The sequence below is a fragment of the Gopherus evgoodei genome, chromosome 5 (genome assembly GCF_007399415.2).
Source record: "Gopherus evgoodei ecotype Sinaloan lineage chromosome 5, rGopEvg1_v1.p, whole genome shotgun sequence".
NCBI classification, from domain to species: Eukaryota; Metazoa; Chordata; order Testudines; family Testudinidae; genus Gopherus; species Gopherus evgoodei.
In genome coordinates, this window is record NC_044326.1 from 42,755,860 (window position 1) to 42,995,960 (window position 240,101).

A 240,101-nucleotide genomic window follows, 5' to 3' on the forward strand; every position below is an offset into this window, starting at 1 on the left:
ATGAGTATTGTTTGCTGTCAAACTGGGAGGATATTTCCAGTGGGATCCCTTGGGGTCAGTCCTGGGTCTGGTACTATTCAAAATTTTCATTAACAATTTGGATAATGGAGTGAAGAATATACTTTAAAAAACTGCAGAGGACCCTTAGCTGGGTGGAATTGCAAACAATTTGGAGGACAGAATGAAAATTCAAAAGGACAATTATCATCAAAGACTAGACAGGTGATAGCAAAGACATTGGTCACATATATGACCAAATCATAACATGCTTTCTAGAGACTAAACTTAGCTAACAGGTTAACTTCCTGTTTAAAGAAGTTTATCTTACCCAAAGTCCTCTTCAGCAAACACACTGTCAGTTTACTTCCTAGGTACAGGATGCCAGGGTGCCTTCTTTGCCTTCTTGAAATACAATTGTCTTTACTCAGACACAATAATCCCCCACCACTTGTTTTTTTTCCTGTGTGCTCCTTTCCTGTTGAATTCACATCTCTTTGTTAACATTTGACTTTGTATTTCAATAGGCATCTACTGTGTTAATTTATAATGTTTAATTTTCACCCCAACAGAGAGCTTGGTGAACAAACACCTTGTCTGACAAAGCAACTGTTTTTCACCTCTGCTGGTGATTAATACCTTGATACAGACTCCAAGAACATATTTTCCATATATATAAATACATATATATATACATACATATATATATACATACACACACACATAACTCCTTAAATAATATCTGTAACTACGATTCACAATTGCATTAATAACCAGTATGACACTGGCTTTCATTTGAGACCTCACATCACATTCTTTGGTGAACCAGAATATACTTACCAGAATCAGGATATTCCTGTGACTCCCTTGTCAGCATTAATAGGTTCTTGCCTCACAGTAAAGACATGCATTACCATAGTGAGGCCATTATCAGCCAGATTCAGACGTATCTCCTAGGTAGAGAGAATTTCTCACAGATAAGAGCCAAGCATCAGCAAAAAGTCCAGAAAAAATACTAACTATAGACTGTAGATAATTTGTGGGCATGGATTCACCACCAATGGAGCTGGGACCATGGCAGCAAGATTTCTAAAGTGTCCACAAGAGTGGAGGAAGAGCAAAAGGTTCCTGAACTCCACCTGCCTGAGTACCTTTGGGCCTTATCATTTCTCCTTGCAATTACAAAGTAAGTATTTAATGGAGCTGGAGACAGAGAATTGATCCTCATAGTCTTCTACAAGTGAAGGGTGTAATTTCTCATCACTACCATTTGAATTTAGAAGAAAGATGCAAGCCATTTTAAAGTATTTCCTTGGACTCTTGTCTCCACTTCCAAGTGAGAACTATCTAAAGACCAACTGTATCAAACATTGCAAATAGTTCCAAGAATAAAAGTATTTGAGTATGGCTGTCACCTTTTGTTGTATTATAGCTCCCTCCTTGCCCTGCCTGTCACTTTCTCATTTTTATTTGAGAGAGGCAGGAGACTTGCTGACACTTGCATGAATTATAAAGTAAATTGACTTTGATCATTTCCCTTTTCTGGGCCTGGTGAGCCAACATCTTAGATATAGAAGAATGGTCAACTGCAAACATTAGTTACTTACCTGTCTGTAGCTGTGTTCTTTGAAGTAGACATGTATTCCATGTAGGTGTTCATATGCCCAGTGCACTGAAGCTGGAGCACTTTGCCTAGCAGTCCCCCGTAGGGGCGATGCTTGCGCCCTGTTGTCCTAGCCCCTCCTCTGGCTATATACATTCCTTCACACTGAACATGAAGAGTGCAGACTCTAATGCAAGGGGATATTGGGTGGGTTGTGAAATACGTCTGCATCTCATCTTGGAGAACAAAGTTACAGTACAGGTAAGTAACCATTTTTTCTTCAAGTTGATACAGCTGTGTATTTCCTGTAGGTCACTCAAGCAGTATTCACAGGAGGTGGGCCTCAGAATCTATTTAAACAAGGATTGCAGGATTGCCTTCCCAAAGTTTGCATCTGATCTAGATTCAGTAGTAATGGCATAGCGGTTTGTAAATGTATGTACAGAGGACCAAGTGGCAGCCCTGCAATTATTCAATATAGGAAAGTCACTTAGAATTGCCATCAATGTTTCCAGAGACCTCACAGAATGACCTCACACCCTTTGAGAAAGCATACAAAGTAGCTCAGATTGCGCTATCATGATACAGGAAGTTATCTACCTGGAGATCATCTGTGACGAAACAGCGGGGTCCTCCATTCAGTCCACATATGAAACAAATAGATAAGATGAAGAAAAGAAAAGATAGGTAAAAAGCTAAACATTGCCAGACATCCAATGTGTGAAGATACTGCTCATCTAGCATTGAATACGGCTTAGGGAACAATGCTGGTAGATTTATGACTTGATTCAAGTGAAACTGTGAAACAACTTTAGGTAAAAACTTAGGGTGCAGCCACAGGGTGACTTTGTCTTTGGAAAACTGCTTATAAGGAGGGTCTCCCATCAAAGCCTGCAACTCTCACACACTCCTTGCAGATGTTTTCGCTACAAGGACAGCAGTTTTCTGACGTAGAAGGGAAAAAGAAGTTGCCAGAGGCTCTAATGGATGTCTGTCAAGGTTTTTTCCCCCCACTTCAAACTTTAGGGTACAAAAAGTGGGGACCTGCATGAACACTTTTAAGCTTAATTACTAGCTTAAATCTGGTACGCTGCCACCAGCCAGAATTTAGTGTCTGGCACACTTTCTGTTCCCCCAAAACCTTCCCTGGGGAACCCAGACTCAAAACCCTTGGATCTTAAAACAAGAAGCAATCAATCAGGTTCTTAAAAAGAAAGCTTTTAATTAAAAAGAAAGAAAAAGTAAAAATTATCTATGTAAAATCGGGATGGAAAATGCTTTACAGGGTACTCAGATTCATATAGACTAGAGGGACCCCCACCCCTAGCCTTAGATTCAAAGTTACAGCAAACAGAGGTAAAAATCCTTCCAGCAAAAGAAACATCTATACGCTGAGAAAACAAACATAAGACTAATCCGCCTTGCCTGGCTATTACTTACAATTTTGAAGCATGAAAGACTGATTCAGAAAGACTGGGAAAACCTGGGTGTACGTCTGGTCCCTCTTAGCCCCAAGAGCGAACAACGAACAACACAAAAAGCACAAACAAAGACTTCCCCCCACCAAGATTTGAAAGTATCTTGTCCCCCTATTGGTCCTCTGGTCAGGTGTCAGCCAGGTTACTGAGCTTCTTAACCCTTTACAGGTAAAAGAAACATTAACCCTTGACCATCTGTTTATGACAATGTCCCATAAGAGCTATTAAGACAGTATTATGGCCATGCTGGAACAAAGAGAATGAATGTGGTATTATCCAATTTCAGCTTGAGATGGACCTATGGGATGATTGGAATTGGAGGAAAAGCATACAGGAGAGTCAATTCCCAGCTCAGGTGAACAGCAAAGCATTGGTCAAGGAGCCCTGACTGAGACCCCCTTGAGAGCAGAACATTTCTCGTTTTCACTCATGGAGAACAGATCCATCATCGGCATGCCCCACACCATAAAGATGGACTGCAGGAAGCTGGGCTTCAGAGACCACTTGTGATTTGGGGAAAAATTTCTGCTGAGGCAATTCTCCAGGTGATTCTGGAGCCTAAGGTAAGTGATCAGCCACAGGTTCAGGTTTTACCTGATGCAAAACTGCCAGAGCCTGGTCACCTCCTGACATAGCATATTAGTGTGTGCTTGGCCCATCTGTTCACATAATGCCTTGTCATGGTACTGTCAGTAAGGATGTGTACCGCTGAGTCCTTGGTGTGATCTTGAAAGGCCTGGAAGGCACTGCAGATGGCATGAAGCTCCAGGACACTGATAAGCAGAGATTATTTCTGTTCCAACCACAGGAAGCCACATTTAAAGAGGACAAATGCACAATCTGGTATATTAGACTACCTGGGTGCCTGCGGTCAAATGGCCTAGCATCCTAAGGTATACTTAGGCAGTGGTTAAGGCTGCAGTTCCAGACATAGGTGGCAAATCCCATGGAATCAGTCAGCAGAAAGGCTTTCAAATTCATAGAGTCTAGCAGGCTTCCAACCAACTTGATTCTTTGAGTTGGAACCAAAGTCAACGTCCTGCTGTTTAGGATGAGACCTGAATGATCAAATAAGCTTACCATGAATTGAACACAAGCAAGGACTTTGTCTCTGGATTAGGCCTTCAGTAACCAATCATCCAGATATGGGAAAACAAATTCCCTTCTTCCTGAGGTATTCTGTCACCACAATCACACATTTGCTAAAAATCCAGGGAGCAGAAAACAGACTGAAAGGGAGCATAGCATATGGGTTGTGCTGGTCTGCCACGACAAACTGGAGAAGCCTCCTGCGGCTCCAGAGAATTGCTGTGTGGAAATAAGCATCTTGTAGATCCAGTGCAGCAAACCAGTCATAATTTAACGCAGAGAGAATAGTTGCTAGGATGACTATATAGAATCTCATGTATCTGCCATATCTGTTGAGCTAATGGAGGTCAAGGATAGGCCTCATCCCTCCCCCATGGGCTTGGGAACCAGGAAATACCAGTAATAGAATGCATCCCTGATGCTGCAGGGGACAGCTCCTCTACAGCTTCCAAAGCCAGCAGAGACTGAACCTGCTCAACAAGCAGGATATCATGACAGGGGTCCAGGAAGAGTGACAGAGTAAGGGGATGGAAAGGAGGAATGGAGAGGAACTGTATAGCACAGGGGTCGGCAACCTTTCAGAATTGGTATGCCGAGTCCTTATTTATTCACTCTAATTTAAGGTTTCGCGTGCCAGTAATACATTTACACATTTTTAGAAGGTTTCTTTCTCTAAGTCTATAATATATAACTAAACTATTGTTGTATGAAAACTAAATAAGATTTTTAAAATGCTTAAGAACCTTCATTTAAAATTAAATTAAAATGCAGAGCACCCCCCTGCCCCAGAATGGTGGCCCGGACCTGGGCAGTGTGAATGCCACTGAAAATCAGCTCGCGTGCCGCCTTCAGCCTTACTATATTTTATATTTGGGACGTGAAAGTGTGGCTGTGCGTATAAGTACCCACAGCACTCACATAGGGAAGACACTAGTAAGAAAAGTTGCCCAGGTTGAGGCAATTTGTAGGGCTATTTAAAAGACCCTCACATTAATATATGTTCTGCATTTAAGTCTTGAAAGGACTTGAAATTGTCATCTGTAATTTCTGGAAGAACTGCTAAATATCTACTTATCAGAGTATCCTGTTAAAGTCTGTATTATAATATCACTATTGGAGGGAAGGAAAGCAATTAGCTACCATATAAGAATTGAAGTCTAAGAAGATTTAAGCATCTAAATGAAAGCAGCCTGAGTTTCTGAGGGACTCAACACCTGAAGCTTTCATTGGCCCCTATCTACCAAGGAGATCAATGGGTCTGCCAATATGCTTAAAGTTATGCACATGGTGAAATATGTTACTGAACTGGGACCATTAAACAGGTGAGACTAGTCAGCACTGTGAAACCCGATACTTGGTAGGATGTGGTCCTTAGACACTTTTATTGAGTGTAAAGTAGTATATTTATTTTATCTAGAGCACTCAATCTTTCGTGATTAAAAAAGTTTCAGATGCAATCATTGATTTATTGTTTCTTAAAGCTGGAGAGACACCACACTCCAAATACAGACTGAACAGCCCAAGATATTTTATATCATAATGGATTTGAATATTAAAATGACTAGCCTGAGTATGCAAATAGCCTGCAAAGGGAAAATAAACAGGAAAAAAAGTTCAATGCAGGACACCCAAGTGAAAATTGTTAAGCTATTGCAAAATTTAAATGCATATATAAAGAACTACTCAAACACCAACATCATTAGTTTTTAATTAGTATGTATTGGAAATGAAGATAGGAAAGAAAATGACTAGTTATTAAATCTATTCATCTATATAGATAGCAAACTTCAAATTTATTCTAAATTGGTAGTTCCAAAGTAGTCTGCAGTACCGGATAGATTAATACTAAGTGAGTTCTAAAAGAAAAAAAAAAACGGGGATTACTGTTTCTATAACCAAGGTATAATTTGCAAGGGAATGCATTCTGAAATACCAGGAACAGCACATATTATAAGGTCAGCCATGAACTGAAGTAAATCGTACAGCATAGAACATTTTTCTGATCTCAATGAAGAAAACGGTGTAAATTTTTAATGGTGAGAGTAACTAACCATTGGGACAATTTACCAAGGTTGTGGTGGATTCTCCATTACTGACAAGTTTTAAATCAAGATAGGATTTTTTTCTAAAAAAAAATATGCTCTAGGAATTATTTTGGGGAAATTCTATGACCTGTGCTATATAGGAGGTCAGACTAGATGATCACAGTGGTTCTTCTTGGCCTTAGAATCTATTAATATAAATGTGTATTTCCATAATAATTCCAGAGAGATTTATAAAGTAATTAAGATATGCAACACAAAGTATATTGAGAAGGCTGCTCTCCATATTACAACACAGCTTCCGACATAGTCTTCATTTTCACTTCCTGGAAATGTAAGTTTGGTGATTATTCCTGGGATAGAACAGCATGTAGCTAACTCTTCAGTGGCTCTTTTAACTGATGAGCTAAAAGTATAAAAAGACTAAGGGGGGATATGATTTTATAAACCTATATCATGAGTGAAGTAGAGAAAGTAAATAAGGAAAAGTTATTTACTTGTTCCCATAATACAAGAACTAGGGGCCACCAAATGAAATTAATGGACAGCAGGTTTAAAACAAAAAAAAAAAAAAGGAAGTTCTTCACACAGTGCACAGTCAACTCGAGGAACTCCTTGTCTGAGGAGGTTGTGAACGCTAGGACTATAACAGCCTTTAAAAGAGAACTGGATAAATTCATGGAGGTTAAGTCCGTTAATGGATATTAGCCAAGAGGGGTAAGGAAGGGTGTCCCTGGCCTCTATTTGTCAGATGGTGTAGATGGATGGCAGGAGAGAAATCACTTGATCATTGCCTGTTGGGTTCACTCCCTCTGGGGCACCTGGCATTGGCCACTGTCAGTAGGCAAGATACTGGGCTAGATGGACCTTTGGTCTGACCCAGTACGGCCATTCTTATGTATGTTCTTATTTTAAAAACTTTTCTCAGTAGAGCTTGAAAATGCACAGAGGACTGTGGAAAAACAGTATTGATATTTATTGGCTTTTCTAACTAGGGAGGCTGGAGGAATCTAATATAATAAAGGACCTGAGATTTACTAATTCCTTAATTTTAATTCCAGCTCTGACACTGTTATGATTTGTGCAAACTACTTATTTTAGTTGTGCCTTTCTTTCCTCATCTGTAAGGTGGGGATAGCTAATTACTACCATACATAGGTACTGAAGGATTAGGAGCAACTGTATGGAGATATGTGTAGAAATAATTGCTACAATTATCATCACTGGCTTGATGATATTTTTTCTGAAGAGATTACACAACACAATTTAAAGAAAATATTTATTCTCTGGAAATTAGTTTCCTTCCCATGCCAGAATTGATGACATACAAAACACAGCAGTCATTACAACACTATTACAGATGACACACATTTATTCTTCAGTTCTTAGACCAGCCTCAGTGCTTAGTGAAATACTGATTGAACATCAGGTAATAATTTGAATCAAAATCAGAGACTCATAGGTAATGAATTTTATTTTAATTCCATTTTATTACAGAAGTTGTGTTTAACTTAAACAGTGCCACAGTTCAAACAATATATATTACACATGTGGAAAACACCGAAAGATTATTTATACTTAAGGTGAAATATTTTCACTGATAACCCAGTAGCCATAAATTCAGATAGTTTACCCATAATTGAAAAGTAAACAAAGTTTCAATTTTTTTCAAGCAACTTTTTTCTTTACATTTTTAGTACCCTTTGCAGCAATTGTGCCTCAGAGAGACAGTATAAGCACTGTGCTGAAATATCCTCCTTTCTACAAAGATAGGCCCTGATTCAGGAAAACATTTAAGAATGTATTTCACATTCAGCACTCTCTTAAGTAGCCCATGCTACAAATTAAGACTAACAAAATAATCAAAAGTGCACTGGGGAAAATAAAAAAAAAAATTACATACTTGCTTTTACATTTTACAGTTGATCAAACAGAATAAGTGCAAAGTGAATGAGGAACCCTTGCTACTGCTACATTCCAGCAAACTATTAAAAACAAAACATTATAAAAACCCATTAAATTGTAGCTTTTCTGTCCTTCCTTTCAGAACATACAGATTACCAAGACACTTGTATTCAGATGGCAGCTTTCTCTTTCAGAATTAACTTCCTTCAGACTGATGTGTTCAGTGCTAACCACCATGAGACGTAACTGTGACATCACAATGACAGTTATAACATCCATTCATATCAGAAAATAGGAACAAGCTAATTACAGAGGACACTGCTTCTGTTCGCACAGAAATATGGCAACAGGGAAAAACCAGAAAATATGCTTGTTAATTAAATAAGGCCAATATTACACTTTATAAAGCTTGATGAAATATGGCACTTTCCCTTCCCTCCTCAATATTAATGAATTTAGTGCTCCTGAAGGGTACTAGATTGGTAGAGCCTGAAGCCTTTCATTATCCTCAGAAGAGCTATAGCACAAATTGCAGCCTCTGTCAATGTCTTTCTCCATCTTGATCTGGTGGGACCACCTCTAAGGGTGAAAGGATAATTTTGTCTCCATGCTCATTTCATTCCTGGCCATTCTATGACAGGATGAATTAGAGCCAGTTTGATGGGTGGTTTTGTGACTGGGCCATCTGTTCATAAGGAAATTCATTTTAAATGTGATTACTGAATAGCCATCAGATAACTTTGTCACATCCAAAAGAGGGATCTGAAGATGAAAGTTCTGCCTCACATTCCTGATCATATGAGCTAGCCAGTCCCCTGGATACACTTTCTTTAAATCAATTTCAACCTGTTTAGCAGAGAGAAGATACTGCAAGATTTTCATCAGCTTAGATCATACGTTACTTATTCTTATATATTATTAGACAACTACAGTCTGTATGTGCACTTTGGTCTCTTTTTACAAGAAGATTTCTCCTGTACTTAGAAAAGGATTCTGGACATAAAGAGCATAAGCAAACTACTTAACATTTAAACCGTCTTTTTTAATTGAAGTACTCTGGTTAGAACACTAACAAAGTCTGCGTTGAAAATGATGGGTGAAATCCTGGCCCCAGAAGTCAATAGCAAAACTCCCACTGGCTTCAAAATCCAGGATTTCATACCAGGAATTTTATACACATAAAGGTCTCTGTTTAATCTTAAATTATGTCATATTACCAGCACATACATAATTGTCATTTAAAAATCAGCAGCTGTATATAAAACACATTTCACAGTCTCTACACTGTACAAACACTTTAACAAACAAGCTATTTATTGCCTGGAATAATCAGGTTTTTTGACATCTGTCTTACAAATTCAGCTTTAGGTTTCTTCGTGGAGGGCTCTGTTTTTCTGCAGAACTGTATTTAGTTCCTGAATAACATTTGCCGGTAACTTATCAGATTCCAAATTAGATTTGTTTGTTCTGTTCTCATGTTTCTTCAGTGTCCTTGATTCTTTATAGGGACTCTGGCGTAAGTCAGCAATGTCAGCACCTGCGTCTTCAACACAGATCAAGCTTCGATGTTTTTTCACATGGTTTTTCACTTTCTCCTCCTTGCGCTCTAGGCATTGTGCTACGATATATGCTCTCTCTTTTAAATTCTTTTTTAATTCCGCAGTGTCATTTTCATCTTGTTCACTGAATGTCAGCTTTCCAGCTTTAATATGCTGAATAAAGACAAGAAATCAGAAACAGAATGGTTCAAATTAACACAATATTCAATAATACTGAGATTGTGAGTTTTGCTCATTACTTTACATAACAGCTTACAAGAAAAATCAATTTTACTGAAGAGCTGAGGCAGCATAGCTAATAGCTCTGGCCACAGTAATGGTGTAGGAAGGCATGGCCAGGTCCGACTCAGCATGCACACAGCCCCAAGGAGTGCCAACCAGGAACTGTGCCACTATGCCAACCAGGCAGCCAACCCACAGTGCCAACCAGAAACTGAGCGCATGACCAGGCACCATAGCAGCAGCTCTCCTTCAAACTCAGCCCCTCTCCACATCCTGACTAGACAGACCCCTCTTGTCACACAGCCCCTAGCTACCTCCTGTCTGCATCCTGAATTATACCCCCGCCAGCACCCTGAGCTACCCCTGTCTCTGCACACAGCCTCCAGTTACCCCCATCTGCACCCTGAACTACACCGCTGCCTGCACACAGCCCCTAGTTACCCTTTGCCTGAACCCTGAGCTGGCTGAAAGGCTGAAAAGTGAAGATGAGATCAGGTTGAGCCTCACTAACATATATCCCCAGCTGGAAAAACTGGGAGGAGAAGCAGGCACATTCATCCCATTAAGAAGACTCCTTGTCCATAAGTTATTTTATATTTTATTATAAAATTTGATTCTTTTCTAATTAGCTGAGGATAGTATTGGATCTTTACTTACACGGCAGAGGAACGCATTTTACACTAAAAAAATTGAACACAATATAATGTTCAAAGTTGGACAACCATTTTTTTTTTAAAATGAAATGAGGATTTTTAACAAAATTGTTAACATAGCTGTGTTGCTAATTTAGTTTTGTAGAAAATCGTGTTTTCCTGTTTGAACACCACACGTTTTGCTCTCAACATTTTTTTTTGAAAGTGCAGCTTTACTAAAACTGTTTGAAGTCAAAGATCTTCAAGCGTTTCTTTGAGTGCATATCGCTAGGGATTTCTATCATTACAATTGTTTACATTAAAATGAAAAGTAAACTTGTACATTGTTTATTACAGTGTCACAATTTATATGTATGTAATAATTAATAATTCTTAATAATGAGCCACAGAGCCTACTGCAGTTACACAGGTGGGCCTCAGGAAAAAAATTTGGGAACCCCTGGTGTAGGGGATTTGAAAATGCCACTGTCAACAGTACACAACTTGTTTCTCTGGTTGGTGCAGTCAAGTGGAAAGCAAGAATAGGTTAGTTGCTCTTGAAAAATGTATTCCAGTTCCCTAACTGTGCAAAAAGGGGGGGGAGGGAAGGAACAAAATACAGAGTAAGTGAAGTGAGCTCCCATCTCCAGCATTCTTTATCTACTGAAGTAGTCTCTACTCAACTTCTTAAATTTCAGCTGACTCAACATTCACGCAATATTTAAAAGAATAACATTATATTGTCATTGCATTTGAGCAAAATAAACCAATGACATTTTAAAATAGATTTTTTTTTCCTAAAAAAAGAATTGAGAGTGAAGGTTGCTGATAGTGTAGTTCTCATTTATTAAGAGTGAAATTCACCCAGGAACAACAGAGCTATGGATGCTAGTGGAGTTTTGGTGTTCTGATACCTGGGGGAAGGTCAGCCTTAGAATGACCAAGCATGGGGACTTCACACCCCTGCATGTGCTAAAACTGGCTTATATACGTGGGCCAGATCTTTTTCTGGTGTAAGCTGTCATAGCTCCACTTACTTCTACAGAGTTATGGCAATTTATACCAGCTAAGGACCTACCCCTGACTCTCCACAGTCCAGCACAGAAATTGGGAGTGATAGAACAGTTATTGGCTGTAATGTGTTTTCATGTTGACAGTGGCCAAGAATCACTACACAAGTGTGCAAGGGATTTCAAAAGCTGCCCCAAACCTCAGTGTTGCAGTAGTGCTATCCTGTCTAATAGCTGTGGACGTTCTCATTTTCCATGTATATTAAGAATATAAAGTCTGAACAGTAATTCTGCAAACCTCTACAAACAAAACAGAGTTCAGTTAATAAGTATGATGACCCTGAATAAGAAACTCTTCATAAGTACATACAAAATAACTTATAGGTGTATTGCCTGGGGCTCTTTAACAAGGGGTTCGATTTTTATCAGAAGATGCAGTAACATGGCTAGAGGGATTTCTAAATGTCAGCAAGCCATGGTATTAAATTACCACCTTGAAATTCAGTCTGAAAGAATGCATTTTATTTACAACCCCTAGTAAAACCACGTTTCAATTTTGCATCTTCTAAGCAGCAAAATAGTGATTACATTTCTTAAAACCCAATATAGCTCTTTGCTCAACTGGGTACGGTGAGCTCCCTTTTTCCTGACGTTCTCTCCCCAAATTGCTCTTACATGAAATTGGAAATGGCCTAAAACAATTATCACTTTTGAAAAGTATCTTCTGTTTTGAAATAAACTACCAGATCAATAGATGTTCCTTCTACTTAAAGTGGGGCATACTGCTCACATAGAGAACTTTTTCAGTGGCACTGGCATAGGCTCAGCACATGGATGATTTATAATTTGCATGTTGTACAAAACCCATGAAATTGATGAAACCAGCTGTACAAACTAAAGCACAATGTAAGACTATACAGAAGATACAGAGCTAAGCAATTTCCCATACCAGTAATGTGTGTCAAACACACATTGTTTGACAAACCTGTGATCAGAATTACCCTATTGTTCTCCCAATGATATCCATATCAAAATGTAACTGTTTTACAGTAAAACGATACTGTCCCCTAACTGCCAACTCTGCAAAAACAATATGGGTATAATTATGATAATCTGGAAGTCAAACTTTTTCCTTCTGCATATCACCAGTAACAAAGATTGGTCAGAGCAACTTATGTCCTCAGTTACATCTGTGCAATACTATTTCTGTCAATGGGATTGCAGAGATATACTTTTCATTTTAGTAATAATTCTGATGATGATGCACAAGAATGGACAAATCTATCTTACATTCTCTCTTTTACTTTTGTTGGCTTTTCAAAGCTAACAAGACAAAAAAACAATAAAAAACCCACCTTACTTTAATCTGCATAGTAAGTAGACACAATTCAGAATACACACAGAGAGCAGATTCTTTGAGGAAGGTGGTACAATTTTTTACCATTTACGTGATACTGAGTACACTAAATATTAAGAGTGAAATTCTGGCTCTGCTGAAATTGATGGGAGTTTTGCTATCAACTAAAATGGAGACAGGATTTTCACCTATTTTTTCCCCTTTTGTACCCACAGCACTCATCCCTGACACAGCTGTCCAGATCCTGTTCTCATGCTGATATCATAGCTATTTTGCAACAGTGCTGGAACATGAATCTGGCTAATAATTGCTTAATTATTCTAAGTGGGTATATTTTGATTTTAATTATTTGATGTAGTGTAATAAACTTTTTAAAAAATTATTATAAGTTAGTGCTTTCAGCACATACTGCTAAAGATGTTGAACATTGGTTAATTCTAGTTATCCATTACCTTTCACACTTTTAATTTAAACTTAAGTAAATGTTTTTCAAACATTTAAAATACATATTTTATTTGTCCATGTACAGCAAAATTCCTTCAAATACAAATCAGTGCAGAAAATTATGTACCACAGTTTGTTTGGTATTCATTTTCCTAATACAGCCTCCTTTTTTATTTTTTTGATTGCTCTATGGGTCTCTTAGCAAATTGCCTTTCTGCTACCTTTATACTAATTTATTTTTTCAAGTACTTCAGTATCAGGAAGCCAGCCAAACTATCAATGGGGCCAGTGGACAATCAAGGTGCTAAAGGAGAACTCAAGGAAGACCAGGCTGCTGCAGAAAAGCTAAATGAATTCTTTGCATAAGTTCACTGCAAAGGGCGTGAGGGATATTTTCACCCGAGCCATTCTTTTTAGGTGATAAATCTAAAGAACTGTCCCAGACTGAAGTGTCCATAGAGGTGGTTTTTGAACAAATAGATAAATTAAAACAGTAATAAGTCACCAGGACTAGATGGCATTCACTTAAGAAGTTCTGAAGGAACTCAGACATGAAACTATAGAACTACTAACTGGGTTATCTAACTTATCATTTAAATCAGCCTCTGTACCAGATGACAAGGATAGCTCGTAAAGTCAATTTTTTTAAAAGGCTCCAGAGGTGATCCTGGCAATCATCGGCCAGTAAGTCTAACTTCAGTATCAGGCAAATTGGCTGAAACTATAGTAAAGAACAGAATGATCAGACACATAGATGAACATGATATGTTGGGGAGGAGTCAACATGGCTATTGTGAAGGGAAATCGTGCCTCAGCAATCAATTAGAATTCTTTGAGGGTCTCAACAAGCATATGAATATAGTGTACTTGGACCTTCAGAAAGCCTTTGACAAGATCTTACACCAAAGGCTCAAAGTAAGCAGCCATGGAATAAGAGGCAAGATTCTCTCATGGTTCACTCACTGGTTAAAAGATAGAAAACAAATGGATAGGAATGGTCAGTTTTCAGAATGGAAATAAAAAAGGAGAGCGAAATAGCAGGGTGCCTCAACAATTTGTACTGTTCAACATATTCATAAAGATCTAGAAAGGGGGCAAACAGTGAGGTGGGAAAGTTTGTAGCTATTCTTTATACAGATCTGAGGACATTACTATCATGTGTTTAACAATCTATTGTATCAAAAGGAATGAAAATGCATGCCACACTGAAATGGTTACCTCCATAAGTTTGGAATCAAATCCTCTGTTGGTTAAACTGAAATGTTATTTTTCCTCCTCCTCTTTTTGAACCATCTCAGTTACATACTTCTTCAGCACAAGACTAATTTGGATTCCAACAATATATGCAAAAAATGCTAGTTTACACTTTTCAATGCTTAGTTTTGTTCTATTTTTTTAAAGGTATTCAAACAGAATCTGTGTAGATCTATTTACATATATCAAGTTCAATACTTTTTTATGGCAGAGTTAGTTATTAACATTAAGGTTTCACATCACTATGAGCATTAATTGCAAACCTTTTTTAATATGACTGTCACACGTTTGGCATGACATAATGGAGTTCTTGCCAACAGGGCACAACAAAATCAAGAAGGTCCTGGTAATGTTTAGATTCAAAATTATGCAGTTCAAGAAAGATAGGTAAAATCTTTACTTCCAAGAAATGTTCTTAACTTAATTTGCAAATGGAGCTCGTTGCTACTACTATTGTAGGAAAGCTACGTAAAAGTTCAAGACTGCTTTGGAGATAGGAAAAGATATGGTACAATATGCACACAAAGCTATATCATCAAGGACTTTATTTAATAAAAACACGATTATAATGTCTAATAACATTCATGGGAAAACTCCCATTTAATTCAAATGAGTGGCTCTTACTAAAAAAACCCAGTGTTAATTTATCAACTTGCCACAGGGATAGCTCATTATGCATTTAACTACATTGTCCTAACTATTCCTTTACTGGCAGAACAATACAAAGGAACAATACTAATATTAGAAGCATCTACATCTCACATTTATCCGACTCCAGAGAGATAATTGCTCCTGAACTATATAAAAAGGACAACAAAATATAGCATTGTAATTAAAGTTCAACACCAACGTTAACCACTAGCTTACCTCTGCATTTCCTCTGGTTTTAGAAGTACTTTTCTCCTGCTGAATGGGAATTAGAGGTAAACCTCCAATCTTTGGATTTTTAGTGATAGACTGTTTTCTTGCTTTTCCAGCTGGTGGCCATATATCACTGTGCTGTAGAAACAAAATTTCTTATTCTTGGCATGCAATTTTATTGTGATATATACATTGTTTTTTATGTACAAAATTGCCTCAGTAAGACTATATACTATGCTCTACAATCGCTCCACATAAAACTATGACTTATTTTTAAGATAACAGGGGCACACTTTTTATAATTATGTTAATGCTTCTACAAAAGTATTGCTGGAGGACTGCAAGATGCTAAGTGAATAGAGCTTTAAGGTCTCAGTACACTGTCTATGTTCCAGAGGTGTTCCCTCCACACTATATATCAAAATATCAAAACATATCTATTGGCAACAGAACAAAAAATCAATATTTAGGAAAACAAATGCATCTATTTGTTTTTTAGCTCCAAAATTCTACATAAATTGTATCTATATATGCAATTATATGACCCAATATGAAAAATAAATGTTTAAACATAAGGGAACATTTATACTACTAATTTATTACTATACGTTAGTTATAACAGTTATGGTTCAGATTTCGAAGGAAGTTCAGGGGATTTAGTCATACATCTTCCCCTCATCCCAAAGGGTTAAATGTAGTCAGTAGACAATCTTTAAAAATCTTAACCTACAACATGTAATCACCTCATGGATGAAAGAGAAAACAAGTAGACAACAAGTAGAACACACCACTTCTTTGGGTGAAGGGATAAATTACATTTAACTGTAAAGAATTATGGGTGGGATTCACAAGGGAGACTTAGGCATTGCAACACTCATCTGGTTTCAGACCTCTCCTGATGAAGCTTTTCCACTGTGTAGAAATAATCATTGAGACAGGAGGACTTGAGTCTCTCACCTCTGAGGTATGTACCCTAACAATTGGGCTATAGAGTCGCACTTATTTTCTTGGTGACCAATGAATATTTAATTATTTAAACAAAATAAGACCGCTTTAATGAGAGAGATTGAGGGAGACCCAACCCAACATGGCCAATAGCCAAGTGATTAGTGACCATGCCCAGGAGGTGGGAAACCCCATTTCAAATCCCTGCTCCAAATCAGCCCAACAGAAATTTCAATCCAGGTCTCCCACATCCTGAGTGCTCTAAGCTTTGGGCTAACAGACACACTACCTCTTTCTCCTGCTTTGCACAGGTTTAGGCATACTTTGCGCATGTCTACTGGAACGGGCCCCAAAAGCAGGACAGGCATGGGGAGAAATGCCTATTTTGTGAATTACTGAGAGTTAGGCACTGGGCAGTGGCAGGAGTGAGATGGCTGTGTGCATGCCCAACCAGTGACTTTAAGGTGGTCAGGTGGAGCCTGAAGTGCTTAAGTCCCCCTTGTGAATCCCACCCTGTGTGTCTGTAACAGTTTTAATTGAATGAGAAATAATAAATTATGAATATTTGTAACTCATTAGGCAAAATTAAAATTTACTTATTCATAGTTCTAGCTCATCTAGGTGGCTCTTGTCAACAGAAATATATCAAAACATCTTTGTCTTTTCAGAAGAGAGCATACATCAAGTACATTTTGTAAATATTATTCAAGAGCAAAGAGTCTGTAGATTGGTCTTGCAAAGCACAAAGTGACAAGGAAAAGAGAAAGAGTATGTGTATGCTGCCATTAGTACATGGCCTCTAAAGTCAGGGGGGCAAGATATGTTTATCACTCAGGCTTATAAGTTGGAGACCATCTTCGACTCTTCCTTCTTGGCATGCCCAAATCTTGCAGCTTCTTCCTCCACAGTACATTATAACTAAAGAACTGTAACCATTCCTCAGTTATGCCATTAGTCTCTGATGGATTCAATGAGGTGGAAGGTCTCTGGGAAGGTTGAGCTCAGAGAAATAGGCAGTGTTTGCATTGCACTTATCTGAGAATGACTGCTGTCGTGATGAATGTAAAATGTTGTTTCTAAGCAACCGAAGAGAGAATTTTTATGGCTTAACTTACAGTGATTTCTGAAATTCTTAAAGAGTTTTCTAAACATTTTAAAATTCTCCATGAAATATACTGCAAGAATTCTGCATGTATCTATTTACTTTAAAAGGGTCACAGATTCAGCTGGCTTTCCTAAAGAGGTCTGTGGAGAAGAACCCTTAAACCACTCCAAATAACAAAATTTTCTTTCTAAGCAAAGAAACAAGGCTCCCTTAATTGAAGTATTAAGCAGAAGAATTACTGCCCATGTACTTGAAGGTGTATCTTCATATGGGTGCTAATTTTGGCTTTACTTGTCAGCCTCATGATGTGCTCAGAGGAATACATGCACACAGATATTAGAATTGGAAAAGATCTTTTTTGCTCATCTTCCCATCAATACCATACTTCCTAGATAGCTTCACTGAGTGCTTTTTGTCTAGACTAGTTTTATTAAATTCAAGACTGGGCTTGAACAATATCCCATGGAATGACCATGCCCCATACATAAAGAAAACAATTATTCTATTTTAGGCATATTTTTACTGTTTACCAATCAAAATACAAAATGAATAATCTCAATATTAACCCAACTTTCTCCAACTAAAGCCAGAGAGCTAGAATAATTAGGTTATACAGACGCCCCCCGGGTTACGCAAACCCGACTTATGCAAATCGGCACTTATGGAAAAAGTTCCATAAGCTAGAAATATATATAATTGGCATAATAGTTGGGTATACGTTTCCAACTTACGCAAAATTCAAGTTACGCAAGGCATCCGGAACAGAATGCTTGCGTAAGTCGGGGAGCATCTGTAGTGGGATAAAATTTACAACACTATGGTACCTACACCTCATCAGAGGAGGGAAAAAGAAAAGGATTAATACCACACTGTTCAGCTAAACACAAAAAGCTTCTATGGAGTAAAAGAAAATGGGTCTCCATCACCAAGTTAAGCTTCTTCCACTTCTAACTGCAAAGACTCTACCTTTGGGTAATGTAATGCAAAATCTTGACACCTATATGCCGTCTTTACATTCATCTTGAAGTTCAAATCTAGGTTGATCACATCATTCAAACAAATGAAGCCTACTGTCTAAAATTCTATCCACAGAAATGTGTTCAGATATCATGCCAATGAGTCTTGTATAAGAACAGAAAGCATAATAATTTTAAACATGGTCATCATTGAAATGCTGATTCAGGATAACAAATCCAGCTTACATACTTACAATGTTTTTTTCTAATCTATAGTGGTGATGAGGATTAACTTCAAACCAGAGACAAACACTTGCATGTACAAAGCATTCTGAGATTTTACATCTTCAAGTACTGATTTTATTGCAAATAATATTTTACCATGGAAAAATAGATCAGTTGTGTCTCATTACCACCTAATGGAACAAATAATTCATGGTGTTGCTACATCTGCTAAAGACTGGAATGCTGAATAAAATTGTTTCCTTAATACAGTCTGTTAATATTGTTAATTTATATACTGCGTATCATGAGCAAGGCTGCAATTTAGTCATGGAGGTCATGGAATCCATGACTTTCAAAGACCTCTGTAACTTCAGCCAGTGCCTGCTGGGAGCTGCAGGGTCCCCTGCTGCCTGTGGGTGGGAGGCAGGGGGGACCTCAAGAGCGCCTGACTGCTGTGAGTGGTTGGGGGAGCTCCCGCAGCTCCTAGCTGTTGCAGAAGGCGGAGGGGGGAGACCTCCCTCAGCTCAGAGCAGCCAGCAGAGAGGGACCCTGGAGCTCCAGCCCCCAGGCATGGTGGGGGCCCCTGGAGCTCCCAGCCTGCCCACAGCTGACCAGGCTCCCCATTTTGTCATGCATATTTTTAGTAAAAGTCAGGGACAGGTCACAGGCTTCTGTGATTTTTCATTATTGCCTATGCCCTATCTGTTACTTTTACTAAAAATATCTGGGACAAAATCTTAGCCTTAATCATGAGTAATGAGATGATAGTTTTCAAAGAAAAATAATTGAGGAATATGCTGAAGTTGGAAAAAAAATTAGCAACGTGTATTCTTCTGTTTAAACAATCCCCCAAAAGATATGAACTGCTTCTGTAAGTCTTCATTCCAGATTGATTAATCAAATATGTTTCACTCTATACTTGCTGGTCAGAGTTGTAACATTATCTTTCTTGTGATCTTGCATCAACAAGACTTGAACAGAGTTACTAAGCTTTGGATGAGTTGTTTTTAAGCAGCCTATGTCAATAACCTGTGAACCTATTTATTGAGACACTACCCTTGTTATCCCCATGAGATGTGTGGACAGGGAGCAGACTAGTCGAGGGCGCCGAAGGGTTGCCATGCACTAACACCACAGTGCTGACTCAGAGAAGCGCGCCGGGGTCAGCGGTGACTCCATCAGAATAGCCTGGAGCCTAATGTCCCTTTCTCTCTTGGTCCAAGGCTTAAACGATGTTTAATCTTGCAGCGATCGCCGAGATGCGTTTCCCCAAAACAGCATATGCAGTCCACATGCGGATCACTCAGTGGCATAGATCCCCTACAAGTGTCACACAACTTAAAACCTGGGGCCTGGGCATGCCCCGGTCCGGGCGCTCTAGCTAAACTTAACTAACTATAGGTACCATACGCTGAACAAGCAAGCAGTTTTGGGGGAAAGCCACAGCAAAGCTGGAGCAGAGCAGTTCCGAAGCACCTTCATTGGCGGCAAGAAGGAACTGAGGGTGGGGAGAGGGTGCAGTGCCCCTTATACCACACCACAGAGGCAGGGCTGGCTTTATGAATGGCAGGGCCTGATTCAAATACCCAGCAGTGGTCAGGGTCTTCAGCAGCACTTCACTGGCAGGGGGTCCGCTCCGGGTCTTCCGCAGCACCAAAGGACTCCCCACCGCCAAAATGCCGCCGAAGACCTGGAGTGGACCACCCCACCACCACTGAAATGCCACCGAAGACCTGGAGCGGACACCCCCCGCCACCACCACTGGGTGAGTAAAAAAATTTTACAAAATTAAAAAGATGCGTAAGGCGCAGGGCCCTCATAGGCATGGGGCCCAATTTCAGTGAACCGGGGGAATCGGCCTAAAGCCGGCCCTACATGGAGGCACCACTCCATGGGTCGCTGGGGTGCTCCCCTACAGGTACTGCTAGGGGAAAAACTTTCGGCATCGGTGCACGTGGCAAGCAAACACATCTATTGTGGAATACATATGAGCAATCACTCGAAGAAGAAATGTCACATCCTAAGGTTTATTAGCTGTGAAAATCTCCTCTTCTCCTGTTCAGCCATGGTGTAAGTAGTGAGAGGGTGTTTGTCAGTAGTGGCAGGGGATGGGCCATCTCACGTGGAGTTGGCAGGACCGGCGCTAGGGGTTTGAGCGCCCTAGGTGCACGGCAATTTCGCCGCCCCGCGCGCTGGTCCCACGGCTCCGGTGCAGCTGCCGCAGTGGTGCCTGCGGAGGGTCCGGTGCTCCGTGGCTCCAGTGAAGCTGCCGCAGTCATGCCTGCGGGCGGTCCACCGGAGCCGCGTGAGCAGCCGACTGTCTGCAGGCATGACTGCGGCAGCTCCACCGGAGCCGCGGACCAGCGGACACTCCGCAGGCACCACTGCGGCAGCTCCACCGGAGCCACCTGCCGCCCCCTCCGGCAAAACGGCGCCCACCAATTATACTGGCACCCTAGGGGATTGCCTAAGCTGCCTAAATGGTAGCGCTAGTTCTGGGGGTTGGGGACAGTAGGAAATACCCACCAGAAATCCCACTTAGTGGTGTAAAGACATAACTGAGTATGAAAATATCCTAGATGTAAGTGGTCATTTCTGCACCTACTTACTGTCCACATACCATTTATCCCTTGGCTATACACTGGTTTGCTGCTGCTGATGTGTCTCTTTTCAGTGCATTATGTTCAATTGGTGCCCTTTTTACAAAGTCAGAAAGGGTTTTTTCTGTCCCTCCAACTGGTGAGCAGAATGTGGGTTTTTAGCCTCCCTTCACCCAAAGAAACTTGGGAAAATTAGCTAGAGAGAGTGTTTATTTTGTCCAATTTTATTTTTCTTATTACAATTGCACGGCAGGTGTCTAGTGTGGGTTCTTTGGGTAGTAGCGACCAGAGCTGCCATTGCAATCCAGAGTGGGAGATGGGCTACATCTGGCTGGTGGACCTGCTGCGCAAGCTAGGGGTGGGTGTGGGGAGGAGAGAAAGAGCTTCAGGGTCTTACAGAGAAGGAGGCACCTCATCATCTCTCACATAAAGAAAGAGCAGAGAAGGATTTGGTAGTTTGGGTACCAGATCTCTGGGCTGGTTCCACGTAAGGTGCCTCTTAAGCATTTGACATGCCCTCCATGGCCATATCTTGGTGAAATGCACTGGACGTAAGCCACTGGACAGTTTTACTTAAAGTGGTGGAGGGGAAAATCCATTTGAAATCCTCTCCTGCTTGCACTGCAACCATGTTGTGCAAGTTGTAGAGGCTTTAGCTAAAATCCTGAATGTGGCGTGATGGTAACTGTTATGCTGGTGTGACTGCTGCTTCTGTTTCAATACTTTCTTAAAAAAAGAAAATGGGCATTTTGCTCTAACTAGCATTACAACAGCCCTCAGCAAAACAGGCAGCATTTTCTTCCCTCATATAGTGATGGTGCACGAGACTGGAAGCCAGTTCTTTACCCGTCAATTAGTTTGGGATATGAAGACATTTAGCATTGGTGAAACCTCAAAACAGACAGAATTTAAAACATTAGCTGCCACAGGCAGACAAAGTAGTCACACTCAATGCAAGGATGACATTTGCAAACACCTTATCTCTGGCATCTAAAATATCAATTTTCTCGTAGCCTTGTTGAATTTTTAATATTTTCACCACAAGTAAGTATTATCCCATTTGGTAGGCTGGGATGACATTTTCAGAAGTGTCTAAGTGACTTAGTGTCCTTTGGACTTACAGTTCTAAGTGCCTACATCTCTTGAACATATGACTTAGGCACTTTTGAAGATTTTACATTAGGAAAATAAAGCTGAGAAAGGCTAAGGATAACATTTTCAAATCTGCTTGCTTAAAGTTTTTTATTTCTGAAAAATAGCTAAATTTTCAGAAGTGCTGAACACACGCTTCTCCCAATACTCGGCACTTCTGGAGTTCCAAAACAACTAGCTGCCCAAATACGGATACAGGAACCCAAATTTAAATGTTGTCTGATATTTCCGAGCCTCAGTGACCTAATCTGTAAAATTTAATACTTCCTTTGAAGGAATCACAAAAGTCAACATTTGTCAATTGTTACCTGCAGTGACTTTGCCAAGAAACATCCTGAATCCTCATGGAAAAAAGTAGAAGCAAATTTGATGCAAATATAACACTATTTTCAAGATTCCCGCTAACTGGCTGAGTGTACAGCTCTCCATTCTGGGTGAAATTTTCCACCATCTCTTTTAGTTCCTCTCACCACTACCCAAGCACAATAAAATCCTTTTGTATGGATGTGTTCTTTAGCTGCCACTCAAAACCATACCCCACCTTCCCTACAACCTAGTAGCAGGTACCTCTCTATTTGACTTAAGAGGATGGGTGAAATCCTGGCCCCACTGAAGCCACTGGGGCCAGGATTTCACCCAATATGATTATTGGTGATGGGCAAGTGGGTTGCCTCTCTTTGTCTAGATTCTCTGCAACACAAAAGAAAACCCAGGAGAACTCTATGAACTCCTCCAAAAAAACTACAGCTCAAATGTGAAGCAGTTACTACCTATTACTCTAAGCACTTGAGCTATAGCCCATAGATGGGCTAAGTCCACATCTTCTTCTAGTTGTATGACCTCAAGCATTTCAGTAACATTACTGACTTAATGGCATTATTCTTTTTCTACAATATATGGTTCATTCAGAACATCCATCCATACATTTCTTTAATTGTTTTGCAGATAAGTACAAATTACTGGTGAAACTCAGTGATTCACCACTAAATATGAAATGTAGAGAATTTTTTAAAATTCTATTTCCTCTGACCAAAGTATTACCTGTGCATTGAAAATACTGGTCATCCACTCCATCTGTGTATCCTGTCCATCACAACACATGTGCCTACAATACAATATGTGGTATCATTAAAATAAAAAACAGATTAATGAAGTATCTAACTGTAATTGTCACATACCACAGAAGCAGTTCTTGTTTTGACATTCAAAACCTATTTGGATTTCTCTTAATTATTTAATATTGTTAGCATTTTATTATTTACATTTTACACATAAGAACTTCTAAATATATATTAAATGCATATTATGAAAAGACTGAGGGCAATGTACATAGGATCCAATCCAGGAATCCGTCCATATTCTACAAAAACTGAAGTACCTGTTTAACTTTAAGCATGTGCTTAGTTCCTGGGATTTCAAATCACAGTTTAAAGCCTGTGCTTTGGGGCTCTGCTGAACAGGGATCTTAGCAAGGATATGAAACTAACAGCTGCAACAAATCAACCAATAATTTTTGTTACTGGCTAAAAATCAAAACAAAAACAAGGAACACACACACTAGATTTCAAGCACACTATTTAAAAAATGTTGACATTAAACAGGCAAACACACATTTGTTGGTGTTGGTTACTTACCAGTGGTGCTTTTCAAAATATACTGTAAGACCCCAGCTGAAAAAATATAAAACTCCACATTAAAAATAAATATTTCTTTATTTACCAGAAACCAAAGCCAAAACAGAAAATTGAATGCTAACTTCAGAGTGCTTGCCAAATATTGCACAGGGAAGTTAATTTTACATGGAGATTACACCTCAAAAGCTATTGCAAGAAGTTTAATGTGTGGTTCTAATCTGAAAAGCATTTTCATTTAAAATGGCCTTATGGGGTTCCATGTTTATTGTCTCAATGCTTTTGATATCAGCTATGCTCTATTCACAAGTTGTGACAGGACCTTTTCATCTAACTAGCAGGTCTGCCAATTCAGTCAAGTTAGGCTCCTTTCACCTCATGAATCATCAAAACAGCAACAAAGTTTAACAGATCAAATTATGCTCTCAGTTATTTCTGTGCAACCCCATACATTTTATAGTTTCAGTAACGTCTATGCAACCTCATGGAATATGCTTGGGTAATTTGTTAGAACTAATTTAACTTATTAGGAATTCTTTGATGATATACAAAATGGAATAGCATCCAGCTCATTCGGCCTTAGCTGTGTAGCTTCTGCAGGGCTGCTGTGAGTTTAAAAAAAGCATTTTTGTCACTAAAGTAGGAAAAGCTAGGACTGAATACACACACGGAACACAAATGAGACAAGAGATGTCATTTTTACATGTTCACTTTCAAGAGGAACACTGATATTTAGTCCTCTAGAAACACAAATAAATGACTTTGAGATCCTTTGATGAAGGTGCTATAACAGGCCAAAGTATTTCTACTAGCAGTGATAGGCAGGGGCAGCTCCAGGCACCAGTGCAGCAAGCATGTGCCTGGGGCTGCAAACTGCAGGGGGGTGGCGTACCGGTCGCCATTAGGGCGGCAGTCAGGCATGCCTGCGGGAGGTCCGCTGTTCCCGCAGCTTGGGCGGCAATTCAGCGGTGGGTACGAAGGCATGAGACCGGCAGATCACCCGCAGAAATGCCACCAAATCTGCATGACCAGTGGACCGCCCGCAGTCGTGCCACCAAAGGCCACCTGATTGCCATGTTTGGGGCAGCAAAAAACACAGAGCCCCCCCTGGTGATAGGGATATGGATTTGAAGCAGGTGGTGCAACTAGTGAGGGCAGTCAAGTGAAGACTTGGTTTCTAGAATGAAGTCAGGCACTATAATCTAATATATGGCACTGCTCCATTTCCAGTGGTGTGAGAGACAAGATCAATCAGCTGAGAGTTTGTAAGTGACCTGGGGTAGGCTGGGGTAAGAAAAATAAATCACAGAATGGAATCAAAAAAGAAAGGAGAAATGGGACCAGACAATAAGATGGCAGAATGAGCAAAAAACAGAAGGAAAGACAAAAGTCAGTGAGAGCAAGCGAGCGCACATGCACACACTAACCACACAATAGGGCAGAAAAGTAAGAGGACAACCATATGGATCTTTGAAAATGAACAGCTCTGCAGTGAGAGATCTTGGTTTGATGCCAGCTTCTGTCACCTCTGAGGCCTAGGTGTGCCCTAAGGGACAGAGTGCTCTGCCTTTGAAGATAAGAGACCTACTAGTCTGCAGCAACTAACCTGACTCAGTCAGGAGTGCCACTGACTGGCTCAGATACAAAGAAAAGTCACAGCAATGTGGAACCTGGAGAAGGAAAATCCTTCACTGAGGACCCAGGGACTGGCACCAAAGATCAGGACTAGTAATCTTTTTTGGCATGCTAAAGGTGTGCTCACCATTGGAATGCAAGATACATGCTACAAGACTAAATTGAGCTAGTAACAATTATAGCCACAACAGAAAACACACTTCAGATTAAGAAAACCAATCAATAAAAGTAATTTTCTAACAGAGAAGAGTTAACACAAAACACAGGACCAGACAGGATCAGAACAAGTAATATTATGAAGTGCAATTCCATTCAGAAAAGGGACAGACTTCACTTGACTTCCTGGTTTTGTGTGCACGTGTGTGTCTGTGTGCTGTTCCATCACAAAACTCTAGTATTTTGCCATATAGAACATAACCCCGTTTCTTTTCTAATCTTACTTTGTTGGTGGCTTCATTTTCTTCTTTACTCCACGATAAAGTTTCAGTGAACTGAGGGGCAGCACTTTTTCAGGTTTGCTACTCTGTGAATGAACATAAGTTTCTAATTACTGCATTAGAAAATTACAAAACAGAATGGTTTATAAATGCCCAGTCCCCTTTTCTCTTCCTTTGGGGTTCTCTAGTCTTATCTTTTCATTATGGGTCACTATTTCTAATTTTTCTACATCCCCCTAATCACCTTTGGGGAAATAATCAACTACCTCTTACAGACCTACTATAATTATATAAGTGTATAAGGTATATGAGTTTCACAGCTCCAGCTTGAGGCTAGGAGATTGAAGTAAAGTAGAAAAATTCTCCAGTAGGGGGGAAAAAAAAAAAAAAAAAAAAAAAGAGGCGCATTTCAGTGTCTCATACATGGAGCATAAAGCCACACTGATTTAGTATTTGTCGTTCAGCACTTTTAGGCCTCCATTCAGCACAAGCTTAAGTCCATGTGCTTAAAGTTAAATATGTGTACTTGCTGAACCAGGGTCTTAATTTTTCTCCACCATACAAATGCTTTCAGTCTCTCACCCTGAACCCTGGGGGGGAGCAGAAATAGAACAGTCAGATTTTAAAGAACACAGTTGTTCATACAAATGAACTTCCATTCAAAATTGTAAATATGCAGAAAGTTAAAAATCAATTGTTATTTCTTTCTCTGAATAGGCGAAGTAATAAACTTTACATACAGGCAAGGCCAATTTAGCGCATATCCCTACCTTCACCTACTGCCTGAAACAACTAAGTAATAGAGATTCCCTGAGCCTATTTTTCCTAAATCTAGAATTCCAATATGGCAGCTGAATGAATAAGCACCTGTACAAAATATATTTCTAATCTAGCTCCATTACAGTGCAATTTGAATGAGCATTTCCTTCAAAAGAAAAGAATGCATCTCCAGCAACAAACTTAATTTGTTGTTAATGAGCATTCATAAATAATATTTAATTAGTACATGCTCTCCACCTGCAAATACCAACCCTCTCAACTATTCTTTTCTAAATAGCACTTAAAATTGAGTTATAATAATTACAAGCGCAAAGACAACTATCAAATGACAGCCAAAGACAAATAGGTTCAAGTATTCTGTTAGAACAGTTTTTCCACGATTTACTAATTTTTTTTAACTTAATTTCTATAAAGCCATTTACAGCTCATGCAGTATTTTACCACTTAATAGAAAACTTCACCTGAGTTTAGAAAAATATAAAAAATACAAAACCTAAAAACAAATAGAAAAAAATGTCTTTTTTTTATGAATCCTTAGATATATTTTGTAAGTAGAATGACAACAGGATGTCAGAAAGTGCCTAAATACTTAGTGCTAAAAACTGAAATTGGCCCATATGTGAGCATTAATTAATACTCCTAAAACCTTACTTAACACTTTGCAATTTATACTAATCCTATCAAACTCTTGCCAAGGTGCTAAGTAAGGTTTTAGGATTATTAATTAATGCTCACATATGTGCCAGTTTCAGTTTTTAGCACTATGTATTTAAACATTTTCTGACATCCTGTGGTCATTCTACTTATGAAATATATCTAAGGATTCATAAAAAAAAAAGACAATCTTACATTAGCTATTAATGCATTAAACTCTTCTCTAAGAAAAGGAGGATATTCCCCCAAGGTATTTTAAGGAAAGTACAGTATATGTATAAATCTGCTGCACAGACAAAAACAGCATCAAAACCAAAAAAGCAATACTTGATTTAAAAGGTATTCTTTACCAGAAGCTTTTAATGTTAAAATGAATCAAATAAAACTAATCATAAATACCATATTTAGTTTCATAATTTTGTATAAATTGCACACATTCGAAAGGATTCTGCAAAGCACTAAAAACTTCTGATATATTATGGACCCAAAGTGGCAAAGCTCTTAACACATGCTTAACTTTATACATGTGACTAGCCCCGTTAGTCAATGAAATTGCTCATGTGTAGGAAGTTAAGCACATGTATGTTTGCAGGACTGGGCCTAAACCAATAATATAGGTTTACTTTTTCTGCTTTTATTATTAAAAAGTTAAGTAAAAATTTCATACTTTTTTCAGAAGGGGCAGGGTAGGGGAGGGGAATAGGGAAGAGAGGGAAAGAAGATAACATTCACAAAACAGGACACAGAAAAGAAAGAAGATACTATAGTGAAAGATGTTATTTTCCAACACTCTCCTATTATGACATTTTAAACAAAAATATTTTTAAAAAGTTATTGTGCTCTTGTACCTTGTCTTTTCTAAAAGCCTTGAAATTTGCAGGGCAAACAAATAAGCTGCTATTGGAGCTTTATAATACTTGCAACACCCCAGTCTTTAAACAAGCTCTGTATATAAAAGATAGGCTCTATACTGGCTTCTAAACTATACTACTTTCTAAAAGTTGTTTTAATTAAAACAAAGTTTATCATAATACATACACTTAGCTAAATGAGCTTTTATATTTTCTCAGTTTATTCCACCTTAACAACTCTAACATAAGCAAAAAATCTCTCTGCTTATTTTAATCCCTGAATTGCGTAGGCAAGCATAACAATTGCTGATTTGCCTGTCAACCTGTGTTCATTTTTTTCATATGTAAAGGAAAGGCGTTTAAAGCTTAACTGCTCATGATTAGAAGAGTGCAGAGTATGTGTTTATACCTTCATATCCTTGTAAAGAAGCAGATTTCCTTCCCGTAATACGAAATAACGCTCCTGAAATTTATTTCCAGACAGTAATTTTGATGGTTCTTCTTTGTATTTCATATAGCCTGCTTTCACATTACCTTTTGCATTCTTCTCTGTCAAGAAGATGAAAAGCATTTTAAATACTGGAAATCACCAAGTACTGAATTTTAATGTGCTTAGCATTATTGTGTACCAATACAATGAGACCAGAATTGTATTGTTCTAAACTTTCTTATTTAAAAGTTTGTGATGAATATATTGGTGGTGAAAGATGTCCTATTCACAGCACAGACAGAAACCATGTAAGCTGTCTACAGTGTGTCATCAACGTACTTCAATATGAACATGGAGAGACTGAAGTAAATTTCTAGGAAAGAATATCCCAAAGCTTATTTAGATCTTAGTTTCTTCAATGAGTCTAATACTAACTGATACCTTTTGTTGAATAATGTATTTTGTTATGCTGGCACTGGACTGTGATAGTCAACTTATTTCTACAGCTGGTCAACAATTTTTGAACGTAATGTGGTGTGGGTAAAAACCTGCCTTTCCTGAAAAAAGTTTTGCAAATATGTTGGCTTTAGGAATTTCTTTTTTGTGTGTGAGAGAAAATCTGAGACTTTTTAAAAATGCAAATCACTGTCAAAAATTTTCACTGCCAAAAATTGAGTGTTGTGTCAATTCAGTTATGTTTTTGAAAAACTGATTTAAAAGTGCTTTAAAAAGGGGGCGGGGGAAGATAGGTATATATCTCAAACCCTGTGCAAGGAAAACAACTTCAAAAGTTTGACATTGTTGCAAGTATCTTTTATTTATTTAACCTGTTCCACTCATTTCAGGTAAGTCAAATGTCAGCTGGCAATGACTTTGGTCACTAATGTCTAGGCTAAATTTGAATGAAACTTTGCTAAATAAATTCCATTGGGACTGATATTTTCTAAGTAAAAAGCAATTACAAAAAATGCCAGTGGGTTGAAGAGAGATGTGAAGTGGGAATCTAGAATGTAACTCTGTAGGTGCTACAGGCTGCCACAGCAACAAATTTGAATCTGGGGGAGCAAGACAACAGTGAACACTGTGGCTAGTCATGTTTAGATGAACAAAGGGTACTCTGCCTTTTATCTGAAAACTACTGTGAATGCACTGTACAGCAAACCTAGGTTCCTGTGACTGGGACATTGCTGGAGTTGGCACTCCTTTTTAAAGTTACTGCCACAAGACTCACTGAAAGGATATAGAAGCCAGCAGCATACGGGTGACTTATGAGTGACCAGTAGTTAAAGCAGATTGCCAAGAAGGAAGGAGAGTAATCAGGGAGAGGATGGGTAGCAGTGCTCACACTTCAGCCCCTGTAGGGAGTCTCATCCTGGTAACAACAGCTAATAATTCCATTATCCTCAAATACCACCATTCTATAAACTGAGTCAAGTTTTGCAGAGAGTTATTTTTCTTCTGTTAAATTTACACATTTCTTAGATGCTTTTAGTTATTTAAAAAAAACATATCTGCTGTTGTTTACCACATGTAGAACTATACTGTTAATGTTTTCAGTGGAAAAACCAATTATGTTATGTTTTTACATTATTGACTTGTTTTCAATAAAATTGATTTATGTTTTGAAAAGTTGATACACAAATTGCAACTTAACAAGAAGTGACACAGAATAATATAGCTGTAAAATATAAGGGGAAAGGACATAATATTTGAAATAAATTCTCAAAAAAAGTTTAAGCAAATCATACATGAAAGTTAATCAGGAATACAGCAAAGAGAACTAATTCATATGTAGATACCGTTTAGTAGCAAAGATGGTGATACTTAAAAAGAATAATGCCTCACAGCAAATTACACACTTAATTATATTTGAGAACTAGTGATTCCTACATTATATCATGATCAGAATAATCAAATTCTTCTATATACATACATTCCTTTGTACAAGTAATCATGATATCAGAGTATGACACAAAATGTAAAAATTTGGTATTACAACTGATAAGCCAGAATTAGGAATCTACTTATAATATTGAAGGAAGCAGTAAAATGCATGGTCCAATACAATTTCTAATAATATAGAGAAATTACTGCACCATTACATTTCTTCAACATTCGCCAGTAATCCCCAAATTACTATAATTTCCTAATTTGGCAATATTTTTAGTAACTCAGTCATGTGACAAAGAAATGTTTATCTTTTATTAATATTTCAACAGGAGCTTTCATAGTGTATATTCATCTCTCATACTCACTGCTTATAAGACTATTTTTACATTAAAATGAGTCATGTTTGGCATACCTGATCCAATACATTAAAACATACTAAAAAAACTGGAAGTGTTGGCAAAACAGAAGCTAATGGGTACTTAGGTTGGGCTGTTAGGAAGAGAAAATAATTTACAGTTGTAATACATAACAATCAGTACTGTTATACATATGGGGGAATATGATGGGGAGTGCAGAAAAATGTAATTCCTCATTTTTGCCTCTTGTTTGTACATGTTGCAGCAGTGCTCATAACTATACAGTTTTCAATGTCTGTTCTCTTCTTTATGTTCTTTGCCCTGTTTTTAAGGGTCTTTTAAAAATTTATACCATATATTAATAAATGAAGAAAATTGTTTCTGTAAGTAAAATCTTCAAACTAATTAATATTACCTGTCTAATTTTATATACACATACATACATATATGTATATACACACATATATATACATACACCCACTCACACACAGAGCACACACATATATACATATACACACACACGCGCTAGGGCAAGTGATTAAAAAAATTAATCAAGATTAATCATGCTGTTAAACAATAATAGAATACCATTTATTTAAATACTTGTAGATATTTTCTATATTTTCAAAGATATTGATTTCAATTACAGCACAGAATACAAAGTATCCCTGAAGTAAAATCCACTCTCCCTTCCAAACAAGGGCTCACTCAGCTGAATGGAGCCCACCCACCTAGTAAAAGGAGGAGAGTCTGGCAAGCCCAGTACCAGAAACAATCCCTCCAGAAGCAGCAGCAAGACACCTTCCTCACCCTCCTCCTGCACAAGTTATTGCTTGCTCCTCCCCATTGTCACTCCAGTCCTCCTACGCCCTCCTCCTGCACAAATCACTGCTTACTTCCCCTCTCCCTGTCCTCCCTCAACACTAAATGCTTGTTTGTCTGAAAGATTGGCTGAACAAGTAGTAAGATTGAGTGGACTTGTAGGCTCTAAAGTTTTAGATTGTTTTAGTCTTAAGTGCAGTTATTCTTTTATACATAATTCTACATTTGTAAGTTAAACTTCCATGATAAAAGAGATTGCATTACAGTACTTCAATGAAGTAAACTGAAGTTTCTTTTTTTACAGTGAAAATGTTTGAAATCAAAAATAAAAAGTGAGCACTTACACTTTGTATTCTGTGCCATAAATGAAATCAATATATATGAAAATGTAGAAATCATCCAAAAATATTTAAATGGTATTCTGTTATTTTTTAATCGCTTGACAACCACACACACACAGTAATTGGGCCCATATGGATGGACTTCAGGCTTATGTGAATCTCCATCAACTTCACTGGGTTTCAGTAGGAGTACATAAGGGTTCAGGATCTGGACCTTGGCTGGGGGTGCAGGCCTTGGTGGGGCCAGAAATTAAGGGTTCAGGATGTGGGATCGGACTCCAGGCTGGGGCAGAGGGTTCGGGGCAGGGATGTGAGGACTCCAGCTGAGGGGTTTGGAGTGTGGGAGGGGATGCGGGCTCTGTCTGGGGATGCGGGCTCTGTGATGAGACCAGGGATGACGTGTTTGGAGTGCAGGAAGGGTCTGGGGTAAATGGTTGGGATGTTGGGGGGTGGGCTCCAGGAGGGAGTTTGGATGTGGGAAAGGACTCCGGACTGGCCCTCAGGGTGGGGGCAATGTGCATAGCCTCACTGGCTGCCCATGCATCTAGAGGCTGCAGGGACCTGACAGCTGCTTTTGGAAGCCACACAGCACTAGGACAGGCAGGGAGCCTGCCTTACTCCCAATCCCAAAATGCACCACCGACTGGACTTTTAACGGCCTAGTCAGTGGTGCCAACTGGAGCCGCCAGAGTCCCTTTTCAACTGGGCATTCTGCTCGAAAACCAGACACCTGGCAACCCTAGGAATAAATAGGAATTCAGTCCTCACTCTTTCAATCCAAATGGAATTGACAAATTATTACAATTATATTCATAACACTGGGATTCAACAATAACTTAAATCCCCTCACCCATCTGCTCAAATTGAGAGAAAATAAAAGTCACAATTATTTCAGTAATAAATAATAGGAATCATAGGACTCGAAGGGACTTCAAGAGGTCATCTAGTCCAGTCCCTGCACTTAAGGCAGGAGGTGACTATCTAACCTGCTCTTTAAAATCTCCAATGATGGAGATTCCACAACCTCCCTAGGCAATTTATTCCAGTGCTTAGCCACCTTGATAGTTAGGAAGTTTTTCCTAATGTCCAACCTAAACTGCCCTTACTGCAATTTAAGCCCATTGCTTCTTGTCCTGTCCTCAGAGGTCAACAAGAACAATTTTTCTTCTTCTCCTTGTAACAACCTTTTATGTACTTGAAAACTTATTTCCTCCTTCAGTCTTCTCTTCTCCAGACTAAACAAACCCATTTTTTCCCCCAATCTTCCCTCATAGATCATGTTTTCTAGACGTTTAATCATTTTTGTTGCTCTTCTCTGGACTTTCTCCAATTTTTCTGAAATGTGGCACCTAGAACTGGACTCAATACTTCAGTTGAGGCCTAATCAGCACAGAGTAGAGTGGAAGAATTTACTTCTTGTGTCTTGCTTACTATGACCCCCAGATCCCTTTCCCCAGTACTCCTTCCTAGACAGTCATTTCCAATTTTGTATGTGTGCAACTGATTGTTCCTTCTTAAGTGGAGTACTTTGCATTTGTCCTTATTGAATTTCATCTTATTTACTTCAGATCAGTTTGTCCAGATCATTTTGAATTTTAATCCTATCCTCCAAACCACTTGCAACTCCTCCCAGCTTGGCATTGTCTACAAACTTTATAAGTGTAATCTCTACATCATCTAAATCTTTGAATATAGAGGATACCCAACTCCCTCCATAGTAAGAGGATTTAAATTAATTATCACAACTGTTTCATGATCATAACTTAACCACAAAAAATAGACAGATACTAGGTCACTAGTCTGCTGCCTATCACCAATCCAAGGAAACAATGACACAATATTGTACTCCCTTTCTGCCTGTATCCACTTATTGTTTCTTGTCTTATACTTATATTGTAAGCTCCTTGGGCCAGGGATCATCTTTTTGTTCTGTGTTTGTACAACATCTAAGACAATGAGGTCCTAGTCCACAACTATTGCTCCTAGGCGCAAAAGTAATACAAACAATAAATCATCATAATCAGGATTATTTCTTTGTTCTGAAGTTAATCTTTAAACTGATCAAACCACTTGTTTTAAAATCAGTAACCCTCTTGCCATAACAAACCTGTCAAAATCTTTCTTTCAGTTCTATCAATTGATTGACACATAGAGCTTTTTATCCAAATCTTAGGGAAAATCGCTTCAATTCTGTACCACATAATTTATCCTCAAACTGACTATTTTCTATATTCTTTGCCTGCCACTACTTGGGGGTCTGATGCTGAAATTAAAACAAAAATAATTTCAGCTTTTGTCTTAATATGGGAAATTCTCATTTTAGAGGAAGAAATAAAGATTTATTAAATACAAGTGAGCCTTACTGATTATCTCATCCAAAAAAAAAAAAAAACTTAACACACACACTTGGTTTTCCTTCTTGCTACTTGAAAGACCTGGATCATCTCTTGTTACAGACCTCATCCTTCTGCTGTCTAAACTTATTACACATGCTAACAGAGAAGGAAAAACTAATGGTCACCAAAGACATTACTATATAGCCACAATTAAAATCTCCAGTGGGTTCCATGTATAAAAATTTGAGGACATTATACAGATATTTGCTTCTGTCTTTATAGTCTGAACAAATGAAAATTCTGAATGGCCCAATTAGCAAACAAGATATAAAGGAGGCTAGTCATCACAAAAAAGGCAAATTAAATGATAAAGCCTCCATATCAAATGATTTTGGCACATATTAATAAACATAACTTTTAAATTAACCTCTTTCAAATGTATCAAGCAGTTTTTGATAAGTAATTTCCTGGATCTTTCAATACTATCAATTTCTATTACATATTAAAAATGCTGTATCTAAAAACCTTACTCCTCTCTTTGGTAATGCAAACTTTTGGTGACATGGCTAAAAAATCCTCTTCCTGAGTCTAATATACCATAAACAGAGAGGGCTCAGCAAAAATGGAACATCAATAGAGTCTTATGAATAACGTGGGTGCCAAACACTATGAGCTGAAATTAATTTTAGTTTTATAGATGCCAAAATGGCATCTGAGAGAGTCATGGAACAGGGCCGGCTCCAGGCACCAGCTGAGCAAGCAGGTGCTTGGGGCGGCCAAGGGGAAGGGGCGGCACGTCGGGCTCTTCAGCGGCGGGTGTCTCGGTCCCTCTTGGAGGGAAGGACCTGCTGTCAAAGAAGAAAGTGGTGTGGTGGAGCAGCCACCAATCGCGATCGCAACTTCTTTTTTTTTTTTTTTTTTTTTGCTGCTTGGGGTGGCAAAAACCCTGGAGGTGGCCCTGTCATGGAATAGTTTTTTTGAATCCCTGTGATGAAAAACATCTGAGTATTCAGACCCTACATGCCACTGTAATAATCTTTATACAAAATCTGCCTTGAGAGGTACCATCGCTAACAATTTGCTGGTTTTCAAATGGTACCTCATATATATACACACATACATATTTACATGTAAGTGATAAACAAGATTCTCGATAAAGCAGGGGGAGAACATGGCAGAAAACAGAACAATTTATATTTTAGCAAACACAAGTAGGGAAAGGAAGAACATGGAACATCCTTCATCACCAGACTCCATGTTACCTTCCTCACTTTTTGGAAAAATTTTGCTTGAGAAGTAACCTTCAGAAGAATCCACTTCAAAGGTTCACTGGAATATAAAAGAAAGGGGCAGAAAATCCCAGTTCTCTCTTTCACATAAGAAGACAAAGCATCAGCACCTCTGGCCCTCTCCAACCAAAGAAAGGGTCAGTAACTATCTTTCTGGAAGACTGTAGGTGAGAAAGGCCAATTTAAATGACGCCTAGCTAGATTAAGTTTTAGCCTTTTAGATGTGTGTTTTCACTTTAATTTGCTTGTAGCCATTTCTAACTTTATCCCTTATACTTTAATTTACTTAAAATCTTACCTTGTTTTCTTAATAAACATTTGATTTTTAGTGTAATCCAGTGCAGTGTTCAAAATTAACTGTTTGTTAACTGCAGTTAAATTAAGAAACTGCTGAATATTGATTCCTTATGGGGGCAAGGCAACTTAATAACCCAACTGTCCAGTGAAAGGCTGGACTTTGCAGAACACATTTTTTGGGGGAAAATCTGGGATTTGGAGTATTTTGGGGTCACTCTTAATAGTAACCAAGGATTCTGGAAGCCTGAGTGTGACTGGTGTGTTGCTGGCAAGCTGCTGGGTCAGAGCCACTGGACCAGGGTTGTCACTATACAGACACTCAGGATGTGACTTGCATGCTGGTAGGCTGTTTACGAGAGACCAAGGTTGGCAGCTACCGTAGCAAAGCATCGTGAGACACCCAAGATTACAGCAGTGACACCCTTTTACTGATCTGGACTGAACTCCATTGACAAGCCTTTTGTATGTTTGCTGTTGGTGGTAAATTTGCACAATGGATCCAAATTCTGAGTTCTGCTCCCAAAGTACTTGTCTCAGTTAATAACTAAAATTTCCCTGGTTTGGTTATTTGGGAAAAGATACTAAGCTCACTCTCCATTTCATTTTTGTTCTACAGAATCAGTGGCTGTATATTTTCCCCTGTTTAATGATGCCTAGGTGTGAAGAGGCCACTCACATGATTTCTCCATATGCTGCTTTCCACCCTCCTCTTTATTTTCAGTCCCAACTAAATTTTCAATGTATAAGTGTAGGATTCCTTACTATACTCTTTGCTAGAAGAAGTGGGGAACCTTCTCTGCTTTGAATCACACTACATTAGGGAAACTCTTTGAAGATGTACAAGTATGCTATTTTTGTTGGCTTTTTAAAGGGAACAAATTGACTTAAGTTCTCATCATTTCAGAACCATTATTTATACTCCCATGTCCATATCATTTAGTGCTGATGGTAAATCAAAGTTTTATCAGACCAGTTATAACCAACTGCCAAAGAAATGGAAATGAAGTTTAGCCAAGCTACAGCATTAAGGGCAATTAGCAGAGCCAATTAGAAGGTCTGAGCTTTGCTAGGAACAGCACTGCTACAAATGCCCAAAATAAGGCACACAGTACAGAAACTCCAAATAAAAAAATGGAATCCCTCCTTGAGTACAAAGTGGTTGAAAGAAATTGGAGCCAGATGAGGATGAAACACTGGGCGCTTGATCAGGACACACAGAAAATAAAACATATTCAGTAATAATGTTAAAGTGAAGGCTTCAACTTTGTTAACTATAAGGAGAGAAGAAGGAGGGATCGAGAGAAAAGAAGACATATGTCCACTGAAAATACCTGGCATTTATTTGGGCCCAACACAAATAAATGGCCTCATGCCAAATATCAAATAGTTAGGGTTGCCCCCCACCCTTCAGCATAATTGCTAGGATCTAATCCATAACCATTAATGAAAGTACACATGAATGGTACCTTAATCTGCAAAGACATAAGGTCTCTTCTTCTTCCTTCAGGCTAATAGGATCCCACCAGTTATCTCCTCCTTCCCTGCCCAGCAACAATCTCCCTGCACATTCTTGATAGGAAAGGCGCAGAGAACCAAGCCAGCCCCTCCCTTCTGCACTCCTCTCAGGATTCCACAGGGTGGCTTTCCCTTGCTGATCTAATCATATATTCCTCCCTTCCCTGGAAAGAGACATTGGGGGATGAATCAGAACCATTACCTTGGCTCCCAAAAGTTGTTTTTGTAATTTACCAATATGTATATGTCACTGTGTCACCCCCACTCTGAACTTTAGGGTACAGATGTGGGGAGCTGCATGAGATAACCCCTAAGTTTATTTACCAGCATAGTAGCTGCCACCACCAAATAATTTAAACATTTATGGGAGAGTAATTTGGAAATTCTGTCTTCCTTCCAAATATTTCCCCAGTTTTTATCCCCCTTTTCCTGGCAGGATTGAGACTGATTCACCTCCCACCAATTCCTGGGGAGCCCAGATCCAAAAAACCCTTGGATCTTAAAACAAGGAAAAATCAATCAGGTTCTTAAAAGAAGACTTCTAATTAAAGAAAAAGAGTGAAAGGAATACCTCTGTGAGATTAGCATGCAAGCTACTCTCACAGACAACAGATTCAAAACACAGAGGATGTCCCTCTGGGCAAAAAGCTTAGTTACACAAAGACACCCAAATTGATTTTCCCTCTATGCAAAAATGAAGTCACAAAAGAAAATAAACATATTCTAATATATTCCTTCTCTAAACACTTACTACTTTTAAGAAATGTTAGATGGCTGATTCCTGGATCCTTCACTCTGGCACAAAACTTTTCTGAATAGACAAAGGACTGGATTTCCCTCCTCCTCCTTTGAAAACATCTTGTCCCCACATTGGTTTTTCTGGTCAGGTGTCAGCCAGGCTTATGTGAACTTCTTAACCCTTCACAGGTAAAAGAGGAATTAACCCTTAACTGTCTGTTTATGACAGTATACATGGATTTACACATAAGATTAGAAACAGAAGTGTTGTGTGTGTAAATGGCTACAGTGCATAAACATCAACACACATTCCACATTTAAGAAGCTTTAAACCCCTTCAATTTATTAATTGAAAATATATACTTTTTTATTTGCTGATATTTTAATTACTATTTGTTTTATGGCAGTTAATATTTACACATTTAAAGAGAAATTTTATCGTCTCTCTACTGCTTTTATTGTTAATGTTTCTGGTAAAAATTAATGATTACAATATGACTTATTAAAACTTCTTTAAAGCAGTGTTTATTTTTAACATCCTACTGCTTAACTTCTTTACTTTTATTAAAATAAAACCTAGTTACAGTTGATTTTGCTTGTATCATTGACTCTGCTTCATTATTAAGACAAAGCAAGAAAACCATAGAAATATTCCTTAGCGTTTTTCAGTTTTTATAATGAACAGCAAAAAGTGAGTATTTCTGAAATGACGACTTTTGTGCTGGTAACAAATTGACATTAAATCACGTTTGATTAACTTTCATTATTTCCTTTTTAGATCCCACTGTTAAGGTGTATCGCATGTAATGAATGTAGCAGTAATACTGGAGTTGGTAGTCATTGTGATTGATCTGGAAGACATTTGTTCAGACAGAGACAAAGTAAACCGAATATCTAGCTAAGAAGAGAGAGAGGAAAGAAAAAACCTCAGGGTTTTAGTCACTAAAATGTATTCACCATGGAAAAGCTTCTTAAAATGGCAATCCTAAATTCAAGAACAAATCCAGCAGTAATGCAAGAGATTATTTAGCTGTGATAATATTGCCATGATTAAGACTACAATTTTCAGCATTGCAGAAATATTCTGAATCCAAATCAAGCAAGAGCATTCACTAAATCTGCTTCTTAAATATACTTTTATTACATTAACATCTAAACTACTTTGAATAGCCTCAATTAATTTACAAGGTGCTTGCCTGTAAGCATCTAAATACAGTACCATTAAATCAATATGCAGCATTAAAATAAAATGAAGACCTCAACCAACAAGCATTGTAGCCACAAAACCAATGTATCTGGCCCAAGTCATAATGCATAGCTCTGAGGCAAACTACCCTATCAGATAACGAAGATCCATTCCAATTGAACATACAGAGACGAGCAAAGAGGAGTTATATAACCCACACACCACCTGGGTGCAGAGCTCTGTCCAATTTAGTGGCACTGAGACCACTTAGAGATTAATGAGTCTGCTTCAGCCTTAGCTAACAGCCACAGGGCTATTTGCTCATGCAGTAGAGACTCATCCATTTAGCTCCAGAAGTCCCAAGTTCGGTTCTGCCCGCTGACGACTGGGGTTTGTTGGTCTTAGAGTAGCACGCACAAAAAGGTGTCAAAATAAATAAAAAATAAGGATAGTTCTTCTGAAGTAAGTGCAAATTGCAACCTCCAGGTTAAATTACTGCAATGACCTATATTTGGAAATGAACCCTCAGACACTGAAGAAATTCCATTAGATAAGGGACACAGTGGTTCACCTGATGACCAACAAAGGCAAATGAAAGCACCTTTTCACGCTTCATTCACTTAACTAGCTCCGCATCAAACACTAATTGGGGATAAAGGTCTTTGTCTTCATATTCTAAACTCTCAACCAGGCCTGGGCCCAGCTAATTTCCTCCTCTCCATCCACCAGCAACTATATAAATTATTACTCTCATGGATGGTGGAACTGAAGAATAAAATTAGCTAAAGTACTGGACAATGTGTTCTTAGTGGTGGAGCTTCCTTCCAAAAAGAACCAAGGATGACAAGAAAAGTTTTCCACCTTAAGGACAATCTGTATCTGACCTTTTCTTGTCATCCTTGATTCTTTTTGGAAGGAAGCTCCACCACTAAGGCAGACAGACGAAAGATTAACGTATTTGTATAACTGGAAGTGACAGAAAAGAAAAGAATATTTACATGGATATGTTGATAGGTTGTTTTAATATTTCATCAAGTCTATCAGAAAAAAAATCAGCACTAGGTTTGATTGCCCCAAACACCACTCTCATACAACTTGAATTCATAATGTACTGGTTTTCAATCTTTTTTTGTTGTAAAACATGCAACATAGAAATTCCCATCATGAATCCACCTTCCAATCCCCCATTTTCCCTGAAACAGCTATAGTAAAAAATTAACTTAATACATGAGATAGCTGTAGCTGCAACTGCTAGATCACATCTCATTTTACATCTGGGCTATGTTTACTCCCTGGGTGTCAGACCTAATTTTCTCTTCCTACCTGTGACTTCCACTGCCCTACTCTCTTTTGCAGTTTGGTTCTGTCGTCCTAGGTTTGCTCTAGTGCTCCATTTTGGTATAATCAAGATACACAGTTAATGATTTTACACCAAAAGGACATTACCCAAGGTAGGTGGCTCTATATTGTTTTTATTGGTCAAAAATATCACCAGAAACATCTGGTTAGGCCTTGACTGGACTATGAAAAATCCGGATAGACCTTAACTGCGCTACAATTATCAGCAAGCAACACATGGACTATTTAGCAGTCCTCTGTGAGCCAACAGAGGAATGCAGACCACAGTTTCTGAACTGCTGCCACAGAGTTTTCCTTGGATGTTTTCATATATTCAAACAGTGGATTTTATAGTTTGGGAAAAAAAGAACACCCATACACCCACTTGTTTAGAGAAATTCAGTGGAACCATTGGTAGAGCTCTGATTTTTATACTGTGTATTACCAGAGACTCTCTCAGATATTTCAATGGTACTTTACACACAGAACAATCACTGAAACAATTAACAAGTTTATGTCATGTTGGTACTTTGACATAAAAGGTCTAATTTTTCAAAAGATAATAGTACATACCATTGTAGAGTTTTACTGCATCTGCTGTTAGAAACTTCTTTATTACAAGATGTGCAGAGCCAGGCTCAGGTAATGAACTCCAATGAAGAACTTGTTCCAACACATTCTCTGTGTAGTGTAGAGGGCGCTCTAAAAATGTCAAAAGTGTAAAAAAGAAAACTTAACAGAGAACAAACAACAAAAACAAAACCACAGGTCCTGGTAGGTTATATAAGCCTAAGTATTAACATGGATCTCTTTAAAACGTGGAACCTTACCTCGTTGGTTGTTCAAGTGAATGCTACAATTAAGCATTTAACTGTTGATCCTCTACCGCAACACATTTGCTGCAATGGTCCAAATAAGTTTCAATTTCAAGCAATGCATACCCAGATGAACATCAGCAAAGTGTTTAAAATAACTCATTATATTGACTCAGAAAGAAATTGTAGAGCCTTTGAAGCCCTCCCCTCGCCCCCGAGACTCAGTCTTCACAGTTTGAGCTCCCTTTCATCTATGCCTTCATTCCCTCTGGCACAAAGGTGGTGCATTTCAACAATTGGCTAAATGATGAATTCGGTAGTGGGTATTTAACGAAGGGGGGAAGCTTCATTCTTTGATTGTATGTTGTGATTTAACCCCGTACTGGACTCAATTAAGTGTCTGATAGTTTTTGTGAAGGAGGAAGGTCAGCATCCCATTTAATATTAAAAATAATAAAGCTGAGGCCTATCGTTCTAAATCCTTCATATTCCTCCTAGCATAGATAAGTTTCCATGATCCTAGGTGCCTAATCAATATAGGTATATTTTTTATAAAAATGCCTAGGTGACTTAGAAGACATTTTGAAAATATTTTAATATATTGAGATGTTTTGAGAAAGGTATTTTCACAAACATTTCCTAAATTCCCCCAGTAACATTTCTTAAATTTAATATTAATCTGAATGTATAATGTTATCCTACTTTATATAAACTAAATTACAGCAACCTTACCGTTTGCATCGTCACAACAATTTATACAAATAAATATAATGTGACTCAATAGAATGTAGGTTCAGTAGGCTGAGCTGTGTGGGGAGAGAACAACATGGCACCCTTTAAACAACGTGTTCAGGAGTCATTAAGGCCAGAATTTTGAAGAGCTCGGTGCCCACAACTGAAACCAGATTTTCAAAAAAGTGCTTAAGGTACCAAAAAAAGCAGTCAGATGTTCCGAAGAATTGATTGGGTGCATATTGGGCATTGAACTCTTTTGAAAACCAGGTTTTGAAACTCAGGAAACAATTGGGGCCTGAAAGTTCAGCCCTGCATCTCTAAAAGGCCTCTGCCTCCAAGACAGCGAGGGAACCCAGAAGGTCTTGCTACCCGTGTTAAAAAGAGATCAGGAGTATTCTATGCAAGCACAGGCAGCCAGACATGCATATGGACACATCATTGCAGTAACCCCCTTGGGGTTGGTAAGTACTGCAAACTGCACTAGTAGAACCTCTTTTCTTGCATAATGGTGCACTGGGAGAGAGGTATAGATTCATAGACTTTAGGACTGGAAGGGACCTCGAGAGGTCATCGAGTCCAGTCCCCTGCCCTCATGGCAGAGCCAAATACTGTCTAGACCATCCCTGATAGACATTTATCTAACCTACTCTTAAATATCTCCAGAGATGGTGATTTTCACAACCTCCCTAGGCAATTTATTCCAGTGTTTAACTTCCCTGACAGTTAGGAACTTTTTCCTAATGTCCAACCTAAATCTCCCTTGCTGCAGTTTAAGCCCATTGCTTCTTGTTCTATCATTAGAGGCTAAGGTGAACAAGTTTTCTCCCTTCTCCTGATGCCACCCTTTTAGATACCTGAAAACTGCTATCATGTCCCCTCTCAGTCTTCTCCTTTCTGATCTAAATAAACCCAATTCTTTCAGCCTTCCTTTATAGGTCATGTTCTCAAGACCTTTAATCATTCTTGTTGCTCTTCTCTGGACCCTCTCCAATTTCTCCACATCTTTCTTGAAATGCAGTGCCCAGAACTGGACACAATACTCCAGTTGAGGCCTAACCAGTGCAGAGTAGAGCGGAAGAATGACTTCTCGTGTCTTGTTTACAACACACCTGTTAATGCATCCCAGAATCATGTTTGCTTTTTTTGCAACAGTATCACACTGTTGACTCATATTTAGCTTGTGGTCCACTATGACCCCTAGATCTCTTTCTGCCATACTCCTTCCTAGACAATCTCTTCTCATTCTGTATGTGTGAAACTGATTGTTCCTTCCTAAGTGGAGCATTTTGCATTTGTCTTTATTGAACTTCATCCAGTTTACCTCAGACCACTTCTCCAATTCATCCAGATCATTTTGAATTTTGACCCTGTCCTCCAAAGCAGTTGCAATCCCTCCCAGTTTGATATTGTCTGCAAACTTAATAAGCGTACTTTCTATGCCAACATCTAAGTTGTTGATGAAGATATTGAACAGAGCCGGTCCCAAAACAGACCCCTGCGGAACACCACTTGTTATACCTTTCCAGCAGGATTGGGAGCCATTAATAACTACTCTCTGAGTATGGTTATCCAGCTCGTTATGCACCCACCTTATAGTAGCCCCATCTAAATTGTTTTTGCCTAGTTTATCGATAAGGATATCATGCGAGACTGTATCAAATGCCTTACTAAAGTCTAGGTATACCACATCCACCGCTTCTCCCTTATCCACAAGGCTCGTTATCCTATCAAAGAAAGCTATCAAATTGGTTTGACATGATTTGTTCTTTACAAATCCATGCTGGCTATTCCCTATCACCTTACCATCTTCCAAATGTTTGCAGATGATTTCTTTAATTACTTGCTCCATTATCTTCCCTGGCACAGAAGTTAAACTAACTGGTCTGTAGTTTCCTGGGTTGTTGTTATTTCCCTTTTTATAGATGGGCACTATATTTGCCCTTTTCCAGTCTTCTGGAATCTCTCTCATCTCCCATGACTTTCCAAAGATAATAGCTAGAGGCTCAGATACCTCCTCTATTAACTCCTTGAGTATTCTAGGATGCATTTCATCAGGCCCTGGTGACTTGCAGGCATCTAACTTTTCTAAGTGATTTTTAACTTGCTCTTTTTTTATTTTATCTTCTAAACCTACCCTCTTCCCATAAGCATTCACTATGTTAGACATTCCTTCAGACTTCTCAGTGAAGATGAGTATGATGGCATCTCCTTTAATCACTAGCACAGTGCAGTGGGAGGCATAATTTAGCTTTGAATAAGAAATGACTTACTTATAGGCATATTAACCCAGTTATTAAGCTTTTATGTAATTGTTCAGAAGCAATGATTATGGGGCAGATTAGCAATAGTCTTCTGTGGTCAGTAATTCAATAATCCCTTTAAAACTGCCTGTACAAAAACTTTTATTGAAGTAATCCTACTTTCTTCGCTTAAAAGGAAGAGATTTAGAAGTGGGGTGGCCCTTTAAATGTAATAACATTAAACCAACTCATTTCCTTTGTATAAAAGAGTCAAAATCCACCCTAAAGCAAAACAAAAAAAAACAAAAAAAAGGCAAGATGAATCTGGCATATCAACACATTTTCCTAGACTATAAATACTCCCAATGTAAACACCTACTCTTTTATTTATAGCTATATTTAAGACCACCTGTCATAATGAATTATATGGTACATAAATCATCATGCTAAAATGCATTAGCTATTTTGCTGGCAACATACATCCTTTACAAGCTAGTCATCTCACAAATATTACTAACAATGACATTGATCCTATTTGATAATATAGTACTATGAGTTCTCTGCAAAAGGCCAGATAATTTTACCAATTATTTCAACTGTTCTATATGTAAATAATTTAGCTGATTTTTAATATTGTAATTTCAGTATTTCTAACATCAAATGGTCAACATACACTTCCAATTACCCTGTTACTAAGGTCATTATGCATTTGCTAGTAAATATCCAAAACAAGTTATTTTGGTCTGAAATAGCAATAATGAGAAGGAAATTACATTTCAGATAATACAATAAGTTAATTTTCTTGACTTCTGGGGGTTCATTTTCAGCATAGTGCCCAAGAAATTGTTTGACAATACACAAAAAAGTGCAGCTCCCAGAGACTGCAGGGTAGACTCTAATGAACGGAATCTCCCGATTCCCTGGACAGGTGCCAATAGACAAGTACAATGATACATGCTAAAAATACTTTATCTTCTGTACTGATGTGTCTGAAAGAAGTTGTGATCATCAGCATGATCTGAAGCAAAACAAGCAAATCTTATCTGATTCTCCCAGTCTCTTCTCTTATTTGTGTCTTTTAGACTTAAGTTACTTGGGACAGGAACTGCATGGTCCACAGCATGACAAACAAATGTATTAAATAATAACATTAACAAAGGCAACTTGGAGGAGACAAAATATATTTTGTTGGCTCTTATCTCCCCAGTTTGGGTCCAGGAGTATAGCATGGCTAAGCTGTAATATTATATATATGAGCCCAATTAATTTTTATATATATTTCAGGCAAAGAATTAGAGAAGTGAAGATAATGAGATCTGAGCCTTTGAGGTCATTATGGGAGTCAATGGGAGTCTTTCCATTAATTTTAATGGAAGTTGAGTCAGGCCTTATCTGGAGCTGTGATGTGAACTTCTAAAACAAGGATTAATCCTGAGAGGCATTGAGTATCCACCTACTCCTATATCAGGATTAGGCCATAGTTAAATTTGTGGCAGACTAGCTTTAATGAGTTTAAAGCCAGAAGGGACTATTAGATATGACCTCCTGTATTTTATAGGCCTTTACATTTCACTCAGTTACCATTGTACTGAGCCAAATAACCCATGTTTAGCTAAAGTGTATCCATGAGAAAGGCATCCAATCTTGATTTGCAGCACATCTCTACACCCACTGTTATTTTTTCAATAAATGTTCTTATGTTTAGTTTGGTTAGATGTTTATGTCTGTACCTGCCATACAATGTTATATTAGTTTGAATGGCCAATATATCAATTTTGCCTCTTCTGTAGGCTGCAGTACTCTGTAGCACATAAACTAATATAAAGTTGCCTTTATTTTCAAGTCTCAATGGAAGTCTGAAATTAAATTTCTGGGCATTTTAATTTTCTTTAATCTGAAATTATATTAAAGCCAAAAGAAATGTGATACTTCGCTTCTGATCTCCTTTCCCTTTCCTCCTCTCTTCTGTTATTTAAAGATTAGCTATTTTTATATTTACTATATAAGGGGCAGTATTTCTTGCATGGTAACTTTTCTCCATTAGTCCTTCTCTTTAGTTTCAACCTTGGGAAGAGCTGTTCTTCTTCGAGTGATTGCTCACATCCATTCCAGGTAGGTGTGCGCGCCGCGCGTGCACGTTCGTCGGAAACTTTTTTACCCTAGCAACTCCAGTGGGCCGGCAGGTCGCCCCCTAGAGTGGCGCCGCCATGGCGCTCTATATATACCCCTGCCGGCCCGCCCGCTCCTCAGTTCCTTCTTACCGCCGTGTCGGTCGTTGGAACTGTGGAGCGCGGCTTAGCTGTCCTCCACGTCCCTAGCTCTCCTAGTTCTCTATCGCTTGTCTATCGTTTATCTCTAGTTCCATATAGTTGTTAATTAGTTTGTTAAGTAGATAGTTTAGTTAAATAGTTGTTAAGTAGTTCTTTGCCGGGGGCTTAGCCCTTCCCGGCACCCGGCGCCAGGCTCATGCCTGTTTTGCCGGGCTTCAAGCAGTGTGCGGCCTGCAAGAAGCCCATGCCTACCAGCGATCCCCACGAAGCGTGCCTGAAGTGCCTCGGGGAATCGCACAGATCTGACAAGTGCCGCATCTGTAAGGCTTTTAAGCCGAGGACAAAAAAGGAGAGGGATCAGAGGCTCCGAACTCTCCTAATGGAGGCGGCACTTGACCCGTCGGCTTCGCAGGCCGTGGTATCGGCACCGGCACCGGATCGCTCCGGCACCGAGAAGACTCCCCGGCACTGACCTTCTCCGGCACCGGAATCAGAGCCAAGGCCGTCGAAGTCTGATACTCCGGCCAGGCAGACCCGGCTTGAGCGCCCGGCCTCGACATCGGCCGCGGCGCCGCCGGCACCGTCAGCACCGTTGACTCCGGGCCTGGCGGGTCCGTTGAGTCCGGTGCCGCCGAGCTCCCCCATGAGATCTGGGGTTGAGATAGTGGTCCCATCCACACCGGAGACCTTCGCCTCGGCTCGGGACCTTATTGCCCTGACTGAGCCCACTCGGCTGCCACCCCCGGTACCTCCGGTGCGGGTTGTGTCCAGAGGCAAGCCCATGCTGTCGGCGCCGCCCAGAGACAGTCGTTCGCCATCCAGGTCCCGACGTCTTGGGCGCTCCAGATCCCGACGCCGCTCGCAGTCCCGGCATCGCTCCCCTCAGCGGTACCGGTCGCACTCGCGGCAACGGTCAGCATCGAGACGGTCGCGGTCAGGCTCCAGTCGGCGACACCGGCACCGCGACTCCAGGAGCAGGTCCCGACGCTACTCGCCGCACCGGTCGACCTCCCGGCGCCGAGCTGGTGGCAGGTCCCGGTCTCGGTCGACCTCCCGGCGCCGAGCTGGTGGTAGGTCCCGGTCGACCTCCCGGCACCGAGCTGGTGGCAGGTCCCGGTACCGAAGCGGCACCCAGTACCGATCAGGATCCCGGCACCGTGATAGATCCCGGTCCCGATCCCGGTCCCGGCACCGATATGACTCCCGGCACCGGTCCCCGGCACCGAGACGATCCTCCGTGCCGGCACGCGCAGACTCTTACCATCCGGGGTCGGCCCCGCCGTGGCCCTCGAGACAGCCGTCCGTATCTTCCCAGACGGACAGTGGGTATGCGCTGGGCACCGACCGGCAGGCGGCGCTGTTCGGGGATCCGCCGCTGCAAGACCAAGGCCCACAACAGTGGGGATTCTGGACACCCTGGGCATACCATCAGGCCCAGGGCCCCCAGCAGCTCCCTGCTAGACCGGCGACTGCGGAGCGTAGGGCCCCTGAAGCCTCCTTGTCTCGCCCCCCTCCCTCCCCGGAAGGGGAGGAAGGGTCCAAACAGCAGGACTCCGCTGTGGCTCCGGAGGCAGAGGCGAGGGCTGAGGAAGACCCTCAGTTGGACACTATCGTGCCTGGGGTCTCATCATCCTCCTCCCCGGATGAGGCGGTGGCGGGTACCTCCTCCAACAGTCCCCCCCCGCTGGATCTCAGGGCGCACCAGGACCTCCTCAGGCGATTGGCTCAAAACCTGAGTCTGCAGGCAGAGGAGGTCTCGGAGATAGAGGACCCAATTGTCACCATCCTCTCTTCTGATGCTCCCACCAGGGTCGCCCTGCCCTTCATACGGACCATCCAGGCCAACGCCAATACTATCTGGCAGTCCCCGGCCTCCATCCCTCCGACAGCGAAAGGAGTCGAGAAAAAGTACATGGCCCCTTCTAGGGGCTATGAATATCTACATGTTCACCCGACTCCCGGTTCACTGGTAGTGCAATCGGTGAACGATAGGGAGCGTCACGGCCAGAAGGCTCCGGCCCCCAAGTCCAGAGAGGCCAGGCGGATGGACCTCCTTGGCCGTAAGGTGTATTCGGCTGGGGCGCTGCAGCTCAGGGTCTCTAACCAGCAGGCCCTGCTGAGCAGATACGCCTTTAACTCCTGGGTGGCAGTGGACAAATTTAAGGAGCTGCTGCCACAGGATGCTCGCCAAGAGTTTACGGCCATCTTGGACGAAGGCAAGAAGGTCGCACGCACGGCCTTACAAGCCTCCTTGGACGCTGCGGACTCGGCTGCCCGCACCCTCGCGTCAGGAGTTACGATGCGTCGCATCTCCTGGCTGCAGGTTTCCGGCCTTCCGCCGGAGCTCCAGCACACTATACAGGACCTTCCTTTCGAAGGCCAGGGCCTGTTTTCCGATAAGACAGACCCCAGACTCAAGAGTCTAAAAGACAACAGGGTCATCATGCGGTCCCTCGGGATGCACACCCCCGTGACGCAGCGTAGACCCTTTAGGTCGCAACAACAGCAACAACGTAGGCCGTTTTCCCAGTTCCGCCAGCGGCAGGACCTTTACAGGCGCCGCGGCAGGAACGGCAGGCGCAGGCAGTCTGGGAACCAAGGGGGGCAGAACCAAGGCTCCTCAAAACCCCCGCCTGGTCCTAAGCCTTCATTTTGAAGGTGCGCCCGAGGGCGCGGTAACAGTTTCCCCTATGGATCTTTTCCCCCCGTTTTCAAACCGCCTTTCGTTTTTCCTCCCGGCGTGGTCCCAAATAACATCAGACCGCTGGGTCTTAAGCATGGTGCAGACGGGATACCGCCTGCAGTTTGTTTCGTTTCCTCCTTCCCGCCCTCCTTCCTCGTCCCTCTTCAGGGACCCCTCTCACGAGCAATTCCTTCGGCAGGAGGTGCAGACGCTCCTCAGCAAAGGAGCTATAGAGGCGGTTCCGGAAAACGAGAAAGGCAAAGGGTTTTATTCCCGCTACTTTCTGATCCCCAAGGCCAAGGGGGGCCTCAGGCCTATCCTCGACCTGCGAGAACTCAACAAATACCTCGTGAAGTTGAAGTTCCGCATGGTATCCCTGGGGACCATTATTCCATCCCTGGATCCGGGAGACTGGTACGCCGCCCTCGACATGCAGGACGCGTATTTCCACATTGCCATTTGGCCGCGCCACAGACGCTTTCTCCGCTTCGTTGTGGGGGCTCTTCATTATCAGTTTGCAGTCCTCCCATTCGGCCTGTCCACGGCCCCGAGGGTGTTTACAAAATGCATGGCAGTTGTCGTGGCGCATCTTCGGCGCAACCGTGTCCACGTGTTCCCTTATCTGGACGACTGGTTGATTCGGGGCACGTCGGAACAGCAGGTCAACAGCCATGTCCGCATGATCACCGCCATATTTGCAAGACTGGGCCTCTTGATAAACACAGACAAGTCCACTCTGAGGCCCACGCAGAAGGTGGAATTTATCGGGGCCGTCTTGGATGCCACTGTGGGCAGGGCCTCGCTGCCTCTGCAACGGTTCCAGACCATGGCGGCGATCGTTCAACGTTTGCGGTCAGCCCCATTGACGTCAGTGAGGACATGTCTAACCCTGTTAGGCCACATGGCGGCGTGCACTTTTGTGACCGGCTACGCTCGGCTCCACATGAGGCCTCTCCAGCTGTGGCTTATCAGTCATTACAGGCCGGCAAGGCAACCTTTAGACATGTTAGTCACAATCCCCCAGAAGGTCTTAGATTCTCTCGGCTGGTGGTTAGACCAGTCCGTATTATGTGCGGGTCTTCCCTTTCACCCCTCTCAGCCATCGGTATCCCTGACAACGGATGCCTCAGATCTAGGCTGGGGGGCCCACCTAGGGACCCTGCGGACACAGGGCCTGTGGTCCCAGGAGGAGGTGGGGCTCCACATCAACATACGGGAGTTGAGAGCGGTCCGCCTTGCTTGTCAAGCGTTTTGTCATCAGCTTCAGGGTCGTTGTGTCGCCGTGTTCACGGACAACACGACGACCATGTACTATATCAACAAGCAGGGCGGCACCAGGTCCTCCTCCCTGTGCCACGAGGCGATACGTCTCTGGGACTTTTGCGTAGCCCACTCCATTCACCTCAGGGCTTCCTTCCTCCCTGGAGTACGGAACACTCTGGCAGATCGATTGAGCAGATCCTTCCTGTCACACGAGTGGTCCCTTTGCCCGGACGTCGCTCTCTCCATTTTCCGGAGGTGGGGTTATCCCCGGGTGGACCTCTTCGCGTCCAAGGGGAACAGGAAGTGCCAAGCGTTCTGCTCCTTTCAGGGCAGGGAGCCGGGGTCGATAGCGGATGCCTTCCTCATCCAGTGGTCGACCCACCTGTACTATGCATTTCCCCCGTTCCCTCTGGTCCACAAGGTCCTCCTGAAGGTGCGCAGGGACAGGGCTCTCGTGATCATGGTGGCCCCGGCGTGGCCCAGGCAGCACTGGTACACCATGCTGCTGGACTTGGCCATAGCCGACCCAGTTCCCCTGCCCCTTCATCCGGACCTGATTACCCAGGACCACGGGACCCTCTGTCACCCAGACCTGCAGTCGCTGCACCTAGCGGCGTGGCTCCTGCGTGGCTGACTGGTTCCGAGCTGCGCTGCTCTACGCCTGTGAGAGAGGTGCTCTTGAGCAGCAGGAAACCGTCCACAAGAGCCACATATTCAGCGAAATGGAAGCGCTTCTCCTGTTGGTGCGTAGAGAGAAATCTCCGCCCTATGGAAGTTTCGGTTTCCGAAATCTTAGACTACGTTTTGTCCCTCAAAGGGCAAGGTCTGGCCTTATCGTCGTTGCGAGTCCACCTAGCAGCTATCTCCACCTTTCACCCGGGTGCGGACGGTCGCTCCGTTTTTTCTCACCCGACGGTGTCGAGATTCCTTAAAGGGCTGGAACGTTTATTCCCTAACGTCCGTCCCCCTGCTCCAACCTGGGATCTTAACCTGGTGTTGTCCCGGCTCATGGGACCCCCCTTTGAGCCGTTAGCTACTTGCTCCCTGCTCTACCTCTCTTGGAAAACGGCCTTTCTAGTGGCTATCACCTCAGCTCGACGGGTGTCGGAGCTCCGAGCTCTTGTGGTAGACCCCCCATATACGGTCTTCCACAAGGACAAGGTGCAGCTGAGGCCACACCCTGCTTTTCTGCCCAAGGTGGTCTCAGCCTTTCATGTCAACCAAGAGATTTTCCTTCCGGTTTTTTTCCCAAAACCTCACTCCTCAGGCAGGGAGCAGCAGCTCCACTCGTTGGATGTCCGTAGGGCTCTCGCGTTCTACATAGAGAGGACTAAGCCCTTCCGGAAATCCCCCCAACTTTTCGTGGCGGTAGCAGATCGTATGAAAGGTCTTCCTATCTCCTCCCAGAGGGTATCCTCTTGGGTTACGTCCTGTATCAGGACTTGTTATGACTTGGCCCATGTCCCTACGGGCCGTGTGACTGCGCATTCTACCAGGGCGCAGGCGTCGTCGCTGGCTTTCCTCGCCCGTGTGCCCATCCAGGAAATCTGTCGGGCAGCGACCTGGTCATCGGTCCACACCTTTGCTTCCCACTACGCCCTGGTCCAGCAGTCGAGGGAGGATGCGGCCTTCGGAACTGCAGTGCTCCGTGCCACGACTTCTCACTCCGACCCCACCGCCTAGGTATGGCTTGGGAGTCACCTACCTGGAATGGATGTGAGCAATCACTCGAAGAAGAAAAGACGGTTACTCACCTTTGTAACTGTTGTTCTTCGAGATGTGTTGCTCACATCCATTCCACACCCGCCCTCCTTCCCCACTGTCGGAGTAGCCGGCAAGAAGGAACTGAGGAGCGGGCGGGCCGGCAGGGGTATATATAGAGCGCCATGGCGGCGCCACTCTAGGGGGCGACCTGCCGGCCCACTGGAGTTGCTAGGGTAAAAAAGTTTCCGACGAACTTGCACGCGCGGCGCGCACACCTACCTGGAATGGATGTGAGCAACACATCTCGAAGAACAACAGTTACAAAGGTGAGTAACCGTCTTTTTTTAAGTTTAGCCAGGACTCCACAGAATCTCTGCTGAAAAGTGCCTCTCCCGGGTTTACTAATCTCATCTCCCACCTCCAACAATTTACCCGCTTCCTGTGTTGCACAGGTTCCTCCCCTCAACTCTGAGGAGTAGGGATTATAGGCTGCTTGTGTCAGTAGGTCCCTCAGGCAGACTTTCAAACAATAGAAACATACAGACTTCTGTTGACTTAACCGAGACATTGAATCAGGTCTCCTGTGTTTAGTTAGTTTGCCTCCTATTTATTAACTCCCTGAACTTTGCAAATGTCTGGCTTTTATTGGCTTCCCCCAGACCCTTATCATACACAAGGCTTGTAGGGTCTCCCCCTAAACTTGGTTTTACACCACCTCCAACATCACTAGTTCAGTCAGCCTTTGAGGCCAACGCTGTACTTGTCATTGCATCCAAAATACTTCACAACCTAGCTTACCTGCGCCTTTGCTTTTATCTCTTTCCACTGCCCCCGCCCCCTCCTTTCATATCCCCTTAAATCCTCATTTGCCAAATTTGTACTTCATTTCAATACTTCAGCAAATGAGTACATTTCAGGTACTATCTAAATAATAAAAGATCTGTTTGTATTCATCATTTGTCATTGCAGTAAGTCAAAATAAGTAAGTCAATTAAATGCCAAAGTTTTGTGATCCCTCTGGCTGCATTACAGGTAGGAGTCTTTGACGCCATTACAACCTCTTTGGAGCCAAACAATGCTCATGCATTCTAAAATGTTGAGGAGAGTTTGGGCACTTAATTTAATTGAAAGGTGGTGATTCAATCCCATCATGTCTGCTGATACTGCTAGGCCAGCACTAAGTATGGCAGCAATTCCGGTAATTCTTTAAGACAGGGATTCTCAACCTTTTTCTTTCTGAGCCCACTTTCCCCTGCCACATGCTTTAAAAACTCTACGGCCCACCTGTGTCATAACAACAGGTTTTCTGCACATAAAAGACATGGCCGGCATTAGGTGGTAGTAAGCAGGGCCTCCTGCCACAGGGGCCCCTGCAAAGCTACATTGCTCAGCCTTTGGCTTCAAGTTTGGGTGGAGGGGCTCAGGGCCTGGGCGTCTACCTCATGTGGCAGAGTTTCCTGTCCTGAGTCCCAGTGAGTCTAATGCTGGCCCTGCTTGGCGGCCCCCCTGAAACCTGATCGCCCCCTCCCCACCCAGGGACATCAGACCCCTGATTGAAAACCCCTGCTTTAAGGGATTTTCAAAATTATATTCCAGATCATGTGTTTTGGGATTATCCATGGCAATCCAGGGAATTTGACAACCTGACTTTTCATAACTTTCCTCCCATTTAATTTATTGTTTTTAAATTTAATAAAGAATGACCCATGTTAAAGAAATAAATGACTTCGCACTTTGCAAAAACCACCACCAAACTATACATGTACCACGTTATTCTATACCACACACACACACACACACAGAAATGTAAAATCTCAATAAACCCTACTTTGTACACACTATACATGCTTTTTTCCTAAGACTGTGTATATCTTTCAAAATGTCAAAATGGACCCTGTGGTTAGTGAGTGGGTGACAAGATACAAAATATTAGTAATAATATGTCAATGATGGCATAGCTGCCGTCCTTCTCTTACTATGTTTAAATTTATAATAGAATGTACTTTCATTTTAATAACCTCTGTCACTTTAACCATGAGTTCCAGCATTAAAATTGCACTCCAAGTGTTGGATTAGTAGAAGATATTTAGTACTTATAACACTTTTTTTAATTTCTCCTTAAAACTTACGAACTATATTGCGACCTTTTGGCCTTTGGCGTTGACAGCTTTACAGTGATATTTACAGCAGTGTTCCAAGACCTCATTATGTATCTTACAGCCCAGTGCGATAAATGTAAAATGTAAAACACTTCTGATTGTGTTTTTTTCTAGCTTTTTAAAAGTAAATTGACTGAAAGAAATTAACAAGAGTGCATTCTCTCTAAAGAACTGCATACTTTCTTCAAGCACCTTCTCCCCTACAGTCAGTATTACTTAGAACCAAATGCTGATCTTCCATTGTTTTTTTTTTCCTGGAAGTATGGGCCATAAGTTTACCAAGAACCAACAACATTTTTCTACACATATTTATGAGCCTTCAAGCCAACTTATTAAATCAGTTTTTACTGAACTAAATTGGAGGAAAGGATCACTTTGAAATTCTGATGCCCAAAGAGGTGGAATGGGCCTTTGTTATATTAACAGGCTTTCTGTTTTGACTTTTAGTTTTAGGTTTCCGCTACAAGTAAGATGAAGTTTACTTACCTGGAACTGGAGATTCTTAGAGATGTGTCGTCCCTATTTGTATTCCATACATGGGTGCACACACGTGCCATGCTCCTGAGTCCAGAAGTTTTCCTTAACAGTATCTATTGACCCACATGTGCATCGTGCTTCCTCTTGTGCTCGCAGCCAAGGGCACATAATAGGTTGTGCGGGTTAACGCCTCTCCAGTGTCCTTCTTACCGCTGAGTCGACCAGTCCACAGCAGAGGGGATGGAGGGTGGGTATTGGAATACAAATAGGGACCAGACATCTCGTAGAACCTCCAGTTACAGGTAAGTAAACCTCCTCTTCTCCTTCGAGCGATAGTTCCTATATGTGTTCTATATGTGGGTGAGTAGCAAGCAGCGATCAGCATGGAGGTGGATGTGAGAGGAAGTGCAATCTGTAGTACCGCATGGCCTACAGTGGAATCTGCAGCTATTGTTTGGTCGACGTGAGTGTGGAGATGAGTCCCAGGGTACACAACAGATGTCTTGCCATGGGACATCTGCAAGGCAGGCTGATGTGGCTGCTTGTGCTTATATAGAGTGCACTGTGACTTCATCAGGTGGTGGCACATTAGATTGTGTTTAGCATTTGTGGATGCACTTGGAGACCCATCTGGAGATTCACTCGCAGCAGAAGGCTTGGCCCTTGGATCAATCAGCAATGGTTACAAATAGTTTCAGTGATGTGCAAAAGGAACTACTATCTACACCTATAACTATATACAAATGGATAGAAGTCGCTGTCATAGCAAAAGCTAAGAGTGCAAGGGAACAAGGGTTCTGACTAAGGCCATACGGCAGTGTGACAGGGTGCTAAGCAGAAAATTGCTTAGCCAACCCTCTGTCACTCCAGCTCCAATTAAGGGAGGTGAATTGGAGCTGGGTAGACCACCTGTCCCTGATCAAGGAAGCTTGAGAAGCTGCTGCCTCAACAGGCTGGGGCTGGATAAGAGCCCCAAAGGGAAGGAAGTCAGGGTGGGAGCTGGAAAGAGGAAAGGTGCAGTAGAGGAAAAACAGATAGCTTGCCCCCCTCTCCTGCTGGTGGACTGCAAGAAGGGGACTACTTGTATGGTGGAAAGGTGATGGGAATACAGCCTGTAAATAAAAGCACCAGGTGGGCACTTCACCTAAAGGTCTCTGGATGACTCTCTCACTGCCAGCAGGGGAAGGGATGCTGTTACAGGCAGTAACAGGGAACCAGAGACGCATTGACCCACCTGAAATATTATACCCTCATCTCTGAGCACAAGGGGACACTGCTAAGGAAAAACTTCCAGACTTAGATGCCTGGCACACATCCACATCCATGTACGGAATACATGTAGGGCCATCACTCGAAGAAGAGCTAGGGAGTTTTGATTTGGTTAACTTTCCAAAATAAACCAATAATAATGTGGTAAGAAAACACAAATATTGTTGAAAAAAAGTCACTAACCTAGCTCTCCATTTTCAATCACTTCAAAAGCAGCCCAGATCTCATCCTTGTTGGGAATGATGTTTTTTATTCCTAATACATCATTAGTTAATTCTTCTGCCTCTGTCAAAGGCGATACCTGTGATACAGATTGTAGCAGTTCAAAATTTAATACATAGTTTCTGAAGTACTAATTGCTTCTGACTTGTGCAGACATTTTATACTTTTGTGATGGAAAAACAGTCCAACTTTTTCTTTTTAAGTAGAATCATAGAAATACCAAGTTTGTGAATCCAGTAATTATTTCTCAAATTGCTGGCCAGTACATTTTCATCAATTTTGCTGCATCAGATTGGAAGTTATCCAGCTAAAAACTGTAACTTCAAACCTTTTCCTTTATCTTTACCCTTCCTTCCCCAAAATTAAAGCACTACAGCTCAGTTCCATGTGAAACAGAAAGAAAGAGCATGCTATGATCTAACAGGTAACAATTACTACAGACACACTGTTTTTTGGTACCGTTCTCCCTCCCTGACTCTCTCTCATCCCAGTCAATGATACTGGAATTTTTTGGTCTTTAAAAACAAAACAAAAACATCCAGGGTTTTTTTGGCTGATATGTCCCATGCAGCATAAAATGATAATAAAATGGAACTAGACAACCCTAACAAGGTTAATAGGTATCTTGCTAAAATTGCTTTTCTAATCATATCCATCCTTCATTATTGCAGAAATTTAATGTTCTCCTTTACATTTGAACATTAGAGCAGTACTGCTTAGAGCCCAGTACTTTTCAGGAGCTCTGTTAGACCCGAGGCTGGAAATCTCAATTATAGTGAGTGGGGAGGTTAGGCTTCTCTGCACCTAAGCAAGGCAGACAGCCTTGGGCAGAAAGAGACATCAGGAGGAAGGCCTTCTAAATAACCTTGTGCTGCTAAATAAACTGCAGAAATCACTAGGCAATTGTTAGCGGTGTTGCTGTGAGTATCAATACTGCTGTACTCTGCCATAAAACTGAAAGTGGAGGTCTCTGCTTTAAAATTATGCCATAGCCTTCTGCTTAAAAGTACAAGAGAAATACTATTTACAGATTTCAATTAAGCCATAGCTTGACTGTAAAAAGAAAAATTAAATAAAGATGGGAAAAGACATGAACTAATAAACACAAATGTAACAAGAGACACGCTAAAACTACATACAAAGAAAACAAATTCGTTTCACTCCATAAAAAAAGTTTATCAACAAGTTATAACAATTTTACATACTAACCCTGATTATAATACTACAGTCTGGCTCTTTTCTTTCCACATAAACTTCAATTAACAAATCTCCAGCTTGGGAAACCTAAAACAAAACACATAAGTTACAAAACTTAAAATGCTTAAAAATGTATACAGCTTTTTTCATAATTGGGAAAATATAATCATTATTTCACAGCATTAATAGAATCTTTTCAACACACAAACCTTCTTCCATTTTCTAAGCTGCAGAAAGCACCAGGCACTGACTCTGGGAGAAGCCATTCTGCTCCATCTGATCAATCATAGATAGGGCTCTGTGTCTGTCTTGGAGGTTGCAGAAAACATGGACTTTCCATGACCTCTGACTTCTGCAGTGGTCAGTGTGGCTGTCCCCAGTCCGCCCAAACAGCTGGCTCTGGGGTCAGCCACTGCTCAGGCTGCTCTGGGCAGTGTTCCCCAGGGCGGCCGGAGCAGCCACTGGCCCTGCTCCTCTATCCACCAGCAGCGACTCCCCTCTCTCCCCCCAAGATTTAGTCAGGGCTATTTATAGTATAAATCATGGACAGCTCACGGGCCATGAATTTTTGTTTATTGCCTGTGACCTGTCCGTGACTTTTACTAAAAATACCCTTGACTAAATCGTAGCCTAATCATAGGAAGTCTCTACCATCGGGTTGGCAACTGATTCAGGAAGAAATCTGAACTTGACTAATGCAGACATGATCACATCTATCAAAATGCATATGAATTTTGAAGTATAGGTTCAGGAACAGGAATTCTAGCTATACCAGTCATGGGTGAACATTATTGGGAAAACAGCCTGTGCTTCAGAGATCCACCTCCAGATTGCAAGTCAGAAGAGATCTGTGTTTAGTTGTCCAAGCTTAGAAATTCAATCTGTCATATTAGCCCAACTGTATGGTCAGAAGTTGATCTCAAATTTACCTGATTCATTCACCAACATAAACACATTTCACAACTATGATAAAAGAACAACTTGGGGTAGGAGAGTTTGTAAGGCTCCTAATGCCCTTTGCATGGCAAAAGTTCTATTTCTCAGAGATTTTAAACTCTTCATCCACAACCACAAACCAGACAGGAGTTAATGAAACTCGCCCTGGCAGCACAGCCAGCTCATATTGTCATATGGTCCCCTGTTGCTGCACCTGCAGAACAACTGATGTTCCTGAGCATGATTCCTGGCAAAGTCAATGGAACTGAAATTAAAATTCTCTGCCTTAAAATGACAGTGGGAAGTTAAAGATGGTCCATTTGCAGCTTCTAGGTTGTTTTCCTAGGGTATTAAGCTGACTGGAGCATCTGCTCTCCAGCACCGTACCTTTGCTATCTACATCACAAATTACTACTGAAGAAGAACTTGTATGGGGTTTGGAGAAGACATAGCATACATGGTATATAACTCTTCAATATGATTCTTTTTTCCTTTCAACTTAGTTCATCATTCATTTGCTTCCCCTCACAGGATGAAGGAGAATATATAGCTCTTTATATAAGAAAGCCAATGGTTTGGATTTTGGGTGGTGGTGGTGATAAAATGTGGGACAAACTTTAATAAGAAACAAGGAAACAATTAATTAGAAATATCATTAACTAAAATAGTTTAAAAACAACATTTAAAGTTCAATCCTCCCTAGCGCTTGCACACGCTTTTTTGCTTTGTTAATTATTTCATGAAAGAATACGATCATAAAAATGTCTATTTACAGTGGGTATTTATCACCTTCAGTATTTACATTAACTGAGGGTTTGTGTTGTTTGCAATAAAAAGTATAGTGAAACATCAAATTCCTGATAACAGTAAAGACTGGTGGTCAGTAAAAGTTAATGGTACCTATGTAATCCTGTACGGGCATATATTTTAGAAATATGTATGACTTTAGTAAGTGGTGAAGTTGAAAAAAAGACAAAAGCTCATTCAGTGAAAATAATGGCACGTAAATGTATAAAAAACGAAAAGGAAATTTCTACATGCAATGTTTAATCATTTTGTGGAATTCACTGTTGCAAAAGTCAAAGTTTTAAGATAAAATGAAGATCTTCAAAAAAAAAATCTGAGATCATTAATAGCATGTGTGGTATGCATACTAAGTGCAACCAAACCATCTGCTTCCAATTAGAAATAAAACAAGGTTTCTGTCCCCCACACATTTACACTCTCCATGGACATCTTCAGGCAATCGGCTAAAGGCTTCAAGGATATTTTTTTTTCACTCCCATCTAGACATCAGATATTGGCCAACACTGAAAATAGGACGCTTAGTTTAATGGGCCAGTGGTCTGGCAAATATTGTGCTAATAAGTAGAATTTTTTTATGATAAGATTAAAGAAACTGATTCTATGTTGACTATATATTAGTTCATATATCCAGAAATATAAATTGTAACAATTTTGGTAACTCAGACCTTTATTAAGGACTTGATTATGGAAGCAAAGTGAAAACAAAATTTAATGATGACCAAGTGGAAAATATAAAAAACTCCAAACTAATTCTTTTTTTTTTAAAATGACTAGATAGAGAATTTTCCATAGGAATCTGGCTTACTCATTCATAACCATAAAGCCATCTACATTGTGGACGACAAATTTCATTGTTCCAAAGAGAAAATATCAAGTTACTAAAGTACTGAGGCTAGATGCAGAACCTATGCTCTTAAGAAGATAGTCATATGCCAATTTAAAGGGGCATAATTTGAAATTCTGTGATTGTGTATGCAGTAGCAGGAGTTCTGGGAAGATATAATATGAAAGAGAATGAAAAAAGAGTGTGGGGAAAGGGAGAGGTTAATAGTTAATTTGAAAAAAACTGGACCTTTCATATTTGATCCAATATCAAGACTAGCATCGAAATGATGGTAAGTACAATAATTTGGGTCACAATTCTGAGACACAGACACACAATCATGCTATACAACGCACACTTACATGAATATATATGGGTTAAAATCTGAGGAGGCTGAACAGGGTGAACAGATTCAAGCTTAATAGTGTAGGTAATAGGATACTGAATAGAATAATGAGGTAGCAAGGGAAGCTATGAAAAAAAAATGATTAGTTTACAGAGACTGAAAAGTAAATACACTGCATCACTCAATTTCTACAAAAACTGACATAATGGAGAAATTGTGACTTTAAAGTTAGTTTAGCCCCTGAGAATAGAAAACTATTGGAAGCATTTATGAGGGAAAACATTATGAAGCTACTTTGAAGAAAAGTTCTTAATTACAGTGGTACAGACTCTGAAAATCTTATTTCCTGGTAAAGTTTGCTTTTTTATATTACAAAATAGGGTTGCAAGAAAGAATGAAGCTGACATTTGATTTCTACTGGGCTTATGTAAACAACTGTACATAAACGAAATGTGCTGAAAATTACAAATAGCTGGCAAAATGTTTGGCAGATAGAACACACAGTGGTCAATGAACTGCCAACTGGAATGGAAAACGAGATCATCATAAGTGACATTTCAGACATGAGACCTTTCTTGGGTTGCAAAAGAAATCTGGGCACGTTAGCTTTTCCGTATAGTTTTCTATATCAGCAGCACAGAGAAAATGATATAGGTCTAACCTCCCCTTTAAGTTTGTTCATTTTAAGTACCTGCATTATTTACTCTCCCTGCTCTAGCTCCTACATGTATGTATTATGATGGAACAGCAACTATATTTCCAGAGAGCAGTGTTTTGACTCTCAGACCTTAATTGCAATAAGATTCTCACTCAGGCTACACCTACACTTGGAGTGTGATTTCCAGCTTGCATAGACATGCTAGTTCTTATAGAGCTAATGCATGACAAACAGTAGTATGACTGTGGAAACATAGGCTACTAACTCTCTTTACAGAAGCAGCTGCCTCCCTCTCCAACTGACTTGATACAGTAATGAAGTTGGGAGAGTTTTCCTAAATTGCTTGTCTGCTTAAACTGCGGTGATAGGAGCATGGGGGATTTTGTTGCCTTTCTTGATCTATCACCTCTCCTTTTTCTATATAAGGGTTGGGGGAGAGGGTGAATAGGGTCTTGAAGGCAGGGAAGCAGCCTCATAGGCTATGAGCTGCAGAGAGCTGCTTTCCTGCCTTTGAGAGCCTATATACAGTACACACGCATGCACACAGACGCACTGCAGATGTGGTGTGGATGCAGATAAAAGATAGAGTGCAGATTGTGAGTCAGATACAAGTGGATTCTTGTGGATGCAGATCGGATGCAGACACGTATTTTTGTATCCATGCAGGGTTCTACATACGGTTACGTAAGCAGGACAGCTAATCCATGCTCTTTGCCACGGCTACACTACTATTTGTAGCATGCTAGGTCTAGCTGAGTCAGTGCATGGTTGTCATGAGATCAGAATCACACACGCCTCTGGCTCCAAGTTTAGATGTAGCCAAAATTTCAAAGGACTAGATGACTATGTACCTTATGCAGTATCACTTGGCAGCCAGCTGCAAGTCACTTTCATAATACTAAAGAGGAAGGTTGAGGTTTTTAAAAGCACTCAGTATTGGACGAACTCTCTTCCCAGTGAAGTCCATGGTAATACTCATTAATTTCAATAGAACATAACAACCACCAAACAGAGCAACACTTTAGGTTGATTTTCTAAGTAATAATAATATGAAGCATTCTAGTGTCCAGTTTATACCCATTTGTTCTTGTATCTACATTGGTACTAAGCTTAAATAATTCCTCTCCCTCCCTAATATTAATCCCTCTGATATATTTATAAAGAGCAAGCACATCCCCGCTCAGCCTTCTTCTGGCTAGACTAAACAAGCCAAGGTCTTTGAGTCTCCTTTCATATGACAGGTTTTCCATTCCTTGGATCATCCTAGTAGCCCGTCTCTGAACCTGTTCCAGTTTAAATTCATCCTTCTTAAACATGGGAGACCAGAACTGCCCACAGTATTCCAGGTGGGGTCTCACCAGTGCCTTATATAACGGTACTAAAACCTCCTTATCTTTGCTGGAAATACCACGCCTGATGCATCCTAAAACCATATTAGCTTTTTTAACGACCATATCACATTGGCGGCTCATAGTCGTCCTTTGATCTACCAATACCCCAAGGTCCTTCTCCTCCTCTGTTGCTTCCAATTGATGCGTCCCCAATGTATATCTAAAGTTCTTATTATTAATCCCTAAGTGCATGACCTTGCACTTTTCATTATTAAATTTCATCCTATTACTATTACTCCAGTTTACAAGGTCATCCAGATCTTTCTGTATGATATCCCGGGCTTTCTCCGTGTTAGCAATACCCCTCAGCTTTGTGTCAACCGCAAACTTTATTAGCACATTCCCGCTTTTTGTGCCAAGGTCAGTAATAAAAAGGTTAAATAAGATTGGTCCCAAAACCGATCTTTGAGGAACCCCATTAGTAACCTCCTTCCAGCCTGACAGTTCACCGTTCAGTACGACCCGTTGTAGTCTCCCCTTTAACCAGCTCCATATCCACCTTTCAATTTTCATATTGATCCCCACCTTTTCCAATTTGACTAATAATTCCGCATGTGGAACCGTGTCAAATGCCTTACTGAAATCGAGGTAAATTAGGTCTACCGCATTTCCCTTGTCTAAATAATCTGTCACCTTCTCAAAGAAGGAGATCAGGTTGGTTTGGCACGATCTACCTTTAGTAAAACCATGTTGTAATTTGTCACAATTACCATTGACCTCAATGTCCTTAACTACTTTCTCCTTCAAAATTTTTTCCAAGACCTTACATACTATAGATGTCAAACTAACAGGCCTATTGTTACTCGGATCACTCTTTCTCCCTTTCTTAAAGATAGGAACTACGTTAGCAATTCTCGAGTCGTACGGTACAACCCCTGAGTTTACCGATTCATTAAAAATTCTCGTAACGGGCTTGCAATTTCATGCGCCAGTTCCTTTAATATTCTCGGATGAAGATTGTCTGGGCCCTCCGATTTTGTCCCATTAAGCTGTTCAAGTATGGCTTCTACCTCAGATGTGGTAATATCCACCTCCATATCCTCATTCCCATTTGTCATCCTTCCATTACCCCTACGCTCCTCATTAAAGACTGAGGCAAAGTACTTATTTAGATATTGGGCCATGCCTAGGTTATCCTTAACCTCCTTTCCATCCTGAGGCTACGTCCAGACTACCCGCTGTATCAGCGGGTTAAAATCGATTGCTCGGGGATCGATATATCGCGTCTAATCTAGACGCGATATATCGATCCCCGAGCGCGCTTATATCGATTCCGGAACTCCATCAACCCCAACGGAGTTCCGGAATCGACAGGGAGAGCCGCGAACATCGATCCCGCGCAGTGTGGATGGGTGAGTAATCTGATCTTAGATATTCAACTTCAGCTACGTTATTCACGTAGCTGAAGTTGCGTATCTAAGATCGATTTCCCCCCCGTAGTGTGGACCAGCCCTCAGTGTTTAGCGATCCCACTTCTTTCTTTGTTTACTTCTTATTTATATGGCTATAGAACCTTTTACTATTGGTTTTAATTCCCCTTGCAAGGTTCAACTTTACTTGGCTTTTAGCCTTTCTCACTTTATTCCTACATGTTCTGACCTCACTAAGGTAGCTTTCCTTGCTAATCCCACCCTTCTTCCACTCCTTGTAGGCTTTCTGCTTTTTCTTAATCACCTCTCTGAGATGCTTGCTCATCCAGCTTGGTCTACAACTCCTGCCTATGTTTTTTTCCCCCTTTCTTGGGATGCAGGCTTGTGATAGTTTCTGCAGCTGCGACTTAAAGTAATTCCAGGCCTCCTCCGCATTTAGATCCACAAGTTTTTCAGTCCAATCCACTTCCCTAACTAATTTCCTTAATTCTTTAAAAAGTTAGCCCTTTTGAAATCAAAAGCCCTAGTCCCAGATCTATTTTTGTTTATCCTTCCATCTAGTTTGAACTGAATTAGCTCAGGATCACTCGAACCAAGGTTGTCCCCTACAACCATTTCTTCTATGAGGTCCTCACTACTCACCAAAACCAAATCTAAAATGGCACCCTCTTGTTGGTTCTTCAACTACTTGGTGAAGAAATCCATCAGCTATCACATCTAGACAAATCTGAGCCCTATTATTCTTGCTAGCACTTGTCTTCCAGTCTATATCTGGGAAGCTAAAGTCTCCCATGATCACACATTTCCCATTAGTGTTTACTTCATTAAAAACATTAAAGAGGTCTCTATCCATCTCCAAATCAGATCCTGGCAGTCTGTAGCACACCCCAAGCACTATCTCAGGGGAGGCTCTAGTAGCTTTCTTTCCCAGTGTGATTTTTGCCCAGACAGACTCTGTCTTGTCCATTCCATCACTTCTTATTTCTTTACAGTTAACCTTCTCATTGATGTACAATGCTACTCCACCACCTTTGCCTTTATTTCTGTCTTTCCTAAACAGCACATAGCCTTCAATACCCGTACTCCAGTCATGACTACTATTCCACCATGTTTCTGTTATCCCTATAATATCCAGTTTCACTTCCTGCACCAGTAGCTCTAGTTCCTCCATTTTGTTCCCTAGGCTCCTCGCATTAGTGTACAGACATATTAATTTTTGCCATTTGGCTTCACTGACATTCTTTACCTGATTAGGCACAGACATTCTACCACCAGCATCACCTGTTAGTCTGCTATCCTAACCTTCCTCTTTATGCCAATTCTTCTGCCCACGGCTGTATCCCCTCTTACTCTGTTTACTTCCCTCTCAAGGTTGAATATGTTTTTTTGTTGGTGTTAAGGTTGAAATAAAAGTGCTTTTTGTTGGAAGAATTTAAACTCAGCTATTGATAGGCTGATGAGACTCAAGCCAGGGGCTATAAAATGTAGTGGGTTGATCACACATGAACTCTTATTATAAATAAAGTAGAATTTGTTACAAGCAAAGTGAAAACAAAAATAGTCAGAAACACAATTCAGCCTTTTCACAATTCTTCTTCCCAGCAACTACTAAAGTTCCCACATACTGGTCAATCAGCCACTAGGTTCTGTCCCACTTCGGTTTTACTGTGGAAAAATTAAGTATATCATAATGGGATTTTTTAAAATGACACCAAATGACTGCAGGAAGCTTACTTTCTCATTTTTAAAATTGAAGGTTAAGTCTCTAGCCTCTTTCCTTTTGAAAATAGCCTTCAGAACAAGAACCAATTCCTAAGGAAAGTGCCATAGTGATCTTTCCACAAAAAAACATGGAACATCACATCTGCCTCTTCCTAGCATTCTGCTCTGTCCAGAACTGTAGTTTTGGCTGAATGCACTCAGCTATCAGCAACCAGAGCTCCCAAATTGGTCACTCATGCCCAACACCTTCTATTTCCCTTTTTCACCAACTCCAAACACATGGAAGTACAAGTGGAATCTTCACTCCCAAGGCACTTCTCTCATTTACGCTCTTAGCTTCAGTGGCTGTACCTGTAGCGACACCAGAAGAAACTGCAAATAGCACCATAGCCATTGGAGCTTCCCCTGTTACTTCCTATGGGGATGAAATCCTATGAAAGGGACTGTTCATTTCAGGCATTCCTTGGTGCTAAGTCTCCAGGAAATGACACAGTTAGAAGGTACAAAAATTATCTTTCCTCCAACTTTCTATGTGCCTAGATCTTAGGCATCAAGACTTAATTCCTCCCAGCAAAAGTCTTCTCTCAATAGCATCACCATCAAAAGCAATAGAGATGAGATGTTGCTGTATTTCTTTTTTTAATGTAAATTTCAGTCCCTTGCCAACAGGAGGCATGTGGTGGTATTATATTTAGCCCTTTGCACTAGAAAGTCAGGTGCACACATTCCATGAATGAGGCTAGTGGCAACACAATCTTCACACGACGCAGAATTTTCATACACACAGCAAAAGAGGCATTCAAGTTTTCATACATTCACATCCACAAAATGGCTATACACCACCACCTTTCCCCAGGGCAATGAAATGTGACATCCATGGCAGAAGGAGAGGAGACAAAGCAATACAACTCAGCAGAAATACAGAGAATTGTGGAACATGCAACTTCCATGAGCACCACAACAAACTTACTTTTATTGATGAATTAAGGTACTTTGAGATTTACTATGTGTTACGCCACACACATAATTGAGAAGGGCAGCCACCAATACTGACTCATAGTTTGATGACATTAACTCCTGTAGTCCTACTAAATTACTGAACTTCCCAGGGCTTCTCCCCAACCTTATTTCAGATCTCCTACATAGATCACAAGTTTCATAGGTTTCCTTTTGTTATGGTTAATTCAGCTGCCCACCTGATCAACAGCTTCCCAAGGTTCAGCTCCTGTCTTAGAATCACTGCCATGTGCTCTAATTGGGACCACTCGTGAACACTACTCAAACCTTAGCTAATGAAGCATGTAGCTACTCACTTAACAGTTCTTCTTGCAGAGAGTATAGCATGCCACAGCTTCCTAATAACTTTACAGAGCAATTCAAAGTGGGTTTGTTTTTTAAAAAAATAAATGTTATGGTTTGAAGCCTCCCTGCATTGAAAATGGCCTCTTTTTTATGCATTCTGTTTGAACACTAAGATAATCAGAGGTGCCCAAGCTCACACCATGCCATTATCTATTGATAAGCTTGTTTTATAATTCCAATACATACAGAGAATTCTTTCCTAAAGATAGGAGCTCAAAATGTTTTCCTAGCAACGCCGATCACTACTTTCCAGAGTTTATAAAACATATGGAACTAAATATATCTAAAGTTGAAATCTGAATGAGATATATAGGTAAGATATAGTCCCATTATGTGTTAGATAATTTCATGGGACTAACGCTGCATAGACACAGTTGTTTCACTTTGCTGTTTTATGTCTCTTTTCAAAATAGGTACATTATGCAAATCACCATAAAGAACTACAAAACTGCTACATGACAACAAAACATTCTTTTGTTATGATCATTCCCAAATCAATTGAGTTTCACCACTTACTTGAGTGTCTTTCCACTTGGTAATAAAGCGGTTCTCTGTATCCATTTGTTTGACCTGATCCTCATTTATCTGTTAAAAATGGATATTTCGGTAAGTTAGAAGGAAACTAACATAACACTTTGTCATCCTTAGTGGATTCTTTATAATGGCTAACTACATTAAGAAAATCAAGTAGGGTCATTATACCCTTAGGAGTGATTACACTTACAGTGTATTTCATCTGATTGAGAGATTTTTTTCCTAGTATCAAAGAGGAGGCACTATTTTTTTATCAATTGTAAATCTAAAGAGAGGATTTTTCCATAAAATCCACCATACCACTGAGCTGTTTATATCAACACATTTCCTCTGTGACCCAATATAAAAATGAAGAATGCTGCATAGTGGGTCACAATGGTTAGTCACTAGTAATGAATAAATTCAGTTGGATTCAGTTCTTCTGCAAAGAGCTTTGGAAGAAAACAGTATCTCTCTGAAGTGCTCATCATTAACTGAGTCAAAAGTCTGGGACTAAACTATCATACCTTAGCTGCAACACAAGAACCATAATAGGTGAACAAACATACCACTTTTAAAGATCACAATCTTGGAATTCATTAAAAACTATGCCATCTTCATGCCAGCGAGAAGAGCTGTGCGCACTCATTTGGAAAAAAGACTGATTCACTGCAACTCTATAAACACAGCTTTTTCTCTTCAGTCTAGACTAGTTCAGAATTAATGTCTAAAAGCAGTCAAATAAAAAGCAAAGGCCACAGAGCTAAAGCATCAGAGAATCCTGCACACTGTGAAGCAGTGTAACCAACATTGCACAAAAAACATTTGTGAAGACAACATCTTTGTGCAAGATCATGAAATGCATAGAGATTTTCACACATTTTACAAAATTCTATTACCAGAGCACTTAGGCCACTACGTTATGTAAGATACTTACATCGAAGAGTTGTATGTAATTTTTAATTAGATCCTCTATTACATTGACTTCTTCGCTGGTATGTCCTTTAGTTTGAAATAAACACGATGAAAACACCATGGCTAGATTGTGCGGGTTCATATAATTGATTTCTGAACATTTATGTACCCTGTTTGAAGGAGAATAAATCCATTTAGAATACTCCATTGTTCTTGACACTGTTCAAGGCTCGACTCAAGGACACGGAGTGCTTTTCCAACAGCCGTATTTTCAACAGTAGAGTTTTACTAAACAAAATTAACCTATTTTTATCTAGTCTTTTACATGTATGTAATGATTTCATGTACTTTTACATAAATATTAATTAATGCTTTCTTTCTGCCTCTCATCTATGGTAGTGAGTGGTGTCACATCAATAATCGTCTTCATACTACTACTACTACATTTTGTGATCTGTGTAAGTTGGATATGGTCAGAAAATGGGGGAAGAGATAATGAAACTCTTAAAACATTTTTGTTTCTATAGTGCTGTTAAAATTTTCTAACTAATTGTACTAGGATTTTTTTTTTACCGATTCCAAGTCAGAAGTGACCATTGTGATCATCCAGTCTGAACTCAGAACTTCCCCAAACTAATTCCTAGAGCACCTCTTTTAGAAAAAAACATCCAATCTTGATTTAAGAATTGTCAGTGATGGAGAACACATCACAACCTTTTGGCCACAGCACCACATTGGGAGCTCGTGTTCAGCTGATTATGCATCCACCACAATCTCCAAATCCTTTTCAGAGTCACTGCTATACATGCAAATACATGCTCAAGCATGTTATGCTCTATATGATTCTTTAAGAAACAACCATTTCTTTAAAATACCACAGGGCACTAGGTGCCAACTTTTGCTATGTCTGCTTAAAGTGAGTGCAACACCGACAGGCGGATTCAAACCTGGAATCTTTAGAACTAAATGCATAAGCCTCTACTGCATGAGCTAAAAGCCACATGGCTCTTAGTTAAGGCTGTAGCAGACTCATTAATCTCTAAGTGGTTTAGGTGCCACTTGAGGGGATAGAGCACCACTCCCAGGTGGTGTGGGGTTACATGGGCACCTTAAAAACTCACGATTTTCTGATTTTAACCTTATTTCCTACATTTCCTATACTTGGAAGAGGAGGTTACTTACCTTGTACTTGCAGCAAAGAATCCTGTGGCACCTTATAGACTAACAGACGTTTTAGAGCATGAGCTTTCGTGGGTAAATATCTACTTGTCAGATGCATGTGGTGGAAATTTCCAGGGGCAGGTATATACATGCAGGAAAGCTAGAGATAATGAGGTAGTTCAATCAGGGAGGATGAGGCCCTGTTCTAGCAGTTGAGGTGTGAAAACCAAGGGAGGAGAAACTGGTTTTGTAATTGGCTTGCCAATTGGCTTGGAATTATCACTGCCAATGTGACCATGCAAAATCTGAATTTGTGAATGAAACAGTTGAGATGACAGAGGTCAAGGACTGGTCTCCAAGTGCCCTTCTTTTTGGATATTAGGAAGTAGGTGGAGTTAAACCCTCTCCTTTAGTCTTGAGGGGGGGCATAGTTCTATTGCTCCTCATTGTAATAAGGAGTTCACTTCTTGAGAATACTCTCACATAAGAATTTTCCACAGGGCAGGGAGGAGGTTTCTGGAGGAGGTAGTATTGCAAAATGTATTGTATGCCAGAGCAGATAACACTCAGCACCAACTTGTCCATTGTCATCAACTCCAGGGGTTGAAAAAGACTTTCAGATGACCCTCAAATAGTGTGGAGCGGGGGCAGGAGGTGTTGATCTTAGTGTTCTGTGTCTCTTGAGCTCCCATCAAAAATAACGTTGAACCAGGGACTGAGCTTGAGTGCCAAGCCTATTGCCGAGGGTGTAAGGAAGTGGGACTTTTGAACCCTTGGTCTCTTATGTATTGGTTCATAGGTGCTCTGACAGAAAAATTGCTGAGCCATAAATCTAGATCTCAAGTATCAGAAGGGTATCCGTGTTAGTCTGGATCTGTAAAAGCAGCAAAGAGTCCTGTGGCACCTTATAGACCTTATTCACCCACAAAAGCTCATGCTCCAATACGTGTGTTAGCCTATAAGGCACCACAGGACTCTGCTGCTTTTACAAATCTAGATGTGACCTGTGAGTGGTGAAACTTCCTCTTAGTGACAGCCATATCCACAGCAAGTGGAGGGTAACCCAGGAATCCTTCAGGCTATGGAAGGACTTGTCCGCCTTCCGGTTGAAGAGCTGCTATTCATCAAGGGGGAGGTCCTCAATGGCATTCTGGAACTCCTTAGCAAACCCTGACACATGGAGCCATGACTCCTTGTGCACAACAATGGCAGTAGCTATAGCTCTAGAGGCAGCATCGACTACAGATTGGAGGGTGATCCTCGCTACCAGATTGTCTATCAGAGTTTGAAAAAGAGCTCTGTCTTGACATGGAAGGCTGTCAAACTTCACAAACTTGGTGTAATTCAGGAAAATGTATTAAGCGGCTGGATGATGAGAAGACCTTTCCTCCAAGCAGATCCAGGCATTTTCTCTCTTTGTCAGCAGGAGTTTATGGGGGATGCTGCTCTCTAACCCTTTTAGAAGAGGCATGAACCACTAGTAAATTGGGAAAGGGGAGTGAAAACAAAAATTCTTGGCCACCACATAATAATGCTTCTCAGCTCCTTTGGTGGTAGGAGTGTGTCAAACTGCCCTAACTGGCACCAATACGGCTTCATTAACAGGGAGAGCTATTCTGTTGGTTTCAGAAGCATGCAAGATGTCTAAGAGTTTGTGCTGGGAGTCCTGGATCTCTTTAAGAGATGATATCTGAAACTTTCCAGAAACTCTGCAGAGAAGGTCCTGGAACTGCCTGAAGTCATCAAGAGGCAGGGGGACTAGAAGTCACCACTTTATCCAGGGATGACGATGGCAGCCTTGCTGGTTCCAGTGGAACCACAAGATCAGGAGCGTAATGTTCCTCCTCCTCTGTCATATCTGGGAGCAGATCTGAGCATCCTCTTAGCAGAGAGGCAAGGAGTGTCCCCCTAGCAGATCAGATCAACTCTTTAGGGGAAGTAGATCAGTAGGAGTGGCTGATAGGTGATCACAGGGACCCCCATGGCATAGGGTAGCAGAAGCTCAAAGTTAGATGAGGCAGAGGTTGTTCCCAAGCCAGTGAGGGTCTTTTGAGTTGTGGTGGACACACAGAATAAGGGAAGAGCAGTTCAGTAGATGACTCAAAATCTCCTGATGAGGAGAAGGCTGATTCCAGTGCCAGTGGTGGTATTGTCGGTGCCATTGGAGGGGAGATGTATTCTGCAGATGGGTCAGGTGATAAGCTACTTCCAGCAGCTGATTCTCCCAGAGGTGGTGATATGTCCCTGGAAATGGAGGGGCCCAATAGAGAAGGAGATTCCGATCTGGGACAGCAAAAATGTCCTGTGGGGTGGGCAACAGATACAGAACTCCCTGATGTGAGGGGAGTTCTGCTTGTCCAGGCCACCAGAGCCTATGAGGAGGATAGTATCCATAGTTGGCAGTGATCTGACTTCATCAGCCCTGTTGAATCCTGGGGTTTGGAAGAAGCCAGGAAGGATGGTACTGATGGAACACAGTCTGGTAGAGATGGAGTCCAATGCTTATGGGCTTTCTTGTCATACCTCTGGGACTTAGGACATATTAAATCCTCATGGGTCAAACCGATGGAGTTGTTTACAGCTGAGTCTGACTTCTATGAAGTGGACTTACAGGAAGATTTAGTTTCATGCTTATGACAGTGCTTCCTAGCTTCCCGACAAGACCCTGCCGTGGGGTCTTTCGGGGTAGATTCTCCTGCACCAGCATCGGACTTTGAAGCAGGAGGTGCACTTTTTGCTGAATCAGGCTAATATACAGAGGTGTTCCTCTGCCTGGGTCCTCCATGAGATATTTGCGGAGATGAAGTTCCCGCCTCTCTCAGATACAGCTGGGGAACAATCAGCAGATACTGCATCACACTGCAATGAGAGATGCCCCAGTGAAGTACAAACAGCGGTCATTGCTGCCCAAGAAGGATCATGGGTAGGAAGCACTGAGTTTGAAGCCTGGAGTCCTGGGCAGAGTCCAGTTCCCGAACAGGGAACAAGGTAGTGGGAAGGTCCCCCTGGGAAACTAATCCAATACTAAACAGTAAAAACTATTTAAACTTAAGAATCATCTAGTTTGAAAAGTTTTATTTTATAGAACTAAGCCAAAGCTGAGGACACTAAAGTATCTGACCCAGACCATGTGGCAGCAGTGAGAAGGAACTGAAGAGGCAGCTGGTCTGTCTCGACCTTTATCCTCTTCATCATGGGCACGAGATGAGCCACGACACATGCACAGACCAGCGGACACTGCTTTCAAATTCTCCATCTACGGGAGCATGGTGCACATGCATAACCCACAATGTAAGACAACAAGGACCATCACTCGAAGAAGAATGAAGAATTATTACCAATGACTTAAATTATTCTATCGGTACAAATAACAATTTTTAAGGATAATCCCTGTTACAGCTTTATTCCTCAATTTAGTATATTGTACTGAAGCGGGCATTCCAGAACCCCCACTTGAGATATTCAGCTAGTTTATGACAAACATCAATGGAACGTATTCAGTTGCTACTACCAAAAAACCCACAACTATTTAACAACAATTAACACTGATAAATTTAATTCAGTCTGACTTGTGCAGGAGCATTCAAGCTGTACAATTCTGATACACTCTTCACAGCTTACTCTATCTTAGAAAGAAATATGGGTTTTGCTATGTGTTTCAGTCTATGGTTTCAAATAGTCCCCCAGGCTGTTACACTTGCAAAATTAAAAAGTAATGAAACATAGCTAGGAAAATTAATTCTTAAAGCCATCATACATATTAGACTCTCCCTCAGAGTCGTCTCTTCTCAGGAACTGCTATGCATGATAGAGTTTATGAGAAAGGGCTTTTAAAAATCTTTTAAAACTCCCTAGGTCTTTCTGCCCCATCTCTTTTGGAGGATGACAAATTCAGGTAGGATGGTCTTAACAGACTCATTTAATATTCACTATATATCTGCAACTTCCTGCCAGTGCAAGATTGTTCCTTAAAGTGTGTTGGTATCTGTAGTTAAAATTAAAATGTAAGAAAAATACAGTTTACAGATTACAAATTAATGCAAATCCTATTAATCCTATTTATGATTCAGTAAAATTAGCCATGAGGAGTTGAATAGCTCTGAATGGTACTTATCGATATAGGAAGTGTTAATAACATTTCAGTCATGCCAGTGAAGTAAAAAATGCTTATTGAGTGTTCTCTGCTATGGTGCAAAATGTGAGTCGATCTGCTGACACACTGACCTGTAAAGGTGTTCAGTTAAAGCTGCCAAAGTTGCTCTATTGACGGGTGGAAGGCTCTGAATAAAAGTTCCATACTTCCTCACTCGTTCCTTTTCATTCTGTATATCTAATGGAGGAGGAAACAAAAAGTGACTGGACATTCACCATAATGCATGTCCCAAAACAAGAACAATACTGATCCTGTTACAATGGCAACATCTAGTCCAGGGGTTGGCAACCTTTCAGAAGTGGTGTGCCGAGTCTTCATTTATTTACTCTTTATTTAAGCTTTCGTGTGCCAGTAATACATTTTAATGTTTTTACAAGGGCTCTTTCTATAAATCTATAATATATAATTAAACGATTGTTGTATGTAAAGTAAATAAGGTTTTCAAAATGTTTAAGAAGCTTCATTTAAAATTAAATTAAAATGCAGAGCCCCCTGGACCGGTGGCCAGGACCCAGGCAGTGAGTGCCACTGAATCAGCTCATGTGCCTACCCCTGATCTAGTCATTTAAAATTACAATTTAATCAGAAAGCAATAAATTGTTTTCAAAGAATGCCTTAAAATGTAGAGAGTGCATGTAGTTTGTAAATTGCTTTGATTTGGGAGAGAATATCCTCTTTTTTTTGCACCTTATTATTATAGTAGTATGTAGAAGCCCCAACTGGGATTAAAACACACAGTGATCCAAATAGTTTACAATCTAAACAGACAAGAGAGATGAATGGTGAAATGAGAAGCAGAGGCTCACTGAGGTGAGGTTACTTGCCCATGATCAGACAGCAGGTCAGTAGAAGAGCCAGTGATTGAATACAGTCTCCCGCGTCTTGTGTGTTATTCATTGATCTACTCTGCTCTCTACCCTGCATCTACTTTGAGACTCTCTACAATGTACCTAAAGCTGAACCTGCTGCCTACCTTGCCAGGTTTGGGAATAAAACCACTAACTCGTATCATGCTTTTCTTCCTCTCCTCTTTTTTTCTGCCTCAAATCTTGTTTTGCAATCGTTCTGTTCTCTCTAGCTAATAACTAACCATCTCTATTAAGTGTTTAGCAAGATGGTGTATTAAGAATACTACATAAAAATATAATGCACTATTGTAAATATTGTTTTCACTATCTGGAAAATATAAAAAATTCATTTAAATTTCTGTTCCACATATCTTGTATACCTATTCTCTCCCACTTTCAGTTATTTATAACTGTCACACAAGTACCCCTAGTAATATTTAACAAAAACAGGAGTCTCTGCTGCAAAGCTGGAACAGAGTTCTAGTGACATACACTAGTCAGGATGTTAGTCAATGAGACTTCATTATGGACCTTCAATGAAAAAACTAATTTAAAATGTTGCTCATGAAACTTTTTCTCACTGCTGACTTGATGAGAGCAATCTAACTTTCAAAATTCAGTCCTATACTTCGTCAGGCCAGTTACTGGTACTAAGCCGTGCTGTTGTTGCCATGTCGGTCTCAGGATAATAGAAACATAAGGTGGGTGAGGTAATAGCTTTTATTGGACCAGCTTCTGTTGGTGAGAGAGACAAGCTCTCAAGCAACACAGAGCTCTTCTTCAGGTCTGGGAAAGGCAATCCCATCTTCACAGCAAAATACAAGGATGAACAGATTGTTCAACATAAGTAGTTAGCACATAGTATAAGGGACATTCAAGGTATAGTGGCCCATTAACACCTCTGCAGTCACAGGAGAAAAAGAGGGGGTTAGTGGTTTACAGATTCTTGATTTATGGCTTATTACAAAAATCTGTAACCTACTAACTGCTCCTTTTTGAATGGTCTCCCACAATATGTGCTATTGCCTAAACCACATTGTCTCTCTAAGTTACTGGTGCTATCTCTCCCACGAATTTGCCAAGTTCTCAGATGGCCAGTACTCAAACTTCTATATTTAGCTTTATGTTTTGCAAAGTTAGAGAGCAATTAATGCTGCTATATACTTTTTAAATTCAATATTTTATTCTTAAAATGAAACTGGAGATACAGTATTTATAGTCAATAAGATTGTGCCATGTAAGTGTTATCAATCTTATGTGCTTCATTACTATAGTACCTGAGCAGCTCACAATCTTTAATGTATTTATGATAACATCCCTGTGAGGTAGCAAAGTGCTACTATCTCCATTTTACAGATGGGGCACTGAGGCACGGAAAGACTAAGCTACTTGACCAAGGTCACACAGGGAATCTGTGGCAGATAAAGGAATTGAATCTCTCTCTCCCAAATCCAAGGCTAGCAATGTAATCATTTGGGCCATCTTTCTTCTGAAAGGAATCTACAATTCCAGTACCGCACTTGGGAGGAAAAAACCTCAAAAGTTTAAACTGCCAGGGTGTCAATATTTATGATGTTATAATTCTTAATTATATTTACTCACTTTTATTTGTAAACAATATAAAGATTTATTGTCCCTACAGGTAAACATTTATTTTCATTTCAGACAATATTTATCTCCAAAGGTCAATAAACCTGGATGTTGACCTCAACAAAAATCAAGGTCATAATAGCAAAATCTTCACCTCCTATAATTATACCAGAAGGCATAAAGCTAGCACTGTTTACAGAGTAGATAAATGTATGTTTAAGTTTTTCCTAACTAAGGACCCCAAAAAACCTTTCGACCAACCACTCTAATTTTAAATCCAGTTAACATGTGACTATCGACTTGATCCTGATCTCTATTAGGTGGAGAGACATATTCTTGGGCTTCTAAAATAAGATGAAGCTGGGTTTAGGTTGAAGTCTCACAGTTTTCTTTCAGGTTTAAGTTTGTTTTATTTGTACTTCTTAAAGAGAGGCATATATAAGTAACAAATTACTCAACAGCACAAGTACAGATTTAGTAACACATACATCCATACTGATGTGTATATATACACATATAGAACTAATTAAGTCAAAGGATCTTTAACGACTGCAAGAGTCAAGAGCTTGATTTATGTCTCATGCAGAATATGGCAAGGGTGGCCAAACTGCGGCTCATGAGCTGCATGCGGCTCTTTTACAGTTGAAGTGGGAGCTCAGGGTTTGTGCCATTCAGTGGGGTGGTGGAGCTAAGGGCTTCTGCCAGAGACGACTGGTGCCTGCTGTGAGTTGGGGGGATGGGGGGAAAGAGTGCACAATTTAAAGGTTTGGACCCTCCAACAGCTTGCATAATCCCCCCCCACAGGAATGCCTCCCCTCTTACCCTCAGTGCCCCCTCCCTGCAGGTCCCAGGTGTTAGCTTCGTATGGAGAGGCAGCAAACAGATTGGAGCTACAGAGAGGGGCTTCTGCTTTAGCTCCTTGGGGAGAGGCAGCAGCAAAAGCAGTGGCTGTCCCTGCAGCTCCCAGCTGTTTGCCATTGCCTCTACCCAAGGTGCAGCTCTCAGCTTGCCAACTCCTGAAGCTGCTGTGCAGGGAGGGGGCCCAGTGGTACCATGTGACCAAGCAGGGCCAGTAAATCCTGGCAAAAATCTGGGAGGGCACATGACTCCATGTGTCCCCCTCACACATTGCCTCTGGCTTCTGCCCAACAGGGAGGACGGTCTTGGGGCTTCAGCCCTAAGTCCCTGCAGGCGCGCCCTGACTCTCGAATTTCTGAAGATTGTTGTATGTGGCTCAGAGTGTCAGTAAGTTTGGCAACCCCTGGAATATCGCATCACTAGTATCATGCCCCTTAACCACCAGGGCTCTTCAGTATGTACTCAGAGGAAGAGGCACCACCTACTAAATATATGGTCTCTAGTGGAACTCCAATGCCACTTTCTCCAGCACTTGCAAACCTCACATCCAGCTATTGACTAACCTTACTTAGCTTGGGACATATTACTGGAACACAACACAAGATTGTATATTTGCAAGCAGTAGACAGAGAGGATCAGGCAAAGAACATTATTTACAGGTCTGAGTGCACAAATTAATGCTTTTGCTACTGACTTCAGTAGAGCTAGGATTTCACCCATAATTTCTCAAAGTGATTTTTTAATAATATACATAGAAAACTTTTATTGATTATTCAATAATTTGATGTTTGCTGTGTGTATATATATTAAATATATAAATACAATATTTTGTATTCAAAATTTTAATGAGTTCACATTTACATGTTCTTTTCCTAAAAGATCACCTCTAAGCTATGAACAAGACTGTTTATTTTGCCTTGCATTTATTACCTAGTGCAGAGATCCAAAATGGATAAAGCTCTTTAGTGAGAAGGGCATCATCTATTTGAGACAGGAAACATTTCAGTACATCAGTCACATCTTCCAGCTGATGTGTTCCAGCTCTCAGTTTAACACTTCTTGCATCTTTTTTGAAGCTCTCTAGGAGCTCGCTCACATGGGAAGGGTCGCCATTCTTTGAGTAGATATGTTTGCTACCTAAACCTTAAATACAGGAACACAAGGGAAAAATCAAGTGTTATCTTAAAATCTTAAAATTCCTTACACAACATTGACCAGCACCACCAAACCCAGTTACGGTTAACACAGGCCTCTTTGTAGTGGATTTTTAGTAACGTCATTGTTCTATGAGCACTACTTCGGGAAGAGTTTAAAATTACAAATTCCAACAATCATTCACGGACTTCTTATCATCATCATAAAAGAGGCAATAAAGGGAAAGAGCGCTGCCTCTTTAAATAAGGTGATTTCTTTCCAGTTTAATATATCTGCACTTCTGTCCCTCCCGCAGTGACCCTTCAGGACTAATCCAAAGGTATTATATTAATGTGTGTGGTCGTTCTGAGATGTTTGACTCCCGAGGCCTTAATGACGGCACTGTTGATTCTCTCTCTCATTTTCAGGTGGACAAGTTCCAGACACCACAAGGGAGCCATTGGCAATTCCACTGTTCCTGTGGGTGGACTGGAAGCTTAAAGTGATGCTGCCAATTTGAAATATCACATCCTTAAAAATATGTTATGAATGTGACCGTCGACTACTACAGATAAGTAAAGCCTTTTATATTAAGTTTGATAAATGTGTGCATTTGACAGCACTGAGTGCGTAGTCAATTTGTTTCTCTTTGTTGAGGCTGCTTTTCCCTTGCTTCTCCTTAAATATGCTGCCAACCATGCTAGCTCTGCTGCCAGCTAGTTCATGTTTCCAACAAACGCATCTCTGCTTTCTTCCATGGCACCCTTCATGTATGGAGAGGAACTCTGTCAAAATCCATGAAAATCACCAGCTTACATTCTCCTTCAAACTCACCTCTACTGTGTTATCTAAAAGCACTATCATTGTTCCACATTGTTAACCTTGGTGTGGGGCCTGGTAAATTCATTTATGGCAATTTGTTCCTTTTCAGGCATATTTTAAGTATAAACCACTATGCTAGCAAGAAAGAAGCATCTGATAAGTGTCTCAGCTGAGTACACTTTATTTCTCCCACACTCAGAATACTAATTATTATCATAATCATCCCATTAAAAAGGACACCATATATCTCTGAGCTAAGAACAAGCATTTTCACCCTAGGCTAATTTTTGAAAGGGATGTTAAAAATGTCTGAAAACCAAGGGTTAGTCTAAATGTGCCTTCTCCTTCATAACTACAGCATCACAATTCCCCTGATTCAGTAACAGTTCAACAGATACAACTAGATTAAGATACTTGGGAGAATAAAATGTTATTTATAAAAATTCTTCAGCTTGCAAATGAATCAAAAAATAATTAAGCAAACACTTGGTCTTGGCTGAAACCAAGACCAACACACTTTGGGATACCACAGTTTACCATAAGACAGCATTACCATATTAAAAAAAAAAGGTTATTCAGCTAGACAAAGAATCAGTGCCAATATATGTATGTATGGAGCATGCCTCATTAAACCTATTCCATGCTGACAGAGGTCATGGACACTGTAATATTCTGGAAGCATATCTTTATAGGGTTAATATATATATATAGTACTTCAGAACACTAGGCTTGATTAATTCTCAATGCTGCAAAGGGTGAAGGCAATTTGCACACACCCTCTATAGGAAACTGTGCTCCAGAGAGATTTACTTTAGTAGAGGATAGATGCCCCCGTCCTCCTTTGGCTGTTCTGCCAGGTGGTGAAAGAGGTCAGAGAGGGAGCAGTAGCTTTAAACAGGGCCAGCTCCAGGCACCAGCCCAGCAAGCAGGTGCTTGGGACGGCCAAGCGGAAGAGGCGGCACATTGGGCTCTTCAGCAGCGGGTCCCTCAGTCCCTCTCGGAGAGAAGGACCCGTCGCCGAATTGCTGCCGAAGAAGAAAGTGGCGCAGTGGAGCTGCTGCCAATCATGATCACGGCTTCCCCACCCCCACCCACCACTTGGGGCGGCAAAAACCCTGGAGCCGGCCCTGGCTTTATAAATACAGTATGGGATCCCAGTTTGAGGAGATCTCTCAGGACATATGCTCAGCCTGCTCTTTCTTCCTGGTTGACTTTATTCACTTTCTGGGCTCAGCTGACCAGCTCTGGGTGCCCAGGTGCAAAGGGGGTTGCAGAGAGCTTGCATATGTAGCAGATTTCCTTGCGACATGGGGCTTAAAGCATGGGCTTAACCATGCAGTGAATCAAACTCCACAATATAAAATTATAAAGGGGACGCATGGATTGCCAGCCACGTTCAAGTTGCATTTCCCAAAGTTTCACCTATAATCAGATACGTTGCACTGTACATCTCTAACACATCAAAAACTACTGCAATACAAAGCACCTGCTGAAAGCAGTGACAGAGTTAATAAACGAGTATGAGTTTTATCTACAGTAGCACATAACTGCATTCAATGCAGTCTGATAGAGATGCTTCTTAAGTATTATACGAATGATCCTAGGAGTTCAGAGAGTTGAATAAAATCTCTACTCCACTTACCATACTGTGTAACAAATGCTATACAGCTGTTCACTATAATAGGAACGTCATTTTTGCTGAGCTGCTGATCTTGTAAGGCATTACCATCTGTACTTGCTGCTTTTTCAATTGCAGTATGCCAGACCGTGAAATTCAACTTTGTATGACCATGGATGTATAATGTTCTGCAAAGTTGGAAAATATTTTGAAACAGTAATAAGGGAAAGAAGATAGAAAACTTCTCACTTTTCCAAAGCAGCACAGTAGTTCTTATGAAAAATGAATACACAAATAGATTCAAAGGCTCAAGGTAATATTTGGAATAAGGCATCGGAGCACCCGAGTTAAATATACTCCAGGAGCCTGTTGTAATGGCCTATTCTACTTTTAGTGCCTTCATCTTTCAGCAAAATATCATCCACAGTAGTACAAGTATTATATACTGGTGTCAGCATGGGCTATAATACATGGGGGGAGGACTAGCTCAGTGGTTTGAGCATTGGCCTGATAAACACAATATTGTGAATTCAATCCTTGAGGAGGTCATTTAGTGATCTGGGGAAAAAATCTGTCAGGGACAGTACTTGGTCCTGCTGTAAAGGCAGGGGACTGGACTCAATGACCTTTCAAGGTCACTTCTGTGATTCTATAGTAGAGAGAGAACAGAATCCATGGACCTTGACACAGGATTTGGGACGGGCCTTTATTAATGCTTTATTCTTCTTGCTCCTCTGCACTCTGCAATGCACACTCAGGACCAAGTCACAGTTCAGTAGAGACCACAGCCTCATCCCCACTTAATAAGATGAATTAACAGTATCCTTCTCTTTTCTGTTTTCTCCCCAAGATCCAGAACTGGAGACAATCTAGGTGAAGGGTGAGGACAGAGGAAGTCCCTGTGGGGAAGTTGAGCTACTTGAATTAATTCCCTTCCCCCATCCTCCCTGTTGCACAGAGCAGTGATTATCCAGGAATTTTACAGATCTGGGTGAGGGAAGCAGAGTGGAGAGAAGAAACTCTGAGCACCAGGGAAAAGTAACTTGGCCAGCTTCTTTATTCATTTCCTTACCCTGAGCCATTCAGTTTGGCTGTTATTTAAGCTGACTGTAAAAATCCTCACTCTATTTGCCCATACTTAGCTTTGGCTCCTGTGAGGCAGCTCCAAGACTTGTTTAATGGTCTACATATAGCAAAAGTGTTCAGTTATCTAATGACCTTTCCCAGATTCGTTCCTTTTCCAGCAGCAGGAGAATATGAAACAGGTTTATTGTGATTGTTTAGCACAGAACTCTATGAATTAGTAACATTTATTTACAATATTTTGTGCCGAGTTCATTCATAGCACATTGCAGCACAGCCAAGTGATACTTCAGTTGCCTTCAGGCCTGCCAGGTCCTGTGGCAGGATCAGAGGTGCAAAACACAGCAGGCACTGAAGTAGCCCTGCATCTTGAATACCTTTTTCAAATACGTACCCAGACAATAGATGTGCTCTTATTTAGCCTGATATTAAATCTCCCTGTGTGCTCCAATAGGGATTATGAAAATACAAATCATTTTGGGGCTGCAGAAAGGTGAGCAGCTATAGTCTGAGAATTTGGCTCCCAGTACCACTCGTTCAGAAGTACTGCTTCACCACCCATCCTTATCTGATAGCACACATTGTACCATATGGCAAACGATTAAGCTGTTCTGTCTCACACTGGGCACAAAGAGAGGGAGAGCTTTGCAGGGGCCGTGCTCTCAGACTCTGGGGGCAGAGGTTGACAGGAGATAATGCACTGTTCCCAAGCACTTTTTGGCAGCCATTCAGAATGCTAGTGAAGAGGGGGAAGATCCTTTCAGTTCCTTTCCAATACGATGGGCACAGCATTCTCTGCAAAGTCACACTTATGCATTATTCATTCTTCTTGCTGCTGAAAAATACCAGGATTTACCCTGTGGTTGAATATTGCTCAAAGGAAGTGAATGGAAACCTCAATAAATTCTTCTCTACTACTCACAGATTCTAATACACATAGGAAAGCAGGATACTGTCGGTACAAATATCTTCAACTCTTCCAGTTATTCCACTCAGCTCAGAGTCACCAAGTGGCATACCAAAATATGTTGTAACTTGATAATTCACCTTGTTTTCTAAAATTTGAAAGCTGTCATAATAGATCCTAATTCTAATAAAGGAGCGAACGTGGCATTGGCTTCCTTGTAACAAAGAATGAAGAAAAGGAGAGCTATATTTTGATGAGAGCCTTGTGGTTTCCAGGATTCCATGGCTAGAAAATTCTGCTACTATAGCAGAACATGACTACAATTGCTGGATAGGGCACTGGATTATGTTATGCAGGAGGTGCCTTCTGGCCTTATGAAAGCAGGTATTCAAACTTCTCTCAAAAATATAGCATTGACCTTATCTCAAACTCCACGGCAGAGACAGTCAAGCAGGCAGGAGTAGCTGGAAAAGCAGTTTCAGCATGTATAACAGCACCAAACAGGGGGAGAGGGGAAAATGAAATCCAGCCATGGCTACTACCCCACCTCCAGCCCCCCTAAAATCACTGGACTCTAATATATTTGCTCAGGGAGCAGTGGTGACCTGGAGGAGGATTAAAGTTGTATTTAAATTAGACCTGAGCACATAATTGATTTTTCAGTTCTGTGGGCGAACTGAAAAAAATGCAGTTTGTTTTGAACCAAAATTACTCCCTCCCCCCAAATTTTAATTTCATTTTGATCAAACGTTTTGGAACTAAACCGTCAATTCAAAATGACATTTTGTTTAGAAAAATCTCGATTCAAAATGAGATGTCGAAACTGAAACATTTTGAGCTTTACAAAATTACATTATTATTTTTATGATGATGATTTTTTCAGTTTTTCCCCCCATCAAAACTATTCGCCAAATTAGCAAATATTTTTGGTTCACTGAAAAAAATGTATTTTTCAACTAATTTACTTACTTGAATTACAAACTCTTTTCTTGCCCAGCTCTAATCTAAATCTTATGAGACAGTCAAAATGTTAGCGTTCAGCTAACAGTGCTATCTATGTATTTAAAAAAAAAAAAAGCAGTTACCTACCTTTTTGTAACTGTTGTTCTTTGAGATGTATTGTTCATGTCCATTCCATTGTAGGTGTGTGCGTGCCCACATGCAGTCATTAGAGATTTTTGCCTTAGCAGTATCAGTAGGGTCAGCTATAGCACCCCTCTTGACTGCCGTGCTCATGCATTGGTATATTAGGTGCTGCAGACCCTACACCCTCTCAATTCCTTCTTGCCGGCAACTCTGAAAGAGGGGTAGGAGGGTGGGTAATGGAATGGACATAAGGAACATCTCAGAAAGGTAGGTAACCATTTTTTCTTCTTCCAGGGCTTGCTCATGTCAATTCCATTCTAGGTGACTCTCAAGCAATATCCTTGGAGGTGGGCTCAGAGTTCACAGCCTAGTGGATTGCAGTACTGCTCTATTGAAGCCAGCATCACCCAGGGCCTGCTTGGTAAGTGTGTAATAGTATGTGAACATGTGGACGGACAACCAGGTGGCCGCCCTACAGATGTCCTGGATAGGCACATGGGCAGGGAAAGCTGTTGAAGAGACTTGTGTGATGAACTGGGAAAGTTCTTAATGTTTTCTCTGAATACTGTGTTGGTGCCTCAGTGTCCCCATGGCAGTTCTTAAGTATCTGGCAGAGCAAAGGGCCAGTGCACCTAAATGCCTGACACTCTGTCTCCTAGCAACTGATGGCCTGGGCCCCTCCTCTGCAAAGGTGCCAGCTGAAGGTGTTGGAGACAAAGGAATCAGGTGACCTCCTGGCCCGGGAAAGGGGCTGAGCAGAGAGGAGGGGCTGGGAGCGGTTGTTAGTCTGGAGCTGGCTGAGGGAAGACCTGGGGGTCTGGCTCACTGCCCCCTAGAATGGACCCAGCCGAGGGGTCCGGTTCGCCGTATCTACAAGCTCTGTTTTAGACCCTGTTCCTGTCATCGAATAAACCTCTGTTTTACTGGCTGGCTGAGAGTCACGTCTAACTGCAAAGTGGGGGTGCAGAACCCGGTGGCTTCCTCAGGACTCCGCTGGGGTGGACTCGCTGTGGGAAGCGCACGGAGGGGCAGAGGATGCTGAATGCTCCAAGGAGAGACCCAGGAGGTGAAGCTGTGTGAGCTTCTTGCCCTGAACAAGTCTGCTCCAAGGGAGAGGAGGCTCCCCAAAGTCCTGACTGGCTTGGTGGGGAGCAGTTCCAGAGCATCGCCCGGTGACTCCGTGACAACTTGCACCCTGGATGAATGGATGATTATGATCGTCAGACGCGGCACCTTTGCCTGATCATAGCAGTAGCGAATGCAGGCGGTTATCCAAGAAGAAATTCTTAGAGCAGATATTGGACAACCTTTCATCATGTCGGTCACTGAAACAAACAATTGAGTCAACTTGCGGAATAGCTTGGTCCTTTCAATGTAGGAAGCGAGCGACCTCCTGATACCTAGGGAATGCAATCTACATTCCTGCTTCGACTAATATGGCTTTGAAAAAAGAAGGTAAGTAAATGTCCTGGCCCATATGAAACTGAGACCACCTTGGGCAGGAAAGCGAAGTGAGGCCGCAGCTGGACCTTGTCTTTGTAGAAAACTGTATAGGGTGGCTTTGAGGTAAGCACCCTAATCTCAGTTACCCAGCGGGCAGATGTTATCACAACTAGGAACACAACCTTCCAGGAGAGGAGAAGGAGAGAGCAGGAAGCCAGAGGCTCGAAGGGGGTCCTGTGAGCCATGACAACACAAGATTTAAGTCTCATGGCAGAACAGGGTACCTGATGTGCGGCAAGGCCCTTGAGAAACCTGGCAGTCATGTTCTGGGTGAAAACTGACTAACCCTTGAGCTGCAGACAGAAGGCTGAAATAGTGGCCAAATGGACCTTGGCAGATGAAAGGGATAGGCCTTGGAGCTTGAGATGCAGAAGGTAGTCCAGGATCAACTGCACGAGGTTCGCTCAAGCCAAATACCTTTATCCAAGGTTCACAAGCGAACCGCTTCCATTTGGCCATGTAAGTCGCTCTGGTGGAGAGATTTCTGCTGCCCAACAGGACCTGCTGGACAGCAGCCAAGCACTTCCCGCCTCTCCACATTTAACCATGCAGTAGCCAAGCTGTCAGATGCAGCGCTGTCAGATTCAGATGCAGAAGACTGCCGTGGTTTTGGGACAGCAGGTCCCACCGGAGTGGTAGCTGTAATAGAGTAGCCCCCAAGAGGTCCAACAGCATGACAAACCAGTGCTGATGCAGATCACCTTCGCCCTGCCCTACTTGATTTTCATGAGGACCCTGTGAATTAGCGGCACTGGAGGGAAGGCATACAAGACAGCCTCCTACCACGGGAGCTGAAAAGCATCCGAAAGAGAGCCTCTGTTGATCCCCCGAATCAAGTAGAAAAAAGTGGCATTTCCTGTTCTGCCTGGAACTGAGCCTTGGGGAGGAAGGCTCTGGCCTGAGTCGAGTCGAGTCGAGTTCATTGTTTAACTCTGTGAGTTGTACTGCAATTAAGATTGATTTTTTTCTTGTTTATTAACAGCCGCAGGTTGCGACAGCTGAATAAAATCAGATTGAGATGCCGTTGCACCTGATCCTGGGACCAGCCTTTTATAAGCCAGCCATCAAGGTACAAATATATTTGCACCCCTCGGGGCTACAGGTAAGCGGCCATTGGAGCTATGCACTTTGTAAACATTTGAGGCTGCCAAGAGCCTAAATGGTAGCATTGTGAATTGAAAATTGTGGTGGCCCAACATAAAACAGAGGAAATGTCTGTGCCCCGGGAAAATGGAAACATGTGCCCTTCAAGTCAAGGGCAGTTTACCAGTCTCCCAGATCCAGGGAGGGAATAATGGAGGCCAGAGACACCATGTAAAATTTTAATTCTTGAGAGACTTGTTGAGGCAGAGCAGGTCCAGAATGGGTCTGAGGCCCCTTTTGCGATTGAGAAGTAGTGAGAATAGAACCCTTACCCCTTCAAGTCTGGGGGGACCTCCTCTACTGGCCCCAGGCAGTTCTCTACCTCCTGAACAAGGAGTTGCCCATGAGAAGGGTCCCTGAAGGGGGACGGGGAAGGGGGGGGCGGGACTGAGGGTCGGCCACAAATTGCAGGGCAAAGATATTATGTCGAGCACCCAACATCTGAGGTCAGTCGCAACCAGGCCAACCGGAAGGGGTGTAGGCAGTTGAGGAAAGAGCAGAGGGGTTGGTCCTGGGAAGTGACTGGGGCACCATCCTTGGGCATATCCTCAAAACGCCTGCTTCTTGCTTTCTTCACCCCTGGAAGAACCAGGCAGGGCAGAGGAATGGGAAGATGAAGGGTGACAGTGTTTAAATCCTTTCTCTCTGTCCTTCTTCCAGTAGGAGCTGTATCAGGACACACCCAAGACCTCGACGGACGCAGAGACAGTGGGGGACGCAACAACTTTCTAGCCTGCAGAGGGGTGTGTAGGCCCAAGGAATGGAGGGTGGCACAGGAGTTTTTAAGGCCATGGAGCAATGCATCAGTCAGCTCTGAAAAGAGCCCTGCTCCCTCAAACAGGAGGTACTGAAGGGTAGTCTGCATCTCCTGGGACAGCCCAGAAGACTGTAACCAGGCGGTGCACCTCATGACCACCACTGCAGTGACTACCCAGGCCGCTGAGTCCATAGCGTCCCAGGCCACCTGGAGGGTGCCTCTCACCACTGCTTTGCCCTCTTCCACCAAGGCAGCAAACTCCTGGGCTTGGTCCTGTGGAAGACTCACTTTGAACTTGCTGATGGAGTCTCACAGGTTGAAATTGTTCCTGCCTAGCAACAAAGAGTCCTGGTACCTTATAGACTAACGGACATATTGGAGCATAAGCTTTCGTGGGTGAATACCCACTTTGTCAGATGACTGTAGTGGAAATTTCCAGAGGTAGTTATAAATATGCAGGCAAGAATCAGTCTAGAGATAATGAGGTTAGTTCAATCAGGGAGGATGTGGCCCTCTTCTAGCAGTTGAGGTGTGAGGCCTAGCAGGGGCTCATGGTTAGACACCCAAAATTACAGGCTAGCTGTCAAATTTTCTTGCCAAACCAGTCCATCCTGTTGCCATCTTTATTTTTTGGTGTGCTAATCGTCCGTTCCTTTCGTTGACAGCAGACGTGATCTGGGACCCCACTGGGACTCTAAACCCTAAACTACTATGCTAACAGTTAACTTAAAGGTCTAGGTCTAGCTAAATACCTATCAACTAACAATAAAAAAGACAGAACAATGGACTGTAAGAACCGCTAATGCTCTTGCGATCCAAGACAAGGCACTCCGACCAACCATCACAGGCGTTATGAAGGAACTGAAAGGGTGTAGGTTTGGCAGCACCGAATATACCAGTGCATGAGCATGGCACTCAAGGGGCACTACAGCCAACCCTATGACTATCACTAAGGCAAAAATCTCCGACAACTGTGCACATGGGCACGCACTCACCTAGAATGGAATCGACATGATCAAGGGCTCGAATAAGATTTAATTTACCCTATCCTGATAAATCAGATGAGACATTTTACTAACCCTAAGCCATTTTTTTGTATGTCTGTAAGAATGTGATGTTACAAACCAACGGCAAGGTGGTATGAAGAGGAAAGGGGGTGGAGGGAATGGTTTCTGAAGCATCCCCTAGTATGTGGGAATAAGTGTAATATAGTTTACAAGATTTTCTGTAGTACTATATATATTTGTGGGGACAGCTTTGCAGCTCTCGTATCATCAACTGATGTCACTTTCATCTCTTTGCCCACACATTTTTCAGCAAACAGCAGTAAAAAAGCAACAAAACCCATTACTAAAGAGAGAGAGAGATCCAGTCACAGCTTAAGACAAAGTAAATCAGCAAACAGTAAAAGGGGCTGGTGTTTCATTCTGCTCAGGATTGAATCATCTGTCAATAACACTCTCAGATGGACTTTATTATTTCTTTTATAAATTTCGATCTTTGAAAACAAATCCTTTTTCCATTATGTTTATAAATGTCTGCCCTTCATACAAACTGACAATCATTTTGCATAGCAGCATAGATATGAAATGTTCTCCAAATGTCCTATACTGTAAACAAACATTTTAAAGTACAGTTATGAAAATATACTATCAAAATGGCAGATTTGCAATAAGGGTTTAAAAAGCTAACTCAAAAAAGTACTGCATATACTTGATAATAAGCTGAATATTTCTGGTAAAAATGTGACACATCAAAGACTGGGGGTTAGCTTATAAATGGGTCTACACCAAAATTTCATGATTTTAAACTCTATGGAATCATTGAATATCTAATACAGAGATCAGCACCCTGGTGGGCCGGTCTGGTTTGCTTACCTGCCGCATCCTCAGGTTCGGCCGATCGGGGCTCTCACTGGCCACGGTTCACCTCTCCAGGCCAATGGAGGTGGCAGAAAGCAGCGGCCAGCAGATCCCTAGGTTAAACCCTCCCCCTCTCCTTTCTTTGCCAGTGTTACTTGTTCATTTGAATGGTTTAGATTTTCATAAGTGATGAAATTCTGGTCCATCAAAGTCAATGGCAAAACTCCTATTGACTTCATTGGAGCCAAGTTTCGCCCAATGTATTTTTGTTACTTGCCCCAACAGTATTTGAGAAAAAAAAAAAAAAAAAAAAAAGGAGGCAAGAGATCTGCCATCTTGATTCATTCACTGATGCAAAGATATTTTTTATGTTTTGTTCACTTTCAAAGTTCTAATAGCTCTGTAACAAACTTTTCTCATCTTGTCTCATTCCCATTAGCTACTTATTGATACTTTGGACCGTGCAGTTTTTCTCTAAATGACTTATGAAGTAATACCAAGGATTTCAATATAGCAGAATATAGATTTATCATGCCTAGAAGCCCCTGGAACTCCATTTAGCAAATTGTACACTACAAAAACATGACCACAAGTTCATGGACATAATATGAAAGTCTGGAGGCTTTGCTGCTTCATCACCACCACACATTTGGTCAATACTAATATTGATGAATTCCATATAGATGTACTAATGGGTTAATCTGCTGTCTTCACATATCAAAGCTGAATAGACACCATACTAAAGTAGTATTTTTAACTCTTCAAAATGATGCCACAATATATTGCTTATCACTACCAGATACGATATCTGGAAGGCATGCTGAAAACCTGGATAATTACGGAGTAATATCCTAAGAAACTATTACTATGTCAAAGCTCTTATATCCATATGGCTTTTAATGGTTCAGATAATGTGAACACTATGCATTTAAATGAAGTCTGCCACACTAAAGTGGAGAAAAATTCAACATATTCATGCTCACCATAAAAAGTCAGTTGATGCCCCTGCTGGAATTACTTCCAAATAGTTCAGAATTTCCATTAAACTATCAAATCAGTTCAGGGAAAACTTCTCTGCTTGACAGAAATATTATAATGAAAGCAATAATAAAATCTGACTTAGAGCTAGCAGCTTTTCCGAGCACGGATATATCTGAAATTATATATGGTATAATCTGTTGGACTATGGTTGAATAACATACCCACTGTCTCTAGTTGGGCTGTGTGTTTTACCACTGAACCTTTCAATATGTGTATTTAAAAAAAAGGCTCAGGGAAAGGTGTGAGTTTTCCATCTGTGTTGCCATATTCAGTTATGTTGTGCAATACATTTTTAGGAAATTAAAAAGTGCTTATGAGAGAATTAAAATACTGGAGACACAGATGAGTTAATAATTTACTTGGGACATAGATGTAACAGGTATTTATGATATTGGAGGTTTGCTATAAATGACAATCAAATAATTCACAAATGCAACTCTGCAATTGTTGTCTCCTCCCACACGCAAAAGAAAGAGAAAACAACCTATCTTCTGCCATCACCAGATGTCCAAATGGTTCATTAGCTTGAGTACCATTGTTTTCTGTACTTACCTTCACATCGTTCACTCCCTCAATATCATATAATTATCAACAGTCCCATCATCAGATGAGAGTTTTTCCCCTTAATCTGAGAATGTCTTTAGACTTCCAATACAGTGCTGTTTTCCTAAGGTCTGAACCTTGCATGAAGAAAAGAGTCTCATTTTCACACCCCTTATCACTATCTTGTCAGTTTTGTTTTCATCACGCTTGCTTTCCTTCAGCTATCTTGCTGGCAGGAAATTGCTAATGGCTTGGGTAAGCCATTCTTCACTTAGTTTTATCCAACTAAACCATAGCTAAGGAATGTGAAAGCTTTTCATCTTAATTCTAGAAAGGTTTCACATCAGTCAAGAAGTAGCTTTGACCAGTTATTGAGCATACTTGTCCTTGTCTGTACAAGGAAAATTGAACAGTTTAGATATCAAAACTACAAAATTCTACTTTGAAATAGACATTGCTTCACTAATATTCCCTTGCAACTAGTATCAACAAGTCCTTTTTCTACCAGTATGTTACTGATTAAAGTCATGCATTAAATAAAGAATAAAAAGGATGAACTGCACATACCACCTTCTACTCTTACTTCTAAGTTGATTTAAATAAAGAAGCTGGGCTATAGTAGTCATGTAAAGACATAAACATTGTGAAATTTTTAGAAGGGTTCTCATTCTTTTTGTCTACTTGGGAAAGAAAACTAGTGCTTTCTGAAGAGGCCTAGATACGAGTGATAGAATATCTCTCAATATGAAAATTGTATTTACTTAAAATGCACTGCTAGCATTTTCTGACACAAACTTAAGATTTACTTAATAAACAGAGCAATTTTTTTCTTTTAAAAGGCCACAGGTTACTTAGAAACCATAACTGCAAAAATATGACAGATAAGCAAGAATCCTAAAACCCAATCAGCCTAAAATCAGACCACATCTACTACAGTTTTAAAATTGATAATATACAAATGAACACTTTACCTTCCTTTTTCAACAAGCAACAGGACATCTATTTTTTCTCCATTTTGAATCACACTGCTGATTGCTGAAAACAAAACATAATGACATTTTCCTCTTGGAAATATGTGTAACAAATTTTACATGACCAAAGGAACATGAAACTCATCAAAATGTTTTAAATTTAGCATGCAGTTTGAAAAAGTGAACATACGGCAAATTATTAAAGCATAAAAACAAACTCCAATAGATCCAAAAGTATATCAGGAAAAACAACCTGGATAATAACCAAGTAAAAATAAGCAGATTTTTAATGTAAAGCACACCTCACTGTTTTGCTACATCAAATTAACCTTAACCTGGAAAAAAAAGCATGTTACAGTACTGAACAGGGGCATAAGTAAACAGGATTCTGGAACTTGTCAGCTTGCATGCATTCCAATGGCTGTGAATATTTACAATATCATATTATGAAGGAAAACTCACTAGTGTAGTGTGAAGACCATTTCCAATTTTGATTATGTTGATTTATATTGTGTGTCTATCGAGTAAAGCATACATATCGAGTAAAGCATACATATCGAGTATATGTAACATACTTCACTATATTTTTATAAGCAGTATTATCTAATCAGTAAAAGGTTTGATAGGTAAAACTCAGTTGAAGCATTTTTGTGTCTATCTACAAACTGGGCTCTCTGAATAGGTAATCTCTTGCAAAGGGTCTGTGGAACATCTTCATGTTATTACCTACCTCAAGAGACAGCAAAATCTTGAATTTCAATCAAGTTCAATAAGTGTATCCTGGTGCATGTATCAAATGCCAGCAGCTTCCATTTTTGTGTCACATATACATAATAACTCATTTAAATTCACTGTTGCTTGAACACATGGAAGATGGGAGAAAAAGTGGCAAGTGACTCTGAAGAGTCATTATTTTGCAAACTTCACTGATCAGTATCTCTCTCAATTTCCTCAGTAGCGCAAAAGACCCTTACTTTTTGGCAATTTAAAAGTCAGAATCTAAGGAGGATGGACAGTCTGGGTACCTAGGATTTTAGAAGAAATTATATGACTAGTATTACAAGATGTCCATTCCATTGCCAGAATGGAAGAAATACTACTTGCCAAAGGACCAATATTCAAAAATTAGGCCTACATGCATCCTTGCACAGGCAAATGCAAAAAACCCTGAAATTCTGAATTCTCATATAACTAATGCCAATGCAATTGTTGCAGATTTTGATGTAAACAGACCTGACAACTGTAAGGCAAGCTCAGAAAGTATTCCAAAGATTAAATGAGAGCCAGAGGTATGTGAATTCAGGAAGAAATAGGTGCCTTTCACAGTACTGATGGGGAAATTAAAGGAGGCCAAGAGGTCTGCTGGCTTTTAAGTTAGTTCCTGCTTGGAGTGGAAAACAGTCTCAGATATAATAGCTGTGCAGATGGATAGAGCTACAAATAGATAAGAAGAATAGCATGTATGAAGAACTATATATAAAGAGATAATAAAATTTATGAGAAGCATAATTACTAACCTTTCCCACCCCCGTCCCTATATTCCATGTTGCCCTCCTATGTATAGTTATATTATAAAACTAAAGATGGCTCCAAAACCTAATTACTCTATTATTGAGCACAGTGTAATATACTACAGAATGTATTAAATAAATATATTCCTATCTTCCTCGCATCATGAAATTGAGCAAAGGAACATTTGATACGAAAGTAACAGATGAGTGAAAAACACTAGATGGTGAAATAGTTTTCCAAGAGGACTATTATTTTCCAGTAAATTTGCATACTTCAAAACCAGACCAGTCAATCGTCTCAAGAATACACATTGAATGTTTCTGCATTGACAGGAAAAAAAACAACAGACCCAATAGGTCATATATTATTCTATGATCCTGCACTCTTGTAAGAAAGATACCACTAAAACTAGACCAGACTAGGTTTACTAACTATGATGCTATGAAAATAGCTTTAATCTGGGCAACCAATGGAAAGAGAGAAACAAATATAGATACAGACAACACTGTATGAGAGTGGATGGGGATGGCATTGGGTGCACGCAATGGTGATGTGTGCACTGAATTCCTTGACATTCATGATTTTAATGTTATGCAGATATTCCTAAAAGCAGAGATCAGAATAAGTTTCTTAGAACACACGCTAATACATTTCAAATATTCTCTGAAATCTTACTTAGCTCCTGCAGTCTCCTTAGATGTATTGAATCCTCTTGAGCATTCTCCATTTCAAGACAAAAATGTAGACTTGACTTATCTATAGCAAACCAGCCTTTTCTCCACTGATCAAGATTATGGCAATCTTTGTAGTACAGCTGGCCAATCAGATCATAGTCTCTCTTTAACAAACATTCAGCCACAAAGGGAACAAAATGCTGCCAAGAAAAATGAGAAAAAATAAGCCACTGCAAATACCAAAGTTAGGCATTATTATTTTGTATATGTATATGTATTAAATGGGGATGAGGTGACAATATAGATAGATATTGCACCCCTTAATAAGGATATAAAGTAAATACATACGTTAAATCCTAAAAACCAAAATGTAAAGTCAGGAATAGTACATTTTTCCAATTCTGGTCTCTTTAAGCTTGCAAAGTCAGTGATCTATTTTTATTATAAGTAATGTAACCTTTAGGTACCATGTTTTATTTCAGTAGAAAATATGTGAAAAGCATAATTGTAACCATACTGCTCAGCTGATGTAAGCTCCTATTGAATGGATCAGTGTCCATTGATACTAACACCTACTGAGACACTAGCACATATACAACCGCATTCTTAAGGTCAGTGTTAGAATGTTGCATACCAATTTGCCTTCTGTTTCATTGCATTATCTCAACACACATTTCCATAACAGTAGATATTTTCTTCTGCTGCATAGAAAGCCTTTGCACTCCAGATAGATCAGTATTCATCAACCTACATTAAAGAATGGTTTCCCAGACGATTCTAAGCTAACAATGCCACTTTATATCTTATGTAAAGGCTCTTGGCCTAACTTGAACAGATAATTATCAGCATTACCTTGGCTATTGCCCAGGTCCATTTTCTCTGTGAATGTGCAGTTTCAGCACCAAATAGAAAAACACGTTCTGACAGTAAGTAGATTTCAAAGGTAAAAATGGCCCTAAAGCAAGCAAGAGAATAAAAAAGGCAGTTGTATTTAGGATAATATGAAATAGCCAAGAGCTCAATTTTTCTCTCTCTCTCATATACTCTCATTCCTATGGAAATTCATCTGCATTTTTTTTTAATATTACATTATATAAAGTAGTTAATACCATAAAACAGTTTATATTATATAGTCATAGCAGGATGGTTACAGTACTTCTTAGGTCAATATATTTTGTGAAGCCATTGCATATTGGGCTTTGAATTAAGTTGAAATGAAAATTTCATTGGAAGAGTATTATTTGATCTTTAAATAAGTTCAAGTCAAATCATTGTCTCAATACATTTAAAACATATTATTCTTGCTGAATATAAGCAAACTGTTTACTCACTGAAAAGGACGTTGCAAATGATTCCTTACTAATATTAAAAAGTACCTAATATTTTAAAGGTTGGCTAATTAAAATTCACATTTTGCTAATAGTAACATAAAAATAATGATGCTGCCATTATCAAAGAAAATCAGCCTGAATTCCTAGCCAAGATTTCCTCTCTTTGACTTCTTCCCCTAGCCCGACACATTTGGGTTGTGACTCTTCTTGCAAATACTGGAGGCAGTTCAGATTTGTCTACAAGCTTTGCAGATTGTTCATGCCTCTCCACCCTCATTCCAAGTGAGCACTTCCAAAGTTATATGGAAATTCCTATTATTAGTAGGCTAAGCATCTCAACAGTAACAGCTTATTCCACTCCATTAAGAACAGACATGAAATTAAATAGGCCATCAGATAGTCACCCAACAAAGGGTGGGTGGACTGAAGGAAATATCATTCCCAGAAAGGAAATGAGGCAAGAAGTTTTCAACTCTAGACCTTCCACCCAGGCAGATACAATTGGTAAGGTAGAATTAATTAGGGAGAGATTAGTAGTAGTAGTATTTATTTATTTTGGGCGCCGTAGAGCACCTTCCTGCCAAATAATGCTTTTGCAAAGAAACGAAGGCCAAGATTGTTGAAATTCATGAATGTGTTCATGCATCAGCAGGTGTTAGCTTTATAGATTTCCTTTGTGGGTTTCAATGTCCTTTCCACTCAGGATACTGTCCTGAAACTTGCTAAATGGGTTTTGATTCTTTTTGGAATCAGTGCCTCTGTGGCTTCACTACTGGCACTTCCTCTGGAGGTTTTGGATGCAAATAGATGAAGATGATGTGAGAGAGTTTTTCTTGCTTTGTTAAGGTATCCTTTAACTTCTCTTCACACATCTAAGGTGAAATTCTGGCACCACTGAAGTCCACGGGTGTTATGCCATTGACTTCAATGAAGACAAGATTTCACTGCATTGCATGACGTGTTTTTTCCCTGTGCATTAAGGCTTTGGGCAAAATGAGGGAAGAATAATTTCCTAAGATCTAGGGCAAGAAGAGTTAAAGTTCTGTAGTGAAAGACAGACTCTGGAGTACAATGGACTACCTTTTCTATCTCGTCAGTCAAAAAGTAGGGAAAAAAATTTCTCCCCCTCCCCCCCAACCTTTGAAATGATTTCAACTAGTTCTACTGTCAGTCTAGATACATGTATGTTCCCACCACTGTGCTTTCTGAAAATCTGAAAAACAGAAGCAGGGCAGAAATATCATCCCTAGTCACTAGGATGGGAGCCAAATTGCACAAGATGTTTGTGTGACAGATCTGGGAAGTGCATATGTATTCCCCAAATCCAAGTTTAGAGCCTAAGCCATGTGACCATTCTTATCCTCACAAAACATAAATAATAAACAATGAGAATCATAAAAACATAGGGGTGGAAGGCATCTTAAAGAGTTCATTTAGTCGATCCATTATGCTAACACTCAGCTCTTATCAAGCCCTTTCCATCTGTAGATCTCAAAGTGTTTTATAACAGAGTTCAGCATCATTAGCTTCATTTTACAGGTGAGGAAACTGAAGCACAGAGAAGGGAAGTGACTTGCCTAAGGTCACACAGCAGACCAGTAGCAGAGCCAGGAATAGATCCCACATCTCTCAAGTCCAAGTCCAGGGCTCTATCCACTAGGCAACAGAGTCTCTCAGTAAAGGTCACATTTTCTAAGACACAGATTGAAGACACTTTTTGCAAATGCAGTTGTGACCAGGATGCAGGGCTTTAGGAAAAGGAATTAAGGGTTTTATACATGCCATTGATTTGAACAGATGCTTCACGTCAACTTGTAGCACTGTGAGTAGATCCAAAGTAGGGAAGTTAGGCCTGATTGTTCATTTGAATATGTGTTTCCTTAAGGAAACCCAATACTGTGGAGACATTTACCAGAGATTTAGATGAGACTGCATTCATGACGGTGTTTGACACAGAGACACGTCAATATGTAGTTTTAACCTACAGCATAAGAAATCCAGAAGATCAAGAATGCCTGGCTTTCTAGGCCATTCGCTCTCTGAGTTGACACTTGAAGGAGATGTGTGTCCAGACTCTCGCATAAATCAATAGAGGGGAAGTCTTTTATGTAGCCAGAACAGTATCTATTATCCTGGAAAGTACATACTCTTCAGAAATTACTTAACTCTTCAATAGTCATGCTGTGAGGTACAGTTCAGAAGAAGTGAGCCCTGGGTTGGAAGATACATGATCAAATCCTAGAGACTGTTGGACGTCTCTGAACTGGCCATCTTTTTTTGCAGGAAGAAAGGCACAACCCAAATGCTTTGGCCTAGGGGAGAGGACAGTCTCCGAAATGAATGTTCCAATTTATTATCATTTAGCAATTTGTATATTAAGGATAAATTCCTTCTACAGAAAATGTGGACTTCCTTACTTTAATTTATGCTGCCCTTTCAAAGTTACCCTGCATAAAATTTTTATTGTCTACTAATAAAAAAAATGGCCGAAGACCACTTAGTTATTTCTTGTCACCCACATAAAACAGCTAGCTCTTTTCTAAGAGTCCAGGAACATGTGATGCAAGAGTGAACACGTTGTCACTTCCTAGGACAAAGGCTAGAAAATGTCTTCATTTATTTTGAATGACTAATTTTGGAACCTACCCTGTATTTAAAAAGGAGTCTTCTTTGTGCACCACAAGACAGATAACTTCACTGATGTCAATCATACCATTAGGAGTGGTTGTTTTATCATTTTCATAGTAACTCAAGAAGCCACTTTCCAAAGTACACCACCTTTTATTGCAGTCTGTGATTAAAAAGACATTCAGTATGTCACAGGATACAACAATTATTAATATTATACAAGATACATAGCTATAGAAATGACTTCTCCCCACTGACTTCAGTGGGCCTGGGATTTCACCTGTAGTGCTCATACGGCAATACTTATACCTCATATACCAAAACCCTAAAGAAAAAATATTAATATATGGTACTTCAATCAGATATTTGTGAGCATAATGCACTCATTTTAAATTTTATGATTATTAGAAGTATAGATATCAAGTTGCTTTACAAGTTTCCCGTTGCTGCTTTACACAGCTTGATGGGAGGTAGAAAATTTAATACTGAATTTGGTTTGTTCAGTGTTACAGAACCATAAGATATAGAACTAAAAAACCCACAAAACTCCAAAGTTAGAAACATTGAAATTTGTAGGAACAATGTATATTGACAACAGTGGATTACAAAATGAACAGCTGAATCATAGCACACAACAGAGAAAAGGTGTTACTATTTTTTTCATGAACACTGGAAACAGAGGCCAACACAGAGTCAATCCATTTTCCACTGTAAGGTGATGCTACAGTGCCCACTCAGTGTCATAAGGCTAAGGAAATCAATCTAAACCTTTCCAAGATTCTAGGAAAAACATGAAAGGTTGTACTGTCCAGAACTTATACGCATTGCAGACTACAGAACACAAGAAAAACAGTGTCAAAAGTATTATTATTTTAGGTGATCTTGAAAACATGAAAAATTTGCTCCCAGAAGACTAGCAACCCATGCTGTCAAATCAGAACGCACACGAAGGATTGTTTCATTAATCTAATACAATTTTTAGTTTGGTTTGTGTTTTAGGAGGACAGGAACGAGAGTGGGTTATGCATTATAAGCCCGATTCTCCATTCGTTCACAACAGTGAAACTCCATGGGGTATATTGTATATATACTGTAACTATGCTGGTGTCTAGAAGACCTCATGTTCAACAGTTCTTTAATAAATACAATATTGAGGAGGTTTTAAATGTCACAGACAAATGTTTATGTCTGGAGGATAAATGTACTAGGAACAGTTTCTGGCTGAGGTTAGATGATATTTATCTGCATACAGTGCTGTGAACATTGGCAATATAGTAATGTTAACAATACATAGCATTTATAAGAGGTTGAGTTAATCCACATTTTATCCTGAATTAATTATCAATGAGAGAAACCAAATCATAGATAGGAATACCCACAAGCTACCATATACATTTATATATTAAATAGATCACTTAAGCAACTTACAGCATTATTGGAAACATTTATTAAAATTGGATGTTTCCTACCTTTCAGAAACCTAAAAACCACACACTGTTTAAGAGATAACATATTATAAACTTTGTGTCCCTCTGTACATTTCTAGGTACATCTTAGGTTAGGAATGCTTGTTAAATTCCACTAGGAGAGTTAAAGGCACTCAGCATTGCACAGGATCACATCCCAAGAGATAAGCCATATTGCTGGATTTGCAGAACCTTCTCAGCCTTGTAATTTTGCACGTAGGCTGTAGGAAAAAAAAACCCTGTTCTTGGATTGTTCCATTTCATAAACTGGCTCTGCCAACAACTGTGATCCAATTGGCTAATGAGGATTTATGTTCAGGTAATTTTCTCCAGTGGGCACAGAGATCATGACATATAATAGCTTTGTGTTTTAATTAATGTTTGTACAGTGGTTTGAATAGGTAAAGCAAGAATTTGTTATTATTAGGCTCAGCAGTCTTATCTAGGACAAGCTATAAATGAGAAACACTAAAATGTAGACAGAAGTAACCTCAGGATAAAAATAATCTGCAGGTGAGAGTTGAGAATATTTAGCTCCTCATAGGACTTGGTTTTAAGTGCTTTGCAATGAACATATGTCCACATCACAAACTATTTCATTTAACTAGCCCTAGAATAGGAATGTTTGTACAGGGCATGGCTGACATACATATAAGATAACAGAGGAGGGAAAAAATCATAACTTCACTAGCCTACAGTTTGTTTGGCTATGCCACCCACTGCTATCAGTCTTCACTTTCTTGTACAGTAAAACTCAGCTAAAGTGAAAAAAAACAGATCAGTTCTCATAACCAGGACCTAGGAAAACATCCAGTGGCTTAAAATGTATATTGACAAGTATAAAGATTTTGCAACAGTCTGAAGTGCAGCGTGAGCTTAGTTTCACAGTTTGGTATATAGTCATGAATATAATCAGTTTTTAAAATAAATATGATCATTCATTTTTAAACAATTGCCTGTCTATGCAAAATTCCAAGTTTCAGTGTAGAGCTTAAGAGATTTTCAACTCTAATAGGACCAGAATTTTAGCTGAATTATTATAATCTTGTTGAGAATGGCTTTGGAATGCTAAATGTTTTAGAAGACACCCATCACCCAAGCTTTTCTTCTTTCTCCCCTAAAAAAAACAAAACCACTATTCTTTGATGTATTGCACCAGAACAGTAGCAATGTTTGAAAGCTCTTCTGATCGCTTATTAACAGCTGTTAACTAAACAAATACTTCTCCAAATGCTTTTCATCCCTGCTGAAGTCAGTGCCGGTGCTACCATGAGAAGTACACAAAAAGCAGGCCTACCATCTTCTCCTGTATTTAAAACACAGTAGAAAGCCACTAATTCATACTTATTTAATCCACAAATCTGCCATTTTCATGGAATGAAGGATAGTCTCGTTATTAGGGCAGTATCCCGGCATTTGAGACACCTGGATTTAATTCCCTTCTCCACCACAGATTTCCTGTGTGAACTTGAGCAGTTCACTTAGCCTCTCTGTGCCCCTGTTTTCCATTGGTAAGCACTTTAATATTAGTGATTTAAGTAAAAGCAGCAAAGTTTAAGTGTAATTAGATACTAATTAATTTTATAAGCAGTTTGCCTTACAAATTTTAAATCACTCCGAATAAATAATCAAAGCTCAAGATCAAACATATACTGTATACATTTACAATGGAATTTTTCAGAGGCCGAAGGCAACTAGAAAAAAAAATCTGCTGCTTTTCCAATTATGGTGTTTTTCTTTAAGTAAAGTGCCAGTAGTAAGCATTTTAATGAAGTGTTTGGGGCTTTTCCAAGACTGAGAGGAACATTTGGGAATTTTCAGTAATTACTACTATTGGGAAATCTTGAATCTCTTGATACGTTTCAAGTATATTTCTATAATCTTGCTAATCCAAAACATCCTCACATAGCACTAAAACAAGACTTTGCTATTTACTTTCTTAATCAAGTAACTAAATAATATGTGAAAATACATTGAAGCAGAACTTTCGGTAGGAAGAGAACCACCTATCAGGATTTTCATGCTGGTCAGAATAATAGGTGTAAAAATCCTCATTTAGTTGAACGACAAAATCAAAAAGATTTTAAATGCATAACCTTCCTCTGAAAAGTTACTCTTTATAAAGCTCTCATTCACAGTAGTGGATGTCATTACACGACACTTTGGCGTGATGCTCACAGTCTCTCTTCTTGTAAACAGATTTATTTTGTTAAAGGACTTAAGTAGTACTTTTCTTTTAGAGGTGAATTAATGTTGCAAAACTTATGTAAAACTTCAAGAATGGAAATACGCACTACAACCTTTTAATAATACATTGCTTTATTGGCATATTTTAACATATTTGGCAAAGTAGCCATTTCCTTAAAATCCTGCAACTCAGATTTCACAGATATCCTTGTTTCTCTGCCAGGGAGAGGGATACAAGTGCCATGAAAAAAAAATAGGATAGAACTGTGCTATTCCGCATACAGCAATGCTCAACACTGGATCCCGATCTGTATTTCACATATGGCCCTTGAAAATGTTGGTATAACCCACTGGTGAATGTGTGTTATCAGTTCCCCTCTGTGCTCAATCCTTAGGGGATAAGAGTTTGTTACAGCTTCTGCTATAGGAACTGGCTATTCAGCTTTGGAGGTCCCTGGTTCAATCCCTAAGGTGTTGGCCAAAATAGCAGCCACCACACAAGTATTTGCATTTTAGAATTAAAAGTGACACTTAATATAATTCAGTATTATATTATACAACTGCTAGAAGAGGTCCTCATCCTCCCTGACTGAACTAACCTCATTATCTCTAGACTGATTCTTGCCTGCATATTTATACCTGCCTCTGGAAGTTTCCACTACATGCATCTGACGAAGTGAATATTTACCCACAAAAGCTTATGCTCCAATACATCTGTTAGTCCTGTGGCACCTTATAGACTCTTTGTCACTCCTTCCACCAGAGAAGTAGATAGTATCCTGGAATGGATTACCCAAATAACTTGAGAAAATCAGCAGAAATAAAATGCACATCCTTAGCTGTCACATAGCACCCCACGCTGCAGCCTATATGGGTATCATCAAACAAGTACAACTCGTACTCAATGGAGATCCAACCTGAAAGAAATCTTTCTGAACCCCCTCTTCTAGTTTTCAAACAACCCAAACCCCTCAACCTCTTCAAGCTTATCATTAGAAGCAAGCTCCCCAGAGACTAGGACACATCAACTCAATGCAGCAGCAGACACTGCCAGGACATCAGATGCAAAACTTGCAGCCATAGCTTCACTGCTACAATGATCAGCCCCCATCCCCCAACACACCTTTCAAAATCCATGGGTTCTACCGTTCAAAAGCCCAGCCTAGCAGCTTAAATTCATTACTCTGCTAGACACCAAAAATCAGACTAAACACAGACATTAGATTTATGGCTCATTACAACAATCTATAACCCACTAACAACTCCCCCAGATGCTTCCTGCCCCTTTCCTCCCCTCTCACTGGAAGGATATCAATGGACCTCTTCACCTTGAATGGTCACTTAAACATGTGTTAACTACTTACGTTAAACAATCTTTTCCCTCTTGAATGCAGCTGGGACACTCTAAGTCTCCCAGACCCAAAGAGGAGATCTGTGTAAGCTCAAAAGCTTGTCTCTCTCACCAACGGAAGTTGGTCCAAAAAAAAAAAAAAAAAAAGATATTACCTCACCCATCTTCTCTCTGAATAAAATGAACACATACCAAAAAATGTAGCCCCTGGGTCCATGACTCCCCTCCATCCCACTGTTCAGATGTTTCCCCAGCTCCCTCAGACTCCAATTTCTGGAAGGCTCCGACAGCTCCCAGTCACCAACTCTCAATTCTATCCAGCTAGGTAGCAGATTTCCCTTGGGCTACTGCCTCCATTTACTCCCCCCTCACTGTTCTGTGGAGGGCTGGGATAAGGATGCTGTTGCTGCCAAACTTGGAGAGGGGATGGCTCCACTGTGCTAAAACTGCACAGTGCTCTCAGTGCTCAAAGAACATAGGGATGCCCTGGTACTGTGACAGCCACTAAGTCTGTATGTAGCACACTGACTTTCTAGAGGTTAAGAGGGAAAATTGCAGCAACTCAAGCAATATTCCTGAACTGCCTGTAATAGGCTGAATCTTATTGGATTTGAAACAGTGGAACACTAGGCATATTTGGATGCAATCTGAATGCTGAGGCTTTGACCTAAGCTGTTTTTTATTCCTTTTCTTAGCTCATGATGTACTGGTGATTTTACTCAGAAAACTAGAAACCTGAAATTTAGGATTTCTCAGTGATTGTTGAAATGCAAGATCAATTACACTGGTAAAGAACAGTCATATTTCTGTCCTCCCTCTCCCCTCTCCTCCCCCCCTCCCCTTTTATGGAGCTAAAAGACTAACTTCTAGCAAAACCTTTGTATGAAGTCCATTAAAGATGCAGTTGTTGGGGGTTGGGACACCAGTCTTTCCTTCTGGTGACCTAAATGTTCTTCCCACCTTTTTACTTTTCAGATATTTATTTGTCTTTTTCCTTTTCTTCTCCAGCAACTTTTGACCAGAAAGATGTGTGGTTACTAGAGTGACCAGATGTCCTGATTTTATTGGGACAATCCTGATTTTTGGGTCTTTTTCTTGTATAGTCTCCTATAACCCCCCCACTCGTCCCAATTTTTCACACTTGCTGTCTGGTTACCCTAGCGATTACAGTAATTTTCTTTGAGTGAATACTAACTTCTTTTGCCTCTTTAAACACTGGTGTCATTTTAAAGATGCAGTTTGTCCTTACAGAACTTTTAAAAATCTATTGTTAGAACTTAAGACACTAAACTCATCCATTGTACAGAATCAATCAAGTACCGAAAGTAAAAGATATTTACCTTCTTTCAATTTCCTGTCTGTAAATAGCTTAGCAGCATTATAAGAAACTTTGTATAAAAATTCGCAAAGAAAAGTAGAATGTGAAGCATCTTGAGAGAAGCCACTTTCAAAATCAGTATCATAGTTTGGGAAATCTATGAAGAGAACAAAGCCAATAAACAAAACATAGAATTTCTGTTATTAACATTTACAGCCATTTGACCTCCTGCATCTCATTTCTTGAATACATAACAGATAGTGTACGCATGCTATGCATGATTTAAATTATATTCCTATTATTTTATATATTGTTCTGAGTTATTTCTTGCATATATTAAGTAAAATAATGAAGTGTGAATTAAAATACTTACATTAGTTACGATGTTACTGTAATCCAGCAAGGATAAATGTAAAGTACTATATGCTTTTATATGTATATATAAAAAAGTAAAATAGTTGCTTTACTAAACTTAATATACTTAAACAAAGAATTTGTTCCCTGAAGTCTCAATCATGGCTTTGCTGCAAGCTCAGAGCAAAGAGCAAAACGAGATTGTGACAGTCACCGTCAGCTTTCCAGTTTTCCCCTTACTCTGAGGAAAGAAGGGCCCTGTGCCAAGCACACTACATAGGGATCCTGGTTTCAGCACTGCGGGGAAGGGAGACATAGGGCAGATTGAAAGACTCCTATCTTGACTATCTGAAGCCTTAAGATCATTGCACCACTTGCTTCGAATGGAATATGGCTGCTTCTTAAGTGTGAGTGTGCATTACAGAAGGCACTAGAGTCTGCACTGGTTTCTGATTAGTGTCTGGGTAGAATATAAGGAATACAAAACCCTAAATAATTTGGGAACTCATTCCTGAGACCGCATCTCAGAGCTGTATGAGCAATATTGACCTGATCTAAGAAGGTGTTAATGGCAGTGTTTCCCAGAATCCTTGAATTCTCCTCTCTCCTTGATCAGTCCAGAGTGGTTGACTTTCAAGGCATGCTCTAAGGTTTCTCTCTTTTCTCTGAACTACAACAGAAGGCATGAGAGGAGGTAACTAGGATTGGTTTGGTGGGAGTAATGCTGTTATTTTATGCTGACTTGATTAAAAGGATGAGCTATACTTTGGAAGATGATTTTGCGAAAGATGGATAAGTCTGTGTGTGGCAGATACTGTTAATGATTCAAAGGCTTGTAGTAAGCACCAACAGCCTCAGAAATGTGCTTTGAACAAATTAAATGGATACTTAAGTAAAAGTTCCACAACAATCATCAACATCATCATATGGTCTCTCCAGGTTCTCTCTGTGATTTATACGAAGGCTCTTGATTTCCACCAAAAAGCATGCAAGTTACATGTGACTTTTTCTCAATTAGGGGAGACCTTAAGCATCATGTTTTAGCAAAGGAAGTGGCATCAAAACACAATTGTATTTTACCAAAAATGAAATTTAACTAATTCCACCACTCCACATTCCTACACCATGCCAAGCACATTTGTCAAAGACTTATACTTTTTCAACCCAGTACTGATGTTCTAGATTTTTCCTCCGTTAGCTCGTTACATAAAGAGAGTTTAAAACATTAAAAACATGAAAAGGAAATAATAAAACTCTATACCTGAGAATTTATTGTGGTAGAGGAATTCCATTTGCAGCCTTTGTCCTGCTTTCTTGGCTAATAAGTAAGGAGTACTGTAAACAGGATCTCCAGTGGCACACATAACATCAGCTCCACTAAATAGCAATGTCATTGTTTCCAACACATCTTGTTTAACTACTGTAGCACACAGGGCCTGGTCATGTAGGGGGAAAATGACAAGTCAGTTTAAAACAGAAAACAAATAGGAATAAGTATTTTTTTATTTAGGTGCAAATTCCATTGTCCCTGAACCAAGCCCCCACACCCTCATTCACAGATCTGCTACAGTGGAAAGTAGTAGGAGGGAAGAGGGAGTAATAGGTAGAGATCCCTCTAACGTCCCTGAAATGGGGGTCTGAATCCTCCATGTTCTGCAGAGAAAAGGCTATGTGAAATTATTACAAAGGGATGGCTGGCTTTAGTCAACAGATATACTTGTAGAGGTAGCATACTGCACTAACCCTCTCCCTCCATAGCCTTAAGACAATTTCTCTCTCTCACATCTAACTTCTAGAGAAAGCTCTTGTTGTCAAGTCCCTGGTATTTGGAGTTGACTGAAAGGACAAAATTTGGTCCCAAAACTCTATGCTATTAAAAAGTTAAGTGAAATTAACAGATTGTATTTTGAAAATCGTCTTTGATGGGTAAAGTGATTAATGATTCTGAAGCGCCTCAATTTTAGGGCACCCAATTTGAGATAACTTAAAAGAGGGCGGATTTTCAGAGGGCGGGTACTTAGCACTTCCTGAAAAGGAGGGCCCTTTATCAATCATTAGTCAAATCAAATCTCTCTTGAAAATATTGGTACACATCTTTAAATCAAGATAAATTGTGGTACACGATTTCTGCAATCTGCACCAGTTTAAGTTCCATGATTTAGAGTGTATTTAATACAAATTTATTTGAACTATTTAATAAACAGGTTTCTCTGAAATGAAAGACAATATACTCCTGTTGCATTGAGCAATTCTATCATGCCAGTTACCTATGTCAACATGTGTTTATCTAGTATACATGAAAGGACTTTATGTTACTATAAAAGAGTGAAAATGACCCGTAGAACCGAGGGACTGGAAGTGACCGCAAAAGGTCATCTAGTCCAGTCTCCAGTACTGAGGCAGAACTAAGTATTATCTAGCTGATTTCTTTTTCTGAATACTGATACAGTGAACTTTTAACTGACATTTAACCAAATCCCTCCCTCACAAAATGACTAAACTATAAATAAAATTACTCTCTCCATATATATTTTATATTTTTCTGACTAAAAGATTGGGGTCGATTTAAAAGAGATTATACTACAACTCTATTTTACAAGGCATGTATAACCCAATAGTGGCCTAGATGACCTATTGAGGTTCCTTCTAGTCCTACACTTCTATGATTCTATAATTACTTGGCAATAGCTAAGTAACTACAAAATAATGTCATGTCCCTGCAGAGCACTTGATAATTGCATCTGAAGTTATCCAGTAGTTAAGTGATTAACATACACCAATTACAGGCTTTAGTAGTTAGAAAAATCAAGTTTAAAAAACAGAAACAACCAATTACAACTTTTCTCTATTGTTCACAGTTACCATATGGTCACTGATTTATTACATGGTTATTACAGACAAGTTACACAATGAAAATAGAAGGCTCTATTTTCCTAAGCAGCTTTCGGTGAAATTCACTCGTCTCCACATGAAGCATAACGAATCAGTTTTTGTTGTGGTCAAGTCAGAGGGTTTGTGATAGAATCTAGTCAAGCCCATGGCAAACAGTAAGGTTACACTGTGGGTGGGCTGGATACCTTTGACTGTCTTTGAAATAAATAAATATGCATTTGTTGCAAATTCTCACGGCTACAGGACTATCAAATATAGCTATTTCTTCAATACAGTGACAAGTTCTCCTTTCAATAAGTGGGCTCTTCTCTTTCCAATTGGGAGCAAAATTACTTTTTGCTAACTCTTATTTGCTAAACTCAACCCACCCCTCCCGCTCCCCCACTTCATAGAATAGTGTGTATGTACACTCATTTTCCAGTTCTGACTAAGAAGTAATCAAATATGCAATCTGTCCAATCTCTGTGTATTTTAACCCTGACCACAGCACTTCTTCCCTATCCAAGGACTTCAGTACATGTGACTATGCACTCAAATCATCAATGGAAAGCACAGGTCTCCTTTATGAGACAGAATATTGGATATCAAGGAAGCTATACAAAAATTAAGTTAATCTTAAATTTGCCATCTAATTGATAACAATCTATTTGTGTAAAAAGGAATACTGAGAGCTCTAGGTTTCTCATTTCATTTGTTCCAGCTTGCTTCCCTTCTAATGGGGTACAAATCTACCATATAAGAGAGTGCGCATGAGCTATTTTCATACTTGATAACACTCCATGATTTAATGTAGTAGAATTATGTTACATGTCAGATGTATTATATACTACATCAGCTGTAGTAGAAGAAACAAACCACTGAAGTGGGAATTTCAATCTACCAAGTATGCACCTGAAAATTAGAAATCCATGATTTAATGTAAGGTTGTGAGTAGGCATATTAACAGGAGATATCATCATCTTTTACAAATACAAAAAAATAGATTGAAAAAGCAGCAACAACAATAACATGGGGTATAGTTTTAAGAACTATCAACAGACATTATACATATTGAAAATATTTCAGAAGATCAAAAAGTATGAAATATATCGAGGTCATTTAAGAGTAATTGTACTGTATGCTATATGATTTGTTGCATGCAAGAGCATAATCCAAACAATAGTATCTAAAAACATGACCTGCACCTAAAATGCAAGGTGAACAGGTTTAATTTAACACAATATATTGAGCAGTTTTTACTAAAGGTGTCTCAAGATACTTGTGTGTAGAGGCAGCATACACTAAATCCTACCAGTTAACTCCGCATCCTTCAGAAGATCAACCAGAGATCACAATAGATCATTCAATCATTTCTACCCCCAAATAATGTCTAAATGCTATGGAATTAGAATTTGGGGACTTTTTACGATGAAGGCATTTTACTACTTGAGTAAGCAAAGAGCTACATACTGATAATGCAGTAGACTCTACAGATAAAAAAGTATCTGTCATTATTGACTCTAATAGCTCTCATGTAGCCTTGGACAATAACACTATTGGCAGCAGTATGTTAGCCAGGACATTGTCTCCTACCAGGTAGAGTGATTAGGAAGGATCTCTAACTACACATACACAGTCACAAATAATGAGGGCGAGACTTAGTTTACCACAATATTACCTTATTTAATTCTTCTTTGGTTTTGTAGCCCATAAGAGTTTTCCTGAATCTTCCTTCTTTGTATTTTTGTGTAATAAATGTTATCCTTTTTTCTAGAGGAGAGTCCATATGCAATTCCTCTTCTGGTTGAAGTTTTCCTGCCCAAAAACTGTTTGCCCTTTTATTTCCAATGACAATAAAAAGCTGCCAAAGAAAAAGAAAAGGCAATTCAATGCAAAAGATATGGAGGTAAACTACAAAATCTTTTAATCTGCTAAAAAGTGAAAGATGATTAGAGAAAATGGAGTTGACTCTGGGGAAAAACAATGGAAGCCTCAACAGAATCATTGCTTATGCTATCCTGTTAAATGGTGGATGAATAATGAAAAAGTCCAGAGCTCTATGTCCATGATTAATCACCAGTAACAATGGAGGCTTAACAATGTCACTCAGATACAGTATTTCGAAAGGAACTGGGCAAGATCTGTAGAAAGGTTAGCAACAAAGGATAGGCAAATATGTACAGAAGCACAGTGTACCAGCCTAATGCTCCTTACAAACTTGGAAGTAAACTCCAACTTTTACCTGTCAAAGAAACCAACTAATTTCCCACAGCAAAAGGGAGATGTGAGGTGATGAAGAGGGATTTCACTGTAGAGAACAGACACAGTTACTCTTAAAAAAAGTGTCTTCCATTTTCAAAAGGCTTTATTGTTGGAGAAATATTCTCTGGCAGTAAAAGGGGGAAACATTGCTGGATGTCTCTCAAAACAAAATAATATTTTAAGCACCACTACTGCAGGAGATTCTCAGGAAGATTATTCTAGAGAGAATAAATATAACTTGGAAGCTTTAAAATTTCACTCACTCCTTTTCTTGAACTGAACTGAATTTTACCTACAAGTGTGTAATAGGGAGGAGTCCAGTCTAGCACATTTCCAATGAAGTCATGGCAAAGCAATGCTCCCTCACTGGGTGGATTGCATTCAGTTAATGTTAGCAGGGAGCTGTCACTGCTGGATAATGGATTGCATTCTGGAGGGTGGACTACAGTTGTACTGATTCTCAGTATGGGGATACACAAGTGTGTGTGTAGTGGAAGAGGAAGAGTATTAGTGCCCACACTGCCTTGCACACCACTGTAGAGATCAGCTACAGTCTGGCTTTGCATATATAGTTTATAGATAAATTATCAAAAACATTTATGCAACATTAAGAAGTATTTAAAGCAGTATTGCCAATTTATGATTGTATTGCTAATCTCAGGATAATATTTACTGTATTTCTTAAACCCCAGCTCCTGGAGTCATGCAACTTTCTGTTAAAAAATGTATTGAGGGGAGAGGGGGAAATATTTCAACCAACATGGTTTTGGAGAGAAGCTGGAAAAAACAAAGGAAATAAAAAGTAATTAGGGCTGTCAAGTGATTAAAAAAATTAATCACGATTAATTACACTGTTAATAGAATACCATCTATTTAAATATTTTTGGATGTTTTCTACATTTTCAAATATATTGATTTCAATTACAATACAGAACACAAAGTGTACAGTGCTCACTTTATATTTATTTTTTATTACAAATATTTATGCTGTAAAAAGCAAAAGAAATAGTATTTTTGCATTCACCTCATACAAGTATTGTAATGCAATCTCTTTATCATAAAAGTTGAACTTACAAATGTAGAATTATCTACAAAAAAAATAACTGCATTCAAAAATAAAAATGTAAAAAACTTTAGAGCATACAAGTCTACTCAGTCCTACTTCTTGTTCAGCCAGTTACTCAGACAAACAAGTTTGTTTACATTTGCAGGAGATAATGCTGCCCACTTCTTGTTTACGTCACTTGAAAGTGAGAACCGACGTTCGCATGGCACTGTTGTAGCCAGCGTTGCAAGATATTTATGTGTCAGATGCACTAAAGAGTTACATGTCCCTTCATCTTCAACCACCATTCCAGAGGACATGGGTCCATGCGGATAATGGGTTCTGCTTGATAACGATCCAAAGCAGTGAAGACCGACGCATGTTCATTTTCATCATCTGAGTCAGATGCCACCAGCAAAAGGTTGATTTTCTTTTTTTTTCTATTGTTCAGATTCTGTAGTTTCTGCATCAGAGTGTTGCTCTTTTAAGACTTCAGAGGGCAGGCTCCACACCTCGTCTCTCAGATTTTGGAGGGCACTTCAGATCCTTAAACCTGGGATTGAGTGCTGTAGCTATCTTTAGAAATCTCACATTGGTACCTTCTTTGCGTTTTGTCAAATCTGCTGTGAAAGTGTTCTTAAAATGAACAACCTGTGCTGGGTCATCATCCGAGACTGCTATAATATGAAATACATGGCAGAATGCAGGTAATACAGAGCAGAGACATACTATTCTCCCCAAAGGAGTTCAGTCAAAATTTGATTAACGCATTGTCTTTTTTAACGAGTGTCATCAGCATGGAAGCACGTCCACTGGAATAACAGCTGAAGCATGAAGGGGCATATGAATGTTTAGCATATCTGGCATGTAAATACCTTGCAACGCCAGCTACAAAAGAGCCATGTGAACACCTGTTCTAGCTTTCATGTGACATTGTAAATAAAAAGCCGTCAACATTATCTCCCGTAAACGTAAACCAACTTGTTTGTCTTAGCGATTGGCTGAATAAGAAGTAGGACTGAGCGGATTGTAGGCTGTAAATTTTACATTCTTTTGTTTTTGAGAGCATGTATGTAACAAAAGAAATATACATTTGTAAGTTGCACTTTCACAATAAAGAGATTGCATTATGGTACTTGTATGAGGTGAACTGAAAAATACTGTTTCTTTTGTTTATCATTTTTACAGTGCAAATATTGTAATAAAAATAATAATGTAAAGTGAGCACTGTACACTTTGTATTCTGTGTTGTAATTTAAATCAATATATTTGAAAATGTAGAAAAACATCCAAAAATAGTTAATACATTTCAATTTGTATTCTATTGTTTAACGTGATTAAAACTGATTAAAATCATGATTAATTTTTTAAAAATTATTGAGTTAACTGTGATTAACTGACAGCCCTAAAAGTAATAATAATTATTTCTTAAAATTAAATGACTGTTCAACCAATCTCATGAATTGGGGGGGAGGGGCGTGAATACTTGCGTTGGTAATTCTGTTAAAGAGTAAATACATTATCCAAGAATAAGGCTTATACATTTATTTTAATGAGCTGAGCCTTTTAACACAAACAAGAAAGCAACTTTTATACCAAAAATCACATAGATCTAACATATTTTTCACAGTATCTCAAGAAGTTAAGTTATCACATAACCTACCTCAATCAGCTCATTACTCCAAATGCTGGCATCCATTTTTAGGCTCCGGACCTTTGAATCTCTGGGCCCTAAAGATCTGTGCTGCCCTTAATAAAAATAAATTAATTAAAAATATTATTTAATTTCAACTGAGCCTTTGTGTTAAAAAAAATAACAAAAATATGCCTTTAATAAAGACAGTCGTTATTATGTTGATTGTTTTCAACACAGACTGGTCATATGCAAGAAGTTTGAAACTTTTAGATAATTACAATATTGTGCAACTCACAATATACTAAAAGCACCACCCTAAATTATGAAGAGATTGTAAATTCTTTGGAATAGAAATGATGTAATTTCCATGTTATGTAAATACACGTTGAACGTCTCTAATCTAGCACTCCCCGGTCTGGTAATATACATGGTCCAGCATAGGCACTGTCTCCGTGGGTGCTCCAGGGCTGGGAAAAATTAACTGGGAAAAATTAGTGGGTGCATAGCATCCACTGCCGTCAAACTCCCCTTTAGGCCCCCCTCACCCTGTGCCTCTCATGCCAGCGGCCCTGCGCTTACCAACTCCTCCTCCCCCCCACCCCAGTTGTTCTGGAGCACCACGAACAGCTGATTCACGGGGGCGGGAGAGACCATGCTGGACCACTACCCCCCACATCCCTACTTCCTGTGCCTATGGAGACCCGCTGGTACTCTGCATTGACCTCCCATGGTTCAGCAAATTACCTGTTTCGATACCAGTCAGGTCCTGAGGGTGCCGAACTAGAGGAGGTTCAACCTGTACTGTTTACCTTTACGCAATTCTTTAAATATTTACTATATCACTGATTTTTTTTTCTGATACAGGGGACATTTAAAGATTTTTTTGTTAAACTACTTGGAATGTTTATCCCTCCTTTTTCTCTCCCCCCGCCACACACACTTACTGAAATGTAAAAATCCTTTTTTTTACCTCCCATTTTAAAATAGGTTTCTACTAACATCTCAAAAATGTTTCCTTGGTAACCATAAAATATGTACTGAAGTTCTGCAGGATAATTTCTGAAATGTTTACTTTGCAATGTCTATTCGTCAGGTTTTTTTTAAAAGGAGCACTCAAGAGAAGGCCACTGTACAGAAACTAAATGAATTCTTTGCATTGGTCTTCACTGCAGAGGATGTAGAGATACACGCATCAGAGCTCTTCTTTTTGGCTGACAACTCTGAAGTTCTGTCCCAATTTGATGTATCAGTAAAAGAGGTTTTAGAACAAACTGATAAGGTAAACTGTAATAAGTCACCAGGACTAGATGGTAGTCATCCAAGAGTTCGAAAAGAACTCAAATAAGGAATTGCAGAACTATTAATTGTAGTAGGTAACCTAATACTGACATAAACCTCTGTACCAGACAACTGGAATAAGCAATTCCTTGGAATTTAGAATTATTTGAGGGAGTCAACAAGCAAGTGGATAAAGATGGTCTAGTCGATATAATATATGCCGATTTTCAGAAATCCTTTGACAAGGTCAAAGGAAAAAATAATGCTAACTGCACATATACAATGATGGGTTCTAAATTAGCTGTTTCCACGCAAGAAAGATATTCAGGTCACTGTGGATCGCTTTCTGAACAGTTCTACTCAATGAGCAGCAGCAGTCAAAAAGGTGAACAATATGTTAGGAACTATTAGGAAAGGGATAGAAAATAAGACAGAAAACATAAATCCTCATGCATTCACACCATGAATACTGTGTCTGGTTGCTGCATCTCACTTTCGTACGAGAGACTAAAATGATTAGGGCTGTTCATCTTGGAAAAGAGTCTATTAAGGGAGATATAATAGAGTTCAGTAAAGTCATAAATAGTCTGGGGGGAAATGAACAGAAATGTTATTTACCCTTTCACACAATACAAAAACTAGGGGGTCACTAATGAAATTAATAGGAAGCAGGTTTAATACAAACAAGAGGAAGTACATTTTCACACAATGCACAACTAGCCTGTGGAATTCACTGCCATGGGATATTGTAATGGCCAAAAGTATAACTGGTTCAACAGAGATAGGTGCATCAATGGCTATTAGGCAAAATGGTCAGGGATACAACATTATGCTCAGGGAGATCCTATACCTCTGGCTACCAGAAACCGCGAGTGAAAGAGGGTGGATCACTCCAAAATTGCCCTGTTCTGTACACTCCCCTGTAGCTCTAGTACAGACCACTGTAGACAGGATAGTAGACAGAATGGACCATGGTCAGACCCAGTATGGCAGCTCCTATGTCCTTATTCATATGGCTACAAGGTACCCAGCGTCTCTACAGAGACACTACGGAGCCTTAACTTCTACTGAATTACTCATTTCAACGATACTGAACAACTTAGAGGATTGGACACATTCATACATGGAAGTGGTTTAGAATAATGAAATATATCTATACTTCAATTTAAAAATATCACAAAACTTCCATTAATTTCTGTTCTTCAAAACTTTGGCAAGGACATGTTATAAATGGCACTATAAGCAAAATAAAAACAATGCAAGGACATGCACAGATATGCAAATGACATCCTGGAGAACCACCATGGCCTATTTTTAATTACTTTACCTGCACATTTCTTACAAATGACAACACAGAGATTGATGGATGCCCAATCGGGATCTGGAGCTTTACAATCAGCACAGCTCCTGTTTGACTCATTGAACCATATCTTCTCAGCTACTTCATAATCAGAGAGAGTTTCTGCTATCGATTGCTGTAATGATTCAATCCACTCTTGTTTCTCTCCTTCCGACTCTGCTGTAAAGCTGAAACAATTGACTTTTCTGCATTATTGATCTTTATTTTAAATCCCAATTAAACAAGGTCTTATGCATTTAATCTACAAATGAAATTGTCGTTAAAAATCTGACTTCCCTAGAGATTTAAATATCAAGACAAGATATATTCTTTCATTTTGTTGCTCAATGAAAACTCCCTTAACATTCCAACATATAAGTTCTTTATAAGCTAAATTAATTAAATGCAGTAGTAGTTTTTGGCACACTCAACTTTCGTTCCAGAGTTGCTTTCAATCTTTTTACTCAATATAATCCAGATTTAAAATTTGAGTTTAAGCCACAGTATCACAAATGACTAAGGAAGACATAGCCAAAGGAGCTATTAGTACTTACTAAGCAGCAGAGATGGATTATCCCATAGGTAATAGCTCTAAATGGGATATTCCTTTACACAGACCATGTAATGTTGTTGGTTTAGTGTAAGTAAAATTCTCACTATCTGACCCAGTTAGCCACAGACTCAAGTCATTGATCACGACCCATCTACCTGCAGTTCTGTGCTGCTAGAAATGAGACTCAGACAGGTCACCAATGAAATTGAAAATTATGATTGCATTTCAGTTTCCTGTCCCAAGGTTCAGATCCAGAAATCCAAGGAAAGGAATAGGAAAAGGAACAATCATTTTTTCTATATTACTGCAGTTTCATTTAAAGTACAATAGTTTACTATGACATTCCATAAAATGTACATCTTTATTAGTATTCATGCTTTTGTTTACAATCGTTCACCATGGAACATAATGAACTTGCAACTAGCTTCAATGGGAGGTTCTTAAAAGTGGTGGCATAGATCCTTTTTCAGAATAATTGAAAACTAATTACATGACAAAGTACTATTTTTGGTACCTCTTTTACCTGACATTTTTATTTATTTATTTATTTTTAAAAAAAAAAGACTTTACAGTGACCTCTCCTTTTCCTTTACCCTTGCTTAGAATGAAACCACACATTGAAACTCAATTCATCCTTATATTATAAAAATAAGAATTTGTAAGGCCTGGAAAGGGAAGTAATAGATTAACAAGACAGCCAAAGAAATAATATCTTACAACTATATAAAAACACTGAATAATCATATTTAAATTACTGCAATTTTCATCAAAAGTGAGTAAGGTTAATTTTAATGTCAAAGCAAACATTTCTAGAATTTACTACCAGCGCTGAAAATTTTTATACATAAAAATGTGAACAGCTCTTACCTAAAGCTTTTATAAGGAGTGATTATTTCAAAAGACTGTTTTGCTGTTCTGTCCACTTGTTTTACATTCGCTACATTCATAGGGATTATAGTGATACCGAACCCAGTCTTAAAATCCTAGGCAGAAAAAAAAGGGGAAAAAATTAAGGTTTCATTCTTCATTAATCAGAAGATGCAAAATTATTAAATCAGTTGTTAAGCTTTTCTTGACTGCACTGAGAGAGGCTAAAAATACATTAAATATTTTCTTAATATTACTTTTCTATTGTAAGCAATTCCTCTAGTTTCTAGAGGGATGTTATTTGATCACAAGTGGGTGGGTAAATGTTCTATGCAACTGAATGGGAGGTAAAGCCGTCTAAGAGAAATCTCTGTTTTAAAACATGATTCACTGGATTAAATCATACTTCAGTTTTTGCTAACCTCGGTTTCTACAGTGCAACTACAGATCTAGATCCTTATAGATATAAAAACAGGCATTTCTAATACTAAGACAATGCTTTCATAAAATTCTAATTCTTAAACATTTGACTGGTTTTTCCACTGATCTGTTGATTAAATTTCACCTCTCTGTGCCTCAGTTTCCCAATCTATAAACTGGGGACAGTAATACTTGCCTTTGAAATGACCTTTAGATAAAAAAAACACTATACAAAATGTTTAATAGTAGTATCTGTGGTCTTGTTAGAGATCCTGAACATGAGCTTGCTTCCATTTTTAAAAACAAAATTGAGCAAGAAAATGAAAATGCATAACATAATAAATTCATATGTTTATATCATAAATGTTAAGTAATAATTGCATCACAGTAGGAACAAAGGGCTTAGACACATATAGTAACAGAGTCCCTACCCTCAAAAATTTATAATCTTATTTTAGAGCAGAACCTAAAACAGTATGGAGGCATTGAGACTCCATTTCAATTAAAGTTGCTTAATTGATTGGGGGTGGGGCTGTTTATGATTTCCTGAAAGACTGACACACCAAAACCACCCCTTAAAGTTGTTCTGTTTAATTTTTTAAAATTAGATTTCAAGTACATCAACAACAAAACTGAAGTTAACAAAAACCGTTGTGGCAATTAATACTCAAACTAAGAATTTCACTATATGCCCTTAAAACCTGCCAAACTCTTTCTAATGCAAGTTTTTCATCTTTTAGATTTAGCCATTTCCTCCCTCCTTTTACTTTAATTCTATGCCTCTAACACGTTTGCATTTATTTTTCTTCACTTTCAGCCACTTCCTTACATTTTCTTCTAACTCAGTGGACTTTGATCCTGATGTACCTTTTCTAGAGAAGACCAAAAGCTCTGAGGAACCTACACAATGTCTAACTCATCCTCTCCGATTAGTTCTATGGGCACAGAATGAAGAGTATAATCACTTCTGAGCATACACTTCACAACGTGTTCTATAGCAGGGGCAGGCAACCTATGGCACCTGTGCCGAGGGAGGCACACAAGCTGATTTTCAGCGGTGCTCCCAATGCCCAGATCCTGGCCACCGGTCTGGGGGGCTCTGCATTTTAATTTAATTTTAAATTAAGAAGTTTCAACATTTGAAAAAACTTATTTACTTTACATAAAACAATAGTTCAGTTATATATTATAGACTTATTGAAAGAGATCTTCTAAAAATGTTAAAATGTATGACTGGCATGAGAAACCTTAAACAGAGTGAACAAATTAAGACTCGGCACACTGCTTCTGAAAGGTTGCCGACCCCTGTTCTATAGCAATGAAGTATTCTTAAAGTCCAACTTCACTTGAAATTAACAGAAGCCTGATGCATAAAAGTAAAAAACAAAAAACATTGTGTCTGAAAAAAGCAAATATTTAGTTTTGAGCTACAGTGACTATAAAGGGTTAAGTCACATGAGAAGAACTAGAAAGATAGCCTTTAGTTTCTCGTTGGCTGTCATTTCTTCACTAATTTACTTTTAAGCAAACTGAATGATGCTTCAATTAGTTGCTTATAACAATCCATAAGAAGGCAGAGCTGAGTGAACAAATAGCACCACACCTGAAGAATTGTGCACAATTCTGGTTGCTAAATAGAGAATGGATATTGAGTGACTGGAGGAAGTATGAGAAATAGGATTTCAGAGGATATAACCTGGGGTCTTGACTGGAGGATAACTGTGCTTTACCCACATTTCTTACAACTGCCAACGGGGAAAAAGGAAAGGAAAAAAAAGGAGTGAGGGGCAGGAGAATGGGGAAGGATTAAGGTGGAAAAGCAAAGTGGGGGGAGATCAACTTATCCCCTCCCCAGTCCTTTTGCATAATTAATTACTTCTCCTCCTTCCCATAAATTTGGCCACTGTAATTAATATGGTCCATATTACCAAAGGCAATAAACACAAGTTTCAAATATGAAGCCACTCAAAAGGAATCAGAAAGGCGCAGGGTTCAATTCCCTACTCTAGCACAGATTTCCTACATAATCTTGGACAGGTAACTTAGGCTCAGGTCCTCAAAGGAATTTATGCACCTAACTTCTGGTTCTGCCTCAGTTCTCCGGCTGTAAAATGGGGTAATAGTATTGCCCAACCTCACAGATGCATTGCAAGGATAGATACATTAAAGATTATGTGATGTTCTGATAATTTGTAACTGGGGACCAGACAAATACTATAGATCATAGACAGAAGGAAATATACATAAATATGAAAGGGACATGATTCCCTTTTTTGTTCTTATGCTTTCACCACCTCACAAAAGACACTCTTGCTTAAACAGTATATTGAAAAAGTTGGGCACTTCGCAGCACTAGGAGCAATATCACAAAAGGTTCCTTACCAAAACACTCTTGGACTTATTTATGGTACTTCATTTCACATTAGATACCATGAAACTTTCTTGTAAGTGTGAACATTTTCATCTCCTTTTCCATTTATTTGTTTCCCCATCTGTTGTTTTGTCGTTAAAAGAAAAAAAAAAAAGATTGCAAGCTCTTCAGAGGAAGAACTCTTATTGTTTATCTGCACAGCATCTAGCAAAGTGAAACTACAGTCCGGGTGAGGCCTCAGTTTTAATATAAAACTGAAAGTCATCTACAAGTCAAATAAATGATATAAGAAGTCATTTCGAACATTTACCCACTCAGGCCCTCATCCTTCCCTTACATACAGAATAGCCCTTGTGCAGTCAGTTAGCATGTCCATAAAAATTTGCAGAAATGGATTTTAGTAAGAGGATCTTTAGAAAGCTGCAGCAACTGGGGAGTCAGTAATACCCTTCTTATTCTAATCTGAAAAGTATAACATAACACACTATCCAATCAATCAGTTACTCCATGCCTTACTACTCTAAGACAGCACCCTATCTGGTAACTCTACAGCATTCAGCAGTTGGTATAAACCAAGTTTTGTGCGTGACACACACAGCAGAATCAAGGTTCAGAAATTATAGGCTGTTTTGATTGCAGTATTGTTCTCTCCTTCACTACAAGTTTGAACTGGATGTAGGGAGGGAAAGAAGCGCTCCTCTTAGAAAGATAAATTAATTTGTTTTAAGAGCATGAGAGGACAATAAGGCTATTCAAGCACCAGTCAGAATGCACAGACAGCGAAGTTCAAGCATTTCCTCTCTGGAATAAGAATTGTTTTACCCCTACAGATTGAAAGCTCATTGTTCAGGACAGATTAAGCCAGTACATTAGACTTTCTGAGCAATGGAAGAAAAAGCTTAAGAACATTTAAAATATAGAGGGAAAGTGGAGTTTCTTAATCAGAAAAGTCTATATGATACATTTATATTTTGGGGTATATATTTTGAGGAGAATAAAAAAGGGGGATCCTGGACAAGACCTTTTTTTAAGCTGTATATAGGATACACTGGGAGAAGAAAAAATCAAAAAATAAATCTCAATTACACACTCATGATTTTAGGGAAAGGGAGCTATCCATGAAATAAGAAAAAGGGAACCTAGCAAATTTGCTGTAGTAAGCGGTAATTTTCCTGCAGCAGGAATCATTAGAACATATGATCCCCACTGACACTGCTACAGACGTCTGTAACACAACCTAGAAAAAAAGTCCTTCCCCCTACATCTAAACCAGTACAACAACATACACAATTAAAAAAAATAGAAAAATATATTTCATAAGTCTGCCAAATTGCTTTCTGTCCTGTCTGCAACTTTTCACAGGGGAAAGTTACTATTCTGCAAATCTAGGTGGTACATCCAGAATTCTTTGCACTTACATTCTAACCAAGAATCACAGTGTGTTATAATTGGTTTAGTTTCATAACACCTCTAATGTATATTTACATCTGTAAACTGGGAATAGACTGAGAGATTAAGGGTAACATTTACAAATTTAGTAAAGTCAGGACCCTACATCCATATTTAGACATCTAACTAAGATGTCTTATTTTCAGAAGCATTGAACATTCACAGCTCTCAGAAAATAGGCAACCAAGTACCTGGGGCTCAGGTCATGAAAGAAACCTAAAGCATATTTGTGACTAGAGGAAAAGTCTTGTGGCTAAAAGCTAAATATATGTTCTACCCACAAAACCATTCTTCCCCTCAAGGGGAGTACAGTCAGTCACATATAACCTTATATTTCATTTCACTTTTATCATCATTTCTGGTCACCAGCTCAGTTCCCCTTCCAGACCAAATTTTGCCTGAGTCCACCAACTCCAGATTCGTGGTTCTTTAAACTTTGCAAGTGGTTTTGTAAGGTTATTTAAAAGTTATAAATAGCTGTGTTCCAGTGTGCTCTACTTTTTACTGAACATACCGTTATTGCTGCATGGTGTAGTCTGTTGAAAGACTTATAAGAGACAGTTAAATTGCACAGCAAAAAATCCCCAGAACATGTGCCCTTTTTTGCTTCTTTATGATGTATGACGACAACCTCAAACATTTATTCTAAACAATCAAACCAACTCTACTTGGTAATTTTTGCATTAGAAATATCAGGCCTACAGACCTACAGCTCTCTGCTTTTTGCTGGAGGACAAGAGGGATAATGACGACACCACTGAAACTGAACAACAGCTTTACTGAGAGAAGAGGGGAATGTTTAGGTTGGAGGGTTACAGCAGAATGAGAATAAAAGGACTTTTCTCGGGTTTTTGTTCTAGCCTGCTTTATTCAAAGTCACGACAAAATGGAGTTGGGGGGGTGGTCCGGGAAAGAAAGCATGGCTCTCTGAAAAGATTCAACATCCCTTCCATTGGCAGCAGAAGACTGGGAATGCTGCAGCTCAGGTTTCAGGCTGTTGTGATACTGCTATCCTGATCAAGTTGTTCAATCCTGAAGTCCAGTAAAAACCTGGAATTCAACACTTGATATTTAAAAGGTTAAAAATACATACTGTATTTTAAAAAATACCAGGGGAAAAAATCTTCAAAGCCTTTTTGACATTGTAAAAGAACACCAAAGGGTAAAAATAAAACTATTCTCGTGATTGCAGTTCACCTTTTTGACAGTCCTGCAAACCAGTCTAAAATATGGTCTTCTAGACTTGTGAAACCATTCTAGTTCCAGTTTTCCTTTTCCAGTAGAGTGTGTAACCTTTAATCTTCTCTAATCAATTCATTGCTTCAAAAGTATGATCTTGCATGCTTCCTTAGATTTACCTTTGCTTTTTGGAGTAGCTCATTTGAGGTTGCTTTATGCAAGTTGTCACAAGGTTTGTGGAATTTACAGCAAGGCTTCCTTCTGAAAACTAACAAGTCCCTTAGCAATTTAACATGATTTAGACCTTCCCGCCTATACTAGGCCCATATCATTTGATTTTCTAGCAGCCAAATAATTTCAAATAGATTAAAAGTTAGTAGCTGGAGTACCTTCAGATGGGGACAGTTAAAACTCCTTTATTTTTCAGTTTAGCGTGTAGTTTAGTATTTTCAGCTGGAGCAGAGTGGTTATTTCCGCCATGTAGAGATTGAGAAATTTGTTTCCATATAAATGGAATGAAAGAAAATTAAGATATGTATCACCAGAATTTGAAAAATATAATTGTTCAGTAGTCTAGGAATCCCTTTGATTATATTAATTTTTCTCCACAAAGCTATACTGAATTGTCTCCTTTTAAAAGGTATCCTTTGCTTGAGTCTCCCCAGTTATCTTTCATCAGGTTTTCCAAGCCTTTAAAATTTATGCCCATTCAGATTTCAGTCCAAAATCTTTTAAACCTAGATTTTAAGTGAGCACTGAGAGAATACATAGGCACACTTTCTTATACCCTTTTATTGCTGGTGTTTTAGAATGTCAACAAAGCAAATAGTATACATATAAATAATACACATGCAAAAAGGAAGTTAAAAAGAATATTTTCAAGGTTTAAAAGTCAAGCATTCGAAAGTTAGGAAATACCAGAATAAAGGTTACCTGTGCAACCTTAAATCATCCCCATAGTGTGTATGCATTATGATGCCCTCTTTAAGCACATGATCACATACTCAGTCCCCTCCAAAAAGGATCCCACATTCAAAGAACAAAAGGGACCTGCTCTGGGGATGAATCAAGGTTGTGTAGTAAAGGAGATTATTGTTTCCAGAATCCCTGCTTTATTTGTTGCAGAAGACGGCAGGTGTGTAGTGAATGAGAGAGGGGATGGCAGGAAGAGAAAGAACAGACTCACGGTTTAGACAGTTGAACTCTGCCCTGGAAAACTGGATTCTATTCCTATCTCTGCAGCAGAATCACAGAATATCAGCATTGGAAGGGACTTCAGGAGGTCATCTGGTCCAAGCCCCTGCTCAAAGCAGGACCAATCCCCAGTTAAATCATCCCAGCCAGGGCTTTGTCAAGCCTGATCTTAAAAACACCTAAGGAAGGAGATTCCACCGCCTCCCTAGGTAACCCATTCCAGTGCTTCACCACCCTCTTAGTGAAAAAGTTTTTCCTAATATCCAACTTAAACCTCCCCCACTGCAACTTGAGACCATTATTCCTTGTTCTGTCATCTGCAACCACTGAGAACAGTCTAGATCAGGGGTCGGCAACCTTTCAGAAGTGGTGTGCCAAGTCTTCATTTATTCACTCTAATTTAAGGTTTCATGTGCCGGTAATACATTTTAACCTTTTTAGAAGGTCTCTTTCTATAAGTCTATATTATATAACTAAACTATTGTTGTATGTAAAGTAAATAAGGTTTTTTAAATGTTTAAAAACTTCATTTAAAGTTAAATTAAAATGCAGAGCCCCCCAGACCAGTGGCCAGGACCCAGGCATTGTGAGTGCCACTGAAAATCAGCTTGCGTGCCACAAGTTGCCTACTCCTGGCCTAGATCAGTCCTCTTTAGAACCCCCTTTCAGGTAGTTAAAAGCAGCTATCAAATCCCCCACCCTCCCATTCTTCTCTTCTGTAGACTAAACAATCCCAGTTCCCTCAGCTTCTCCTCATAAGTCATGTGCTCCAGCCCCCTAATCATTTTTGTTGCCTTCCGCTGGACTCTTTCCAATTTTTCCACATCCTTCTTGTAGTGTGGGGCCCAAAACTGGACACAGTACTCCAGATGAGGCATCACCAATGTTGAATAGAGGGGAATGATCACGTCCCTCTATCTGCTGGCAACGCCCCTACTTCTACAGCCCCAAATGCCATTAGCCTTCTTGGCAACAAGGCACACTGTCGACTCATATCCAGTTTCTCATCCACTATAACCCCTAGGTCCTTTGCTGCAGAACTGCTGCCTACCCATTCGGTCCCTAGTCTGTAGCCATACATGGGATTCTTCCGTCCTAAGTGCAGAACTCTGTACTTGACCTTGTTGAACCTCATCAGATTTCTTCTGGCCCAATCCTCTAATTTATCTAGGTCCCTCTGTATCCTATCCCTACCCTCCAGCGTATGTACCACTCCTCTCAGTTTAGTGTCATCTGCAAATTTGCTGCAGGTGCAGTCCAGAGTTCATGTGTGATGTTGGGCAAGTCTCTTACACCGCATTTGTCTGGGTGCTTGACTTGAGGCCAATTGCAGAAGCACTAAAGCACTCACAACTGCAACTATATGCTTGTGAACTCTGCTCTGAACATATTAAAATGCTATATAATAGTATGTATTTCAACATCAGGTCCTAGATGTCTTCCCTTGGGCACCAAAAATTAGTAGATACTTCTGATCTTTATGTCTCTGTGCCTCAATTTACCATCTGCAAAATGGGGATAAAATCTACTCATCTCACAGGGCTGCTGTGAAAAATAAATGAATGTTTGTGCAACAGGTACTATAGAGATGAGTGCCATAGAAAAGCTCACTAGGAAATTAATAATTCTGCCTTCAGAGCAAGATCTGAACACCCCAAACTAAATCAGACCTGGGTTCCATATTGAAGGCATGGGGGTTGTAATTCTCTATGTAGACCAGCACTAGACAACGAGAGACGGTGCCAAAGACTAACAGATATTTGCTGACAACAGAATAGTGAGTGTCAGGATTCCTGGGTTCCAAGAATGACCCTAAACACATATCACTATGTTGTACACAACTCCAGTCACGTGTCTCACTTTTTTTTTTTAAGACGCTACTCAGGTGAATTTCATTAGCTTATTAGCTTACACCCAAGATATTCAACAGTTAACTTCAACCCAGTCTGTCTACTAGAAAAGAGTAACCCATCAAAACCAACATTTAACAAGATCCTGAATCACTGTGGAAACAGACAACTTAATAAAGCAATGTGGGGAAAGTTAGATAATAGCCTCTCTTAGAACTAGGGTGAATGGATGTCTCAATTTTATAGGGACAATCCCAATTTGTGGGTCTTTTTCTTACTTAGACTCCTATTACTCCCGCATCCCCGTCCTGATTTTTCACATTTGCTGTCTGGTCACCCTACCGAGAACCTTGCCTAAAGGGGGAGGAAAAAAGCTTGACAAAGCACATAAGTAAGGATCCATTGACAAACACACACATCTATGATGATCTCTGAAAAGCATTTTAACAGTTGTAGCTTTGATTCTTGGGGTATGAGATGGTGTAACTCTTGTTTCAGTGTAGTCTAATATTACCAAGTAAAATAGAAAATTTGAGATATAGTCTAATAATGATTACCAGGAGCTATAGAAATTTACTATTCCTGAAACCCAAACACACATCACTTTAGAACAACTGCTTTGCTCAGATTCCAACAAGTCACCACACTTGGGTATGATAAAATTAAGAAGTGTTATAATAAAGGCCTTCAAGCTGTGATGTAGCAATTACAAATAATGCAGTTATTAGAAGAAGCTGTTTACACAGGTAGCAAAGAGTCTTGACAAAAGCCAATTTGGGGAGGAGACAATGCTACAGTCGTTTAATGATGGCCCATTCATTTCTTTTTTGATCATATGCTGTTTAAGTAAGCACTGTATGAAATGCAAATACTCATATAATAAGCAATAGTGTGGTATTCTCTCTCTGAAAGCAATCAGAAGTTATTAGTAAAATACTAAGTTTGGGAGTTAAAGAAAAGTGGTCCTGGGATCGACTGTGATGTTTGCTGGAAAGTCCTGAAGGGGCACAGTCCTGCCTTGTACTTCATGATGAGTTAGACCGAAGGGGAGGTTGCTAATAACTATCCATAGTAGTTGCCCACACATTCCAGCCACACTTGCTCTCTACCACTTTTCACTCTCTCTCTGCCAGGCACCAGGAAAGCAAAACAGCCTAACACCATCTGGGTGCCATGAATGAGAGAGAGAGCTGTATGTCAGAGCCAGACTGATGTTACCGCAGACCAAACCATTGTAGTATCTCCCCAGTTTTACATAAATGGTGAATGGGGTGGAGACAAAATAGATCCTTGTGGCACCCTGCATTACAGAAACATTGGCGCAGATGAACAATTCCAATTTGTACAATTATTGTAATTCCCTTCCAGAAGGGCTTCCTCATACCATGTCAAGTCTCAGAGGGGCAGCTGTGTTAGTCTGGATCTGTAAAAGCAGCAAAGTCCTGTGGCACCTTACAGACTAACAGACGTATTGGAGCATGACCTTTTGTGGGTGAATACCCACTTCGTCGGATGCATGCAGTGGAAATTTCCAGAAGCAGGTATCAATATGCAAGAGCGGCGCCAGAGTTTCTGGTGCCCTAGGCAGAATTCGGGAGGCAGCATTTTGTGTGCTCCCCATTGGGCATGCGGGAGCTTCCGGTTCCGCTCCCCTCGCGCCCCCGAAGAAGGACCCTCCGGTGAAATGCTGCAGGTGACAGCGGCAGTCATTGAGCTGCTCAACTGCCTGCTGCTGTTTTCCGTGGCACGTCGGCAGAAGGTCCTTCTTCGGCGGCACGACGGGAGCGGAACCGGAAGTCCCGTGCGCCCCATGGGGAGCGCACAAAATGCCACTCCCCGAATCCTGGCACCCTAGGCGATTGCCTAGGGTCTCCTAATGGAAGCACCGGCCCTGTAAATACGCAAGCAAGAAACAGGCTAGAGATAACGAGGTTAGTTCAATCAGGGAGGATGAGGCCCTCTTCTAGAAGTAGAGATGTGAACACCAAGGGAGGAGAAACTGCTTTTGTAGTTGGCAAGCCATTCACAGTCTTTGTTTAATCCTGAGCTAATGGTGTCAAACTTGCAGATGAACTGAAGTTCAGCAGTTTCTCTTTGAAGTCTGGTCCTGCAGTTTTTTTGCTGCAGGATGGCCACCTTAAGGTCTGCTATTGTGCGTCCAGGGAGATTGAAGTGTTCTCCTACAGGTTTTTATATATTGCATGTGGTGTGTTCTGAATTCAGCAACACATTAGCTAAACGGCATGAGCAACTGTGATTATATTATGCCTGTCCTAGCTAGTTAAACAAAATAAAAATAAAAATATAAAAAGCCTTTATGAGAGAAAGCCCAGGATATATTCAAGACATTCAACATTTGGCTCAGCCCAAAAGGTGTTCATTCTGACACCATCCACTGTTTAAGAAATCTTGTCATCATGTATCAGGTCACAGATAGTGCTAACACAGGTCTTATGATGTGGAACTTGCTCCCATTTAATATCCATCTCAGCTCCTCACTCCCCACTTTAAATATTTCCCCCCCAAAGAGCATTTTTATTATGACCACTCTTCAACACTTAGCTAATAGCTGGAAATTCATTTATTATCTCTGCCTTTAGTTTTACCTTGTATTAGGACTCTTCCATCTATTTCTTGATTATTTATTTTTATGTCACATATAGTATCCATCTTGTAGTGTTCAGCATCCTGAACTCCTTGGCATGCAAGGGAATTTACAAATATCACTGTTACTATTAAAATTACAAGTAACCATCTGGACTTCTTGAGAACAGAAGCGAAGACAGAACCTAGAATTTTGCATATATATTTATCAAGCCCATTTTCTTGAGACCACTTTTAAAAGATATCGAGCTCTATCATGATTTCCTAAGTTCTCTTATGTGTTTAATCATGTTTTGTTGCTGAAGTTTTAAAGGATTTTAATATACCTGTCTTGCTCAAGCAAAACTGCTAGAGAAGTCAGTGAAAGCTTTGAGTAAGAATCTTAAATGCCTCGGGTACATCTAGAAAACAAACAAAACAAAAACATCCACAGCAACTAGTCTAAGAGCCTGGGTCAACTAACTCAGGCTTACGGGACTTGTGCTACAGAGTTAAATATAGCAGACCAGACATTTCTGCTTGGGCTGGAGACTGGACCCTACAACTCAGCAGTGGGGTGGGTTTCAGAGCCTGGTTCCCAGCCCAAGCAGGAATGTTTACTCTGCTATATTTAGCCCCATAGCCTGAGTCAGTTGATGCAGTCTCAGACTACTCGCTGCCGTGTTTTTTTTTGTTCCATGTAGACGTACCCTAAGAAATCTGGATTGTGGATCATGCAAAGCTAGTCCCCCTCCTCCCTAGAGCTCCTTCCACTGCAGTAGTCTGAAGTAATACAAGACTCAGTGATAGGCCCAAAGGGAGGTAGAGTTCCTGCTTCCACAATAAATTATTGAATTGTTAAAACCAATAGGCCAAAAGTTATGTGTACAAAAAATATTCACCCCAGTGAGCTGGAATTTTGTTTAGAAAGCACAGTGCTTTCACTCATTTCTTAAAGGCAGAGAGAGAGGTTTCAAAAATTTTAGTACCCATTTTCTACACATAAAAGTAATTCTATAGTCAAATCATTTTTTCTTCTGCTTTGACAAGAAGAAAATGTACTAGTTTCATAGTTCACAAATAAAAACTGGATTTTTTTTCCTTCAGTAAACGGACTGGCAACACTATTCAATTGAGTGGATTTTCCCAAGTTTTATTTATCTCAAAATATTCTATGAGATTCCAAATATTTACAAAGTAGGCATAAAAATAAGTAACAGGACTGAGTTTGAACTTTTCTTTTCAAGAACATCACATCTACATACATCATTTTATTTACTTACTTTTAATGGCAAATACTGCCCAAATAGGATTAAATATAAAAATATATATATTTTCATGGAAGTGTGCAGGTCATTGACAAACAAGCCTTATTATAGAAGTGCACTAGTGACTGTTCAGTTAAGAATTGAGTCCAGGATACCCCATTTGACAGGTCTTTAAAACCTCTCCAAACTGAAAAAAAAAAAAAAACCTGTTGTAAGAATCAAAAAGTGAAAAGATGCACTTTAGATGGAGTTTTTGAACGTAGTTCAATGAAAGTAGGGTATGCCCACAGAGGTCAGAAAAATACACTGCGGGCAGGAGGGAACTATTGCTGAGATGCTGGTTGTTTGAGTCTTACTTTTTTTTCAAAACTATGTTTCCAACAGACATAAAACCACTAGCATATCACATCTTCCATTTGATTTCAGAAAGCTTTGCTAAGTGCAGGTGCTTTTGAAATCTCATTTACTAATGGAATGTATTTTGTGTGCGCACACACCTGGACCTCTTCCAGTAAAGAAGGTTACTAACCAAAACTAGTAATGCTGATTTCAGAGTCCTAGGTCTGTGCTGCATAAGAATAGTCATCTTTTTTTGTATCCTTGTGTTTTTATGCCACAGATAATAGCCTCAAATATAATGACCATGATTGGTCCCCTCTGAAATATATGGTGGAAATTATGTCTGCCTACATTTTAATATCCTTATCAAATCATAAAATATGGCAAATTTCCTTCCTTTTTAGGTGTATTTGCCTACTGGATAGGTGACAATAGCTTTATATGAACGATTTTTGTTCACTCTATGTCAGCAAACTCATAGTTCAATTTTATTTCCTGTAGTATAGCAAGCAGAAATGGTGCACAGAATTCCTCTTCAGAAAGAGAGGAAGACTGTTCAGGTAAGTATACTCTGTAAGGTGGAAGACAAATCAAACACTGTTCTGTGCCACAATGAATACGTTAAAAACAAGTCAGAGACAACGGGAAGGTGAAAAATGCCTTAGACAATCAACACAACTACCTGGACAGTTAAATGAGAGAATAGAAGTTTCCTCTCTTTTCAAAAAATATTTCTTTTAAAAACTTCAGACTTGCTGCTGGGACTCTTCACCAGCACTAAATTAATTTCCAGACCAGACAAAGTTTCAACACATTTTAGTTCAGTGTCATAGACAGAAGCAGTACTGAAAAACTAAGAGAACCTTCAAGTAGGAAAATTATATTCCCAAATTACTGGCTAATTTGCTTTTTATGGTTTGGTTAAGTCAGCACAAACACTAGGTTCCTTTGCTTTACTCACTGACAAGATGATGACAAAACACTACACATAAATTTCCAATCTCTACCTCTCTCTCTTTGACTTCTCCAGTTTGAATCCCTCTGATCTCAAAATTATCACTACATATAAACTAGTATTTTGTCAAAGCCTGAGACTGAAAAGCAAGGTAGAGTGGGAGTCTTTGCCAAGCCAACAGGAAGAGAGTAAGGAAAACTAATAAGAACATAAGAATGGCCATACTGGGTCAGACCAATGGTCCATCTAGCCCTGTATCCTGCCTTCCAACAGTGGCCAATACCAAGTGCTTCAGAGTTCCTTCAGAACTCTTAGGTGAATACCATCTGGTCCTGAGGACTTTCATTGTTAAATTTATCAATTTGTTCCAAAATCACCTCTAATGACCTCTCAATCTGGGACAGTTCCTCAGGATTTGTCACCTAAAAAGAATGGCTCAGGTTTGGGAATCTCCCTCATATCCTCAGCCGTGAAGATTGATGCAAAGAATTCATTTAGTTTATCCTTAATGGCTTTGAGTGCTCCTTTAGCAGTGGCGCCACTGACTGTTTAGCAGGTTTCCTGCTTCTGATACACTTAAAAAAAAATTGCTGTTACTTTTTGAGTCTTTGGCTAGTTGCTCTTCAAATTCTTTTTCTGGCCTGTCTTATTATACTTTTACACTTGACTTGCGAGAGTTTATTCTTTCTAATTTTCCTCTATAGAATTTAAATTTTTAAAGAATGCCTTTTTGCCTCTAACCGATTCTTTTACTTTGTTGATTAGCCACGGTGGCACTTTCTTGGTCATCTATTATTATTATTATTTAATTGAGGTGTACATTTAATTTGAGCCTCTATTATGGTGGTTTGTTTGTTTTTTTAAAGTTTCCATGCAGCTTGCAAGGATTTCACTTTGGGGACTGTACCTTTTAATTTCTGTTTAACTAACTTCCTCATTTTTGTGTAGTTCCCCTTTCTGAAACTAAATGCTACAGTGTTGGGCTTCTTTAATATTTTCCCGCCTACAGGGATATTAAATTTTTTATTATGGTCACCATTAGCAAGCGGTTCAGTTATATTTGCAGCTATTGGCATTCTTTAGCTCAGTTCAGGTTGAACTAGAAGAGTGAGTGGGGAAAAGGGAACTTCTGAAAAGACAGTATCTCAGAAACCCTCTTTTAAGTATTCGGTGACCAAGGGCTTAGTCCACAGAGGCACAGCTGATAGCATGTACCATAAAAGACTGCAGGGAATACCAAAAGGTAGCTTTGCAAAGTTTATCCACATATTCTTATCCCGTCCAGCCCAGGAGGGGACTTCGGCTTTAGTAAAGTGGCTGCACCAAGACACACTGAACTGAGAACTTCAATGGCCTTATAAGTCTCCTGAACCTCTAGAGATGCCTCTTTGAACTCAAAATTATTTCAAAAGTGGAAGCCATTACTCTGAAGCTTTTTGACCTAAGTACACTGGATAGCCTTTCTGAGGATCAAGTTAGATAATAGATAAATTATTATATTAAAAGTATACTGTGATTCTTCAAAAAAATTGGCAAATACGTTGGTTCTCACTTTTTATCCTAACTGCTCTCTGATAGTTTATGGGATTATATATAAGAGAAAAGCACAACGTAAGTTTCTCAAACCTAAGTGATTTACCATTAAGCCATTTATTGCTTTATCACATAATACAAAGTTTTGATTTATACCCAGCACATTATGGATTAATATAATTTTGGTGAAATGTCACCTTTTCCATCCTGTATATTCTATTTTTCCATGGGTTCATAAAAGCACAACTATTTGCTCTTAGCACAAACTTATATATTCTCATAATGGAAGTGATTTTTAAAATTTCAAAGTTGTTTCAATAAAGTTTGACCAAAAAGTGGAAAAAAGCGAATAACTTCCATATTAGAAGAGCTAATATCAAGGATCTGCAGTGAAAAAAAATCCAAAAATATAATATGGGTCTAATGCTGAATAGGCCAACCTCAAAACTTCAGGACTGCACTTTAAATTAATGCAGCATTACTGAACTGAACCAATTGGGCTGCAGTTGATGGACCAATATTTTTGTTTGTTTTGAATGGTTTCCTTAAACTCTCCAAATCAACTCATTTCAAATCAAGTCAAATTAGGTATGAGTGTACTATTTTACCCAATAAAAAACTAAAAAAAAAAAAAAACCAGACATGGGGGAACTGAAACTCATTTATTTTCTGCTGTGGACAAAGAAGATAAAATATCCAATGGAAAAAATATATATGCAATACATATATAATAAGCTTACTCCTGAAGCACGAGATGCTATTACCTTTATTTTTAAAATATTATAAAATTTCTAAAAATCAAACTATCAAAACATTTTTTTTTCCAAAATCTACTGTGGGAAGGTAATCAATAATTGGAATTGAACAATGTGATTAAACAGTGAATGAAGGAGTATTCCTTTTTTTTTTTTGGTTCTACATTTATCTACCACTAATTTCATGGCTTCCCCCGTGTCATTTTATGACTAGGGACACAGGAAAGATTTGCAGAACCCAGCATAAGCTACAGAACTGTGCCCCTCCTGAAGCATAACAATTCTACCTGTCTCCTAGTTCTTTTCACTTCTCAATGCTTTCTCCCCAGCTGCTTTCACAAAGGGAGGTGGGAATCAAAAACTTGCTTATTTGAATTTCCAAAAGTACAAGAAAAGTTGCCAATGTTAACTCTTCTTTGGTGCATGTAGTATGTGGTATTTTTTTTATCACTAATTAGATTCCTTTAAGAACGTTCATACGAACTGTTTAACGTAGTGAATGGAATGTAACTTTTGCATTTTTCAACTTTTCAAATTTACCACTTGACACAAAATGGCCGAAGTTGGTATGGTGGGTCCCTTTTCTTGGCAGCGGGCTAGAATGCCACCCCTTGCTCTTGCTCTTGGGGCGCTGAAGGCTCCATTAGTGATCTGGGAAGATAATAGAGGAGGGAAGCAGAGAAGGGGTCTGGGTTTGACCCTCACTCTGAGCCCCACCACCGCTCACCCCCTGCAGATTTCTTACCCTCTTCCCCCTTGTGTAGAGAGTTACCCTCGGTCCTTGACACTGGGAGAGTGAGTCTCCCTGCTCTGCTGGGGCAGTCTCTCTCTTCCTGCAGTTCTCTGGCCTTTCAGTTCTCAACAACACACCTCCAAATTCCAATCTCCCTCCTTCCTCACAACACACTGTCTGCCTGAAACAGATGGGGGGTATATTAAGTTCCTGACAGGGCCTTAAAAGGCTACAGGTGCTCCAATTAACCTGTAGTAACCCTCCCTAGTCTATAGGGAACCACGCCTTAATTAGCCTAGGGCTTATATATCTCCCCTTGACCACTCTTCCTGCTCCCTGGCCCTGCTGTATCACAAACCTTAATATTTATTAACGTGGGTAGGTAAACAATTTTAATGTACTTGACATTGTTTTGAAAATATACCACTCAGTATTTGTGCCAAGATAGTTCAAGGTACTTTACACAATAGTGTGATTTAATAAACTAATAGTCTACAATGCCAAGTTGCAGTCAGCAACAGCCAAATTATAAAGTCTTCTGTTTTGATTTAGAGACAAATGGCGGCATCACCCTGATATCTCTGAATACCAAACAGAATGAGTTAAACAAAGCAACACCTCTCCTGCATGTCACGGTTAGGTACTATACAAAAGTTTATCATCATGACCTCCTTTAAGACTTGGGGTACAACACATCACCATGTTAGACAGACAAGCTACTTGACCAAAATTGTGAAGGTTTTACAGATCAAAAAGATCATCTTGAAGAGATTATCTTGCAAGTGGTGATGCTGAGTCAGAATTAGTTATATGACTGGGTATTCAGAATCCCAGCAACACCATTTTGTAGCAACTGGCAGGGAGAGGTTATCAAAAAAGTGTTCCAGTGATGTTAGAGAACTGGAAAGAGATTCTTCAGGATCAGGAAGACCTGACAGATGCAGTCTGTAAACACAGTCAGGGGGCAGGCAATATACTTTGCACAGTAGAGTCCTGTCATTTCAAATGCTGAACCGACCTAGAATCTGGGGATGAATTCCTGGCCCCACTGAAGTCAATGGCAAAGCCTGCCCTCACTCCCCCAATCCTACAAAACTCCATTCAAGCTGCATTGTGCATACAGGAACTATGTAGAGCCTCAACCCTTCACAATCAGAAGGGCAAGTAGTTAATACAGAAATAGGCCTTGTGCTATTTTTTAAGCAAGTCTCCATGCACTAGTATCCGTAAATCAGTAGATGACAGAACTGTACATCTAAAACACTTGAATAGCCAGAACCAAAGAATCATGCAGAACTGTGATGTGATAACATCTTCTGGTTTTGTGGCAAAGATGCACTCTACTAACCTTTTATTTTTTCTCTCTCTAAATTCCAGTAGAGTTACTCCTGTATGTACGAGGAGACATATTTCTGACATACTATACCTTGGTATGAATCTAAGAATGAATACGAAGTACAATGAATACTCAACAATAGAGTTTGTGCTAATGTAACACCTTTTGTTCCAACATTAGCATTTAGCAGCAAGAACTCCAGTGAAGCCATTCAAGTTTCATACAATTTATTTCTGTGAGTTTTCTCCAGGAGTGCTTGGTTGCCAGCGCCAACTATAAACACAGGTTTTTAAGATCATCCTGAAATAATATTTGAAAGGCTGGTGTATTGGACATTATTAATAGATGCCAATAGTGAAAATGGACTAAACAAGTAGGTGGACCATATACTACAATATTTGTCCCTTTACTCTATTAATTTTAAGAGGAAGAGGGGAAATTGGAAGTTTGGAAAACAAACAATGGAAAGATGACAGATTAACAGGCACCTGGCATTGGCCACTATTGGAAGACAGGATACTGGTCTAGATGGACCTTTGGTCTGACCCAGTATGGCCGTTCTTATGTTCTTAAAAGGGTAAGTTGGTGTACTTACTAAGAGCCATAACATCCTTTTGCATATGAAGAAATGCAGAAGGGAACATAACACAGCTAAAATTTTGACCTCTCCAAGGTACTAGTTTTTTTCCTTACAGAAGCTTAGAGAGACCAATAACGTGGAAAAATATTGGGTAGTCTGACTCTCATGCATCTGTGGTCTGTGCTATTCTCTGCACCAGCGGTATGACTGGCTACCCCTAGCTCTCCCTCTCCTCATGCGTGCGCTCACATGAATTTAATGCTGCTTCAAGTGGCATTAAAAACTTTGCATATGTTTCAGCCAGTTATACTAACTGAACAGGAAAAGACGTGCCAGAGTAGCTGTTCAACTACTCCCCATTCCTGACCTTTTCCTCATGGTATATTTTTAACTCAATTATGAATTCATGACCATGGTGCAACTATTTCCATCTCACCATTTGGAAACAACTCTCATGGCTGTTTAGGTCTAATTAAAAACAATAGAACATATTTTGCCACAATCCCATCAGTTAGAGAACTGGAAGGAAATTCTTCAGCATCAGGAAGACCTGACAGACACAGTCTGTAGCCACAGTCTCATCAGTACTGAGCCATAGCCACTGAACAATCCTTATTTAAAATATCCTGAGCTGTGCTTAAAAAGAGTTGTTATACTCTAATTACGCAATGGCATTAAATAATGGATGATTCTGTGATCCTTAGAAGGGTTGATTATAGGCTAAAATATCAAAAGTTAAAAAGGTATCATTGTGAGTACAGTTAATGAGCTAACCATTACATTCTTTAGGTTAAAATTAAAAAAAAAAAGAAGAGATCTATGGCCACTTTTACTTTACTTTCTCTGGAATTATAAAGTACAAACGGTTATGCAAGCTAAAGGATAACACATGCAAGTTATGAATGCTAGAGATAGCACTACATTATGAGCAACAATATTAAGAGAGACATTTAATTTAAGTAATAGTGGTAGCACAGTAGTGTTTTATGAGGCAATCATTCAGTTTGAGCTGATAAAGTTCAAGATCGTTGCTGAAGCAGTTTACTAGCCAGAGCCCTGGATTATTGCTGAGAAAGCACAGTATGGTACTCCCTTCATTATTAGCATGCTGTATATCTTAAACATCCCCTCCACAAGCAGCAAGAGTGCTTTATTTATTTAGCATGAAGTGTGGACATTGGAAGAAACATCCACTCTAGAAAATAAGACATAATAATAATTATAAATGGTAAATCATCAACTGGAACACCATCTTACCATATAAAATACATGTGAGTAAAGAGACAGCAGTGACAATCAACAAATCATGTATAGAAGTTCAAAGATAAAAACAACATCCATTAAACATTCAGTGATTAATGTTCATAGTAGTTTAAATAAATAAAATTCCAAAAATCTTCCTCCAAGTAGACCAACTCTTAGCTAATGGAAACTCAAATGGCCTATCTTTAAGGCATTTCAGGAAAAGGATCATCCTTTTTCTCATTGCTTTCCCATCAGTCCAACAGCACCATCAATCTTAAAAATACCCTCTTACCTACCTTTTTGTAACTGTTGTTCTTCACGTTCATTACACATTAGGTGTGCGCGTGCCGTGTGCACGGACATCAGAAAATTTTTCCCTTAGCGGCTCCCATCGGGGTGGCAGGGGATTGCCGCCACAGTGGCGCCTCATGCTGGTGCATATATATCCCTGCTGACCCGACCCTCTTTTAGTCCCTTCTTGCCGGAGACTCAGATAGAGGGGAAAGAGGGTGGGAAGTGTAATGGATGTGAACAACACATCTCGAAGAACAACAGCTATGAAAAGGTAAGTAACTTTTTTCCTCTTCGAGTGATTGTTCACGTCCATTACATATTAGGTGACTCATAAGCTTACTATAGGAGGAAGGTAGGAGTCATGGAACAATTGACTGAAGCACTGCACTGCCGACTGCTGCTTACTCTCTGACCTGTTGATGGATGCTGTGTGGGCTGTGAATGTGTGCACTGACGACCAGGTGACTGCTTTACAGATCTCCTGGAGTGGAACCTGTTTCAGGAAAGCTGCTGAGGACACCTGAGCCCTAGTTGAGTGAGCCATGATCGCTGAGGCTGGCACCTTGGCGTGTTCATAGCATGTGTGGATGAAATCCACAATCCATGATGATATCCGCTGCGCCAAGACAGGGAGTCCTTTCATTCTCTCCGCAATGGTGACAAACAACTGTGTCGACTTGTGGAAAGGTCTAGTTCGCTCCAGATAGAATGGCAGGACCCTATGGACATTCAGAGTATGTAGGCTACAGTGACTCAGGTCCATGTGTGGTTTGGGAAAGAACACGGGCAAACAAATGAAATTGCAAGACTACTTTAGGGAGGAATTTAGAGTGTGGCCTAAGTTGCACTTTGTCCTTATAGAAAATGGTATAAGGGAGCTCTGAGGTAAGGGCCCTCAACTCGGACACCCTCCTTGCGGACATAATGGCCACCAAAAATGCCACCTTCCAGGAGAGGTGAGTGAAAGAGCATGAGGCTAGGGGCTCAAAAGGGGTCCCATAAGCTTGGTCAGGACCAGATTAAGGTTCCAGGGAGGGACCGGAGGGTGTGAATAGGGAAACACCCTCTCCAGCCCCTTGATAAACCATGCTACTATGGGGTTGGAAAACACAGAATGCCCCAACTCCCCCAGGGGGAATGCCACAATGGCAGCCAGATGTACTCTAATTGAGGAGGGGGTGAGATCTTGATGTTTAAGGTGCAGCAGGTATTCCCGGATAAATGGAACAGAGGCCTGAAGTGGCTGTATGCGATTTGGTTCAAACCAGCACGAAAACGTCTTCCACTTAGTGAGGTATGCTGTCCCAGTGGAAGGTTTCCTACTGCCGAAGATAATTTGTCGCATCTGAAGAGAGCACTGGCTCTCCATTGTGTTCAACCACAGACTTTCCACGCCATGAGATGCAGAGACCGGAGGTTCGGGTGGAGCAGGTGCCTGCAATCCTGTGTGATGAGATCTTGGTGCAGGAGCAGGGCAATCGGGTCATCTGCTGACAGCTCCAGCAGAGTCGCAAACCAATGTTGGCGGGGCCAAGCTGGGGCGATGAGAATCATTACCGCCTTGTCTCTGCAAACTTTGAGGAGAACTCTGTGGATGAGTGGGAGCAGTGGAAAGGCATACTTCAGGCTCCTGCTCCAAGGGACCGCAAAGGCATCTGCGACTGAGCCCGGACTGTGGTTTTGGAAAGAGCAAAACTGCGGGCATTGACTGGTGGCAAAGATGTCCATTTGGGGAAATCCCCACTTCTGGAAGATCGATTGCAAGACATCCAGTCTCGTCAATCATTCGTGCACGTGGTATGACCTGCAGAGGCAGTCTGCCAGCTCGTTCCGCTCCCCCAGGAGATATGGCGCTATGAGGTGTACTGAGCAGCTATACAAAAGTCCCACAGGAGAAGGGCCTCTCGGCAGATGGGAGAGGATCGGGCTCCGCCCTGCTTGTTTATGTAGAACATGGCAGTAGTATTATCTGTAAGAACTGTCATGCTGTGACCTTCAAAACAGTGTGAAAAGTCTGGTAGGCTAGGCAAACCGCCCTGAGCTTCTTCATATTGATGTGGAGCAACATTTCGTCCTTGGACCACAAGCCTTGTGTCCGAAGGTCCCCCAGTGCACTCCCCAGCTGAGGTCTGACTCGTCTGTTACCAGCATCAGAGTGAGTTGCGGTGCAGTGAAGGGGATTCCTTCATAAACTACCTGCTGGTTGAGCCACCGGCACAGGGAGTCCAACACCTGGGCAAGGATTGTCATTACAAGGTCTAAGGGTCTCTGCCCAGGAGATACGACCAGGCTAGCCACAACTGCAAAGTCCTTAGCCATAGTCGAGCATGTTTGATTATGCGGCTGCACACCGCCATATGTCCTAGGAGCTGCAGGCAGCATCTGGCCATGGTTGTGGGAAACCTCAGCATTGAGTCTATGGTACGTTGAATGGCCAGAAATCTGAATTCTGGGAGGGTCGCTCGTGCTTGTACTGAATTCAGGACTGCCCCAATGAACTCCAGCCTTTGCGTAGGTATCAAGGACGACTTGGGCATGTTGACTAGAAGGCCTAACCTGCAGAATACATCAAGTGCTACCGCCACATGGGAACGGATTTCCTCCTCGGACCGACCTGCGACAAGCCAGTTGTCTAGATACAGGTACACTCGAATTCTCCTTTTCTATAGAAAGGCTGCCACTACTGACATGCATTTTATGAACATGTGAGGGGTTGCCGCCAAGCCAAAGGGTAGGACTGTAAACTGGTAATGGTGCTGGTAATGGTGCTGGTTTATGATGAACGGTAGGAACTGCTGGTGAGCAGGATGAATAGCAATGTGAAAGTACACATCTTTCATGTCAAGGGCAGTGTACCAATCCCCCGGATCCAGGGATGGAATAATAATACCTAGGGAGACCATGCAGAAGTGGACCTTGACTAGGAATGTGTTGAGTCCGCGCAGGTCTAAAATGGGTTGAAGACCCCCCTTTGGTTTGGGAATAAGAAAACAACAGGATTAAAACCCTTTCCCCCTTAGATCCCGAGGGACCTCTTCCACTGCCCCCGCCTCGAGGAACGTCTGTACCTCCTGCATAAGGAGTTGCTCGTGAGAGGGGTCACTGAAGAGGGACAGGGAAGGGGGGTGGGAGCGAGGGAAGGAAGAGAACTGAAGCATGTATCCCACTTGTATCGTGCATAAGACCCAATGGTTCAATGTTATATGGGACCACGCATGGTAGAAGCAGGACAAGCCAAATCAGGAAACATAGGCTTGGTACGCTGTCCTCGAGTGCACCTTCAAAATCCTTGCTTGTTGCCATGTTATGGCTTGCCCTGGCCCTGGCTTTGGCTAGGCATGTTGTTCCACCTCCGCCTGCTCTCTCTGCCTCTCCTACGATACGGGGCTCCTGCCTAGGGCGGGACTGGTATTGTCTTTGATGAGGTAGCTGGGGCTTGAAAGGCTTCCTCTGCGTCACTGGGCTGTGCATTCCCAACCACTTGAGGGTTGCCCGGGAGTCTTTGAGGCTATGCAGCCTGGCATCCATTTAGTCCAAAAAGAGATCAGATCCTTTGAAGGGGAGGTCCTGAAGGGTATTCTGGACCTCTGGCAGAAGGCCTGAAGCCTGCAGCCATGCCGAACACCTCATCACCACTCCTGAGGCAATTGTTCTGGTTGCTGCATCCATCGAGTCAAGAGAGGCCTGCAGAGAGGTCTTGGCTACCATCTTTCCTTCATCCATGAGGGCCGCAAACTCAGGCTGAGAGCCCTCGGACAAGGAATCTTTAAATTTGGAAACTCCCAAACAGGAATTAAAATTGTGTCAGTTCAGGATCACCTGTTGGTTCGCGATCCTCAACTGGAGGTCCCCAGAAGACTAGACCTTCTTGTCAAATAGGTCTAGACGTTTAGCCTCCTGGGCCTTAGGAGCCAGGACTTGCTGACCATGTCATTCCCATTCATTGATCGCTGAGATGACCAGTGAACAGGGGGCGGGGTGACAAAAGAGGAAGTTGTATCCCTTGGAAGGGACAAAATACTTCCACTCTAAGCCTTTTGCTGTTGGCATGCTAGAGGCCGGGGTTTACCAGACCATCTTGTAGTTGGACTGGATTATTTTTATGAGCAGGAGCACAATTCTGGAGGGGCCCTCGGGGCTTAAAATCCTGCTGCTCTACTGCTTCCTACACCTATAGGCCCAAGTTCTGGGCTACCCTGCAGAGCAGCTCCTGGTGCACTCTGTGGTCAATCGTAGGAGGCCCCGACACATGGTGCCCGCCAGCTTCATCTGGGGATGACAAAGAGGTGAAGGTCTTCTGCATCTTGTCTTCCAGGCCTTCTTGTCCTTCCTCACATGCTGGGGGTTCCTCCGGGTCCTGCCTGACAGACTGCTTCTGGGATGGCTCTGGGCTCGGTGCCACTTCCACTCTCCTGTATTCCGGAGAAGTGTCTGGATACTGTGGTCTCCTTGGGCGTAGAGGAATGAGTGTGAAGGGACTGAGGCCGATGCACCAAGTAGCTGGATCTTGAGGCTCTGGAGGAGGGCCCCTGCTGTTGGTGATAGGCCCATGATGTCCAAAAGGGACATTGCCCTGGCGGGCCCCATTGGGAATGCCATAGGGTTTGGGGCTCCCTGCTCATCAGTGCCCTGTGGGCATAGCTGGAGCGACCTGAGTCTACCTTGGATTCCAAGGATGCCGACCTGGAAGGCCAAAGCGGTGCCATAGAACGGTGCTGCCGAGGGGCTGGAGAACGGCTCCTTGCCAATCAGGACCGGGACCAATACTCTCAGGACTGGGATTGTTGGCTTCTGCTCAGGCCTGGGGATTTTGATCTTGTGTCGCCTCGGAGCCAGCCCAGCGATGGAGCCAGGGAGCAGTACCCTGGCGGGGCCAGTGCTGTATGCTGGCTGGGATCCAGTGCCCTCGAGTCCTGCTTGGTCGGGGCAACTGGGAATCTGCAGAGGCCGAGCTCGACCGGGACCGATACTGGGACGGTGACCTCGATCAGCACACCATTGCCGACTTGCCTCTTGATGGCACTCTAGGAGACGGTGCCAGAGGCTTCTCTTTGGCAGGGAGGGGACTTGCCACCAACAACTTGATGAGGTCCTTTGCCGCCTCAAATGTGCCTGGTGTGGAGGGCTAGGAGCTCCGCCAGCCCTTCCTCCGCACTCAGGGTGCTTAGCCCGGGACTCAACGGGCTCTTCGGTGCCAGAGCCGGAACATGTCCTGGGGCAGCGCTTCCCTTTTGAGCACTCATTTGCTTGGGTGGTGCCCGCTTCTTATGTGGGGAGCGCCCTCGGCTTGTAGACTGGCCCTTCGACTGTGCCAGTGGGCTCGAATGGTGTCGGGGTTTTTCTTGCTGCCTCGGTGCAGCATGCTTGCGGTGCCCCAACGGTGCCGGATCGCGAACTGACGCTGGGGCACTCTGCACCGAGGACGCCGGCGCCGAGGCCAGATGGTCCGAGGCTGAAAGTTGCAGCACGGCCTCCATGAGTAGCTGCTTGAGGCGAGTCTCTTTCTTTCTTAGTCCTTGGCTCAAAAGCTTTACAGATCTTGCAGCATTCTGTCTGATGCAATTCCCCCAGGCCACGGAGACACGAGTCATGGGGGTCACTAATCCCCCTGCCGCCCCAATGGGAGTCGCTAAGGGAAAAAAGTTTCCGATGTTCATGCACGTGGCACGTGCACACCTAATGTGTCACAGATTTGAACAATCACTCAAAGAAAAAATGGTTACTAGATAATTAATGGGAGTATGAAGAGCTCTGTGTAAGCTCAAAAGCTTGTCTCTATCACCAACAGAAGTCCCATAAAAAAATAATACTTCACCAACTTTGTCTCTCTAATTAATGGGTGTGTCAGAACTGAGTGAAAAAGCAAAATTCCAGTCATGCAATCAGGTCCACATGGGGAGACCTATTCGTCCACACAATTTCATATCATGGACACAGGACGTCTATTGTAGGATAAGGAACTAAAGAGTAGGGTCAAATCCCTGAGATCTCGTGTCCACTAAGGGCATTCTTTTTAGTTGAAAACTAAATGTCCTACAGGTTCTTTGTATAGCGCTTGGAAGAGCTAAAATGCAAAGTAGAATTAACAGCCTAAACAAAAACTGCATTTAAAATACTGTATTCTAAAACTTTTCACAAATGGCAGTTAAATAATAGAAGATATATTTTAAATAACCAAAACTTGTAATAACATGACACTCTCAGATGTATTTCCTTCCTTGGACAAAGCAGTCAATAAAAAAGAAATTTGTTCCTCCTTTGTCTTTTTAAAAGTTAAAATATGTGCAGAGAATGTTTCCTAGAGACATGGTACGTTGTAGTAATCCTCAAAACAAAAGCCCTACTCTCAATTATCAAAGAGAATGAATTTTGAGATTAAAGCAAATTCATATAAAGCATTAGGTGAGTGTTTCGGATATGAAAAACAGTTTCATACCTGAGAAAAAGCATACAGAGGGAAGGATTAGTGTCATTACTTTGGTACCTCAAAAAGCTACTTCTTTATTTGGAGTTGGGCAAATCTGTTCTGAATTACCTCTAATTTGACAAACCCCCCCCCAAAATTATTAAAGTTTACAAACACTCTTCTCCTATGAAGGTTGACATCATCATGATTAGCTGGAATTGACTAAGGTACCAATGCAGTTCTACTTAAATTTCATATGCTCTCCTGTATGTAGAACAGATTAAAAATGGTGCTGTCTCACTAGTCTAAAAGAGACAGTGATTTTTTTAATTCTTGTAGTTTTAAAACTGGTTGTTAGATAGTCAAATATAAAATAAAACCATGCATACACGTGAATATTAAAGGATTGTATAACCTGTAATGGATAACTAGATGTGAAACTGTCTGGTTTGTGCAATCAGAAAATAAACTTAAGGGTAGAAATGCAGATGTATTCTGTCCTTAGCACTGTGGCAGACAAAAATGCACATACTAGTGCAGTGCTGACTATTCCTAGGACTCTGGATTTCAATGCTTTATTTTAAAATATGATGTTTGATGCAAAACCACTGGTTTCTGCAAAGCAACACTTATTTATTTAAAAAAAAAACAAATATATGGCCAAGGATTTTGTTTTTGTGTGGCTCCAATTCTCATTAGAGACAGTACAGATTGAGATGGTAGCAACATCTACCCTGTCAAGTTGTTCTGAAACTTCCTATAATTATTTCTGTAAATTTAGTGCCTCTCCATAGAGTCCCTTAGGGTATATCTACACTACATCTGGGAGCAAGCCACTCAGCCTGAATCAATAGATTTGTGCTAGCATATTAAAAAAAATAGCTGTGTTGATGTTGCAGGAGGCCCCACTCTTTCCCTAGTTTTGAGAGCCTAAGCACAAAGCCACAGCATCAGAGCAACATCCACACAGCTGTTTTTAGCCACTTAGTGTGAGCTCCACTAGCACATGTCTGTGGACACAGCTGAGATGCTTGCTTCCAGATGCAATGTAAACATACTCTTATGGGGTATTATGTTTGATCAGAGTCATCCTTCTGCTCACTGAAATTTTTAACATGATCATGGTAGTTAGATGCAAACATACAGAAAGTCTTCTTGAGAGTTCCACAGAACGCCATTAGAAAGCTGGGGATTCAATCTTTCTTTTTTTGATCATTTCATCATGAGGCCTTTAATTATAGTGGAAGAGTTTTGAACTTCCATAACAAACTCTAGGATTGTGTCAGGTGTTCCTTTTTTTTCCAGTGAAATCCTAATAGTATCACACCATGAGTCAGAAGTTTAGGACACCTGCATCTGAGAAGCATTCATCTTTTTCATTTAATTTTTGTTGTCTGAGGAAATGATGGGACCTCCTTGCCATATTTTCTCTGTACTCTTGGATGACATCTTCAGCAACTTGGATACAACATTCTGCAACATTATTTTCAGGTGTAGAAAATATTAAATAGTATTAAGTATTAAATAGGACTATTTCTTCTCATGAGGATGTTTATAGTCACTGGGCCATTTCTCACGCTCAGCAATTGTATAATATTAATATTAATTTTTTTAGCTTTTATTTTCAGCCTTATTTTTGGCACTCTCAGTATATAGTTTAAATCTGCATGGAGCACTTTCATTCAGGGCAAAGCACTTCAATAATTTCTTTTCATGGATCATTCTGTGTTATGCTGTCAGTAAAAAGAAAGTTTGTAACTTTCTTATTGAATTCAAGAATACACCTTTGAGTTTTTAATTGCATAAACACCGATTGATTTAAGAGCAATCTCTGTTCGTCTTGAATACCCAAAACATGGCAAAAATCAATCTGATCCTGAGGAGCTGCTGGAATACCACAAGCATAGATTTAATTTATCCTCTCAGCTACATTTTGATAGCAACACTGTCACTTAAACTGTCTCCCTGCTTGGATCACATTTGATGTTTGGTGCTTCCACTTCAATAGAACAAGTTCCAGTCAATGGCACATTTGACCTTAAAGAATGCAAAGGAACAGATTTCCTGGACTTTTTGAGATGAGCACAAATTATATCTTGCTACAGATTTGAACAACTTTAAAATAAAGTCCAAAGATTGAATGAACTAAAACAAAACAGTCACTTAGTTTCATACCACTTCCTTCACAATTATGGCATACTAAATTAGATAAATTCATACACTGATATTTGGTAGTGACTTATTTATATGTTTATAGTATCGACCACCAACAAAGTCGTTCTTTTCTTTCACACCTAGACCTTTTCCATTATCCATGTGTCACCTCAGAAACACTAGCACAAGATCTCCAAAACCACACACATGCTATCCAGTAAAGAAAATTATCTTCCCTCTACCACAATCCTATTGATAATTTGCCCTACTTCTCATCAATTTCCCTTTTACTATCTGCTTCTATCATTTCTCTTTATCTCTCACCTCATACCTACAACCTATCCCCTGATCTCAATTCCTCTCACTCCCTGTCCTTTCTGATTCTATCTCTCATCTCCCCTCTCTCCCTTATCTAGTCTTATTTACAACCTGAAATTCATCTCCATTCCTAGTGTTTCCAGTATCTGTTGATTCACATTCCCCCTTAATCATCATGCAGTCAAACTATGGAGAGAAGTCTAAAGGAACTAAGTAAGAGTCAATGCCCTCCACCCTCTGATCATGTTTGTTGTGCTCTTTGAACTTCCCCTGTTAACAGCAAAGTGGTTCCCAGAAATGAATACAATATCCCAGGTGTGGATGAACCAGAATCACACAGAAAGGAATCATGACTTCCTTCGTTCATTAGGTCTTATCTTTTCTTACGTTAGTCATCCTTTCCTCATTACTCTACTGCTAAAACCCTCATCTATACTTGCTAAATTGTCATTAAGCATAATAAATTTTTCTCCTTTCTGGATTCCTTCTGTTTTTTTACATCTCACCTCATAGTCTAATTGATTAAAAACATAGCTGCCAAAGTAGTCATCTTCTATTACTCCTTTGATGCATTTGATATGGTTTCCCTTTCTCCTGCTACATCAAGTGCAGGCTCCTCACCTTCGAGGCCTTGTTCAAACTCACTTGTACTTGCACTTTTATCCGTTTCTTCTTACTCTCTACAAGTAATACTACTGGGTATTTGTACTGGCTCTAAATAGATGATGAACAGTTTTCATTGCCATTTTTGCTAACTCATCAAAAACATTTGTTTCATATGCAACATTTAACCATCTCTCTTACAACATTTAAGCCATAATGGGAAAATTAAAGCAGAGGTACAAGTTGATACGCACAAACCCAAGGAATCAACATGAAAAGTTTTTAATAAAAAAATCCTGATAAAGCATTTTAAACTCAAAAGAGAGAAGTTCAGACATTAAGCTAAAGATGTTAATCTGAAGTCCATCATGGGAAACACACACAACTATACACAGAAAGTCACACACTGTTCCACAATCCCTGTGAGTGTGGAAAAAAAAAAAGTGTTCCACAAAACCTCACAAGTCACCAATCACAGGACCATAGTCTGGAATCATCTGAGGCAGTGATAAAAGGTGGAAAAAAAACCCACTAAACTCTCTTTCTCAAAGCCACTGACAATGACCTTCACCACACAGATACATCTGGAGGCTCTCCCTGACAGAGCCAATTGTCCAAGTGTCTCCCAGAATCTTTTCCTACAGCTCAGTGGAGAGAAGGGGTCCCCAATACTACAATCATAGCAGACTAACATTACAAATACAGATTTAAGCTATCCTAAAGGATCAAGCACAACACCAATTTGTGCATGAACGGTTTTAAAATAGAAATGGGAATTTCAGTAAGTTATGGGCTGAGTAAATTGATTCAATATGTTCTATTTTTCACTTTTGCTCCACTGAGGAAGTTTAAGAAATCCACACTACATACGCAGTCTAAGAAACTGATGGTTTCATAGTAGCAGTATATCACTCCCAGAAGCTCTAGCTAAACCAATCACTTTTTAACGAGAAATAGACCTGAGACATGAAGTTCTGATCTCAATCTGAACTTCACAAAGTTCATGATGGTTATTTTAGGATCTGGCATTTTGGCTCATACTTATTCTCTACTTTTAAAAAACAAGGAAAAATCCTGTAAAGTGCCACTGGACTTTTCTCTATCAAGTTTAATAGAAATCAACAAATCAGCTAGATCTGCTCTCATTTCAAGATAGCAATATGTCTAAATAGCTTCTTTTAGCACTGCAGTTATAATAAACCCCCGAGAGTCACTGTGGGTGTAGTTCTAGTATGGATGTGAATTCTATGATACAAAGACATCCTTGAGCATATTTGCCTGGTAATTATTGGGCAAAATACTGTCTCTTCCAAAAGAGACAGATTTTTAGAACACTAGAGCACTCTACTGGTTTCAAAGCTGTATTATTTATTTTCCTCTTCAATTAAATGCTGCAAGAAAAGTAATGAAGAATCACTTGCGTTTGAACTTCAAACTAAATCAAAATGGAAGGATTACTTGTTAAGGAAGAAGTACAAAAAAAGAAAAGTAGTATGTTTAAAGAGGGAAACCATCCTTCTTGATTTCCAAATACCCAGGAAACATTAGAATAGAGGGACAGTCTTTCAAAGCAACTACAAAAGATTTTCTTCACATTAAATTCTTAATAACTAAAATGACTGAAATAGGCCATATGCTCAATCTGGTTTTGCACTGCATATTTCCCAAGCTTTTTCTTAATTCTGGACTCAGGAATACTAGAATGCATGTGACAGATTGAGGACATATTTGCTTCTGTGTTAAATTGTGTCATTTTGTTTTGTAAACCCCATTTTGATTCAGAGGCTCTACTTTATATTGCAGTTTTCACGTTGCATTGCAGCTTCCTTTGTGGATTAAAACATTCATTTTGCCGCAGACGCTTGATGCCTAGTGGAGGAAAGACTATGGCTGAGAAGCTATGACGCAACCACAGTGTTCAATGACACTCTCCTACTGGAGCAACAGGTTTGCTATCAGTAGGGCCAATAACTTGCAATGACTCTACACAGAAGGCAGCTGGGGGCGCAAGGCCGGCTCCAGGCACCAGCAAAGGAAGCAGATGCCTGGGGCGGCCAACAGAAAGGGGTGGCACTCCGTCCGTTATTGAGGCGGCACATCTGGGTCTTTGGCAGCAAGTCCTTCAGTCCCTCTCTTCCTCTTCAGCGGCAGCTCAATCAGGTTTTCCTTTTTTTTTTTTCTTCATCACTTGGGGCAGCAAAAGAGGTGGAGCCAGCCCTGCGGGGGTGGGAGTAAGTGCCCAGAATCAATGGCCTCAAGCACATGGGCAAAAGGGAAACAGAGACTGTTTTTAAAAGAGGGAAGCCTCCATCCACCACCACATGCAAGTAAAGTAGGCTAAGGAGGGAAAAAGCAAGAATGGATGCCTAGTGACTATGGATGCTGATGAAATCCAGGACTCACAGGAGGGGTGAGATCAGAGGAAGAGGAAGAGTATGTAGGACCGTTTGTTTTTCAATAATCTGTATGTTTTAGTGCTATTTAAGAGTAGAGTGGCTGTGGTTGAGCAATTCTCTTGCTAGGCCATTATTTTTTGCTTATCTGCCCAAATGTCCCTGAAAGTTTTAATTGCAAAGCTCAAGGCACCCAAGATGATATGGAACTCAGAGTCTATATAAGCAACTGCAGGCTAAGGAGAGTTGTTGCACTGGTTCCAAGATCTAAGGTGGGTAGGCTGTGGGGGGAATTCACTGCCCAAGGTTTCAAATGCAGGATCTGCACCTGGGAGTATGCCTGACAGACCCAGATCTAGGAACAGTGACAAATCACTATCCAGATTCAGGGGCTTAGAAACTCATGGAATCCAGCATTTAGATCCAACTGAACAGACTGATGTCCTGTGAGAGGACGATTGAGTCAGCTTGTGACACCAAGGAATTCCAGATGAAGATAGCCATGTTCCATCCAACCATTTAACTTCTTCTAGTTAAGTCATTTATTTTCCTTATTCTTGTATATGATGCACTATATTCATGGAATCCCCTCACACTTTCCATTCCTTAAAACAATTTCCTTCCCTGTGATGCCAAAGAGGGAACTGTCTTGCCACTGAAAAATATAATAAGAAAAAGAAACAGCACAACAACTTGTTTTCACACGATTTCAAATGAATTTTAGCTGATGGGAAAAAATAAGAGATAAAAAAATAAAAATAAGTTACATAGGAAAAAAAGAAAGATTAAATAAGTAAGAGAATGTAGTAAAACATCAGAAGAAATGAGAAAAGAGGGAAGAAAAAAAGCATAAAAAAATCAGTCAAGCAAAGAAACAGCATAAAAAAAATCTGGGAAAATGTGGTGATCTAAAGGAAGTCTGAAAAAGAATATTATAGCCACAAACAGGAAAAAAAAAATACCCAAAAGAACAGTAAGCTAGAGCATGAATAAAACATAATGGCTAGGAAAATGTTTTCTGAAAACTCATTCTTGATATTCTAAATAAATTTAACAGAGGGTTTTGAGGCTTTTATATTCTCCTATCCTTAATAAAAAACTAGTGAAGAACAAGTTGTAGAAGGGAGATCAAACCAAGACTCCAGTGTTGGTGACATAATCAACTGCAGATGCAAACAGGACCAGATCTAGGTCCAGATTTTCAAAAGAGCTCAGCAACCAAGAGCTTCCGCTGTTCTCAGTGTGAGCCACTGAGTCCTGAACACTTTCAAAAATCTGATCCAAATTGTGTGGGCTACATTATTTTCAAAGTCTGGCCTCAAATTTGTACAATTTGCCTTTGTAAATGTATCAGCAGCTTTGTGCTTGAAGGTTAAAAGTATGATACTTTTAAAAAAATGTGGCTGCTTCTCTTTAGTAAAAACAACTCAGTTCCAAATAAAAGGCAGAGCTACAGTCACAAGCATTTTGAAAACTGGTTAATGTTTTAACTCTAAGTAACAGTTTATCCTGGAGGTATAAGTGATGATGGCTCCAAACTTCTATTAGTTCCTCATTTCAATGTAGTTACGGCTTATCCTCGCTTTCCACTTAAAAGCTTGGGGGAAGAGGCTAGTAGAACATCAGTGCCACTCACTCTGAAAGACAGGCCCCCAACATTATCTGGATAACAAAACATTATGTTAGGTTGATGACAACACAGTAGGTATAGTGGGCAAAGTGCTATAAAAGTGTATGTATTTGACTGTAAAAGCAGCAAAGAGTCCTGTGGCACCTTATAGACTAACAGACGTATTGGAGCATGAGCTTTTGTGGGTGAATACCCACTTCGTCTACATGCATCCGACGAAATGGGTATTCACCCACGAAAGCTCATGCTCCAATACGTCTGTTAGTCTATAAGGTGCCACAGGACTCTTTGCTGCTTTTACAGATCCAGACAAACACGGCAGCTACTCTGAAAACTGGAGTACAAAAAAATATAGTTTCTCAACAGCTGGTATTGCTGTTGCAGTAGCTAAAGACATTGCTTGGACTATTACCTTTGTAGACAGGCACGGGACTCATGAGAGGCCCCAGTCCTGCAACTTGTTTCATTCAGGCAGATCTCATACCCACATGGAACCACCCTGAAGATCATGGATATAAAAAAGTTGCAGAATTGGGACCTAAAACATCTTTTCTGCTGGGGGAAATGAAGACAATCAAGATGAAATACATTTCCACTGCTACTTGGTAGACTGACTAATTTCTGCATTTAACTGACCACTAACCTTAACCTTTTTTGAAATAAACATATCAAGTTACAGGGCAACTAACTAGATACTGTGGTATTAACTGAATCATGATGGAGGCCCTAAATGCCCCACAGGGCACCTAACAAGACGCTTTCCTCTTCAGTGCTCCCTTTAGGACAAACCTTCCCTCTAGCAAAAATAAATACCAAACTTAAAAATAAGATGTAGCTACCACTCATTATCTCAGCCACAATATGGTTTAGCACTGGGATAAGCCTAAGTAAAGCAATGGTAAAAACAAATGAATGGGGCCACAATTTGTGCCCAGATCAATTAGTTTTGATAGCCGACCACACAAAATGCACCCGGTGAGTCTCAGACTTCCTTACATACAAAATACTCTCAAGCACTGCACATGGGTCAAGAGAGGGAAATTCCTTCTCGACTCTCAATGGGCAGCCATATTTGGGAAAGAATGGTGGGACCCAATCCCAAACACGTGATAGGCCCCAGCACAAATCTAAGTAGCTTCACAGAGGAGGCGGCCTAGCTGAAGGCAATGAGGGCAAATTACAGACTGATCAACCTTATTGACTGTCCAAATTCCTATTTGAAACACGGAAGCTTGAGTGGGAACATAGATTTTAACTGGTAAAAGAGCAGGTATTGTATTTCTCTCAAGTCTTTGCATATGAGGCTCTCTCTGACACCATATCTGGTTTAGCATGCATTACCAAAGTGAAAGAGGGGGGTGGAGGGACTGAAAGAGAACAAAAAAGTCAGATTGTGACAGTACAAAGGCACCACCCTGGGAGTAGGGGCTGCAGGGAGGAAGGGAAAAAAACCAAAACAACAACAAAAACTTGTTTGTCTATGTTTCCCCCTTCCCCTTAGGACTTTCCTAACAATTCCAGCTAGCAAGATCTCTGTGTGACGTGGGAACTCCATTTTTCCTTACTAATATTATGCTAGGAAATATCTGTGGATAAATCACTGGATTTTATGCACAGAATTAAAGTGTCAATGTTATTTTCCATTGTTTATTTAAAATTTTGTAGTGCACCATGAGCAACATTGATGAAGTCAAACTTCTTAAAATACAGACATGTCTTTAAAATTTAGTGGAGATACTCTTTAAATACTACAGATAATCAAAAGTACATACTATCCATACTGTACTGTTTAAAAGTCTGAATAACTAAGCCACTGCATACAATACATCCTCGGTCTTTATGATTACTCTACATGTGTATATTGTAAACAATCTACTAAATTAACCCCATCTCTCCCACTGACCTATAAAGATATCTGGAGCTTAACACTAGTTTGTTTTTCCCTTTTATACAATGGAGGTGGCGACACATATTTTGCTTTTAAAAGCCCTTTTAGAACTACAACAATGATGTGTGATAACAAAGAGCTAAAATGTGACCATCCAATAAGTGGCATAATTTTCTAACTCACTAGTTTAATCATTTTTACAAGCATTATTTCACAAAAATGTATGACAAAATTTACCTGTTCACTTTTGCAGAGCCACACATTGTTCCCCAGAAGTAAAGTAAAGATTTTGGCTTTGTATCCTTTTAGTTCAAGGTATCCACTTTTCTCAGGAGTGACAGCAGCTCGAGTTTGAGGGGTATTGGACTGTGATTTCAAAGCACTGAGCATTGTATTAATCCAGTCAATCCTTTCATCTAAGGAGAAGGAAAAGGAAATTAGACAAGTGCAGCATGTTCCTGGAATGTTGCAGCTTCCCCACTGTCTTCACATACATGCCCATGAAGGTGCTCTAGTTCTTTTGACTAAGCTACTGTGTTGCATAGGAAATGTCATGCCAGATCAGAACAGCAGTCCACCTAACCTGGTATTCTATCTTTGGCAATGGTCTATATTAGATTGAGAGTAAATGCTAGAATCACTATTCTAGACAATTCTAGGACAGAGGGGAAGTTTTTTTCTAACCCTATTAGATAGTGGTTGGCATGAAGGTTTATTTTCCTGGGAGGTGCGGGGGGGAATGAAAAAGAATAAGCATGAACATATATCAGGTAAAGACTTAAGATAGAATCTGCACTTCAGTAACTCTCATTGTCAACATGCAACTTCTCCAAGAACACAGTACTTTTATCACCTAAATTTTCAAATGTGACTAAACAGTGATATTGTAGCTGCGTTGGTACCAGGATATTAGCAAGACAAGGTGGGTGAGGTAATATCTTTTACTACAGTGTTTCTCACAGCCAGTCCCTGGACTCGTGCCAGTCCCTGAGATCTCCCTGACACAGTTTAGGAAGGCAGCAATCCAGTTGCTTGTAACAAAAAGCTTGAGAAACACTACTTAACTGGAAAAACCTGAAGAAGAGCTCTGCCTAAGATTGACAGCGTGTCTCATTCATCAACACAGATTGGTTCAATAGAAGGTATTACCTCCAACATGACTAGTGATTTTTGGGTGGCCAGCTTGAAACAGATTAAAAGGGCCTGATTTCCTGAAAGTGCTGAGAATCCAAACTATGGAAATATGGTCGAAGAAAGATATCTCAAGTTCAGCATCCAAAAACTGGGGAATTCAAAATTAGCAAGAATTTCTGAAAATTTAGGCCTATATAATACTGATAATATAGCTAATGTTTTTATGCAAAAATATTTTGCAATTTACAGTCTATTACATTAAGGTATACCTTGTAAAAAAGTCTGCATTATCCAAGGAATTTAGGACATGTCTGTTTGAATACCCTTTGCATGCATTATTAATTTAACAGCTTACAAGAGCAAGTATTTGAAGTACTTGAAGTAATACAATTCTATTCAATCCTTCACTCATCCACTCTGTCCAGTTATTACACAGGACTAAGATCAAAATATATGTTAATAATGAATATTATGGAAGTTATTATTAGACTTGCCCCCACTTGTGGCAGGACTATGATGGAAGTTTTAACTCCATTTGCTTTGGGGGATTTAATTCACAGAATAAGTTATGAAACACTAGGAAATTGATTATTCTTTTTTCAGGAAAAAATTTCAGTGTTGAATTTTCAATTTTTTTAATCAACTCTTCTACTATGTTACAGCACCTAAAAAAGTATAACAACTCTAGATTACAGGCAAACAGACATTATCCGTATCCCAAAGAATGCAAAGAGAGGGTGACAAAATAACAGGGTGCAGACATGGGTGGCAGAACAAGGATTACAGCAAAAAGATAAGCAAAAAGTTGTTACTCAGCAAAAGGTATGTGCACAGCAAGGTGGGGCATGGATGTCTGTTCAACTTCATTCTTATAAACATCATCTTAGAAGGGGGTGTCATGGAGGGATCTTAAAGAAGAGAGAATAGCAGCTTGACAGATCACCTCAGGAAAGGTGTTTCAAGCACATCTCTTAGAGTGGATAGTTCAAAAAGATCAGTAGGTGCATAAAAAAAGTATTTCAACATGTATGTCATTGATGGAGCTGAGTTAATATAAAAAAAGTTTTCCACAAACATTGTTGAATTCTAACCAAATCATATTCAGATTTCAAAATGGAGTGGAACATTGCTTATTAATGTAACTGTGGATATGTCTACACTGAAGCTGGGCATCCCAGCACAAGTAGACAGATATGCGCTAGCTGTGCTCGAACTAGCACGCTCAACATAGTAGTGTAGCTGGACGTAGCATGGGTGGCAGCTTGAGCTGCCCTCCAAGCACAAACCTGCTTGGAACCCTGTCATACTTGGACAGCAAGCCCAAGCCGCTGCCCATGTTACACCCAACCACACAGCTATTTGGAACATTCTAGCTCAAGCAGAGCTAGTGCACATGTCTAACCATGCACTGCAGTGTACATCTACCAAGTGAGACAGTTGTCTTAAACCTCCTGTTCAAGTACTAAGACTGTTAAGTCTTCACAATTAGTACTGCTCACATACAAACTTTGTGCATCTGGAACAAGAAAAAAATGAATGCAAAGTGTACTGTAAGCAGCTCACAAAAAACTTATTTCACAGTTAGTTTCTCCTCCCCTCATTTTTAAATCCAGTTTTCTTCCTTCCCCTCAAAAACCTGGGATCCATGTCAGCCAGAGCATAATACTCCTGCGGAAAACAGGTAAGGAAAATATTTTAAAATACCCTCAGTGCCCTATGCCTCCTTACGTCTTCACAGAGTAACTCTTCAGAAAATGCTCCTAATCTCTCTGGGGAATTGTCTATCTAACTAACTTTAACTAAAGTGAAGCAAAACCTGTTTAGACAAGCCATGAGAGAATCAGAGAACTGTGATTATTTAGACCCACTTTCTATTTATCAAGCATTATGGTCTACCAATCCAGAAACAGAAACAACAACATGTGATTTAGGAGACCAAAAACAAAGTGCATTCGTGCTTTGATATTCTCACAGTGAAGCGTTCACAAGCAAGCCTCAGACTGAAATACATTTGAAAAATCCTGCTCTTGAATTCTTTATGCAAAGCCACAAATGACAGGAACTCTTGGAAACATGCCCTGAATATTTTTCAGCCGTGACCAAATTCATGCAAGTTGAGATTGGTTCAAGAATAGTATGTGAATACACAGGAAAGGGAATTTGGGTGTATAAATTACTCAATACTTCAAATGGCTCTAGTTATTGGTACGGACAATTTGATTTGTCCCAAACCTACTTAGAACAGTAAATCAACAGCTGCCTAAGCAGGCTGTTCTGTCAAGGGAGGGTTGCACATTTAAGAAAAATACAATTTGTAACCCATATAAAAAGTTTGTCATAGGGCACACAGAGGAACACTTTAAAAACAATTACAAATAAAAAATAATAGTTGATGCTGTTTTCTAATTATCCAAAGGAATTAGTAGATAAAGCAGGTTATGGCCCTACAAAATTTCATGTTACAATGAAAATATTTTTGAGTTAAAAAAAAAAACAAAAAAAAAAATCTTTAAAAAAATTGCAGATCCATTTTGAAGCAGTCAACAATGTAAAAATGCCTGGAAATGATTTGAGCCAAACCTGATAAGGCTGAGATACCACAGGCTGGGATACTGCACTCAAAGTTATAGCCTGGAGCAAATATTTATAGCAAACCTATAACCCCATAAAAATTGGAGCTGATAATGGAAATGCTGACAGACTTAACTATAAGGGTGTTAGCGTACACTGTTGTAAATAAATAAAAATGGAATATTAACTAGAATATATTTATTGGACTTTTCATAAATAACTCAAGCTGTACACACTTTTTGGCATTGATTTTGCATAATACACTCTACAGATTGACGAAAAAAATCTGTAAGAAATTTCTATGGCCTCTAGTTTAATTTAACCTTATTCACTATCAAAAACCTCACTGGAAACACCGCATATTTGACATTAAATATAAGCCACCAGAAAACCCAAGCCAGATTTCGTCGATCTCCACATCCAAGCCATCAACTTCACTTTGCTCTTTGTCATTTTTATACTGAACAGTAACTCAGAGCAGATGGCTGAAAGTACAGGGATTATAAGTAGCTCCAATAAATGTTAAAGAATACCCAGAAAAAAATTGCTTTATGCCATCTCAAAAAAAAAAAAAAAAACCACAACAAAAAACAAAAAACACCCTGCTGGAAAATACTCTTTTTTTCCCAACCAATACAGTACTTCAAACCGGGATTTCTATAAATTAAGTCTCTCAGTGAGATGACCAAACAACCTAAAACAATCTGCATATTCCAGCAGATCTGATTAAAGCACAAATTTGCTTTAGGAAAGTAGGCCTTTATTATAGGCAGTTTGGGCTATGGGAAAGGCGCTTGGTTCTAGTGAATGAAAAACTCAGGCTAAGACAATCTCTGTCAAATAGTTCTAGGGCTGAACTGCATAGAGGATTCAATGACTTGGCCTTTAGACTAACTTTGGAATCATAAGACTGTTGATAACAGTCTCTCCTCTAGTTGGGAGTAACCTATCCAGGGAGTAGGGAATAAATTTCTCTCACAAAAACCTACAACATATGAGCCCAAGATAGTTGGATCCCAGTGACCTTGCTGGAAGCGTGACAACATGCACACAAAAACACTGATTTTAGCAATGTTATTTACCTATAGCCACCAATACAATCTGCTAGCAGTTGTCATTTAAATATGTGCTCTGCTTACCTTCCTTTTCCACTCGGAAAACAAAAGTCCTTTGAGGTGTGACTACTTCAAATTTATTTTCCCCATGGACTCTGATTGTAACTATCGCGGAGAGCAGGATTATTCCCTTAGAGTAAACTTCCTATATCAAAAACAATAGAAATAGTTAATACGACTTCATAAAATTGTAGGTAGTTCTACTCAGATGTATGCCATTATGCCTGTAAAGTTCACATATTAATTCAGTCTATTGCATTACTGATAAGTCATACTGATTACCAACGTACTTCTGCCCCCTCAGAATTTGCTACATAACATTAGTTTCACCCTTTTGTAGCTATCCACAGTTGTCCCTTTCTCAGAAGGAGTTTGACTCCATACAGGCACCTTATCCAATATACAGTAAAACCACATTTTATAAACTCCAATTACATGAAACTCTGTATTCCAAAATGCCACTGTCAGCCTGACAGTAGACAAATGTAATTTATCCTAGTTTTACCACAGTCTTGGGTACCTCTACAACTTCAGGAAACATCAGCTACACAGATAAACCTGACTCATTGAACAGTGTCAGGGAAGAACCAAGTAAGCTTCCCCGCCCCCACCCCCTCAGACATCATAACACCAGGAAGGTATTTTCCACATAGTTGGTCAGTGAGAACAGGAGATGCATAGATTTTAACTTTAGTCTGGGATTGGAATGGAAATAGAGATAGACGGGACCATACAGCAGAACAGTAACAAAAGAATTAAGAACCAGGAACATTAAGAATATCCATCCAACCTCAGATGTTCTCTTCTCCCTAACATGGCAAAATGTCTAGGAGTCCTAATACTTCTGATTTGGTAGGGGTGGCGGTCTCTGGCTCCAAAACAGCGTTTGGGATAAGATGGCCCAAAATAGAGCGGGGGTGGAAAAAGCTTACCAGAGTTTAGCACAACTCTAGTTTTTTTGTTTGCTTTTCTTAAGCAAAAAGGTCAAGCCATCCCTTACACCAATGGGACCACACATCACAGGTATTCAAGTTTGTGTGTGTGTGTGAGGGAGAGGAGAGAGAGAGAGGATATGCAGGAAAATCAGATAGAATAGTAGTATCTAGAAGAGGGGTGGGCAAACTTTTTTACCCGAGGGACGCATTTGGGAATAGAAATTGTATGGCAGGCAAACTTTGGGGTTGGCATGCAGAAGAGGGTGAAGGCTCTTGTCTAGGGATGCGGGCTCCAGGTGTGGCCAGAAATGAAGAGTTCAGGGTGTGGAAGGGAGCTCTGGGCTGGGGCAGGGGGAGTGGGGTGAAGGCTTCAGCTGGGTGTGGCTGAAGATGAGGGGTTTGGAGTATAGGAGGGTACTCTGGGCTGGGCCAGAGAGGTTCGAAGGGCAGGAGGGGAGTCAGGGACATGGCTGGGGGTTCGGCTGCCGGAAGGGGTTCAGGCTGCGGCTGGGAATGTAGGCTCTGGGGTGGGGCTGAGGATGCAGGGTTTGGGGTGCAGGAGGGTATTCTGGCCAGTGATTGAGGGGTTCGGAGGGCGGAAGAGGGTTCAGGGCTGAGGCAGTGGGTTGAGGTGTGGGGGGAGGCTCAGGGGTGCAGGCTCCGGGTGGTGATTACCTCAAGTGGCTCCTGGTAGTAGTGGCATGTCCCTTCTCCGTTGGAGTGCTGGAGGGGGTCAATGGAGCACATAGGAGCTGGAAGGGAGCCATGCCAAAGCTTCCGAGAGCTGCATGGAGCTGCCCCGACCCTGCTCCCTGGCTGCAGCGGAGCGAGCCCCAGACTCTACTCCCCAGCAGGAGCTCGAGGGCCAGCTTAAAGCAGCTGATGGGCTGGATATGGCCCATAGCTTGCCCTCCCCTGATCTAGAATGCACTTCTGAAAGCCAGCTTGGCTTCAGAGCCAGGGTTTTTCTAACCCCTCTATGTTTAGGTCAATCTGCCTTCCGATTAGAACCCAAATATGCTACTGGGATTTAGCAAGTGAGAAAGCAAGATATTTCTGACTGGAAAGGGTTCAATGCGTTTCCCACAAAAAAAAATCCTAGTTACAATAATTTTCCACCTAGATCTTTTTATAATAAAATTATCCTCTGTGTCTGTACTCAGTGTATCATTTTTAAGGTTAAATGCCGAGTGCCCACTGGATATATTTTCTATTTATTCACTGTATTACTGATTTATGTAAAGACATCCCACGTCTTACTTTTTCCCTTTTAAATACACATATATTCAATGAAGGCTGTTTGGACAATTGCAATATATTGAAAATATAATGATGCAATAAAAATCACACATTTTATTTCAAGCAAACACTTCTACAATTTTGTGAAGCACTACTGTTTTGGTAATTTAATCTTAGTGTGTGACAGCACAATGAAAAAGGATTACACACAGAGAAACACATCATTAAGGCTATATTTTCTTTGAAAAGGGATTTTAACACAGTAGCTATTCATTTGTCAGAAAAAATTGGGTGCTGCATTAAGTTTTTTTTACAGTTCACAAAATAGAATCATAAGGTAACAAATTCCAATAGCAGATGCCCTTTCTAAAAGCACTCATATAATTATTTTCCGGTGTTTGCAGGCATCTACTGGCTATGTTCAGTACTGTAGCAGCATTACTCTATCAGATTGCTAATATAACCAACAACTATTCTTATTTCATAGTATTTGCTAAAAAATATTTTTCTTTGTACTTTGTTTCTCTCCTCTCCTCAACAGGTAACACATTTTGGACATTGGGAGCAAGAAATACAAATGCATTTTGCCAAAATTGAAAAAATACACCCCTTCAGGGCAGAGAACAGACCTGGCAAATTTTAATGAAGGTGAAGTTTTAGGAACTTCTGAGCAACTTGGAACAGGAAATTATAAATGGAAAGACTTTGGTAACTCTAGTTACCAGAACTGGCCCTGTAGCTATGACTAGCTACACAGCTGCTGTAAAACCAAGTTTTTTTTTACTGGCAGATTAGAGATGGCACTTCTATTTCTCTTGACTTTGGGACTGAAACGTCTTGTACTTCATCTAAAACACAAGAAAAGACAGGCTTATGACGGAAAGAATTCTGCAATTAGAAATTGCTAAAATGTTACATTTCCTCTTACCACCACAGCTCATGGTTTAAACCATCCCCTCCAACTAGCCATAAAATAAAATAAAATAAAATAAAATAAAATAAAATAAAATAAAATAAAATAAAATAATGTTCATCCCATCCTTTATGTTCAAGCTAGTTATTTTGTTGGTAACTTTAGATGAGTTTTATCTAAGCTGTCCTAAGACACTCTTCCCCCATGTGCCACGTTGTCAGTATTGCAATCAACAATGGCTTTCATACTACAGTCCCCTCAAAATAAAAAAATAAAGAAGCAAGTAAGTGGTAGAATGTTCTCCATCAGAGACCTTCTACTTCGGAAAGTTTCCCTTCCTTTATCTAAAAAGAGTCCAGGTCTTTTGACAAATGGGGCATACTACAAGGAGAATCTATTTACTCAGACTTTAGGGTATATCTACACTGCATTGTAAACCCAGATTCAGGTTTGAGCCCAACCAGTGGTGAGCTGGAGCTGGTTCATGTGAACCAGTTGTTAAATTCTGAAGCAGTTTTAGAACCGGTTGTTAACCTGCTTCCCTGCGAGGCGAAGCTGCAGCTTTGATGGTCTCTGGCCAGGAACTGATGTAATTCTTCCTCTGGCTGCTGGGGGAGTTGTGCTGCGGGAGCCATATGGGCTACCGCCTGGCCCTGGGCACAGGCCCTGTTGCTGCTGCTGCCCCCCCCCGCCCCCAGGCTCTGGAGCTCCTGCTGCTGCCTGCTGGGTCTCCAGCTGCTCTGCTGGGCCTGGGCTGCGTCCTGCTGCTCGGGCTGCTCCGAGCCACTCTTCTTGTGAGTACCTGGCTTTTTTTCCCCCTCTTTGGCGGCACTCTGGCTTGGCTTTTCTTTTCTTTTTTTTTTTTTTTTTTGCGTTTCAGCAGCACTCCAGACCTGTCCCTCCACGTGGTCCGATATTTTGTTCATGTAATCTGGTCACCCTAGGGCAAGGAGGTGGTGTGGCAGGGGATGGCTGCAGGCAGGGCAGGAGGTGCAGCAGGGGCTGGCTACGGGCAAGGTGGTGGGTACTCATTAAAATTCCTCCCAGGAAAATACAGATGCATGGTAACCCTATTGGTACAAAAAATAGATACTGTGGCACATCCCTTAAATCAGAACTTTTTATAAAAAAAGTTTTGTTATGATTTTGGCAGCTCAGTCACTGAGCCCAACCCCCTCTACCATCCACGCATGTCTGATTCAGCTCAGCAAGCACTCAAGACTAAGGGCCTAGGCTCCTACTGACAGGTGGGTCCGAGTCCAAGGCCTGCTGAGACTTGCATCCCAGCCCTATCACTTTGTAGCAAGGGCATAGCTCAAGCCTCAGAACTAAATCAAAAGGTCTGGTTAGTTCAGCATTTGCATGGCTGAGACACCCAGGCCCAGCAATTGTAAGCCCAGGTTTACAATGCAGAGTGGACACTAAAGCATGGGCTTGGACACCTTGAGTCCAGAAGCACAGGTCACACAGATCCAGGTTTACAATGCCCTTAGGGAGGAGGGCACAGGAAAGGATCCCAAAGGACAGCATTAGGAGCAGAGAGACTTTGTAGGCCTAGTTGCGTTGGGGCTGTTGGTGGGGTTGGCTACTACTCTCAGTTTATTTTTATTTGTTTTGTATTTTATGTCAAAGGCACTGGAGTGCCATGCAGATGTCTTACTGTATACTTTTATAAAATCAAAAGATTGTTAATCTATTGAGTTGCATAACAGAAATGTATATATGCAGGACAATATACAAATGCTGCTGAAATCTATCACTCCAAATATTTATATGGACCTCGCTACCATAATTTCAGAATGCCTCACATTCTGTGTTGGATTTTATCATCACAAAACCCTGTGACTTTGGGAAATAGAATCCCCACTTTTAAATATGGGGAACTGAACACAGAGTAGATAAAGAAGCAGCTTGCCCAATGAAGTCTGTGACTGAGCCAGGAACTGACCCTATAACTTTAGAATCCCAGTCCAGTGCCCTATGCACTAAACCATTCTTTTTATGCACACTTAGGGTATGTCTACACTACGGGATAATTCCAATTTTACATAAACCATTTTTGTAAAACGGATTGTATGAAGTCGAGTGCACGTGGCCACACTAAGCACATTAATTCGGTGGTGTGCGTCCATGTACCAAGGCGAGCGTCGATTTCTGGAGCATTGCACTGTAGATAGCTATCCTGTAGCTATCTCATAGTTCCCGCAGTCTCCCCCGCCCATTGGAATTCTGGGTTGACATCCCAATGCATGATGGTGCAAAAACAGTGTCGCGGGTGATTCTGGGTAAATGTCATCACTCAATCCTTCCTCTGTGAAAGCAATGGCAGACAATCATTTCGCGCCCTTTTTCCCTGGATTGCCCTAACAGACGCCATAGCATGGCAACCATGGAGCATGTTTTGCCTTTTGTCACTGTCACCGTATGTGTACTGGATGCTGCTGACAGAGTCGGTACTGCAGTGCTACACAGCAGCATTCATTTGCCTTTTCAAAGTAGCAGAGATGGTTACCATCCCTATTGCACTGTCTGCCATTGTAAATTGGCGATGAGATGACAGTTATCAATCATTTTGTACCGTTTGCAATTGAAAATTGGCGATGACAGTTATCAATCATTTTGTACTGTCTGCTGCTGTCATGGGTGCTCCTGGCTGGCCTCGCTGAGGTCAGCCGGGGGCACATGGACAAAAATGGGAATGACTCCCCGGGTCATTCCCTTTTTTATATTTTGTCTAAAAATAGAGTCAGTCCTGCCTAGAATATGGGGCAAGTCTATTAGAGAGCCGGAGAGCACAGCCACTCTGGGTCAGAGCCTCAGAGATCCCGCAGAAATGATGAGCTGCATTCCATTCTAGGGGGTGCCTCTGCAACAACCCCACCCGTTGATTCCCTCCTCCCATACCCCTCCAGGGCTACCGTGGCAGTGTCCCTCCATTTGTGTGATGAAGTTAAAAAGAATGTAGGAATAAGAAACACTGACTTTTTAGCGAGATAAAGAGCACTCACGGGCTGATGACAGTTTTCCATCATTTTGTACCGTCTCCCATCAGGAAAGGAAGGGAAGGGGTGCTGCTGTTCAGCGCTGCAGCACCGTGTCTACCAGCAGCATGCAGTAGACATACTGTGACACTGAAAAATGGCAAGAAACTATTTTTTTCCCTTTTCTTTCACGGGGGGGGGGGGTGCTAGGGGGGGTAAATTGATGAGATATACCCTGAACCACCCCGACAATGTTTTTGAACCTTCAGGCATTGGGAGCTCAGCCAAGAATGCAAATGCTTTTCGGAGACTGCAGAGACTGTGGGATAGCTGCAGTCCTCAGTCCCCACTCCCTCCTTCCATGAGCATCCATTTGATTCTTTGGCTTTCCGTTACGCTTGTCACGCAGCACTGTGCTGAGTCCCTGCTGTGGCCTCTGTCTATTATAGCCTGGAGATTTTTTCAAATGCTTTGTCATTTCATCTTCTGTAACGGAGCTCTGATAGAACAGATTTGTCTCCCCATACAGCGATCAGATCCAGTAACTCCCGTACGGTCCATGCTGGAGCTCTTTTTGGATTTGGGACTGCATTGCCACCCGTGATGATCAGAGCTTCACGCTGGGCAAACAGGAAATGAAATTCAAAAGTTCGCGGGGCTTTTCCTGTCTACCTGGCCGGTGCATCCGAGTTCAGATTCCTTTCCAGAGCAGTCACAATGGTGCACTGTGGGATACTGCCCGGAGGCCAATACCGTCAATTTGCAGCCACACTAATCCTAATCCGACATGGCAATACCGATTTCAGCGCTACTCCTCTCATCGGGGAGGAGTACAGAAACCAGTTTAAAGAGCCCTTTATATCGATATAAAGGGCCTCGCTGTGTGGACGGGTGCAGCGTTAAATCGGTTTAACGCTGCTAAATTTGGTTTCAATGCGTAGTGTAGACCAGGCCTTACATAGGTCTTACACTGTTATGTTTCCCCAGGCCTTTATGCCTCATTGGCATAACCAGCCCTTTTTTCATCTCAAGACATTTGGAACATACAGCTACTAGGTATGTGCAGATAGAGATGGACAAATGTGAGCAGCAGAAGCACAACCAATAGCAAACTAACATTGTACAGATGCTTCTTTTCTCTCTGCCACAAGTTACCTAGAACACTCCTCTCACTTATGACTCCTGTGGCTTAGATGTGATAGAAGATTATATCACACAAAGCACCTGAGCTGCACTTACCACCTTCACCTCCACCTCCACCGTCAACCTTATGCTATTTCCTCTCATGAGTTGAAATAGAATACCACAGTTGAAAGGTAAACATGCACACTCACATGGTCATGACATTGAATTTAGACTTGTTATGCTTGGGTTTTATCTATTCACCTGAATTTGAGACAGCAGAAAGAGCAAATAACTAATTTTAAACACAGTCTCACCCAATACAGGAAGAATATCCCAAAATTAAAAGTTACTGCAGACTTCCTTGGCTGAAAACTCACCTCCACTCTTTCACTAGAAGATCAATGCATTTAACAAAACCTAATATGGTGTTTTAAATCTCTAAGAAAGTTCAAGCAATTGCTGTTACACTAACTATTACATCTGAGAGAAAGACTCCCTCTGGTATAGCACGAGAAGCCCCTACACAAGGGGACTGAAAGTCCACAATGGACTGAGGGAATTGAGCTTGCTTATCTGGCCTCTAGATAGGGGAATGCAAACTCTGTTTTAGGGTGGGTAAACACAAATGACAAATTCTGAGCATGTATCAGCTGATAGAAAAGTGAAAAGTAAAGCTTTAGCACGGTGCAAAATCAGCACATCTTAACATCCAGCGGCACTCTGTACATATTGTAAAGGCAATGAAACTGCAATAGTTTATCAATTATTTATCAAAAGCTACTTCTCATGCACAGGAAATAAACGCCTAGTATTAAAAAAATTCTTTTCTGATCAGGACAATTTTCGAAACCTTTCTAAATAAGCAATCAAATGAGAAAGATTCAGCTATTTCCTTCCTCACAAGAAGTACCCATATTAATATCACAACAGGTCAGAAGTTCTCAGATGGAAGGATTTTCTGTCAGAGAGGGCAGATTCATCAAAATCTAGCCTTTTTGTGGAAGTGGTTTGATTTTGATTTAGGTCTGACAGAACCCAGACACAGCTCTGACAGAACCGTCCCTGGTTCCCTCACAGCTTGCCTGGCCGGTTCCTAAGCAGCCAGCCTGGAGAACTGCTGGGGGCCCCAGCTTCCAGGCTCCTGGCTCTTTGGCAGGCCAGACTCTGAAAGCAATGTCTGAGCCAGGAGCCAGTTCTCCCAGCTCTCCTTCAGCTCAGTAGGCAGAATTTTGTTTCAAAACAAACCATTTTGACTTTTCAATAACAACCACCACCTGCATTCTGTTTTACATATAATTTTTACATTTTTTGTTTTCATTCCAAATCACAATGAAATAAGATTCTGAAATCATACACGAAACGGATTTACCATTTTCAGTACAGCTCTAATTAATATGTCCCAGCTCCTCACACTTTTGAAATTACCTTACCATACCAACATTTTTGCTTTACTATAATTTAGGTTTCGTGGAATTGTAGTTCCTTCCATCAAAAACAGACAGCACATTGAGACAAAAAGAACATGCAGATTTGGTAGCTGAAGAGCAGCCTCAGATTGCATTTTCCTTTTATAAAACTCTCTCCGCTTAACCACACTCAGTTAAGGATGTAACCACACAGGATGTTGCTCACCACACTAGCTTGCTCAAGCCTATGTACATATAAGAAATGAGCAGCATCAGTGGCTCAGTGACGATCAGTATCAAGGACAATGACTGCTTGCAGGAAATTGGACATTTTTCTTCATATATTATATTTGGGTATGAGAGAAAGAAAAATGTGTACTTATTAAAAAAGAACCACTCTACTGGTTTGATATTGCTGAACAAGGTCAGAGAAAATGGTTCAGAAAACTCGATAAGACCCTCCTGCTTAGAAGGAATGAGTATAAGTGTGTGGGGGTGTCACACATACAACTCCCTCACTCCCTGCACCTCTTTATTTTTCTTTTAACTTATTTGCCATTTGGCAAACTTCTCCTTCTCACTCCGTCACCTTCTGCAAGTTCTCAATTAAAGTGAAGCAGACAAGGCAATTTAGCATATGTAGTGTTCCAAGATAAAATACAGAAATAGTTTTAAACTTCTCAGCATCTACCCAGCATTAGTATACATCTGTGAATGCTGTGTATGGTTAAAAGCTGCCAAGGACTAGCAGTAGCTACATAAAACTGGTTAGTTTGGCACCTCACAATATGGATTTGCTTATTATTAATTTGTGTTAGTATTTGTGAAAACAGTATGAAACTAAACATTTAAAATACAGAAAACATTCTCTGTCAGAGTAGAACCTGATTTCTGAAGATGTTGCACAGAGGAGCACACTGAACACCTGTCTTCACTGCAGCATTGGTTCCAGGTATAACTTGTGTTTCCCCAAACCCAACACCCATCAAAAATCTCTAGTTCAAGTTAAGTGGTGCTTTAAACTTGAGCGAGCTGCCCTGTCAGAGGTATGGGTTAAAGCTCAAGTGCTCTGGACCGAGAAATGCAGCTACTCTGTGCAGCTAATAAAATTCACACTGTGTTTCTTGAGTGTTGTTTTGAGTGTGACTGTTCTCAACCGAGCTATGTTAACTTGGGAGGTGTTAGTTTGAGTTATCCACACTCTAGTTAACACCACCATGAAGATAAGACTCTATATATACATAGACTCTTTAGATCGCTTTTAAAATAAAGGAATAACTATTAAAAGTGACTTGTGGGCTTACAGGCAATAAAACATTGCATTTTATCTCTGTTATCCTCAGCCTGCAGTTAAATCTCAAAACAAAACCCTAGAAGAAACACTGCACACATAATTCTCTCCCTGGTGAGAGGCTGAAACACACATACAGATTTCAGTCATGATGCTCAACACACTACTGGAAGGAACCCGGATACTACAGTGCACAGGGGTATTGCTGGCACATGATAGCATATATCACATTAGTAGATGGGCAGGTCAGGAAGTGAGGAAACACACTAACAGAATGAGATGGGTAGCCAGAAGTCACCTACTACAGGACAGGCCTAATAAGGAACATAACAGAACACCATTGGCCATCATGTACAGCCCCAAGCTAAAACCTCTCCAGTGCATAATCAATGATCTACAACCTATTCTGGAAAATGATCCCTCATTCTGACAGACCTTGGGAGACAGGCAAGTCCTCACTTACAGACAGCCCACCCACGTAAAGCAAATACTCACCAGCAACTACACACCACACCACAGAAACACTAACTCAGGAACCAATCCCTGTAACAAATCCCGTTCCCTATTCTGTCCCCATATCTACCTTAGCAACACTATCAGAGGACCAAACCACATCAGCCACACCACCAGGGGCTCATTGACCTGCACATCTACTAATATGATATATGCCATCATGTGCCAGCAACGCTCCTCTGCCATGTACATTGCCCAAACTGGACAATCTCTATGTAAAAGAATAAATGGACACAAATCAGACATCACAAATAGTAACATACAAAAGCCAGTAGGAGAACACTTCAATCTCCCTGAACATTCACTAACAGATTTAAAAGTAGCCATCCTGCAACAAAAAAACTTCAAAAAACAGACTTCAAAGAGAAACTACAGAGTTACAATTCATTGAACATCATTAATTTGGGCTTGATTAAGAACTGAGACTGGCTGGCTCACTACAAAAACAATTTTCCCTCTCTTGGTATTGACACCTCCTCATCAGTTATTGGGAGTGGACTACTTCTACCCTGACTGACTGAATTGGCCTTGTTCTCCATTTGTAAGGTAACTCCCTTCTCTTCATGTGCCAGTATATTTATGCTTGCATCTGTAATTTTCACTCCACACATCTGCAGAAGTGGGCGGGGGGGTGTTATCCACAAAAGCTTATGCCCAAATAAATCTGTTATTCTTGAAGGTGCCACCGGACTCCTCATTGTCAAGATATTTAGTGTAGTTAGAGATCTACAGGCTCTGCAATTATCTGCATAAGTATGACTATGTCACGTGGTCAGTTTGCATATGTATCCAGCAAAAATATGCTTTCCTAATCCAAGGGTGAGAAGAATCAGGGGCTAAGGAGATGTTAAGTCAGGCTTTTATAGGCTCCTTATTGCCTTGTTCCCCAAAACACATTCCAACCTATGCTGGGGTTTATGAGGGATCCTCAGAAGGCATCCTTATGACTGGCTTCTCCCATTCCTGCACCAAATGTGGTAAGCGCTGAGGTGGCAGGGAAGCTCTCATCCCAAGTGTTAATCTTCAATTATCTTTTTAATTGTTTTACCTAGTACAGATGTATGGCTCAATAAAATCGATAATAAAGTCAGTTTTAGCACCTTTTCTCTTCAACACATTAGTTACAATGGTGACCATGCTTCAGTTAAATGCTGAATTCTCTATATTGTTAGTGGCTTTTCTTTGTCGAGTGAATGCCAGATAGGACTAGTGATTCACTGCCATCTGAATCTTGAAATTATTCTATCACTTTCTCCATCCCCCTGATCATGCCTTACTTTTACATGGAGTATAACAAAGTAATCTTGGGTAGGCCTTCTCCCCAATTAATTTACATGGTGAAGATTCATGAAAAGAAATCATTCAGCTTTTGTCTAATCTCCTTATCCTCTTCAGTGTAGTCCTTATGCCCTGGTAGTATATCAGACCATTCTATGCTATAAATTTCTCATTTGTTCTTAAGGATCTAAATAAACATAATATAAAGTCCCTACAGGAGTTTGATTATTGGTCTCCACCATAGCTTTCAGAAAAGTCACAGCCTTTTCAAAGAGAGATGGACTTGGTCACTGATGTTTTTGTTTTAGACAGGCACTCCTACTGCTTCTTTGCCAGAAAATGCTCTTGGTGTTTCAAATAAACTCATATCCATATATTCTCAGCCCCAACACACACATACACACAGAGATGTGTGTCTTGAACTGGAGTTTAGTTCAGTTCATTTTCTTCTACTTAAAAGCAGCTCGGGATCTTGTGAACCATAGGGCAAGAGGTAGTCCTCTTGTGGGTGAATACTGCTTGAGAGATAGGAAGGAAAGAACAGGAATAAATGGCCAGCTTTCAGCATCAAAATGTCTAGGTACCCAGGGGATGAGTCCTGGAACTGATAGTGTTCAATATATTTAGCAGTGATCTGGAAGAGTAGTAGAAAGAAACGTTACATAAAACTCCTATATAACCAGTTATCAACAAGGAACAAGACGTCTTTTGATGAAAAGCTGATACAACTAAAACAAAACAGGTAAAAAGTTATTTTGTACAACATATATCAAAAGATAACTTACCTATGGAATTCACAGTTGCCAAGACAAATAGTTTAATAAGATTTTTCAACACAAGACAACACACACACACACACACACACACAGCAGTGGGAGTAACAAGAGCTGCTTCATTTACACTAACTGTGGCAAAAGTTTAGCAGCCATCAATTCTCAGGTTTGGAAGTATAAGCCAATAGCCAGTGAGGGTCAGGAAGAAATTCTTTCCACTCCCCAATTCCATAGCACTATACAGCTTAGAATACTGTTGGCTTTATATACAAGCGAACTGAGATAAAAGCTAGTCAGTCTTGTCCAATATGGTGATTCCCAGAAGAAAGTTAAAATTAGGAACAGAAACCACACACTGATTAATGAAAAAAATGTGTGCCAAATTCAATCCCTTTTTCAAGATTATCAGTGCTGATCCATCATGCTCAGCTTGCCATGACAAGCCAGGACAAAAAAGTCACTACCATTGGCTAAATAGAATTTGACCCTTCAGTGTGGTTTGCATGATCTTGTTCAGTTTTGCAGATTTTCTGCAGTACATGTCTCCTACAAAAACATCAGAAGTTCTGAGAATACGTCTCTGGAAAGGTCAGGAAGGGGATCAGAAAAAAAGAAATATTAGCTGAAGATCCCAACAGTATCTTCAAACATTTAATATAGTGTCACACCCTAATATTTTGCAAGCGAAAATACTATTTAGAAACAAGTTATAAACAAATACTAAGTTCTCTGCAGCTTGAGGTCTTCAAACCACAAATTGAAGACTTCAATAACTCGGACATTGAGATTAAGGGTTTATTATAGAAGTGGATGGGTAGGGTTCTGTGGCCTGCTTTGTGCAGGGGGTCGGATTAGATGATCACATTGGTCCCTTCTGACCCTAGAATGTATGAGTCTATATTCTTTTATGTTACAGTAAGCATAGCTCATCTGCACTTTACCTTTCCAGTTAATGGTAGGAAACCAAAACATACTTATTTAAACAGACACACACACACAGGTGCTTACCTTATCATTATTGTAATAAGAAATACTGTCTCCATCAAACTTAACCCAGCGCTTCTGAAACATACGTTTTCTGTAAATTAAAAATTAAATATTTTTAAATGATTATAAAAAGCAAGTTAGTACCACATTGAAAAGTTCCCAGTAGCAAATAGAGAACAATAGGATGAGTGGAAGCATTCAGTATTTAGTATTTAGGCCTAAACATTTACAAAATTAGAACAGTCTCATTTTTCAGTTCAGCCACATTATCTTTTCAATATTTTAAAATATTGATTTCAGATACACAAGAAAAAAAATGATCACTACCATTAGGTGCAGTGTTGCCAATTTATTTATGATATATTTCATATTTTTATAAACTTTATAATCTTCCCTATCACAACCACCTTTTTTAGTTATATTGATAATATTAAAAAATAAAAACTGAAGCACTTTTAGTAATTTACTTTTACAACTTAGTAGGCAATGAATTTTAAACCACATGGGATCTGGAAGAAGCAAGATGTTTTCTCTCACATCTCATCTCCCTATCCCTGCAGACAAAATCTACTTGTACTTCCATGTCAGTACATCCCACTAGTGGGACAGGAAGTGAAGGCCTCGTCTACTCAACGGGGTTAGGTCAAATTTAGTTGCGTTAGGTCAATTTAAAAATGACTGTGTCCACACAACCAACCCTGTTCCGTCGACCTAAAGGGCTCTTAAAATCAACTTCTGTACTCCTCCTCGGCAAGGGGAGTAGTGCTAAAATCGACTTTGCTGGGTCGAATTTGGGGTAGTGTGGATGTAAATTGATAGTATTGGCCTCCAGGAGCTATCCCAGAGTGCTCCATTGTGACCGCTCTGGACAGCGGTTTGAACTCTGATGCACTAGCCAGGTACACAGGAAAAGCCCTGGGAACTTTTGAATTTCATTTCCTGTTTGGTCAGTGTGGCAAACTCAGCAGCACAGGTGACCATGCAATCCCCACAGAATCGTAGAGCGTAGAATGTTTCTGCGCTCCCCCTATCATCTCCATCCATGAGGTTATCACAGATTAGAAGGCAAAAATAATGCACTCATGATGACATGTTTTCCGAGCTCATGCAGTCCTCTTGCAATGATAGGACACAGCTTAATGCTGTGGCATTCAGTGGCAGAGGCCAAGAAAGAATTAAGTGAGCACAAAGAGCGGAGGCAGGATGCAATGCTGAGGCTAATTGAGGAGCAAACAGACATGATGAAGCATCTGTTGGAGCTGCAGGAAAGCCAACAAGAGCACAGACCCCTGTTACATTCACTGTATAACCGCCTATCCTCCTCCCCATGTTCCATAGCCTCCTAATCCAGATACCCAAGAACATCGGGGGGCAGGAGGGAGAGGCTCCGGGCACCCAGCCACTCCACTGCAGACGATGGCCCAAGCAACAGAAGGCTGTCATTCAAACTGTTTGATTTTTAGTGTGGCTACAATAAGTAATGTGGCCTTGTCCTGCCCTCTTCTCTCACCCCATCCGGGCTACCTTGTCCGTTATTAATTTTTTTTAAAAAGAGAGATGAAGAATGAATGCATGGTTTCAAAAAAATAGTTACTTTATTTCAAAGAGGGGAGGGTGGCTGGCTTGCAGGGAATTAAAATCAAAGAGGACGAGTTTGCATCAAGGAGAAACACACACAACTGTCACACCAAAGCCTGGCCAGTCATGAAACTGGTTTTCAAAGCCTCTCAGATGTGCAGCATGCCTTGTTGTGCTCTTCTAATCGCCCTGGTGTCTGGCGCGAAACGATTGTCTGCCGTTGCTTTCATGGAGGGAGGGGCGACTGATGACTTGTACCCAAAACCACTGGCAACAATGTTTTTGCCCCATCAGGCATTGGGAGCTTAACCCAGAATTCCAGTAGGCAGCAGAGACTGCGGGATTTGTGGGATAGCTACCCATAGTGCACTGCTCTGTAAGTCGATGCTAGCCATGGTAGTGAGGACACACTCCGCCGACCTAATGCGCTTAGTATTGACACACAGTCGACTGTATAAAATCAATTTATAGAAGTCGATTTTTTAGAAAATCGACCAAATTTCATAGTGTAGATATACCCTAAAAGAAACTACTACTCAACAGCATAAGCCACACTCTACCATAGCCCGGAGGTACTGATATACTCCCAGAGTGTTTACCACCATCTTCAGCTGGCCAAGAGACCATAATCCTTCCTCTGCAACATGGACTCTGCCAAAGTAATTTTGCATCCATCACTTCCAGTCTGAATCTACCATTTAAGATACCTCAAAAGCTAGGACTGATGCAAAACATAGTTGCCTACTAATCACGTGGAAAAGGCTGACATAAGAGTGTCTGGTTCAGTTCAAACTTGTTGATCATCTACAAAGCCTTAAATGGTCTGGGACATTTTTGATGTTTAACACTGTTTATCTCCTTATGATCAGTCACGATGGTTCTGATCAGCTAAAATATTTTGTCGTCGGTTCCCAGGTGAACTTCAGAGAATGGGTGGCAAGTCATTCTTTATCGGAGGGATCTGACAACCAATATCTGTCTGTAAATTCAATCTCTGCTGTTCATAAACAGCAATAATAGACTGCAAGAGTTAATGAGAAACTATCCAATTTATCTTCAGTAATTTAAAAAAAAAAACTGTTAAAATCATTCTACTTCTGAAACTCTGCAGTTTTACAGCCACATTTTCTTGCTTTTCAAAACGACAAACTCCTGACTCATTGAAATAAATGGGATTTTTGCCATCGACCTCAAGGGAATCAGGATTTCACCCTAAATCTTTTTGTCATCCATGCTGGTGTTTCGACACACACAAATGGGGAAACCAACCATCTAAACAGGACAAACAGTGTAATTCAATATACAGTGTTCAAGTACAAAAAATAAGCAAATTGAAGAAACAATTTCTCCCAAAACTGTTCTAGAGACACTTAGGCATTTGTAACAAGAGAAGAATTTCAGATAGGTGTGTGTTTCTTTATGTTGATAACATCCCTTTAAAAGCCAGCCCCTCTCCGGCGCCCACCACAAGATGAACCCCTTTGATGAATTATTACTCAAATCAATTGTACATTTTATAGAATTATTATTGAACATAAAGCTATATGTGTACATGCCAAAGCCACAGAAGACTCTGAAAACATCCAATACTCCTTTATTCAATCTCTCATCAAAATGTTTGCTATCATCCAAAGAATGCTAAAACAGATTCTTAATCTAAAGAAAAATGGGAGCTCACCATGAGAAGTGTTACAAAGTAAACAGAGACAGTGGAAAGAAAACCTCTCAGATGAGAGCCACAGGAAGAAATGGCTGGAATAATAATATACTAGGACCCCTGAAAAAGTTCTGAAGTCCAAGTGGGCTCAGGAACTAGTGCAGGCAATCATGTATTCAGGTCCATGCCAATTATTTGCACCCTTATCCCTTCAGTCATCTGTCATGAGGCACACACTCCTTCCTGGGAATCTCTCAGCAAAAGTGAGAATGTTCCCCAATTTGGTTTGCTGCTGTCCTATCTTCAATGTTCCCAGAAGTCATAAGGAAAAGGAACACAAGATCCACAGGTACAGAGGATCAAGGATTGGCTGCTCCTCATGGAGACAGAGTTAAGGTTTTAGATGCCTTGGAGCCAGGGGTGAAAGTAACTTAAAGGACTTACCGGTACACTGGAGTCCTGAGCAGGGGGCAGGGCTTCAAACCACAAGAGGTGGGGCCTTTAAATCTCAATTTAAGGAGCCTGGGGCTCCAGCTGCAGTAGAGGCGGCTGGGAGCCCTAGGACCTTTAAATCACCTCCAGAGGCCCATGGTAGCGGCCCGAAGCCCCAGGGCTCCTGGCCATCGCCACTATCCCGGGGCTCTGGCAGTGATTTAAAGGGCCTGGGGCTCCTGTTGCTGCTGGGAGCTCCAGGCCCTTTAAATTACTGGCCAAGGGAAGCTGCTCCCTGACAGTATGGTCGGCTGTGTACTGGCTCTTGCCGGTACGCCGGACCGGACCGGCCTACTTTCACCTCTGCTTGGAACCCCAAGAGAGAAGTTTGAGAACCTGTAGGAACTGGCTCATTGCCATCTAGGGTGACCAGATAGTAAATGTGAAAAATCAGGACAGGGATGGGGGGTAATAGATGTCTATATAAGAAAAAGCCCCAAATATCAGGATCATCCCTATAAAATCAGGACATCTGGTCACCCTATTGCCATCCCCCCAAAAAGGGCATGTCAGGACACAGTTTACATGACCAACAAGCCATTTACCACCCACACTCCTATTCCCAGAGTTTGCACCTACTCAAGGCCATGGACTACCAAGTCCAATATGAAACAAAATTCCATTAAAAAAAAATATGCATTATTAACTGCAGTGATTTAACATGGTGTGTATTTTTTATTTAGTTGGGGATTGGTCCTCCGGAGGTCCCTTTCAACCCTGATATTCTATGATTATTAAGAGCAAATGGAGACGATAAACTCTATATAAATTTTTAAAAAATTACATGAACCTGAAATAGTCCATTCTGTTCATTAAAAATGTTGACGGCCCATTAGTTATCTGTATACGAGTTTCAATTCTAAAACCTATTAAACAGTTAATTAAACAAGAATGAGACCTCTCTCTAAAATCTCTTTTCCCAACATTATTTCCCTTCCTGCTAAATGTGTGCTTTGCTTTAAGATCAGTAGACTGTGAGAGTTTATCAAAACTTTAATTAAACAGCAGCAGCTCTGGTTTAATTAACTAACATGTATTTTATGACAACAATAAATCATAACTGTTCTCAACCTGAAAAGGCCAGTGTAAAATCCAGTTTCCATTAAAAATGTCAGTAAATCGTACAAGTACTACCTCAACATGCTGCGCAGAGGAAAAAGGAAATTCAATTTTATATACCAAGTAAACTGAGTGGCTTTATAATTTTTAGAGAATTAAGTGGAGAGAGAAAAATTGTGCTCTAATTTTAAGCTCCACCTTTGCAATGAACATAAAATAGATTTCTCAGGGTACAAGTTCTATTTAGTATCTCGTTACACAGCTTTTCTTAAAGTATGGGACACATACTTGGAGTTTAAATAGAGCACATGACTCAGTTCATTGGTACATGAATTACAATGTAAGTGTTCTGCACGGCTCTGGTAACTATTTAATGTTATGCCAGTTTGATATCTTTTGCAAACAGTAAATTCAAAGGAGAGCCCTGAGAATGATTAAAGGATTAGAAGACATGTTTTATAGATAGATCCTTGATAGACTCAAGGATCTCAATTTAGCTTATCAAAAAGAAGGTAAAGTGGCAACTTGATTACAGACTATATGTACCTACCTGGGGAACAAATATTTGATAGTCAGCTCTTCAATCTAGCAGAGAAAGGTATAACAGGATCCAATGATTGGAAGTTGAAGTTAGACAAATTTACACTAGAAATAAGGCATGAGTTTTTAAAAACAGTGAGAGTAATTAACCATAGGAACAATTTACCAGGGTTGTGGTGGATTCCACTGACAATTTTAAAAATCAAAATTGGATGTTTTTTCCTTTAAAAAAAAAAATGGGCTGCAAGGATTTTTTGGGAGAAGTTCTGTGGTCTGTGTTATACAAGAGATCAGATTAGATTATTTCAGTGGCCCCTTCTGGCCTTGGAATCTATGAATTAGTCGAATATCGTGTCCCATTCAGGTGCCCATGCTTCAAAAAAATGTGTGAACAAATTGAAAGAAAGTTCAGAAGAGAGAGACAAGAATGATCAGAGGTCTGGAAAAACTGCCTTAAAGTTTAATGTATTTAGTTTACTGAAGATAAGATTAAGTGACTTCATTACAGTCTACAAGTCCATACATGGGAAAGATGGCTCTTTAATATAGCACAAAAAGGTAAAAAGGAAAGTGATTCAATTATTAAAAAAATTAACCTAGTCAAATTCATATTATAAAAAGCTGCAAATTTTAACAGGGTAATTAACTATTAGAACAATTTAACTAGGATATAGTGGATTCTCCAGCCTTTGTGGTCTTTAAATCAAGACTAGATATCTTTCTAAAAAACAAACAAACTCAAAAAAGTTATGGACTTCAGGTGACGGATGATGTTCTTTTGTGCGTGCTTTGCAGAAGGTTAGACCAGAAAATAAATCGTGCCTCCTGAACTTAAAAAAAAAAAAAAAAAAAAAAAAAAAAAAAAAATCTATGAATCAGATCAGAAGATAGGGAAGCACTGGAACCAAAAAGCCTGAGAAACAGCAATGCTTCCAATCTAGGAAACGATTTTCATATGTACCTACAACAAGTCTGGTAAATGGAATCTTACAAACACCAGAGTCCATTGTAATTCTCATTGTGGTCCAAAGAAGAACTTTTCTAAAAAGTTTCAGGATAAGACACAATAACAATTTATAGCAGAATTCACAAGCTGTAATTTGTAAGGGCTTGCTAACTGGTTCATTAAAAAAAAAAAACCAACAAAAAAAACCGTATCTTTCCTTAAGTGCGCCTATCAATCAATCAATCTCTGTAATGAGCAACATTATTTCAAAAATTGAAAAGAATTCAAAAGAAAAAAACTACACCATATTTATTACTAATGTTCACATCTGTTCCCCAATAAACCATACTTTTTCCCAAAAGAAAACAATTACCCCCTATTTGGACTATAGACTAATATAACTCATTTTCATAACATGCAAACATAAGATGTATGAAATAATAATAGAAAAAACTACATACCCCTGAGGTGACAGTTTATCCAACCACCCTGTTTTAACCTTCTTTACCGACGATCCATAAAAACAGGCATAGGGTGTTATTGAATTGTTCGGGGTGATAATTTGTTTATCATCAAATGGCAGAAAATAAACTGATTCTTTAACAGAGTGTTCCAGATTTCTGCTTCGGTTCTTAGTAGGGAATGAAGAATACTTTTGGCCTTTATGTTTTTTTGTTCTTAAATATGGAGAACATTCTTCCACAGTAGTATATTCAGTTTCACTAGCAAGTTGTTCTGGAAACATAAATGTATCCTCTTGAGATATCAATTCATTTTTCACATGGTCCTCAGATGATGCTTTCCCTTTCTGGATATTAAATACACTAGAAGAAAAACAACAGAATTTTACTCTTGGTTCATTAAATATGTACATTACAATAATTATTATTATTACAGTTTTGTTTATTTATGCAAACAGTCATTCTAAATGCTATGAGGTTAGAGACCTTACACTGAAACAAACCACATTTATTTTAATAGTAACTAAGAGTGAATCCTACCATGCCCAATCATTGTTTAGCAGTAACACAATACTTATTGGTTCATTATGAGATTGGAATGACTTCCTGGGGTCTCTTCCCACTACAATCTTCTATGATTCTATAAATTTTGCAGAACTTCAAAGGGAATTCATTGTCCCCATCATACTGGACCCCAGTCATGTCTTTGGAGTTGTGGCCTGGTCTCTGTTTCCAAGTGAGACCAGGTCAACCTTTTAAAATCTTCAGTGGGCAAACTGGCATCAGTTGACAGCTCCCATATGTTGTAGATTGGGGCTGGAGCATCAGGTAAGTGTCACAGTCCCACCCCAAAAGTAAGTACTGGCATTGTTGGGGGGGAAGGAAAGATGAAGGTAGCATGCAGGCAATGGCCTCCTAGAAAATATCTAAGATAAATTTCACAATTTCCCTGCTTTCATGGGAGGGACTACCAGCAGAAGGCAGCAATTCAAACTACATCAACTTAAGTCTGAACAAAGATCAGGAACTGGGGGGCAGATGTTCCCAGATTGTTATAGAATACAAACTCTGACTGATTTTGGGGAGGAGTCAGATCTCCATAAACATGCCATCCTGATTGTGATCCCAGAGGTGCAAGTCAACCATTTTTACTGAATTTCAATGAAGAAGTTGATGACAGGTGTGAGAATAGGTTTAAACTTGTCCTTAATTCATAAGTAATACCATGATTTATCATGAAGACAATGCTCTTCAGTCACGTCTTTATCTTCAAGTTTTTCTTCAAAAGCCAAGAATTCATTTCCGCAGATTTCCTAGAAAGAAGAAATCAATTATAGAGACATGCATTTGGTTTGGATTGCTAAATTACCTCAACGTTTTTGCAAATATAAAATCAGGAATGCGACACCCCACATTAGTAAAGGTGCCACTATGACATTTAAGCACTTCTTCTTTGCATACAAGGACAGGTGATCTCAAATGCTTCCAAATAAAGACTAAATTACTTAAAGGTAAGTATTTCACAAATATTCACTTTTCCCTTTTTAAAAAATAAACTTCAGCTAACTATTTACTGGGCAGCCTCCAGAGACAACAAATTTAATCCACATGCATAAGAGAAAAAATACAATACCAAAAAATAGACAACAAAATTGATTACCTTGAAATATAACCAACAATATCTTTTCTACAATAACATTTTCTATGGTTAATGTCACAAGTTTAACTGCAGCAAAGAATCCTTTGGCACTTTATAGACTAACAGATGTTTTGAAGCACGAGCTTTCGTGGGTGAATACCCACTTCGTCAGATGCATGTAGTGGAAATTTCCAGGGGCAGGTATATATATATATATGCAGGCAAGCTAGAGATAATGAGGTCAGTTCAATCAGGGAGGATGAGGCCCTGTTCTAGCAGTTGAGGTGTGAAAACCAAGGGAGGAGAAACTGGTTCTGTAGTTGGCAAGCCATTCACAGTCTTTGTTTAATCCTGAGCTGATGGTGTCAAATTTGCAGATGAACTGAAGCTCAGCAGTTTCTCTTTGAAGTCTGGTCCTGAAGTTTTTTTTGCTGCAGGATGGCCACCTTGAGGTCTGCTATAGTGTGGCCAAGGACGTTGAAGTGTTCTCCTACAGGTTTTTGTATATTGCCATTCCTAATATCTGATTTGTGTCCATTTATCCTTTTCCGTAGAGACTGTCTAGTTTGGCCGATGTACATAGCAGAGGGGCATTGCTGGCATATGATGGCGCATATTACGTTGATGGACACACACGTGAATGAAACGGTGATGGTGTGGCTGATCTGGTTAGGTCCTGTGATGGTGTCGCTGGTGTAGATATGTGGGCCCAGGGAAGCATATAAATGAACCCATTTAAGCTTTGAATTGCACTCATATCCAGCTAAATGGCGATAGAAAGGAAGGTTTTAGTTTCCAGCATTATCGTTGCTGGAGAGAGGTGGGGTGTACATCAAACTTACATTTGAAGGTTGTATCTCGACAACAGAAAGACAGGCCAACCATAAAATACACACACACACACACACACACACACACACACACATTATATATAAAACTGACTCCTCAGATTGGACACCTTTTAAAAGTAGCTTCTAAAACAAGATTGTTTGACTTCTACTAAAGTTTAATCAATACATAAAACCATTTCTTGCTCAGGCAGCTCCTCAGACATCTCCACTCCAATCTGCTGCCTTCCCTCCTGGTTTAACTCAGGCAGGTTTCCAGTGAATCTTCAGTGTAGATAACCACTTGAATTCCCAGCTCCCTCATGTTGATTCATCTCTCAGCTGTAACTCCTTAGTGACTGCTTAATGGTTTCCCCAGACATTGCCCATATAAACTGCAGCCTATTCTTTCCAGCTGTTCCCTTGACACCTTTCCTGTCCCAACGGTGCAACATCTAACACCCAGCCACTTAGAATATACAATGATCAGGCTTTAACTAGTCCAGAATACTAGTTTGCTACATTTCACATATATATATATATACATATACACACACTCATATACATACATATACATATATACACACACACGAGTTACACAGACTTTGATAATTCTTAAGAACTATATAGTATTTTCTTATGCATTCCTAGGATTTTTGGACTATCTATAGCGTTTTCTGATTTTCTCAGTAAATTTTAGTACCTGTCTTTTCCCACCACAAACCATATTCTGATGCAGCCGAACATTAGTAGTATGTGTTACCTTTAACAACTTGGAAATTTTGATTATCCACACTAAGAATACCAGCTTATTTTTGGTCTGTAGAAAGTCTCAACATTATTCATGTTTATATTGTGAACAGTTGTATTTAATGAGATCTGAGTTTGTAAAGAAATAGCAATTCCATTCTATTAGGCAGATAATCCAATGTACATGGCCTGTTTAATGGTAGAATATTTTTACATGTAGTGCCTTTATAAAAAGAAGGAGATTGTTGATAACCATCTTATGTTTTTGTATTCTATTTTGTAAGTTTTCTAACCAGGGTAAGTAGCATTACCAATAAGTTTCAACATTCCCAATACTGCAAAAACATAACTTAGCAGATGAAAAAGACTTCTAGCCTAAATACAAGTATAGAAGATGCATTTTATTCATTTTTAAAGTATTTTCAGCCTCAAGCACAAAATTAAATAATCAGTGTTAGCAAGACATTCAGCACCAAATTGGAAGCTCATGTTCCGTTGCTTGCCCACTATGCGCCTAAATCCTTTTCAAAGTTACTACTTTCCAAGACACAGTAGCCATTCCGTAGATGTGGTCTGCGTTCCTTGTTCTTAGCTATATAACTTTACATTTGGTTGTACTAAGGCAGATCTTGTTTGAATTGGCCCAGTTTACCAGAAGATCCACATTGCCCTTTGTAGGACTATATTCTTCATTGCAAGGCCCGTGAGCCAATGGCAGCTCCCATGGACCCTAAGTTTGGCTTGCTAAGTTCCCTCTAAGCTGCGCAGCCATGCATCAGGCTATAAATAGCCAAACAGCAGCTATAAAGAGCCACGCAGCAGGGACCTGGAGAGGATAGAGGTAGGAGGTGCATGGGAACTGTGGAGGGGAGCAAGTTGGGGCTTGCAGGGCTGCTGTGGGCCTCTCCCCTGACCCCAGAACTCCCTGCTGCCAGAGGGGGCCTCTTCACCCGGAGCTCCTGTGCTGCCTTCCAGCAGGTGGGAGAAACAGCCCCTTCCCCAGAACTCCATGCTGCCTGCCGGCAGGGAGGAAAAAGAGCCTCTTCCCCTAGAGCCAGCTGCTGCTGGCAAGGAGAGGGCTGGGGGAGTCCTCTGGCCCCAGCCCCGGGGCAGCCTACCTGCACCCCAAACTCCTCATCCCCAGCCCCACCACAGAGCCCACATCCCCAGCCAGAGCCCTCCACCCAACATCTCAACCTTCTGTCCCAGCCTTGAGCCTCTTCCCACACTCCAAACCCTTCATCCTCAGCTCCACCCACAAGAGTGAAAAGAAAACAGAGGAACAAATTGACCAACCAACATTTGGACTCTCTTACTAGGATTGTGATGACAGATTACAAATACTACTCCATGAACAAAGTCAAGGAGGAACAGGCACACTTTTGGTCATCCAGTTTTTAAAGTAAGGTTTGCATTATTCTTTAAAAAGTTTACTCACATAGGTGCCTTTTTAATTCCATATATTTTCTTGGTTATTATTTTATAAAAGGAGTATCATTTATTGTACAAGTAAACTTTGTTTTAGTTACACAAGTGGCTCTGTAACATTAATCAGAAGGAATAGTAAGCAATGTGTTAATTTAGTAGTTGATGTGGCTCTCACATTGAAGGGTTTTTGCCAAAGTGGCCTCCAATTCAAAAATAGTGAAGAGCACTGATGTAGGATGTCATTATTTACCACTCCACCAATCTTTGCCTCACCTGCAAAATTTTATCAGCAGTGATTTTATATTTCTAGATCACTGTTGAAAATGTTCAACAGATTGGCGCCTAGTCTAAACTCTGCAGAACCCCACCTGAAATACCTCCATTCAATGAGGATTCCCCATTGACAACAACATTTGACTCCCCTATGAGAAGAGACAGATGAATAAGAGTGGACATGATAGAAGTATAAGGAAAATTTAATTCAGAGAAGGGAATTCAGATGCTACTATTTATCCTTTTGCATATTACAAGAACAGAAAGTGAAAAATCAAAAACACAACTAGTTTTAATACTGATAAGGAAATATTTTTATATAACACAATTGATCAGTGGACCTCATTCCCACAATATATCACTGAAGACAAGAGCATCCAAAGGAGAATTAGACATTTGATAATGAGAATACCTATAGTTACATTAGATACTAGGACAGCTTCACACTTGAATGTGTATACCAACTGGTTGGGATGAGTTGGAAACTTCTGTTGGGGCAGGTTATTCTATAAATGTCTGTTGCCAGATTTCTTGCATCTTCCTCTAAAGCATCTGGTATTGGCAACAGAGAATAGATTAGATGAACCACCAGCCTGATCTGGTATAGCTTTATTTCATGCAAGGCCTACTACTGCTGAAAAACAAAGTGCATCTCACTCTTCACTATATCAAAGTTACTAGTCCATTAAATATTTGTAGTACAAGTAATTCATATAATAGTGTGTGCGCACACATTCACACAGTAGGGAGTGTGGGCAACAAACAACATACTGCACTATACTATTTACACCAAGACCTTTCAATTTACCTTGGCATCTGCAAGGCTGTTGAAAAGAAAAGTTTCCCCATATGGAGAGATGACAGATGGCATTTCCTCACTGGAGGTTTCTTTAAAGAAAAAAGGAAAAAAGTTATATCAATAAGAAAACAGTACTGTATTTCAAATCTATATGGGATAGTGCTGTATCTTCAACATGTTTGCTGTTTACACTGCAGCAAATAAAAAGCAAAATTTTACTCTTGAATGGATTGGTCCTACGTGCAAATTTGCACTGATCTGTTTTTTAAGTCGATTTAGTTGTTTCAGTGCAAGTCTTTCTGTGGACACTCAGGGCCGGTGCTGCCATTTAGGCAGCCTAGGCAATCGTCTAGGGCACCAGGATTATTGAGGGGGCAGCATTTTGCCGGGGGGGGGGGCCGCAAGCGGCTCCAGTTGACCTGCCGCAGTCGTGCCTGCAGAGGGTCCGTTGGTCCGCAGCTCTGGTGGAGCTGCCGCAGTCATGCCTGCGGACGGTCGGCTGCTCCCACTGCTCCGGTGGACCTCCCGCAGGCATGGCTGCGGCAGCTCCATGGGAGCTGCGGACCCTCTCTGCAGGAATGCCTGCGGCAGCTCCACCAGAGCCACGGACTAACGGACCCTCCGCAGGAATGCCTGAGGCAGCTCCACCAGAGCCACGGGATCAGAGCGGGGGGCGGCAAAATGGGCATGCGCCTAGGGCGCGAGAAACCCTGGCACCAGTCCTGTGGACACTCACACCTATTCATAATAAAAATAGCTAAAGTAAACGTAGTTAAGATTAGTTTATTACTCACTTTAGCACAGTCAACTTTAGTCATTTTATTCTGAAGAAGGGGAGAGAGAGTTTCCATACACTGACTCACACTGAACAATTAAGCCAGCTTTAAAACACACCTTTTGTTATTTCAAAGCAGGTCTGTGTGTTGACCTGCTTTATGTTGCATTCTGGACTAAGGTATCTGAAAATTAGGGTGAAGGCAATGTTAAATTTGTTGCACTATACTCTGCAGTCTCTTCTCACCCAATCCTCACAATTGGATAGGGGATTTTCTTGGGGGAAAAAAAAGGTTAAAAGATTTTAAGCAACTTAAAACTGAAAAGGTTTTTAGGAATATATGTAACAATTTCTACTTGTGCTACATTAAAAAAAACAACAACAAAAATAAAAGTGTGTGTGTTCTACCCACAATTTATAATAGTTTATTCTTTACAGAAAAAGGGAATGAAGATGCTGCATTTCAATAGAAGTTCTATCCTACAGACTATCCGTTAATTGTTCTAAAGAATGAGAACATTCTTCCTGCCCCTTGTTGAAATTCAGCATCTTAATTATTTTTCTCCAAGTTATTTCTATCATCTTCCTCTGACTTATTCTACTGTCTCACTCTCAACGACATTTGGACATATCAGTTTTAAAGTATCTGTCAAACTGCCTTTGGACTCTTTAGTTTTCAATCAGAAGCCCTTTTTGCCGCTCCCTCATTTTCTGGCAAAGGCATATTTCAGCACAATGTTTAGGTTCCAGTTCAGTGTGATCTATTTGCTTGACATGAATATGTCTGAACTTGAACAGGAATTGTTTTCAGTGAGTTAAAGTAACTTGTTTATAAAAATGACTGAGCAGCATTGCTAACCTGTTCCTGTGTCACTGTGGAACACTAGAAATTCTTCTTGTTCTTATTTCCTCATGATCCTATAAAACTTAATAACTAATTAAATGGTATTAGGTTATTTGGGTTAGACGTGAACCCTTTGCATACATTGTTCATCTAAGATAATTTCCGCTTACAAATACCCACTTTACTGGTTAGTATAAAATACATTGAAATCCAAGGATTAGGCAAGTAAAAGTGGATGGAGGAAGGAGGGGAGAAGAAAAAGAAAAGCTTCCTAACTTCCCTTTATTTAAAAACTGGGAATAATTTATAAACAATGATATAAAACTAGCGCTATCAAGAGATTAAAGAAATTAATCGTGATTAATCACACTGTTAAACAATAACAGAATACCAATTATTTAAATATTTTTGGATGTTTTCTACATTTTCAAATATATTGATTTCAATTACAACACAGAATTCAAAGTGTACAGTGCTCACTTTATATTTTTTTATTAAAAATATTTGCACTGTAAAAAACAAAAAATAGTGTATTTCAGCTCACCTAATACAAGTATTGTAGTGCAATCTCTTTGAATCTCAATGAAAGTTGAACTTACAAATGTAGAATTATGTACAAAAAATAACTGCATTCAAAAATAAAACAATGTAAAACTTTAAAGCTACAAGTCAACTCAGTCCTACTTCACTCAATTGCTCAGACAAACAAGTCTGGTCACAATTTACAGGAGATAATGCTGCCCACATCTTGTTTACAATGTCACCTGAAAGTGAGAACAGGCATTCACATGGTACTGTTGTAGCCGGTATCGCAAGATATTTATGTTTCAGATGATCTGAAGACAGGGGTGAAAGTAACATCCCACACTTACTTGTATGGGGGCCGGGGCCGGTTCCGGCTCCAGCCCCCAGAAAGGGCAGGGTCTCAGGAGGAAGGGACAGGGCTGGGGGTCGGCATCCCCCAGCCAGCCCACCCGCACTGCCTGGCCTGTGCCACCCAGGGCTCCAGCAGCGATTTAAAGGGCCCAGGGCTCTGGCCACTGCTGCGGTAGCGTCAGCTGGAGCCCTGGGGCCTTTTAAATCACAGCCCCTGGGCAGCTGCTCCTTTTGTCCCTCCCCATGGAGGCAGCCCAAGCGGGGGGGAGAAAAGGGGCAATGGTATTAAAGCGCTGCCGTGGAAGTGCTTTAAGCAGGCTCCTTTGCCGCAGCCGCACTTTAACGTCAGCTGAGTACAGGCCGGTACTGGCGGCCACTTTTTATCAGTACGATGTAATGGCTTATACTGGCTTACTTTTACCCTGGCTAAAGATTCATATGTCCCTCCATGCTTCAACCACCATTCCAGAAGACATGTGTCCAATGCTGATGACAAGTTATGCTTGATAACAACCGAAAGCAGTGCAGACCAATGCATGTTCATTTTCATCATCTGAGTCGGATGCCACCAGCAGAAGGTTGATTTTATTTTTGGTGGTTCAGGTTCTGTAGTTTCCGCATTGGAGTGTTTCTCTTTTAAGACACCTGAAAGCATGCTCCACACCTCGTCCCTCTCAGATTTTGGAAGGCACTTCAGATCCTTGAACCTTGGGTTGAGTGCCCTATCTATTTTCAGAAATCTCACATTGGTACCTTCTTTGCATTTTGTCAAATCTGCAGTGAAAATGTTCTTAAAATGAACATTTGCTGGGTTATCATCTGAGATGGCTGTAACATGAAATACATGGCAGAATGCAAGTAAAACAGAAGAGGAGACATACATTCTCTTCCAAGGAGTTCAGTCACAAATTTTATTAATGCATTTTTTTTTAAACAAGCATCATCATAATGGAAACATGTCCTCTGGAAAGGTAGCCAAAGCATGAAGGGGCATATGAATGTTTAGCAGATTTGGAATGTAAATACCTTTCAGTGCCTGCTACTAAAGTGCCATACAAACACCTGTTCTCACTTTTAGGTGATATTGTAAATAAGAAGCAGTTAGCATTATTTCCCATAAAGGTAAACAAACTTGTTTGTCTTAGTGATTGGCTGAATATGAAGTAGGACTGAGTGGACTTGTAGGCTCTAAAGTTTTACATTGTTTTCTTTTTGAGTGCAGTTATGTAGCAAAAAAAAAAAAAAAAGTCTACATTTATAAGTTACACTTCCATGAAAAAGAGACTACACTACAGTACTTGTATGAGGTAAATTGAAAAATACTATTTTATTTATCATTTTTACAGTGCAAATATTTGTAATAAAAACAATAATATAAAGTGAGCACTGTACACTGTCATCTGTGTTGTAATAGAAATCAATATATTTGAAAGTGTAGAAAAATATCCAAAAATATTTAATATATTTCAATTGTTATTCTATTGTTTAACAGTATGATTAATCACGATTCATTTTTTTAATCAGTTAATTTTTTGAGTTAAAGGTGTAAGTAAACTACGATTAATCAACAGCCCTACATAAAACATATGGTAACATAGATATGGTTACTTGCTTGGTATTATATTTATCTTTCCTTCCCAGCTTTCTAGATTTTTCTAAAATAGTTCAATATCAATTTCTGGTAAGTTATTTAAATGGGATATGTTCTCTCAATTTAAAATATAAACATAACTGCATTCAACTCACTTTTCTGTGAAGTTGGGCTCCCAGAAATATTCAAAACATCCACATTTCTTCCTTCCTGCAGAGAACTTGAAACAAACAAAGAAGTTGAGTAATGTTTGTCAGAGAGTGTACATAACTTTCATGTAGCAACATAACATGCAGGTTAAAACAACTACTTAAAACATGCCAGCCACTTGTGTGTTCTTAATTCTAATTCTAAGTCTGGGGAGTGGGGGAGAATAACCAGAACAATATAAAAATTAAAGAACAACTCAGACTCCCTTCTTTGTACATATCATACTGAATATTTTATTGAGCCTAGCATAAGCCTTACTTTTTTCAATTTGGCCTAATTACATTGTCTAGTTAGAATTTTGTACCTTTTTCAGATATTGACTATTTAAGTAATAGTGTATTAGGGTCCTCATTACAGTCTAGGGAAGCTTTGTCATGGATCAAGCCCTAGAAGAGAGCAGCATCTCCAGTCAGGTAATTTTCAGAGAAAGACCAACATTAGCCTTAAATAAAAATCAAATGGGCCTTGAATGATACAGAGGAAGTAGGATCCCATGCTCTGAGCTGCTGAAAGGATTTTGCTCAAAATGTCTTGAGTTCAAAAGGTAATTTTCTTTTTCCGGAAGATTTTTGTTTGCAAAACGGTTTAATTTATAACTGTCTTCAATCAAAAGATAGCAATAGCTATCAATAGCCACTGTAATATAATACTCATGACTGCCATTTCAGGTTTCCTAGATGGCAAACAAGATTATAGTTTCATATGCATTCTATATTACTGTATAGAGTAATATTTACTACTGTGCTGTCCTATGAATACTTTAATGCAGATTTTTAGATGTGAGTATATAGTCATCTTCGTACGGCTAAAGCCAAGCATTTTCAATATTACTGAATTCTCTGTATGAATGCCATTAATCCTCATTATAATTTGCACAACACTATGATTTTGAATTTGCTAAGGGGCAGCTTCTGAAAAACCCTGCATTAGAAAACTACGGTTGTTCTTTCATATTGGTGAAGAAGGAAGCTCTCCAATAGCATTGCAATCTCTACCACTAATTTGCTCTGTGACCTTGTAAAAATCAGTGTCTCTATGTTTTTATTTCCTCATCTGTGAAAATGATAATATGGATCCTTACTTAGCCTTTTTAAAGTGCTCTCAGAGCGCTACACAAAATTTAAGCATTACATTAACAATTCTCAGACCAGCATCTTTCACCCCAAAGCCATAAAGATCAATATTTTTACTAAGTATGCCAAAACAGGAAATTCCTGGTTTACAGCTCTCCACCACATTTATTCAAGTCCTACTAGTCATACTGTCTACATTCATAACTTCCACAATGTTGCTTCATCAAGAAGTCAAAGTTCAATTATTTCCTCTTACAAGCTAACTGCTAACTGTGACTCAGATGATACGTGTATCAAATTTTGAACACTATTTTGTATTGTATTGTGTGTTGAGAACACATGTCTAAACTTGCCTAAGGTAAGACTATTGCATTCCATTCTATACTACAGCCTCACCCAGGAATAGCGCTTGACACTTCATTGAAGGACTACCATCAAGAAACCACCAAGATGGCAATCTGAAACTATGGACTTTGACTGACACGCCTACTGGTCAAAGGGTTTCTATGCAGCTGGTGCCAGCATGGCGGGGTGGGGGGGGGACATCTCAGGAAGAACGGATGGCAAGCAAACAACCTATTTAAGAGTAACATGATGCTTTATGCTGGGGGCCAATCATCAGCCCCTGTAAACATGATGCATAGGAGAGAGAACATAAGAGGGACTCTGTACAGCCTGGAATGCTGACAAACTTTGGACTTGCAGAAGGAATGAGATCAGACAGACAAGCAGAAGGGACATCTCAGGACTTTTGTTATTTTTAAAAGAGCTGTAACTCTCAAATTCTTTTAAGAGTAAAGTTACTGTGGTTAAGAATTTCCTTTACTAAGCCTAAATTCCTTGCCTTCTGCCACATTGTCCCTGAAAAGATTAAACTAAAAGCCCAGAGCACCCACAGACTCAGCGGAGCTCTTGGGCTCTCAAAGTCTGAGGCACTGGTTTAACTTCTAGGGCAGCGGTCTCATGTTACAAACAAGGGGGTTTGAGCTTGCAGTCTGCCTGACAAGCTCAGAGCTAAGAACAGTGACTAGACTCTGCCTAGCAGCTACAGAAGCATATGGAAACCTGTAATTGCAAGAGATTGCAGCTGCCATACAGTGGGATACTGGACCAGGATGTAACACTATCATCCACCTTTGAACACTAACATGTTAAAATGATAGTCTATCCCAAATTCTTATATCCTTTTACATTTTCAAAATAAGACCTTCGAGATTTTCATGTTGAAAAGGCAGCTCCATCATGCAAGTGTCAACATTTACCTGCAGTCATAAGACCCAATGAGACTTGGCATGCCTTGGAAGTGGCCAGTAATTTTGTTGTTAATTTACTCTGCTAAAAAGCACTCCATTATAGTTCTTTACAGATTCTTCCTTTTTAGGGCAGATAACCTTATGTTGAAATTAGTTCATTCTATCAAAAGCTTTATCTAGTATAGTTAGTCATTTTCAATATATTGATCTCAGTTCCTCATCCTCCGGTGATTTATGATGAATAAATCATGCCTGACTAACCTAACTGCCTTCTATGATGAGATAACTGGCTCTGTGGATGAGGGGGGAAGCAGTGGACGTGTTATTCCTTGACTGTAGCAAAGCTTTTGATATGGTCTCTGACAATATCCTTGCTGGCAAGTGAAAGAAGTATGGACTGGATGAATGGACTATAAGGTGGATAGAAAGCTGGCTAGCTTGTTGGGCTCAAATGGGCTCCATGTCTAGTTGGCAGCCAGTTTCAAGCAGAGTGCCCCAAGGGTCGGTCTTGGGGCTGATTTTGTTCAATATCTTCATTAATGATCTGGAGGATGGCGTGGACTGCACCCTCAGCAAGTTTGCAGATGACACTAAACTGAGAGGAGTGGTAGATATGCTGAAGGGTAGGGATAGGATACAGAGAGACCTAGACAAATTAGAGGATTGGGCCAAAAGAAACCTGATGAGATTCAAGAAGGACAAGTGCAGAGTCCTGCACTTAGGAATGAAGAATCCCATGTGCAGCTACAGATTAAGGACCGAATGACTAGGCAGCAGTTCTGCAGAAAAGGACCTAGGGGTTACAGTGGATGAGAAGCTGGATATGAGTCAACAATGTGCCCTTGTTGCCAAGAAGGTTAATGGCATTTGGGGCTGTATAGGTAGGGGCATTGCCAGCAGATTGAGGGATGTGATCATTCCCCTCTATTCAGCATTGGTGAGGCCTCATCTGGAGTACTGTGTCCAGTTTTGGGCCCCACACTACAAGAAGGATGTAGAAAAATAGGAAAAAAAAAGAGTCCAGTGGAGAGCAAAAAAAAATTATTAGGGGGCTGGAGCACATGACTTATGAGGAGAGGCTGAGGGAACTGGGATTGTTTAGTCTACAGAAGAGAAGAATGAGGGGGAATTTCATAGCTGCTTTTAACTACCCGAAAGGGGGTTCCAAAGAGGATGGATTATACAGCCCCATCTAGTTCTCAGTGGTACTTGATGACAGAACAAGGAGTAATGGTCTCAAATTGCAGTAGGGGAGGTTTAGATTGGATATTAGGAAATACTTTTTCATTAGAAGGGTGGTGAAGCACTGGAATGGGTTACTTAGGGAGGTGGTGGAACCTCTTTCCTTAGAGGTTTTTAAGGTCAGGCTTGACAAAGCCCTGGCTGGGATGATTCAATTGGGGACTGGTCCTGCTTTAAACAGAGGGTTGGACTAGATGACCTCCCGAGGTCCCTTCCAACCGTGATAATCTATGAATGGCTGAGAGTAGCTAATTGTTGTAGACTGGAACATAAGTTACAAAACAAAAAGGACTAAACAATGTCAGTTTTACTAAATCATCCCTATATTTCATAGTTTTGAAAAAGAAAGATATGGAGATCAAAAATACCAGAAATCCCATGCTCAGAGTTTAAATTCTAACAATCAAACAGGGAGAAGGGGAGGAACACGGTAAAGAAAGATAAGGACACAGCCTAATGGCATGTTTACACTACACACTTTTTACAGTGACGTGTGGAGTACGTATATAGCTACTTCCCTTCTCCCACCTAGAACAGACATCAATAGCAGTATAGACGGTGAGGCACAGCTTAGGAAAATAGAGTAAAGTATTTGTATATACCAACATGGCTCTCTACTCACCCAAGCAGTGCCTCCCCTCTCTACACTGCTATTTTTAGCAGTTTAGCATCCCACTGCTGGAATCTTTCTGTGCCACAGGGAAAAGTTCTGCCACCAGGGAGCCACTGAAGCCTTTCACCACTACCTTCCCCCACCAAAGTCTTTCAGTGCCACATGTAGCTACATACCACAGTGTGGACGCAGCTCATTTTTCGCTACGGCATGTATCTACACAAGCCCTATACACCGCCACCACTAGTGTGCAGTGTAGACTCAACCTTCTGGTCTTCTCAGTTCACCTATCCCATATGTTCAGCAATGCTCTTAACACCATGCAGTACTTTGCTTCAGTTCTATGTCAATATTTATTTCTTTGGGAATTAGTCTGCTTATCAGCCTTGACTACCATAACATTTTGTTCCTGTTGCTCTGGAATAAGAAACTTCTTATCCATGTTTAAGACTAACTTTCTTCTACTAAAAATGTTAGCATTATATTCCAAAGCCTAGAAAAGGAAAACAAATTTGTAAAATTTAGGCCCAAAAATTATATTTAGTAAAAACAAGGTTTAATAAAATCAAAGGTCAATTTTACACTTGTTAAATATTGCATTCAATTTTACCTTAATATTTTCCAGGTATATAATTTAAAGTGATCACTCACCCAGTCTTCTAATTTTTTTAAAAAGCTGGTAAGAATCTGTGCATTTCTTCTATCCTTTACCACTAAAATATAAGATCTCTCTGGTAAATTGTTAGTTCTGGTACAGCTTACACTGTATCAAGGTAACAGTGTTGTACTGAAAGCTATGTTAGAATTGTAAGCTGTTGCTTGAAATTTCAAGGGGGTTACTGGTCCTGCTAGCATCTATGGCCTCTATAGGAAAACATGTGGCCTGGATCTTGTGCAGTCAGTCTGCAAACAATAAGCCCATATTAAGGTGGGGTGAGATGTGCCTTTCTATTTAAGGGAGCAACCTGCTTTGTGTGTCTCAGAACAACACAGAAAAGCCTCAAAACAGAATTCTAAGAAATAACTTATCTTCCAGGAAGATTCTTTATGCTTTCATCTAACTTCTCTCTGTATATTCTATAAACATAACAGTAACAGACAAAAACATTTAAGCCTTACAGTAGATTGGTTTTAAAAAACCCTAATATGAACCTCTCTTCAACACATTTCCCTCACAGCTTAAGACTGCAAAACGTACATGGTGTAGTCTGAATGTAAGTGTTACTGATCTCCACACTGATTAAATGGAAATAGATAAACGCTCTTCTGAACTGAGAGTCATTTCTCTACAATGTCTAAAACAGTGAGTAACTGGTTTGACTTGAGAGAGGGAAGGAGGAAAGATTTAGAAATGAGCAAGTAAACACTCAGCAATGGCAATGACTCACCGTTCCTACCTACATTTAGTTATTACTGGCAGCCTATCATATTAAAAATATAGTTTCTTTTACTTGAATTTCTTTCTATGGCAGGAAATGGCTGCAAAATCTTTTTTGATTGTTTCAGATAAGGATACCCACTGGTAAGCAAACAAGGAGCCTTTAGTCAAGTATCAGAAATAAGATTTGGAAACAGAATCTTGAATATCTCCCTTTATATCAAGTAAGAATTATCTCAAGAATGTCTAACTAGCACCAGAACACTTGGAAGGTGGTAAGGTGATAGGGAATAGCCAGCATGGATTTGTAAAGAACAAATCGTGTCAAACTAATCTGATAGCGTTCTTTGATAGGATAACGAGCCTTGTGGATAAGGGAGAAGCGGTGGATGTGATATACCTAGACTTTAGTAAGGCATTTGATACAGTTTCGCATGATATTCTTATAGATAAGCTAGGAAAGTACAATTTAGATGGGGCTACTATAAGGTGGGTGAATAACTGGCTGGATAACCGTACTCAGAGAGTAGTTGTTAATGGCTCCCAATCCTGCTGGAAAGGTATAACAAGTGGGGTTCCGCAGGGGTCTGTTTTGGGACCGGCTCTGTTCAATATCTTCATCAACGATTTAGATGTTGGCATAGAAAGTACGCTTATTAAGTTTGCGGACGATACCAAACTGGGAGGGATTGCAACTGCTCTGGAGGACAGGGTCAAAATTCAAAATGATCTGGACAAATTGGAGAAATGGTCTGAGGTAAACAGGATGAAGTTCAATAAAGATAAATGCAAAGTGCTCCACTTAGGAAGGAACAAATCAGTTTCACACATACAGAATGGGAAGAGACTGTCTAGGAAGGAGTATGGCAGAAAGAGATCTAGGGGTCATAGTGGACCACAAGCTTAATATGAGTCAACAGTGTGATACTGTTGCAAAAAAAGCAAACATGATTCTGGGATGCATTAACAGGTGTGTTGTAAACAAGACACGAGAAGTCATTCTTCCGCTTTACTCTGCGCTGGTTAGGCCTCAACTGGAGTATTGTGTCCAGTTCTGGGCACCGCATTTCAAGAAAGATGTGGAGAAATTGGAGAGGGTCCAGAGAAGAGCAACAAGAATGATTAAAGGTCTTGAGAACATGACCTATGAAGGAAGGCTGAAGGAATTGGGTTTGTTTAGTTTGGAAAAGAGAAGACTGAGAGGGGACCTGATAGCAGTTTTCAGGTATCTAAAAGGGTGTCATCAGGAGGAGGGAGAAAACTTGTTCACCTTGGCCTCCAATGGTAGAACAAGAAGCAATGGACTTAAACTGCAGCAAGGGAGATTTAGGTTGGACATTAGGAAAAAGTTCCTAACTGTCAGGGTAGTTAAACACTGGAATAGATTGCCTAGGGAAGTTGTGGAATCTCCATCGCTGGAGATATTTAAGAGTAGGTTAGATAAATGTCTATCAGGGATGGTCTAGACAGTATTTGGTCCTGCCATGAGTGCAGGGGACTGGACTCGATGACCTCTCGAGGTCCCTTCCAGTCCTAGAGTCTATGAGTCTATGAGAACAAATATATTTACTCAATGAATGAATACCTGTTTGACAAATAACTTGGAAACAGATGTGATATGAAACACTAGATGTTTGCCAATACACAATTAATATATGAAATGCATTCTAGAACTGGGAAGGCAAATCACTGCAGCCTGTTGAGAACTCTTATTTTAGGATTTAATTCTACTTCCTCTGAATAATTAAGGTACTGACTCTCCAGACAGACTGGTGCTTTTTCTGACTGGAAGATTACTTGAGTTACCTTCTCAAAAGACAGATGACTGCAAACCCCTCCTCCATGCTGCTGCACCAGTTTCACTTTGGTTTAACTGGCGCTGCATTGGTGCATCATCGTAGCACATGAGGTACAATAGCTTCCAGTACCAAGAGATACAGGACATAATTCGGGGTGCCTGTTCTTCCCCAGTCTCCTTCCCCTCCACATAGAGGGGCTGAAAAAGCAACAGCTGGGCTGGACTTCTTTTGAGTAGTGTGGTGTTGTTTACCTGGGTGCATGCCAATGGCATCGTGCCCTTCCCAACTAACTGTAGCCCAGCTTCCCAGCTAACTATAGCCCTCTTCTGGCTCTAATGATATTTGGATAGGAAGGAGCTGCCCTGCCCCTTAAGCAGAGGGATGAGTAAAAGGCTATTCTCTCTCTTCTGCTGACGCCTGCAACACTGTTCACCCTGGAGACAAGGATTAGAGAAGTGGTTCCCAAACTGTGGGGCACGCCCCCACATGGGGGTGCAGAGGAACACTGGAGGGGGTGTGCAGCAGCGCCTGGGCCAGACCCCACAGGGAGTGGAGACAGAGGACCACCCTGTTCCGCGCTGCCCCAAGCCCAAGCTCCGGTCTGTCTCCAGCCCAGCTCCAGACCCAGCCTCAGCTGCACTCTGCCCCCTACTCTGCCCCCATCCCAGTGCTGCCCTCATTTAGCTCTACCTCAAGCCTGAGCCCCTCTCCCATCTCAGTTCTGTCCCTAGCTCCATCTTCTGCCCAAGCTCCTCTGCTGAGTCAACTGTAGTAATTGGGGAGGGGAGGGAGGAGAGAAGAAGAACACGGACACATTACATTACGGGGGGAGGGGCGCAACAGGAAAAGTTTGAGCACCACTGGGTTAGAGCAAATGGTCACTCCTTATCTTTGTATACTGGCATTTACTTGCTGAATGCCTTACATCGACTAAATTGTATTTCCTTTTCTGTAGGGTCAAGACAACATAATGGGGCTATTTCTATGTTACAACTTTGAGGGCCAACATACTGTTTTCAGGAATTAGGAGTATTTGGCTGTCGGGACAGGAAAGTTAAGTACCTCAGGGTAACTACCCCAGAACCGGACAGTCACCACGTAAAAGAATAAATGGACACAAATCAGATCTCACAAATGGTAACACACAAAAGCCAACGGGAGAACACTTCAATCTCCCTGAACATTCAACAGATTTAAAAGTAGCCATCCTGGAACAAAACAAACAAAAAAAAAAAACTTCAAAAACAGACTTCAAAGAGAAACTGCAGAGCTACAATTCATTCGCAAACTTAACACCATTAATTTGGGCTTGAATGGGGATTGGGAGTGGCTGGCTCACTACAAAAGCAATTTTCCCTCTCTTAGTATTGACACCTCCTCATCAATTATTGGGAGTGGAGCACATCCACCCTGATTGACTTGGCCTTGCTATCACTGGTTCTCCATTTGTAAGGTAATATTTATGCCTGTATCTGTAATTTTGTAATCCATGCGTCTGAAAAAGTGTTCTTTTACCCACAAAAGATTATGCCCAATAAATCTGTTAGTCTTTAAGATGCCACTGGAATCCTCCTTCTTTTCGTAGATACAGACTAACACGACCACCCCTCTGATACTTGACAGAATTGTTTAATTCACTACATACCTGGGAATAAAACCTTTATACTAAAACACCATCTAAAAACCCGAAATGCACCATATATTTATATAGGCTCCCTTACAACCACAGTCCTAGCATATGTACTTCTGAGGAACAGGAAAACTAAAACATTTAAAAAACTTGTCATGTTGTGGTAAAGACCAATACATTGTTTTGTGGCAGAGGAGAGCCAGGAGCACAGAGAAGCACATGTAATTGCAATGAAGGTAAGTGCTTTATTAGTAATAACAAGGTATGACACAGTCACAGCACTTCTGCTGGATGTCAGGAGAGCCACAGTATTAACTTTTTGCGCTGGAAGGCATTTAAGAGAGCCTAAAATAGCTCTTTTGTCCATACAAATTTCATTACTGAAGTCTGCCCAGGTCTAAAAGCAAGTGCTGAGTCTCCCTGGGGAAAGCTGGATTTCTACCCATGTGTGAAAACCCTACAGAATGCAATAAGGACAAAGCCAATACCATTCAATAGCAATTAGGAGGGAATGCTTTTTAATAACATTCCAAGGAGAGATATGAACTCCATTAAACTTAAGACTGCCATTTTAATCATCCTATTACTTTGGCTTTAAAAATTGCTGAGCAAAGGAAAATGGTTCTGTGAAGTTTGATGTCTGTTTTAAAATTCAGACTTAACATTTGTTTCCCTCCAAAACAGCTTATTACGACCCCTTCATGATTTTCACACAGTTATAAACTGGTACATGTGATTTTAGGGAGATCAATTTGAAGAAACTAGGCTATGGCTAAGCAAATAAAAATTGTTGGCAATGCAGCGTCTAATTTGGGGCTCAATCCTACATCAATGGAAGGTTGTGCTTTGGGAAGGCAGGGGTGACTTCAGTACAACCATGATGGGGCATTACATGTGCAATATGTTCCCTTCTGTTATTGCAGGTGAGAGTCAGGAGCTGGTTGTAGCTTAAAGAGGGAACAAGGGTATTTTTATAATAGACAGTTCTCTCTTTTCCTCAATACCCCCATGTTTGGAGCTGAAACACCAGATTCCCGTCTCAGCTCTGCAGGAGCATTTTATCGTCATGGAGTGGGAACAACTATTCCAAAAGTTAAGATTAACATAAAAAATGCCCATTTTGAATTTGATTCTCTTAAAAACTTCAGCACGCACTTTTTATTAATGTAAAGCCTAAATTTCCACAACCTAAAACATTTTAATATTTTAAAAGATATGAGTGGAGTTCCTTTTCTTTAATCAATACATAAAAGTAGCTCTTTGGTATAATTTGATAAAAAGTATCAAAATGTTTCTCTTAGTCTACTCAGTGACACCACATTTCATAAAAACAGCCATACTGGGTCAGACCAATGGCTCATTTAGCCCAGAAACTCATCTTCCAACAGTAGCCAATGCCAGCGGCTTCAGAGGGAATGAACAGAACCAGCAATCATCAAGTGATCCATCCCATGTCACCAGCTTCAGGCAAATAGAGGCTAGGGACACCATCCCTGCCCATCCTGGCTAATAGCCATTGATGGACCTATCCTCCATGAACTTATCTAGTTCTTTTTTGAACATAGTTATAGTTTTGGCCTTCACAACATCCTCTGGTAAAGAGTTCAACAGGTTGACTGTGTGTTGTGTGAAGAAATACTTACTTTTCTTTATTTTAAACCTGATGCCTATTAACTTCATTTGGTCACCCCTAGTCCTTGTGTAATGAGAAGGAGTAAATAATACTACCTTATGTACTTTCTCCACATCAATCATGATTTTATAGACCTCTATCATATCACCCCTTCGTCTTTTTTCCAAACTGAAAAGTCCCTGTCTTATTAGCCTCTCCTCATTATGGAAGCTGTTCCATGCCCCTAATCATTTTTGGTTGCCCTTCTCTGTACCTTTTCCAATTCCAATATATCTTTTTTTGAGATGGGGTGACCTAATCTGCACACAGCATTCAAGATGGGGCGTACCATTAATTTATATAGCGGCAATGCAATATTTCTTGTCTTATTATCTATCCCTTTCTTAACGATTCTCAACATTCTCTTAAAGATTTTTTGACTGCTGCTGCACACTGAATGGATGTTTTCAGAGAACTAACCACTCATGAAAGAGATCTTGGAGTCACTGTGGAAACGCTAATTTAGGCCCCATCATTTTATATGTATAGTTGGGATTGTGTTTTCCAAGGTGCATTACTTTGCATTCATCAACATTAAATTTCATCTGCCATTTTGTTGCCAAGTCACCCAGTTTTGTGAGGTCGCTCTGTAGCTCTTTACAGTCTGCTTTGGACTTAGCTATGTTGAGTAGTTCTGTATCATCTGCAAATATTGTCATCCCACTGTTCACCTGTTTTCCAGATCATTTATGCATGTTGACAGTACTGGTCCCAGTACATACCCATAGGGGACACCACTATTTACCTCTCTCCATTATGAAAATCAACCATTTATTCCTACCCTTTGTTTCCTATATTTTAACCAGTTACTGATCCAGGAGAGGCCCTTTCCTCTTATCCCATGACAGCTTACTTTACTTAAGAGCCTTTGGTGAGGGACTTTGTCAAAGGCTGTCTGAAAATCTAAGTACACTATATCCACTGGATCCCCCTAGCCCACATGCATATTGACCCCCTCAAAAGAATTCTAGTAGATTGAAGAGACATGATTTCCCTTTATAAGAACCATGTTGACTCTTCCTCCACAAATCATGTTCATTTATGTGTCTGATAATTCCGTTCTTTACTACAGTTTAAACCAATTTGCCCAGTACTGAACTTAGGCTTACTGGCCTCTAATTGTCGAGACTGACTCTGAAGCCTTTTTAAAAAAATCGGCATCACATTAGCTATCCTCCAGTCATGTGGTACAGAAGCTGATTTAAATGATATGTTACAGACTATAGATAGTAGTTCTGCAGTTTCACACTTGAGTTCCTTCAGAAATCGTGGGTGAATACCATCCGTTACTGAGACTTATTGCTGTTTAATTTATCAATGTGTTCCAAAACCTCCTCTAATAACACCTCAATCTGGGTTAGTTCCTCAGATTTGTCCCCTACAAAGAATGGCTCGGGTTTGGGAATTTCCCTCATATCCTCAGCCATGAAGACGGATGCAAAGAATTCATTTAGTTTTCCGCAATGGCCTTATCCCCTTTGAGTGCTTCTTTAGCATTTCAGTCATCCAAGGGCCCCACTGGTTGAGAAGCAGGAAGCCTACTGAACATGTACTTAAAAAAAAAAAAGTGCTGTTACTTTTTGAGTCTTGGTCTATATGTACTTCAAATTCTTTTTTGGCCTTCCTAATTATATTTTTGCACTTGCCAGAGTTTATGCTCCTTTCTATTTCCCTCAACAGGATTTAACTTCCACTTTTTAAAGGATGTCTTTTTGCCTCTAACTGCTTCTTTTACTTTGTTGTTTAGCCAGAGTGGCATTTTTTTATTCTTCTTATGATGTTTTTTTTTTTATTTGAGGTATATATTTAATCTGAGCCACTATTGGATGGGAGTCTTTAAAAAAGTTGCCATACACTTTTCGCACTGTGCCTTTTAATTTAACAAACTTCCTAATTTTTGTGTAATTCCCTTTTCTGAAATTAAATGCTACCGTGGTAGGCTGCTGTTGTGCCCCCCCACCCCAATCCCCTGGGATGTATTATGGTCACTATTACCAAGCGGTTCAGCTATATTCACCTCTTGGACTAGATCCTGTGTTCCATTTAGGACTAAATCAAGAATTGCCTCTCCTCTTGTGGGTTCAAGGACTAGCTGCTCCAAGAAGCAGTCATTTAAGGTGTCAAGAAACTTTATCTCTGCATCCCTTCCTGAGGTGGCATGTACCATAGGATAATTGACCACACACACACACACACCGTTATTATTGAGGATTTTTATTTTTATAGCCTCTCTAATCTCCATGAACGTTTCACAGTCATGATTACCATCATGCTATATTCTTATTATTAGAGCATGAATTACTATCCATGGAGATTCTATGGTACAGTTTGATTCATTTAAAATTTTTACTTCATTTGACTTTAGGCTTTCTTTCACATACAGTGCCACTTCCATAACAGCACAACCTACTTTGTTCTTCCAATATATTTTGTACCCGTATATTACTGTGTCCCATTGATTATACTTATTGTACCAAGTTTCTGTGATGCCTATCAACACCCTCATTTAATACAAGACACTCTAGTTCACCCATCTGATTATTTAGACTGCTAGTATTTGTATATAAGCACTTAAAATCATCACTTTTTAGCTGTCTGCCATTATGTGATATAATTGAATGAGACTCTTTCATTTGACTGTTTCTCATCAGATCCTATCCATATTTTATCATCATCTTCCATCCTCTCCTCTTTACTAGGACATAGAAAATCTGCACTAATAGATCCTCCCCTAAGGGATATCTCTGTCCAAACCACTGCACCTGTCGGCTTTCCTCCAGCCCTTAGTTTAAAAACTGTTCTATGAACTTTTTAATTTTACGTGCCAGCAATCCAGTTCCATTTTGGTTTAGGTGGAGACCATCCTTCCTGTATAGGATCCCCCTTTCCTAAAAGTTTCCCCAGTTTCTAATAAATCTAAACCCCTCCTACCTATACTGTCGTCTCATCCATGCACTGAGACCCTGCAGTCCAGCCTCTCTAACTGGCCCTGAATGTGGAACTGGAAGCATTTCAGAGAATGCTACCAAGGAGGTCCTGGACTTCATTTTCTTACCTAGCAGCCTAAATTTGGCCTTCAGGACTTCTCTCCTGTCCTTGGTACCTACATGTACCATGACCACTGGCTCCTTCCCAGCACTACACATAAGTCTGCCTAGATGCCTTGAGAGACATGCAACCTTTGCACCCGGCAGGCAAGTCACCATGTGGTTCTCCAGGTGATCGCAAACCCACCTATGTTTCTAATGATTGAATCGCCCAGTACTAATACCTGTCTTTTCCTAATAACTGGAGCTCCCTCCCACGGAAATGGTATCCTGTTGTACTGAGGATACCTTTCATTGCCATATGTTTAAAAAAAAGTATTAGCTCAATAAGCTCAACATTAGCTGAATAAGCCAGATGCAGTTTAAGGACAGGAATATTAAAGTATTTAAAAAAATAAATCTGTACTCAGGCCAACTGTGAATGACATCATGTTCTCCCTGCTTTGAGATATACAATACAAAAGCACTAGATAAGTGCTGACTGTAATTAGGCACATTTGACAGATGGGGTAACTAGTGGACAGAGGTTCAGAGATATGACAGGGAGATAACATGGCCTTAGCTAAGTTTAGGCCTTGACTATCAAACCATCAGCTTTTCGAAATCAGGACAAATTTGTAGAAACACTATTTTCAAACAGAGCAGTCAGCTGACATGCTGAAACACAACTCTATGATTGCTAGAAATGAAGATGAAACTGACAAGCTAAAAACCCCAACTGTAGTCAGCTTCATCCTTGTTTACACAGGCCATAAAGCTGGGGTCAACAGCATACTGGTAACCATATCATTAAAGAAAGAGTGTTGAAAGCAGATTTTCATAATGTAGACAAACCTCAAGGCATTAAAGTTCTGGGCTTGGGTTTGATCTTCAGTTTGCTATTGCCTTTTAGCAAAAGCAGCAATACTTTTTATTACCTGAAACTAAATACAATTTTTACCAACAGAGTCAAAATATGAACTCAACACAGCCATTTTGAAGATGAAACTTATCTATTCACATTTATAAACTGACTCAAATGCAAGTTCCCCTATCTTATACCATCAGAAGTTGTTTTTCCTACTAAACTGCATAGAATTCTGTTTCTTGAGAATATGGTATACGGAGAGCTGGTATTGTAATGCCAACAGACCCCAGTTGTCAGCAGATGGGATCGAAGCAGGATGTGCGTGGGTTACAGTAGCAACATCTATATTTAGGTTGCCTAACACTTCATATTATGAAGACACTTGCAGACTTTGAGAAACTCACACCTCTATTGTTTGCAATAGGCTTTTGAAATTTGGCACTAGAGAAGACCTCTGGTTAGAAAAGTGCCTTTTCTTTGTCCAGTGAAATTCCATTCAGGGTTTGGTGAGAAACTGTTAGTAAAAAGAGTCACTTCCCCTTCTCTCACTTCCCTTCCACAGGAAAAAATTGGTAGAACGCCAAAACAGTAACAAAAAAACACACAAACAAAAAAAGCAGAGCCCATACCACCACTAAAGCAGCTGCCACCACTGCCATCGCTGTGCTGAGAATGGTTGGGGTATACCAGAGCAACTTGGGTGGGTGGAGAGGCACACCAGGCCAGGCTCCCCCAAATACTTTCTCAGATGCAGCACATGGCCTCAGCAGACTATTTACCTCTCACCAATAACAAAAAAAATTTTTTAAACCTTTAACACCCTTCATTCCCTAGGAAATTTCATACCAAAACAAGTTAGCAGAATGTTATTTAGGTTACAGATCCAAGCATTATACAGTTAGAAAATCCCACATTTAAGGTGCCCATGAAATTTACTTTTGCCCTCATGAGCATATGCATTATGCTACAGCATTTAATTACATGATCACATTCTTCCCCCGCCCCTCCCACACACACACAGAGGACTCCTACCTCATTCAAAGGACAGGAAGGCCTTGCCTGATCTTTGAGTGCTCAACTTTGCAATCTATATAACACTCTTTCAATGTAGCTTGTTGGTGTAATTTCCTTGATTTTGTATCATAATGTATTCTCTATTATAATATAGTAACTGATATTTTCCATTAGCACTAACCCCTAAAAGTATTAAAATCAAGATACTAAAAGTAACACATTAAAATAAAACTTAACCTATAAATCAGAGTTACAATTGTGGTGAAACATGGATTTATATTCAATGAATGAAAACTTGGCCATACTGAAATCAAAGGTAAAATTCCTACTGTCTTCAATAGGGTCAGAATGTCACCCACACATTTATTGCATTATTATTTCTTTGCTTCTAAGTGCCTAAGTTTGAAAGTGAGATGATCAAGAAGTAGTAACAATGTAGTTAATAACTTATTTTAAAGAAGTCTGTTATGTACATACACCAGCAGATAGTAGAAATATAAAAATCACAAAAAAAGACACTATAATATAGAACCAATTTCAAGATTGCTTGCAGCTAGTAGCATAGACATTATTAAATTCATATACTTAAAAAGGAAGCCATAAAAATTAGTAAGTCTAAAAAATAGATACCTTATGTTAATTCTTACTATGAGTAAATCATGTATTTATATCTTTTTGTAAAATAGTAAAAGCTCTTTAAAATATTATCTTAAGTTAAATGTGGTGTATGTGTGTTCTGATTGATGTAATGAGAATGTACCAATTTTACACTAAGTTGCATGAGGAGGATGAGATAATGTATTTTATTAGACCAACTAGGGTTGGTGAAAGACAAGCTTTCAAGGGTACACAGAGCTTACTTTAGACTTAAAGATACACAAAAAGATATTATTTCACCCACCTTTTCTCTCCAATATCCTGGGACCAATATGGGCTACACTGCCACTGCAAACAACTGAACTGGAAAGCAGTTAAAAAACAAAAAAACAAAAATGCACCACCACATACCACATTTAGTCCAGAATTCTATGAACTCTTCAAAAAGAATACTTACACATACTGCCACTGACAAAGTTGGACCAATTTTAAATGTTACACTATCAGTCTCACAGTTTGTTTTTCAATTATTACCTGGGTGAGGCTGCAATTTTAGATGAACCTGGGATTTCTGGAACAGGTCGATGTCTTAACATAAATGACCGAGTTGTTCTGGGAACTACTTTCATACAGCTTTGCTTACAAGGACCATACAAGTCATTATCCACCATTTCACCTTTAAATTCAAAGAACGGAGAATCTGGTAGGACATTTGGTGAGATATCCACCTCTGAGAATGTTAGATGCTCATTCTCACTGGACTTGGTTTCAGATGAGTCAACAAAAGAAGACTGAAAACTTGGATCTTCGACGTATAATGCAGAATGGTTGTCAAAGTGCAAGTTACCTTGTTGTGCCTTTGATTTTTCCAGTGCAACATCCATATTAGGTATGTTTTGAAAGTTAGTACTTTTCTCAATGTTTCCACTAAGGCTGACAGCATCTCCTGAACAATCTGATTTCTCGTATGATGAGCTAGAAGATTCCAAATCTGAAAAGCTACCATCTTTCACTGCCAATAACTCATGTTCAGTAAATTCACTCTTTTCTTTACTAAAAAGTCTTGCTGGCAATGCTACAAATTCTGGACTAGCTTTAGCAACCCCGTTGGAACTTAAATTGGATATTTTAGAAACCTGGGCATAGCACAAAGAATGACTTTCCCCTAATTCCTCCAAGTCCTTGTGTTTCAGATTTTCAGATGAGACAGATTTTTCTTGCATTTTTGAAAATGTGATCTCTAACTGCTTAAGAATCCTTTTGCGGTGTCCAGTAGGTGATATTCCAATTTGCTGGAGCACATTATTATTTATTCCTATGCAGTCTGACAAAGTGGTATAGCCAGCTTCTTTGAAGTAAGGAAGATACTGCACCAAGTTGATGTTGGCCAAGAATTCTTTGATATCAACATTCCTGTCTCTGAATGACATGATGGCAGCTTCATTCCTGATGTAGGCTCTCAACAATACAGAAGCACAGTCTCTACATGCGCTTATTCTCCAGTGCAAAGTAAGTAAGCAAACTCCAGAAGTAAACTCCTCTTCAGTCAGTCACTCTAGAGAGAATGAAATTTCTTCCAAAAGTAGCAATTCTGCATAGGCCAAGGATGTAAACTGTAAATCCAGAAAAAAAATGTTAAGAAATGGTATTTTTCCCCACTGAATGTAGTGCTTGCATTCACAATCTAAGCCAAAATGTTGAAGCGTCTCTCTACATCCACTTTGGAATTTACTTAAACACATGAACATATCAAACAGATAAACAATGTACAATCTTGAGCTACTTAAGGGGAATAGTGAAATTTGAGTTTTTAAAATTCAGAACAAATACTGTTATATTGTTTCCTTTGGAAATGTGGTTCACAAAAGGGTTCTGTTATACTCTACAGTCTACACCCCCCTCTGTATTGGACAAGGTTGAGAAAGGCAAGCCCACAATCATGCATGGTTACTTATAGAGTGGCTAGGCAGAATGTCTCCCAGGTGCACTAGATGTTCTCAACTAATGTGCTGAAGAGAACACCTTGGACTGAGAAAGCATGTCAGGTCTGCTACTAGCATGCACAAATCAGCCCTAAAATAAACATGCATATTGGGTCTCCTTAGGCAACAGCGGTGACTCCAGGCACCAGTGGTCCAAGTGTGTGCCTGGGGCAGCAAGCCACGGGGGGCGGCCTGCTGTTCGCTGTGAGGGCAGCAGTCAGGCTGCCTTCAGTGGCGCGCCTGCGGGAGGTCCTCCGGTTCTGTAGATTTGGCAGCAAGTATGCCAAAGCTGTGGGACCGGCAGACCTCCGGCAGGTGCACCACCGAAGGCTGCCTGACTGCCATGCTTGGGGCAGCAAAAAAGTTAGAGCTGCCCCTGTTGGGATAGGAATAGGGAAAGAGCAAAAAACCTGCCCAGTTCATTGAGCTGTCCTGACTCATGGACGCTGACTTCTCTGACAGGATCTTTAATGAATAAGAAGCTACTTGTAGCAACACATCTTCCCCTCACTTTATGTTGTTTGGAGGTAAAAGGTAGGATTTACCCTATAGGCATCTAGAAATCACTTCACCCTGTTTAATAATATCGAACAAGACTACACAAGTAGTAGTGAAAGATGCTAAATCCATTTGAAGCAACAGGGGAAGTTTAGGTAGGCAAAATAATTATCCAAACCAGAAATTTAGCCAGGGAAAAATAGATTACTTCTTGTCAAAACTGTCTCACGATATTTAATGACCATTAATGCTCAGGTTATCAGTTATACATATTTGAAGATGAGACATTAATGAAGTCAATTGGTACACAATGTCAATTGCATACAATAAAGGGGCGGGGGGGAGGGAAGATGTACTGCTGCCAAGATGTTCATGATTCAGACAACCTAGTGTCATTCCAGTGATGTGTCTGGTCTCAAGAAGGGTGTAACTTGGGCAGCCACACAATATGTCAGTAGGGAAAAGCAATGGGGAAGTAAAGCAACTAATCAGACTAAGATGTTTTTCTGGAGACCAGTAAAGTTTATGAAATCTGACAGATATGCATCATTCTTCACTGCTGAGCGAACTATAGCATTTTAGTCACAATTTTTGAAATTAATGAAGTCTAAAATACCCCAAGAATCCTTGACTATTATGGTAACATTACAAGAAGCCATAACTTTATTTTCTTTTTCAGATAAACAGAAGTCAAACATAAGAGTACTTCAAGGTATCTTTTCAACAACTTACATGAAGAAATATTAGAGGGACATTAATATGGGCCAAAATTAAGGTTTATTTATTTTAATTCCATTGGAAACATTAAAAAAAAATCCACTGTTGTGTTTGCAACCCAAATACTATATACGAGCACAATGCAGCGAGACCAGAAAATGAAATAGACTATACCTAGGTTTGCCAGTATTCAATTTTTTATAATGTTACAAATATTTATGTTTATTTCTAAATTTTTATTTACCTATTTACATTTTCATAGCTGTGAAAAATGTATTTCTGTTGATTTATATTTTTACAGTTGTGAGAAGTCATGGGGGAGGTCACACAATTTTTAATGACAGTGCACAATGAGAATCAAAAAGGTAAAGCTTTATAAGTGTTAAAACACATTGTCAACATTACATGTCAAAATATTTTAAGTAGATATGCTTATTTCAAATTTTAATTAGTTCTTAAGCAGCATTTTTCTTACTTTGCCTATCTGCACATTTTGACTATCGATAGAAATATTTTTTCATGGTTTTGTATGTGCATCATGAAATCAACATTTAACAACATTTATTAATAAAATTCTAATCTTTCCAACACTAACAAAAAACAAACCTGTCTAACCTATATTCATTGTCCAAGCCAATACAATAAAAAAATTAGAATGCACATTTAAGATTCAGTTTAAAATTATCTAAAATGATATGATAAACATAGTTTAAGACTCTTATTATCCAGTAGTAGCCCTTTAGGAAGGAAGAACATATTCCACTTATAGTATTAGATATACAAATCAACTGTGGCTAAACAATTCAAATTCCTTCAGTCTATGTGTATGGTTAAAGTATATCTATTATTTTTGGCAAATTACTTAAGATCCAGAAAGTACGCTGTAAATAATCTTACAGTATGATAGAAATTCTGTCCTAAATGACATTTCTTGAGAGCTATTAAATAATAAAATAAATAAAAATGCTCCACTCGAACAAATTTAAGTCATTTAATTTTTCATGCTTTTTAAAGAAATTCTACTGGAGTGGGGGAAGGGAAGTATTCTAACAACTAAAGTGTATAAATATAGGTTACCGTTAATCAGAGACTGAACTGACGGGTGTGCTGTGGAAGACTCAGGGCATGTCTACACTTAGATTGACACTGCGGAGATCGACGTACCGGGGGGTCGATTTAGGGGTCTAGTGAAGACCCACTAAATCAACCATAGATCACTCGCCCATCAACTTAACTCCGGTACTCCACCAGAATGAGAAGCATAAGCGAAGTTGATGGGACACACTCTCCTGTCGACCCAGTGCGATGCAAACTCCGCAATAAGTTGATTTATCCCCATAGTGTAGACAAGACCTCAGACTTGTGAGTTACCGTAGGCTCCTGGGCAGATCCATAGCTTCTGTATTCATTGTCCAAGCTAACACAATAGCTACTGTAAATGGTCACAGCTCCACTGAAGGTAATGAACCTACAAGTATTTACATCAGCTGGAAAGCTGCCCTGTGGTCCACATGAATTTGGACAGTAACACTGGTTTTTATATGCTCTCAGTAAGAGTCAGGTAGTACTGTCGTGAAAGTCATATAACCCTTTATCTTGCTCTTATGACTGTCTTCCACAGCCATGTGACCACAGACACTTCTATATTTGGGATCCAATTGCAAAGAACTCTCCATCTCCTGCAACTACCTTCAAACCTGCAGTAAAAATGTGGAGTTTCAAAAACAAAACAAAAAAAAAAAAAAAAAAGCTAGCTTTAAAATTAGGTAATGATTTATTTCAACAAAATGGGAAAGGCAGCAGATAGAAAAAGCAAGGTTACAAAAACACACACTCCATTCTGAAAGGAGTTGTTTTATACCAAGGGTAGGCAACCTATGGCACGGGTGCCGAAGGCGGCATGTAAGCTGATTTTCAGTGGCACTCACACTGCCTGGGTCATGGCCACTGGTCCGGGGGGATCTGAATTTTATTTAAATTTTAAATGAAGCTTCTTAAACATTTTAAAAACTTTATTTACTTTACATACCATAAAATAGTTTAGTTATATATTATACAGACTTCTAGAAAGAGACCTTCTAAGAACGTTAAAATTATTACTGGCATGCAAAACCCTAAATTAGAGTGAATAAATGAAGACTCGGCACACCATTTCTGAAAGGTTGCCGACCCCTGTTTTATACCTTTCCTTTTCACATTTCTTCCACTCTGTCTTTTAGGGTCTTTCTACACTGGATAGATAACCTGGGTCTGTTGGACTCAGCCTGTGGACTCAGTGTTTCCAAGCACATGCTCAGGCATCTACAATGCATTGCAAACGTGGGTATACAATTACTGGACCCAGGTCTCACAGCCATGCTAATGCATCCATACTGCACTACACGGGCCTTCTGACTCCCATCTGTAACCTGACCTGCATTCACACTCCAGAATGAGAGGGCTTGGACCAGACGCTGGTGGGGATGGTGAGAGCCCAAGTCCCACTGAGAAGGTCCTCAATGCTTGCTGAAGAGAGTCAAACTCACTTGTGTGTGGATGGAAGGGGGGGCTTGGGCTCAAACCAAATCAGAGCTCAAGCGTGCAGTGTAGACGTACCCTTAGATTCCAGTCGAGCTAACATATACACACACACACACACACAAGTTCAATGGGGCATCTCAGATGTTTAAGAATTTTCAGGATTAAGGTCTGAAATTCTTGTAAGCAAGAGAACGACTGTGCCCACATCAAGCCTTCAACACACTGCACAAACCATTAATTGCAGGATTGGGGTCTTAGACCACCCCCCTCAACCCCGACCCCAAGCTCTTTAAGATTCAAACCATCTCCTTCCTGTTTGGAAAGTACACTGCACATCATGGGTGCCCATGGTCACCTTCTAGCCCATCACTCAAGACTCCTTACCCCATGCGCTTATGAGATAAAAAAAAAACAGAAAGCATCGAAAACTGCCCTCAAGCAATTCCAAAGCAGATTCATGCAGTACCGTATATCTTTATCAAAGTTTTAACATCTGCAGACAGTAGATTTCCCTTCTCTTTCCTCCTTTATGAAGAGCAATCTGGCCTTGGGGAAGCCTGATAACTTCTTCTATTCTGTAGCAGCTGCTCTAGCATGCAGGTGCTACCCTGAAGTTGCCTACAAGAGGAATGACAATGTAGGTTGAACAGCATAGGATATATGTGCCAATCTGACAAAAATGGAAATGATACACCCTGAATAAATCCTGAGTAATAGGCAAGTGATCCCTATGTACAGTATAGAATTTGTAAGTGTCTTTAGAATCCTTCTAGATGAGAAGGCAATACATATAATTAAGTAGTGATGTTTGTTTGTTTTTGTTTTTTTTAAAGTAGCTCAGAGTAGATTTTTGTTTCCTATGGAGGAAAAAAAAATACCTCATACACAGTAGCTACACTGTGATTGAGATGGCATTTTAACAATTACTAAAAGTCTCCTTGTAAAGTTTTGTAGTGATCTTTATTACACCATCTTCAAAATGAAATACCTCAAAAAATAAGCCTTTTTTGCACCACTCAGGATTCACTCTGTTGGAGAGGTGTGGGGAAAGGCGAATATATTTTCACAGGTGATATAATGTATACAAAGGCCAGAAGTATGAGGAACAAGCAGGATGAACTGTAAGTCACGGTATATGAAGAAAATTATGACTTTATTGGCATCACAGAGACTTGGTGGCACAACTCCCATGATTGGAGAACCAGCACTGAGGGACATACCTTGTTCTGAAAAGAGGAGGTGTTATTGCTTTTCATCAAGAATGTATATGCTTGCTCCAAGGGGAAGTGAGTGACAGACCTACTGAGTGTCTCTGGGTGAGGATAACAAGAGAAAGGAACAGCACCAATGTGTTGGTGGGTGCCTATTATAGACCACCAAATCAAGAAGAGGAAGTTGATGATTCATTCTACAAGCAGGTTACAAATTAGCCAACACACAAGTGACCTAATATTAATGGGAGGTTTTAACTTCCCTGATATCTGTTGGAAGACTATTGAAGCAAATCATAACACATGCTGCAAATTCTTAGCGTATGTAGGGGACAGCTTTCTGATTCAAAAAATTGAGGAAACACCCAGGAGGGCATCCATTTTGGATCTTGTTTTGCCCAACAGGGATGATTAGCTGCAAACGTGAGCATGGTCGGGAATTTGGGAGGAAGTGGTCATGATCTGATAGAATTCAAGATCCTAAGGAAAACAGGACCTAAGAACAGTAAAACAAGAACACTGGACTTCAGAAAGGCAGATTTCAACCAACTCAGAATTAGTAGACAAGGTCCTATGGAAAAACCAATTAGGAAGAAAAGGAGTTGAAGGGGGTTGGCAGTTCTTAAAAAGATATAATACTAGAGGCTCAACATCAAGATACTCCAACACAGAGGAAAGATTAGAAGAGCCACAGGAGGCCAAGGTGTCCACACAAGGAGCTGTTTATCCATTTTGGTTTTTAGATAGCTACATATAGGAAATGGAAGGAGGGGCATGTCACCAAGGAACCATACATGGGAATAGCATGAGCATACAGGGACAAAATCAGGAAAGCCAAAGCAAAGAATGAATTACAGCTGGCAAGGAATGTTAAAGACACCAAGAAGGGGTTCTTCAAATATGTCAGAAAAAAAAGAAAGATCAAGGATGGTGTGAGCCCCGCTGCTCAATGGAGAAGGTAAGCTGATAAAAGAAAATGCTAGGAAGGTAGATCTGCTCAATGTCTACTTTGCATCAGTTCTCTCACAAAAAATACATGTGACCGGATGACTAGCAAACTTACCACAGGCAATAAAGGGGGAAGGGATGCAGACTAAGGTAAGTAAAGAATATGTCAGAGATCTTTTGACCAGTTTGAATGAATTCAAACCAGTGGAGCTGGATGATATTTACCCAAGGATATTGAAGGAATTATCTGAAGAAATCTCAGTGCCACTGGCAATAATATTTACAAAATAATGGATGACAAGAGATGTCCTGGAAGACAGGAGAAAGGTTAACGTAGCACCGATCTTCAAAAGGCGGAAAAGGAGAAGCTGGGGAACTATACATCCGTCAGCCTGAATTCGATACCTGGGAAGCTACTAGAGCAATGCATAAAACATTGAATTTTTAAATACCTGGAGGATGAAGGGGTAATCACTGGCAGCCAGCATGGATTTACCAAGAACAAATCATGCCAAACCAGGTACCCTTCTTTGACAAGGTAACTGATTTGGATAGGGGGAAATACAGTGGACATCATATGCCTGGACTTCAGCAAGGCTTTTGACTTAGTCCCACATGACATTCTGATAAGTAAACTGGAGAAATGCAGGCTAGACAGACCGACCACTAAGTGGATACGTAATTGGTTAAACAACCACAAACAAAAAGTAAATATTAATGGAATGACGTCAGATTGGAGGGAAGTCTCACGTGGGGCTCCAGAGGGATCTCTTCTGGGTCCAGTGTTGTTTAACATCTTGTTTAACATCTGGATGTAGGTAGAGAGAGCACACTGATCAAGTTTGCAGATGACAGAAAGCTGATGAGGAGAGGTTGCCAATACTTTGGAGGATAGAGCTAATTCAGAAGGATCTTGATAAATTAGAGAACTGGGCTATCAACAACAAAATGAATTTTAACAAAGACAAATGTAAGGTGTTACACTTAGGGAAGAAAAACCAAATGCACAAACACGTATTGGCGGGGAAACTGGCTTGGTAGCAGCACTGCTGGGAAGGATCTGGGAGCTGTGGTGGATCACAATCTCAAAATGAGTCAGCAATATGATGCTGTTGCAAAAAAAAGCAAATGCAATTTTAGGTTGTATTAACAGAGGCACAGCATGCAAGTCACAGGAGGTGATAGTACCACTCTACTTGGCACTAGTTAGGCCTTACCTTGAGTACTGTGTACAATTTTAGTCAACAATATATAGAAAGGATGTGGAAAAAGTGGAACAGATCCAAAGGTACATGACAAAGATGATCAAAACGATGGAATGCAAGCCATATGAGCAAAGTTTGAACGAACTGGGTATGTTTAGTTTTGAAAAAAGGAGATTAAGGAGAGACATGATAGCAGTTTTCAAATACTTGAAAGGCTGCCATAGAAAAGATGGAGAAAAATTGTTCTCTTTTACCACAAAGTGGAGGCCAAGAGGCAATGGGTTCAAACTACAGTGTAGCAGATTTAGATTAAATCTCAGGAAAAACCTTCTTAACTCTAAGGGCTTGTCTACATCAGAAAGTTGCAGTGCTGGTGAGGGGGTTACAGCGCTGCAACTTAGGAGGTGTACACATCTGCAGGGCATCACCAGCGCTGCAACTCCCTGTTTGCAGCGCTGGCCGTACTCCCGTTTTGTCTCGGGTGTAGAGGATCCAGCGCTGGTAATCAAGTGTAGACACTTACCAGCGCTTTTCTTGACCTCCGTGGAATAAGCAGGTATCCCAGCATACCTGAGGATACCTCTCTGGTAATCAAGCAGGTCTCCTTCCCCGCGGTTTGCTCCGGTGTTCTCCGAATCCCCCCCAAGCGGGTCTCCTTCCCCGCGGTTTGCAGGGGGGTTCGGGGAACGCGAGAGCAAACCGCAGGGAAGCAGGTCTCCTTCCCCGCGGTTTGCTCTCGCGTTCCCCGAACCCCCGTGCAAGCAGGTCTACTTCCCCGCGGTGTGCTCTCGCGTTCCCCGAACCCCGTGCAAGCAGGTCTCCTTCCCCGCGGTTTGCAGGGGGGTTCGGGGAACGTGAGAGCACACCGCGGGGAAGGAGACCTGCTTGCACGGGGGTTCGGGGAACGCGAGAGCAAACCGCGGGGAAGGAGATCTGCTTGCAGGGGGGTTCGGGGAACACTGGAGCAACCCGGGGAAGGAGACCTGCTTCCCCGCGGTTTGCTCTCGCGTTCCCCGAACCCCCCTTGAAGCCGCCCAACAGCGCTGCAGTGTGGCCACATCTAACACCACTTGCAGCGCTGGTTGCTGTAAGTGTGGCCACTCTGCAGCGCTGGCCCTATACAGCTGTACTAATACAGCTGTAACAACCAGCGCTGCAAAATTGTAGATGTAGACATACCCTAAGAACAGTAGGACAAGGGAACAGACTGCTTCAGGAAGTTGTGGAAGCTTCTTCACTAAAGATTTTAAAGAGACAGACAGATAGCCATCTATCTTGGATTATTTAGATACAACAACTCCTCCCACATCTTGGCAAGGGATTACTCTAGATGACTGTTGTCGTCCCTTCAAACCCTATGATTCTGTGGCGGAGGCATCCAGGAATTAGATGGTTTTCAGATGAAATTATGAGAGATTCATCTAATAGCAAAATGCCAGCTTCCCAGAGATTGCTTAACCAGCTTACTTAATGCTTCAGAGAAGGATCTACATTTTAAACAGGACAGCAAATTAATTGCTTTATTGTTAGCAGCAAAGACTTTGTATTGCATATTATCAGAAAAAATGTGAGTTTTCCGCCTGTGAAATTGTGGTATAGTAAAATGTGGACTGTCCTTGTCATGTGACAAGCTTTCACACCAAGTACATACAAAAGACAAGTGCCAAAAAGAGGAGAGGTATTTAGAAAATTTGGTCACCCCTTTTAGCATACTCAGGGCAGGAGAGGGGCTCTCCAGCCAGCGAGTCAACATCTTTAGCCAGGTTCTTGGCATATGATTTTGATCCTGAACCCACTACATTGAGTATTACTTAAGGTTTTGTTGTAACTTTGTCTTAATAAAAAGTTTTTAAAAAATGAATAAACTTGCTTGTAGTCATCACAGACTGCTACAAGAAAAAAGCATCAACATATTTGCATTGTAGCAAAACTTGCAAAGATCACTGTAACAAATGTGCTATAACATGTCTATTTAAAATACTGTTTGCAGCTGCTCATTGCTCTCTGAAACTTCATCTTTGGAAATAAAATTTTCCAGCCCTGGTGTCTATCCAAGATTTGTTTATTTAAAGTCTGAGCAAAAGTAGTTTAGTAATTTAACTATGAGAAGAGTACGATTATTTAGAAAAACTAAAATTGGCAGGGATCAGGGCCGGCTCCAGGATTTTTGCCACCCCAAGCAAAATAAATAAATAAATGACACCCCTTGAAAAGTGCCACCCCAAGCACATGCTTCGGATGTTGGTGCCTAGAGCCGGTCTTGGCAGGGATGCAGCAGGGGAAAGGTAGCCAAGGCTGGGAGCGAGTCTGGGGCTGGGAGCAGGTGACAAGAACAAAGCCGCAGCCAGGGCCCAAGCCTGGGGGCAGCCCAGAAGTGGAGCTTCAGCTGGGCAACGGCGGGAGCCAGTAGCCAGGCGCAGAGCCAAGGCTGGGGACGGGAGCTGGGGCGCAGCTGGGTGGTGCTCTTTCCCTGCCTTCCATGGGGGCTGGCCCAGGCCCCACGGTGCCCCCCCTGAATGTTACTCTGTGGTGGGGCACACCGCACAATTTTGGAACCTCTAATCTACATTGTACTTTCCTAGTTTGTTTATGAGAATGTCATCTGAGACAGGATCAAAAGTCTTACTAAAGTCAAGATATACCACATTGACTGCTTCCCCCCATCCACAAGGCTCATTACCCTGTCAAAGAAAGCAATTAGGTTGGTTTGACATGATTTGCTCATGACAAATCCATGCTCACTGTTATTTATCACCTTATTATCTTTTGAGTGTTTGCAAATTGATTAATTATTTGCTCCATTTTCTTTCCAGGTACTGAAGTTAAGCTCACTGCTCTGTAATTCCCTGGGTTGTGCTTATTTCCCGATTAATAGACGGGCACTTTTCCAGTCCTCTGAAATTTCTCCCATCTTTCATGACTTTTCAAAGATAGTCACTGATGGCTCAGATATCTCCTCAGTCCTTGAGTATTCTAGGATATATTTCATCAAGACCTGGTGACTTAAAGACATCTAACTTGTTTAAGTAATTTGTAATGTGTTCTTTCCCTATTTTAGCCTCTGATCCTTCCTCATTTTCACTGGCATTCACTACATTAGACATCCAATCACTATTAACTTTTTTTGGTGAAAACCGAAACAAAAAAGTCAGTTAGCACTTCTACCATTTCCACATTTTCTGTTATTGTTCTCCCTCTCCCACTGAGTAATGGGCCTACCCTGTCCTTGGTCTTCCTCTTGCTTCTAAGGTATCTGAAGAATGTTTTCTTGTTACTCTTTATGTCTCTAGCTAGTTTAAACTCATTTTGTGCCTTGGTCTTTCTAATTTTATTCTGACATACTCGTGTTATTTGTTTATATTAATCCTTCATAATTTGATCTTGTTTCCACTTTTCGTAGGGCTCTTTTGTGAGTTTCAGATCATTGAAGGTGTCCTAGTCTGGCAAGAGACCACCCTGGCTAACTTCCTATACAGTGGGATAGTTTGCTTAATAATGTCTCTGAGAAACTGTTAACTCTCTTGAACTGTTTTTCCCCTTCGACTCGCTTCCCATGGGATCTTACCTACCAACTCCCTAAGTTTGCTAAAATCTGTCGTCTTGAAATCCTTTATTTGTATTGTGCTTTTCTCCCTCCTACCATTCCTCAGAATCATGAACTCTACCATTTCACAATCGCTTTTACCTAAGCTCTTACACTTTCAAATTCTCAACTAGTTCTTCCCTATTTGTCAAAATCAAATCTAGAACAGCCTAGGAGATAGTTCTGTAAGGAACTTTAAGGGGGAAGGAGTAGAAAGACCAAGCGTGATATTAACTGAAACAAATTTCTGACATTTTTAACGTCCACAGCTAAAGAGTCATTCTAAGCATGCTCTAAAAAATGACCCGTTGCACAAATATTAGTAGGTTCAGGTGCTGAAGCATGTACTGTATTCAAATCCATGTAAACAGAGTAAAAGATGACCAAGATAGGACATATTAACTATTGTTAGATTTTATTGTTTCATTATCTGTGTTTTCCATTGTGAGTACAATCCAAGATATATTGCCAAAGCTAACAGGCCTAGAAATTGATCTATATTATTCGCAATGCGTTTTTCTTTATCAGAAATACTTAAGTGATCTTTTAAAAGTTCTAATTGCTCTACTCTCAGTAACAAATGTGAACAAGAAAGCAGTGAGCAGGAAACAAAATTAATTTAAATCTATTTCTGCATCAAGATTCAGAGGGGCAGTTAGGAGAAGTAAAAACATCTGAGAATTATGAAATATTCATAAAAGAGTATCTTGTGACAAACTATTGCTCAATGTTTACTCTTTCTGTTGCAAAATGCTCATCTTTTAGAGTCAAATTCTTCCACCTTTACTTCTTTTGAATAGTACCTCTGCCGGCAAGAAATCCCAATAGAACTACTTGAGGAATAAGGCTCCTTGGAGTAAGCAACTACTCAGCCTGAATAAGCAGAATAGGACCCCAAGTAATTCACCTCAAGGATAGAATTAATTTAATGAGGTTTGCCTAGCTGCTGCCACAGCATTTGTGCATAGTTAAACACACTGTGTCTTGCCTAGTGCTTTAAAAAGTGTCATAATTACTATACAGGTTTTTCAAAAACTAAAGTTCATTCATCTGCTGCTAATACTTCCACAGTTGCATGATTGTTTAGAAGAAGTCTGTATAAATCTGTCCAAACTTCTGAAAATAATTGCCCATTAAGGAAGCAAATTGAAAACAAAACATAACAATATTCAAGAAAAAAAAATCTTGTAAGAAGAAGAAAAAAAAAAAGCACACGCACGGATTCCAACTTCCTACCTGGCTGCTCAAATAAAACTAATAGTTCTAAAAGATTACAAAACAGGAAATCGGATTCAATATGCCCACTACGTTAGACTCTATTTAACATCAACTGTAAACAATTTGTTAACCACAAAATATGAACTGCCTATTTGTCAATCCAAGCCTTACAGTGCTACTGGTGTATTATATTACAGACAAGAACTAATATAATATAAATGAGTTAATGGTGATAGTTTTCCTAGATTTCAGTAACTCGTCTATTAGTTATCTTTAATGAGCGATCTGATCTAATAGACGTTAAAGAAACAAATCAGCTGAATAAGAAAATCCTCAGACAGCACGGTGGACTGGGGCTGGTTTCCTTTCCCAGACGCCCACGCATCAGACGGTCTTGAAACTAAACACGAAATTAACAAAAAAAAGTGGCAGGCCGGAGCCGAACACATTGTACTTTGGGGAGTTACAGACGGGGGGAGAATAACCCAAATCCTTGCAAGTAATGAAATTTGCAAGCTCCCTTCCTCCCCTTGGACTTACCTCTGTGCTTTGGAAGAGACAGAGCTGGAGGGAGGAGGAAGAAAGTAGCACTTTAAATTCCTCTTTTGTCTATCCTACTTTCTCTTCCTTGTCCCCTCCTCACCTTCCGCCACCCTCTAGCCTCTGATTTGCCCTAGAAGGCAGCGCGCTCGCGGGGTCCCATCGGGGTTCGGCACCGGGCGCCTGCCTGGGCAGGGAACTCCAGAAAGGCGTTGCTTGCAGCACCAGGTGAGGAAGGGAGCGGCCATGCCGGAAGAGCCTCCTGCTCAGCACCTGGGACAGGAGAGCAGCCCGCCACCAGGCCCGGCGCCGGGGAGTAACCCTACGCGCAGAGCCCTAGTGGGGGCGGATGCTCCGGGCGTGCTGGCTTCGCAGCCTATTTGTGAGCGTGCAGGAGGAAGCGAACTTGCAGTCACAAGCTTTTGCTTTGTGAAAGTTTGCTGCTGCAGCTAATTCCCGGTGGCTTCACGCATGCCTGGGTGCTGAGACACTTCCAATGCAGCAGTAGCAGCAGCATCCTGAAAAAGGTCAGGCTGTTAACACTTAGATCCCCCTTCCCCAGAGGAGCCTGCTCCTTACACCTTATGGGATGCATTTGCTACTTACCAGCAGCCCTTTGGCTGCAGCTGACATGGATGGAGGTATTTTCAAGCCCCACCTCCATGCCCATGTTACTGTCATGTGTGCACATAATCCAACTGATAAACAAGAAACTGTTTCCTTTTACCAACCTGAAGAGCCTTTAATTCTTGGCTTGAAGCTCCAGGGAGAGTGCAGACAGGAACTGAATTTGGCCCTTAGCAAACATGGTGTGCATCACTGTGTCATACAGATCCTTGCTTTCTGCATGTTAAAGCTATTGTTGGCCACAGGTTTGTTACACCAGTAGTTGAGCTATCTACAACCAACATCACACTTGTCTACTGCACACTGTGAAACCTCCCTGTAGCAGCAGCAGCTCAGGAATAAAATTTCCCTAGTGTAGTGGTTTTTCAAATTTTTTAGGCTGTCTACCCCTTTCCAAATAATGTAGTTTACCTTGTACCCCTCCACCCCATCTGAGATAGGGTCATAATATACCTATGAAAACGGTGCGGGAGAGAGGTCTGTATGGGATAACACAATCTGTTGTTCACCATGACAGTATTTTTCTCACATACCCCCTGATGAGCTCTCATGTACCCTAGAGGTACACATATCCCAGTTTGAAAACCACTGTCCTAGTGCAAAAGTCCAGAGGACTACAACTTGAGCTAAAGAACAATTAATCTCCAGTGGTATAAGTAGTGTATTACCTAGGACACAGAGTTTAGCAGTCCTTATAGCACCCACAGCACCAGCTCTAGGCACCAGCAAATCAAGCACGTGCTTGGGGCAGCAGAATTCCAGGGATGGCATTCTGGGTTTTTTTATTTTATTTTATTTTGCATCGGCAGCTGCACTGAGCATCCAGTAGAAGGCAGTGGTACATATGCAGACCTGGCCATTAATTACACTACTAGGTTGTGGTTTGCAGTATTACTTGCTAAAGATAAGTGTTACAAAACGGTTCATACACACTGCACCTTCCTTCTCCACTTCCAGGAACGTAACTGTAACATTCCTAGAAGTGAAGAAGAAAGCTGCAGCCTCCCTTAGCTTTATTTAGTTTCACATTCATTGATGTATGCCATTACCTGCCTTTTCCATCAGCTCTGAATGAATGCGTGCAAAAGAATCTAAACAAGCATAAGGGGATCTGAGTTGATGTTTATGTACTTGTCAGTCATTGTGACCAGAAGTAACCACTGTATCAAGAAAAGCAAACACAAGGCAGGCAAAGGAATGTGTAAGATAAACCTGACATTCCCATAATTTGCATATTCTTACAATTTAGTCTGGCTCATCAGGATGTATGTTAGACTAGACTCCCTGACATATCAATCATCAGGTGAGATTAAATTCAAGGGAATCCAATGAATGACTGCAAGGGAGTACAAATGTACATTTGGCCCCTTGAATTTAGCTGCGTACAGGCGTTAAATACACTTTTAAACAAGCGCAAACTGTCCTTGGGAATTACAGCTTTAAATCTCATATTTTCTTACCATTACTTTGGTCAGCACTACTGTTAGAAAGAAGGAGGAAGAGAAAGTGCTCCTTTCTCAGACCATTGTGGTTTAGTTTCTAATACCACACAGGATACTATAATTTAATATTTTATTGTTTTAATCAGGGATCAAGTTGGGGGGAAATGAAAATATTGTTCTAAGCTACACAGTTTCCCTGCTCCGGCTTCCATCCCATCCACGTTTCTGTACAGAATCTTTATCTACAGTTCTACTCCCCTCTCCACAGCTTCCTGGCTCAGGAGCCATTTCCCCAGTCATATGCATTTACACCCTCCTCTGTTTAGCTTCCTGAACTAAGGGTCTTTGCCCCAGTTCCATTACTATTACCATTCCTCTGCATGTGCGTCTCCCTAACTCCCACAGGACAGGTGGCTTGGGCTATGCCAGATGGAGGCAGATCCTGCTAACATGAGTGAGTCAGCAACAGCAGTTCCTTCTATTAGAAAAAGTGCTACAGACATCTGAGAATGGGATTTTGACTGCCTCTGGATTGACCAGTATCATCAACATTAGTCCTGGGGAAATGGCTAGGAAATCAGAAAACAAATGTAGTCTTCATATCAGTGAGGTGGGTATGGTGGGATTCCCTCCAAAGACCTCTTTCCAGTTGGCTTCCCAAGAACTCGGTTTGGCTCCAAACTTGGTCCCTCATGTATCTGTATTTGGTATACAGCAATGCTGCACTGAGCAGACTGAAACCCAGGGAGTAGATGCAGGGTACATCACCGATCCAAAGTTACACAGAAACCCTCTCCTTTTATATACATTTACACATCTTATTGCACATACTATACATTGCATCACAGATTGAGATTGGCTTGGCTACTCTGTAGGAACCAATACCTGTACAGCATGCTCTGTCCATGCAGTGTCCATGTTCCACCCACTCTTTACCTTATCTTTACATTCCCAACTATCTGATCTATTATCTTGTTCTTCATAAATGGTTCCCTGGGTGTTCCCTCCCCTTATCTTAGCTAGTTCAGACATTCTGTATCTTAGCTCCCTGTCCCATTTACCTGTTTTTTAGTTAGCACAAACATTCTGTTTTCAGTGTGCTGATCTATTTAACTCCCTAATCCCGTCTTACAAGAAATGAGGCCTTTCCCTTGTTTCATTTCTCATGTCAAGCCAGGCCTACAGGATATACTCTGTATATTCACATACACCAACAATTTCAGCTTTGGGAGCAGAATTTTAAAGGTATTTACATGCCTAAAGATTCAGATAGTGCACGGTGGGATTTTCAAAAATGCCTCGATGTCTAAATCATATTGAAATCAATGAGAGGGTGCCCAGGTGCTTTAAAAAATCGTAATAGGTGCTTCGAATCTTTAAGTGCCTAAATACCATTAAAAATCTGCCCCCAGGTTTAAAAAACACAATTTAATTCTGTTTCCTAAATCTCCACCATGTAAGCAATTTTGGTTACAAGAAAAACCAAGAAAATCTCACTCATCCACATGCTGTGCCCTTTGCTATCGTTTATAATGTATAAAGATGACCTTGGAAATGTATTCATTATTTTGCTTTGACATTTTTCAGTAACATTTTTCTTGCTGTTAGTTGCAACCTAGTCCCGTATCCCACTGTACAGTCATCAGTGTCTTGTGAGTGGACCCAATCACTGGGTCTTATGTGGTTCCATGCTGCCCTCTCCAGTCTGATTTTACCCCTTCCTGTGAGTCCAAGGTTCATCAGTATTTCAAGCTGGGTAGAGTCCCTCCTACCCACTCTCTCTCTTTGAAGTCCTTCTTAGGTGTGCCAATGGTCTGGTTCCTTTCACAGCAGAATCTTGTTCTTAAGTATAGTCTATGTCCCTCTACCAGGTGCGCCACCTCCTTCCCACAAGTCCCTGTATGGAAAAACCACTGGTCCTGGGGTGGGCCAGCAATTAAGAGAAAACCCAAGTCAAGGATCCCAGATCATAGCCTTGATGGCTTCTCAGTGATAATCCTTTCTCGGGCAGAGTAGTTGTCTGGAATACATTACCACAGCAAGTTTAGACCTGTGCAGTCACAGTTCTAATATCTTCACTCACAGCACAACATAGGTTCATAAATTAATACCAGATATCAAGAGAAGAGAGGCTGATGTTATTTGGTCACAGTACATATTTTTCTCTTCCTTTTTTTGGTAGGTGTAAACTCTCCAATCTTTGTTCTGTCCTACTTAGTTGATACCTGTGTCTGCATAAATTGAATGTACAGTAAGATCACAGCATATTCTAATCTAGAGTATATCTACCCATGTCTGCACTTAATTTTTTTCTGACTCAACCTCATGCCCCATTAATATCAGACAACCTGAAGTTGTTCTGCACTTACATTCTATATATTTTGTCATTTATATGCCATACGCAATTTGCTATAAAGTTAATTTGTATGTGTGGGGAATGTGCGTTATTTTATGACTTAAGCCCTACATGATTTTTTCTTCTTTTTAATAGAAGTGAAAAAGCTTAGTTTATCAGATTCTAGGATCTCTCTCAATTGGATGGCTAAAGAATATTGTAAGTTCTCTGTCATTATGATAAAGCAGAGCTAAAAAAAAATCTTTACAAAAATCAAAAAGGAAGTTGCATTCCACTAACTTGATGCAATTGAGATATGACGTAAGGGACAACACTATTTAAAGAGCTGACAGGCTTGAAAACTCCAGAGATTTTATTATCTGATAATATCCCCTTCCCTTGAGTTTCTATGCTACTATCAAAATTATTTGTGAGGCAGTGGGATTTTTTTTTAAGTATATGGAAGTAAAATTGTCAGTTTAGAAATTAATTCTACCCAGAAGTTGCAAGGCTTTTACTGCTTCACTAGCAGTTGTTGATTTGCATATTTTATACATTGAGCAAACAAACCAAACATTTGAAAAAAAATAGAGCAAGCAGGGAGATATTGGGGCTGTTCCAGCCTAAAATATACACAGAGCTTTAAAGAAGGTTATGCATGATGAATATACAGATGTTTGCCACTAAAAGCAACTATAACTCACTAATTTAACCCTTAAAACACCTTCATTTCTCAATAATTGGCAATAAGCATGATTTGATTTGCACACTATCTAGTCCATAAGAGTGGCCCACCCAAACCTATGTTTAAGTAACTAGTAAATATTGACATCTAAAATACACAGGGGCAGATCCTCCTCTGGTGTAAATGGTCATAGCTCCATCACCTGAGGTTCTGCCCCAGACTTCGTCCATCAGAGGTTTGCCCTAGGATTTGTGAGATTATTAAACTAGCATTACATTACTCTAGTTTGTTCAGTCAGTTTATAACACTGAGAAAAATCTTCCAATGCACCTATAGACTCATAGACTCTAGAACTGGAAGGGACCTCGAGAGGTCATCGAGTCCAGTCCTCTGCCCTCATGGCAGGACCAGATACTGTCTAGACCATCCCTAATAGACATTTATCTAACCTACTCTTAAATATCTCCAGAGATAGAGATTCCACAACTTCCCTAGGCAATCTATTCCAGTGTTTAACTACCCTGACAGTTAGGATCTTTTTCCTAATGTCCAACCTAAATCTCGCTTGCTGCAGTTTAAGCCCATTGCTTCTTGTTCTATCATTGGAGGCTAAGGTGAATAAGTTTTCTCCCTCCTCCTGATGACACCCTTTTAGATACCTGAAAACTGCTATCATGTCCCCTCTCAGTCTTCTCTTTTCCAAACTAAACAAACCCAATTCCTTCAGCCTTCCTTCATAGGTCATGTTCTCAAGACCTTTAATCATTCTTGTTGCTCTTCTCTGGACCCTCTCCAATTTCTCCACATCTTTCTTGAAATGCGGTGCCCAGAACTGGACACAATACTCCAGTTGAGGTCTAACCAGCGCAGAGTAAAGCGGAAGAATGACTTCTCGTGTCTTGTTTACAACACACCTGTTAATGCATCCCAGAATCATGTTTGCTTTTTTTGCAACAGTATCACACTGTTGACTCATATTAAGCTTGTGGTCCACTATGACCCCTAGATCTCTTTCTGCCATACTCCTTCCTAGACAGTCTCTTCCCATTCTGTATGTGTGAAACTGATTGTTCCTTCCTAGGTGGAGCACTTTGCATTTATCTTTATTGAACTTCATCCTGTTTACCTCAGACCATTTCTCCAATTTGTCCAGATCATTTTGAATTTGACCCTGTCCTCCAAAGCAGTTGCAATCCCTCCCAGTTTGGTATCGTCCGCAAACTTAATAAGCGTACTTTCTATGCCAACATCTAAATCGTTGATGAAGATATTGAACAGAACCGGTCCCAAAACAGACCCCTGCGGAACCCCACTTGTTATACCTTTCCAGCAGGATTGGGAGCCATTAACAACTACTCTCTGAGTACGGTTATCCAGCCAGTTATGCACCCACCTTATAGTAGCCCCATCTAAATTGTACTTTCCTAGTTTATCTATAAGAATATCATGCCAGACCGTATCAAATGCCTTACTAAAGTCTAGGTATATCACATCCACCACTTCTCCCTTATCCACAAGGCTCGTTATCCTATCAAAGAACGCTATCAGATTAGTTTGACACGATTTGTTCTTTACAAATCCATGCTGGCTATTCCCTATCACCTTACCACCTTCCAAGTGTTTGCAGATGATTTCTTTGATTACCTGCTCCATTATCTTCCCTGGCACAGAAGTTAAACTAACTGGTCTGTAGTTTCCTAGGTTGTTTTTATTTCCCTTTTTATAGATGGGCACTATATTTGCCCCCATCCAGTCTTCTGGAATCTCCCCCGTCTCCCATGATTTCCCAAAGATAATAGCTAGAGGCTCAGATACCTCTTCTATTAACTCCTTGAGTATTCTAGGATGCATTTCATCAGGCCCTGGTGACTTGCAGGCATCTAACTTTTCTAAGTGATTTTTTACTTGCTCTTTTTTTATTTTATCTTCTAAACCTACCCTCTTCCCTCTTTGCTTAAAACCACACCCAGAGAAAAACAAGTTAAAATGTGTATGTCCTGCCTATTTCATTTAAGAACGTCCCCAAAATTGATTAAATACACCAACAATTAGCTCCAGTTATAATTTAGGGGAAACAATTACCTCTCCTATTATTGTACCCACAGATCTGATACACTAAACTAGGGCTGCCACCTGTTTCCAATTTACAGGGGGATCAAAGTTTTTTGTAGCTTTATTATTATTACTATTATTATAAAGTCAGTATGGTCTGGAGGACAGCACACACAGCTGGGAGGCAGAAAGGCTGAATACCAATTCTGGGTCTGCCACTGTGTCTTTAGGGAAGTTAGATCGCCTTTCTCCATCTTTAAATTGGGGATAATAATACTTACCAACATACTTAATAAGGGTGTTCTGAAGATTAGTTAGTGTCTATACAGTTTTTGGAATGCATCAAGCAGTATAAAATTACTATTATCTATGTCTCAAACAACCAGCAGATATATATTACACTGTTTATGTCTTCTGTGATTCTGATATTAACCAGTATATCATGGTTAATCAAATACTGCATAAACTGACCATGGAAATTAAATAATCTAGCACCATTTTCACAGGAAATATTATAGGATCATGTGATTGTGAGAAAAAAATAGTGAAAAGATTTTGCCCCTCAGGAAACATACAGGCAATTGAGTAACCTTAGCACGGAAATGAAAGATAGCGTTGTGACACTGGTCTGGGACTCAGGAGAGCTGGGGTCAGGTTCTGGCTTTGCTACAGACTTTCTGGGTGACCTTGGACATGTCACTTAGGGACAGATTACCAAAGGCATTTGAACACCTAAAGGTCCAGGTAGGTATCTAGTGGGATTTTCAAAAGTGCCTAAACTGGTTAGATGCCAAACTCTCCTGGGTTGCTTTTGTAAATCCCACTAGGCGCCTATCTGCAGCTTTGTGCCTAAATACCTTTGAAAATCTGCCCCCTAATCTGCCTGCAAATGGGGCTACCTGCAAAATGGGGCTAATAATACTTCCTTTCCCCCACATATATTTTTGTCTTGTCTATGTAAGCTCTTAAGGACAGAAACTGGCTCTTTTAAATGTGTTTGTGCAACACCACAATAGGTCCTGATCTAAACTGGGGCCTCTGAATGCTATGTAGTATTAATAAATAAATAAATAATACAGTGGAACAATTTACCAAGGGTCATAATAAATTCTCCTTCACTGAATTTTTAAAATTGGGAGTGGATGTTTTTCTAAAAGATCTGTTCTAGGAATTATTTGGGGAGGTTCTAGGGCCTGTGTAGGAGACCATAATAGATTGTCACAATGGTTTCTTGTGGCTTTAGAGTCTATGAAGCTTTTGTTATTAATCTGTCTTTCCTTTTCTAGATGACTGATTCTGTAGGAAAGGAATACAACTATCTTTAGCTTGTTGGCACTATCCTTTGTAGAAATCCCTCCTTTAGGCTTGGTCTACACTACACGTTTAAACTGAATGTAGCAGCGTTAAACCGATTTAACCCTGCACCCGTCCATACAACAAAGCCCTTTAAATCGATATAAAGTGCTCTTTAAACCGATTTCTGTACTCTTCCCCGACGAGGGGAGAAGCGCTCAAATTGGTATTGCCATGTTGGATTAGGGTTAGTGTAGTCGCAAATCAATGGTATTGGCCTCCGGGAGCTATCCCACAGTGCACCATTTTGACCGCTCTGGACAGCAATCTGGAGTCGAATGCACTGGCCAGGTAGACAGGAAAAGACCCGCGAACTTCTGAATTTCATTTCCTGTTCGCCCAGTGTGGAGAGATCATCAGCACAGGTGACTACACAGAGCTCATCGGGTAACAATGCAGTCTCCTGAGAATCGAAAAAGAGCTCCAGCATGGACTGCACGGGAGGTACTGGATCTGATCGCTGTATGGGGAGAGGATTCTGTGCTAACAGAACTCCGTTCCAAAAGACGAAATGAAAACACATTTGAAAAAATTTCCAAGGTCATGATGCAGAGAGGCCACACCAGGGACTGAGTACAGTGCCGTGTGAAAGTTAAGGAGCTCAGACAAGCCTCCCAGAAAACCAAAGATGCAAACGGAAAGTCCAGGGCAGGGCCAAAAACATGCTGCTTCTATGCTGAGCTGCATGCAATTCTAGGGGGGTTCACCACCACTACCCCACTCCTGTCTGTGTATTCGAAGGTGGGGGTGGTAATCGCAGCCATGGCTGAGGATTCTGCGGACAGGGAAGATGAGGAGGAAGAGGAGGACAAGCTTGTAGAGAGCATGCAACACTCCGTTCTCCCCAACAGCCAGGAGCTTTTTCTCACCCTGACGGAATTACCTTCCCAGCCCTCCCAAGCAACTATCCCAGACAATGAAGTCATGGAAGGGACCTCTGGTGAGTGTACCTTGTAAATATAAGACATGGTTTAAAAGCAAGCATTTTTTAATGATTTAATTTGCCCTGAGGACTTGGGATGCTTTCGCGGCCGGTACAGTTACTGGAAAAGTCTGTTAACATGTCTGGGGATGGAGAGGAAATCCTCCAGGGACATCTCCATGAAGCTCTTCTGGAGGTACTCCAAAAGCCTTTGCAGAAGGTTTCTGGGCAGTGCTGCTTTATTCCATCCTCCATGGTAGGACACTTGACCATGCCATGCATATAGCAAGTAATCTGGTATCATTGCATGACAAAGCTTAGCTGCATATGGTCCCGGTGATTGCTGGCATTCAAGCAACATCCGTTCTTTATCTTGCTGTATTATCCTCAGGAGAGTGATATCATTCATGGTAACCTGGCTGAAATTCAGGAATTTAAGTAAGGGGACAGACATGGCCATTCCTACTGAGCTGTTTGCCTGTGACTTAAAAGAAATCCTTCCCTGCAGATAGCCTGCAAGTGGGGGGAAGGGGAAAGAAGGGTGCTAGATAGATGAAGGCTGCAGAAGATGAAAGACAATGGCTTACCATGGCCGCATGCAAGCCGAATTCTGCTGCCTGGACCTGTGTCTGTGATGTGTAACACCAAAGCCGTAGGCACTCAATATTAAGATGCAAAATGCGACCTTGTAGTGAAAACACATGTGCTATGTAAGGTGAATAGTGTTGTTCACCGTGAAAGAGTATGTATATTTTTAAATACTTTTCTCCCTTTTTTCCCTCCTCATGCAGCTGCAAATTTTTCAAGACTCCCTACTCCGTCCCGAAGGCTATCTCAGATAAGGCGGCGGAAAAAAAAGACGCAAGAAGAAATGTTTTCGGAAATCATGGAAGTGACCCACAATGAAAGAGCTCATCTGAATGAGTGGAAGGACATGGTAGCAAAGTACAGGAAAGATGCAAGTGACCATGAGGACAGGAGGGACCAACGTGAGGACAGGAGGGACGAATGAGAGGAGAGGAGAGACGCTCAAGATGAGAGAATAGATGCTCAAGATGAGAGGTGGCGGCAGGAAGATCAGCGGTGGCAGGATGCAACTCTGAGGCTTCTGCGTGATCAAACTGACGTGCTCTGGCATATGGTGGAGCTTCAGGAATGGCAGCAGGATCACAGAGTGCCGCTGCAGCCCCTGTATAACCACCTTCCCCCCTCACTATGTTCCTTAGCCTCCTCACCTGCCAGACGAGTAAGAACTCGTGGGGGGAGGCTCCGTGCACCCACCCACTCCACCCCAGTGGACAGCCCAACGAAAAGGCTCTCATTATTATGAAATTTTTTTAGAGGCCTTTTCCTTCCCTACTATCCTCCTCCCAAACCCCACCCGGGCTACCTTGTCCGTTCTCTCCCTCTTTTTATAATTAAGTAATAAAGAATACATGATTTTTAAATGAGAGTGACTTTATTTCCTTAGAAAGCAAGCTGTGAGTCAATCAAGGAAGGATGGGTTTCATCAAGGAGATACAAACACAACAGTCACACTGTACCCTGGCCAGTGATGAAACTGGTTTTCAAAGCTTCTCTAATGCGCACCGCTTCCTGGTGTGCTCTTCTAATCGCCCTGGTGTCTGGCTGTGCGTAATCAGCGGCCAGGTGATTTGCCTCAGCCTCCCACCCCTCCATAAAGGTCTCCCCCTTACTCTCACAGAGATTGTGGAGCACACAGCAAGCAGCAATAACAAAGGGGACATTGGTTTGGCTGAGGTCTGAGTGAATCAGTAATGTGCGCCAGCTCGCCTTTAAATGGCCAAATGCACATTCTACCACCCTTCTGCACTTGCTCAGCCTGTAGCTGAACAGCTCCTGACTACTGTCCAGACTACCTGTGTATGGCTTCATGAGCCATGGCATCAAGGGGTAGGCTGGGTCCCCCAGGATAACTACAGGCATTTCAACATCCCCAACTGTTATTTTCTAGTCTGGGAAGTAATTCTCTTGCTGCAGCCATTTAAACAGAGTAGTGTTCCTGAAGACGCGAGTGTCATGAACCCTTCCTGGCCATCCCACGTGGATGTTGGTGAAATGTCCCTTGTGATCCACCAGTCTTGCAGCACCATGGAAAAGTACCCCTTGCGGTTTATATAGTGGGTGCTCTGGTGCCAAGATTGGGATATGGGTTCCATCTATTGCCGCACCACAGTTAGGGAATCCCATTGTAGCAAAGCCATCCACTATGACCTGCATATTTCCCAGAGTCACAACCTTTTTTTAGCAGCAGGTTAGTGATTGCTTTGGCTACTTGCATCACAGCAGCTCCCACAGTAGATTTGCCCACTCCAAATTGATTCCTGACTAACCGGTAGCTGTCTGGCATTGCAAGCTTCCAGAGGGCTATTGCCACTCGCTTCTCAACTGTGAAGGCTGCTCTCATCTTGGTATTCTGGCGCTTCAGGGCAGGGGAAAGCAAGTCACAAAGTTCCATGAAAGTGCCCTTACACATGCGAAAGTTTCTCAGCCACTGGAAATCGTCCCACACCTGCAGCACTATGCAGTCCCACCAGTCTGTGCTTGTTTCCCGGGCCCAAAATCGGCGTTCAATGGCTAGAATTTGCCTAATTATCAGCAGGATCTCCAAAGCGCAGGGGCCCACGGTTTGAGATAATTCTGTGTCCATGTCCTCATCACTCTCATCGCCGCGCTGCCATAGCCACCTCCTCCTCGCCTGGCTTTGCAGGTCCCAGTTCAGCATTGACTGCATGAGAATGCACGAGGTGTTTAAAACGTCCGTAATTGCTGTCTTGAGCTCAGCAGGGTCCATGCTTGCCGTGGAATGGTGTCTGCACAGTTCACCCAGGAAAAAAGGTGCGAAACGGTTGGCTGCTGCTGCTTTCACAGAGGGAGGGGTGAGGCTGTACCCAGAAGCATCAGCGGCAATGTTTTTTGCCCCATCAGGCACTGGGATCTCAACCCAGCATTCCAATGGGCGGAGGAGACTGCGGGAACTATGGGATAGCTACCCACAGTGCAACGCTCAGGAAATCGACGCTAGCCTTGGTACATAGACGCACACCGCCAAATTAATGTGCTTAGTGTGGCTGCATGCATTCGACTTTATATAATCTGTTTTACAAAACCACTTTCTGTAAAAATGGAATAATCCCATAGTGTAGACATACCCTTAGTAAGCATCTATCCCCTCCAGTCTGAGACTCTGCTCTCACATGTCCCTCAGTCTGGAAGCATCCTCATTTTATCATTTTACCCCATGTTATCTGTGTTTCACACTAATTTGGAGTTCCCTTTCTTTTTCTGGTGAATATTATTATTTTTCAGTAACAGAGTCATGAAGCTGAGGTTATAGAGAGTTACTGACAATTTAAAAAATGAATCCTAAGGTATTATATACGTTTTCTCCTTTTTGGTCTTTGTCACACATTGAGCCATGGCAGACTGAAAAGCATGCTCTGACAAGATCCAAAATATCCTGCCAGGGAACAAAATAGAAGCCTTCATTGACATGGAGGATGCTCATGAATATGCTACAGTTTTGAAAAGTAACTTTCCTTTTCTTGTGCTGGGCTTGTTTTTTTCTACGCCATCCATATGATAAGCAGATCAGTACAATTTCACAGAGCATTTGATCATGAGACCACACTTTTTCATCACATGGAAACTCCACTCTGTTAGTGCTTCAAAGACACCATGCATTAAGGCAAGGGCTGTGAATTAGAAGTCTCTCTTGTGTTCCAGATTGTTGTGAAAAAATTGTACACAGTGTATGATTCTAGTGCCCATACAGCTGGACAAAAGAAGAGCCTCAGCAGAGCCACAAGCTACTTTAAGCAAAAAAATCTAGTGGATTTACTCCAAATTATGGGCACTTGTGAATCAGGCTGTCTGCAGCCCATAGTAGATTCATCAGTTATTTAGCTGGATGGCTTCTCATCATTATTTGTAAGGAGATTAAGCAGACGAGGAATAATATGTGGTATCTATGGCAGAGCAGAAGGGGCTGATCAGACTTCCCCTGTAGGAGTTTCAAACTCACTTGTTGACACTGAGCTGTAAAGGATCGGTAAGGAGGCAGTGAATATTTTGGCTCCCTGCACTATGAGAACTATAGTATGACCTGTACCCAAAATAACATCCTCTGGGCAACGAGCTCTTCGTGAATCACAGGGTTTTATTTTTATTTTTTTAAGTGATGATTATGGAGAATGTTCCGTCACTCCCAGTTGGCTCAGATTTTTTAATTGTACAATGTTCTAGCTGATTTCTAGATAGCATAATATGGTCCCTATTATAAAAGTGAACATGTTTAGGGAAAAACTGTCACTTCATGATCATCTCTCTGGGGTAGGATGACATAGAGCAGCTATGTTATACCCCCTTCAAACATTGCTTAGATGTGCAAACCATCCCATGACTTGACTCTAACTCGCTCTATCTGCTTCCTGGTGTGTATTCAAAACCAATACTACCACCCCATTACACCATCTTTATACCAATGTAACTGTTGAAATCAGACAAAATTGGTCTAACCTAGTAGAGAACTAGGATAGGTATTTACTGTTTTTCTTTCTCTTAATGGTCCTGGAAACCTAAAACAGCTCTGGGACAGCGAACTGGGTTATCTTCTGGCTTATACATTAGCAGAATTGTTAACCAAATACCAAATGAAGAAACTGTCTTTGAATTGCAGAATGTTGTTGTTGTCATGTTGGTGCCAGGGTATCAGGGACACAAGGTGGATGAGAATATCTTTTATTGGAAGAGCTCTAGATGAGCTTGAAAGCTTGTTTCTTTCACTAACGGACGCTGGTCCAATACAAGAGATTGCCTCACTCACCTTGTCTCTAAATTGAACTCAGAGTTACCCCTCTGAAGGCAATAGAGTTACTTAGGTGTGACCAAGTACCTACGCTGAGGATAAAGGGTTACATAGATATAACTGAGGAGCAACAGTTGACTTACTGGTTTTTTTTTTAAACCACAGATTGCTGATGATACATGAGTCAGTAAGAACCCAGCTTGACCTTCAGGCCTCAAAGAAAGGCTGCAGGGCTGGCAAGTAGAAACAAATCCCCATCTTATTTGTTGACTGAGCAAACTTTGTATAGAAAGGTTTGAGACGCAGTAAACATAGAAACTTGTAATACCAGTTTTAAAGAAATACTTTCCAAAGTACAATGCTTATCATTAGCCTTATAATAGCCTTTTTTTTCTTTATGGACTGTATTTGGTAGAATCCAGGATACATCACCCCCGACCCATCCCTTTCACCTGCACAGAAGAACCTCACGAAAGCAAAGGGTGATGTTTCTATTCAAGGGGCTAGATAGGAAGTTTGCTGTATTCCTCAGTTATCCTTTACTATTAGTTTCATATTTAAAAAACTCTCTACCCGTGAATACCTATTGGAGAGGCAGTGGCTGGGTTTAAAGCAGCTGGTCTTTAAGATTGTGAGATTCTAAAAAGGAATTAAGTGAGAAGAACCCAGTCCACCTGGGAAGCACAGCTGGAGGCAAGCATGAGAGGCTGATACCGCAACAGGGGATAGGCAATCACGTTGCTTTTGAAGTCTGTTATGCTTAGGGGGTAAGCCATTTTCAGTCTTAAGCGTTAGGAACAGACTAAAGGAAGCCATTTTAGTCAAAGAGCAGCTATGATTTTTTGGCTTCTGATTGCAGTTGAGTTATGCTAACATTTAAGAAATTCTGATTATCCTCAGATGAGGAGTTTCAAATTTATTAGGACCAGACCCTGAGCTGGCAGAAGTCACTAAAATTCCACCAAAATTTTGCCGAGCTACACCAATTGGCAAGTTCAGGATCTGGCCTCTCATCTCTTCTTCAACCTCTCCACACAAATTAAGAGTCAAGTTTTCCTCTCACATTGTGTTCTACTAAGGTATCAGATACCAACAATAAGGGCTAAATTATCACCTATGCTGAGGATAAAGGGTTACATAGATATAACTGAGGAGCGACAGTTGACTTACTGTTTTCTTTTTTAAACCACAGATTGCTGATGATACATGAGTCAGTAAGAACCCAGCTTGACCTACGGGCCTCAAAGAAAGGCTGCAGGGCTGGCAAGTAGAAACAAATACATTGACAATAGCATTGCTGCAAGCACAATTTGGCGCTTAGAAAAAAGAGGGTGCTGACAAATTGAAAACAGAGCTCTTTCATAGCAGGCTTCCACAGCCTCTCTCATTGCAAAATTTAATTAAATACATAAGTAAATAAGCACTACACTAATAGCTGGATAGAAAAGGCCAATGTTTTTCTTACATAGTCAAATGATGTAACACAAACATCAGTCATGCTTAACTAGAAAATATTACCACTGACCTCATCAAAAAGGCAAACCTTGATCCATCAGGAATAAATCTATTCCGAAAGAACATAATATTGTACCTACTCTAAGAAAGAGAACCAACCATGAACAGAGAAATCTCATTCCTATATGGGAATAACAATGCTCTCCAGTTAAATAGATAAGGAAGTAAGACGCCTGACTATTTTACAGTTGTGCTATCCGTTTTTCTTTAAGTGAGAACGGGAGATCTGATTTCTCAAACTCTGTCCTAATTCAGCAAAAATCATTTTTTATAAATAAAGGCATGGGTAGAACCTCTCCATTCCCCTTGAACCACTGATCCCTCCTTAAAATGCACTTTTGATGCCTGAAACTACCCATTGGAATGGAAGCAAGAGTACAGTGATACATATTTATTTTATAAAACAAAAGTGTGTACAGGTGCTCAGGTAGATATGGGCTCGGTATTATGTTGGACGCCAATTAGGATAGTATAATGTAAGGCTTATTTTTTTTAAAAAGTACATATTTTGATTTTATCTTCTTCCTTCACTCTTCCTGTGTTGCTTGTCTTAGGCCTAGATCCTGCTGTGAACTCATTGTAACTGCTCAGAGCCATTGAAGTCAATGGGGCTCCATACAGGTCCCTGCAGAGCTTACTGGAGCACTGGAAATCCAACTAAACTTGGGGGGGCAGAAAATGCATCTTTGGACAGGACTGAACACAATGTTGGTACTACCATAATACTAACAATAGTTAGTAATAAGCTATGGTTATGCTAGCTAGAATAGAAATGCAAAAGAAATATAAACCCTCATACTTCAGAACATAAACTGACCACTGCCTGGGGTTAGAAAGAAGTTTCCTCTTTGCCATATTATTGGACAATTGCCCGTTATGGGGGGTTTGAAATATCTAGTACTGCACACTGTCAGATACACAATGGTGGGTTGAATGGACTACTGGTCTGATGAGATATTTTAATTGCTATGTAATACCTTTATATGAAGGTTTCTGCTTGTCTCATTGTGCTACTATGAACTGTTCTCAAATAGCAGAGAGCATTTTAACACCAGAGACAGAAAAGTCCTTACAAATATATTCAGATACAAATGGAACTATGAACTCAGCAGAATGCATTTGTTTACAATCAAGCACTGAACTTTGCATTTAAAAGATGCAGTATAAACATAAACCTTTGTCTCTCTGTGGCATGCTATAACCTACCATTCAACCAGCACAAAGTCCACTTCCTTTATGATCAGCAGTGCTTTAATGTTAAGGTATTCTGAAAGGAATGTGTATCTTCTAAATGCTAGTACCTTGATCTAGCAATCTATTTTGATCCCTACATTTTAAAAAATGATTTTATTTTTAATTCCTCAGATATAAGTTGACATGAATGTCTGTTTACATATTCACTTGAATATCCACTGCTATTCACTCTGATGAATATTTGATCTGTTTAAAGCTCATAGTTTATGAAAATTAAGTTTGGGGCGAATTCAGAATGAGAAATATCCAGCTAAACATGTTATTTCAAAAGGAAAACAAAGACACAAAGGAGCTGATTGCCTACTCTGTTACACCAGTTCAGCACTGGTGTAGATTCATAGAAATCAGAGTTGCAATACTGTAGAACTGGCAAAATGGAATAGAGAACTAGGTTCTAAGGGTGAAACCCTAGCCCCATAGAAGTCAATTAATGAGTTACAGAGAAATATACCAGCAAAAATTACCATTTTAAAGAGCAATCCCCTATCTACTTCAGTGTTCATTCTTGCACTGCTTTGATTTTTCAAATGGGACAGTATCACTGGGTATCATGAGGGTGCTTGAGTCAACAGTGTTTGATGTCTGTAGTAAGACCGAGAGGCCATCTACAGATTAAAACACCATACAGTCAGTTCCATACTTACATATAACTACATTTTTCAGATTTTATAACTAAAACAAAAATATTTTCTAAGTACTTGTTCAGCATTTATCATTATTTTTAACTGCTAGTCTCTCAGGATGAAAACCTCCCACCAAATCAGACATAAAGGAATAGGCCAGTTCCGCTCTTCTGAGGTGGCTATTTTAGCAACTGGACTTCATGCATCTTGCCCATTGTTGTACAGCCCTTTCATGGGAGGTCTTTAATGATTATTGCTAGTTAGCATCTACTATATTCATGTAAAGACAGCATGGTCATATCCTTGTCCCACTTCCCAATCCCAGCTGTCACATGCAGAGGGTGCAGAATCCCCTCTGCATCTACTTCAGGGCTGCCCACGCTAGGCAATGTCCCTGAATAAATTTCCCCTTGTGCAATCCACCCCGATATGTTACTCAGGATCTTTAAGAACTGGTCTGAAATTAACACAGTTAAACTCAATAAATACTACACTTAGGAAGGAAAAAACAAATACACAACTACAAGAGGAATAATTGACTAGGTAATAGTATTGCTGAAAAACATCTTGGGATTATAATGATTCACAAACTAACATGAGTCATCAATGTGATGCAGTTGTGAAAGGCTCATACACTGGGGCATATGAACAAGAAAGTCAATCATCCTGCTTTACTTGGCATTAGTGAGGCCTCAGTTGGTGTATACTATGTAAGCGTAGAATACTCAACGAGCTGACTGAGGAGATATCTGCTTATCTTCAAAAAGTCATGGAAGATGGGAGAAGAAAAGGGCAACTATAGTGCCAATCTATAAACAGGTGAATAAGGACAACCTCGTGTGGCAAGGCACCTTCTCAGTCCCCCAGTCTCTGCTGCTTTTAACCCTGGTGAGACAGGCTCAGGGAATGCAGTCCCCCTTGTGACACAAGGGAAGTTTGCTCCCCATATCTCCACTAGTCCTGGCTAGCGAATTCTTACCCCCTTGTGGGAGAAAGTACTGCCTCTCCTCCTGGAGGGTCTCGCTATTTTTCTGCTCCTGCACTCCTGGCAGCAGGGCTTCTTCTCTCTCTACTCTCCTCCTCTTCCTTCCACAGGGAAGGGTTTAAAAAGGTCTCAGGCAGCCCCAAGTTGGAATCAGCTGGTCCCAATTAACCTCAGGCAGCTCCCCCCTCAGCTGATTCTAATCTGCTACCTTGGTAACCTTTCACAGCTGAACCTGATTGACCTGTGGTTGCCTCTCAGTTGATAAGGAGGAGGGCCTTTTAACCTTCTGGTACTGATTCCTACCCCTCCCTTGCAGCTGTCTGTCCTGAGTTTATCACACTGGGTAATTACAGACCAGTCATCATAACTTCAGTACCTGGAAAGATAATGAAGCAAATAATTAAGCAATCAATTTGCAAACACCTAGAAGATAATAAGGTGATAAGTAACAGTCAGCATAAATTTGTCAAGAACAAATCATGTCAAACCAACAAAATAGCTTTCTTTGACAGGGCAACAACCCTTGTGGATGTGGGAGGGGGATGCAGTAGATGTGGTATATCTAGGCATTAGTAAGGCTTTTGATACTGTCTTGCATGACCTTCTCATAAACTAGAGAAATACAACCTAGATAGAGCTACTGAAAGGCTGGTGAATAACTGGTTGGAAAACTGTTCCTAAAGACTAATTATCAGTGATTCACAGTCAAGCTGGAAGGGCATGTCGAGTGGGGTCCCACAGGGATCAGTTCTGGGTCTAGTTTTGTTCCATATCTTCGTCAGTGATTTAGAGAATAGCCTAGAGAGTATACTTAGAAAGTTTTCAGATCATACCAAGCTGGGAGGGGTTGCAAGTGCTTTGAGGGATAGGATTAAAATTCAAAATGATCTGGAGAAATGGTCTGAAGTAAATACAATGAAATTAAATAAGGACAAATGTGACGTACTCTACTTAGGAAGGAACAATCAGTTGCAATATACAAAATGGGAAATGACTGTCTAGGAAGGAGTAGCATGGAAAGGGATGTGGAGGTCATAGAAGATCACAAGCTAAACTTGAGTCAAAAGTGTAACACTGTTGCAAAAAAATCAGATATTCTGGGATGTAAGCAAGACACAAGTAGTAATTCTTCTACTCTACTGTGTGCTGATTAGGCCTCAACTGAAGTATTGTGTCCAGTTCTGGGTGCTACTATTTCAGGAAAGTTGTGTACAAATAGGAGAAAGTCCAGAGAAAAGTGTTAAAAAGGTTTAAAGGTCTAGAAAACATGACCTGAACATGAAGGAAATTTTTTTTAAAAATTGATTCATTTAGTCTGGAAAAGAGAAGTCTGGGGAGTGGAGGGCATGATAACAATTACATAAAAGGTTGTTACAAAGAGGAGGGAGAAAATGCCTCAGTGGGTCACAGCTGAGAATACCAGACTCAGGACAAACTGTTGAGAAACAGGGTACACTTACCACATACTGGAGACAGGTTTCAGAGTGGTAGCCATGTTAGTCTGGATCAGCAAAAACAACGAGGAGTCCTTGTGGCACCTTAGAAACTAACACATTTATTTGGGTGAAAGCTTATGCCTAAATAAATGTGTTCATCTCCAAGGTGCCACAAGGACTCCCTGCTGTTTTCACGTACTGGTGGTTATTCTATCATTAGATATACCAAGCGAGTAACAAAAGTAAACTTCTGTCTCACCACACCCATTAACGTCATCAGATGCTCTACTTTGTCCTCCTTGTTTTTCAGTTTTAATCATTTCAGCGATATTTAGTTTAATACCGGACTACAATTGCTCAGAACATTTCAAATATGACCTTGCTAGTCCCTTACATTGCTGTGATGAAATTATTTCTTTAACATAACATATAGGCCCTGTGTTAAGCTGTCTGTTTGCTATGTCGATGGTTATTTCAGGGGCGTAAGCAATGCAGAAACCAGCTTTTTCTTCCTAGAGTTTTGAAGCAAATAATTATTTAAAGTTAATTCTTTTTCAACCCTAATTTTGTAATTTTACATTTCTCCTTCTCACTGCTGTTAATTCGAGGGAGAATTTAAGCTTTATCACTCTTGCTTGCAAAGGAAAAAGACTTACGAAGGGTCAGATCTTGCAACTGTTACTTACTTGGAGTATCTGAGGAGTAAGGGACTACTCACATATAGAAGTCAGAGTAAGAGAATACTCAGCAAGAATAAGAGGGTTGCGTCTGGCCCTCCGATACCATCATGTAATATTTATATTTATATTTGGATCTTTGGTGCTAGGCACTATATAAACATTTAAATAAGTTCATGCCCCAAAGTGTTTAGTCATCTTATCCAATCCTTGCTAGTACAGTACAGGATTGTTTTACAAATCTTAAATCTCTCCCCTCCATAATAACATCCTGTAAGTCTTAAATGTGTAATTCTTCATTATTTGTATCTTTTCAAACAAGGAGCTATTCTGGTACAAGTACAATATCACAAAGAACAATCTGCCACAGTTATAATTCATCTGCCAAAATTAATTGGGCATGGGGCTATTTTCTTTTAAACTAAAACTGTGATTGTGTTACGTAAATACCTGAATACAACAAATTCTTTAAAACAGCGCATCGTACAGCCTTTATATACATTGCTCTAGCATAGCAACGACTGTTGCATTGTAAACAAGCTGTGAAAGCCAACTTACATTTGAATACATTGCTCCTTCATCTTCATGCATGAGATATTTCTCAACAGCAATCAAGTGTTCAAATGCAGGTGTCCAACAAGAAAGTTGTAATTTCCCGGTGCTCTAAGGGACAAAAAACATAGTAATAAGTGTGTAACTTCCTTAACTGTTCCTATAGTATATAATGATAAATTCCCATAGAGAACTTTCTGATTATGGACTTTTGTACCATGAAGTCACATTTTCACAAAGGTCTCCTTATTTCCATATTGCATTCAAGATTACAGAGAGAGCCAAAATAACTTTCAGTTCCAAGGTATAATTTAATCATTCAACCACATATTGGAAAAACAAATTGTTTCACCTTGCATTATTGAATGGGTTTTAGATAAATGCGTTTTCTAAGTTAACTTATGTATTCTCCCAAATATGCATAGGGAATTCATGAAGGTAGCATGCATTAATGCAAATAGGAGTTGAGTGTATAATTCTTTGGCAATAACCATTAGGTATCTCAAAGCCTCCACCTTCTGGAAGAACTTGTATATGTAACACTGTCATTTCTGAGGGATATGATAGACTACTGATTCTAATAAGATCTCCTACAATTTGTTCCAGCACCCCTGATTCTTTTTACATAAAAAAGTAACAGCTATTCTCTTCAATCATATTTGAACACCCACTATTTAAGCAACATATTGTGGAGAAGTTAACACAATGGATCCAGATCCTTACCTGATGTAAGTTGGCATTGCTCAGTTGAAGTCTAGAAAGCCACATCGATTTCCACCCTTGAGAATCTGGCCCAGTAGCACCGATGACATGATACCATAGATCTACATAGTAGCATTGTATTCTTCTCCATCCTGTTCCTTATACCTCCTAAAATTTTGTCTTGGAAGAGGAAATCATTCACTTCTAGTCTAACAAAATATGACTGATCTGCATAACATTGTATGACTATCATAGAAACTGTGTCTTGCTCTCCCTATCCAAATCCCTCTCATTGAAAGTACAGCTATTAACTAAGCCCTGGATAATCAGAATTTCTAATGGGTTAATGACTTCCTTACATCTTTCTGAATGTTAGTGTCACATTCGTCAGCCTAATCAAGCAAACTATTATGATTTCTTTAGCTTTCCTTTTCAATGTAGTATCACTGCTGT

At 40.4% G+C, this 240,101-nt stretch overlaps 1 protein-coding gene across 2 annotated transcripts; it reads right to left on the reverse strand.

Annotated features, from left to right (window-relative positions):
• Positions 1-7,502: 7,502 nt before the first annotated feature.
• Positions 7,503-217,960, reverse strand: ARAP2 (ArfGAP with RhoGAP domain, ankyrin repeat and PH domain 2). Of its 2 annotated transcripts, XM_030564509.1 has the most exons (33): positions 217,661-217,960; positions 203,773-204,851; positions 187,019-187,083; positions 182,787-182,866; positions 178,286-178,374; positions 177,062-177,424; positions 170,350-170,419; positions 156,912-157,032; positions 152,305-152,483; positions 116,592-116,707; positions 115,160-115,359; positions 112,582-112,667; positions 109,290-109,472; positions 106,002-106,176; positions 104,409-104,543; positions 98,083-98,227; positions 94,958-95,060; positions 94,107-94,305; positions 91,920-91,983; positions 81,048-81,211; positions 78,380-78,592; positions 74,225-74,330; positions 68,862-69,009; positions 67,928-67,996; positions 58,009-58,083; positions 56,761-56,878; positions 41,536-41,664; positions 28,834-28,973; positions 26,143-26,225; positions 24,071-24,106; positions 23,478-23,541; positions 15,460-15,591; positions 7,503-9,826 (listed from the first exon to the last, which is right to left on the reverse strand). In XM_030564509.1, exons 2-33 carry the CDS (start codon positions 204,666-204,668, stop codon positions 9,479-9,481), a joined length of 5,094 nt encoding a protein of 1,697 aa, XP_030420369.1. In that variant the 5' UTR covers positions 204,669-204,851; positions 217,661-217,960; the 3' UTR covers positions 7,503-9,478. The 2 variants fall into 2 exon arrangements, with proteins under 2 accessions (XP_030420369.1, XP_030420370.1); XM_030564510.1 differs by lacking the exons at positions 203,773-204,851; positions 217,661-217,960 and having other exon boundaries at positions 187,015-187,072.
• Between the last annotated feature and the right edge of the window lie 22,141 nt (positions 217,961-240,101).

Excerpts from the sequence above, each read along its gene's own strand:
- ARAP2 (XM_030564509.1), bottom strand. The coding sequence starts at position 204,668 with ATGTCATTCAGAGACAGGAATGTTGATATCAAAGAATTCTTGGCCAAC. Across the intron at positions 95,061-98,082 it reads GACTCCTTTTTAAATACAGG|GGCCATTTTTACCTTTGAAA; the intron begins GTAGGTTCCAAA and ends TGCTTGCTTTAG. Across the intron at positions 41,665-56,760 it reads GATTGAAAATGGAGAGCTAG|AGCGCCCTCTACACTACACA; the intron begins GTTAGTGACTTT and ends TGACATTTTTAG.